The sequence below is a fragment of the Acinonyx jubatus genome, chromosome E1 (assembly GCF_027475565.1).
Source record: "Acinonyx jubatus isolate Ajub_Pintada_27869175 chromosome E1, VMU_Ajub_asm_v1.0, whole genome shotgun sequence".
Lineage (NCBI taxonomy): Eukaryota > Metazoa > Chordata > Mammalia > Carnivora > Felidae > Acinonyx > Acinonyx jubatus.
The window spans coordinates 43,918,019-44,157,144 of NC_069397.1; the positions used below are offsets into that span (position 1 = coordinate 43,918,019).

The 239,126-nt window shown below is 39.4% G+C and overlaps 3 protein-coding genes, 1 long non-coding RNA gene and 2 pseudogenes across 19 annotated transcripts; 4 read left to right on the forward strand and 2 right to left on the reverse strand.

Annotated features, from left to right (window-relative positions):
- The first annotated feature begins 9,157 nt into the window (after positions 1–9,157).
- Positions 9,158–46,306, forward strand: LOC128313406 (uncharacterized). The gene is made up of 13 exons (XM_053211849.1): positions 9,158–9,429; positions 10,255–10,359; positions 11,507–11,560; positions 12,154–12,257; positions 17,565–17,618; positions 24,883–24,987; positions 25,640–25,693; positions 26,068–26,172; positions 33,861–33,914; positions 34,621–34,725; positions 43,657–43,710; positions 45,084–45,188; positions 46,209–46,306. The coding sequence occupies exons 4-13, from the start codon at positions 12,197–12,199 to the stop codon at positions 46,304–46,306; spliced, it is 795 nt and encodes a 264-aa protein (XP_053067824.1). The 5' UTR covers positions 9,158–9,429; positions 10,255–10,359; positions 11,507–11,560; positions 12,154–12,196.
- On the reverse strand, positions 30,374–30,814 carry LOC128313523 (iron-sulfur cluster assembly 1 homolog, mitochondrial-like; annotated as a pseudogene).
- LOC106978666 (NEDD4 family-interacting protein 1-like) lies at positions 34,801–43,650 on the forward strand (annotated as a pseudogene).
- A 1,252-nt stretch (positions 46,307–47,558) lies between the features above and the next one.
- On the forward strand, positions 47,559–198,852 carry EFCAB3 (EF-hand calcium binding domain 3). 13 transcript variants are annotated; one of them, XM_053211580.1, is made up of 48 exons: positions 47,561–47,679; positions 49,284–49,337; positions 50,199–50,303; positions 54,795–54,848; positions 55,504–55,608; positions 56,156–56,209; positions 57,375–57,479; positions 60,550–60,600; positions 61,242–61,346; positions 62,166–62,219; positions 62,901–63,005; positions 63,690–63,743; positions 64,198–64,302; positions 76,395–76,448; positions 76,947–77,051; positions 87,793–87,846; positions 89,111–89,215; positions 99,025–99,078; positions 99,531–99,635; positions 103,533–103,586; positions 108,693–108,797; positions 109,563–109,616; positions 111,455–111,559; positions 113,885–113,938; positions 119,932–120,036; positions 120,695–120,748; positions 122,645–122,749; positions 130,201–130,254; positions 130,911–131,015; positions 132,539–132,592; positions 133,488–133,592; positions 135,785–135,838; positions 136,682–136,786; positions 137,304–137,357; positions 138,973–139,077; positions 145,885–145,938; positions 147,071–147,175; positions 151,631–151,684; positions 156,507–156,560; positions 168,321–168,411; positions 172,360–172,436; positions 179,026–179,169; positions 180,413–180,484; positions 182,022–182,142; positions 185,724–185,917; positions 186,262–186,446; positions 192,091–192,213; positions 194,936–198,840. In XM_053211580.1, exons 3-48 carry the CDS (start codon positions 50,243–50,245, stop codon positions 195,260–195,262), a joined length of 4,203 nt encoding a protein of 1,400 aa, XP_053067555.1. In that variant the 5' UTR covers positions 47,561–47,679; positions 49,284–49,337; positions 50,199–50,242; the 3' UTR covers positions 195,263–198,840. The 13 variants fall into 13 exon arrangements, with proteins under 13 accessions (XP_053067563.1, XP_053067557.1, XP_053067555.1 ...); XM_053211588.1 differs by lacking the exon at positions 192,091–192,213 and having other exon boundaries at positions 47,559–47,679; positions 194,936–198,852; XM_053211582.1 differs by lacking the exon at positions 156,507–156,560 and having other exon boundaries at positions 47,560–47,679; positions 194,936–198,841.
- Positions 197,629–200,246, reverse strand: LOC128313368 (uncharacterized). The gene is made up of 2 exons (XR_008293968.1): positions 200,005–200,246; positions 197,629–198,039 (listed from the first exon to the last, which is right to left on the reverse strand). It is a non-coding gene; the product is annotated as an uncharacterized LOC128313368 (long non-coding RNA).
- METTL2A (methyltransferase 2A, methylcytidine) lies at positions 199,693–211,349 on the forward strand. 4 transcript variants are annotated; one of them, XR_008293967.1, is made up of 9 exons: positions 199,693–199,850; positions 200,058–200,149; positions 201,866–202,221; positions 203,258–203,307; positions 203,645–203,705; positions 205,539–205,678; positions 207,497–207,603; positions 209,499–209,705; positions 210,518–210,602. XR_008293967.1 is itself a non-coding variant. In XM_027047849.2 (9 exons), the coding sequence occupies exons 1-9, from the start codon at positions 199,741–199,743 to the stop codon at positions 210,670–210,672; spliced, it is 1,137 nt and encodes a 378-aa protein (XP_026903650.1). In that variant the 5' UTR covers positions 199,693–199,740; the 3' UTR covers positions 210,673–211,349. The 4 variants fall into 4 exon arrangements, 3 of the variants coding, with proteins under 3 accessions (XP_026903650.1, XP_026903648.1, XP_026903649.1); XM_027047849.2 differs by having other exon boundaries at positions 209,640–209,705; positions 210,518–211,349; XM_027047847.2 differs by lacking the exon at positions 210,518–210,602 and adding an exon at positions 209,836–210,511 and having other exon boundaries at positions 209,640–209,705.
- Positions 211,350–239,126: the final 27,777 nt, after the last annotated feature.

The window sequence follows — 239,126 nt, forward strand, 5'->3', positions numbered from 1 at the left end:
GGTTTGCAGGGCCAGGCTCCTGGGCATCCCTACGCCTTGTGCCAAGAATTAACTTCCCTGCAGCGTCACCCACAAAAAGTGCTGGGCGGGTTGTCGGGGGTGGGGTCTTTGAGTTCCTTGAGTCTGTACTAGCCTCCCTCTCTCCGTTCAGCACCCAGCTGAGGCCCTGCTGCTTTGCTGAAACTCAGCGGGCAAAGCTGCACACACCAGTGGGGATATAGGTCAGCCTTTGCAGCTGGACCAGCTGCTCCTGGTCCACTAGTGGTTTGACCTCACCTTGTGTTCTGGCTGCTTCTCTGGGGGTCCTCATTGTGCCACCCATGACGTTGGGTCCTCAAGTTGTCCTGCCTCAGGTGCGGGGAGATTAAATGAGCGGGGTGACTTGGAAGGCAACATGTGGGAGCCCTCATGCTGCATGGACAGCAGGGGGGCAGATGGTGTTTCCGCCCGCCCATGCTCCCCTTCTCTACTGCACCCCCGAATGCCGCAACCCCATGTAGCCAAAAGGTTAACAGATAGGGTCTCAGCTGGTGCCGACTCTGGGCACTTCTTGGGTGTCGGTGCTTGCAAGCCTGTCTCAATATAATCATGGGGCGCCTTCCCCTCTGGATAAGCTGTGGCCCTACTCAACAACTCCTGAGCATGGGGTTCCCTAACGTGCTGTGCAGCTGTCCCATTTTCCTAACTTCCTGAAACCTGGCAATCTTCCTTCTAAGGAGCTTATACTTTAGTGGAGAGAAAACACAACAAAATGCTCAAATGTGTGTAGAAGATGTCGGTGTAAGAAGTGAGGAAGTTGGGGCTGGAACACTACATGGTCTTTCCCCAGAGAAAGATGGAACATTTTGACCTGTGGGAGTCCTTCAGCGAATTCAGGTGGAAATCTCTTCTACTCTTCTTACCAGAATCATCTCTTTCTCTAGCTTTATTAAGATATAAATGGCATAAGATATTGTGGTCTCATATCCTAAAGCTTATCTAAAGACGGGGTCTCTGGAAGCATCCGTCTGGGACAACCAGGGTGGGACAGGCCCCTTCTGTGTCCTATATATGAAGTTCCTCCATCACTTGATGTCCCTGATCTTGAGCTCATGAATTGCCATCTGTCTCTCCATCCCCCTGAAGAGGCCTGCACACAGTGGGGGCCTCTAGATACTTGTTAACAAGAAAGGAGGGAGGTCCTTGTGCAGCTCCCAGAATGTCATTAGGGGAGCCCTAAAAACTTGAAACAACAGCCTAGGTCTCCTGGTTTGGGAGACATTCTATCATGGCTTCTCCATGAAGAATCGTTACTTTGAATTCTGTATTGAATTTGGGATGCTGGAATGGCAATGTAAGACATCTTTTCTTGACACTCCTAACATGCACCTGATTTGGATTACTTTTAAAGAATATACTAAACTATTTTCAATAGCTTAATCTTCTGATAAATGAAATATGAAGGAGAAAAATCTCCTACATCATTTACTCTGTTCCACTCCTGTACTCAAGGAACCAATCCTATTTGTCACAGTAGCGATGATCTGGGGCTCTGGGAGCCATAATGTATAATTACATAGCTTTGGTGGATAAATAGCTATAATTTTCATTAGTCTTCCTGAGTAAGTTTCCTGCTGAAATATGAAGAGAACAAGGCATGAGCAGGATACTTGTCTCTGTGGAAAGGAATTATGAATTGCTGGCTGGAAAGCATGGACGTAATAAGCGGACAATAGCAAAAGCAGACCAGTGAGTCCGGACATAGACTGAGCTCTATTGGCTCAGGTGGTTCTCCTTGTTGGCAATGGGGTGTGCTTTGGTATTTTTCTAACAGAGCAGCTCATTCTTTAGTACTCACACCCAAAGAAATTTACCATAGATGTTCATAGCAAAGACTTCTTAAGACTATTTATAGCAGTTTTATGTATAATGGCTCAAAAACTGGAAACAACCCAAATGTCCACCAAAAGGTGAAAGTGTGAACAAAATTGCACTACTCAACAACACATCAGAATTCCATTAAGCAATAAAAATGAATGGACTATGATCATGCAACGATAAGGATGGATTTCAAAGAATTATGCTGAGTGAAAGACACCAACTCAATGGTAATATAATCTAACATTCCACTTATATGAAGTTCAAGAAACAGGCAGATATGATGTCTGATGAAGAAATTCAGAGAAGTGACTGTCTGAGGGTCCAGAGGTAGACTGGAAGGGTCACAAGGGACTTTCGGGAACAAGTCATGCTTTATACCTTGATTCGAATCATACCTACATGAGTGTGTACCTTGATCAAAGATGAATTTACACATGTAAATTATGCATTTTACTGAATGTAAATGTTGAAAAGAAAATATCATTCCCCAAAATGCATGGTTTAAATGAACTCAGAAATCTGTCCCTCAGAATGTGAGGTTTATAAAGCAAACACCTCCCTAGTTAATCAGACACATAAAGGCTGAGCCTGCATATTTATTAAAGTTTGGGTTTCACCTGCAAGTCTGGGATGATTTGCATATCTATCTCCAGATCATTCCTTCCTTGGTGAATTTTGAAAAGGTACAAGTTGATAGAGTGATGCATAGAACTGGGATTGGAAGGAACTTAATTTCATCATGTAGAAAGGGGTGAGGATCTGGTTCCCAGGTTATAAGGTCACCTCCCAGCTGATGGGCGTGAGGACTGCCAGAGGTTTGGCTAAGCTGGGCCTCCAGGACCCATGTGAGCTGATGTTGGAGAAACCAGTAGCCAGCCAGCACCACTCATCATCTAGCCCCCCGACCCCATAGTGATTGACTTCTCTGTTAGTCCTAGTGGGAGAATAATAGTAACAATAGTAGCAACAATAGCACTAGCATACTAGTTTATAAATCAGAGGCTCACCTCACTGTGATAGGATTTTCATCCCAGTTTCATCTATAAAGAGATATTTATTGTAAGCATCCACAGGCAAGACAATTCACAGGGCCCCCAGTGCAGGGACCTGGCTGCTTGGGGGCACGACATCCCTCTAGGAGCAGGTCTCATTTATTTCATATCTCCTCTCTTTGTCTCAGCAATTAACTTCTCCATTTTTTTGGTTTTTAATCTCTTTGCCAAAACTTCCTCTATTTCTTCAGCTCATGTACATGACTGAAGCAGTACCAAAATGTGTCCTCAGTTTCAACTTTTAGATCGAAATAACTAACAAAATGTAGACTGATCCCTTTGTTTTTGTTTTGTTTGTTTTGGTTTTTAATTTTTTTAACGTTTATTTATTTTTGAGACAGAGAGAGACAGAGCATGAATGGGGGAGGGGCAGAGAGAGAGGGAGACACAGAATCGGAAGCAGGCTCCAGGCTCTGGGCATCAGCCCAGAGCCCGACGCGGGGCTCGAACTCACGGAGCGTGAGATCGTGACCTGAGCTGAAGTCGGACGCTTACCGACTGAGCCACCCAGGCGCCCCTAGACAGATCCCTTTGATCCATACTGAATTAGAAATACAGAGAGAGATAGAGAGAAGAAGATAGAGAGAGAAGAGTAAGTGAAAAAGAGAGAGGAAGTGAGTGGGAGAAAGAGAGAGAAGGAGAAAGAGAGAAAGTAAAGAGGGAGAGAGAGGGAGGGAGGGAGAGAGAGGAGAAAGTGAAAGGGAGACAGAGAGGAGAGAGAGAGGGAAAGAGGAGGGAGGAGAGAAGTGAGAGGGAGACAGATGGAGAAAGAGAGAAAGGGGATAGAGAGAGAGAGGGAGGGAGGTAGGGAGGGCCAAGGGAGGAGAGAGAGAGAGTGGAGAGAGAGAAGGGCAGACAGAAAGAGAAGGGAGAGAAAGAGAGAAAAGGGAGGGAGAGACAGAAAGAGAGAGATGGGTGGAAAAGGAGAAGGAGAAAGGGAAAAGAGAGAGAGAGACAAGAGGCAGAGAAAGAGAGAGAGAGAGGAAGAGGGAGAGGGAGGGAGGGAGGGAGAGAGAGTTTCATGGGCCTTTGTTTTGGAGGTCTGGTGTCCTCCACCCACCCATGGTCATAGTCAATTCTATGTAGGTCAGGTGTGACTTTATGGGCATTATTATCAGTAATACCAATATTTACAACAGTAATAACACTATTTATTGGTTCACCCAGTGTACTAAATTGCTTCATGTAATTATCTCATTTAATTTTCATAACAAAAACAGCAGCAAATATTGTCCTATTTTCACAGGGGTTAGAGGCTGGGATTTTAGGAGTGAAGTAATTTGCCCATTGTCCCAACAGGTAGGTATTGTGGCTGCAATGGAACCCACAATTGTCCAGCCACAAAGTGCTTTGCTTGCTCAGGAAGATATCCCCTGATTTTCATGTTTACTCTCTAAGGATCATTTTCCTAAGGTTAAAATAATGCGTTGAATGATGATACATAATGTCAAAGAGCTTATTCAGCTCATAAATTATGGGGGGAACCATAAAATTGTCAACCATCTGAAAGAGCATTTGAGGAGCTAGGTCTTTATAGGTCGTTTAATAAGAAACATCAGAATTATTTTGCTCGGTTAATACAAAAACTAGTTCATGTCCTAGCAGGATCCCATGAAGTGTGTGACTTCTTGGGTTGTGTGGGGTGGGGGGGGGTGTATATAGCAGGAGGGTGGGTGTGTGCGGGTGGGGGAGCGGGGAAGGAGTGAGGAGAATGTTTGTGTAATGGGCTCAATCTTATTGAGGGAACCATTTTGCCACAGTGGGTGTTTGCTTCCTCTGTGTTGGTCCATTCTGCGTGATGTACAGTTTTAGCTTTAGGAGATAGCCTTATTTCCTCAATTCAGTTTTTGTGGAAACGACATTGTGTACAAAACTGCTACTAGATAAAGTATCGTGGGGATATTGAAGGGCATAGTGGTAACAAACAAGGTTTGTCAAAAACTCAAGCATATGATAGTACCCCGTCCTCTGAAATCCTTTCTTGGGAAAAAAATGGGTATAAATAAATGGATAAAATGAAAGATCACACATACTCCCTTCAATAAATAGTGGCTGCTGTTATCATGATGTTGCGTTGACCCACTCACCTGCATGGTCAGCTATTCTGAAACCTGTTTCTTTTTCCGCAAAATAAACACATAATATGTAGATATTTAAATGACAATGAAAACCATGCTTACCCTGATATCTGAAATGATCACTCTACCCACAGAATACTTGCTTTGGAAGTCAAACTAAGATGGTAGGAAATAAAGTAAAAATGTATAAACTGGTAGGTCAACCATGGCACTTAGCAACAACCACAAAGGCCCACCTACCTAATCCTTGCCCAATGTTGCCCCCTCTCCTCGCCCCCGCCTCACTCTCCTCTGGCCTCATGTCTAGACAGAGGACAATTCCTTCTTATAACCTCTCCTGCTCTGATGGTCTGATGACACTAGTCCATAACAGAATGCAATGGCCCTCTTGTGTGTCCTGCATTATGGTGAGGCCTCATTCCCTGAGACCAAGGCCTTAGTTTTTTTTTTCATTTAATTAATAAATTTTAAAAATGAAAACAAATACGATTAAATACTTAACCAGAAAAAAAGAAAATTGAATCAGACCATAATCCATATTCAAATTCTAAATAAATGTTGATAAACTATTAATCTTTGTTTATAGGTTTATGACTGCTATAATATTATTCATAAACTATACCTTTTGATGTCCCCCTTTATATCTGTTTAATGATTTGACTCCAAGTTATACTTTGATATTAATAACTGATGGTACTGGTTTCTTTTTGCTTGTATATATGCCTCATATATCTTTGCCCATTCCTCTGTTTTCAATCTTCTTATCATTTGGTTGAAATATATTTTGCGAAATCATTATATAGCTGGGTTTTTAAGGAACCCATCTGACAATCGTTCCTTTTTTATTTTTTTTATTAAAAAAATTTTTTTTAAGTTTATTCATTCTTGAGAGAGAGAGAGAGAGAGAGAGACAGAGCACAAGCATGGGAGGGGCTGAGAGAAAGGGAGACACAGAATCCGAAGCTGGCTTCAGGCTCTGAGCTGTCAGCACAGAGCCTGATGCGGGACTCGAACTCACGAACTGCCAAGATCATGACCTGAGCCGAAGTCAGACACTTAACCAAGCCACCCAGATGCCCCTATCATTCCTTTTTTTTTTTTTTTTTTTTTTTTTTTGTAATGTTTATTTATTTTTGACAGAGAGAGAGAGAGAGAGAGAGAGAGAGAGAGAGAGAGAGAGAGACGGAGCATGAGCGGGGGAGGGGCAGAGAGAGAGGGAGACACAGAATCTGAAACAGGCTCCAGGCTCTGAGCGGTCAGCACAGAGCCCCACGAGGGGCTCCAACTCACAGACGGCGAGATCATGACCTGAGCCGAAGTCGGACGCTCAACCGACTGAGCCACCCAGGCGCCCCTATCGTTCCTTTTTTAATGAGAAATTTCAGTTTGCTCCGATTTGGTGTAATACTGGATATATTTAATTTTATTTATTTAATCTTATGTTTATTATTTATTTTCTGTTTTTTTTCTTTTTTCTTAGGCTTATTATCACTGGTTTGTTCAAGTTGTCATTCATTATGTTTGTTTTCTTCCTAATTAATTCTGAAGTTTCAGAGGAGGGTCACATTTCATCAAGTCTTACATTTCTTTTCCTCCCATTCACTGTCATACTTACATATAATAACTATTACTGGCAATAAAATACTACTTTATTCTCCATCAAGATAGCCTTTCCGATCAAATATTTCATTTCACTTTTATCCCTTCCCTCTCACCCCCCACGCAATCACGATAAGGGCAAACTTTTAGAAGACTCTTATTCCTCCTACCATTTCCCCCACTCCCCACCATGAGACCTTGGGAATGTCTTTTACTTCCCCAACCATACAGTTTTAACTCCCACAAACAAACAACTCATAAAATTTCTCTTAGGGGTGTCTGGGTGGCTCATTCAGTTAAGCATCCAACTTTTGATTTCTCCTCAGGTCATGATCTCACAGTTGTGAGATTGAGCCCTGCATTGGGCTCTGCACTGAGCACAGAACCTTCTTAAGATTCTCTCCCTCTCCCTCTGCCCCTTCTCTGCTTGCTGTGTGTGTGTGTGTGTGTGTGTGTGTGTGTGTGTGTGTGTGTGTGTTTCTCTCTCTCTCTCTCAATAATAAAAAAAAACTATCTTAAATAATTTCCTTTCTATTTCAAGATTCTTTATTTAACACTTAATATTACACATTCCATAAAAGATTACTTTCAAACTTCTAGAAAAGAAGGAAACATCTGTTTTGACATCTCTGTATTTCTACCACCTCAGGAGCATATATGTTTCTGCCCACCTATCTTCTTCCTTCGTGCTCTTTTAGGAGTCAGAGGAACTGGAATGCCCTCATGCTGGCCTCTACTGATCTTCACCAGGGTCTTCAGGATTCTAAATGCCAAGCTTTTCCCCAGATCTATTACTTTCTAGTTCTCTTCGTGCACTCTGACACCTCTCTGGTGCTTCCCTAGTTGAGAGGGGAAAGAATCCCATGCCCATTCTTCTTCCAGGACACAACCAGAGCTGAAGGTTTGACATAGCCCTGGCAGCCTAGAGAGACCAGCAGCATTTGAATTTCAAAGGCAGACAGCTTTGAGGTGGTAGTTAAAGGCATATGAGCCATGTTCCAGTCTCCATGTTCACAGAAGCCCTTCCAAAATTTTTATTAAAGTAAATACAAAAGAGTAAGAATAACATTATAAATAAAGGAAAATGATCAACTTCAGTTTAAAAAAATTCCCTTGTCACAGAGATGTTTTAAATCTTACTAGTAGATTCCTCCTCTGCTGAGAGGAACTTGGAATATTTTAATGGAACAGAATTCCCTCCCAATTAGACGGCCTATGGCAGAGAGCCCTTTCATCTTGGGTCAGAATTTTCCCAGTAATAAGCCAGATGGGCAAAGGAAAGGATGAACAGAAAACCACAGTGACCCATGTACAAAGCCAGGCCAAAAATTGTAATCCTCTCCAAGGATCCCATCTCTTTTTCATGACAGACTTGATTACTTGTAATGACCCAGGTAAACCAGCACACATTTTCCATTTTGCCCTGACCTGTAGTTGGTATTGACGCAGAAGTTATTAGTGGCTAAGAATACTTTAAGAGACAAAGAATAAGGTCCAAAAATTCTCACCACAGAATTAGCAACATTATTGGTAATTGATACACTTTTCTGGCTATTCTTTGAGTATTTTGTAGGCACTCAAAAACAAGTTTGTTGAATTCATGAATAACTACATGTTACACCGTGTTTCCTATAACACTAGGTTATAGCTAGATTTTCTCATCAACATGGAGTATTATTTTACTGTGGGGAAAAAAGCACTTTTCAGAAACTAAATGACGGGAATTAGCCACTTTTCTTCCCTGAGCATAATATATTGGAAATATTGGAGTATTACTTGTTTCAGGAAATAATTGTGCTTATTATCATTCAAGCTGACATCTTTCTTCTTCTGCCTTCTTTTTTTTTTAATGTTTATTTATTTTTGAGAGAGAGATGGAGAGACAGAGCATGAGGAAGGGAGGGGCAGAGAGAGAGGGAACCACAGAATCCAAAGCAGGCTCCAGGCTCTGAGCTGTCAGCACAGAGCCTGATGCAGGACTCGAACTCATGAACCGTGAGATCATGACCTGAGCCAAAGTCAGCTGCTCAACCAACTGAGCCATCCAGGTGCCCCTCTTCGTCTACCTTCTTATGAAGGGTGTAGCAAAGGTTAAGTTTTAGTGTGTGTGCACTTGTGTGTGATGTGCACGTGCGTGTGTGTGTGTGTGTGTAACCAGTTTTTATATTTTTTATATTGAGGTATAACTGACATATAACATTACATTCAGGCATAATGATTCAATATTTGTATATATTGCAAAATGATTACCATATTAAGTCTAGTTAACATCCATCATAATATACAGTTACAAATATTTTTTGTTTTGATGAGAACTTTTAAGATCTCTCAGGGTGCCTGGGTGGCTCAGACGATTGAGCATCCGACTCTGGATTTCAGCTCAGGTCACAATCCCAGGATATTGGGATTGAGCCCCGCATCAGGCTCCATACTGAGCTTGAAGCCTGCTTGGGATTCTCTCTCTCTTTCTCTCTCTCTCCCTCTCTCTCTGCCCTTCTCCCCTGCCTGCTCTCTCTTTGTCTCTCTCTCTCTCAAAGGAAAAAAAAAACGTTAAAAAAATTAAGATCTACTCTCTTAGCAACTTTCAAATATTAATATTTCAGTATTAACTATAGTCATCATGCTGTGTATTAAACCCCATGACTTATTTTGTAACTAAATGTGTGTACCTGCAAAAGGTTAAATTTTCTAAAGCAAATAAATACTGCTAAGTTGTTCTGCTCTGTGCAACACATTTTCTTGGTCTCATTGTCATGTTTCTATCCAATTTATTCCTTGCCTTACAGTTAAAGGCAAGGTTGATCTGGAAAAGCTGATGAATGAAGTGAAATCTTTTTCGGGTGAGTAAGACATTACTTAAACATTTTTAATTAAATTCTAACCCTATGTTATATTTTGCATAGTGTTTTCCCAATATTATATCATAAATTTATTAATGTTGATATTTTACATATTTTCATGAAGTATTTCCATTCAACTTTACTTCACCCTTTGACTTTGAATTATCTAGCATTTGGCTACAAAAGAAAATGGTGATATTTAAGTAATAATGATAATTTTTTGTAGTTTCTGAGAGTATTCTATTGATCCTAACCAGTGTTTAAATCAGAGGTTTAACAAACGGGCCACCCATGAATTGAATCCAGTCTGCAGTCAAGTTTTGTAAGATAAGGCAACACTGGCCCTACATTTCCTCACCACAGTAACTGATGTATTTTCTCTTGGGACAAGGCATGTGCTAGTTTCACTCATTCCTTCTTTGTCTAGGCTCCTATAAGCTTTTGAGTTAATGACTACTGGCTTGAGTAGCCAAATAGGTAGGCACAGAATATAGGAAGATGAATAAGTTTAGCAAATATTCTGCTTTAAATAATAATCACATGACTCAACATTAAAAAGAGAAAAACAGATTAAATATCCTAAATTACTAGCCAATTATATAACCTGATTTTCTTCTATGGTGTCTTGCCATTAGTCTTCGGAGGCCACTCTGTCTTTATGAGGAATCAAGGAATAAGTTTTGCCTCATTATTCTTAAAAACTATTAGAATATATGAGAATATGAAAGTGAGGATGGTATTCTTATAAGTCAGCCTTTTCATTATTTTGGATCATTCTAATGTCCTAAAATTTCCATGTGTCAACAATCCCTTTTTCTTTCAAAGGAGACAAAGTTGATGCCAATAGACTTGAAAGTGTTTTCGAAAACTTGGGGATTAAGCTCACACCTAATGAACATTTGAACTTGCTGAAGACACTGCTACTTGATGGTGAGTCGTATGGGTGCTATTTTGGTGTTTTAGAAAGACTAGTTTTGTAGAAGTATATGAAAAATTACAAAATAAACTAAAAATGCTTGAAAACTGTTAAAAAGCTAATGCAAATACACAGAAAAATCTCACCACTTGGATTTTGATTTAAAAATCATCTGTCTAAAAATAAAAAATAAAATAAAATAAATTAACAAATAAAAAAAATAAAAATCATCTGTCTAAGCCTTTTCAGTTATAAGTTGCTATCAAAGGAAAAATTCACTACTCAGCCCTCAGGTTACTGATCAGCTGGATTTGTAAAAAAAAAAAAAAAAAAAAAAAAAAAGCATTTAAAAAAAAAGAAAAAAGAGAGAGAGGAAAGTGTCCAGTTTTCCCAGCACCAACTAATAATGTAGTTGTGTGTTTCTGCAGCTTCGAATATATAGTTTATCAATAAGTGGGTAATATGGTACGTTGAGAAAAGGCCATAGTTCTTAACTACACCAAAAAATTTCATAAAAAATGCTTTTAATCCTCTAACCCAAAGATAATCATTATTAATATTTTCATACATTTCCTTCTAGTGCACAGTAGATACTAGATTGATAGATAATATTTATATGTTATTAATTTATTTATAACTGTTATGTCTTCACAATGGTAACGTGTGTATTTATCATAGAAATCTTGATAGTGTAGATAAGTGAAAATAAAACCTCTCTATTCCCAACTCAAAGTGATAGCTACTGTGAAAAATGAGATGTATATTTTACAGTTTTCCATCTTTGAATATATGTCCTTTTTTTATTTGACAGCCTTGTGGATAAATCTTTGTAAGCATTCTGAAATCTTTTGAGATGAAATTCCTTTAAGTAGACTTACAGAATGGAAGATATTTTGTCTTCTCACTTGCCTTCCAGAATATTTATAATTTGAAGTCCCACAAACAGTATTTGAAGATGTTATTGTCCCTACATTCTCAATACAGAACAACAACAACAAAAAAGAGTATCTCATGATTATGATTTCCAATTTGCTCCTTTACCCCTGAGAGCAAGCATTTTGGTATATCTATTTATCTGTTTGTAATTTGAAATGTTCCTTACTCAAAGATTTCTAAAGTCTTTCTTTCTGACTCTGTTTTCAAAATACCCATTTTTTATAGCTGATGGAAAAGTGTATAAGAAAAGGTTGATGAAGGGCATAAAGTCTCTCAAACGTGAGTAAGAAGCACTGTGAAAAGACAGAATCTGAAACCTTTAGTTGTATTGTTAAAATAGGAATCATCCTTTCCTATATAAGTGTGTCTTTATTTATGTTTCTTTAGTAGATCTGCATTTTATCAGGTAAACCAAGTAGTTTCCTGCACTAATACTTTACAGAAAGTGTTAAACTGTCTGGGATTTTCCTACCTGAGCCCCAAAGAAACAAAATAAAGTATGAAGCAAAAGGTGAAGAATGAATGCTGCCAGATAAAGATTTCAATCAAAAGTAAAGGCAAATAATTTGAAAGCGCAGGCAACAAAAATACCTCTTGTTTTATGAATATTATGTCAGTCACCTCTAGCTCTGGCTTTTCAGAATCCTAACATAAAAGTGAAAGGAAGTTTATTGTCCTATTAACTGAACAAAACTGGATTTTTGGTGTTTGCCTTGAAAATCTTAACAATAATGCTAAGAAATATGTGAAATGTTCCTTATTCTAATAAAACATATGCTTGATAAAGAGGAAAAATAACACAGTAGAGTGAATGCACGGTCCCAGTTTTAGAAAGATTGTTTTACTATATTCCTTTCCTGCTCCTTACTTAGGAGGCAGTGTTGATGTCAGTAAGCTGGACACTCTTTTAGAAACATGGGAATCAGCATCACAGAAGGAGAATTCATGGATCTGATAGAAAGATTGCCAGATGATGGTGAGCACTGACATTCCCCCTTTACTTTTTAAGAGATATTTATTGTTTTCATGTTTATTGAGATGCAGTCAACATAGAACGTTGTGTAAGTTTAAGGTGTAAACCTGTTGATTTTATATACTTGTATATTGCAAAATGTTTATGCCATAACTAACACCCCTGTTGCATCACATAATTACCTTTCTTTTTTATAGTGAAAACATTTACGATCTACTCTCTTAGGAACTTTCAAGTATGTAAGACAGTGTTATTAACTATAATCACCATTCTGTATTGTAGTCTCAGAATTTACTCACATTAGAAATGGGAGTTTGTACCTTTAACCTAACATCTCCCCATTTCCCCACCTCCTCCCTCAGCCCCTCATAACCACAATTTTACTGTTTCTGTGAGTTCAGCTTTTTTAGATTCCACATACAAGTGATATCATATAGTATTGGTCTTTCTCTGTCCAACTTATTTCACTTAGCACAATGCCTTCAAAGTTTTTCCATGTCACAAATGGCAAGATTTCCTTTTTTCTCATGGCTGAATAATTTTCTATTGTATATAATATACCACATCTTTCTCTAATCATCTGTTGACAGAGACATATCTTGGTTATTGTGATTAATGTTTCAATGAACATGGGAGTGCAGATATCTTTTTGAAATCCTCTTTCAAAGTGGGATTTTGAATCATATGCTGTGGGATTGCTGGATTATATGGTAACTCTATTTTTCATTACTTGAGGAACCTCTATACTGTTTTCCACAGTGGTTGCACCAATTTATATTCCCACCAACGGTGAACAAGGGTTTCCCTTTCTCCACATCTCCATCAACATTTGTTATCTCTTATCTTTTTGATGATAGCCATTCTAACAAGTGTGAGGTGATATCTCATTATGGTTTTGATTTGCATTTCCCTGATGATTAGTCATTTTGAGCACCTTTTCATGGACCTATTGGCCATTTGTGTGTATTCTTTAAAAAGATGGCCATTCAATTTCTTTGCCCATTTTTTCCCTGGATTTTTGGGGGTTTTGCTACTGAATGTACAAGTTCCTTATATAGTTTGAATATTAACCTCTTACCAGAAATGCAGTTTGAAAATATTTTCTCTCATTCTGTAAGTTGCCTATCCATTTGGTTGATTGTTTCTTTTTCTGGGCCGAAGCCTTTTGGTGTGATGTAGTCCCACTTAGTAATTTTTTCTTTTCTTTTTCTTTCTCTTTCTTTCTTTTTTTTTTTTTTGCTTGTGCTTTTTGTGTCCTATCTAAAAAAATAATTGCCAAGACTCATGTCAAGGAGCTTTCTTCCCTATGTTTTCTTCTGGAAGTTTTACAGTTTTCAGGTCCTACATTTAAGTCTTTAATCCATTTCAAGTTCATTTTTGTGAGTGGTATAAGATTATGGCACAGTTTCATTCTTTTGCGTGTGGTTATCCAGTTTTCCCAATACCATCATATCAGAGACTATCCTTTCCCTATTGACTATTCTTGGCTGCCTTGTTGACAGTTGACTGTACATGTGAAGTTTTATTTCCAAGCTCTCAATTCTGTTCTCTTGGCCCATGTATCTATTTTTATGCTGTACCATACTGCTTGATGAGCCTTGTAATAATAGTTTGAAATCAAGAAGGGTAATGCCTCCAGCCTAGTTCTTCTTTCTCAGTATTGCTTTGGCTGTTCAGGGTCCTTTGTGGTTCCATATAAATTAAGGATTTTTTTGTATGTCTATGAAAAAAATACCATTGAAATTTTTATAGAAATTGGATTGAATCTATAAATGACTTTTGGTAGTATAGACATTTTAACAATATTAATTTTTCTGACCCACGAATATGAGATATATTTCCATTTGCTTGTGTCTTCTTCGATTTCTTTCATCAAGGTTTTGTAGTTTTCATTATATAGATCTTCCACCTCCTTATTTAAATTTATTCCAAAGGGGCGCCTGGGTGACTCAGTCAGTTAAGTGTCGAACTCTCAATCTCAGTTCAGGTCTTGATCTCCGGGATGTGAGTTCAGGCCCCACATTGGGCTCCGCAGTGGTTGTGAAGCCTATTTGTAGATAGATAGATAGATAGATAGATAGATAGATAGATAGATAGATAGATAGATACATACATACTTACATACATACATACATACATTTATTCCCAAATATCTTGTTTTTTTTATGCTATTGTGAGTGGTATTGTTTTCTTTATATCTTTTTCAGATATTTCATTGTTAGTGTATAGAAATGCAACTGATTTCATTATGCTGATTTTGTGTCCTGCAACTTTACTAAACTCATTGATTAGTTCTAACAGTTTTTTGGTGGAGTCTTCAGGACTTTCTATATATAAGATGATATAATCTGCAAACAAAGATAATTATGCTTCTTCCTTTCCTATTTGGATGCTTTTTCTTCCCCTGGACTGATTGCTCTAGAATAGACTTCCAGTATTGTGTTGAGTAGAGGTGGTGAGAATGTGTACCCTTGTCTTGTTCACAAGGCTCATTTTCTTATAGGCTTTTCTTTTCACTTCAAACCAGTGGGTTGAGTTTTTTTTAATAAAATAGAATAAAATAGTAAAGCTAGATATTGTTTCATGAGTCTTCATGATCACATGTGTGTGTGCGCACGTGCTCAGAGTTCTTAGTATGGTTTACAGTAAAAATTTTTGAAAATCACTGGCTTAAATGATAGTAATATAACAGTTCTATTTTCAGGCTCTTTCCACACTGTTCCTGTATGATTCCACTTAGCCATATGTATTTAAGATTTCAAGCCTTTTATCTCAAACCTATACTTATTTCATCCATTTCAGTTTAGGACAGTGAGGTCTTTTTATGTACCATGGCAGGGGCAAGATCTGATAATATAAAAATCTAGTTAAAGTAAGGAATAATAAAATTTATATATATATATACACACACACACACACACACACACGTATACATATACACATATACATATATATACATACCTTAAATTTATATATATATACATGTATACATATACATATATCCATATATATATACACATATGTGTGTGTATATATATATATATATATATATATATATATATATATACAAACATACCTTAAATGTTTTGTTTCCATGAAAAAATTGAGCCAATGCCATTTTAATTTAATGTAGCCATGCTCTTTGGAGATTTTCTTGCACAAATATACCCATTTGTCATCTATACTCCCATTTTCTGTTTCTCTCTTTTCTTAAGTTTTTTTAAAATTTATTTTGAGAGAGAGCATGCATGTGTGTGCATGAGCTGGGGAGGGACAGAGAGAGAGGGAGAAGAAGAGGAGGGAGGGAGGGAGAGAGAGAGAGAAAGAGAGAACCCCAAGCAGGCTCCACACTGTCAGCACAGAGCCTGTTGTGGGGTTCAACCTCATGAACTGTGAAATCATAATCTGAGCTGAAACCAAGAATTGGATGCTTAACTAGCTAAGCCATCCAGGCACCCCCATTTTCAGTTTCTCTTAAGTGGAGCAAAGTGCTTTTTTAAACGTTGAGCAGAATTTTCCATCAGAATCCATCTAGATCTTAATTCTTTCCCCAATTTTTTTATAGTTCTTTATCCACACCAAAATCAACACAACTATTTTTTAGCAATTTGCCTTTACATAAACTCTCTAAAACATTCAAATTTGTTTTTATGGTAATAACTCCCTTTTCCATTTATAGTTCCTCAGTTTATATAATGATTAAGTTATCAATTTAATAATAAGTACAACTCTTTATAAAAAGAAGCCTGGAAACAAGTTCAACAACTCAACCCATAAGAACACAAATGTGCTGGCTTACTAAAAGCGTAGCTTACTAGATATAAAAGTTTAGCATACCATCAGCATCAGTATGAATGATGAATATAGTTCAGGCCATCAGGTTGATTAAACGGAGATCAATTAAGAGATCTCCTATATCAACAAATCCGTATTGAGACATAGATTTCCCAGTGGAAATCCAAATTCAACATATGAAAAGTAAACTATTTTCCCTGTTAAATTCATTCCTAGTTATTTTCTTATTTCTCTGCTGCTGTCATCTACCCACAATTGCCCATGAAATAAGCCACAAACTATCTTTGACTTATGTTCCCTCATTTTCCCTCCTAAATATATCCCAAAGACATATTCTCTGACTTTGCTACCCTACTGATGAATCTTCATCACCCTTCACTTACTGCTACAGAAGGCTCCCGATTGGTGTAACAGCCACTGGTCACACTGCCTTAAATTCATTCCATACACACTAACCTGAATGACTTAACCAGAGTGAAAATCTGACTTTGTCATTCCTCCGATTAAAACCTTTCAATGGGGGTGCCTGGGTGGCTCAGTCAGTTAAGCGTCTGGCTCAGGTCATGATCTCACAGTTCCTGAGTTCAAGCCCTGTGTCAGGCCTTGCACTGTTAGCGTGGAGTCTGCTTGGGATAGTCTCTCTCTCTGCCCCTGGCCTGCTTGCGCTCTCTCTCTCTCTCTCTCCCTCTCTTTCTCTCTCTCTCTCTCTCTCTCAAAAATAAATAAATAATAAACATTAAGAAATTTTTTAATTAAAAAAATACTTTCAGTGAACCCCTCTTACCTGATATGCATTGAGTCTTGCAATATTCCAGACACAGTGCTAAGCATTTTTATGATAAATTAATTTATTCATTCATGTAATAATGTCTATTGAACACCTAACACCTAGCAGTCTCTATTTTAGCCTTAGGAATACAGCCATAAACAAAACAAAGTAATGTAAATTTTGTGGAGCCAAGATTTTTATCTTTGTTTTCCCCACTACTCTATTCCCAAATCCAGGCAATCTGATGTCAATGTCTGAACTGTTGGTTCCAACCAATCTCTTTCAAATCATCTTTCCACTCCCTACATGACATTTTTCCCTCAAGCAAAATTTAAAAGCTTTAGTTTTACCACACACTCTGCTCTTCATTGATCCTTTTCCTGAAATTTTTTGTCTTTCTCCAATGATAGAAAGCAACATAATACCACAAACAATGGTTTTAAATGTATACCAGTCATGTGTTATCAGCCATTCCTAAAGAAACATGGAGTTCGAAACAGAATGAATCCAAAAGACTGAAGAGGACATTTTACCTAAGATAAACTGTATGATTCAAACAATCTTAGTGTCCCTTGCAGATAATGGAGCTATCTATCAAAATCCAAGAATTATAAATTTAAAAAAGGACAAGATATAGTGAATGGCTTTCATCTAGGCTCTACTCTAGTTCATAATCTAAGTGTTTTATGCTTTATTTTTTTTGAGTTTGGATTTTTTCAGTGTCTAAATTTTGTCTTGACTTATAGATAAAGGGAAGGTCAAACTAGATACGTTGATTGAAGAATTGAGTTCTGTTTTAGGTAAGTGAAAAGTTACTTAATTCTTTACACGGTTCAAATGATATTTTCTACCATCCCTTTATTTGTTAATTTCACTATTTTAACCTTTCATTGATTAAATATTTCTACCTGCTTTGATAACCTATTTATTTTTGATAATCTGTGCTTTTGCAACAGAGGTACTAGGTCTTTACCTATGAGAAGAAATTTCAAAATTTAGGTTATAACTGAGATACTACATAATTATGTAGACATAATTATTTGAATAGGTCATCAACAACATAATTTTCTGTGCAGTGATATTAGCCTTATATTATTATATGTAGTATTTTCCTCCAACATTATGAAGATGTGCCTTTTATTATAAATAAGGAACAATATATATTTTTAAGTCTGGTATTCACTCCGCATAATACAGCAGGTGACCTTAGGTCTTTGTTTTTCATCTGGCAATAGAATATGGTACTGTCCAAATACATTTTGTTCTGTCTTTCACAATTGGTATTCTTTTGATAATGTTCTATTATAGCAACAGACTTTTCTTAATAATGTGAGAATGTTTTTATTCCTAATTCCACCGTTTGATCGTCACTCAACCAAAGCCCCAGGAGAGATTATCAGGAACTGTCCAGACCTTCACTATTGTTGATTTTCTTTGAGATGAGCGGACATCTGAATGTCAGGATAGTTTCATCCTGGTTTTGCCTCTGAATCATTTGTTTAATTATTTGTTCATACAGCAGCTACATAGAAGCATTTAAGACTCTGAAAAGCAGAACTCAAACAGCTGTGAGACAAACAAAACTAGCTGAAGGTGTTATAAGAAGGCAATGGAAGGCAGTCTAGAATCATGGTCCAGTATTTCTTAGGCCTGAAAGAAAACTAGTCCCAATAATGCCTTAAGTCTACCTTACATAATCAAGTTATCTTTTCTTAGATAAATTGGTCTATGGTATGAATCTAAGTACAATACGCACTATTAACAATGGGGCAAATCCCCCTCTAGTCAAAAGAAAATTGAAGGCAATTCTATCATTTATCCAGGGAATTTTACCTGGCTTATTGTACTGAATAATAGGGCATGGACTGTATGATATGCTAAGTCAGCCACAAATTTTTTTTATTACTGTAGATGGAATACATTATACTTAGGAATCTGTTCCACTAGATATTATTTATTTCCCCAGAAAAGCTTCTAATCTCATGGACTCTTTATAAGAAGACAAGGTCCATCAAGAATATTGGAAAGTCATGCACAATTCATACACATAAATTGTCACTTAGCCCCACAGCAAGTCTTTAAATTGATTTGCTAGTAAAAGGCTGAGTTATAGAGTTAGGATTGTCCTAACTGTAGCAAACTGATTGTCTCTAGTAAAACTTAAACTTTAATAAGTTATTGGTAGTACTAAGGGAGATCATGATAGGCTAAATCAGAAGTATATAATTAAGTAATAAAAAGAATATGACAAAATAAGAATAAAAATACATGAAAAGTACAAAGCACTGACAATCAGTGTTTTCTTATTCTCATGATCTTACATGGAAGCTGTCTACTTCATGCAATTTTCCGCTTGTTTTGAGGGTCTTGGATTTGGGGTCAGCAGGTGACTTATATGAACCACCTGCTTCTTGGACTCTCTGAAGAACCTCAGTTTGAGGTCTTTAATGTAATTTTCCAATTCTGATAATGTCTCCTAAATATTACCAGAAGTTTTTGTGTTCAAAAGACAGTGAAATTTCTGAATAATAGGCAAAACTTCTTGTATAATCATGAATAATTACCAAAAGAAAATATTTTGCCCTGCACTTGAATAGATAAGATGGAATGCTCTAGGTAGGTAACAGGACATCTAAAAGTTTGTTAACCACTATGTGTGCTATGGATTTTTGACAAAAGAGTGTTTCAACCCATCCAGAAAATAAACATAATATTATTAGTACATATTCATAACTCAGAAGCAACTATATAAAATCCATTTGGAAATGCCCAAATGGTCCCTTAAGGTATAGTTCTAATTCAGGGCTCAAGGTTACAGATTTTCCAGAATTATTTTTATTTCAGACGAGGCATGAATTGGTGATGTCCTCTAATATAATACAAAATATCTTAATCAGTTTTTAATAATGTGGCAAATTTGGGGCACCTGATTGAGCATCTGACTCTTGATTTTGGCTCAGGTCATGATCCCAGGGTCATGGGTTTGAGGACCACATCAGGCTCCATGCCTAGCATGAAGCCTTCTTGGGATTCTTTCTCTCTCTCTCTCTCTCTCTCTCTCTCTCTCTCTCTCTCTCTCTCCCCCTCTCTCCCTCTCTCTCTCAAAATAAAATTAAAAATACAGTAATGTGGGGTTTTTATTCCTACAGTGATATGTTGTTTTATGTAGGATTGTGGCAAATAATCAATTTGAAATGTATGCAAGGAGGTAAAAATCCTGGCTTTGCCAGATCTTATTGTCATGGATATTATAATCTGACCATTCCAAGTATTTCTTTACAAAATTGAAGTCAAATTTTGTAATTCTATAATGGAATCTTTGAATCTGATCCTACACATGTTTTTCTTATCTATAAGAGGTCACTCAAAAAGAACTTTAGTTTAGGGACGCCGGGGTGGCTCAGTTGGTTAAGTGTCTGACTGTTGGTATTGGCTCAGGTCATGATCTCGTGGTTCATGAATTTGAGCCCCATGTCCGACTCTGCACTGACAGCACAGAACCTGCTTGGGATTCTATCTTTCTCTCTACCCCTCCCCTACTTGCATGGGTGAGCATGCTCTCTCTCAAAATAAATAAATAAACTTTTTAAAAAAAACACGAACTTTAGTTTTTAAAAATGAAAAAATGAGCCACAGACGGGAAGGACATATTTGCAAAACACATATCTGATAAGGAACTTATATCCAAAATATTCAAAGAATTCTTAAAACTAAACAATAAGAAAACAACCCTAATTAAAAAGTGAACATGGGCACCTGGGTGTCTCAGTTGGCTGAGCATCTGACTTCGCCTCAGGTCATGATCTCATGGTTTATGAGTTCAAGCCCCGCATTGGGCTCTCTGCTGTCAGCGCAGACCCTGCTTCAGATTCTCTGCCCCATCTCTCTCTGCCCTTCCCTTGCACACTCTCTCTCTCATAAATAAACAAACATTTTTTAAAAAGTGAACAGAAGATCTGAATATTCACCTCACCCAGGAAGATATACAGATGGCAAAGAAGGATATGAAAAGATGGTCAACATCATATGGCATTAGGGAATTGCAAATGAAAACAATGAGAGAATGCTACGTACCTATTAGAATGGCTAACAAAAGGAACTCTTATTCATGGTTGGTGGAATGCAAAATGGTAGAGTCACTCTGGAAGACAGTTGGGCAATTTCTTACAAAGCTAAACTTAATCGGTATTACCATAAGATCCAACAGTTGCAAATTAGGTATTTACCCAAATGAGCTGAAAACATGTCTACACAAAAACCGCACACAAATGCTTATAGTAGCTTTATTCATAAGTGCTGAAACTTGGACGCAAATAAGATGACCTTCAATTAAAGAATGAATAAACAAATGGTGGTACCTTCACATAATGAAATATTATTCAGTTATAAAAGGAAATGAGCTATCAATCTATGGAAAGACATGAAGGAATCTTAAATGCATACTGCTAAGTGGAAGAAGCCAGTCTGAAAAGGCTACATACATATTGTGTTATTCCAACATATTACATTCTGGAAAAGGGAAAACTATAGAGACAGTTAAAAGATCAATGGTTTCCAGGAGTTTACGGGGGGTGGCATAGGAAGGAGTGATGGACACGAGAGTCACAAGGGAATTTTAGTTCAGTGAAACTATTCTGTATGTTACTGTAATCGTAAATACGTGACATATTGCACTTGCCAAAACCCATAGAACTGTATGATGCAAAGGGTAAACACAAAGGATATAGCTGGATCAGTAAGAGAAAAACATGTAGGCAGCTTCTAGAAGAATCTATGTGAAGGCTTCCTATGCTCTCCTTCTTATGAAGGGTCACACATAACATACTTTCCCTCCAGCAGCAAAAATGCAGTTTCATGTGTGTGCCCAGGGAAGCCCATTAAGCCCTCAGTGCCCAAGATTTTTTATTGGAGGCTTGTCACATAGGCACTCTCTGCCTAACAACTCTCAATATACCAGACTCCCAGAAGAAAAACAAATATTCACCATAAATCGCATTGTTTGCACAAGTCTAGGCACAGTGACTTAGGCTTATCAGTTGATATTGGAGGGAACATTCTGAAATCCGAGTTCCCGTATGCCAGCCAAGTGCCACCTGGCAAGCAGGCTCTTGTAAAGATCGCAGACTTAGGTTTGCTGTGTTAACTCTTTTCTGCACAGTCTATTTAATAAGACGATCTGCTACAGCATTCTCTCTAGTCATTATATCGTCTGTTTTACTGTGGACTTCTACCTTTATGATAGCAATTTCTTTGAGCAGCATCAAAGCACCAAGTAATAATTACTACAAAAGTATGTCACCTATCCTTTAGTTTTACCAGTTTGAAATCTCTAGAAAGGGCAATGTTCAGTCACTTGAACCAATATTATATCTGTTAAGGACTTGGATCTTTCAAGAGAAACTAAACTAATTATTCCATATTTAGCCTACTATGTCCCTTTTCACTTTTAAGACAAGACCCACCAACAAATAATATTAAATCAGAGTGTGGTACTGAAGTTTCCAAATGATCTGTTTAGGATATGGACACTTCTTGAACTACAGAAATTGTAATTACAGAAGTAGAATTCTTCTCCACCGGTGAAGGACATAGAGTCACTGGATTGAGAGTGATATGATAGTAATCATATCTCCACCATGGATAGTAATATGGGGAGAAAGTAGCAATAGTCCATTATTAGTAACCAACTAGTCAAAACAATATTGGATACTTTCAGGTAGCAGTAGAGATTATAATTGTATATAGTGCTGTCAGATTTAAATATGATCTTAATGTGAGATCTGAAGATGTTTTGACTAACTTTAGAAATGGCTGTTTCTCTGAAGCAAGGAGGATATAGCCAAGGCTACTGAATTAAGGGATAATCTATAATAAGCAATGGTCTTTGTGTATTGATGTGCTATGTTAATGCTCCTGAAGTGTCGCCTGACCTCATGCACTGATAATCTAGAATGAATCAATCTGACTCTTGTCTTGAAGGGTACTCTCTTTCTCAAAACAAAAATTTCACATAAAGGGCAGTTTATAGTTTAAAATTATTATTAAACATACAAAGAAACAAGTCACCATGAGTAAGACCCCCATAATGAACAACATTTAGCAGATGAGCAGAGATTGTAGATTTTGGTTTTTTTATTTTTATTTTTTAATGTTTATTTATTTTTGAGACAGAGAGAGAAAGAGAGCATGAACGGGGGAGGGTCAGAGAGAGGAAGACACAGAATCTGAAGCAGGCTCCAGGCTCCGAGCCTGATGCAGGGCTCGAACCCACAGACTGCGAGATCAGCACAGAGCCTGATGCAGGGCTCGAACCCACAGACTGCGAGATCATGACCTGAGCCAAAGTCGGACGCTCAACCGACTGAGCCACCCAGGTGCCCCGAGATTTTAGATTTTGGAATTATCAGACGAAAAATTATTAAATAAGCATGCTTAATATAGTTTAATAATCAAAAGAGAGGCTGGAACACATAAGTAAAGAGCAAGCAATTTGGTAAAGAACCAAAAAGACTTTTGAGAGGTGAAAATAGTAAAAATTTAAAACATTTGTCCGTTTCTTCCAGATTGTCTGGTGTATTGGCATATAAAATTTCATAATACTCCTTTATAATTATTTGTATTTCTGTGGTGTTGATTGTAATCTCTCCTCTTTTACTCATGATATTATTTATTTGGGTCCTTTCTCTTGTCTTTTTGATAAGTCTGGCTAGGAGGCTATCAATTTTATTAATTCTTTCAAAGAACCAGCTCTTAGTTTCATTTATCAATAATAGCCAAACTATGGAAAGAGCCCACGTGTCCATCAACTGATAAATGGATAAAGAAGATGTGTATATATACAGTGGAATAATACTCAGCCACCAAAAAGAACGAAATCTTGCCATTTGCAACCATGTGGATAGAGCTAGAGTGCGTTATACTAAGTGAACTAAGTCAGTCAGAGAAAGACAATACCAGGCATATAGCACAGAAAGACAAAGAAACGGAGACTATGAAAGAGAGGTTAAGAGACACCGAGGATAGATAAGAAAATCTTATATATATCTATTTGGAATTCCAGGAAGAAAAGAGAAAGAAAGCAAGACAGAGGCAATATTTGAAGAGAACTTTCCAGAACAGATAAATAGTATAAATCTAATGAAGCCAAGTGACTCCTAAGCAGAATAAATAAAAAGAAATTTATACTAGACATATGCACTTGAAATATGCAACATATCTAATTTGTGAACTAAAAGTTTAGGATTCTAGGCAGCAAACTTCAGAGATTCCCTTTACACTGATTTAAACAAAAGGCTTAATTAAACCAAAATTGTTTTTCCTTCTTAAACTTACCAAAGTATAATAATCAAAAGATTATTTACCATAAAAATAGTACAAAACAAAAATTACTGTGGAAGCCTGAGGCCCTGTTTTGAAACATACTTTTTAACAAGCATCACTATGTGTATTTTTATATATATTATATTAATTATTAATTCATATTAAGGCATATAATCTTTGTACCTTTCTAGATTTATGTGCCTAACATTATACTGCTCCTAACATAATTACAATTTCAAACCATCAGGAGAACTACTTACATTTCTATTTTGTGAAGAAAAGACCCAAGTTATTATTTTATTTTTTATATATTTATAAACCAGCCAAGGTGATAATAAATTTTAATTTTGGGGGGTGCCTGGGTGGGTCAGTCGGTTGAGTGTCCGACTTCAGCTCAGGTCATGCGTGATTTGATCACATTCATGAGTTCGAGCCCCACATTGGGCTCTGGGCTGGCAGCTCAAAGCCTGGAGCCTGCTTCAGATTGTGTCTCCCTCTCTCTCTGCCCCTCCCCACTCATGTTCTGTCTCTCTCTCTCTCAAAAATAAATAAACATTAAAAAAAGGTTTTTTTATTTTAATTTTTTTGTTTGTTATAGATTATGTGATTCTTAAGTACCGATGAAATTATCTTAATGGCACATGCGTAAAAATATTGCTAGTTAACAGCATTTGATTGTAATCAAACTCACTAATTTTGTGTTCTTCGCAAGTTCTTTTTTATCACCATTTCTGTCTTTTCTAGGAAAGCAAGTTGATGTCAGTGATGTAGACAGTGCTCTGAAAGACATGAAAGTTGAGGTCACAGACAAGGAATACTTTAATTTAGTAAAAACTCTACCAGTTGATGGTAAGGATTTAAAATATATATGTATACTTCAAGGGGTTTAGACTACTTGCCTGTGAGATTTTCTTCTAAAATGCTGTCAGATTGTTACAGGTTGTTTTGTTTTATTTAATCATTTTTGAAAACTTTTAGCATTATTTAGAATAATTCTAAATAATTATTTTAGAATAAAACTAAAATTTTAGTTTTTATTTTAGAATAAAAACTAAGTGACCCAAAAAATCAGGGTCATTTCATTTTCATTATGGTAATCAATAGCTATTTCCCTTAATCTTGCCAATAAGATAGGTGTATTGTTGTCCTTAGTTCCATTAATATTCCTGAGAGTAAGTGGAAAAATGTAAAAATGGAAAAAGAAAGAATGTAAGGAAAGAAGTCAGAGGTAAAAATAAATCAAATGAGATATGTTTTATAAGTTTTAAGTCACTAATCCTTGCCTTTTATGCAAAAGTGAATAAATTTGCCTCATTAAAAATCTTTCTCCAATCCAACTTTGTCACTATTTGAGAGGAAATTAGGTACATTTCAGAAAAATCATTAAAAAGTCTGTTTTTTTGAAATTATGGAAATAGGGGGAAAATTGTAGAATATTTATTATTTAGGTGAATCTCCCTTATTATTTTTCTCTGACCGTGAATCATGTCTTTTCTTGCAGCTGAAGGAAAGGTTTATCAAAAAAGGCTGCTGGATGGTGTGAAGGCTCTTCAAAGTGAGTGAGAAGTATGATGAGAAAGCAGATATATCTGTGATATTCTCTTATTTTTCATATACACTGATTTATTTTTATTACATTAAAAATTTCACATGTGTATTTCCCAATATTTATGGATATGTGATATATGCCATAAATCCCTAGGAAATTACCCAGCCCTTTTCAAACTTGCACTATGTTGATATGAACAAAAAGATAGTCTGAGGATGAGACTCTACATCTAGTCTTAAAATTGACCCTCCTTATACCGTTGACTAGCTTTTACTGGACCTTAAATTCTTCATGAGTAAAGTGATAACCATAATGTATATGAATTAGTAAGGAGATTTTCTGCATCTTGGTTGTTTTTATGATAATTTGTCTCTCCTAAGGAGGAAAGGTGGCTATGAATAACCTCGTCCCATTTCTGGAAAATATGGGGATTAAGCTGTCACACAAAGAACTTGAAGATTTTTCACAAAACCTACCAGTTGATGGTGAGCATTGCACATAAAAATGCATTCCCTTTAGGACAGCTTGGGTTTGAGAGTATCCATAGACCAGTGATAGTGTTTATTTAGTATCAACAGGGCATTTTTTAAAGGATGTGGCTGAATTCAAGTTTCACGTGAAAGTACATCCTGTCTCTTCTTTAAGAGAGTGTTCTATTATGAATAATGAAAATTGGTGAGAGTAATGACAGACCATTCTCAGATCAAAGAATGAAGAAGAAAATGAAAACAGAATGAGAAACATTTAAAAGAAACACTAAACAATAAGAGAACAGCCTATGATGAAGAATGATTCAAATTGACTAACGGTTGGGGTGCCTGGGTGCCTCAGTTGGTTGAGTGTCCGACTCGATTTCAGCTCAGGTCATGATCTCATGGTTCATGGGTTCAGGCCCTGCATCAGGCTCTGTGCTGACAGTGTGGAACCTGCTTGGAATTCTCTCTCTCCTGTTCTCTCTGCCCTTCTGCTGTTATCTCTCTCTCTCTCTCTCTCTCTCTCTCTCTCTCTCAAAAATAAATAAAAACATTTAAAATGTTTTTAATAAAAATAAATATAAAAAATAAAAATATTTAAAACATTGACGGATGGTTATTTCCAGTATATATGCCTCAGCTATTCTGATATAGCTAGAAAGACTAAAAAGGGATAGAGAGAAACATAATAAGAATTTTAAAAACATACTAGATATCAAGCATAATAATACTATTACAATATGTTATATATAACATGAGATTAAGGTGTTGAAAATATTAATAAAATGAACATTTTTCCAGCGTAAAATAAACAAATTACCTATGTTGAGCAAAGAAGTGAAAAAAATCGAGAGACCAATAATAATAATTGCAAAAACCTATCAAATAATTGCATCTATCAACTGTCCACCACCACCTGTCACTCTAACAAAAGGTGACAGGCACAGAGAGTTTTAGGAGTAAGTTCTTTCAAATCTTCAATTTATTTAAATCCTATCTAAACCGGTCCAGAGGATTCCAGTTTGAGATAATGAAAAAACCAAAATCTGTCTAGTTTTTCTTTCCTCCAATACCTAACAAAGTGAACAAGAACAAAGAGCTACAGGCAGAATTGAAGGTCTGATGGGAAGCCCAAGAATACCATCCCATGCACAGATCTGTGGTTTGGTTAAATGTCTTTACCGAGTTCATTCTACTTAACTAGAGCAGCGAACCCTGTTGGGACATTAAACCAAACCTCAGATATGGGAGCAGGGCTCACATATAATGAAAACCATGTAACATATCACCACACTCTCCGATTACAATAGAAGTGAGTAGAACAGTTTTCTTTAAATGCATCTAGCTGAAGGAAGCTAACTGGTCTGAGATGCTATCAAAAGAGCAACTAAATATTGTTACATTAAATCCTGAGAATAAAATGAAAATCTGAACACAACTGCTGAAGTATATGCAAAATGAAAAGAAAGGATATGGCAACAATTCTAGCATTAGCACAGCAGAGAAAAATAGCAAAAGAAAAATAAGGAAAGAAGATGGAATGGAAGGAAGACAGCATGCAAAAAACAACCCCATCTCGTAGTAATATAGTCAGTTTAACCTAAGGAACAACCAAAAAGAAGTACTTGACAATTAATTCATATTACGGAGCAATTTCATGGATTCAATAAAACTAGATCTCAAAATGAGAAGGTTACATAACACGGTGGCACCAAAAGAGACAGGGGCACCTGGATGGCTCAGTCAGTTAAGCATCTGACTTTGGCTCAGGTCATGATCTTGCAGTCCATGAGTTCAAGCCCTGCATCAGGCTCTGTGCTGACAACTCAAAGCCTGGAGCCTGTTTCAGATTCTGTGTCTCCCTCTCTCTCTCTGCCCCTCCCCCGCTCACGCTCTGTCTCTGAGAAATGAATAAACCTTAAAAAAATTTTTTTTTATAAAAAAAAAAAAAGAGAGAGACAAGGGTGCCTTGGTTGCTCAGTCGGTTAAGCATCCGACTTTGGCTCAGGTCATGATCTCATGGTTCAGTGAGTTCGAGCCCCTTGTTAGGCTCTGTGCTGACAGTTCAGAGCCTGGAGCCTGCTTCAGATTCTGTGTCTCCCTCTCTTTCTGTTCCTCCCCTGCTTGTGCTCTTCTCTCAAAAATAAATAAAACATTAAAAATGTTTTTTTAAAAAGAGAGAGAGAGACAAACCATGAAACAGATTCCAAATGATAGAGAACGAACTAAGGGTTGTGTCATAGACTCTTAGTCTAAAGTTCTCTTTTGACCAGCAAAAGAGTGGACACAAGATTAAAGCAAGAGATGGATAATGTCTGGGGAAAAGACAAGAGCCCCGAATAAGGGCCCTTGCCCCATATTTATTCAGATCAGTAGGCTTACACCCAAATGTAATGGCTGTGTACAAAGAGACAAACTAGGAACATTAACTTGGGGACGTGAGGGAAAAGGGGGATTTTGAAGATATACAGTGTTTGGGGTTTGGGTCAATATAAAACAAAATCTGGGCACCAGGCAGATGGGTAGGTGGTTGTTAACAACAGACAGGGGGCGCTCTTTATCATACCTGTTTATCTTTGCCAGCCTAGGGGATAAGGCAGATAGGGGAAATAACCTCAGGGTTAATAAGGCACCTTTTCTTACGTTAACCATCTCCCACTTTGGGCTGCTTTGCCTGCAGCACAGCGGTCCATAGTCCAATTCACCAATTTACCTAACCTGGCCCTATTCTTCTATGAAAGCAGATTTTCTGCTGTAGTACTAATTTGGGGGTGCTTCCATCCTGAATATCTAATCTTGCTCATTTCATATACCTATCAGGGGCGCCTGGGTGGCTCAGTCAGTTGAGCATCTGACTTCGGCTCAGGTCATGATCTCACGGTCTGTGGGTTCAAGCCCCATGTCGGGCTCTGTGCTGATAGCTCAGAGTCTGGAGCCTGCTTCGGATTCTGTGTCTCCCTCTCTCTCTCTGCCCCTCCCCTGCTCATGCTCTCTCTCTCTCTGTCAAAAATAAATAAACATTAAAAAAAAATTTCATATACCTATATATTGGGCACCTTTGCACCATACCTATTTTAGGCCTTTGCCTCTCCCTCTCTATTCTGGGACCTCTGCACCCCCTCTCTATTTTGGGGTGCCTTTGCTCCTCCCTATTCCTGGCACCTTTGTGCCTCCCTATTCTTGGGGTGTCTTTGCACCCCCCTATTCTTGGAGTGCCAATCTAGTTTACCCAAACTTGGGTGTGAGCATTTTATGACTTTGTATTTCTTTATGCCTTGTTAACCCATTGGTGTAAACCTGGGGGATTCCTAAGCTTATCCCCACAGGGTTGCTGGAGGGAAGGTGGGGAGGGTGGGCTAAATGGGTGATGGGGATTAAGGAGGGCACTTGTGATGAGCACTGGGTGTTGTATGGAAGTGATGAATCACTAAATTCTACTCCTGAAAGTAATATTACACTATATGTTAACTAACTGGAGTTTAAGTAAAAACGAGGGGCGCCTGGCTGGCTCAGTTGGTTTTAAGCATCCGACTCTTTTTTTTTTAATTTTTTTATGTTTATTCATTTTTGAAAGACAGAGAGAGACAGAGCACAAGCAGGTGTGGGGTGGAGAAAGAGGGGGACACAGAATCTGAAGCAGGCTCCAGGCTCTGAGCTGTCAGCACAGAGCCCAATGCGGGGCTCGAACTCACGAACCATGAGATGACCTGGTTAGGAAAATGCCAATGGATTTGCAGTCAGGCCATTCAACAGAGATCTAATGACTGCATACCTATTAAGAATCCATTTCCCAAAATCCTCTCAGAAAGGCAACTGTAATGGAATTAGTTCTAACAGAAAAGATTCAAGAGAGTTAAGTGCAGAGTAGGATTTTTTTCCTTAACAGAAAAGTGAGTGGAGCAGGTGAGTGAAATAGGTAAAGGGGATTTAGAGTAGAATTATCTTGATGAGCACTGAGAAATGTATAAAATTGTGTAATTAGGATATTGTACATCTAAAACTTACTGAATGTTAATTATACATGAATTTTTTAAAAGGAAGGGAGAAAGTAGAAAAATGACCCTCCAAAAGTGATGGCTTCTCATTTTCTGTCCTCTAAAAAGAATACAAATAACATCATCTAGAGTCTAACATAGTGGCTTCGTTTTCAAAATGCATCACTGTATTTTCCTCATAAGGCAGTTATACATTATAAACCTTAAGCATATAACAGTCACGTGATTTTTTCCGTAAGCCCGCAGACTTCCACAAGCCTCCAGGAGCTTACAGCCAGACTAGTCCCGAGGTTTCCCATATTAAAGCTTTCTCCACAGCCACAAGTTTCTTTTCTTGTTGGGGTTGTTGAACACAAACTCTTCAACTTAGACCAATTCTGTTCCTAAAAGTGTTAGCTGTGCTTTCTTTTTGATGAACACTCTGACTCCATCTTGAACAACGTCCCCATCGGAATCTACTTTTGTTTTGGTATATTGTAGAATATAAGAAAAGCTATTACAATCCCTGGTTTGAACACAAACTTTCACACCTATGTGTTCAAACTTATTTTTAAGAAGTTGTTTACTGCTGAAAGTGTCAGAGTAGGGGCAGGTGGGTCGGCCTGCATCTTCCTTTTCCTCACAGTCCAAACAGTGGCTTGGACTAACAAAGTTAACATCATCTTCTTGATGTTCTGGTGTCCTAGGCTGGCTATTGTATAATTTTCTAGGTAAAGTTTTGCATTTAATGCAATGGATTTATTTTTAGGTATTTTTTATACTATTGAAAATGGTATATTTAAATTTTTTTTCTTTTTCAGTTTGTTGCTGATACATAAAAAATATTGATTTTTGTGTAATGACCTTGTACCCAGCAACCTTTCTATACTTTTATAAATTATAATTATCTGAATATCCTCCTGAGTTTTCTACATATATAATTATGTTTCCAAATAATGGCAGTTTTCTTTCTTTTCTATCATTATGCCTTTTATTTCTTCATCATGCCTTACTACTTCAGTTAGAATTTCCAGTATAGTATTGTAAATGTGATGATAGCAGACATCCTTACCTCATTTCTTTTCCTTTTTTTCTTTTAGAGAGAGAGAGAGAGAGAGAGAGAGAGAGCGCACAAGTGGGGGCTGGGCAGAGGGAGAGGAAGGGAGAGAATCTTAAGCAGGCTCCATGCTCAGCACCACACCTGATGTGGGGGCTCGATCTTAGGACCATGAAATTGTGACCTGAGCTGAAATCAAGAGTCAGATGCTTAAACGACTGAGCCACCCAGGAGTTCCTACTTCATTTCTTTTTTTTTCTTTTTTAATTAAAAATTTTTTAATGTTTATTTATTTTTGAGAGAGAGAAAGACAGAACATGAGTGGGAGAGTGGCAGAGAGAGAGGGAGACACAGAATCTGAAGCAGGCTCTGAGCTGTCAACACGATGTGGGGCTTGAACCCATGAACCATGAGATCAAGACCTGAGCCGAAGTCGGATACTCAACCGACTGAGCCACTCAGGTGCCCCAGCCTGCCTCATTTCTGATCGCAAAGACAAACATTTCCATATTTCACCATTAAGTATTACCTTATTGAAGTTTTATATATATAACTTTTATCAGATTAAAGGAGTTCCCTTCTATTCCTATTTTGCTAAGAGTTTTGTCTTATTTCTTTCAACAATGTTTTGTAGTGTTTGAAGTACGATCTTTGTACTTCTTTTGTTAACTTTATTCCTAGGTGATTTATTCTATTTAGTGCTCTTCTAAGTGACACGTTCCTTACTATTATTTTTGAATTGCTTATAGCCATTACTTTTTAGTGTGTTGAGATTTGGCTTTATAATCCAGTACATGGTGATTTTTGCTAAATATTCCCTATGTGAAAAAATATGCATTCTGAAATTATTGGGTATGGTGTTGCCTATATCTCCATTAAATCAACTTTGTTAAATTTCTTGTTCAAATATCCTAAAGTCTTAAGGATTTAATATCTTAATATCTGCTTATTCTATTAACTACTGACAAAGATGTATCAAATCTCCCCCTGGGTGCCTAGATGGCTTATGACTCAGGTCATGACTCATAATTTGTGACTCTGAGCCCCACATCTGGCTCTGTGCAGACAGCGTGGAGCCTGCTTAAGATTCTCCCTCTCTCTGCCCCTGACCTCTGCTCGCACACTCTCTATCTCAAAATAAATGAACTTTAAAAAATTTCTCTCAGTGTAATTTTGGATTTTTATTTCTTATTATAATTTTATAATTTTCTTTGTTTTTTTTTTGAGACCATGCTAATACGAGCATACAAGTTTGGAATTATAACATCTTCATGGGGAATTAAACTTCTTTTTGTTATTACTAGAAAAGCTTTTTCTTAAAGCCTATTTTGTTTATGTTAATATTCCTACTCTACCTTTGCTTAGTGTTTGTATGGTCTATACTTATCCATCCTTTTACTTTTGACTTCTCTGAATCCTTAGATTTCAGATATTTTAAATTCTTAAATTTTAGAGCCTTAGATCACTTCCTTGATGAATTTTACCTAGCATATAAGTAAGAAATAATTTCCACGTTACTCAACTCTTCAAAAAACATAAAAACAAGAAACACTTGCCAGTTTGATTTATGGAACTATCATAATCTTTATACCTAAATTTGATGAAGACAACACAAAAAAGGAAAATCACAGGCTAATCTTTGTATAAACAAACAATGCAAAAATCCTAACCAATTAACATGCAAAAACCCTAAACAATTAGCAATCTGAAAATCATTTTTGCAATATTAGTGGTAATTATGAGATTACTGACATATTTGTGTTTAAATCTACTTTTACTGAATTCCTGTTTTTGTACCACATGTTCAACTTTCTGTTTCCTTCCATTCTTGCCTTCCTTTTGGACTAATTATTTTTCTTGTTAATTTAGAAGCCTCAAAGGTTATTGTAGAAATTACAATATGCATCCTTAATCTATCATAATCCGATTTTATTTTGGACTTTTATCCTCATTCAAGATGATACTGTTTTTGTTTTATACAATGTTTTCCCAGAATTATTTATATATTATCATTTCATTTCTTCTTATCCTTCCTTCCCTGTTGTCCTATATTGAAAGGCAACACTGAGAGCTAAGTCAAATAACAAAAAAAATTTCAGGCATCTGTATGCCTCAGTTGGCTAAGTGTCTGACTCTTGATCTCCGCTCAGGTCATGATCTCAGGGTTTGTGAGATCAAGGCCTGTGTCAGGCTCTGTGCTGCCAATGTGGAGCCTGCTTGAGATTTTCTCTCTCCCTCTCTCTCTCTGCCCCTCCCCTGCTTGTGTGTGTGCTCTCTCTCTCTCAAAATAAATAAACTTAAAATTTTTTTAATTAAAAAATTAAAAAAATATATTTTCAACCTGTACCTAAACAGTCATATAAAATTTTACAGCATCAGGAACCAAAAGAAATGTATAAATAGTTAACAGGAGAACAAAAAACCAACTATAAACAAAATAACAGAATCTGAATACAGGGGGAAAAACTGAGATGCATGAAACAAAGTGGAGGAAAAAACTGTAAAAAGCATTCTTATATCTAAGTAAATATGATGAAAAATGTAATATAATAGTCTGGAACTAAAATTCAAGATGATATCAATGTTCTAGTTGGGGGACAGGTATCATAAGTAGAGAAAGCAGAAGGAACAGTCTCATTGTTGGTCTGTGACTGCTTTTTGTCTTACAGGTGGTGGGAAGGTTGATCTGAAAAATGTGACAATGAAAATGAAAGAGTTTACAGGTGAGTTTCTATGACACTGAAACCCTAATGCTTTATAATAAATTATATTTAAATTTTTATATTCCTAGTAGTCTATTGTCCGTATTAATTTTGCCATTTTACCAAGTTATTATAAAATATAAAATATTTCTGCCTGATAAAATCCATTTGATCTTGGATTATCTGTTTGAAAAATAAACTATAAGACTTGCTTTTGATAACATGTCCTATGTACTGTACAGATTTTTTTCTCATATATGTATATATGTCTTTACCTACATGTAAACAGCTAAATTTTAGGTAAGCACATGAATAAATAAGGTAAAGTTTTGGAAAGCTCAAGATAATGTGGTTTTGTCAACGATCAACTACATAAGTCAGTATAAGATCTCCTGCCATAATCATTTCTTTTGGCAATTCATTATCCAATTTGGTAACTAGATTTTATTCTGTTCATTATCCCCCAAATTAAGGGAGCCTTTATTATATCAATAATTTAGGAACAAATTTGCTTTGACTTCTAATGACACACTGTATTTCCACATTCCATTTTACTTTCACTCTTTAATCCCCAACTGGGAATGATGCCATATAAGCTATTTTAAGTATAGTTAAAAGTACATATCATATAGGTCAATAACATTTTCTTATGAACCTCTTAAACTTACATAATACTGAGTAATTAATTTCTATAATTTTCACCTATAAACCTTCTGTATTTTCAAAGGAGAAAAGATTGATGCCACAGATCCAAAAAACATTCTTGGAGACATGGGGATAGAAGTCAACGATAAGGAATGTCTGGAACTACAAAAATTACTACCCGCTGATGGTGAGCTGCATCTGTGACCTCCAGAGAGTTCAGTTTAATGGTTCTATTTATGATCTTTATATTTTAAAGTGACACATGTTCAGGTATTTGTTACCTGCACCCATCCTCCAGCTCTTGCTTGAACAGTCTCTTACTCTGTACTATTCAAGTACAGAGTTCAGCTGTGAAAAAGAATCCTTTTCCACAAAATCAGTATTGACGAAAGATGTTACTGATGATTTGGGAAGGGAAAGGACAGAGGGATTTATATCTTGTCTCAGTAAACATTGCAAAAGTCCTCATAAATTCCTGTTCTCTCCCAGAGTTACTGTTCCTTACATTGTCCCTGGGGGGTTCCCTTTTCCTAATCCTTATCCCTCTAAGAGCTGAACCCTCAAAACTCCCCCCTCTGTTAAGCTCAATTTCTTTTTTATTAAGTTTTTATTTTAATTCCAGTGTAGTGAATATACAGTGATATATTCATTTTAGGTGTACAATATAGTCATTTCAACAATTCCATACCTCACTCAGTGCTCATCACAAGTGTACTCCTTAATACCCATCACCTATTTCACGATCACCCCACTCAGCTCCCCTCTGGTAGCCATCAGTTTGTTCTCTATAGTTAAGAGTCTATTTCTTGGTTTCTCTCTCTCTCTCTCTCTCTCTCTCTCCTTGTTTTGGTTCTTAAATTCCACACATGAGTGAAATCATATGGTATTTGTCTTTCTCTGACTAACTTATTTTGCTTAGCATATATACTCTCTGGCTCCATCCATGTTGTTGCAAATGGCAAGGTTTCATTCTTTTTATGGCTGAATAATATTCTGGTGTGTGTGTGTGTGTATTTACCACATCTTCTTTATCCATTCATCTCTCTATGGACCCTTGGGCTGCTTCCATAATTTGGCTATTGTAAATAATGCTGCTATAAACATAGGGGTGTATGTATCCCTTTCAGTTAGTGTTTTTGTATTTTTTGGGTAGACATCCAGTAGTGCAATTCAAAGGGTAGTTCTATTTTTAGCTTTTCTGAGAAACCTTCATACTGTTTTTCCACACTGGCTATACCAGTTTGCATTCCCGCCAACAGTGCAAGAGTGTTCCTTTTTCTCCACATCCTCACCAAAACTTGTTTCTTATGTTTTTTATTTTAGCCATTCTGACAGGTGGGAGATGATATCTCATTGCAGTTTTGATTAGCATTTCCCTGATGATGAGTGATGTTGAGCATCTTTTCATGTGTCTGTTGGCCATCTGCATGTCTTCTTTGGAGAAATGTCTGTTCACGTCTTCTGCCCATTTTTAAATTGGATTATTTGGTTTTTGAATGTTGAGTTGTATCCGTTCTTTATATATTCTTAATACTAACCCTTTATTGGATATGTCATTTGCAATTATCTTCTCCCGTTTAGTAGATTGCCTTTAGTTTTGTTTATTGTTTCCTTCGTTGTGCATAAGCTTTATATTTTGATGAAGTCCCCATAGTTTATTTTTACTTTTGTTTCCCTTGCCTCTGGTGACACATCTAGAAAAATGTTGCTATGGCTAATGCCAGAGAAATTACTGCTTGTGCTCTTTCACAGGATTTTTATGGCTTCAGGTCTCACATTTAGGTCTTTAATCCATTTTGAATTTATTTTCATGTATGGTGTAAGAAAGTGGTCCAGTTTCATTCTTTTGCATGCGGTTGTTTAGTTTTTCCAGCACCATTTATTGAAGAGACTATCTTTTCCCCATTGGATATTCTGATCTCCTTTGACAAAGATTAATTGACCATATAATTGTGAGTGTATTTCTGGGTTTTCTATTCTGTTACATTGATCATGTGTCTTTTTGTGCCAGTACCATACTGTTTTGGTTACTACGGCTTCGTAATATAACTTGAAGTCCAGAATTGTGGTACCTCCAGCTTTGCTTTTCTTTTTCAAAATTGCTTTGGCTATTTGGGGTCTCTTGTGGTTCCATATAAATTTTAGGGTTTTTTTCTAGTTAAAAAATGTGTTGATATCTTGATAAGGACTACAATAATGTATAGGTTGCTTTGGGTAGTATAAACATTTTAAGAATATTTGTTCTCTCAATCCATGAGCATGGAATGTCTTTTCATTCATTTGTGTTTTCTTCAATTTCTTTCATCAATGTTTTACAGTTTTCAGAGTAGAGGTCTTTCACCTCTTTGATTAGGTTTATTCCTAGGTATTTTGTTATTTTTGGTGTAGTTGTAAATGGGATTGTTTTCTTCATTTTTCTTTCTACTACTTAATCATTAGTGTATAGAAATACAACAGATTTCTGAATATTGATTTGTATCCTGTGACTTTACTGAATTCATTTATCAGTTGTAGTAGTTTTTGGTGAAGTCTTTAGGGTTTTCTTTTTTATTAGTATGTTTTACTTAAACTTTAACAGTTCCCCGTCCCTTTTTTTCTTGCCATTTATTTATTAAAGAAACGGGGTCATCTGTTCTAATATTTCTTACATTCTAGATTTCATTGATTACATCTCCAGGGTGTTCCTCAAAATTTTTTTAATGTTTTATTTATTGTTGAGAGAGAGAGAGAGACACAGCACAAGTGGGGCAGGAGCAGAGAGAGTGGGAGACACAGGCTCTGAAGCAGGCTCCAGGCTCCAGGCTTCAAGCTGTCAGCACAGAGCCTGATGTGGGGCTTGAACCCATGAACTGTGAGATCATGACCTGATCCAAAGTCAGACACTCAATCAACTGAGCCACACAGGCAGCCCTCCAGGGAGTTCTTTAAATGTTCCTCTACCACCTACACATTCTGTACACTAGGCAGACCTAAACACTTGATTAGATTTCAAGTTTGCTTTTTTTCCCCAGCAAGAATATTTACACCTAGTATCATGTGCTTCATGCTGCATCACATGAGGAAGTGCATTAGCTTGTATCTCTTTCTATATGATGTGAAAATCTACATCTGGACTCTGATGATGTCATTCTGATCCCATCCATCATAATATTTTCTGTCAGCCTTTTACCTAATTAATAGTTTTGGCAGCTATTGATAATCACTACTTAAACCCATTATTTCACTTGGAGTTACAAAATGGTAAAAATTCTTCATTCTTCCTGCATCTATTAACTAAAATACTTCCGAAAGAATTCTCTCACTAAATTATTTGGATTTTTACTTTTTAAAAATCTGAAATCTGAATCATTTACATCTTCAACTTAAGAACAATGACTTAATTATTAGATTTATACAAAAAGAAATCAATGTTCAGTCTACAAATTTAGAAAAATATACAACTGTTTGGGTAACGACAAACATCCATATACTGGTATTGCAAAGCTCTTATTACAAGAAGAATTCTTATTCCAGTTCAAAGACTTTTTCAACAAGAAGACTATATGACAGTCTTGTAATTTAGAAGTAACTATGTATCAAAATCTCTTGGGCACCTGGCTGGTTCAGCGGGCTAAGCGTCTGACCCTTGATTTTGGCTCAGGTCATGATCTCACAATTCATGAGTTCAAGCCCCATATCAGGCTCTGTGCTGATGGTGCGGAGCCTGCCTGGGATTCTCTCTCCCTCTCTCTCTGCCCATTTCCCACTTGCTCTTTCTCTCTCTCAAAATAAATAACTTAAAAAAAAAAGAATCTCTGTACATCAGCAGATGAAGTAAAGATAAGCACCTGTGGGAAATGCTATGTGAATATCTCTGAACCAAGAACAATATCTTGCTAGTAATGAAAAGACTGCAGACCCTGGCCACCCCCACCCAAAAAAAAAAGTTGTTCAAAAGCATGTCTGGAGATTTTGAACAAATCCAGACAAGCATGAAGAAGCGTGTCTGGAGCTGAGCCATGGTGAGGAGTATAGACAAGACTTGTCTACAGAAACATAGAGGGTAATAGTCAGACAACAGGTGCTCTGCTCTCTTAAGACTATAAAAAGAGGCAGCTCAAAATTAGCTTGCACACTTTCTTTCCTGGGGTCTCCTCAGCAATGAAAAACCACAAGGCTCCGGGGTTTTCTATATAGAGTATTGTGTCATTTGCAAATAGTGAGTTTTACTTCTTCCTTACCAATTTGGATGCCTTTTATTTCTTTATGTTGTCTAATTGCTGTGGCTATGACTTCCAGTACTATGTTGAATAAAAGTGGTGAGAATAGACATCCTTGTCTTTTGTTAGCCATGGATTTTTCATATGTGACCTTTATTATGTTGAGGTGTGTTCCCTCTAAAACTACTTTGTTGAGGGCTTGTGTCATGAATGGATGTTGTATTTTATCAAATGCTTTTTCTGCATCTAGTGAGATGATCATATGGTTTTTATCCTTTCGTTTGTTGATGTGATGTATGACGTTGATTGATTTGCGAATATTGAACCACCCTTACATCCTAGGAATAAATCCCACTTGATCATGGTGAATGATTTTTTAAAAGTATTGTTGGGTTCTGTTTGCTTAGTATTTTGTTCAAGATTTTTGCATGTATGTTTATTAGAAATATTGGCAGTGGTGTCTTTATCCGGTTTTAGTATCAAGGTGATACTCACCTAATAAAATGAATTTGGAATTTTTCCTTCTTCTATTTTTGGAATAGTTGGAGTAGAATAGGCATTAACTATTCTTCAAATGTTTGTTAAGATTCACCTGTGAAGCCATCTGATCCTGGTCTTTTGTTTGTTGAGAGTTTTTTAGTTACTGATTTAATCTCCTTGCTGGTAATCATTCACTTCAAATTTTCTATTTTCTCTTGCTTCCATTTTGGTAGGTTATATGTTTCTAGGAATTTATCCATTTCTTTTCAGTTGTCTAATTTGTCGGCGTATAGTTTTTCTAATATTCTCTTATAATTGTTTGTATTTATGTGGTGGTGTTTATTTCTCTTCTTTCACTGGTGATTTTGTTTGTTTGAGTCCTCTCTCTCTCTCTCTCTCTCTCTCTCTCTCTCTCTCTCTTTTGATGATGAGTCTGACTAGTTTATCAATTTTGCTGATCTTTTAAAAGAACCAGCTCCTAAAAATCTATAAAGAACTTATCAAACTCAACTTATCAACTCAGTGAAGAAATGGGCAAAAGACATGAACAGATACTTTTCCAATGAAGACATGGCTTCCAATGAAGATGGCTAACGGACACATGAAAAGATGCTCAACATCACTCATCGTCACGGAAATACAAATCAAAACCACAACGAGATACCACCTCATGCCTGTCAAAATGGCTAACATCAACAACTCAGGAAACAACAGATGTTAGTGAGAATGCAGAGAAAGGGGAACACTTTTGCACTGTTGGTGGGAATGCAAACTTGTGTGGCCACTTTGGAAAACGGTGTAGAGTTTCCTCAAAAAATTAAAAATAGAACTACCCCATGATCCAACTGCACTACTAGGTATTTACCAAAAGGATACAAAAATGCTGATTCAAAGGGGCACATGCACCCCAATGTTTTTAGCAGTACTGTCAACAATAGCCAAATTATGGAAAGAGCCCAAAGGTCCATCGACTGATGAATAGATAAAGAAAATGCAAAATATATATACAATGGAATACTATTCAGCAATCAAAAAGAATGATATTTTGCCACTTGCAAGAACGTGGATGGAGATACAGTGTATTATACTAAGGAAAATAAGTCAGAGAAAGATAAATATCATAGGATTTCACTCATATGTGGAGTCTAAGAAACAAAGCATGTGAACATAGGGGAAGGGAAGGAAAAAATAAGATAGAAACAGAGAGGGAGGCAAATCATAAAAAGACTCTTTTTAAAAAATGTTTTTATTGTTTATTTATTTTTGAGAGAGAGAAAGACAGAATGTGAGCAGGGGAGGGGCAGAAAGAGAGGGAGACACAGAATCTGAAGCAGACTCCAGGCTCTGAGCTGTCAGCACAGAGCTGGACATGGGTGAACCCATGGACCTTGAGATCATGACCTGAACTGAAGTCAGACACTTAACCACCACCCAGGTGCCCCCATAAAAGATTCTTAAGAGAGCGGGAAGCAAAGCATAAGAGAATCTTAATGGCAGAAAACAAACTGAGGGTTGATGGAGGGAGGTGGGTGGGGGATGGGCTAAATGGGTGATGGGCATTAAGGAGGGCCCTTGTTGGGATGAGCACTGAGAGTAATATGTAAGTGATGAATCACTAAATTCGACTCCTGAAACCATTATTACACTATATGTTAACTAACTTGGATTTAAATAAATTTTTTTTAAAAATTAAGGGGCAGCTGGATGGCTCAGTTCATAAGGCATCTGACTTCAACTAAGGTCATGATCTCACAGTTTGTGAGTTCGAGCCCCACATCAGACTCCCTGCTTCAGCACAGAGCCCACTTTGGATCCTCTGTCCCCCTCTCTCTCTGCCCTTCCTCCATTCATTCTCTCTCTCTCTCTCTCTCTTTCTCTCAAAATAAATAAATCAACTTAAAATCTTAAAAATAAATAAATAAATAAATAAATAATAAATAAATAAAATTTAAAAACTTTAAAAAAATTTTTAATATGAAATTTATCATCAAATTGGTTTCCGTACAACACCCAGTGCTCATCCCAACAGGTGCCCCCATCAATGCCCATCACCCACCCTCCCCACCCTCCCCCCCCATCCCCCCATCCCCCCATCAACCCTCAGTTTATTCTCAGTTTTTAAGAGTCTCTTATGGTTTGGCTCCCTCCCTCTCTAACTTTTTTTTTCCTTCCCCTCCCCCATGGTCTTCTGTTAAGTTTCTCAGGATCCATATGTTTTCATAAGGTATGGTATCTGTCTTTCTCTGTATGACTTATTTCACTTAGCATGACACTCTCCAGTTCTATCCACGTTGCTACAAAAGGCCATATTTCATTCTTTCTCATTGCCAAGTAGTATTCCATTGTGTATATAAACCACGTCTTCCTTATCCATTCATCAGTTGATGGACGTTTAGGCTCTTTCCATAATTTGGCTATTGTTGAAAGTGCCACTATAAACATTGGGGTACAAGTGCCCCTATGCATCAGCACTCCTGTATCCCTTGGGTAAATTCCTAGCAGTGCTATTGTTGGGTCATAGGGTAGATCTATTTTTAATTTTTTGAGGAACCTCCACACTGTTTTCCATAGCGGCTGCACCAGTTTGCATTCCCACCAACAGTGCAAGAGGGTTCCCGTTTCTCCACATCCTCTCCAGCATCTATAGTCTCCTGATTTTAATTTTAAATTTTAAGAGAAAGAAAGAAAGAAAGAAAGAAAGAGAGAGAGAGAGAGAGAGAGAGAAAGAAAGAAAGAAAGAAAGAAAGAAAGAAAGAAAGAAAGAAAGAAAGAAAGAGAACAGCTCCTGGTTTCACTGATATGTTCTATTGAAGTTTTTTTAGTTTTTATATCATTTATTTCAGCTCTAATCTTTATTATTTCCTTCCTCTTTAAGCTCAGTTTCTGAAAGGATGCCAAAATTGTCTCCTCTTTTGTTTATGAATATTATTTCTCTTTTCCTTTAAGCACAAAGGAAGGCATCATCTTCCTAAATAAATAAATAAATAAATGGCATCTTCTTAACAAAGGCCTATCTATACAAATAACTCTTATACCAGCTCCTAGAAAATTAAAATTTTAGACATTATTATACCAGTTTGGAAGTTAGCAAAACCTTCAAGCACAAGCTTTATGGGAGCAGGTACCAGCAGTTGCAAAATGAGAAAGGGTGAGGGGAACTTGAACAGACTGCAGGTGAAACTCCTCCACCATATGGGAAGAGAATGAAGCATTATTTTGACTACAAAGATGAGTCTGGGTTTCCAAAGCCTCCATCTATGACACTGCACCGTTATGATGAAGTTATGATGAAGCCATGAAAACCAAGGCTGAAGCTACTATCCCTTTGATTCCTGGAAGAGGTGAGGATTTTGTGGGTCAGAATAATTTTGATGATGCTGACCAACTGAGGATTTTCATGTTAACTCTTTTTCATGGCATGCCCCTTTAACTGGATTGGGTTTTTTATGTCTTTTTCTTGATGGCCTCAGCCACAGGAAGGTATGAGACCATTCTAGGATTTGGTCTCTCTCAAATTAAGTGGATCTTGATTGTCAAGTTTTGTACCTATTTCTCTGGGTATTTTGATGGTCTATCCTGAGCTTTGGCAGGTGTTCCTGATTTTAGGCTTTGTCCTGTTTCTCAGAGCATTTGTCAATTATGAAAAAGTTCAGGAGATGCCAGAAATGATCTCAAATCTCCCCAGGACCAGAGTTCTCTTTATTTACTAAAGATGTTTTCTGGCAAAGGCTTTCCTGCATTTATGAATTCTCTCTCAAAAAAACACAAGAGAACACCTGCAGGAAGTGAATCAGATACAGAAGATGCAGAACACAGAGGAATAATCACCTGCTTTTCAGAAATTAAGTGCTGTTGAAAAAGAAAAAACGGTACAAGCAAATTCCTGTTGTTACTCATTAGGTCACTGATCTGACAAACTTTGGGAGTAAGAAGTAAAGGAAACAATGGAAATGTGATAGAAATAAGAAATGAGAGGAGCCAAAAATAGAACAGTAAAGTATGGGTATGTGAGCTTCACCTCTGTAGCATATGAACCAACATTTGCCTTGAGAGTGAAAGAGTAAAGTAGATCTAATAACAACAACAGCTCAAATTTGTTGAGCCCTAATGATGTGCCAGGTTCTGTCCTCACCACACACAATGATGACAGCTGGTGCCCATTTTACAGAGGAGGAAACTGTGGCACAGAAAGGCCAAATAATTTGCTTAAGGCCACAAAACTAGTCATCACCAGAGCAAGAATTTGAACCCAGGCCATTTGAACCTCTAAACCATACTACTACTCTATACCATAGCGAGAACTGTTTTCATTGCTTAACGTCATCATGATTTGAAGGTTAAAGTGGATAGATTTCTAAAGTCAGTCACACAAAGGAAAGTCTGACCCCTGTATCTATTTGTGACTCATTCTCTATCCTGAACTGTGCCTATTCTTTCAGATGACAACAGAGTTTTTCAGAATAGATTGCTGTCAGCTTTGAAGTCTTTCAAAGGTAGGTAGGAAATGTACTGAGAAAGTATATAAAATTGACATCTTTAATATTTGTATTTTTTTCCTAGTGATGAGATCATGATTCCTCTGCCATTCCTTCTATATATTAATCTTTTTTTTTTTGGTGCTATATAGGCTTGATCTCAGGATCAGACTCAAAGGAATCAGTCCTAAGTATCTCCACAGTTGTCTTTCTATGCACTTTTGGATAGGTCTAATTAGACTTTCAGCCTTCACGATGCTGAAAATAACCATCATAATGTCAACTGTGAATTGTTAGTTTTCTTCTATTTTTTTTCAATATTAAATGTGTCATGTGCTCACCAAATATAAATTAAAGAAAAATGATCACTCATAATCCTATCCAATCATGACCACTGTTAATATTTTAAAGCCCTATATGGTTAAAATAGCAATAATCTCATAGAGTCACAAGTGCTCTGAAATTCCATTGGAAGACTCCATAAAAGACACCAATGTGCTAGTCTTGGTAAGTCAAACATATTCTTCCAGCGATGAAATACATTGTTATCGCTATAGTTAAGCAATTAGATAAAGTGGCTGGCTTGCCTAAGAGCCACAATATACAAAAAATTGTATCTAAAACTAGAATCACATTGACTTAAGATGCTCGCAGCATGATAGGTATAGGGGAAATGAATCCATCTCCTGGAATAACAAGTTGATGTCCGTCTGGGTTGACTCTATTTATGTGCTTGCTGACTGCGGAATGTCAGAATCCCATGCATTATTTACATTGTTCATTTTATGTATATTTTTACTGGGCATATGATTTTAATTCCTATATGTTAAATGATTGTATGATATAACTTCACCCTATAAAATAATGTAATTTTTTAATAAAAACACCCTATAAAATGACACTATTTTCCTGTGGCAATCACCTTTGTAACAGCTATGGCTATGTACTTTTCCGTGGAATGAAGATATAATGGTTTGCTTACCAATACCCTGTCATTAGATATTGAAATTCTGGGTCTGTCTTTCTTTCTTTCTTTCTTTCTTTCTTTCTTTCTTTCTTTCTTTCTTTCTTTCTTTCTTTCCTTCCTTCCTTCCTTCCTTCCTTCCTTCCTTCCTTCCTTCCTTATTTTAAGTAAGACTGTAATAAACATTTCTCTCTCCCCTGTGGCATAAGCTTTTTCAACATTCCCAAAGGTGGAATTAGTGGGCTATTACAAAAATTTGGAAGAATCACGATAGTTACTGCCAAACCATTTTCCAGTAAGGTAATTCCAGTTAACATTCTGACTAGCATCCAGACCTATTCAGAGTTGATTTAATTCATCAGCACAAGAAGTATTTTTCATATTGTGTCTTTATTGTTTTTTTTTTACATCTCCATCCCTTTCTAAGGAGGAAAGATTGATGCTAATAACCTGAACACAGTTCTGAGGAACATGGGGATCAAGCTCAAAAATAAGGAATTTAAAAATGTGATACAAAATCAACCTGTTGATGGTGAGCATTGTCAATAATTACATCACCTTTTAAGGGAAAACTTAGAATCTTGGGATCATATATAAGAATTTCTAAAACCAGATTGATTTGAGGAGTTTAAGATATTTTTAAGAATCATGGAGAAGAACTTGGTCTTTTTTTAAATTTATTTGTTTGAGAAACAGAAAACATGTGCCTGCAAGTGGGTGAGGGGCAGAGATAGAGGCAGAAAGAGAATCCCAAGCATGCTGCATGCTGTTAGTGCAGAGACTGATGCAGGGCTCAATCCATGAACCATGAGATCATAATCTGAGCAAAAAATCAAGAGTCAGACACTTAACCAACTGAGCCATCCAGGCATCCAAAGAACTTGGTCTTAAACTAAAAAGAAATCCTGTCTTTTTTCATTTCTATTCATCTGAAATTATCATCCCACTCAACAGTGATTAGTGCAGAAAGGTTATTCATAGCTGTTGTCATGCCAGAGAATGGTAGAGAGAAACAAACATGGGAACAGTGGGGAAAATGAATGAATGACTAACCAAGGGAGTCTGAAATAATTGGGAGAAAAATATACATCTTGGAAGTAGTAGAACATCATTAATATTTCCACCACTAATATTATATCCAATAACCACATGTCACCAACATTTTGAGATAGATACAGGAGTTGAAAACACTCAAGAAGTGTTAATGGCAAATAGAGGGAAGATGCAAAGTCCCTTGCTCAGTATCTGTGCTAGATGCAAAGTTCACCAAAAACAAAACCAGCTGGCCTCTATAAATGATATATTTTGCCATGCTTATAAGAAAGTATCTGGAGATAGTACATTTGTCATATTCAGACCCTGTGTTCAAGGAACATGACCCAAATGCCATTGTCCTTCTTACTAATAAGGAATCAAGCACTCAAAGCAGAAAATACAAATTTAAGGTGAACGCAAATTATTTAGTAGAATATATGGACTTTCACTGGGCCCTAAGTCCCAATTTTCCTAAGACTTATGTCATGGTCTGAATTTTTTATGTTTTGTATTACAGCTGATGGAAATGTTTCTCTGAAAAAAGTGATGAGTGATGTGAAAGCAGTTACAGGCAAGTTACAAGTTATCATAAAGATTAAAATTCTAATTCTTTAATGACATTTTCCTGTTTTCAGTGAACACATAAATCCATAAGTATAGTACTCATTTCCATGACTCCACCTCAATGAAGTAGCTAGAATATTTCCAATACCATTGCATCAACACATGGTTGTTTCCTTATTCCTTTACCGTGCCTCCTTACTTGTTAAGATAGCACTATTCTGAATTTTATATTGTTCATTATTCTTTTTAAAAATAATAGTTTTATTACCTATATAATAATAGCATAGTATTTCATTTTGCTTCATCTGCCTCTGTAAAAATGCTATCACAAATAGTGTGCAGTGTTCCCTAACCCTAATAATTTGCAGGTTCTATAACTTGTTTTTTAAGATCATTGTGAAAATCTATAAAGAAAAGCAAGAAATCATTGTCCAAAAAAGTCAGCATAGTGATTACCTCTAGAGAAAGACTCTGGATAGGGATTGGGAAAGAGTATGACAGAGTGTTGTCATGTTCTATTTCTCACCTGCATGGTGGTTACAAAGATGTTGTTCCAAGTGCTTATGTCTAATTGCCCAAAGTCAATCTTTGGGTTGTCTGGATTAAAATTTTTTTCTCATTTCTCAGTAGCAAGTCCTATATCCTCTAAAATACTTGCCTATAATAATGCTTCTGATCCTCACCACTGGAAAAAAAACCTGAAAATCTGTATCAAGGATAAACAAACTACAGCCCATGGACCAAATCTAGTCCTCTGCCTCTTTTTATAAATAAAATTGTATTAGAACACACTTGTATTCCTCATTTATGTATTATTAATGGCCGCTTTTGTGCTATAACAGCAGAGTTGAGTAGCTGTAACAGAGGCTGTATATCCTGCAGAGCTTAAAATATTTACAATCTCGCCCTTTACAGATAAAGTTAGCCAATCCTTGATCTAGATCACCACAACAATAGTTGAAGTAAGAACTAGGGTATATTGTTCAAAGAATCTAATAATTTGGGGGGGGGACCGAGAGCAATATTAAGTTAACCTTTATATTCTAATTAGCAAGACATTACCTAAAAAGCCCAGTTTACTGAGAATTGTGCTTTCTTATCCCCAGTGTTAAGAAAGTGCACCTTTCCCTTAGGGACAAGGGAATACATTCTAATTCTCTGCCTGCCCTTTACTCCACCAAGCAGGTCTTGTGTTTTTGTTTTTTACCTAGCAGTTGGGGAGGGTGATGTTTAAACAGGGGCAGTTTTGTTTCATCTTTTTGAATACTTAGGTAATTCTTAATATTGTCAACTATACTTGCCATTTCTGTTTTTTGAAGGAGAAAAAGTTAACGTCAAAGATCTGAAAAATATCCTGGAAGACATTGGGATAGAATTCACACCTAAAGAATACCTGGAACTGGTGAAAAATCTTCAAGCTGACGGTAAGCATTTCAAATACTCTTAGAGCCTTCAAGGGAGGTGGTCCTGTGTGTTTAAAACAACTTTTTAAAAAAGCACTATACTTATTTTTCCTTCCCTTCCCCTATGTTCATCCGTTTGGTTTCTTAAATTCCTCATGTGACTGAAATCATATGACATTTGTCTTTCTCTGACTGATTTATTTCACTTAGCATAATACATGCTAGTTCCATCCACATTGTTGTAAATGGCGAGATTTCATTCTTTCTGATCACTGAGTAATATTCTATTGCATGTATATACAGCACATCTTTATCCATTCATCAGTAGATGGATATTTGTTTGGGCTCTTTCCATAATTTAGTTATTGTTGATAGCCCTGCTATAAACATTGGGGTGTATGTACCCCTTAGAGTCAGCATTTTTGTATCCTTTGGATAAATACCTAGATGTGCAATTGCTGGGTCATAGGGTCATTCTTATTTCTAATTTTTAGAGGAACCCCCATACTGTTTTCCAGAGTGGCTACACCAGTTTACATCTCCACCAACAGTGCAAAAGTATTCCCCTTTCTCCGCATCCTCACCAACATCTGTTGTTGCCTGAGTTGTTAATGTTAGCCATTCTGACAGGTGTGAGGAGGTATCTCGTTGTGGTTTTGATTTGTATTTCCCTGATGCTGAGTGATTTTGAGCATCTTTTCATGTTCTTCTGCCCAAACCATAAGAGACTTAAATACAGAGAACAAACTGAGGGTTGCTGGAGAAGAGGTGTGTGGGGAGGTGGACTAAATGGGTGATGGACATTATGGAGGACACTTGTTGGGATGAGCACTGGTGTTATGTATAAGTGATGAATCACTAAATTCTACTCCTGAAACCAATACTACATTATTTGTGAACTGCTTGAATTTAAATAGATTTTTAAAAACTATACTTATTACATATTCCTAATTTTAAAACAACAACAAAAAGAAGGTCTAAGAAATTTTAGCATAACCTTGTTCTTCCTTTAGAAAGTGTAATTAGTTCTTTGGGAGTCAGCAACTCTATTTTCTTGAATCCTCCCTTTCGATATAAAATTTTCAGCTATTTTGGTTTCACCCTCAAAACTAAAAGTTAAGCTGAGAGGTGTAAGAAAAAAGTGAGGGTGGGAGAATTAAGAGATTAGGAGAAAGAAGGAAAAGTCAAAGAAAGTGAAGGAAAAATATCTTCATATTCCATGATGGCACCTGCCACTAATTATTGGCTTTGCACTTGGCCAGACACAGCGCTCTGAGAGTTTTCTCCATTCCATGGTTTCAGATTCATTGGAGAGAAAGAAGAATCAGACTTATCTCTAAGGCAAATCACTTAAAAGTATCTTTGTGAAATGACATGTTTGTACTGTCTCTTTAAATCTCTATAGAGAAGTGTCTATTCATGTTTTCTGCCCATTTCTTCACTGGATTATTTGTTTTTCGGGTGTGGAGTTTGGTGAGTTCTTTATAGATTTTGGATACTAGCCCTTTGTCTGATATGGAAACCAATATGACAATACATTTCATATTAAAATAATAAATAAATAAATAAATAAGTCTATCTCTATATCACTTTATCTGTGATATCAGTTGTGCCTTTTCTTACAGATGATGGAAACATATATGAAAACAGATTGCTAGACGGTTTGAAATCTTTCAATGGCGAGTAACATGATGACAAGAAAGATAAATAAGATTCCCCTGCCTCACATTTGTATTATCATTTAGCTATTCTCTTGTGGCTCTTACCACCTCTCATATGAACTGATTCTGTATTTATTTTGCTGTTGTGAATATAGCTGCCTTGTTCAAATTCTTTAATTTTGCTGTTGAGTAAGTTTGTTTTTTGTCAAATTTAATTTAAGAGCATATTTAAATCTGGATGTACATAGAAAACATGAGGCAAAAATTGGTAGGGGTGCCAGGGTGGCTCAGTCAGTTAAGCATTGGACTCGGTTTCAGTTCAGGTCATGATCTCGAGGTTCCTGGGATGAAGCCCCCTGTAGGGCTACATCTGTACTGACAGCATGGAGCCTGTTTGGGATTCTCTCTCTCTCTCTCTCTCTCTCTCTCTCTCTCTCTCTCTCTCTCTCTCTCCCTCTCCCCCTCCCTCCCTCCCTCCCTCCCTCCCTCTCCTGCCCTCCCTCTCCCACTTCAGCTCTCCCTCTCTCTCTCAGTCTCTCTTTCTCAAAATAAATAAAATTAAAAAAAAAAAAAAGAATTGGCAGTTGTTCAGGGCATTTCAGTGACTGGAAGAATGAAACTCAGCATTTATGCCCTGCCTACCAGAAAAAAAGGTTTCAATTGGTTGTCTCTACCGTTATAATTCACTGGAGAACGAATTTGTACTTTGCAGGATTGTCCTCCAGACCAAGGAAAAGGTTGCCGTTCTACTTTGTCCACCTTTGTGCACTTGAATGTGTTCAGTCACTGATATTTTTGCATGGCACGGGGGGATTAATTGGAATTTTTTCCTTTGGAGAAGGCATTAAATTTCTCTTGTATTCCCAATTCTTTCTTTAGGTGGGAAGGTTGATGTCAGTAACCTGGAAAACATTTTAGAAAACATGAAAATCAAGCTCCCAGATAAGAAACTTAAAGATTTATCACAAAACCTACCAACTGATGGTAAGCATCATAGATATTAGAGACCTCTTAAGGGAAATTTAGACTTAAAAGCTTATTTATGTGAGTGTCTGGAACTAAATCTGTTTTGGTGCTAATATGACTTTTTAACTCTTTAAACATAACAATATTTTTGATTCAGTGTGTTTTCATTAATCTCAGGGTGCATGGTACATGTGTTAGAGTAAGTTATAGGTGATAAGTATTTACTTGAAAGTAGCCGAAGGAAGGCTTATTGCCCAAAAGGAAGAGGTTGCTAATTTCAAATTAACTATGTGACATAAATATCTTTTAGGGGCGCCTGGGTGGCTCAGTTGGTTGAGCATCCGACTTCGGCTCAGGTCATGATCTCACAGCTTGTGAGTTCGAGCCCCGCGTCGGGCTCTGTGCTGACAGCTCAGAGCATGGAGCCTGCTTCAGATTCTGAGCCTCCCTCTTTCTCTGCCTCAATCCACTTGCAATCTGTCTCTGTCTCTCTCAAAAATAAATAAACATTAAAAAAAATAAATATCTTTTAAAAGTCATATCACCTAGCTATACAGTCCTGTTGGAGGAATAATCAAAAGGATATGACTACTGGTTGACCATCGAGCTGGACCCAGACAATCAGAGGCTCCTCACTCCCTCCCCTGTCCCTGGAATATATGCTCTGTCCACCATTCCCACAGTGAGAGCTATATTCAAGGATGTTGTCTTGAAAAAACAATGTGTTTTGAAACCATCTGGACAGTGTACATGACCGAACCCAGTTAAGACCTCTCTATGAGCTTTAAGATTCCAGAGTGTAGATGCAGAGATCTATTCATCTTGAGGCTACCCAGGAGAATCCTTATATGTAAGTTCCCTTGCTTATTAAACCTGCCACCTACCAATCTGGAGTGGTCCACCTCTTTCTTTGCTCTCTCTCGGCCCTCTGTTTAGGGGGTCCAGGTTTAGATTTCATCCAGGAAGCTTCCAAGGTTGTGAACCAACCATTCCTCTGTACCTTTGTGATATACCAACTTCCTGATTCCCTCCTCCTGTATTTTGGTACTAGTTTTCATTATTCCTCCCTGGTCTACATTAGGAACTTTAAACAGCAATATTTTGCCTTCTTTCACATAGCCTTCTAGGAGTACCCAGCTGGCTCAGTCAGAAGACCATGTGACTCTTGATCTCAGGGTTGTGACTTCAAGCCCCACACTGGGTATAGAGAGATTACATACATACCTACAAACAAAAATAGCCTTCTAGTTTTCTCACCTTAATTACCAAGAAATGTAGTCCTCATATTCATCAAAAATACTAGTTCCTGCATTTCTACATTTTCTTTCAATATATAACTTGTTTTAACTTTACTTCTTTCACTGTCCGAGTACTCTTTCTGTCATACATGCTGTATATAACTCCAACATTTGATCATCTCAGTCATTCAAATCTCCATTCTTATTTCTGAGCCTTGCTAAAGAAAACCATATAAACTTACAGATTAATGCCCCTCCAAATTCATTTCCTCCTGGATAGTACAAGGACCTAAGAACATTTTTAACTCCATTTTCCCCTTCCGTATATTAAAGTTGTTTAATGTCTTTTAATACTGTCTTATATTCTTTTAACTCAGCAAAGCATTATTAGTAGCAGTGTTTTATAAAGCCAATATTCATCCAGATTTAACCACTCTTACCTTTTCTTTTCTATTCATTCTTCAGATCTTTCATTTGGGATAATTTTTCTTCTGCTGTTAGTAACTTCCTTTATTTAGGATCTGCTAGTAACAAATAATGATTTGGGAGGGGAGTTGGGCCTAAAAATATCTTTATTTTCCCCTTACTTTTGAAAAATATTTCCTCTGGGTTTAGAATTCTAGGTGGACAGTTATTTTTTTTTTCAGCACATTGAAAATACTATTCGATTGTTTTCTGCTTTATAATGTTGCTGATGAGAAGTCAGCTATGAATCTATTGGTCTTTGGGGGTAGTCTTTTTTTTCTTTTAAAACATTTATCTTTGTTTCCAAAGTTTCACTATAGTGTGGAAGATAAGAATGGAATTCTTTTCACTTATTCTCCCTGGGATTCTTTGGGACTTCTGAGTCTGAAAATTAGAATCTTTCATCACATCTGGAAAATTCTCAGTCGTCCTCTCTTCCAATATTGTCTGTATCACATAGTCTTTTTTTCTTCCCCTGGAACTCTAACTAAACGTATATTAAACCATTTTCCTCTATCCTTCATGACACTTAGCCCCTCTTCAGTATTTTCTGTGTTTTTCTTCCTGTGCTTCATTCTCGATAATTTTGCCTGACTTGACTTCCAGTATACTAACTCTTCAACTGTGTCTAGCCTGGTGTTAGATCTAGCTATTAACCTCTTGGTTTTAGTTTTTGTATTTCAATAGAAATATAAACAATAGTTTGTGTCGTTTGTATTTTTTTGTATCTTGTCTTGTATCCTTTTGGTTTTTTATTTTTAATTTCCAGAAATTCTACTTAGTTCTCTTCCGAATCTAGTAGGTCAGGTTTTTAGTTTGTTGTTCCCTACAGATACTTTCAAATTAACATGGTTCTCTTACAATCTTGGTCTCATAATTCCAGTTAATGAATTATTGGTGGGGGTTTTGTCTCTGTTGTTTCTTCTGATTCTCATTTACGGTGTCCTTGTTTCCCTATGTGTTTGGTTATTTACTATATGCTGTTCAATGTTATTGAAAAATTCCTGTGAGAATTCTTTGACACCTGAAATGAAATGCATTCCTCCAGAAAGGATTTGCTTTACTTCCTATTCACTTGAGTTTTCTATCTGTCAGAGACATTCCAATGACTTTTCATTACTATTCCCCTCATAAGGGGAATATAATTTCCTCAGCTCTGCTAAATTAGTTACCACTACCTTACTTGCTTTCTAATTTGCAATTATTTGTGAAGTTTTTTGTTCACTGGTATCTTCTATATTGTTGTCTTTGTGAGCATATTCATTTGTTATTCCTTTCATATCATTTTAGTGAAGTTTCCAAGAAGAAGAAGAAAGAAATACTTGTGGAGAGTAAGGTTTTGAAACATTACCCTAGCCAACAAATTGATCAAACTAATTTTTTTCCTCAGAAAAAAAACTGAAATAACTGAAATCCAGAGAGAGAGCTCCAATTAAAAATTGAGAAGTGAGAAGCCATTGGGTTTAGTCCTCAGGCTAGAGGATATTATGTACTTCTGGAGCAAAGATAAGCATTTACAAACCCAGATCAAACAAATAATACTATGCTTCCCTCAATGATTCCCATTATCATCGTGTGCATGATTAGCTGTTTATCCCTTTGCTGTGGATCCTGTGAAATCAGCACAAATTTTCCTTGCTATCTTAGAATAAAAAATAAAAGAGAGATTTCTGAAAGTGTGTCCTGACAGAGAAGCTGACAGATCAAAGGTTTCTTCTTACCTAGCCTCAGTGAAATATGTAATAAATAAAGGCTCTGTGAGGAAAGGAACCATGTCTATGTTGCTCACTGTTGTATCCCTCAGTGCCTCCCACATATGTGCAGATACTTGATACTTTGTAAATACTTGTTGAATTAATGAGGAATTGAATTAATTAAGTAATATGTTTCTTAGCCACTCTGCAAGGCTCTCCACAAAGACTTTCCAGTTATGGTCAGCAATAGGCATTAACTGATAGTTAACTGGGAGTTTTATATAAAATGACGTCGTGCTATATATGTAGGAAGAGTCGTGCTATATATGTAGGAAGAGCCCGTAAGGTGCAAATCTGCTAACAAAATATATATGGAGATGGTATACTGGAACCTACCCTAAAGGAAGAATGGGATTCCATAGTAATAAGTGGCATATTTTTGGATAAGAAAATGCTAATAATATGCATAATTTCTAAGTTTTCCTTACTCTAAAATACACTGTATCTGCAATCCTGGAAAAATATACTGATTTCAGAGCTAATTCTGTCATTCTAACATGTTCCACTCCACTGTTCAATTTTTAAGTGTTTAACATTACCATGTGCAAAGCCTTATGGTGCTTCCTGGGTTAGGATGTTTGGAGAGAATACAGAATAAATACTTTTTTTTTTTTTCATTTAAAGGCACTCACAATCTTTGAGCATATAATGAACATACCTACTAGAAAACATGCAATAAACTAAGTTAACTTGGCAGTGTCAATACTGGAGACTGTTAAATGAGGAAAGAGTTGGATTTAAATTTCTGAACTGAAACTTTTTTACTCTTGTTCCCAGGATCTGGTATAGTAGGTGGTATACATTGAAGAGAACAAGCCTAAGGAGGGAGATGTTACATGGTGTGTGGAGGTTGGGATATTAAAAGAAAGCAGAAAATAAATAGTGTAATTAACAATGAGCATTTTTAGAGAGGAGTTTTCCATTTCATGCTAATTTGCATATATGTATTCAACAACAAATCATAAAGAAACATTAATCCCTTTGCTCTATTTAACAGTCGTTCTCTATCAGTGCACAATTGTGTCTGTCTGAATTGTGGCTTATTTTTTTAGCTTCCGGGATGGCTGATCTGCATAAACTGCTAAAAGAAATAAAGAAATTCACAAGTGAGCAAGATGCTTTGTGAAAAGATGTAAAACAAAAAAAGCAAATATTTCACATTCACATACATATTTAAGGTTATGTTTTCTTATTCCGTCATTGACCGTTAACTTCTACTTTTTTAATGATTAAAATTTGATTCTAATGACATGAAGATTACATTGGACATTTATGTTTTGGCAAAAATGTTGCGCTGCTCTCTCTATAACAAGTTCTATATTCTCTGAAACTTCATTTTTATTTTGTGACTCGTTCCAATGGGCAACACACCTGTGGTCATTTACTTAAAATATTTAACTACCGTTTACTGTAACCCAGCAATTGTTAAGGTGAAACTTTGGCAGGGATACAAATAATGCGGTCAGTGAAGCTAATCTATCTTCCAAGTAGGGCAAAGCAAAGAGTAACAGATTTTAGTGATGATAATACAATTAAAATGAGGTAGCTGCCTGTGCATAACTTAGATCACTTTGCCTCCTATATATTCCTTTCTGTGATCTGGGTTAACTCCTCTGAGGTCATTAAGGGTGCTAGGAATAAATATTTTATTTAGAACTCAAGAAATACTTTCTGATAACTATAGATAACCCTTTTAAGCTTAGACGCTTCATTTGGAGTCAGTAGGCAATTCTCATCCGTTACCGTTCCCATCTTTTAAAGGAGGAAAAGTTGAAGCCAAGGATATACACAAAGCACTGGGAAACATGGGAATAGAACTCACAGATAGAGAGCTCTGGGGGCTGTTGAAAACATTGCCGATTACTGGTAGGTAGTTTCTGTATCACTGTATACGTATGGTATATCTCTATGCTAGTGTAAACTTTAATGTGAGAACATCTAAAGAATGGACCCATCTGGTTTCCTATAAAAATCTAAAAGACAAAAAGATCAACACTTAGTTGTAAAGAAATTATGCCTTTGACATTTAAGTGTATTGTTTTGGGAGGCTATGGTATCTTCCAACCTAGGTTCTGCCATTAAGAGTATCATTACTCTGAAGTGAATGAAGCTTAAGCAAGGCAAAGACAAAAAGAAGGCTAATTTAGCAGGTAGTAAAGGAAGAAAAAGGAGAAATCAGGATGAGAGGGAAAGGTGTATCTGTTTCAGTGTAGAAGAATGGACAGACTGTCCACATTAAAAAATTTCTCTTCATCTTATTTTTTTCTTATTTATTAAGGATAGGTAGGCCTGGGAAATGTAGGCATATAACTTAAGATGATATTTTTAAAGTATGTATTTATGAAATGTCACTCGTCTTACTTTATCCATATAACCTTAATTTTTTTAACCTTAAATATGTATTATTTTACAGCTGATGGAAAGGTAGAGAAAAATACACTGCTCGATTATATAAAAGCTTTTCCTGGTAAGTCAGAATCTCAACAAGAAGGCAAATAAAAACTAAGATCTACAGACTTTACCCTAACTTTTTAAAAAATTTTTTTAATGTTTTTATTTATTTTTGAGACAGACAGAGCATGAGCAGGGGAGGGGCAGAGAGAGGGGGAGACAGAATCTGAATGAGGCTCCAGGATCTGAGCTGTCAGCACAGAGCCGGATGCGGGGCTTGAGCTCACGGAGTGAGAGATCATGAGAGATCATGACCTGAGCTGAAGTCGGATGCTTAACTGACTGAGCCACCTAGGCACCCCAGACTTTACCTTAACTTTTAAAAGACCTTATCATTACACAATAATTAGATTATTGATTTTATTATCCCATTAGCCTATAGATCTACTTTAGATGCAACTACATCCAATGTGATAATTTATAGTTCTCTGATACTGAAAAAGTTTCAAAAATCTATTTGCTATCCAGAGCTCTAGTTATTTTCTAACATAATTCATCAGATTCACCATATATATGTACATATGTGTATATATATATATATATGTATGTGTGTGTATATGTATGTGTGTATATATATGCATATATACATATGCATATACATATATGCACATATATATATGCACATATATACATATGCATATACATATATGCACATATACATATATGCACATATATACATATGCATATACATATATGTATATGTATATATGCATATATATACATATATATGTGTGTGTATATATATATATATATATATATATATATATATAGGAATATATTCTATTTTTGGCTTCCACAATACATTTCTATTGTGGAATGTATGTATGTGGAATATGTATGTGTGTATATATATGCATATATACATATGCATATACATATATGCATATATACATATATGCACATATATACATATGCATATACATATATGTATATGTATATATGCATATATATACATATATATGTATATATATATATATATAGGAATATATTCTATTTTTGGCTTCCACAATACATTTCTATTGTGGAATGTGTCAACATGTCCCACAGGTAGCCCTAAACAGTTTTGTTTTGTTTTTAATTATTGTGCTGTGGATTTGTTTCATTCAGTTGGTGTGTGAATATAGCCAGTATTTTTCTTGGATATCAGTTCCTATTTTTATCCCTATTCCGTCTTCCCTAAGGTGGAAAATGCTACACCCCTAAAATGCAAAGCATCCTGGAAAACTTGGGTTACGAGCTGGAGGATGAGGAAGTTGAGGACCTGCAGAATCGTCTGCCAACTGATGGTGAGTTTGTTGTTCCACCTTTAGGGAAAGTGAACTCCTCTAATAAAACTTCCAAATTTATTCATATGGGAAAAAATGTATCATCTCAGATCATTATTGTTTAAATCAGACATCAGTAATCTGTTAAAACAGTGACACCCCTGCAGGCCTAAATTCGTAGACACCAACTAGAAATTGACAGACCTAAGAAGCAGGTAGAGAAATGAAACAAAGGAAAGTAAAGTCAAAGAAGAAATTTTAAAACCAGCCAGGGGGGAAAAAAAAGGAAAAAGCCCTTAAATCACCATACATTTTAACTACACTAAAAGAAGGAGATATAAAAGCAAAAAAGACAAGTAATCACTTCCCCAAATCTACTTGTCTTGAGGATTATCTTCAGATGGGAGAGATTTTTCAATGGTCCTGCTTCTATCTGGGACTTCCTCCAACATTGTCTGGATACACCTGGCCCACACTTCTAGCTCCACTTCCCAGAAGAACTCTTAGGCTTGTCTGTCTTTGGTTCTTACAACACACCAGGCTGGCTATTGGAAACCTCTCTTTTGTTTTCCAAAAGGTGGAGCTACAGCTCAAGTTTGTGGTTTCTCCCTTGTCCACAGCCCCTGGAGTGTTCTCTGAGGACACTCCTGTTTACTGTTGCCACCACACTCATGAGCCTGCACAAGCAGCCTGCTGCAGAGTTGGAGAGAGGTATGGGCTTAGAACTCGGGGTGTTGGAGGTGCCCACACAGGCAGGTGTGGGGTTCATCGGGTGAGGTTCTCCCAGAAGCTCATGGACAGGCTTATCTACTGCGTCCTGAGGCAGTCAGCGGAAACCACATCCGTTGAATGCTCTTTAACATTATCTGCCTGTTCATGATCTTCTTCCTTTCCCCAGTCATAGTGGTCCCACTTCAACACTTGGGGTGCTGCAGGAGAGAAACCGGCTTCTCCACACAGCTGGGGTAGCTGGACAATCACTCACAGCTATCCCTTCCTCCACGGGAGAGACTGTCACCAGCTAGTAGTATAGCCCTGCGCTATGTTGCCTTCAGGGTGGGGCCACACTGGCAGGATTCCTCTTACCCTCTCCAGTGCATCCAAACTCCACTGGAGTGCTGGAATCTCTCCTCAGGAGAGGTGGACCTCCACAAAGGCCCACTCATTGTGGGTGTCTGCCCAAGTCATCACTCTTCTGGATTTTCCCAACCACAGAGGGCCTGTGGCTGGTTTGCAAGGTCCTGCTGGTTCTACAGCCTGTACCAAGGTCTGTCTACCTGTTACCCAGTACCCATGTGAGTAGATTCCTGCTGGGTTCCTTGGCATATGGTGCCGGATCCCACAACTCCCACAGAGACACTTTTGTTCATGGATAGATGCTGAATTCGGTTGTTAGAAAGGGGGACAAAAAGGAGGGATGTCTTATCCTGCCATGATGCTGACATTATTCCTCAATAATTACAAAGTATTAAATGCCTGCTATATACCACAAACAATATTTAGCACTTGAAATATGTTATCAATAGTCCTCAAAACAACTCTGAAAAATAGATCGTAATCCTAGTTTCTCTGACGTGGAAATTGAGAGTCAGTCACAGAAGTTAATTGACTTGACCAAAGCCACATGGCTGCTAAGTGGCAGAGTGGGGATGTCAACCCTATAGAAGCCTTTCTAGGTTTATATAAACTTCAAAGGTTTGCCCTTTCTACTAAATAATACTGCCTTGTGTAGGAGAGGTAAGGAGGGCTACATAGACTGTGGTATGAATGATACCCTTAGGGGGCTGTGTGATGTGGCCCTAGAAACGAGGATTTTCAACCAGTAAGTATACAAATGAGAGATTCAGAAAAGACTGGAAATCTTGGTGGCTATGGAATTGGAAGCTTAAAGAATGTGCTGAGTAAGGGTTGAGTGTGGAAGTAGCCACGTACAACATTTTAGGTAGGTGAACACATTGATGTTACAGTATACATTGCTTTTAAATCCTGCAATGGTAAGGTGGCCAAACCTCAGAATACTCCTGGAGTCCAAAGTAGAACAAGTGAAGTGGAAGGCAGGACCAGCAATGCTTTCAAAACTTTCTAGCACTACTGGTATTTACCCAATGAATGCAAAAATACTAATTCGAAGGGATACATGCCCCCCATGTTTATAGACACATCATCAACAACAGCCAAATAATGGAAAGAGCCCAAATGTCCATCAACTGATAAACGGATATATACAATGGAATATTACTCAGCCATAAAAAGAATGAAATTTTGCAATGACGTGGATGGAGCTAAAGGATATAAGGAGTTTATATGGCTAGAGGAGCTAAGCAAAATAAGTCAGAGAAAGACAAATACCATATGATTTCACTCATGTGGAATTTAAGAACCAAAACAAAATATCAGAGGGGAGAAGAAATAGAGGGGGAAACCAAGAAACAGACTCTTAACTATAGAGAACACAGTGATGGTTACCAAAGGGGAGGTGGTGGGGGTATAGGTGAAATAGGTGATGGGGATTAAGGGTACACTTGTAGTGATGAGCACAGGGTGATTTGTGGAAGTGGTGACTCAATAAATTGTAGACATGAAACTATCAAAGTAAAAATAAAAATAAATTTAAAAATAAAACTTGCTAACACTCCTATGTACAGCATTTGATATCTTATACTGCAGCTTCTTCTTCTTTGCTATATATTTGTCATATTTAAATTCTTATTCTTGGGGCACCTGGGTGGCTCAGTTGGTTGGGTGTCTGACTTCGGCTCAGGTCATGATCGCACACTTGTGAGTTCCGGCCCCGAATCGGGCTGTGTGCTGACAACTCAGAGCCTGGAGCCTGGTTCAGATTCTGTCTCCTTCTCTCTCTGCCTCTCTTCCCCTCCCCCCCCCCACCCCGCCTGCCTCTCTCTCTCTCTCTCAAAAAAAAAAAAATAATAAACATTAAAAAATTAATAAAATAAAATTTTGTTCTCCAATTCCATGTTCATCTGGGATAAACTTCTAAATTTCAAGGTTTTGTTCCACAATATGACATCTTTATAATGTTTTCTGGGTCTGAGTCATTATGGCTGGGTCTCATTTGTACATTATTTTACAGATATAAAGGTTAAGCTGAATGTGCTCATGGAAAATTTAGAGCCATTCAGAGGTGAGTGAAAGCTTATAGGAAAAACTTATTATAAATAGCAATATTCTGATGCTTTTATGTTATGGTTTTAAACATTTTATTCCTATAATACTGACATTATTAGTCTTCTTGGTATATTAATGGTCCAGATTAGCTCTGAGTTATATGCTTTTTGAACAAAACTACTAAATTTTTATGTCTTACTAAAATATCCTGTGTTCTCTGGATTTTTTTTTCAAAAATGCCCATCACTTTCCATTGTTGGAAGAGCCAAAAGTCTATGTTACCACAATAACTGGCATGATAAAACATTGGTATAAATCTTTTTCTGAATAACTTAGACAGGCAGATAAAAAGTAATATACATACCATCTTTATAGAATGATTTATATAGTCATTTATATAAGTGGTTCTAGTCTCGTATACAACTCCCATTTCAGAGTGTTGATTTATCCCATTTTTATTTGAGCATTCAAAGAGTATTTTTTTCTCTCTAGAATTATGAGATTTAGTGCTGTTTCTGACATTCCCTTAGAGTCTTGACTCAGTATTTTGACCAGCCCCAGTCTTAATTCTGCAATTAAACTTAGATGAAAATCATAGTTTAGAATCACTCATCACCCTTAAATTTTTCATCAGTCATAATTTACATCTTTTCAAAGGAATCAAGATTAATGTTGATGAAGTAGATGACGTTTTGAAAAACATAGGGATAGAACTCACACCTAAGGAACGCTGGAGGCTGCTAAAAACCCTGCCAATTACTTGTGAGCATTTCTGATACTGGTTTGGCCTTTAGGAGAACGTAGTTTAAGTGTATATATTATTGGGGTAGGTGGGGAATTATTAAACATTTATTAAACATATATGTATATTCAGTGCATGTATTGAGCACTTCTTAGGTTATGGGATTAAAGACAAAAATCCTTGCCCTCATGGAGGCTGCCATAGGGGATGGAGCTTACTTGATTGGGATTAGCTTGAGGACTTCATAAAGAAATTAAGATTTTTAAATTGATAAAATTTAATTTAGTATATTAACTTTGAAATTTTTGGCAGCCCTAAAGCATAAAGAGAAAGAAGGGGGAAAAAGAGAGGAAGTCAGGTTAAAAAGTGTCAAATCAAAGAGATGGAAAGATTCAGAACAGTAAAATGGATAAATTTAAGACCTTCCTCTACTCCTTCCCTTTATTCTTTTTTTTTTTATAATAGACATGTACTTTTTTAAAAGTTGATTTATTTTTGAGAGGGGAAAGGGGCAGAGAGAAAAGGAGACAGAGGATCTGAAGCAGGCTGCACGCTGCTTCAGAGAGCCATGCCATATCAGAGAGCCTGATACAGGGCTCAGACTCACAAACTGTGAGCTAGATCATTATGTGAGCTGAAGTCAAACACTTAACCAACTGAGCCACCCAGGCACCCCCTCCTTCCCTTTTTCTTAAAGCCAAGAGAAGGATGTGTGGATAAGAAATGAGATAAATCTGTAAGGCAAAACATGTGACATTGTCTTTATTAAATAGACTGTACTCTTGTTATGAATTGCTGTATCACTTTCTCTAAGACATCAATTATGACTTCTCTTATAGTTGATGGAAAGGTGTATCATGTTCGGTTGCTAGAAGGTGTAAAGACTTTCCAAGGTGAGTGATAAGTTTAATGATAACAATAGCTTATGTCTCTTGATTATAATGCCAGGTACTGTCCTAAGTACTTGATGTCTAATAACTCGCTTAATTATCACAAAAACTCTATGAGGTATGTACTTACATTAGCACCATTTTACAAATGGGAGGTATTAACTCACTTGCCTAAGGTCACACAGTTTGAACTTACGAAGAGGATTTGAACCCCTATTCCTAACCACTCTGTTATATTTAACAGTTAGGTTATTAACCTTTTTATTCCCCTTTATGACTTATAATTCAAGGTCAGGTAACCACTAAGTGTGTAGAAATGGTTTACTGTTATAATGGCAGGTTTCAAACTCAGCAGCCAGAATCGTGGCTGTTGTTTCGGACATATTCCTCCATTATGAATAATAAATGAAGAACGAATAAGAAATTTCATTCCTTTTCCTTGCTTTATATTCTATAACAAATTTTAGCAGGGTGTCTTATAGCATATGTAAGGACAATGTTCTTTTCTTCACATTCCCCAGCCCTGTCCCCCGCCACCTTAGTTTTATGTTTGCCTTGAACATCTTCATGGCAACTTTGCTTTTCTCCCCCAACCCCATTGGGATTTGGTGCATAGACTTAACTAGAATTCTTTTAATAATAGGCATAGTTTCACATTTCTGTTTTGCCTCTTTATTTATTAAGGAGGGAAAATTTTAGAAAATAAACTAGAAACCATTCTGGAAAACTTGAACTATGACCTTGAAAATGAAGAAATCAAAGATCTACGGAATCATTTGAAAATTGATAGTGAGTATTTCACTTACCACTTCCTTTCAGAAAAATCTTTGAAATCTTCTCATGAAATCTGAGTATTCTTATTCAATTTCACTTCGAAAGTTAAAAGCACTTGTAGAGTTATAATCCTCGAGGATGAGAAATAGGACTTCTGATTATTATTGTTAATATCATGTGAGGATCAATAGGGCGCTGGTAGATTACAATTTAGCTAGGAAAAGCAAAACAGTACTTCAGAGGAAAACAATAGAAGTTATTGAAATAGATGCTGGAAAAAGGTCAGAGATTGACAAAACCATATGAGGAGGTAAAAAAAAAAAAAAAGGTTTGGAATTGTCTGACAAGTAGTGTACAAACCAGAGGTGATCATATTCTGATTTCACAAATAAGAATGTCGGGTTGGGTTGAAATAGAAGCTCAGTGATATCTGACTTTAGACCAGTAATATGGCACCACAAGGGGAATATCTTTTAAGTGAAAAGGGTCAAGTGGAAAAGAATTAAAGATCTGATTTAGCATGTTAAAACACCCTCTTTAGAATTCTAGAAGGCTGTTGGATGGTTTAAGAAAATGAAAAATCAACAAATTCCCTCTATGTAAGGAATGAGAAGTTAGAAAATTTCATGGAAGAAAGGCGTCCTATTCCCAATAGCAATACATGTTTTGTTTGTGTACAATTTATGATTTGTATTCCAGATAGTGGAAGGATTTCACTGAACTCCTTTATGAGGACAGCAAATTTATTTTCTGGTGAGTGAGAAGTAATGAGGAAAAAATGTAAAATCAGGATCCTTTGTTGTATGTACATACCATATTTTAATCGTATATCCCAGTATTCCAAACTATACACAAGCCTTATTTCACCAATATACTGATGGCGTGTTTGTCTTTAAGAATATAGATGGACTTCTTATTACCTATGGTTTTAGAAGTATCATTTTTTAAGAAGTCTATTTTATTATAGGCTGGTTGGCTTGTCCCCCTTTTTTAGAGCATTAATAAAAGCATTCTTTTGACAAGGCTTAAAGGAGACATGTTATCTTTTAACCCCTTCTTGTGATGCAGTTAGACAAGCCTCCCTGTATCCTTGTTCTGAAGTTATATCTCTAGCAAGTTGAGATGCTGCTATGTTATTATAATTTTCTTAAATTAGAATTGTTATGCATGAAAATGTTCACATACCTTATCTCCCATCTTTTTAAAGGTGATAAAATTAATGCCAGTGACACACAACTTTATCTGAAAAATGTAGGTATTGAGTTAACAAATAAAGAAAGCCAGGATCTACTGAACATACTGCCATTGGATGGTAAGCATTTCAGGCATTGCTGTGGATTTCAGAGAATATTGGGCTTAAGAGTTTTTGTATAAAATTCTCGAAGTATAACTCTTTAAAGTCCTATTAAAAATTTTAAAAGGGGTGACATCAGCAACATGGCATGGAAGCTCTTTGTCCTTTTAACCACCCTTCTTACTCAATGAATTAGAGGGCGCCTGTCTGACTCAATTGGAAGAGCAAAAAACTCTTGATCTCTGGTCCTGAGTTGGAGCCCCACATTGGGTGTAGAGATAACTTAAATAAAACTTTAAAAACAAAAACAATGAATTGGACATTCACACACAAACAAGAGTGCCTTTGGGAGTGTTTCGGGAACTAGCACCTTACTCCAAGGGACCCAGGAGGAGGCTCACCCACCTGTGCAACCCGCAAGAGACAGCCAGCCTCCATACAGGGCCGCAGAGCCAACACGGAATTGCGTACAACACAAAATTCCGGCAAAATTGTGTACATCTCTCTCAGTGCTGTCAGGCAAAAATCGTATGAGTGCTGACCCAGGCATGAGAGAGAACCTGCAGAAGTCTAGCCTTGCTGTAGGGAGACTCCCAACACACCATCAGAGAAAAAGAAAGAAAGAAAAATACAAATTTGGTCACAGAGGAGGCAGTAAGAGAAACTTTCCTGGCGCCACTCTCCCCGAAGCAAATAATGCACAGGAGTGATGTATAGGCCACAGTGACCTCTCCCCTAGGGGAAAGGAAAGCAGTGAGTGAGTGCCTGAGTGCCTGGCTTCCCCAGCAGAGCAGGACCAGCTGGGAAAACCCATTTCTCTCCACCAGCACCCAGGGGACTAAGGCGGGAACCCCTAGAGGCAGAGATGAATTTCAACTGGCAGTGTTGAGATTGTGCTCAGCAGGAAGTCGACCCATGAGTCTCTGGGAATACACCCGGGGATCTCCCTATGGTTCTCAAGATTCCCAATGCCCAAGTGCTAAGCCCACACCTCCCCTTATTCTGCTGCTAGCTCCTTGTGCAGGAGTGACAACTGCGTCCTCTAGAGCGAGCTCCAGTAGTAAGCATGCTCAGAAAACCGCCAGGAGTGGCAAGGGAGAAACCATAAACTTGAGCTAGAGCGCCACCTGGTGGAAAACAAAAGTTTTCAATAGCCAACCTGGTGAATTCTAAAGACCATTAAAAATATATATAAAAGCTTAAAATTTGGCCACAAAGTCATTCTGACAAGTATAAGGTAACATCTCTTTGTGGTCCTGATTTGCATTTCCCTGAGATATCGCCTTACACCCATCAGAATGGCTAGAGTCAAAAAGACATGAAATAACTAGTAGTGGTGAGAATGTGGAAAAAAAGGAATGCTCATTCACTGTTGGTGGGGATGTAGATCGGTACAGCCATTGTGGAAAACAGTATGGAGGTTCCTCAAAAAATTAAAAATAGAAATACCATATGATGCAATAATTCCACTACTGGGTATTTACCCAAAGAAAACAAAAACACCAATTTGAAAAGATGTGTGCACCTCTGTGTTTATTGCAGCATTGTTTACAACTGCCAAGATAGGGAAGCAGCTCAAGTGTCCAATGATAGATGAATGGATAAAGAAGATGTGGTGTATATGTGCAATGGAATATTACTCAGCCATAAAAAAGGATGAGATCTTTCCACTTGCAACAACATGGATGGACCTAGGGAGTATTATGCTAAGTGAAATAAGTTAGAGAAAGATAAATACCACATGATTTCATTCATATGTGAATCTAAAAAGAAATAAAGATTATACAAACAAAAAGCAGAATCAGACCTATAAATAGAGACAAACTGATGGTTGCTGTGGCGCAGGGGGAGTGGAAGTTGGGCAAAATGGAAGTAGGAGTTACAAGTGTCCAGTTACAGAATGTATACGTCATGGGAGTAAAAGGTACAGCATAGGGAATATAGTCAATGGTATTGTCATAGTGTTGCATAGTGACAGGTGGTATCTACGCTTGTAGTGAACATAGCATAACAGAAAGAGTTGTTGAATTACTATGTTGTGTACCTGAAATTAATGTAACATGTAACGACTATACTCAAATTTTAAAAAATATGTTGAAAAACATTAAAATTAAATTTGGCCACAAAGTGAACAAGAAGAGTGGAGGAAGCATACCTTCACAAAGACAAAGGAAAAACTCATAATAACAACATCTTAGAATATAACGCCCCATCTGAAGACAACAGGCAAAGAGCTAAGGAGGTGTCTGTTCCTTCGAATGCCAAAGTAGCAACACATGACCACAGGAAAAATTTAAAATCAAGGAAATATGACATCATAAAAAGAAAATTATTATTCTTCAGAGACTGAGCTCAAAGGTATGCATATTGACATCTAGTGGATAAAGAATTCAAGATAATTGTTTTGAAGAAACTCAATGAGCTACAAGAAAACTCAGAAAGAAAATTCAGTGAAATCAGGAATAAATGTAAGAACAAATTGAGTTCTTTCCCAAAGAAATTGAAATTATGAAAAAGAACCAAGCAGTAATTCTGGAGCTGAAGAATTTAGTGAATGAAATGAAAAATGCAATAGAGAGCATCAGTAGCAGGGCACACAAAATGGAAGAAAGAATAAATTACTTAGAGGATAGAAGTTTTGAAATAACATAGAATAAAAACAATAAATATTTTTTCCTTTTTTAAAATTTAAATTCTAGTTAGTTAACATAGAGTGCAATATTGGATTCAGAAGTAGAATTTAGTCATTCATCACTTACATATAACACCAAGTGTTCATCATAATGAGTGCCCCCCTTAATACTCATCCCCCATCTAGCCCATCACCCACCTACCTCCCTGTATCAACCCTCAGTTTGTTCTCTACTTAAGCATTTCTTACCATACCTTGAGATCATAGCAGCCATATATGAAAGACCCAACACTAATATCATCCTCAGTGGGGAAAAACTAAGAGCTTTCTCCCTAAGGTCAGGAGCATGACAGGGATGTCCACTCTCACCACTGTTATTCAACATAGTATTGGAAGTCTTAACCTCAGCAATCAGACAATGCAAAGAAATAAAAGGCATCCAAATAGGCCAGGAGGAAGTCAAACTTTCACCCTTTGCAGATGACATGATACTCTATGGAAAACCCAAAAGATTCCAAAAAAACCCTGCTAGAACTGATCCATGAATTCAGCAAAGTTGTAGAATATAAAATCAATGCACAGAAATCGGTTGCATTCCTATACACCAATAATGAAGCAACAGAAAGAGAAATCAAGGAATCAATCTCATTTACAATTGCACAAAAACCATAAAATACATAGGAATAAATCTAACCAAAGAGGTAAAAAATCCATACACTGAAAACTATAGAAAGCTTATGAAAGAAGTTGAAGAAGACACCAAAAAATGGAAAAATATTCCATGTTCCTGGATACGAAGAACAAATATTGTTAACATGTCAATACTACCCAGAGCAATCTACATGTTCAGTGCAATACCTATCAAAATAACACCAGCATTCTTCACAGAGCTAGAACAAACAATCCTAAAATTTGTATGGAACTACAAAAGACCCTGAATAGCCAAAGCAATCTTGAAAAGGAAAACCAAAGCAGGAGGCATCATAATCCCGGACTTCAAGCTGTATTACAAAGCTGCAGTCATTAAGACAGTATGGTACTGGCACAAAAACAGACTCATATCAGTGGAACAGAATAGGAAACCCAGAAATGGATCCACAAACGTATGGCCAACTAATCTTTGACAAAGCAGGAAAGAATATCCAATGGAATAAAGACAGTCTTTAGCAAGTGGTGCTGGGGAAACTGGACAGCGACATGCAGAAGAATGAACCTGGACCACTTTCTTACACCATACACAAAAATAAACTCAAAATGGATGAAAGACCTCAATGTAAACAGGAAGCCATTAAAATCCTTGAGGAGAAAGCAGGCAAAAACCTCTTTGATCTTGGCCGCAGCAACTTCTTACTCAACACGTCTCTGGAGACAAGGGAAACAAAAGCAAAAATGAACTATTGGGACCTCATCAGAATAAAAAGCTTCTGCACAGTGAAGGAAACAATCAGCAAAACTAAAAGGCAGCTAACAGAATGGGAGAAGATATTTGCAAATGACATATCAGATAAAGGGTTAGTATCCAAAATCTATAAAGAACTTATCAAACTCAACACCCAAAAAAACAAATAACCCAGTGAAGAAATAAATGGGCAAAAGACATAAATAGACACTTCCCCAAAGAAGACATCCAGATGGCTAACAGACACATGAAAAAATGCTCAGCATCACTCATCATCAGGGACATACAAATCAAAACCACCATGAGATACCACCTTACACCTATTAGAATGGCTAACATTAACGATTCAGGCAACAACAGATGTTGGCAAGGATGTGGAGAAAGAGGATCTCTTTTGTGCTGCTGGTGGGAATGCAAACTGGTGCAGCCACTCTGGAAAACAGTATGGAGGTTCCTCAAAAAATTGAAAGTAGAACTACCCCACGACCCAGCAATTGCACTACTAGGTATTTACCCAAGGGAATGCACGTATGTTGTTTCAATGGGGCACATGCACTCCAATGTTTATAGCAGCACTATCAACAATAGAGTATGGAAAGAGCCGAAATGTCCATCGATGGATGAATGGATAAAGAAGATATAGTGTGTGTATACACACACACACACACACACACACACACACACACACACACACAATGGAGTATTACTCGGCAATCAAAAAGAATGAAATCTTGCCATTTGCAACTACATGGAAGGAACTAGAGGGTATTATGCTAAGTGAAATTAGAGAAAAACAAATATCATATGACTTCACTCGTATGAGGACTTTAAGAGACAAAACAGATGAACATAAGGGAAGGGAAGCAAAAATAATATAAAAACAGGAAGGGGGACAAAACATAAGAGTCTCTTAAATATGGAGAACAGAGGGTTACTGAAGGGGTTCTGGGAGGGGGTTGGGCCAAATGGGTATGGGCACTAAGGAATCTACTCCTGAAATCATTGTCGCACTGTATGGTAACTAACTTGAATGTAAATTTTAAAAGATAAATTAAATTTTTAAAAAGTTTCTTATGGCTTGTTTCCCTCTCTCTTTTTCTCCACCTCCCATATGTTCATCTGTTTCATTTCTTAAATTCTACATATGATTGAAAATCATATGGTATTTATCTTTCTCTGACTTCTTTCACTTAGCACAATACACTCTAGCTCCATCTATGTCATTGCAAATGGCAAGATTTCATTCTTTTTGATGGCTGAGTAACATTCCATTGTACATATACATCTTCTTTATCCATTCATCAATTGATGGACACTTGGTCTATTTCCATAGTTTTGCTGTTGTTGATAATGCTGCTATAAACATCAGGGTGCATGTATCCCTTCAAATCTGTATTTTTTAAATGTTTGGTTATTTTTGAGAGAGAGAACAGGGGAGGGGCAGAGAGAGAGGGAGACAGAGGATCTGAAGCAGGCTCTGTGCTGACAGCAGAGAATCTGATGCAGGTTCAAACTCATGAACTGTGAGATCAAAGTCAGATGCTTAACCAACTGAACCACCCAGGTGCCCCTTGAAACTGTATTTTTGTATCCTTTGGGTAAATATCTAGTAGTGCAATTGCTGTATCACAGGGTAGTTCTAGTTGTAACTTTTTGAGGAACCTCCATACTATTCTCCAGAGTGGCTGCACCAGTTTTCATTCCCACCAAGAGTGCAAGAGGGAAAAACAAAGATTTTAAAAGAGCAAAGAAAGCCTACATGAGCTACAGAATTTCATCAAAAGACAAATATTAGAATAATCAGTTCCCAGAAGGAAAAAAGGGAAAAGGAGGCAGAGAACAGAGAAATAATAGTTGAGAACCCCCCAAATCTGGGGAACGATTTGGACATCCAAGTCCATCAAGCTAATAATAGATCATCCTATTATCTCAATGCAAAAAGACTTTATCTAAGACACATTATATTGAAACAGTCAAAAATCAATAGTATTAACTAGCTTTTTAGTGATAATCACTTCATAATCTATACAAATATCAAATTATTATGTTGTAAACCTGAAACTAATATGATGTTATATGTCAATTATATCTCAATTTTAAAAATCATTGATAAAAAGTCCTGAAAAGAGCAGTAAAAAACAAATGTAACCCAGAAAGGAACTCCCACTATATGCTATCAACAGATTTCTCAGCAGAAACTCCAGAGTTTAATCACAGATTCAAAGTGCTGAAAGAGAAAACTTGCCAGCCAAGAATACTTTATTCAGCAAAGTTATCCTTTACGTATGAAGAAGGAATAAAGGCTTTCCCAGACAAACAAAAGCTGAGGGAGTTCACCACTAATAGACCTGTCTGGCCAAGAAATACTGAATGGAGTTATTTAAGCTGAAATGAAAAGACACTATCCAGTCACCTGAAAACATACAAATGTACACAACATACTGGCAAAGGTGAAAAATGTGCAGTTAGACTTTTTTAAAAACCTCCAACTCTATAATAGAATGGTGTGTTAATCAGTCAACTATAGCATAAAGGTTAAAAGAAGACTAGTAAAAATAACTATTAACTACTATAAATTAACAAATACACATATTAAAAATAGGTCAATTGTAGCATCAGTGATGTGAAACTGAGAAATATAAGGATGGAGCCTTTGTAGGTGATTGAAGTAAGTTGTCATAAGCCTAAAGTGGACTGTTTTATCTATAAGATATTTTATGTAAACCCTATGGTGTCACAACAAAGCAAAAACCTGGATTAAATTTACAAAAGATACAAAGAGGGGAGTCAGAGGATACCACCACCAAACCTTACCAATTCATAAAGGTAGGCAGAAACAGAAGGGAAAAGAAACAATGGAACACAAAACAGCCAGAAAGCGATTAATAAGATGGCATTAGTAAGTTCTGACATACCAATAACTACTCTAAATGTGAATGGATTGAATTCACCAGTCAAAAGTGATTGGATGGATAAAAACAAGATCCAACTATATGCTGCCTACAAGAGACTCACTTCAGCTTTAAGGACACACATAGGCTCAAAGCAAAGAGATTGAAAAAGGCATTTAATGTGAGTGGAAACCAAAAGAAACAGGGACAGCTATGATTATATCAGACAAACTAGATTTTAAATCAAAAATGGTAACAAGAGACAAAGTCATTACATAATAATAAAGGGGTAAAATCATCAAGAAGATACAGCAATCATAAATATACACAAACTCACCATCACAGCATCCAAATATATTAAGCAAATGCTAACAGATCTGAGAGGGGAAATAGATAGCAGTACAATAATAGTAGGGAACTTGAATGTCCTGCTTTAAACAGTGAAATAAGTACATTATCCGGGGCGCCTGGGTGGCTTAGTCGGTTGAGCGGCCGACTTCAGCTCAGGTCAAGATCTCACGGTCCGTGAGTTCGAGCCCCGCATCCGGCTCTGTGCTGACGGCTCGGAGCCTGGAGCCTGTTTCGGATTCTGTGTCTCCCTCTCTCTGACCCTCCCCCGTTCATGCTCTGTCTCTCTCTGTCTCAAAAATAAATAAACGTTAAAAAAAATTAAAAAAAAATAAATAAGTACATTATCCAAAGACAATGAACAACTAGAAATCAACAACTTGAGGAAACCTGGAAAATCTACAAATGTGTGGAAACTAAACAACACACTCTTGGCAAGTCAATGGGTTGACGAAGTCAAAGGGAAATCAAAGAATACCTTGAAACAAATGAAAATGGAAATACAACATACAAAACCTATGGGATTCTTTAAAAGTAGTTCTGTTAGAGAAGTTTAGAGTGATAAATGAATATTTCAGGAAATAAGAAAGATCACATATAAGCAACCTAACATTATACCTAAAGGAACTAGGAAAAAAAAAAGAAGAACAGTTAAGCTCAAATTAGTGGAGGGAAGAAATAAGAAAGATCAGAGTGGAAATAAATGAAATAGAGATGAAAAAAAGCAATAAAGAAGATAAGTAAAACTAAGAGCTGATTTTTTAACAAACAAAATTGACAACTCTTAATGAGGTTCAAAAAAGTAGAAGACTCAAATAAAATCAGAAATGAAAGAGGAGAAATTACAACTGACACTATAGATAACAGGAATATATAATTTCCAAAAACATACAACCTATGAAGACTGAATTAAGAAGAAATAGAAAATTGAACAGACTAATAATGAGTAAGGAGATTGATTCAGTAATGAAAAACTTCCCAACCTAGAAAACTCCAGGACCAGATGGCTTCACTGGCAAATATTACCAAAAGTTTAAAGAATTCATGCCACTCCTTCTTGGGCTACCTGGGTGGTTCAGTTGGTTAAGTGGCCAACTCTTGATTTCAGCTCAGGTCATGATCTTGTAGTTGTGAGATAGAGCCCTACATCAGGCTCCAGGCTGAGCATGGAGCCTGCTTGAGATTCTCTTTCTCTCTCCCTCTACCCCTGTCCCCTGCTTGCACTCTCTTTCTTAAAAAAAATGTTAAAGATGATAGAGGAGTCTCAAGTAATGGATAAGTAATATGTATGACAACAAGTAAGCAATACAAAACTAGTCAGTATTATAAAGATAAAATAAATTTCAAGAGTCTGCTGTCTCTTCAAAAAAAAAAAAAAAGAATGTTAAAGAATTCCACTCCTTCTCAAACTCTGCCAAAAAGGCTGAAGAGAAAGGAACATTTCCAAACTCATTCTACAAGACCAGCATCACCTGCTACAAAAATGAAAACTATATACCAATATCCCTGATGGACACAGATGCAAAATTCTCAACAATGTATTACCATGCCAAATTCAAGAACTCATTAAAAGGATTATACACCATGACCAAGTAGGATTTATCCCTGGAATGCAAATATGGCTCAATATATGCATATCAATACATGTGATACACTAATTAATAGAATGAAAGATAAAATTGTATGATCATCTTAGTAGATACAGAAAAACATTTGACCAAACACAACATCCTTTCATGATAAAAACCTCAACAGATTGGGTATAAGAAGAAAATACCTCAGCATAAAAAGGGCCATATGCAACAAACCCACAGCAATTATACTCAATGGTGGAAAACCAAAACCTTTTCCTTTAAGATTAGGAACAAGACAAGGGTGTTCCTTCTCAACACTTTTGTTCAACATAATCCCGGAAATACTAGCTAAAGAAATCAGGCATGACAAAGAAATAAAAGGCATCCAAATCAGCGAGGAAGAAGCAAAATTGTCATTAATTGCAAATGATATTGAAATGCAAGTGACATTGAAAATCTCAAAGGCTCAACTAAGAAAAAGTGTTGGATATAATCAATTAATTCAGTTAAGCTGCAGGATATAAAAGCAATAAACAGAAATCAGTTGCATTTCTATATACGAACAATAAAACATCTGGAAAAAAAAAAAAACTTATCCCAGGAGTGCCTGGCTGGCTCAGTCAGTAGAGCATGTGACTCTTGATCTCACAGTCTTAAGTTCAAGCCCCATATTAGGCATAGAGCTTACTTTAAAAAAAAGTAAAATGAATGTATAAATGAAACCTATCCCATTCACAATAGCATCACAAACAATAAAATACCTAGAAGTGGAAGTGGAAGATTTGTAGAATGAATTCTACAAGACTTTGTTGAAAGAAATCAAAGAAGACATAAACAATTGGAAGGACATCCTGTGCTCATAGATTGAGTTAATGTTAAAATTCCCATGCTACTTGAAGCTGTCTCTAGATTCAATGCAATTCTTATAAAAATTCCATGGTATTTTTCACAGAAATAGAAAATACAATCCTAAATATTGTATAGAACCACAAAAGATCCTGAATGTCCAAAGCAATCATGAGAAAGAACAAAATCTGAGGCATCTCACTTCCGGATTACAAAGTTTTGTTAACTAAAACAGTATGGTACTGACATAAAAATAGACACATATGCAAATGGAATAGAAGTGAGAGCCCAGAACTAAAGCCCCATATTTACAGTCAACTAATATTTGATAAGGGAACCAAGAACATGCAATGAGGAAAGGATTGTCTTTTCAACAAATGATGTTGGGAAAACTGGATAAATACATGCAGAAGACTAAAACTTAACCCCTATCTTACACAACTCACATAAAATATCTTGAAATGGATCAAAGACTTAAACATAAGACCCAATTTGGTAAAATTCCTGGAAGAATACATCGGGAAGGAAGTCCTTGACATTGGTCCTAGCGATGGTGTTTTGGCTATGACACCAAAAGCACAAACAACAAAAAAATTTAACAAGTGGAACTACATAAAACTTGTGCACTGCAAAAGAAACAATTAATGAAATGAAAATGTAACCTACAGAATGGAAAAAAAATTTTTCAAACCATGTATAGGATAAAAAGGTAATATTCAAAAGATATAAGGAATTCACACAACTCAATAGCAAAAGACAATCAAATGTTTTTAAAGGCACAGTATTTAGGAGTGCCTGGGTGGCTCAGTTGGTTAAATGTCCGACTTCAGCTCAGGTCATGATCTCGTAGCTCATGGGTTTGAGCCCCATGTCAGGGTCTGTGCTGACAGCTCACAGCCTGGAGCCTGCTTCAGATTCTGTGTCTTCCTCTCTCTCTATCTGCTTCTCCCCTACTCGCTCTCTCTCTTTCTCTATGAAAAATAAATAAACATTTAAAAAAATTTAAGGCAGAGTATTTAAATAGACATTTTCCAGAGACATACAGATGGCCAACATGTACATGAAAAGGTGCTCAACATCACTAATCATTAAGGAAGTGCAAATCAAAATCACGATAAGATACCACCTCACACCTGTAAAAATGGCTATCATCAAGAAGACGAGATAACAAGTGTTGGTGAGGATGTGGAGAACAGGGAACACTTGTACACTGTTGATGGAATTGTAAACTGGTTTGGCCACTATGGAGAAAAATATGGAGGCTTCTCAAAAGAATTAAAAATAAAACTACAATACAATATACAATCCCACTTCTGGATATATATCCGAAAAAAGTAAAAACAGGTTATCAAAGAGATTTATGCACTCCCATGTTTATTGCAGCATTATTTATAGCAGCCAAGATATGGAAACAACCTAAGTGCCTGTCAATGAGTGAATGAATAAAGAAGATGTGGTGTATTATAGTCAATGGAATACTATTCAGCCATGAGAAAAGAAAAAATCCTACCATTTGCAACAACATGGGTAGACCTTGAGGACATTATGCTACGTGAGATAGGTGAAGCAGAGAAAGGCAAATACTGAATGATATCTCATATATGTGAAATCTAAAAAAAAAACAAAAAAAACTCGACAGTGGAATGCTGGTTACCGGGGCTGGGTGGTAGGGGTAGTCATGGAAGAATGGAGAGATGTTGTTTAAGGATACATACTTACAACTAGTAGATAAATGAGTCCTAGAGATCTAGTATACAGAACGTGATTATAGAAAACAAAACTGTGTTGTAAACATTAAAGTTGCTAAGTAGCCAGATCTTAATTTTACCCATTGCAAAAAGAAATAATTTTTTGATGTGATAGAAGTATTAGCTAATGATACAATGGCAATCATACTACAATATAAATATATCTAATCAATATGTTGTATACCCTAAACTTCACAATGTTGTATGTCAATTATACTCAGTGTTTAAAAATTAAGAGAAAAATAAATGTAGAAAGAGCCACTTCTGATATAAAATATTCTGTCCTTACCACTTAAATATTAATTTGGGAGTAATGTTCTCTTTGGGGTACTGCTATTATGGATAAACATTTTTCAATGTTGGAACCAGCATCTATAACAAGTCTAAAGCTAAAGATAGGAAAAAGGTGATAAAACAGTTGTAGAAGGGAAAGGAGGGACACTTTAGAAAAAAAAAGAAAGAAAGAAATCTGTTTTAACTTGTTAGAGTTCTACCAATAGTAGCTCAGATGCAGAGATGAATAGTTACCTTAGAATCTTAGTCATCTCTTTGCTTCCTTCTTCTTTGGAATTATAACTAGTAATAACTTGTAAAAATCTACAAATAACTAACTGCTACTGCCTTTCTCTGTTTCCACTTCTTAGTCAACCAAATTTGACCCTTATCTTACACATAACAATAAGGTGTATAAAAAAAGGTTGATGGATGGAGTGAAGACATACAGAGGTGAGTGAGAAGCATGCCAAGAAAGAGAAAATATCTTCAAGCTTTTGCATTTACTTAAAATCTCTCTTATTTCTCAATGATTAGACTGCTAATTATGTTATTCTATTTTTTTTAATGAGCTGTCATTCTTGGTTGTACACAGTCACATTTGGGAAAATAACCTACAGTATTTTGTCATTGTAGCAAATTTCAAATCTTATTTAATGGTAAGAAATTTGTGTATTGGTTGTCTCTTTGCTATAACTCATCAGTCTTGCCTGCTCTTCTCTCTCTTCTGGGTAAACTCATCATACAAGTTGCTATAATAGTGTTTTCTGGAAAGTTGACAGGGAGAATTTTTCTATTCTTAATCCTTAGCTAATTCTTTTGATCACTCCGAGAACTTAATGGTAACACTGCTTTTTACTTCCTATTTGCGTTTCTTGATTTGTATAACCAAGCAGTTTTCCCTCTTTGGCATAAATACAAATTTATTTTGTTATCTCTTTCTTTCCTAAGGAGGAAAGGTTAATGTCAATAAAATAGCTGATGCTCTTGAAAATATGGAATTCCCACTTGAAGAGGAAGAAATTGAGAAATTGTGCAATCACCTACCAGTTGATGGTGAGCATTTCAAGTACACAGTGCCCTGTAAGGAAATTTTTGTTTTTCTGTAGGAAGATCTTTTATTATTATTATTATTATTATTATTATTATTATTATTATTATTATATGAAATTTATTGTCAAATTAGTTTCCATACAACACCCAGTGCTCATCCCAAAAGATGCCCTCTTCAATGCCCATCACCTACCCTTCCCCTCCCTCCCACCCCTCATCAATCCTTAGTTTGTTCTCAGTTTTTAAGAGTCTCTTATGGTTTGGCTCTCCCCCACTCTAACCTCTTTTTTTTTCTTTTTTTCCTTCCCCTCCTCCATGGGTTTCTGTTAAGTTTCTCAGGATCCACATAAAACTGAAACCATATGGTATCTGTCTTTCTCTGTATGGCTTATTTCACTTAGCATCACACTCTCCAGTTCCATCCACGTTGCTACAAAGGGCCATATTTCGTTCTTTCTCATTGTCACGTAGTACTCCATTGTGTATATAAACCACAATTTCTTTATCCATTCATCAGTTGATGGACATTTAGGCTCTTTCCATAATTTGGCTATTGTTGAGAGTGCTGCTATAAACATTGGGGTACAAGTGCCCCTATGCATCAGTACTCCTGTATCCCTTGGGTAAATTCCTAGCAGTGCTACTGCTGGGTCATACGGTAGGTCTATTTTTAATTTTTTGAGGAACCTCCACACTGTTTTCCAGAGCGGCTGCACCAGTTTGCATTCCCACCAACAGTGCAAGAGGGTTCCCGTTTCTCCACATCCTCTCCAGCATCTATAGTCTCCTGATTTGTTCATTTTGGCCACTCTGACTGGCGTGACGTGATATCTGAGTGTGGTTTTGATTTGTATTTCCCTGACGCTGAGGGATGTTGACCATCTTTTCATGTGCCTGTTGGCCATCTAGATGTCTTCTTTAGAGAAGTGTCTATTCATGTTTTCTGCCCATTTCTTCACTGGGTTATTTGTTTTTCGGGTGTGGAGTTTGGTGAGCTCTTTATAGATTTTGGATACTAGCCCTTTGTCCGATATGTTATTTGCAAATATCTTTTCCCATTCCGTTGGTTGCCTTTTAGTTTTGTTGATTGTTTCCTTTGCTGTGCAGAAGCTTTTTATCTTCATGAGGTCCCAATAGTTCATTTTTGCTTTTAATTCCCTTGCCTTTGGGGATGTGTCAAGTAAGAAATTGCTGCGGCTGAGCTCAGAGAGGTCTTTTCCTGCTTTCTCCTCTAGTGTTTTGATGGTTTCCTGTCTCACATTCAAGTCCTTTATACATTTTGAGTTACTTTTTGTGAATGGTGTAAGAAAGTGGTCTATTTTCATTCTTCTGCATGTTTCTGTCCAGTTCTCCCAGCACCATTTGTTAAAGAGACTCTTTTTTCCATTGGATATTCTTTCCTGCTTTGTCAAAGATTAGTTGGCCATCCTTTTGTGGGTCTAGTTCTGGGGTTTCTATTCTATTCCATTGGTCTATGTGTCTGTTTTTGTGCCAATACCATGCTGTCTTGATGATGACAGCTTTGTAGTAGAGGCTAAAGTCTGGGATTGTGATGCCTCCTGCTTTGGTCTTCTTTAAAATTACTTTGGCTATTCGGGGCCTTTTGTGGTTCCATATGAATTTTAGGATGGCTTGTTCTAGCTTCGAGAAGAATGCTGATGCAATTTTGATTGGGATTGCATTGAATGTGTAGATAGCTTTGGGTAGTATTGACATTTTGACAATATTTATTCTCCCAACCCATGAGCACAGAATGTTTTTCCATTTCTTTATATCTTCTTCAATTTCCTTCATAAGCTTTCTATAGTTTTCAGCATACAGATCTTTTACATCTTTAGTTAGATTTATTCCTAGGTATTTTATGCTTCTTGGTGCAATTGTGAATGGGATCAGTTTCTTTATTTGTCAACTGATGAATGCAACTGTTGAATGCAACTGATTTCTGTACATTGATTTTGTATCCTGCAACTTTGCTGAATTCATGTATCAGTTCTAGCAGACTTTTGGTGGAGTCTATCGGATTTTCCACGTATAATATCATGTCATCTGCAAAAAGTGAAAGCTTGACTTCATCTTTGCCAATTTTGATGCCTTTGATTTCCTTTTGTTGTCTGATTGCTGATGCTAGAACTTCCAACACTATGTTAAACAACAGCGGTGAGAGTGGACATCCTGTCGTGTTCCTGATCTCAGGGGGAAAGCTCTCAGTTTTTCCCCATTGAGGATGATATTAGCTGTGGGCTTTTCATAAATGGCTTTTATGATGTTTAAGTATGTTCCTTCTACCCTGACTTTCTCGAGGGTTTTTATTAGGAAAGGATGCTGAATTTTGTCAAATGCTTTTTCTGTGATTGACAGGATCATATGGTTCTTATCTTTTCTTTTATTAATGTGATGTATCACGTTGACTGATTTGCAAATGTTGAACCACCCCTGCATCCCAGGAATGAATCCCACTTGATCATGGTGAATAATTCTTTTTAGAAGCTGTTGAATTCGATTTGCTAGTATCTTATTGAGAATTTTTGCATCCATATTCATCAGGGATATTGGCCTGTAGTTCTCTTTTTTTTACTGGGTCTCTGTCTGGTTTAGGAATCAAAGTAATACTGGCTTCATAGAATGAGTCTCATAGAATGAGGGAAGGAAGTTTTCCTTCCCTTTCCATTTTTTGGAATAGCTTGAGAAGGATAGGTGTTATCTCTGCTTTAAATATCTGGTAGAATTCCCCAGGGAAGCCATCTGGTCCTGGACTCTTATTCGTTGGGAGGTTTTTGATAACCGATTCAGTGTCTTCGCTGGTTATGGGGTCTGTTCAAGCTTTCTGTTTCCTCCTGTTTGAATTTTAGAAGTGTGTGCATGTTTAGGAATTTGTCCATTTCTTCCAGGTTGTCCAGTTTGTTGGCATATAATTTTTCATAGTATTCCCTGATAATTGCTTGTATTTCTGAAGGATTGGTTGTAATAATTCCATTTTCATTCATGATTTTATCTATTTGGGTCTTCTCCCTTTTCTTTTTGAGAAGCCTGGCTAGAGGTTTATCAATTTTGTTTATTTTTTCAAAAAACCAACTCTTGGTTTCGTTGATCTGCTCTACAGTTTTTTTAGATTCTATATTGTTTATTTCTGCTCTGATCTTTATTATTTCTCTTCTTCTGCTGGGTTTGGGGTGTCTTTGCTGCTCTGCTTCTACTTCCTTTAGGTGTGCTGTTAGATTTTGTATTTAGGATTTTTCTTGTTTCTTGAGATAGGCCTGGATTGCAATGTATTTTCCTCTCAGGACTGCCTTCGCTGCATCCCAAAGCGTTTGGATTGTTGTATTTTCATTTTCGTTTGTTTCCATATATTTTTAAATTTCTTCTCTAATTGCCTGGTTGACCCATTCATTCTTTAGTAGGGTGTTCTTTAACCTCCATGCTTTTGGAGGTTTTCCAGACTTTTTCCTGTGGTTGATTTCAAGCTTCATAGCATTGTGGTCTGAAAGTATGCATGGTATGATTTCAATTCTTATATACTTATGAAGGGCTGTTTTGTGACCCAGTGTGTGATCTATCTTGGAGAATGTTCCATGTGCACTCGAGAAGAAAGTATATTCTGTTGCTTTGGGATGCAGAGTTCTAAATATATCTGTCAAGTCCATCTGATCCAATGTATCATTTGGGACCCTTGTTTCTTTATTGACCATATGTCTAGATGATCTATACATTGCTGTGAGTGGGGTGTTAAAGTCCGCTGCAATTACCACATTCTTATCAATAAGGTTGCTTATGTTTGTGAGTAATTGTTTTATATATTTGGGGGCTCCCATATTCGGCACATAGACATTTATAATTGTTAGTTCTTCTTGATGGATAGACCCTGTAATTATTATATCATGCCCTTCTTCATCTCTTGTTACAGCCTTTAATTTAAAGTCTAGTTTGTCTGATATAAGTATGGCTACTCCAGCTTTCTCTTGACTTCCAGTAGCATGATAAATAGTTCTCCATCCCCTCACTTTCAATCTGAAGGTGTCCTCAGGTCTAAAATGAGTCTCTTGTAGAAAGCAAATAGATGGGTCTTGCTTTTTTATCCATTCTGATACCCTATGTCTTTTGGCGCATTTAGTCCATTTACATTCAGTGTTATTATAGAAAGATATGGGTTTAGAGTCATTGTGATGTCTGTAGGTTTCATGCTTGTAGCGATGTCTCTGCTACTTTGTCTCACAGGGTCCCCCTTAGGATCTCTTGTAGGGCTGGTTTAGTGGTGACGAATTCCTTCAGGTTTTGTTTGTTTGGGAAGACCTTTATCTCTCCTTCTAGTCTAAATGACAGACTTGCTGGATAAAGGATTCTCGGCTGCATATTTTCCTGTTCATCACATGGAAGATCTCCTGCCATTCCTTTCTGGCCTGCCAAGTTTCAGAAGAGAGATCGGTCACGAGTCTTATAGGTCTCCCTCTATATGTCAGAGCACGTTTATCCCTCGCTGCTTTCAGAATTTTCTCTTTATCCTTGTACTTTGCCAGTTTCACTATGATATGTCATGTAGAAGATCGATTCAAGTTACGTCTGAAGGGAGTTCTCTGTGCCTCTTGGATTTCAATGCCTTTTTCCTTCCCCAGATCAGGGAAGTTCTCAGCTATGATTTCTTCAAGTACCCCTTCAGCACCTTTCCCTCTGTCTTCCTCCTCTGGAATACCAATTATGGGTATATTATTTCTCTTTAGTGCATCACTTAGTTCTCTAATTTCCCCTCATACTCCTGGATTTTTTAATCTCTCTTTTTCTCAGCTTCTTCTTTTTCCATTATTTTATCTTCTAGTTCACCTATTCTCTCCTCTGCCTCTTCAAGCTGTGGTTGTCTCCATTTTATTTTGCAGCTCATTTATAGCATTTTTTAGCTCCTCCTGGCTGTTCCTTAATCCCTTGATCTCCATAGCAATAGATTCTCTGCTGTCCTCTATACTCTTTTCAAGCCCAGCGATTAATTTTATGACTATTATCCTATATTCACTTTCTGTTACATTGTTTAAATCCTTTTTGCTCAGTTCGTCAGCTATTGTTATTTCCTTGAGATTCTTTTGAGGGGAATTCTTCCATTTCTTCATTTTGGATAGTCCCTGGAGTGGTGCGGGACTGTGGGGCACTTCCCCTGTGCTGTCTTGAATAACTTGCGTTGGTGGGCGGGGCCGCAGTCCGACCTGATGTCTGCCCCCAGCCCACCGCTGGGGCCACAGTCAGACTGGTGTGTGCCTTCTCTTCCCCTCTCCTAGGCGCAGGATCCACTGTGGGGTGGTGTGGCCTGTCTGGGCTACTTGCACACTGCCAGGCTTGTGGTGCTGGGGATCTGGCGTATTAGCTGGGGTGGATTGGCAAGGTGCTCAGGGCCGGAGGGGCAGGCTCAGCTCGCTTTTCCTTGGGAGATCTGCTTTGGGAGGGGCCCTGTGGCAGCGGGAGGGAGTCAGACCCGCTGGAGGGACGGATCCGCAGAAGCTCAGCGTTGGGTGTTAGCGTGGTGCAAGTAAGTTCCCTGGCAGGAACCGGTTCCCTTTGGGATTTTGGCTGGGGGATGGGTGAGGGAGATGGCACTGGCGAGCGCCTTTGTTCCCCGCCAAGCTGAGCTCTGTCGTCCAGGGATCAGCAACTCTCCCTCCCGTTGTCCTCCAGCCCTCCCGCTCTCTGAGCAGAGCTGTTAACTTATAACCTTCCGGATGTTAGTCCCGCTTGCTGTCAGAACACACTCCGTCCGGCCCCTCCGCTTTTGTAAGCCAGACTCGGGGGCTCTGCTTGGCCGGCGGGCCACCCCTCTGCCCCAGCTCCCTCCCGCCAGTCCATGTAGCACACACCACCTCTCCGCCCTTCCTATCCTCTTCCGTGGGCCTCTCGTCTGTGCTTGGCTCTGGAGAATCTGTTCTGCTAGTCTTCTGGCGATTTTCTGGGTTATTTAGGCAGGTGTGGGTGGAATCTAAGTGATCCGCAGGATGCGGTGAGCTCAGCGTCCTCCTACGCCGCCATCTTCCCACACCGAGCTCTGTAGGAAGATCTTAAACATACTTACTAATTTCATGGAAAAAGCCAGAAGTTTATAGATACCCAATCCTAAAGAATGGAGATATATTGTCTCAACATTAATCTTAAATAAAATATCAATAATTGCTTATATTGCTGCTTGAAGAGTTCCTATGCCAGAGAATACCAAAATGAGATGAAAATCAGTGTTGGGATCAAGTAAACAAGTTAAAAAATTAAGCTAAACAGGGGCACCTGGGTGACTCAGTCAGTTAAGCATCTGGCTTAACTGATTTTGGCTCAGGTCATGATCTTGAAGTTTGTGAGATCGAGCCCCATGTTAGGCTCTATGCTGACATTGCAGGGCCTGCTTGGGATTCTCTCTCTTCTTGTCTCCCTGCCCCTCCCCCAACCAAATGAATACATAAACATGTTAAAAAATAAAAGTGAAAAAAAATAAAGCAAACAAAAAAGTATTTTTGAGGGGTAGGGAGAGAAAATTATAAAGGAATTCAGAAAGCAACAAAAGAAATGGGGAAGGGTGCTGGAAACTGTTAAATGTTATTTGTGCTATTGTAAAATATATACAGCATATATCTAATAATCACATTAAAATTAATTCACAGGTATCAAACTTTAAATTACACAGAAATTACCTGCCCCCTCAAGACTATGATCAAATATGTTTAGGTGGAGGCTATGAATCTTAATTTTATTTTTTAAATGCTTATTTATTTATTTTGGAGAGAGAGAGAGAGGCAGGGCAGGGCGCGAGCAGGGCAGGGGTAGAGAGAGGAAACACAGAATCCGAAGCAGGCTCCAGGCTCCGAGCTGCCAGCACAGAGCCCGATGTGGGGCTCAAACCCAGGAACTGTGAGATCATGACCTGAGCCGAAGTCGGAAGCTTAACCAACTGAGCCACCCAGGCCCCCCTATGAATCTTAATTTTAAATAAGCAACCCCCACTATAGTTAATTTGTTGAAATAGCTAACCTTTATGATATAGAGAAAAATATAATTAGTATATTTATCTAGGATTAGCACTTTTTGGCATGGTTTTCAGCAATAGCATTTGATCAAAGCACTCTATTTAAGTCTTAGTATCTTGAGCATCTTAACATCTTTAGTATCTTGGAATGATTCTGTGGATTAATTAACAGTTTGATAAGCATCCTAGAAGTGTTGGTTTATGAGTTTATCTAATATGATCTGATCATGCTTGAAATCAAGCGTTGTTAAAATGCTTGTCAAAAAAGTAGTCTCCTATTTCTTGTCTCAAACTATTTCTTTTTCACATGTGTAACACATGAGCCAGACAAGATTATAAAACTCCTGTTGGAATTGGAATGTGGCCCCACCCTAAATTATCTGGAGGGCAGTCTAGCTAAAAACCTCAAAATAAATATTATTGCCTCTGCTCTGTAAAACAGGTTACCAAGAACTGACTTTTAAAAATATAACCAAAGAAACAAAGATACCCAAATAAATCTAAGGAACAAAGAGATAGAGCACTTTAAATAAATTTCTGTTTTAATTCAATGCTCTATTGGTCATTCTGAAATTGTTCGTAACCCAGTGGTTGCTCTGACGTTGGTAATTGCTGCAACAGAAGCAGAGACTTCATGTTGTTTGCTTTGTATTTCTAGCACTGAAAATAGAGCCTGGCATATATGTAGGCATCCAGCAAATACTTTTTGATGAGTTAAAAAATGAAAAAATCAGCTTGCATCAAGGTGCTGCCTGAGATCTTACATTTTGGGACACTGACAAGTCTTGGCACATCCTCAACTCCTGGTAGCCCCTGAAAACAAAGACAGCTTAGATAAACACATGGGTTTGAGAAACAACCAGGAGTTCTCACTAAGCTGAACAAATAAGGTTTACCTCCTACATAAGACCACTCTATCGAGATGATGATTGATAAATGGATAAAGAAAATGTGCTATATATATATATACAATGGAATATTATTCAGCCATAAAAAGAAGAATGAAATCTTGCCATTTGCAACATGGATGGAGCTAGAGAGTATAATGCTAAGACAAATAGGTCAGAGCAAAACAAATAGCATACGATTTCACTCATATGGAATTTAAGAAACCAAACAAACAAGCAAAGAGAAAAAATAAGAGAGAAGCAAAGCAAGAAATAGACTCTTAATTATAGAGAACAAACTGATGGTTACCAGAGGGGAGGGAAGTAAGGGAAGATCAAGGTGTATACTTGTGATGAGCACAGGGTGATATATAGAAATGCTGAATCACTATATTGTACACCTGAAACTAATACAACACTGTTAACTATAATTAAAAACTTAAAATTAAAAAAAAGTTAAAAAGACTAAAAGAGGTGGCTCTTTTATGTAATGTACAGAAACCAGCAGAGTCAAGGAAATTGAAGAAGCAAAGGAATATGTTCCAAACAAAAGGACAAGATAAAAGTCCAGAAACAGACCTCAATGAAATGGAGATAAATGATTTACCTGATAAGGAGTTCAAAATAATGATCATAAAGATGCTTATTGAGGTCAAGAGAACAATGCACGAACAAAGTGAGAATTTCAACAAAGAGATAGAAAACATAAGAAGGTACCAAAGAGAAATCAGAAAGCTGAAGAATAAAATAACTCAGCTGAAAAATTCAGTAGAGGGGTTCAACAGTAGACTCAATCAAGTGGAAGAAACAACCAGCAAACTCAAAATACAGGGCAGTGGAATTTACCCAAATAGAAGAGCTAAAAGTAAAAGAATGAAAAAGAGTGAAAATAGCTTAAGGGATTTATGGAACACCAGGAAGTGGACCAATGTTCACATTATAGGGCTCCCAGAAGGAGAAGAGAGAGAGAACAGGACAGAAAGCCTATTCAAAGAAATAATGCCTGGAAACTTCCCCAACCTGAGAAAAGAAGCAGACATGAGGATTCAGGAAACTCAGGTAGCCCCAAATAAGATAAATCAAAGCTAGCCACACTAAGATGCATTACAATTGTTAAAATCAAGGGGTAAATCTTAAATATGGAAAGAAGAAAACAACTTGTTATATACAAGGAAAACCCCATAAGACTATCAGCAGATTTTTCAGGAGAAACTTGGTAGGCCAGAGAGGAGTGACATTATATATTCAAAGTGAGAGAAGAAAAAAACTTGCCAACCAAGGATGCTCTACTTGGCAAAGTTGTCTTTCAGAATTGAAAGAGAAATAGTTCTCCAGACAAGCGGAAGCTGAAGGAGTCCATCACCACTAGAGCAGCCTTGCAAGAAATGTTAAAAAAACTTCTTCAAACTGAAACAAGAGGTGCTTAACTAGTAACAGGAAAACATATGAAAATGTAAATCTCACTGCTAAAGGTAAATGTACAGTTAATTTCAGAATATTCTAATGTAATAGTAGGGGGTATATCACTTACTAATCTAGTATGAACATTAAAAGACAAAAGTATTAAAAATAACTATAACTACATTTTTAGTTAACAATTTGTTAATGGATACACAAGGTAAAGGATGTAAGTTGTGATAACAAAAACATAAAAGGAGAGGAGAATAGAAATTTATACCTTTGGTATGCATTCTTAGTTAAGTTTTTATAAGCTTAAAATAGACTATTATGAATATGTTTTATGTAAGCCTCCTGGTAACCACAAAGCAAAAACCTACAGTCAGTAGACAAAAGAGAAAGAGAAAGGAATCTAAGCATAACACTCCTGAAAATAATCAAATTATAAAGGAAGAAATGAAGAGAAGAAAGTATCAAAGGAATTATGAAACAGCCAGAAAATGATTATTAACAAAACGGCAATAGGGCACCAACTCCCAGCTCTAAGATGAGTAAGGACAGAGGACCTAATGAAAAATAAGGTTGATAGCACTGTATTATATAATTGAAATTTGCTAAGAGAATAGAATTTAAATATCCTCACACACACAAGAAGACAAATATAATCGGTGATAGATGTGTTAGTTTAGATGGGGGATTCCTCTCATGTATACATATATCAAATCACCAGGATGTACACCTTAAATATATTACAATTTTATTTGTTAATTATACCTCAATAAAGCAGATATAAAAAAACAAAAAATGGAAAGAATTTCTCTTCTTCCATTCTGATGAGTGAGGAACACAAAAAGAAAAAGGAGTAGAATAGATGTCTCTATCTTATTTAGATTTTTTTTTCCTTTTTCGACCTTTTGCTTTACAGTATGAAAATAAAATATCTAATTAGAAAAAAAATTTTAGGCCACTGCTAAATCCTTATACTTTACTCTGCAGTTTAAGAATTTTATGTAATGGGAACCTGAATTAGTGTGCTCAGGCTCCCATAACAGAATACCATAGTCTGTGTGACTTACACAGCAGACATGTATTCTCTCACAGTTCTGGATGCAGGGAAATCCAAGATCAAGGTACTAGCTGATTCAGTTTCTGATGGGGATTGTCTTCCATGCTTGCAGAGGCTGTCTTCTCACTGTGTCTTCACATGGCAGGGAGATAGGAAAGAGGGAGAGAGACAGGGAGAGATACAGGGGGAGAAATGGAGAGACGGAAAGAGAAAGAGTTATCTTCCTCTTCCTATAAGGCCACAGTCCTATCAGAGTTGGGCCTCACCCTTATGACCTCATAACCTTAATTACCTCCTAAATACCTTATCTCCAATCAGTCAAATCAGAGGTTAGGGCTTCAAACTAGGAATTTGAGGGGACACACTTCAGTCCATAGTGGAACTATACCTAATTTTTGTCTTGTCTTGTAGATGAGAGGAGGGTTAAACTGGATAAACTTCTGGATGAAGTACATGAACTTCTAGGTGAGTGAGAAGAAATAATGATAAAGCATAATAAAAATAATCTCTTGGGGCACCTGGCTGGCTTAGTCTGTAGAGGATCCAACTCTTGATCTCAGGGTTGTGAGTTCAAGCCTCACACTGGAGGTGGAGCCCACTTCAAAAAAAATTTCTTAATACTTAACAAAAGAAGTTATTTTTTTCCTATATTAAAATAATTCTTTTTTATTCAGAAGTCCATTGCCTTAACCACTTGGCCACCTCATCCCAATTATTTTTTTATTTAAATTTTGGTCAACATACAGTGCAATATTGGTTTCAAGGGTAGAATTCAGTGATTCATCATTTTCATACAACACCCAGTGCTCATTACAAGTGCCCTCCTTAATACCCATCACCCATCTAGCCCATCTCCCATCCACCTCCCTCCATCAACCCTCAGTTTGTTCTCTTTTTTTTAAGTTTCTTGTAGTTTGCTGTCTTCTCTTCTTTTCCTCCCTTCCCATATGTTCATCTGTCTTGTTTCTTAAATTCCATATATGAGTGAAATTATATGTCATTTGTCTTTCTCTGACTAACTTATTTCGCTTAGCATGATACATTCTAGCTCCATCCATGTCATTGCAAATGGCACAATATCATTCTTTTTGATGGCTGAGTAATATTCCATTGTGCATATATAACAAATCTTTATCCATTTTAAAGTATTTTCTGTTATCCTATCCATGACATAATAATTCTGTCATTTTATCTCTTTTAATTGGTAATGTATACATAATTAAAGAAAAACTTTAGAAACTAAATGTTATTAGTATAATCAGTTGCTATCTACATCTTATGCAAAAGGCCACAGTATAACGTTGAAGTAACAACCCCTATGTTCTTTGGAGTGTCAATAGTATAATTTTATTTTCTACTGTGCTAGTGACAAAATTCGAAGGCAGATTGCACATACCAGTAATATGACCAGATGAACAAGCTCATAATTCAGGCAAAAATAAAACAATATAGCAAATGGTGCATGCTGACAAAATTATTTACACCAGTAAATTAAGTGGGCTGTTAAAATACCAACTTTCTGCATGTTGTATTAATTCCTTGTTCCTAACATTTTACAAAAAGAAGTTCTATTTCTGAATCTCCCTTCTAATTTTATGTAATTAGACAACACTTAATGTTTCCATTACTTTTTACCCTATATTTGAGGGTGATGCTACACAAAAATAGTTGATATGATGATGATGTAAAGCTTGAAATTTGACCCTCTACCATTATTTTCTTTTTTAAGGGGAAGAAATTCACTATGAAGACCTGGAAAATATTCTGAAAAACATTGGGTTAAGACTCAGACTGAGGGAGAACTCTGTGTTGATGAAAAGTTTGCCACTTGATGGTGAGTGTTTAAATTACCAATGAGGTATTCATCCACCCCCTAAAAGTTTATTGGTTGCCATAAGGTATGAGACATAATACTACAAAGGGTTACAAAGATGAATGAGGCATAGCCCAGGTCCTAAAAAGCCCATCAGTTAGAGATGGACAGCACATACAAAACAGAAAGAAATGCTATACACTGTGATGCGTGCTATAATATTAATAAATATCTATTCTGCTATGAAACTGCAAAGGAGATATTGACCAACTATTCCTGGAGTGTCTAAGACCTCACAGAGTGGTTATTACTTTAAATAGGCCTGAAAGGTTTGACGGTAGGGGGTATGAAGAACCAAAAGTAAAAGCATGGAAAAAGTCAAAGAGGGATACCTAACCATGGCAAGTTTCGGGAACCATGCACAGTTTCATGCTGAGTACACATTCACATTATGTGGACAAGTACTTTATGAGCTTGACTCAAACTAATCAATAATTCTTATATAATCTATCTGTGGAACAGGATAATAACAATGCGTATCTATGATGATGGTGGTGAAGATAACCAAATAGTGGCTGTGAAAATATGAAAAAATTAATGTTTAAAATCTAAAGATATTAATTATTAGATTTTCTATTTCAGAACTCCAGTTATGTTTATTAAATGATTTCTATATTTAAGGCATTTTTCTGGATTCAGGAGCTATGAAGGTATGTGCCAGAAGCTCACTGCTCAAAATAACACAGAGTCTTTGCACTTAAAATGTTCATAATCTAGTTGACTAGATAAGACAGAGATACATATTTTGACCTTCTGGCTAAACATGGCAATCTTTTTTTAATATTTGCATTTATCTTTACCACTTTCTAAAATACCAAAAAGATGTAAAAGAAATAAAAATTTTCTTTTAATTTTAAAACAAATTAAAAATTTCTTTTAATTTTAAAACAAATTAAATATTTCCACAAAGACTAAGAGAAGAGAATATTATAGCAGATAAGAGATGTCAGTTAAATTTTGAAAAACAAATTGCATGAAAGACCATAAAAGGTGAAAACTGAGCCTGAAAGGAGAAGCAAACAAGAAGGCGTCCACTTCAGGGGCACCTGGTTGGCTCAGTCAGTAGACCACGCAACTCTTAATCTCAGGATTGTGAGTTCAAGCCCCATGTGGGGTATAGATACTACTTAAAAATAAAATATTAAAAAAATAGGGCTACTTCATGTCACAAAACTGTAAACAGCTCAGGAAATAGAGGCACCAGTTACCTCTAAAGTCAGGAGTATGAGATATGGCTGAAAGTCTTTAAAAAGATCAGTGCAATCGACAGATCCCCTTCCTCGCTCCACAGCTAAGCAAGTATTTCTTATCCATGCAGCATAGAGATTTACTCTCTGGAGAGGTTAAACTGGGGAGATTCTCAGACATCAGACCCAGCCAAGGTTGGGAGTGAATTTTCTACTGAAACAAGGAAATTACATGAAAGTCAGCGTGTAGCATGGTGAGATCCCCCATCATCTTCTCCCATTGGCCTGCCTAGATGCTGGCAGTGAATTCTAATATCCTTTATTCATATACTTAGATCTTCAGCTTGCAATGAAAAGATAGATAATAACATGTGTACTACTAAAACAAAAACACCTCACCCTTAAACAGAAACAACCAAGAATCATATGACTTGTAAGAAAGGTTTGTTACATGAAGGACAGAAATAAGAGCTAGCAGAAAGGAAGGAACTTGGAGGAAGTACAGTAATCCCCCTTTATGCATGGGGATATGTTCCAAAGCCCCCAGGGGATGTCTGAAACCATGGATAGTACCAGACTATATATGTTTTTTTCCTATGCAAACATACCTATGATAAAGTTTAATTTATAAATTAGGCATAGTAAGAGATTAACACTAATAACTAAAAATCAAATAGAACAATTATAAAAATACACCATAATAAACATTACATGAATGTGCTCTGTCTGTGTCTCTCTCAATATCTTATTGTACTGTGTTCGCTCTTCTTCTTGTGATGATGTGAGATGATAAAATGCCTACATGATTAGATGAAGTGAAATGAATTATGGAGGCATTGTGATTAGCATTAGGCTACTATTGACCTTTGGATAATACATCAGAAGGAAGGTCATCTGCTTCCAGACCACAGTTGACACAAGTAACTGAAACCAGGGAAAGTGAAACTGAAGATAAGGGGAGACTACTATACTCAAGGGAGAAAGCAGAAAAATAATTCAAAACAATTTTAACTAATATCTTCAGAAAGATGAGAAAAGCCCTAGTTACAAAACAAGAAAAGGAGGCTGTACAACAAGCTAGGACACACTATGAATAGGAGCACGCTATGGGGCACCAGGGTGGCTCAGTCAGTTAAGCGTCCAACTTTGGCTCAGGTCATGATCTCACAGCTCACATGCTGTCTCTGTTTCTCAATAATAAGTAAACATAAAAAAAAATTTGTAACGGGGCTCCTGGGGGGCTCAGTGGGTTAGGCATCTGACTTCAGCTCAGATCATGATCTCATGGTTCACAATTTCAAGCCCTGCATCAGGCTCTGTGTTGACAGCTCATAGCCTGGAGCCTGCTTTGGATTCTGTGTCACACCCTCTCTCTGTCCCTTCCCCACTTGGGCTTGGTCTCTTTCTCTCTCTCTCTCTCAAAATAAATAAAAACATTAAAAAATTTTTTTTAATTGAAAAAAAAGGAGCACTCTAAAAACTTTTTTAAAGCTCTTTTGGAGGTGCACCTTGGTGGCACACTCAGTTAAGCAGCTGACTCTTGATTTCAGTTCAGGTCATGATCTCTCAGTTGTTGAAATAGAACCTCATGTCAGGCTCCATGCTGAATGTGGAGCCTGCTTGGGATTCTCTCTCTCCCTGTCTCTCTACCCCTCCCTAGCTTGCATATATTCTCTCTCTCTCTCTCAAACTCTCTCTCTCAAAATAAACAAACTTTTTTTTTTTTAAAGAAAAAAGCTCTTTGGGAAAAAAAGCGCTAAAAATTTAGAAATTCATTGGGCTGGAAGATGAATTTGGAAATTGGAACAAAAATACAAAAAAGATGGAAAATAGAAAAAAAAATAAGAAAATCAGTCTGACAACTCTGACAACTGAATAATAGAAGGAGTCCCAAAAAGAGGAAACAAAGAAAATAGAGGAACAAACTGTAAAATAAATCCTACTAAAAAAATGTCTTCAAATCTGAAAGAATGTGACTCCAGGCTGAAAAGGCTCACCAAGTACCTACCACTCCAAAGAATAGGAAAAGATCCACACCCGAGGCTCCTACATGTCTCGGTCAGTCAAGCAACTAACTCTTGAATTTGGCTCAGGTCATGATCTCATGGTTCATGAGATCAAGCGCCACATCTGCACTGTCATTGTGGAGCCTGCTTGGGATTCTCTGTTTCCCATTCTCTGTTCTTCACCCACTCATGCTTGCTTGCTTACTCTCTCTCTCTTTCAAAAATAATTAAACTAAAAAAAAAAAAGAAAAGAAAGAAAAAGATTCATATCAGAGTAGGTTGTAAAATAATCAGAACACCAGAAATAAAGAAATTATAAAAGTTTCCAAAGAGAAAGAAGCAGGTCACATAGAAAGTTGGGGGTATGTGAATGGTATTGGACTTCTCCACAACTCTTGAAGATGAAAGACAATTGTGTAATACCTTGAAAATTATTAGAAAATTTGTTTCCAACCTAGAATTCTATATCCAGCTAACCTATCAATCAAGTATGAGAATAAAATTCATATCCTCACATATTTCAAAATATGACATTTTCTTTTTTTAATTAATTATTTTTTATTTAAATCCAAATTACTTAACATATAGTGTAATAATGCTTTCAGGAGTAGAATTTAGTGATCCATCACTTACATATAACACCCAGTGCTCATCCCAAGTGCCTTCCTTAATGCCCATCACCCATTTAGCACATTTTCCCACCAATATCCATCCAGCAACCCTCAGTTTGTTCTCTGTATTTAAGAGTCTCTTACGGTTTGCCTACCTTTCTGCTTTTATCTTATTTTTCTTTCCTTTCCACTATGTTCATGTGTTTTGTTTCTTTAATTCCACATATGAGTGAAATCCTATGTCTTTGACTTAATTTAGCTTAGAATAATACACTCTAGTTCCATCCACATTGTTGCAAATGGCAAGATTTCATTCTTTTTGATGGCCTAATAATATTCCATTGTGTATATATACCACATTTTCTTTATCCATTCATAGGGTAGTTCTATTTTAAATTTTTTGAGGTGCCTCCATACTGTATTCCCCAGTGGCTGCACCAGTTTGCATTCCCCCCAGCAGTGCAAAAGTGTTCCTCTTTCTCTGCATCCTCACCAACATCTGTTGTTGCCTGAGTTGTTAATGTTAGCCATTCTGACAGGTGTGAGGTTATACCTCATTGTGGTTTTGATTTGTATTTCCCTGATGATGAGTGATGTTGAGTGTCTTTTTATGTGTCTGTTAGCCATCTGGATGTCTTCTTTGGAAAAGTGTCTATTCATGTCTTTTGCCCATTTCTTCACTGGTTTATTTATTTGGGGGGGTGAGTTTGATGAGTTCTTTATAGATTTTGGATAGTAATCTGATATGTCACAAAATAAGACATTTTCTGAGCAAAGGTTCAGAAGAAAATTCCTACATAAATACCATTTTGGAGGCACCTGGGTGGCTCAGTCAGTTAAGTGTCCGTTGGTTTCAGTTCAGGTCATGATGTCACAGTTCATGAGATTGAGCCACACCTCAGGTTGTGCACTGACAGTGGAGAACCTGCTTGGGATTTCTCTCTCCCTTTCTCTCTGCCCCTCCCTGGCTTGCTCTCTCTGTCTCTCTCTCTCTCTCTCTCTCTCTCTCTCTCTCTCTGTGTGTGTGTGTGTGTCTCTCTTGAAAAATAAATAAGTAAACATTGTTTTTAAGTTAATATCGTTTCTAGGGGCGCCTGGGTGGCTCAGTCAGTTAAGCATCTGACTTCAGCTCAGGTCATGATCTCATGGTTCATGAGTCCAAGCCCCATGTCGGGCTCTGTGCTGACAGCTCAGAGCCTGGAGCCTGCTTCAGATTCTGTGTCTTCCTCTCACTCTGCCTCTCCCCAGCTCATGTCTGTCTGTCTGTCTTTCTCTCCCTCTCAAAAATAAACATTTAAAAAATTTTATAAGTTAATATCATTTCTTAAAAACTACTTGGGGGAGAGATGTTACCAAGGTGGCAGAGTAGGAGACCCTAGCCTCCTTCCCCCAACAAAGATCAACAATTAGACAGCTATCCACAAACAAAAATAGCTCTGGGAGAGCTCAGGAGTCCACTTAAAAACCTGAAGCAATACAGTGGATCAAGAAAACCCATGAATAACCACACAAAAAGAGTAAAAAGAACAGCTTCATTTTGCCTGCATCACCCTTAGGCCAACATTGCTCAGTGCCGAGAGGAAACTCCCCAGCCCAAAAGAGTTCCCCTCCTAAGAAAAGGAGAATGGAGTAAGTGACCAACTTTCCAAGCCTTTGGGGCACTGCACAAAGGACCTGCTTACGTTTCACTCCACCTGGTGACCAACAAAGGTAAGACATCTAAAGATGTCTAAGAACAAGGAAGAAGGGAAAGGGAAACCATTATCAGTTTATAGTGGGAGCAACCACAGTTCCCAGTGACCTCATCTGCAAATGGCCCCAGCAATTTTTGCTGCTGATGACTTCAATAGCCCTTGCAAATACGAAAGTTACCCCCAGCTTTCATCACTGAGGACCTCATTACAGACCCCAGCACACTGCTCCACAGAGGACCCCAATAGCTTTCACTACTGAAGAAAGCAAATGTCAACACAGCCACTACAGACTTCCTGCAGATTTTGCCACTAAGATTTTTGCTCAAGGTTTTTTTGTTCACAGAAGCCAGCTACCCACATTACTATGAGTATGTCTGCAGCCAGCCCTGGCTCACCTGCAGTGAGACCCCACAGCTGAGTATGTGCAAACCACTAACTCCAGCCACTGCTGCCACCTGTCCTGTTCCCTAGCCACTGGACCTGGAGGTGCTACTGAGGACCCCAAAAGCCCTTGAAACCACTGTGGATCCCCCATAGCTCTCACTAAGGAACATGGAGTTGCTCATGTCATGGACCCCAGGAATGTGAGCAGACAAGACACCATATACCCCCAGACCTGGAGTCAACACATATCTCCACTCTTGGCATCAGGTACCACTAGTCCCAGAGCCGCAACAACTCTGGTGTATCCCTAAAGATGGGTGAAGGTCTTTCCTTACTGAAAACAGCCCATATAAAGTATAGGAGACTGCTTCTTTAAATGCACAGACACACACAAGTCTATTGGGATCATGAAGAATCAGGGAAACATGATACCACCAAAGGAACACAGTAAACTTCCTACTGGAAGTAAACTTCCTACTGACCCCAAAGAAATGGAGATACACAAATTACCTAACAAAGAATTCAAAATAATTGTTCTAAAGACACTCAGAGAGCTACAAGAGAAGTCAAATAAACAATTTAAATAATGAAAACAATACAAGAACAAAATGAGAAATTCAGCATAGAGATGAAAAATGTAAAAATGAACCAAACAAATTTTGGAGCTGAAAAATAAAATAACTGAACTGAAGAATTCAATAATGAGCTTAAAAACTTAAGAACCCAGCTGGCACAAGCAGAAGAAAGAATCAGTGAACCTGAAGAAAGATCATTTGAAATTATCTAATTAGAAAAGCAAAATGGACAGAAAATGAAAAGGAATAAAGAAGGCCTAAGGACTTATAAGACACCATTAAGAGAACATCCTTCTTTGTCCCTTATAATATATATTTTGCCTTAAATCCTATTTTGTCAGGTATAGTACTGTTACTCTGGCTTTCTTTTGGTTCATATCCATGCTTTTGTTTTCAAGTTTTACTGTCTTTTTGTTATGTCACTTGTAGACAATACACTGTTTGGTTTTATTTTTTAATATCATCTAAGAGTCTATATTTTATAATTGTTGAGTTAAATTCCTTAATAAATTCCTTCATAATTACTGTTTATAGGACATGGTTCTGCTATAATATTTCATAGTTTCCATTTACAGTATTCTTATTACTTTTTTCTGTCTTTATATTTCCCATTAGATTCATTAAGTTTTATTCTACAGGTTGAAAAATTATAGTGGTTGTCCTTAAGACCCATATTCATGGCCACTTACCTCACTTTCTTAAATTCATCAATCCCCCAAATAAGACAAGGATTTTAGTATACTCTCATGTCCTATTTGTCAACTTACCTTGTTTGCTATACCAATTATGTTGGTATTTAACTAGGATTTAAGTCAGGGTTACTATGGATAATATTCTTACTCTTTTTTCTCTTGACTTTAAAAAAAATCAATATACTTCACCAGATATTTGGCCACTTTTCCCTTCCATACCTCTTCTAACAACTCCTAGATTTGTTTTACTTATCGAGTACTGCCCTTTTTCTAAAATTTTTTTAATGTTTATTTAGTTTTGAGAGACAGAAAGACAGAGCACAACAGGGGGAGGGGCAGAGAGAGAGGGAGACACAGAATCTGAAGGAGGCTCCATCCAGGCTCTGAGCTATCAGCACAGAGCCCAATGGGGGGCTCGAACTCACCAACTGTGAGATCATGACCTGAGCTGAAGTCAAGTTCTTCACCGACTGAGCCACCCAGGTACCCCTGAGTACTTTCTTTTTAAAAAGTTTTCAATATGGGTCTCTGTGTGATGAATCATAAACCTTGAGTCCTTGGGAATATTTTGGTTATGCCCTCATGCTTAAATAACAATTTGTATTTAAGTTCGAAGCCCTTTTAATATTTCTCCATTAATTTTACTCCATTGCCTTGCAGCATCTAGAATTATTGTTGAGAACTCTGATGTCAGTCTGGTTTTTCTTCCTTTATAGGTCTCCTTCTTTTCTCTCTGAAGTGTTTTAATTTTCTTTTTGTGTTTAATTTTCTTTTTATTTGATATTATTAAAGTCGCTATAATGTATATCTAGGTTGGAATTTTCCATCTTCTATTTAAATCTATATGAGCTATTTTAATATAAAGTCATCTTTCTTTAATCCTGGAGATTTTAAATTATTATTTCATCAAATAGTTTCTCCTTATCATTTTTTTTTCTCTCCTTTGGAACTCTTGTTACCCAGAGATTAGCACCGCTACTTCTATAGGCATATCTTATAATTTTCCATTTTCCACCTCTTTATCCTTTTCTGCTGCCCTCTGAGAGAATTCTTCAATCTGATCAAACTACCCACTAATTAATTTTTTAGATATTTCCTTTGTACTCTATCTCATCCGCTGTGTTTCTTTATTTAAACTTTTTTATAGCAGAGGTGCCTGGGTGTCCTGGGAGCCTGGGTGGTTCACTTGGTTGAGCATTCGGCTTCCCCTCAGCTCATGATCTCATAGTTCATGGGTTTGAGCCCCTCATCTGGCTCCATGCTGACAGAACAGAGCCTGCTTAGGATTCTCTCTCTCTCTCTCTCTCTCTCTACCACTCCCCTACTTGTGCTCTCTCTCAAAAATAAATAAACATTAAAAAAATTAAAATTGTTTTTATACCAAATGTTTTATACCTAATATTTCCATTGATTCTTTTCATATTTTCTTGTTCTTTTTATATTTTGCTAATATCTTCTCTCCTTAAGCATATCTGTCATGCTTATTTTAAATTCCTGGTCCTTTTATTCCAATAATTCTTATTCAAATGATATACATTATTCAGTCTGTTTGTTTGTTTGTTTGTTTGTTTGTTTGTTTTTGAAGTAGTTATATTCCTCAGATGACTGGCTACTTTGGTCCTGTCCTGTGAGTCCTTGTTCTCTTGGGGCATCATTACTATGTTTGAAAATATGCTTTAGGTAAAGGTGTAAGGTCAGGCTCCAGTGAACATCAGCCTGTTGGGTTTAAGGGCAGTGGTTAGACACTGCTCAGACTTCAGTTTCTTCAGGGTTGATTTGTGGGGAAGGAACCAGATATTCATGCTAGTCCACCACCTATGTGGGAGTAGAAATCCATGTTTGAATTTTTGTAAAATACAACACCTGTTTTGGCAGCACAGGACATCTCACTGAGGGATTACCTTGCAGAAGAGTCTTTTTCATGGGCTTGTCAATGAAAATATCTAAAACAACATCTATGTGATGTCACGTGGAAAACATGTAGAAATACTCATTACTAATATTCAAAGAAGTCCTGTCATGGTTGTCAGGTTTTTTTAGCTCAGAAATCATCCATGTCTTCACTCATGAGTCCCACTGTATCTACTCTTATCCCTGTGAGCATTAATATGTGTTATCTTAAGCAAAAAAAGGAGAAAATGAGAAGTAGATGAAAAGAGAGACATGGGAAAGGTATGGAAAGACACCACTAATAATTGTTTCAACTGTCAAATCAGAAAGTGGGTACAGGGCACCTAGGTGGCTCAGTCAGTCGAGCATTAGACTTCAGCTCAGGTTGTGATCTCACGGACCATGAGTTTGAGCCCCCGATCAGGCTCTGTGCTGACAGCTCAGAGCCTGGAGTCTGCTTCAGATTCTGTGTCTCCGTCTCTCTCTGCCCCTCTCCACACGTGCTCTCTCTCTCTTTCTCTCCCAAAAGTAAATAAACATTTTTTAAGTAGTGTGTACATTTATTCTCTTGAGAGCTTTTTCTATTGGTCTAACTCTTAAGTTGGGATATAATAAACGGGGGGGGGGGGGAATGAGTAAAACTATAAGAATTGTTCTTTCTGAAATTGCTAGGTTTTGAATTATTACAACAGGTTCCCATACCAATTACTGTATTGTGCCCTATCTTACAGCTGCTGGAAAGTTGTATAAACATAAGTTGCTGGGTGGCATAAGGTCTCTCAAAGGTGAGTGAGCAGTCAGGTAAAATTGAGATTCCTTATGTTTCGTATTTACATTTTAAAAACCACATTTATTTTTGGTGATGACAAATTTGTCAACCTAACAAATTTTTGTCTCATCATTTACTACTTTTAACATAACTACCTTTGAAGGAATTACTTTTGTCTCTATCATTCCAAGTCCCATTTCCAGAGAGGAATTAGAAAGATGGTCTTCATCAGACTTGCCAATCCTTTATTTTTCTCCTTATAAATGTCTCCCGAGAGCTACAGTCAAGTCTTCTGGACAACAATGAAGAGCAGGTTCTGTTCCTGATTCCCATGCTAGCTCTTTTCATTTAAGCAAATTTATTGTTCCTTTGATTGTTGTCCCTCCAATTAATGCATGGACACGCCTAGCATTTTTCACTTTATCATTATTGTTTGCCCTTCTCACTTCCATCCTTTGTTTCCCTAAGGAGTGGAGCTTAATGTTAATCAGTTAGGACTCTTCATGAAAAATATGGGCTTTGACCTGGAAGAAGAGGAGTACTTGGACCTGCTCAGCAACCTGCCTGCTGATGGTGAGCTGCTCCTACGGTGAAACTTTGCATTTATATGTGAGAATTTCTGAGAGCATGTTTAGAGTGTGCAGAAACATTAAAAAACAAAAAGAAAGAGACCCAATCCTCAAGAATTCATCAATTCCTGCAGTGGACTTTATTGAGTGCCTAATATACATAAGCTATTAGGAATATAAAAATGAAGATGATGGTTCTCTGTCCTCTAGTTCAGCATCTAGTAAGGAGTCTCACATGCTGACAGGCCATCATACCACTATGCGGTTGTGCTATAATACTAAAAATGCATTCAGTAAGATCCTGAGGAAGGGAAAAGCTAAGTTCACCAGGTAAAGAATCAGAGGAAGACTTGTCAAAAATGTATAGAAATTCTTCAGGGAAAAAAAAAGGCATTCCATGGGGTTAAAGGAAGGCACTTGTCATGATGAGCACTGGATGATGTATAGAATTCTTGAATCACTATACTGTACACCTGAAACTAATATAACTGTACATTAACTATACTGGAATTAAAATTTTTAAAAAGAGGGGTGCCTGGGTGGCTCAGTCAGTTGAGTTTCTAACTCTTGATTCCCAGGGTGGTGGGATCAAGCCCTGCATCAGACTCTATGCTGAGCATGGAGCCTGCTTAGGATTTTCTCTCTCTCTCTCTCTCTCCCTCCCTCCCTCCTTCTCTCCCTCCCTCCCTCTCTCTCTCTCTCTCAAAAAAAAATTAAAAATAAAGATAAAAAGAAAAAGAAAAGAAAGCTGGGACAACCCACAGCAAACAAGCACCCACCCACAGGCTACATGTACAGTACATATAGAGCCTATACTTACAAGTGCTTACTTATGTGAGAAAACTCAAGGATAACCTGAGGGGGGATAAAAGGCATTCCAGATGAGGAAAGCAATGCATACAAAAGCATAAAATCATGCAAATTCATGAATGTTAGGAGAGCAGCAAGTATTTCCTTGTGGCTAGAATATATGCTTCATGTTGTAAAGAAACAGGAAACATGGCTGGAAAGGTAGGCTGCTGAGACTGGAAAGACCTTATACCATGCTGTGGAGCTGAGCCTTCATCCTCTTGAATTAGTTTTGGTAATTTGTACCTTTCTAGCATTTTGTCCATTTCATGTCTAATTTGTTGACACGAAGTTGTTCACAGTATCCCTTTATAATCCTTTTAATTCTTGTAGAGTTGATGGTGATGTCATCCCTCCTGATTTTGATCCATGTCTTTTCTCTTTTTATTTGGTTAACCCAGCTAAAGATTCATCAATTTTGTTGATCTTTTCAAAGAGCCGATATTAATTTTCCCTACTGGTTTTCTGCTTTCCATTTTATTGATTTCAGCTCTAATCTCTATTATTTCCTTCTTTCAGCTTACATTTGATTTCATTTGCTCTTATGTTTCTAGATTCTTAAGATGATAATTTAGATTATTAATTTGAAATTTTTCTTTTCTAATATAGGTGTTTATTTATGACTATAAATTTTCCTCAAAGCACTACTTTAGCTGCATTTCAGAAATCTCAATATGATGTGTTTTCATTTTCAGTTAGAAATACTTTCTAATTTCCAATATTTCTTCTTTGATCCATGGGTTATTTCAAAATGTGTTTTTGAATTTCCAAATATTTGTGAATTTCCCAAATTTTCTCCTGCTGTTGATTTTGAATTAATTCCACGATAGTCAGAGGACATACTTTTTTATGATTTCAGTCCTTTTAAATTGAATGAGACTTATGGCCTGGTATATCCTAAAGAATTTCTCATGGTTGATAATATTGTTCAAGTCTCCTTTATGCTACTGACTTTTCTATTTAGTTGTTCTATCCTTTATTGAGAGTGGAATATTAAAATACCAACTATTGTTCTTGAATTGTCTATTTTTCTCCTTGATCTTAGACTTTATCCTATAGGCAATGATATTTCTAGAGTATTTCTCTTTTGGAAGTCAATACTGATGACAATGTAGGAGGCACTATTGGAAGCGAAGACTCAAATTTGAAAGATATTGCTATGATGCAACAAGAGATGATAAGGCCTGAGCAAGGGAAGTAAACTTAATGACAGATAAGAGATTTGGGAAATATTTTAGAATTAAAATGAATAGGTTTGATGACTGATTACATGTGAATTATGAAAAATAAGAATTTTAAGAAAACAGAGACCTTTTGGTGGCTAGGTCATCAGTCATATCATAAGCCAATTGGAGAATTCAGGAAGATGTTCAGGTTACAGTGTCAAGAGAGTAGTTTCGGTTTTAGACATGTTGACTTTAATATACCTACATGACATTCAACTAGATATATGTATGAATATGGTTAGAAATGAATAATAATTCATCTTTACTTAGGAAGTTACCAATCCACAGATTCAGCAAAGCTTAGCAACATGCCAGAGCACTGATGAGATTATAATCAGACCAAAAGAAAAAGATAAAAAAAAAAAAAGAAGAAGAAGAATGGAGGGAATATCTGTTAAGAAAAGTTTGAAAGTAAGCAAATAGAATAAGGAGGAAATAGTGTTAAAAGAGAGACAAAAAAAAACCATTTACCTAGAGTAGATTCTGAACTACCAGAAACAATTTCAAGATGGAGAATAATTTTCAAAGTACTTTGCCATTATATAATTCACACCTAGCATATGTTAGCAGGACCCCATAATACAAGACCCACAAGACCTACTCAGAAAAGTTTCCAAGATAACAACTCTCATGGGAAAAACAGCAAAAACCTGAGATTAATCCCACTTGTTCCTCTGATTAATGGCATTGTGGAAAGAATTTAGAAGTTGGAATGAGACACAGATTTGAATCTCAGCACTGAAAATTCCTAACTGTGCAAGATTGGTCAAATGAACCCCTCTGAGTCTTAGTTCCCTTTTGTTAAAAACAGAATAATGGCTACCTTTCCTAAACATTGCAAGTTCCTAGCATAGAGTTTTTATTAGTAGTAATAATAACAACCAGTCTATATTCATCTCAACACAATGCCACTTAATTATGCCTTTGCTGTTGCCAGAAAAAGTGAATTTTCCATAGGACAGTTTTTTTATTACTAGAAATATATAATTTCCCAATATTTTTGATCTGCCTATGAAAGGATGTAGATATTTTTTGCTACCACATTTTCCAGGTATCTTGAAAGTTTACTGGAATGCCACAACAGTGACTTTGGTTGTGGAAGTGTCAGCCATCTCCCTGAGTACCCCTGTTCAGGTCAGTGAGCCCACAGGAAGCAGCATTAGAGACCTATCTCAGACCATCCTAAGTCTTCTGTGGGACTAATTGAAATACATGAGAATGGATGAGACATTTTCCTGTGAGGCACTGACAATCTATCAGGTGGTTCCTTCTAAATACCCTCATTTAAGAGGAAAATACAAAATAAAGTTTTTAAAAAATACAAAATTTAAAAAAAAATATTAAAATTCATTTAGGTTGATCAAGCTTTTTAAATACATGTTGAATGTGGATAGTGGAAGAACATAGCTAAATGTCACCTGTCATTTCAGTACAGAAATAGACATTATTAATGCTTCAAGTCAGATCTTTCCTATTGGAGCATTTACCCCTTTTACAGTGCTTGTCACCCTCATAATCAGTAAAATGGAGTTCTTCCTGATCTGCAAATAGAGAGGGCTACTTTTTAAATGTCAGCCTAGCAGTACTCTACTATGTGCAGTTTGTCTTAATAGAATAAATACTGATGTCTTTGTATGAAATTAAGTATCTTTTTTATAATCAGAGCTTTGACTTTCTACATTTACATTTGATAAAAAACAGGATAAAATTCTAGAGCAACTCATTACAATTTGCTGAATTTTGTGTTGTACTTCAGTGTGTGGCTTCTTTGTCTTTCTTCTATTTCTACTATTGTTTTGGGCACAAAATCCTGTCTTCTCTTACAGATGAGGGGAAGATTGAAGTGAATGTGGTAATGGATGAAGGAAATATTTTTACAGGTGGGTTAGATCTTTATTACCTCATTAGTAAACATCTGTACATCTCAAGTGTGGATCTATAAAAGCCAACCATCCAGGAGGTCATGTAGCTTGGGCAAGAAAAAAAAAACATATAAATAAATGCAATAAGATGTTATTGGGTGATGTTAAAAACCTATACAAAGTAAAGAAGAGGAAGAATGGTCATTTGCTCCTGAGGAAGAGAAATTGGGAAATGCTTTAATAGAATGGTCAACACAAGAGCTGATCCTTAAACTATAAGTCAGTTTTTCCAGACACAGCAGGATGGGCATTCCTGATAGAGAAGAAAATAATAATAAAAGGCACCAAAATGAGAAACTGTATGATGCTTTAAGGAACTAGAAAAAATTGGGGGTAGCTAGCTACAGCATAAATGCTGTCAGGAGTTTGGCAAAGAATAAACTTAAAGAGGAAGGAGCAGGATATGGTGGGCTAAGTAATGACTCACAAAGATATCCAGGTCCTAATCCCCAGAACTTGGGAATGAATGTTACCTTATACAGCCAAAGGGACCATGGAGATGTGATTAAGGATCTTGAAGTGAGGAGGTTATCCCTGATTATCCAGTTGGGCTCTAAATATAATCACAAGTGTCCTTAGAAGAGGGAAGCAAGGTTAGAGTTGACGACAGAAAAAGTAGAAGGCAATGTGACAACAGAAGCAGGATGCTCCATTCCTGGCCTTGAAGATAGAAGAAGGGGAGTAAGTTAAGGAGTGTAAGTGGCCTCTAGGAGTGGGAAAGGCAAGGGAATGGATTCTTCCCAAGAGCCTCCTAAAGGAACCAGCCCAGTTAACACCTTGACTTTAACTCAGTAAAACTAATTTTGGCCTTCTGACCTCCAGAACTGTAAGAGAAAAAAAATCTGTATTGTTTTAGGCCACCATGTTTTCGGTAATTGCTGTTTTGTTACAGCAATAGGAAACTAATACAGGAGGCAACTCACGGAGGACCTTGAATACCTAGTAAAAAAGTATGACTTTCATTTTGCACAGAGGGGGCAGTTGTTCCAGGATTTTAAGCAGGGGACTATGTAATTAGATTTGTAAATTAGAAAGATTACTCTAGCAGCAGTATAAAGGATTGAGGGAGGTGTATGTACAAGAATAGAGTCAAGGAAACTAGGAAGCATGTTGTAAATGTCCAGGTGAATGACAGTAAAGAGTAGAAGTAAATCATTCTCTGTGAGGCTTGAGGGGAAAGAACATGTAGAAGAGATGTTACAGCTATAGAAACTGTAGAGTTTGGTTACTGTAGATTTTGTATAGAGCTAGAGCAAAAGGATGAAATGAAGGATGACTCCTCAGTTTCTGAGCTGAGTAGTTGAGTGGATGACAGTGACATTGACCAAAATATGTAATTCAGTAAAATACATTTAGAAGTAGAGATACAGTTTCCATTTTGGTCATACTGAGTTTGAGGTTCCAGGGAGACTGAACCTTAGGCAGTTAAATATGTGAGTAAGAATCTGAGGCCACCTCTTTTTCTGAGACAAGCAGACCTCGAGTCAGGAAGGATACAGATATAGAGAATCTAGGTAGACGTGGAAGTAAGATTCAGAGGATTTCATCTAAAACCTTCCATCCTCTGTATAGTAGGAAACAGGATCATCTACTAAAAGAAAGGACCCAGTGGTGGGGTAGAGGACTTTAAGGAAAGTGTTAATGATGGTGGATAATTCAGATAAGAGAACAGTAACTAGAGTTGATGAGGAATATATGAAAGCCTTGCTGAGAAGTGCCAAGAGTCTAACCAAAGTCAGACACCATAAATCAGTAATGGCAACTTTTCACATGATTATGATATCCTTCAGTTGGACCAAAGTAGGAAATTCTTTTTATTTATTTTTTATTTTTTTTAACATTTATTTATTTTTGAGAGACAGAGAGAGACGGAGCATGAATGGGGAAGGGGCAGAAAGAGGGAGACACAGAATCCAAAGCGGGCGCAGGGCTTGAACTCATGAACCATGAGATCATGACCTCAGTTGAAGTTGGATGCTTAACCGATTGAGTCACCCAGGCACCCCCCAAAGTATGAGATTCTTTTTTTTTAACATTTATTTATTATTGAGAGACAGAGAGAGACAGAGCATGAGCATGGGAGGGGCAGACAGGAGATACAGAATCCGAAGCAGGCTCCAGGCTCTGAGCTGTCAGCACAGTACCCGACAAGGGTCTCGAACTCACAAACCGCGAGATCATGACCTGAACCGAAGTCGGACACTTAACCGACTGAGCCACCCAGGCGCCCCCCAAAGTATGAGATTCTTAAAGCTGATGTGCCAAAAGAATGAAAGCCTAAAGACAATGGTGGTGTTGTGAAGAGAGTGGTTAGGTGGTCTAGTGTGGCTAAAAGAGGAAGTGAAGTTATCATGGAAAGCATGAACTTGGAGGAAAGCAAGAGAGAAGGGAATGAAAGTCTCTATCAAAACTGTAACAGGTGTGGTAGAAGGAAGGAAGTAAAAGAAGTGCAAGAATATAGGTTCCGACCAAAAGTAGGTATGCTACAATTGAAGATATTAGAGGCAAAGCATTTCCAGGTGATGACAAAGTTCAGGATGCGTCCTTAATAGGTAAGTAGTATAGGATTTAGGGGACCATCATTGAGGCTAAGGAGCTCAAGAAATTGAGAGGCCAGGTTGTGGAATGAACTATCTATATAAAGACTAGAATTGCCTATTATGATGCCAGGAATTTGGGTGCAGAGGAAGACTGTGAGTAATGGGACAAGCTCCTTAAATGACCAAGAAGTCAGTAAGTGACAATAAAAAGAAAGCCAAGTACCATAATTCTCACAAAAGGAGAGGTTTGAGTATGGCCAGAAAGAAGCAAATAGGATCTCGGAGAATGTAAGCCCTATGGCAAATGAGTTATGGGGACAAAAAAAAGAGCAGCTTTCTCTCGGAAGGGAGGGAGGGAGAGGGTGGAAGGAAGGAAGGAAGGAAGGAAGGAAGGAAGGAAGAAGGAAATGAAAGAAGGGAGGGGAGAAGGAAGGAAGGAAAGAAGGAGGGTGGGGGTGGGGAGGGCATGGGAAGGGAAGGAAAAGGAAAAGGAAAAGCAAAAGGAAAATCTATCCAGAACAGACAAAGTTCAGTTAGGAAAGAAGGTAAGAGTCTATAAAGAGACTGAAGATTTAGAGAAATTCATATTTAATGAAATATGAGCCCGAGAGGGCACTGTGGGAAGGGTGAAAAGAAAGCTAGCAATGGAAAGAAAAATCAGAGTGGTAAAACACAGAATAGATTTGAGAGGATAGAAAACTTTGTGGGCTTACATTTTGAAGAATGGGAATGATACAGATGACAGGGGTAGTTAGACTGATAACCTAGCAGAAGGCCCATGTCTGTCAAAATGTGATCAAGTTAGGGGCGCCTGGATGGCTCAGTTGATTAAGCATCCGGCTTCAGCTCAGGTCATGATCTTGGAGGGGGTTTAGTGCATTCAAGCCCTGTGCATCAGGCTCTGTGCTGACAGCTCAGAGCCTGGAGCCTGCTTCAGATTCTGTGTCTCCTTCTCTCTGTGGCCCTCTCCTGCTCATGCTCTGTCTCTCTATCTCTCTCTCAAAAATAAATAAACATTAAAAAAACCTTTTTTTAATAATAAAAAAAAAAGCGATCGAGCTAGCAGACTAGGAAATTGCTCTGTTGTATCTGAAGAATCATTCCTTGGCTGCTTACAGGGTGGGGGGGCATTTTAGAAGCTCCATGGTGCAAGGTTTTCCAGAAGAGTCTGAAGCAGCTAGGGGAGAGCAACCCTTGTACACATTTCCTCCCAGGCACTTGTGCAGAAGACTGGCTCCCTCCCCAGGTATTATCCTCCCAATGGAAGTACTGCGGTGTGGTTCCAGAGGACTAAAAGCAAGAGTTTTCTTTTCCTGAAATCGGAAATGATTAGGAGGTGCAAATTGCCCACTTAAACAGCATCTTTCTTCCCCAGCTTTGTTGAGATATAATAGATATATATAAACTAAACTGTGTACGTTTAATGTATGCAATGTGATGATTTGATACACGTATTTCAGAATATTTGCCATAATATGGTTAGCTAATGCATTTGTCACCTCACATAATTACCATTTTGTTGTTTTTGTTGCTAAACTGCATCTTCAAGCTAGAGGCAAGAGCCACCATGAAGGAAAGTTTCACACAGCCATCCTACGAGCAGATTGGGAAACAGCTACTGGGGGACAGGGATAAGTGGTGATTTCCACCCTCCTAAAAGTCCATTACCAAACAAACTTGTTAGCTTTGTGTCTTACCCATTCTGTGAGAGTCTGATGTTCCCCTGTCTGGCTCATTGTAGCACTTTACATTGAAGCCCTTAGAATAAAAATAACTATGTGCCAGTTTTCCTGGGACCCTAAAAACAGGAGAGCTTGGAAGACTGCATCTAATTTCCTAGCCACCAAAAAAACTTTATGGGTGGTAGAGGCTGCCAAGAAGAGAGGGAGGCAAGCCCACCAAATCCCTGAGGCATGACAGAGAGCCAGTTTGGGTTAAGAAAGAAGCCCCTGGAGAAAAGCCCTGTATGATTCCATGATAGGTAATTAAGAAGACTTTGCAACACCAGGATTTTAACATTTACACAAAATTATATTTCAGCAGCATTGTTTTCCTTACTGATAAATTCTCTCACTCTACCTGTATATCCGTGAATGTTTGCATCTACAGACTGCTGGCCTAAATATGATTGCCATTGTTTGAGCCAAAAAGCTCTAAGATGATGTCTTAGCTGGCATTCTTGTCAGGATTACTTCATTGTTTAATCAACAAATGGGATTTAAAAAAAATTTTTTTTTACATTTATTTATTTTTGAGAGACAGAGCACAAGTGGGGAGGAGCAGAGAGAGAAGGAGACAGAATCTGAAGCAGGCTCCAGGCGCTGAGCTGTCAGCACAGAGCCTGACACAGGGCTCGAACTCACAAACTGTGAGATCATGACCTGAACTGAAGTCGGACACTCAACGGACTGAGCCACCCAGGCACCCTGGGATTTTTTTTTCTTTCTTTTTTTTTTTTTTTTTTTAGAACATGAGATCACCATTCTTCAAATTTTCAACTTTTACCACCTTTTAATTTTTAAAGGTGAGAAGGTTGATACTAGTAACCTGGAAATTTTACTGGAAAATATGGGGATAATACTCACAGAAGATGAAGGCCTGAAACTACAGAACAAGCTTCCAGTTGATGGTGAGCATTAAAATACCACAGTGGGGAAAAATCTCAGTGGCCTTCAGAGAAGTTAAATATGTGGACTTTTTTTTTTTTTTAACGTTTATTTATTTTTGAGACAGAGAGAGACAGAGCATGAACGGGGGAGGATCAGAGAGAGAGGAGACAGAATCTGAAGCAGGCTCCAGGCGCTGAGCTGTCAGCACAGAGCCTGCCACAGGGCTGGAACTCACGAACCGCAAGATCATGACCTGAGCCGAAGTCGGACGCTTAACCGACTGAGCCACCCAGGCGCCCTGAATATGTGGACTTTTTTTAAACTAATACTGCCTAGTTAAGGAATGTTTCATCCCCCTACCCCCATCACCAAAATGATTTCACCAAATTGAGAGCTGTTTCCACTCCTCTAAGTTTTATTCTTGGAAGTGAAATATACATTTCTAGGGGCCCCTGGGTGGCTCAGTCGGTTGGGTGTCCAACTCTTGATTTCGGCTCAGGTCATGATCTCACAGTTCATGGGTTCAAGCCCTGCATCGGGCTGTGTCCTGACAGCTCAGAGCCTGGAGCCTTCTTCAGATTCTGGGCCTTCTTCTTTCTCTGCCCCTCCCCCACTCACATTCTGTCTCTCTCTTCTCTCAAAAATAAATGCACATTACAAAATTTTTTTTAATCATTTAAATTTCTAGAATAAAATATTAGAAGTCTCCATTTCTGAACCTATGCATGTTTCATTATATATTTAAATATCAACACTCCTGCCTGAAACTTATTTTTTCCCCACAGCCAAAGGAAGGGTGTACATGAACAGATTGATGAAAGAGTTACAGTCTCTCAAAGGTGAGTAAGAAGCATATTGAAAAGGCAGGTAAAACTGGTCATCAGGTTTTGCTCTTATTTTCTTTTTTTTTTAATTTTTAATTTTATTCATTTTTTTTTAATTTACATCCAAATTAGTTAGCATATAGTGCAACAATGATTTGAGGAGTAGATTCCTTAGTGCCCCTTACCCATTTAGCCCATCCCCCCTCCCACAACCCCTCCAGTAACCCTCAGTTTGTTCTCCATATTTATGAGTCTCTTATGTTTTTTCCCCCTCCCTGTTTTTAGATTATTTTTGTTTCCCTTCCCTATGTTCATCTGTTTTGTCTCTTAAAGTCCTCATATGAGTGAAGTCATATGATTTTTGTCTTTCTCGGAATGACTACTTTCACTTAGCATAATACCCTCCAGTTCGATCCACATAGTTGAAAATGGCAAGATTTCATTCCTTTTGATTGCTGAGTAATACTCCATTGTATATATGTACCACATCTTCTTTATCCATTCATCCATCGATGGACATTTGGGCTCTCTCCATACTTTGGCTATTGTTGATAGTGCTGCTATAAACACTGGGGTGCATGTGTTCCTTAAAAATAGCATACCTGTATCCCTTGGGTAAATACCTAGTAGTGCAATTGCTGGGTTGTAGGGTAGTTCTATTTTCAGTTTTTTGAGGAACCTCCATACTGTTTTCCAGAGTGGCTGCACCAGCTTGCATTCCCACCAACAATGCAAAAGAGATCCTCTTTCTCCACATCCTCTCCAACAACTGTTGTTGCCTGAGTTGTTAACGTTAGCCATCAGACAGGTGTAAGGTGGTATCTCATGGTGGTTTTGATTTGTATTTCCCTGATGATGAGTGAAGTTGAGCATTTTTTTATGTGTTGGTTGGCCATTTGGATGTCTTCTTTGGAGAAATGTCTATTCGTGTCTTTTGCCTACTTATTCACTGGTTTATTTGGGTTTTGGGTGTTGAGTTTGATAAGTTCTTTATAGATTTTGGATACTAACCCTCTATCTGATACGTCGTTTGCAGATATCTTCTCCCATTCTGTCGGTTGCCTTTTGGTTTTGCTGATTGTTTCCTTCACTGTGCAGAAGCCTTTTATTTTGATGAGGTCCCAGGGGTGCATTTTTGGCTTTGCTCTTATTTTTAAAAACTCTTCCTGTTTTTCAATTTTCAGATTATTATCCCAGCTGTCCCAATGGTTTGTTAAGTCAGTGTTTATTCTTCATATGCTTTAGGTACATTACAGTAACCCAAAGGCAGCGGTTCCCAAATAAAGTTGTATATTAAAATTACCAGGGGGAGGGTGGAATATGTAGCATTCAAGTCACTAGGCCCCTTTCTAGTTATATTGATCTTGAATTTCCAGGGATAGATTCTAGAAGCATATATTCTTAAAAAGTGCCTCAGAGAATTATGATAGAGTAAATCCATGGATTGGCTGTCTGTCTGGTTCAATGGATGGCTAGCTGAATGGACAGATGGGTGGGTGGGTGGGTGGATGGATGGATGGATTTGTAGTTGTCCATTAATTTAGCAAGTTTCACATTCTTCTGTTCAAACACATGTATAAAGGTTAATTTTAGTCTGTTCTATGACTTACCAAATACCCTTAATTGTTCACTTTCTTCTCTTAAATGTTTTCCTAAAAGTAATAACAGAATTCCATAGGTCAGGGTTTAGGAATTCCTCACTTAGATAACAACAAACCACATTTAGTTGGATAGTTTAATTGTTCTTTGCTCTTCATTGTCTACGTAGTATTGATGCCTAGGCATGATCTATAATAACCCACTCTTTACATCATTACAAATATTTTTCATATCCCATCCCTTTCTTTCCTAAGGGGTGAAGGTGTCTCTAAATAAGGTGGACACTTTCCTGAAAAACATGGGAATTGATCTCAAGAAGAAAAAAATCCAGGAACTGAAGGACCTCCTACCAACTGATGGTGAGAATTTTAAGTGTCAATATACTCTTTAGCCAAACTTTGGACTTGAGGCTAGTATCAGGCCTGGACTACCTACCTGAAGATATGATGTATCTGAGAATAAAAAGAAAGAGTGAGGCCTTTCACATAGCTACTAAACTAAGCTCAATGGCTCTCACTTGGGAAGTATCACCAAGAATGGTGCCCAGTATACATGGCAAGTGTCACTCTTCACAGGGAACGCCAGGGTTCAATGAAGAATACTCAAGATTTTAATCCTTGAAACCCTACCACTAACCAGCATTAAACAGCAATGAGCAACATGGTCCTGAAATGTGTAAGGCACTATCATCAGCACTTTATATATATCATCTTACTTTATCTTGCAAACAACTTTATAAGGCAGGTTCTAATTTTACTCCCATTTTACATATAAGGAAACTAAGGCACAGAGAACTCAAGTAGCTTGTATAAAGTCATAGAGCTAGTAAGTGGTGGGCTGGCAATCTGGCTCCAGAAACTATTAACCACTCTGCTATACTGCCATGAACTACTAGAACTAAGAAATTTAAGAAGATACATAGTAATGGTCAACAGAATTCATTAAACTTGGCATATATCAGACTGTTCTCATGCTGGTAGAACTGAGAAACATTCATGAGGAAATTTTGACACCTGCCCCTTTGAGGAAGGAGTGAAGATATAAGATCCAAGTCAATGAACGTGGGCTTTTCTAAACCAGTAGTACCTTTCACTCTTTTATTCCATAAACTTTAACTGAATGCCTATAATATGTCAGACACTGTTCTAGAGCCTCGGAAACTTTGCCTTAGTAAGAGGTAAGTGGTTTTCCCAAAAATGGCTTTTTCTTCGGTTTTTAATCCCTTTCATAGCTCTCTTAACCTGTCAGTTCAATAAATACAGATATTTGTCTTTGCCTTGTTTTTCTACTATCCTGAAACATGAGAAAAGATACCAGCACAGTGATTTAAAATGAGGCTAATTCTAATCTAATTCTTGTGGACTACCTTGTACATCTGTGGAACCATCTGAAATAGGAGGGAAGACTGTTTCAGGGGCCCGATAGGCCTCAGTGAAGCTGATTAAGAGACACACAAAGCAAAAGACCTTCTAGAATCTGTCCTTTATAGGAACAGATTTTTCTCCAATAAAAGTTTTTCCTTATCCTGTGTAAAAGTCATAATATAATAGTATTCATCATCATCATCATCATAGCTGCTCTAAAACTATAAAAGGATATCAATAAAAGATCATCATAACTGAAAAGACATTAAAAAAAAAACAAGCCAGGAAAAATTCCATATCTAAGAACCTGAACTATAAACTGGTTTTAAAGCTACTTCTTTCTCTGCAATATGTTTGCATTCTACTGGAACTTAATTATTTAGAACGCATTTGTGTTTAGTATCAATCTTTAGTATCAATTTAGTAACAATCTTTTGCAAACTCTTAAACTAATGCTAAGGTAATAGTAGGAATACAAAGTGATTCTTGGTATCTCACTCTTGGAGGAATTTACAATCTTAGAATTATTACTACACTTAAAACAAGAGTGTGAACATGTTTGAGGAGTGACGGATTGGCACCCTTGACCAAGTCATAAGTGGAAAATGAGTATGTCCACAGGCGGCTCTAAGGTTCCAAACTGAATCTTGCCAATTAGAGTAATTGCATCTTTTAACTACTATCTTAACATCCCAACCCAGTGCTTCTCAAACTTGCAATATTACAAACTACTAAAAATGTATCCATTGACCTCCAGTAGCTTCAGAATTGAGAAATAGCCTAAAGAAACTAAGCACGTAGTCTATGAAAAAGTCTTTCAGTTGAGAATGGGTACTGCACAAGAGTTTTGTCATCATATCTGGGAATGTAACTGAATATATCAACATGATGATTATCATGTTGGCAACCTGAGAGCAGCTAGACATGGCGTACAGCACTCTATCCTTTACAGGGATCACTTGATGCTAAGGTGATCATAAGCCCAAAGGGAAAGTCAGCACTGACAAAATGGAAGTATCATTTTTAAACAAAATATTTAAACTCTCAAAAAATTTCAGACCCGTGCCTGCAAAAGAGTAACCTAGTAAATAATAGATTGTCTTGAAGGAAAGGAGAGTGCTTTAAACTTTGTTCATGCATTGTGCTGTATGTAATTTGATAATGTAAAATGCAGGAGCTATATTAAGTTAATGACATAAAAAAATAATAAATTTCTAGGTAAAGTGTCTCAAAGTGGCTGAATTTGGGGTTTCTATTTCACAATTTAAAATTTTTATATCATTTTTCTAAAAATCTTTTTCATGCTTTTTTATCTTAAAGGTAATGGGAAGATTGATGTAAATGTACTGATGGATGAAGTTAAAAATATTACAGGTGAGTGAGATGGTACAATGAGGATTATATTATGTGATCTTAAAGTTTTATATGGAACTATTTTTCTTACTTAAAATTTAGGTAACATACAGTGCAATATTGGTTTCAGGAGTAGAATTCAGTGATTCATCACTTACACACAATACCCAATGCTCATCACAACAAGTGCCCTCCTTAATACCTATCGCCCATCTAGCCCTCTCCCACCCACCTCCCTACACCAACCCTCAGTTTGTTCCCTTTCCTTAAGAATCTCTTGTGATTTGTTTCCCTCTCTTCTCTTCTCCCACTCCCTCCCATGTGCTCATCTGTTTTGTCTTTTAAATGCCACATATGAGTGAAATATCTACTATTTGTCTGTCTTTTGACAAATCTTGAAGATTGACTTATTTCGCTTCCCATTATACATTCTAGCCCTATCTGTGTCGTTGCAAATGGCAAGATTTCATTCTTTTTGATGGCTGAGTAATATTACATTACACACACACACACACACACACACACACACACACCACATCTTCTTTATCCATTTATCCATTCATCAGTTTATGGACATTTGAGCTGTCTCCATAGTTTGGCTATTGTTGTTAATGCTGCTATACACATCGGGGTGCAGGTACCCCTTCAAATCTGTATTTTTGTATCCTTTGGGTAAATATCTAATAGTTAAAATGCTGGGTTGTATGGTAGTTCTATTTTTAGTTTTTGAGGTGCCTCCATACTGTTCTCCAGAGTGGCTGCACCAGTTTGCATTCCCACCAACAGTGCAAGAGGGTTCTCCTGTCTCCGCATCCCCACCAGCACCAGTTGTTTCTTGTGTTGCTAATCTTAGCCATTCAGACATGTGTGAGGTGGTATCTCATCATGGTTTTGATTTGTATTTCCCTGATGATGAGTGACGTTGAGCATCTTTTCATGTGTCTGTTAGCCATCTGGATGTCTTCTTTGCAAAAGTGTCTATTCATGTCTTCTGCCCATTTCTTAACTGGATTGTTTGTTTTTTGGGTGTTGAGTTTGATAAGTTCTTTATAGATTTTGGATACCAACTCTTTGTAAGATGTCATTTGCAAATATCTTCTCCCATTCTATAGGCTGCCATTTAGTTTTTTTGTTTCCTTTGCTGTACAGAAGCTTTTTATCTTGATGAAGTCCCAGTAGTTCAGGTTTGCTTTTGTTTCCCTATACGGAACTATATTTTTAACACAATAGTGTTTCCTCCCTCCACTTATTCATTTAACAACTATTTACTCAGCATTTAAATGTGGGCATTGTTCTAGACACTTAGGATATAAGAGCAAACAGAACAAAGATTATTGCTCCTCTGGAGCTTACACACTAGCAGGGGAAACAAGCAATAAACAATAAACATAATAAGTCATTATGTAGTATGTTAGAAAGTGATAAATGCTATAGAAAAATGAAAAGTATACTAAAGGACATTGGAAGGGGAAGGTGTATTTGGGGAAAGGGGCACTTATGGCTTTAAACAGATAATCAGTCCTCCGAGAAGGTGACATTTGAGCAAATACTTGAAGGAGGTAAGGGTTTTGTCCATGTGGGGACTTGTAGGAAAAGAATTACAGGCAAAAGGAATAGGGACTAAGACCTAAAGGCAGGAGCATACCTGGACTATTCAAGGAAAGCAAGAAGTCCAATGTATCTGAAGCTGAATAAGGAAGGAAAATAGTAATAGGAGATGAGGAGAAAGAGGTGATGGGTGCGAGATTAGTCGGGACCATGAAACCCCTTCCAGGACCTGGGCTTTCTTTTTTTGTTTTGTTTGTTTGTTTGTTTTAGAGAAATGGAAAGCCATTGCAGGTTTTAGAGTAGAGGCATGATATGATCTGACCTATGTCAGATGTTTTCATCAGATCTTCCTGGATTCTATGGGGAGAACAGACTCGGGGAGGTAGAGAATAGGGAATTAAAACCCTAAAAGGGCTTTTGAAGTAATTGATGTTAGAAATGATGGTGATTCATACCAGGGTAGAAAGCAATGAAGATGATTAAAAAGTAGCTGGATTCTGGATATATTTTAAAAGGAGCTACTGTGTTGATGGATTTTAACCAGACTGATTGTGGTGATCATCTCATAACTTATACCAACACCAAACCATTATGTTGTATACCTGAAACTAAAGTAATGTTATATGTCAATTTTATTTCAATTAAAAAAAATAATAAAAGAAGTCAACAGGGTTTCCTGACAGCAACTAGATAAAGGAAGAAGTCAGGAATGATTCTAAGATTTTTGTCTTGAACAACTAAAAGGATAGACTTTACATCAGAGTCTGGAGAAAGTTGCCTGAAACACAGGTTTAGATGGAAGAAACTTAGGAGTTCAGTTTGGGATATTTTAAGATATCTAATAGACTCCCAAATAGAGATAACAGGTACAAAGCTACCAGTAAGTCACAAATTCAAGAAAGATATCTTGGCTAAAAATATAAAATTGAAAGCCATAGGCATATAGATGATATTTAAAGCCATTAGATTGAATGAATTCACCCAATGAGTGAGTGAGTATAGATAGAGAATGAAAGAGAACTAAGGAGTGATCTTGGCACACTTCAACATTAAGGAGTGTTAAAGCAGGGGTGTCTGGGTGGCTCAGTTGGTTAAGTGTCCAACTCTTGGTTTCAGCTCAGGTCATGATCTCATGGTTTGTGAGTTCAAGCCCCACTTCAGGCTCCATGCTGGCAGTACGAAACCTGCTTTGGTTTCTCTCTCTCCCTCTCTCTCTCTGCCCCTCCCCTGCTCACATTTTCTCTCTCTCTCTCTCTCTCTCTCTCTCTCTCTCTCTCTCTCTCTCTCCCTCTCTCCCTCTCTCCCTCTCTCCCTCTCTCTCTCTCTCTCAAAATATAAATACATTAATTTTTTTAAGTAGTGTTAAAGCAAAAAAGACCAAGAAGTGACTAGTGAAGTAGGTAGAAAACCAAGAGAATATGGTGTCCTAAAAGCCAAATAAGTAGATTAGGTTGGGTGCCCCCAGACACAAACCCTGAGACAAATATCATACAGGCAGATGGTTTACTTGGAAGGCGAGTCCAAGAAACACAGATAGGGGAGTAGAGAAGTGAATGAAGGCAGCAAATAAAGTATGTGTTTATCAGGCAAGTTACCAAGAAGATAACTGGAACTTAATCCCATTGGGGAATATCTGGGAAATGGCATAGAACACAGCCTCAGGGGGAGTGGGAGAGCTAGGATTTTATATCAACTCCTATCAGTCATTGGTTGGTAACTGCTCAAGGACAGGGAGGCAATATTATTCCACTTGTATTTCCAGCCAGTTGAGCATAGGCAGAGTGAACTCTGCAACCAAAGAAATCCCTCAGATAAAGAGATGCCAACAACCGAAACTTGGGCTAGCACACATTAAAATGGTAAGGGTTGAAGAGATGTGATCAGTGCATCTACAGCAGCTTGTAGAAGTATCAGCCGGGAGGGCAGATCAACAGTCAAATAGGTCAGTAGTTCAAGTAAGATAAGACCTGAGAACTGACCATTGCGTATAGCCGCAATAGTGATCTCAAATCATCAACTACCATTAATGATACAAAGAAGAAAATTATCAGGTAGTGAGGGTGGAAAGAAGGCCGACTGAAGTGAGTTTAAGAGAAAATGGGAAGATAGCATTTAGAAGCATTGTGAATATCTGAGAAATATTGCTGCCAGGGGAAGCAAAGAGGTGGAACAACAAGGCAAGTAAATTGGTGAAAGTGACATTAAGAGAAGGCTTTGTTGTTGTTGTTGTTTTAATTAAAAACATAAAAGAAGATATCAAATGGAAGAAGAGGAAGTGGGAGTTTGAAAAGAAGAGATATGAAGTAGTCATCTAGAAAAGGAGGAAAGTTAATACACTAGCAAAGTGTAGTGTGGTTGCCCAACCGAATTAAGGACTCACCTGAGGTTCACGATCATCCATTTAAAGTGAGAACAGTCAGCACAGTTGACTCCAGCTCTAGTTCAGCTACCTGCCTGCAGGCACAGAGTAAGCACAAACTTGTATTTAAACGGGAATGAGCTTTTGCCAAGTGAGTATATTGCAAGCAAGGGCAGAGCAATTTAAATCTGATCTTTTGCAAAACTTAAATACACTTACTTTCTTTGTTCACCATTGCTTTTTACTTCTGCTCTTTTTTGGGTTCAGTTTCATTCTTCCTGAAGTACATACTTCTTAGTAATTTCAACAAGGGTTACTCTCTGAAAATGCCTTTGTTTTACACTCAGCCTTGACTCATGCTTTGACTATGTCTAGAGTTACAGATTATCATTCTACCTTAGAACTCTGAAGTCTGCCGTGCGTATCTCTGACGAGTGTAATGAAACTGGTTCCACAAGGTTGAAAAATTGAAAACTGTATTCATTTATTACCACAGGAAGGAACTTCATTGGACAGTCTTTCAGTCCCTCTGTTTCTCTACCACTCCCCCCATCCACTCATTGGCAGAGTTTAATATGGAACCAGCTAGCAAAACAGAAACATGGTCTACCAAGTCCCAGCCTCAGCATCACAAAGCAGAGATTGAAGGGTAGAGTTGGGACTGAGAGATAACAACTAAACAGCTGAAATAGTCTACCCCTCTGGCTACTCAGCTATGGACTCTTCTACATATGTTTGAACTTAACTTCCATATGACAACAAAACAACTCTTTGTTTCCAACGAATAAGATGCAACTGTCCTTCCTACAAATGAAGGTGTTCTCATTCTCTTACCAGAATTAGGAGAAGAAAAGTTCCAGGAGTCTATCTCTGGGAGACAGTCATACTATCTCTGGGCTATGTTAATTCTCAAATTTCGTTACAGTCCCATCTGAATATTCTGTAACCTAAAGACTATCTTGTAAAGTTAACCTATAATAAAAAGTCATATTTAAATTTAAAAGGGAAAAAAAAGGAGAAAGAAGAAAATACATATGAATATTAGACAGAAAGATGATAGATTCATATATCCACTGTTCTGTGACCTCTTTTTTTGCTGTTAAAAATCAACTATAAGTTTTCATTGTTTATTTATAGTTAATCTCTTTTTCTCTTATCCCTCTTATCTCTATCTTTGAAATTCTCATTATCATGTGGCCAAGTGTGGACTTCTTTTCATTTTTCCTGCTTGGAACTTATGATTCCTAAAACTGAACATTCATGCCTCTCATCAAGTTTTGGAAACTCTCAGCCCTTATGTTTCAAATATTGCTTCTTTTTTTTGCTCTTTTCTCATTTTTAGAAACTCCAATTACATGTATGTTGAACCTTCTCATTTGCTCTTCATTTCTTTCTTTTCATATTTTCCCTATTTTATGTTTTTGTCTTTTCTTAAACCTCTCTTCTAGCTCACTGTTTCTACAACTGTGTCTCATACTATTTATCCATTGGGGTTTTAATTTCAATAACTACATTTTTATTTCTAGATATTGTTTTAGTTCCTTTTCAAATTAGCCTATTTTTCCCCCGATTTCTTGTTCTTATGGCTTTTTTGTTTTCTCTTGTCTTCAGTAGATTTTTAAATATGTGATTTCAAATCTATCTCCCTATTCTCATAGGCCCAGCTTACAGTGTAACAATGTAAATATAAATTTACTCAGATTTACTGAAAATTTTAATAGAGAACCAGCTTTTATTGTCATTTTTAAAACTAGTCCAATAATTCAGGTAAAAGAAGAGGAAAGGGAAGGGGGCAGGGAGGCCCAGAGGAGGGTAAGGAGAAAAGTGTAGAAGAAGAGGGAAAAAAAGAAAGAAAAGAATACAGATGTTATATTAGTGGTTGAATTATTAGTCATCAAACACATCTAAATTACTGAGAAGTTGTACAATCCCTGTTTCACCTATTATATATGATATTATCTTATCATTGAAGATACTCTCTTAGGTTAAGAGAAGATTTTCTTACCTCCTTGATTCTGAATAGCTAAACCAAGCTTGATTATGCCTAGTTCTTACCCGCTGAACCTGGGAAGGATATTTCCTTATGTATATGTATGTCTTTCTAAAGGAGAGAAGATTCCTACTGAGGACCTGAAAAATGTTCTGAAAAACATGGGAATAGAGATCACAAATAAGGAATATAAAAAGTTTCTGAAAACCCTGCCAGTTTCTGGTAAGCATTGAAGTTCTACTTTACTGATATCTAAAAATTTATTCATTCAACAAACATTTATTGAAGATCTGTTGTGTTCATGGCACTATCCTAAATTCTGGACAAACAGGGACCATGTCTGCAGTGACCAGGTCTCCTCAAGTCCTCAAAACTGCACAGAAGCTTTGTTTTAAAGTTTTGTGTTAGAAATTCTACTGTTTGAAACATTTTATGTCAATTAAAACTATGTTTTTTTAAAAGACTGAATCCTAGCATTTTAAAAAATATTGTTCTTTCATTTAGATTTTTTCTAGTAAACTGGGACCTCTACAGTCAGAGGTCCCATTACAGGACAAACAAGTTCTTTTGTCCCTTTGGGAAAAAAATCTAAGGTCTAAGCTGGAAGAAGATGAAAGGGCAGAAGGGCAGGAAAGATGAAGAAAGAAAAAATTAAACCAAATTGTGAGGAGATAACGAGAAAGAAAAAGCTGTGTGCATTTAGCAAACTAGAGTACCACTAACAATAGCCTTGTATTCTGCCCAGAGATAGAATATCAATACACTGAGTTTTGCATTTCATTGAGAATGAATTGTGATAAATTTCTAAATTTCCCCTTCTGAAAGTAAACACTTTAATTTCCGTGAACCATCAAAAACTCAATTATGTTTTATCTTACAGCTGATAAAAAGGTGTTTGAGAAAGAATTACTAGAGGGTGTGAAGTCCTTCAAAGGTGAGTGAGGAAAAGGATAAGGACAATAAAATATCAGACTGTTGTAACAGTTTTTGCTGATAATATAAATAATCAGGAAATTATGCATTTATTCAACAAATATCCAAGTGTCTCCTCTGTGTCGGGTATTTGAGCTGGAATATATAAAGTAACATACAGAGAAAAATGCAATTACCCATAACCCCAGGTGATATTCACCTTTTTTATTATAGTTATCACTATTCTTTTTTTCTGTGTATACAGGTGTACAGATAATTAAACTCTTACTGTATATTTTATGTATCCTACACTTAATCCTAAAATTATAGTGTAAGAATTCCATGTCATTAAAAAAATGTTCTTTAATGTTTATTTATTCTTTAGAGAGAGAGAGAGAGAGACTGGGGGAGGGGCAGAGTGAGAGGGAGACACAGAATCTGAAGCAGGCTCCAGGCTCTGAGCTGTCAGCACAGAGCCTGACCCAGGGCTCAAACTCACAAACTGTGAGATCATGACCTGAGCGGAAGTTGGACGCCCAACCTACTGAGCCACCCAGGCGCCCCTAAAATTTTTTTATGAACATCATTTTTAATGACTATACATCAAGTTGTATTTATGATTTACTTAGTCATTTTTTTCTTGTTGAACATTTATTTACATAGTCTCCAGTGGTTTGCTCTTATACATCTGTGATCTTTGTCCAACTTTTAGTCAGTTTCTTTGGATAGATTTTTCTAGTAAATCCAGTAAATCTTAACATGGTTAAGGCTGTGATATATATGAGTGGATAAGACTACTGGTTACCATTATGCCCTTGCCACAACAGTTTATTGTTACATTTTTTGATCCTTGCCAATTTGATAAATGAGAAATGGAATCTAATCATTGCTTTGATTTTTTTATTATCAACGAAGTTGAAATTATTTTTATGTCATTATGTCTTTTGGTCTTTTAATTACTTGTTCCTGTCTTTTGCCCATTATCCTATCAGAATCCAAGCTTTTTCCTCCTAATTTGAATGGCCTCTTTATAAATTAAAGATATTAGCACAATTGTCATAGCTACAGAAAATACTTTTTTGCTTTGTCATGTCATATGTTTTATAATATTTTATTGAAATATAATTTATATACCATGCAATTCACCCATTTAAAGTGTATAATTCAATGGTTTTTAGTATATTAAGAGAGCTGCTCAAACATCATCAAAATCAATTTAGAACATTTTGATCACCCCCCCAAAATACTATACCCATTAGTCGTCACTCCTCATTCTCCACAACCTTCCCAAACTTAAGCAACCAACAATCTACTCTCTGTCCATTATGTTGTATTTTTACACACAGATGTTTTTCATTTTATGAATTTGATTATATCAGTCATTGCTCCTGTGATTTCTTTTTTTTTTTGTATTTCAAAAGTATTTACTATCTACACAGCATATAAAAAATTATATACACTTTATTCTTGTCTTCCTAAGATTTCACTTTCTTCATTTATTATTTGACTCATCTGAAACATATACACTGACTCTCTCTAAATCCTCATATTTTATGGTGATTTGATAAAAAACTATTGTTTTCAGTTATTCTGCCTCCTTAACTAGTTTTTCCTTATGTATAATTATATTAAGAAGGTAATTTATTACTGTAGCAAGTTTCAAATTCTTTGTCTAGAATAGCATGATTTGATTGTTGTCCTTGCCTAATTTACCATTTGCCAAACTCCTCCTCCTTTACATTTCTTCTCCCTTGTATAAACTTCTCTCAGAAGTTTAGTTATGGGGTCATGTTTTGTCCCTGACTCCCACACAACTTGCTATAAAGAGCTTCTTTGTGCTTTCATTTCTAGATAGGGTTGATGGCCTGCATTTTTCATTGTGTGACATCCTTATCTACTTTTTCTTGTTTTTATTAAGGAGGAAGAGTCAATGTTGGTAACATAAAAAATGTTCTACAACGTATTGGGTTCAGACATGAAGAAAAAGAAATCCAGGACCTGCAAACCCACCTACCAGTTATTGGTGAGTATTTCAGATATATTTATCCTGGGGCACCTGGCTGGCTTAGTTGGCAGTGCATGGAACTCTTGATCTCAGAGTCATGAGTTCAAGCCCCATGTTGGGTGTGGGGCCTACTTAAAAATAAATAAATAAAGGGAGAGAGGGAGGAAGGGATGAAGAAAGGGAGGGAGGAAGGACAGAAACCTTTTTCCAGTAGACAATGACTAGTCTACTCTGAAAGCAGTGAGGAAACACATGCTGGGGAGAGAAAAATCAGGGGCAGAGATGCAATTTAGATGTTGCTGCCAAGGTCCAGATGATAAGAGTATTAAGGAACTACATGGTGATAAAGGGGCAGGCGATGTGGTAGGTGAAGGGGAGAGAGGTACTAGAAGTGTGAAGCGCACACACACACACACACACACACACACACACACACACAAAGGCAAGAGTGGGAGGAGAAACAGAAAAAGGAGCAAAATGAAGACAAAAATGTTTAGAACATAACTGAATTGGGCACCTGGGTGGCTCAGTCAGTTGAGTGTCCAACTTCAGCTCAGGTCATGATCTCATGGTTCATGGGTTCAAGCCCCACATCGTGCTGACAGCTCAGAGCCCAGAGTCTGCTTCAGGTTCTGTGTCTCCCTCTCTCTCTGCCCCTCCCCTGCTCACACTCTGTCTCTCTCTCTCAAAAATAAATAAACATTTAAAAAAATGTTTTCATACTGGCACAAAAACAGACACTCTGATCAATGAAACAGAATATAGAACCCAGAAATGGACCCACAAACGTATGGCCAACTAATCTTTGACAAAGCAGGAAAGAATATCCAATGAATAAAGACAGTCTCTTCAGCAAGTGGTGCTGGGAAAACTGGACAGCAACATACAGAAAAATGAACCTGGACCACTTTCTTGCACCATACACAAAAATAAACTCAAAATGGATGAAAGACCTAAATGTAAGACAGAAAGCCATCAAAATCCTCGAGGGGAAAGCAGGCAAAAACCTCTTTGATCTTGGCCACAGCAACTTCTTACTCAACATGTCTCCGGAGGCAAGGGAAACAAAAGCAAAAATGAACTATTGTGACCTCATCAAAATAAAAACTTCTGCACAATGAAGGAAACAATCAGCAAAACTAAAAGACAACCGACAGAATGGAAGAAGATATTTGCAAATGACATATCAGATAAAGGGTTAGTATCCAAAATCTATAAAGAACTTATCAAACTCACCACCCAAAAAACAAATAATCCAGTAAAGAAATGGGCAAAAGACATGAATAGACACTTTTCCAAAGAAGACAAATGGCCAACCGACACATGAAAAAATACTCAATATCACTCATCATCTGGGAAATACAAATCAAAACCATAATGAGATACCACCTCACACCTGTCAGAATGGCTAACATTAACAACTCAGGCAACAACAGATGTTGGCAAGAATGTGGAGAAAGAGGATCTCTTTTGCACTGCTGGTGGCAATGCAAACTGGTGCAGCCACTGTGGAAAACAGCATGGAGGTTCCTAAAAAATTAAAAATAGAACTACCCTATGACCCAGCAATTGTACTACTAGGTATTTATCCAGGGATACAGGTATGCTGTTTCGAAGGGGCACATGCACACCAACATTTATAACAGCACTGTCAACAATAGCCAAAGCATGGAAAGAGCCCAAATGTCCATCGATGGATGAATGGGTAAAGATGTGGTATATGTACATAATGGAGTATCACTCGGCAATCAAAAATAATGAAATGTTGCCATTTGCAGCATGGAAGGAACTAGAGGGTATTATGCTAAGTGAAATTAGTCAGAGAAAGACAAAAATCATATGACTTCACTCATATGAGGAACTTAAGACACAAAACAGATGAACACAAGGAAAGGGAAGCAAAAATAATATAAAAATAGGGTGGGGGACAAACGTAAGAAACTCTTTAAAAATGGGAGAACAAACAGAGGATTACTGGAAGGGTTGTGGGAGGGGAGGTGGGCTAAATGGGTAAGGGGCATTAAGAAATCTATTCCTGAAATCATTGTTGCACTATATGATAACTAACTTGGATGTAAATTAAAAAAAATAAAACTAAGTTAGAAATAAATAATTTTTTAATTAAAAAATTAAAAATGACACAAAAAATCAAACAAAGGAAGTTAGATCCTAGGTGTATTTTGATCTGGTTGTTGAAAGAAGCTTGATAGACTAAAGAAAAAAGGGAAAGAAAAGAAAAAAATATATAATTTTTAAATGTATTCGATAAAATAGAATAAAATGAAATGAAGTAACATAGAATTTTAAAAATTTACAAAAAAAATTTTTAAAGTAAAAATTTTTTAATTAAAAACAGAAAATAAAAATAAATGTTTTCTTTCTGTATCCAAGAATAAGAAAAGAACAAAAAAGGAAAAAAGAGAGAAAAAAAGAATCAATAGATGGACCAGTGAGCAGAATGAAATCTGACTGAAATTACATCCAGTTTCCCCTTGAAGTTTAACTGTGAAGCACTTTATGGTCCATGCACTAAGCAGGCAGAGAGACTTGTGGTGGTCTTCTAGGGCCTCAGCTTAGTTGGCGCAGTGGATGGGGCTTGGTGCAATGGCTCCATTCTCCACTAGGTGGTGCTGCTTAGCTTACTGGGGTGGATTGGTTTGGGGTGCGCACATGCGTTGGAAAGGTGAAAATGGGGTCACTCAGCTTCCCAGTCTCTCTTACCAGAACTCTGCGCTGTCACCAACCAGCGATCAAGCACCCCTCCTTTATCTCCAGCTTCCATCCGCTCCCCACTTCTACACTCTCTGTGTCCAAGTGTCAGCCTGCCAGGTGGCACCTCCCTCCTGAATTAAATCTCATAAGGGGCCGTCTCCCTCACTTCTAGAGACCTGCAGCTTGGACCTGCTCCGACCCTCTGGGGGAGGGTCTTGCCAGGCAATAGCCGGGTCCTGACTTGCCCCCCGGAACGTTTGTGGGGTTGCACTATTACAGAGGTTCACAGATTATGGCCAGGCGCCTGCTTGTTCCAGAAAAAGGTTGTGTGATCATACCCTAGCATCTTTGTTCCAATAGCAGCAAATGTGGCTGTTCTCCAGGGTCCACTGGGACATTTCCCTGTGAGGAGGCTGCATGGCCTCTACCAAATGTCCTTCTAGCAGGGGAGCCGCTTCTCGCCTTGTGGCTCTCAGACCCCTTGGACCTCGCTGCCTGCTCTTGGGGATTCACCCTTCCCACCAGAGCACCGCCAGTTATTGAGCTGCGGAATTTCTGACTCTGCTCTCCCCTGTTTATGGAGTCCTAATGGTATTGAAACCCTCTCCTTTCTCCTTTCTCCTTTCTCCCTTTCTTGCTCAGTCACTTGTGGGTGTTTCCACAGTTTCTCTCTAGCAACTTTCCTAGCACTCTCCCCTTTCTCTGTCCTCCCTCTGCAAAAACAGCTCCCTGCCCTCCGTGGCTTCTCTCTCCCCCAGTTCACCTCTCTGTGCCTCGTACCTGCTGAGTTCTGTGGCTCAAGTTGTACAAATTGTTGTGTTGATCTCAGAGCAATTTTCTAGGTGTGCAAAATGGTTTGGTGCTGATCTAGGTGCATTTCAGGGACAAGAGAAGCCGAGAACTTCCATGCGGTTCTGCCATCTTGGCCCCTCCATAAGGTCCTGAGTTTTAAATACATTCCTTTAATTGTGCTACTGGCTATTTACCCAAAGAATACAAGAACACTAATTCAAATGGATACATGCTCCCCAATGTTTATTGCAGTATTATTTGCAATAGCCAAGATATAGAAGCAGCTTAAATGTCCGCTGATAGATGAATAAATAAAAAAGATGTGGTATATATAAACATACAGTGGAATATTATTCAGCCATTAGAAAAGGAATGAAATCTTGCCACTTGCAATGACATGGATGGAACTAGAGCATATAATGCTAAGTGAAATAAGTCAGTTACAGAAAGACAAATATCATATGATTTTACTCATATGTGGAATTTAAGAAACAAAACAAACAAGCAAAGGGGGAAAAAATAAGAGAGAAGGAGACGAAGCAAGAAACAGACTCTAAGTTACAGAGGACAAACTGATGGTTAACCAGAGGGGAGGTGGACAAGGAGATGGGCTAAATAAGTGATGAGGATTAAGGAGGGCACTTGTGATAAGCACAGGGTAATATATGGAAGTGTTGAACTACTATATTGTACTTGAAACTAACATAGCACTGTGTGTTAACTAACTGGAAGTAAAATAAAAACTTTTTAAAACATAAAGAGCTTTTCTGATTTTGATTATATCTACCTATTAATGTTAATTGTATTAGAAATTAGAGCACATTTTAATAATATGCATTAATTCACTTTAAAAATAATAAATCTATTACATGTTAAATAAAAAACATTTTTTGAAAAATGTATTTTTCTGGGGCACCTGGGTGGCTCAGTCAGTTAAGCATCCGACTTCAGCTCAGGTCATGATCTCACAGTTGGTGGGTTCAAGCCCCACGTCAGGCTCTGTGCTGACAGCTCAGAACCTGGAGCCTACTTCGGATTCTGTGTCTCCCTCTCTCTCTGCCCCTCCCCCGCTCATACTCCGCCTCTCTCTCTCTCAAAAGTAAATAAAACATAAAAAAAAATTTGTAATAAAAAAAAGAAAAATGTACTTTTCCAAAATAAAACAAAAAATTTAGTGAGAAGAGAGGTACTGTTTTACATATTTATATGTCAGTTTTACATCTGTCTGGTTTCTCCTATCTGCTTCTGCATTAAATCTATTGGGATATGTTGTTTCAGTTGGAGTATATAAAGACAATCTGGCCTCACATAGATGTATGTAGTTGGCAAAGGAAGGAGTATTTCAATAGCCTCTTCAGATAATTGTGGATATTCTTCTTTGATACTATCCCAAAACTCAATAAGTGGTAGCTTCTTAAAGTTTAGTAGCAATATAGGATCAGAAATCATATAAGTGAACTTTTTAGACTTGGTTACATTAAAAATCTGTTGGTCTGTCTTACACTTAATCTGTTACCCATGCATGGATATTTGTAATATCACATTTTGGTCATTTGGAAAATAGTGGTTCACTGAGTTATACAGATCTTCCAAATACTGGCACATTTCATTATTCAATATTAAAAAATGGTATTTGTTAATATTGTCACCAATCTAATCAGAAGAGTGCTCAGTATTGGGAATCTATCAAGTCATTGTGTAAATACAAGGTTTCCTAAATTCAAACTTGTGTTTGAAAATTTGAACTCTACCATTAAAACATCTACTGTCAATTGTTTTCTTAAATTAACAGGTTTACTCTGTTCCTTTACAAGTAGATGCTTCCCAAGTACCAGAGTAAATTTTGTCCATTTTCTCAAGCAAAAATGGTGATCCATGAAAAAGCAGCTAGTTTGGGGGTGCTTGAGTGGCTCAGTCGGTTGGTCTCAGGTCATGATCTCACAATCTGTGAGTTCGAGCCCCACATCAGGCTCTGTGCTGACTGCTCAGAGACTGGAGGCTGCTTCGGATTCTGTGTCTCCCTCTCTCTCTAACTCTCCCCTGCTTTTACACTCTGTCTCAAAAATAAATAAACATTAAAAAAAAAGGCAGCTGGTTTTCTTGAGACTCAATCACACCAGTTCTTACCTTTTCTATAAGAAATCATTCTATTTTAGTATGCAACTGACATGCTTTCTACAAACTTCTCATTTCACTATACAGAATATTAAAAAGATGTGTTCTCAAGGGTTCAGATTTAACAAAACTAACACCTTTTGCTGAACCATCAAGAACACTTAAGTGAAACTGACATCCATTTACTACAAGCATGTACAGTGATGAACACAATGATGGCTAGTGCTGTTTGTTGCCTCAATTCATGCAAAGATGTCAGCAATTTTACCCACTACTACTTTTGCACCATCAGTGCAAATGTCACAAGTGTAAAATGCAAAGGGTATTGGGTGACTCCAAAGGTCCTTGGACCACACTTTGAGAACTGTTGCTCTAACCTGTCTCAGGCTTCTACTTAGTGCAAGAGAACTAGGTCTGAAAGAAGGAAAACTGCCTGGGATGGAGCTGACTTCAAACAAACAAAACATCCCATTCACCAGAAGATTCCAAAGATTTTTAACAGCTTATGAAGTAAATAAGAAGTTTTATTAATTGAATGGTTATATACTTAAAGCTCAAACTTCTTTCCTTTATTATATGTTCCTGTAGATTGAAATATAATAAAGGGTGCCTGGCTGGCTCAGTCAGTAGAGCATATGACTCTTGATCTCAGGGTTGTGAGTTCAAAGCCCCACGTTGGGTATAGAGATTACTTAAAAATGAAATATTTCTTTAAAATTTAAGTTCAAGTTAGTTAACATACAATGTAGTCTTGGGTTCAGAAGTAGAACCTGGTGATTCATCTCTTACATGATGCCCAGTGCTAATCCCAAAAAGTGCCCTCCTTAATGCCCATCACCCATTTAACCCATCTCCCCACCCACTTCCCCTCCAGCAACTCTCAGTTTGTTCTCTGTGTTTAAGAGTCTCTTATGGTTTGCCTCCCTCTCTGTTTTTATCTTACGTTTCCTTCCCTTCTTTTATGTTCATCTGTTGTGTTTATCAAATTCCACATGAGTGAAATCATATGATATGTCTTTCTCTGACTGACTTATTCAGCTTAGCATAATACCCTCTAGTTCCATCCATGTTGTTGCAAATGGCAAGATTTCATTCTTTTTCATCACTGAGTAGGATTCCATTTGTATATATATACCACATCTTTGGTGAGGATGTGGAGAAAGGGGAACCCTACTGCACTGTTGGTGGGAATGCAAACTGATGTAGCCACTCTGGAAAACAGTATGGAGGTTTCTTAAAAAATTAAAAATATAACTACCCTATGACCCAGCAATTGCACTACTAGGTATTCATCCAAAGGATACAAAAATGCTGGTTCGAAGGGGCACATGCACCTCAATGTTCATAGCAGCACTACCGAAAAAATAAAATCTTTGGGGGCACCTGGGTGGCTCAGTAAGCTAAGCATCCAGCTCTTAATCTCAGCTCACAGTTCGTGAGTTCAAGCCCCATATCAGGCTGACAGTGAAGAGCCTGCTTGGGATTCTCTGTCTCCCTCTCTCTCTGCCCCTCTATCTCTCTCTCTTTCTCTCACAAAATAAACATTTAAAAAATAAAATTTTTAAGTAAAATATTTTTTAAAAAGAAAATATGAAATTTTTAGAATAAAACATGAAAAATTATTGGGATTCCATACACCAAATCTTCATTTAAGAATTTTATATAGGGGCCCCTGGCTAGCTCAGTTGGTAGAGCCTACAACTCTTGAGCCTGGGGTTGTGAGTTCAAGCCCCCCACTGGGTGTAGAGTTTACTTAAAAATTTTTTTAAATCTTAAAAAAAAAAGAACTGTATATAATTTTTCAAGTCTCATTATCTTCATCTGATTCTACATTCTGAATTTTCCTACAGAAGATGAAAAGGTGGAGTTGGCTGTGTTGATGGAAGCAGCCAGTGCCTTTACAGGTGAGTGAGAACTTGTAGAAGACATCATAAAGTTTAGATCTTGATGCCTTGTAGAGAAGTACCTTTTTAAAGCAGTACTTTGCCCCCTCCATCCATCATTAGTAAGTTTGCTTTGTTCTTTTACTTATTTATTGATGATTTTTATCTTATTGCCAATAACTTAGATTATTAGAGATTTAGGAAAAGTGTGGCCACTCTCAAAAAGAAGTATTAACTTGTTCGATATTTTGACCAGTGTTTATTTCTCCAGTGTTTAAAGAATCAAAATCCAGGTGAACCCAGGAAATCTCAAGGTGAAGTTTTTGCATCAGGAAATATGGTCACTAAGAACAGTCAGCCCCATAGTCCAAGTCATGAAGCACTATCAGAGCTATTACCAGTATAACTATGCACATTCTATATACCATCACACTGCCCCCATGTTACTCAATGCTATATTCATCCCCACACAGAAGAGAAGAGTTGTCTTCTCATTTTGAGTAAAGAAACTTTTCAGTTGTTGGATTTTACTATAACTCTAGTGACTGGAGTCAGCTTGTGTGTTTCAACTTCATCCTGCAGTTGGAAATAATGCTGCACTAGATTATGTTCGCCATAATTCAGAATAATTCGATTTCTTAATGTTTTCACCTGAAATGATTCCCATCTATTCAAAGGAGAAAAGGCGGAAGCCAATGACTTAAAAAATGTACTGGGAAACATGGGAATTGAGATCACTGAAACAGAGCAGTTGATGCTGTCAAAAACTTTGCCAGTCTCTGGTGAGTATATGACATGCCACCGTGGTGCTCAGGGAAATGTGGCACTGTGGGCTTCTGGGGGAGAACTGTCTGATGCCCTAAGAAACCACCTAAGGAACATGCAGTCCAGACAGAAACCCCATTCTCATCTGTGTTTTAGTTTGGAAGTGATTAATTTTTAAGTGAAAAATTTACAAGTCAATGGGCCCCTGCTAAATAGTTTTTTAACTTTTTAAAATTTATTTATTTATTTTGAGAGAGAGAGAGAGAGAGAGAGAATCCCAGGCAGGTTCCATGGTGTCAGCACAGAGCCTGATGCAGGGCTCAATCCCAGGAACCGTGAGCCAAAATCAAAAGTTGGACGCTCAACTGACTGAGCCACACAGGCGCCCCACCCCCCGACTAAATATTTTAAATGCCACACAGCTGACTTCTCTGTAGCTCCCCTGAATGTGCCTCCCCAACACCCCATAATCCAGCAACTAAAAGATAAACACCTGAGAGCAGGGTGCCCTCCAGAGCCATGTGCTGGGACTGTCAGTATTCGAATCCGATTGGTCAGTCGTCCAATTAGTCCCTCAAAAACCACCTCTTGGGCACCTGCATATGCTCACCACTAGAGACCCTAGAGGCCAGCCTGTGCCCCGCCTGTGTCTCCTGCCCAGTCTCATGGACCTCCACGTAGACCTTCTTCCCACATACACACTCCCGTCACCACTTGTCCCCTAAGCAAGAACGAGCCTACACATCACCGAGGGGGCTGGTACCCCTTGATGGCAGAAGCAGCACCATGGGCAGCAAATGCCCGATGCCCATCTGTATTCTCCCCACATACACCTAAGGCTGTGGCCACTTCCCGTGTCTAGCATTCCCCTAGATTGCTCTCAAGGAGCCAATTATGAGAATTGGGACATTGGCTCTGAGACAGCAGGACAAAGACGCAGAGAGAAGATGGGCTGTCATGGAGATAACTGCATATACATGCCAGGCATTGTGGAGTCTGTCAACACTGGAGACACTCCTGCCACAGGAAGGGGCCCTTTGGGACAGACAGCACCTGTGGAGATGGGTGGGGCTGGCAGATGTCATGTGTTCTCCGACCCTGTTGAATTTCCTTTCCATTTATGGAAACTGTTTAGAGAACACTTATTTAAATATTGTTTTATACCACCGTTTGGATTGATAATTATTTTTAATAAAATCCCTTTATAGGCCTATCATTCAGGCTAAACATAGACTTAGAGGAATACCTTATGGGCCTAGGGCACTGGCAAGGAAAAGGGAGAAAGGCAGAGCATCAAAGTGCAATTCAAGAAAAGAAAAAGAAGAAGAAAGAGGCAACTATATGGGTGTATTTTTAGCCTGCATCAGCTACTGCCATAGGTTCCAGTGATGGAATAGACTGACCACATTGAGGGCATTCCTTTTATTATTCTTTGAGGGCGAGATAAATAAATTGCTGGATGAATCATATCAAATGTCTTATAAAATTATAGAATTCCTTATCCTTTTTCTTTTGACTTAAACTTTACCTTGTCTCACAGGAGATGGAAAGGTGTACAAGAAAAGATTACTGAATAGTGTGAAACTTCTCAAAGGTAAGAATCATGAGAACAGCAGCTAAAATCTATTAGGCTTTGCATTTGCTTTTTTTTCTTTTTTTAAAGTTTATTTATTTAGTTTGAGAAAAAGGGAGAGTGGGAGCTGGAGAGGGGCAGAGAGAAAAGGAGAGAGAGAATTCCAAGCAGGCTCCACACTATCAACAAAGAGCTTGCCACGGGGCTCAGTTCCACGGACCATGAGATCATGACCTGAGCCGAGATCAAGAGTCAGATGCTTAACCAACTGAGCCACCAGGCACCCCTGCCTTTTTAAATTTCTGATTAGAATCATGCTATTCCATTATTCCACTGGTTTAATGACACTGAACTTATGCTCATAACCTACCACTCTTCTTTAGGTATAACTACCTCAAGTTATTCTTAATAATATGCAGCAAGTTTGACATTCTGATTTCATTTACGCTGATTATCACAATTCATCAGGCTTATCTAATTCTTCTTCATCCATGATTATTTCTTTTTAAAAATTTTTTAATGTTTATTCACTTTTGAGGGACAGAGAGAGACAGAGCTTGAGTGGGGGAGAGGCAGAGAGAGAGGGAGACACAGAATCCGAAGCAGGCTCCAGGCTCTGAGCTATCAGCACAGAGCCCAACGTGGGGCTTGAACTCACAAACCGTGAGATCGTGACTTGAGCCGAAGTCGGACGCTCAACCGACTGAGCCACCCAGGCACCTCCATGATTATTTCAATGAAAAGTTACAACACAGTGCTGAGGGAGCATTTTCTCTTCTCACCTCCAACACTGACTATCTGGGTTCATTTAAATGGCCAGTGTTTCACTCTCCACCGAGGGTGGATACACATTCAAAGCTAGCATCTTCCACTTCTTGGACTTACTTCTATTATTTACATCCTCTTCTTTCCCAAGGAAAGAAAGTCAGTATCAGTAACCTGGACCCCCTTATAAAGAACATGGGAATTCAGCTTGAGAAAGAGGACCATCAGGACTTACTGAAACACCTGCCGACTGATAGTAAGTATTTCAGATACCACTGTACTTCGGAGCAAATCTTAGAGCTTCTATATGAGGGCTTCTGAAGGCAAACCTATTTTTTAATCTCTTTGAAAAACTTATGAAAGATTTCAAACATCTATCAAAGCAGAAAACACTGTAACAAATACTTGTGTATCTGCTGGCTAGAGCTAACAGGTATTACCATTTTTCCTTATTTCTTTCATACATCTTCCTTCCTTTCCAAGTATGTCTTTTTTAAATAAGACAGTTTCATTAATGACTGAATAAGACCAATTTAGCTGGGTAAAAATGTCATGGAGGCAAAAATAGTAGAATTCATTAGAAAGAGTTGGCTAAGGGGTAAGCGCCAGGCTAAAAGATCCTGAATTAGAGGGCTCTTGGATTCCAACATAGAGCCAGTAGCTTCCCATTAAAAGCCTGATGAAAAACAAGTTGTAAGAGAGCCAGACAGCACATCTTTCAGCACAACCAGCACATGCCACACCAAAATAAACAAATTATTCTTCTTCCCTACTTCAGGGTTCCTATTCTCAACTAATGATTGGCAGGTGTGGCTAAGGCCACTGTCACCAGCAAACATCTTTGCTGCCCCTACCTGTAGTTGGCCTTAATGAAGAAAACAGTTTGAGCCCACCTTGTAGTTTAAAATTTCCAGGGCACCTGAGTGGCTTAGTCGGTTAAGCGTCCGACTCTTGATTTTAGCTCAGGTCATGATCTCACAGTGCAGAGTCTGCTTGGGATTCTCTCTCTTTCCCCCTCTCGCTCCCCTTCCCCTGCATGCTCTATGAATGAATGAATGAATGAATGAATGAATGAATGAATGAATGAATCCCTCTCCCTGAGTAATTATCCATTATTTTGTCTGGAGCCTCTTCTTATCATGAAAAATATCACTATAAATCATTTAATTGTGACATTGTCCCCATATATTAGCTAGGCGCCCTTAAAATGTTTCCTACCAGAAAAGGGATTATTACCAATGAGTATTTTGAGGCCATTCAAAAAGAAAAAAAAGGGGCGCCTGGGTGGCGCAGTCGGTTAAGCGTCCAACTTCAGCCAGGTCACGATTTTGCGGTCCGTGAGTTCAAGCCCTGCGTCAGGCTCTGGGCTGATGGCTCGGAGCCTGGAGCCTGTTTCCGATTCTGTGTCTCCCTCTCTCTCTGCCCCTCCCTCGTTCATGCTCTGTCTCTCTCTGTCCCAAAAAGAAATAAAAAACGTTGAAAAAAAAATTAAAAAGAAAAAAAAAAAGGAAAGAATAATTTTTTCTAATCCAACATTATGACTACTATACCACTGGAATTCATTCACTTAGCTAGCACAAAACTAGATGCAAAACACTGAACTAGAGAGTGAACAATTTATACCTGGTAGGACAAAGAAAATTAAGGCATGATCTCTGTTCTCAAACAGCTCACTGTCCTGAGGGGTGGAGGTGGGGACTGTAAGCAAAATTTCGAGAGTGGGAAGATAACATTCTGTCAGGGTTTAACAGTCAGCTGCTCATGTAAATAAATGACATCTAGGCCTCAAATTCCATCTTGTCTATTGAAATATGCTTCCTTATTGGGTCTGAAGGAAGGGAGAGTCCTGTTAGAAGGGGTTACAGTTGATCCTTGAACAACAGGGGTTTGACTGTGTGGATCCACTTATGTGCACATTTTTTAAAATTCTGTCACTGCAGTACAGCACTGTAAATGTCTTTTCCTTATGATTTCTTTAGTAACATTTTCTTTTCTCTAGCTTTCTTTATTGTAAGGATACAGTAAATACACAGAACATACAAAATATGCGTTAATTGATATTTTATGGTATCGGTAAGGCTTGTGGTCAACAATAGGCTGTTAGTAATTTTTGAGGAGTCAGAAGTTACACATGAATTTTCAACTTTGTAAGGGGGTCAGCACCCCTACCCCCCACGTTGTTCAAGAATCAACTGTATTATTAAACCTGCTTAATCTCTGGGTTAAGGGTCATTGGATACTTTTTACCAAGTAGTATTAATTAGAGGATGTTCACTTTAACATTTTGATCTTTCTCTTTGTTCTTGCTTATTTTGACTTTAAAAAGTTACTGAGGAAAATTATGAAAAACAGCTGAATTTGAACCTTTTATATTACGACTTAAATTTTTCATATCGTTTTTCTAAGTCTAAGATTTAGTCTCTGTGCCTGAATTGCCTCTTCTTACAGAGAATAAAATGGTTGATTTGAATGTGGTGATGGACGACGCAAAAGCTTTTATAGGTAAGAAGTAGTGGTAAAAAGGGAATTCGTTATTAACTAAGACCTTAATGATTTACAGGAAAAAAAAAGATGCTTTTAAAACAGTAGTTTTCTCTTTAGGCTATTACTGACATGCGAAGTTGACCCGCCCCCATCCTACAAATTTAATGGTTAAATGTTTGCTTTATAATCTTACTGTTTGATTTGGGATTTTTCGTGTATAGACCTACATTATATGGAGTTTGGACCAAGAATGTTTTCCACTTCACCATTGTTTAAACTACCAAAATATAGGTGAATGCTGTTCAGTCTCAAGGTGAAGCTTTTGTAGGACAGCCAGGAAATATGTGTCAAAAGACCCCATAATTCAGGAAACATAATGGCATTTGACTTATATCTGGGATTATATCTACTTTTCTTTTGCTTGAATTGAAAGTATAAATTCTATTTCTGAACATAATCCATTTGCCCACATGTACTCTAAACCTACATAGATTAACAAGTTTCATTGTCAATTTGCTCTTCTAATTAAACTTATGCCAAATATGCAATCTTCTCTATAATTTGAAATCATTTGCCCATTCCTAAAATTCTTATGCATGAACGGGGCACCTGGGTGGCTCAGTCGGTTGAGCATCGGACTTCAGCTCAGGTCACGATTTCACGGTTCGTGAGCCCACGTGGGGCTCTTTGCTGATGGCTCATAGCCTGGAGCCTGCTTCGGATTCTGTGTCTCCCTCTCTCTCTGCCCCTCCCCCACTTGTGCTCTGTCTCTCTCTGTCTCTCAGAAATAAATAAATGTAAAAAAATAAAAAAATAAATTAAAAAAATTCTTATGCATGAACAATTCTCATCTTTCCAAAGGAGAGAAGGTTAATGTGAGTAATCTGAACAATGTGCTGAGGCAAATGGGACTAGTACTGACTGATGAGGGGAATAAGGAGCTGTTGAAAACTCTGCCCATTCATGGTGAGCATTTAGCACATCTCTGAAACTTGGATTTATGGGCTTGTGTATGAAAAGTGCTGAAATCATATATGCCTATGTCTAGTAAAACCCCATCTAGAAAACATGGTGTTACAAAAGAAGAAATCCTGTTCTTGTCACTTACATTTTAATATTGAAAATTGGCAACATCTTTCACTAGTCTCCATCATCAAGGCTACATTATCCTGACACCCTGGGATCACTGCTTCACCTAAATCCTGACCAAGGAAATGAGGAAAATCAGAAGAGTAAGAATAAGAAAGAAAATGGGAGAAATAGGGAGATAAAGACTGTTTTTAATTCAACCAATAGGTAGATTTACATCAGTGAGAGCTTTATCTTTGGTTTCATTCTTACTTGAGGGCAAAATAAAATAAAATCCTCAATAAATCTGAAGCATTTTCCCCCCTGAGATTATGGATGTTGGATTGTCTTTGTGCTCTATTTGTTAATCTTCCCTTCATTTAACCTATATTCTTAATCGTATCTTGTCTTACAGCTGATGGAAGAGTATATAAGAAGAGATTGCTAAAAGGTGTGAAAGCACTCAATGGTAAGTGAGAATCATGGTGAAAGCACAAATAAAAATAAATTCCTCGTGCTTAGCATTTGCCTTTAAATGTTCCAACTTTGCTTCTTGCCAATTTTTTGATCCATTGTTTTAGACTCATAACTTCCCATTTTTTCTTGGGTGCATTGACATTTCAGGATAGAAATTCTAACACTGTATTCCGGCTAGAACTGTACAGACTGGTTGCTATTTTCAACCATGAGTGGACTCACTTATTCCCCTCTGTTCACCTCTCATGGGAAACTGAAGCAGAGTCCACTGGACGGGTGTTAAGGAAAATATCCTATCTCTACCCTTTATACTATTCTGTTATAAGCAATAATTTTTTAAGTTTTTGATCAGAAATTATTTTCAAAACATCAAATACTACAAGAAAACTATCCAATTCTACCACTTAGAACACTGAGAAAAGAATTGTAAGCTAAGGGGTACCTGGGTAGCTTAGGCAGTTAAGCATCTGACTCTTGATCTCGGCTTAGGTTGTGATCTCACAGTTCCAGTTGGTGAGATCAAGCCCCGTATCGCGCTCTGCGCTGACAGCATGGAGCCTGCTTGAGATTCTCTCTCTCCCTCTTTCTTTTTGCCCCTCCCTTGCTTGTGCCTCTCTCAGAATAAATAAACATTTTTAAAAATTCTGCAAAGAATTGCTAAGTCAAGTCATGGGGATATAATATGCAGCATGGTGACTATAGTTACAATACCATATTGCATCTTTGAAAATTGCTAAGAGATAGGGGCTTCTGTGTGGCTCAGTCAGTTAAGTGTCTGACTTTGGCTCAGGTCATGATCTCACAGTCCGTGAGTTCCAGCCCCGTGTCGGGCTCTGTGCTGACAGCTCAGAGCCTAGAGCCTGCTTTGGATTCTGTCTCCCTCTCTCTCTGCCCCTCCCCTGCGCATGCTCTGTCTCTGTCTCAAAAATAAAAACATTTAAATTTTTTTTAAAAAAGAAAATTGCTAAGAGATAGATTTTAAAAGTTCTCACCACAAGAAAAAGAATTCGCAACTTTTCATGGTGATGGATGTTAACAAGACTTATTGTGGTGATCACGTTGCGATAGATACAAATACTAAATCATTATGTTGTACACCTGAAAGTGATATAATGTGTCAATTATATCCCAATTTTTTTGAAAAGCAAGAGTCCTCCTACCTCCATCAATCTCATCTGTCCCCATAAAGGTAAATACTGTTTACTGTCCACCTGGGTCTCAATGGTTATCTTTCTCAATCTTCCTACTTTCTTTTTTAATATGAAATTTATTGTCAAATTGGTTTCCATACAACACCCAGTGCTCATCCCAAAAGGTGCCCTCCTCAATACCCATCACCCACCCTCCACTCCCTCCCACTCCCCCATCAGCCCTCACTTTGTTCTCAGTTTTTAAGAGTCTCTTATGCTTTGGCTCTCTCCCTCTCTAACCTCTTTTCCTACTTTCAACAGAAATATCTAAATCTAGGGAGATATATATGTTAATAGTTTCTTTGTGCCCTTATGCTTTATCCTCCAGCTGGAATTTATGATGCATGACCATGATTAGCATTTTTCACTCTTAAGCATCAGTATTTATGATCTTATTTCGTGCCCTTCTTTCCTAAGGACCAAGGGTCAAACTCAAAAAAGTGAAATCCCTTGTGGAAAACATGGGAATTAGACTCAATGATGAGGAACTTGAGGAAATAATGACTGATGTGTCAACTGATGGTGAGTATTACGGGTGTCATTATGCCCTTCAAAGAAATATTGAACCCTTCTATCAGAACTACTGAAAGTAGCCTTCCTTTTTCATATTTAATGAAGTAAATGTAAATAGAAAAACTTCATCCTGACTCATTAGGAAATACTATCTCCAAAAATGCTTTTTAAAAAGCCATGTTGTGGGCGCCTGGGTGGCTCACTCGGTTAAGTGTCCGACTTCAGCTCAGGTCATCATCTCACAGTTCATGGGTTTGAGCCCCGCGTCGGGCTCTGTGCTGACAGCTCAGAGCCTGGAGCCTGCTTCGATTCTGTGTCTCCCTCTCTGTCTGCCCCTCACCTGCTCACACTCTGTCTCTCTCTCTCTCTCTCTCAAAAATAAATAAACATTAAAAAAAATTTTTTTAAAGCTATGTTGCAGGGGCACCTGGGTGGGTCAGTAGGTTGAACATCCGACTCTATTTTTTTTTAATGTTTTATTTATTTTTTTAGAGAGAAAGCATGAGCAGGGGAGGGGCAGAGAGAGAAGAGGACAGAGGATCCGAAACAGCAGCAAGCACGATGTGGGCCTCAAACTCATGGACCACGAGATTATAACCTGAGCCAAAGTTGGACACTCAACCAACTGAGCCATCCAGGCACCCTGAGCATCCGACTCTTGAAATGGTCTCAGGTCATGATCTCACAGTTCATGGGATCAAGCCCCAAGTTGGGCTCTGTGCTGACAGTACAGAGCCTCCTTGAGTTTCTCTCTCTCTGCCCCTCCCCTGGTCATATGTGCGTTCTCCCTCTATCTGTCTCTATCTCTATCTCTCAGTCTCAATAAATAAATAAATTTAAAAATATATATGTTGGGGATACTACTTGTAAAACTTAGCCATGCCTTCAATGCCATACAAGTAAGTCACTGAAAGAAAAGTGAAATTTTATACCTCATTTATAAGGAAACATGTTGGAGACACCAGGGTAGCTCAGTTGGTTAAGCCCCCAACTTCAGCCTAGGTCATGATCTCGCTGTTCTGGAGTTCAAGCCCTGTGTTGGGCTCTGTGCTGACAGCTCAGAGCCTGGAGCTTGTTTCAGATCCTGTATGTGTCTCTCTCTCTCTCTCTGCCCCTCCCCAACTCATGCTCTCTCTCTCTCTCTCTCTCTCAAAAATAAATAAACATTAAATTTTTTATATGGGAACATTTAAGAGAAAAATTAACAAAGTCGGAAATCAAATGATGAGTTAGCAGAGAATGATTGCAAGACAAAGAGCTAGTACCCCAATGGTAGAAAGAGCCCTCACACATTTATAAAACATACTGAGAGTAGAAAAAGTTAAGTACACAAATAGATAATTCATAAAAGAGCAATATAATTGCCCAGTAACATAAAAGATGTCTGACCTCACCAACAGTCATGAAAATACAAATTAAAAAAATACAGTATTATTTTCACTCATTGGACAGGCAAAAATTAGCAAGATTGATAATATCCAGTTCTGGCGAGGGTATGAGGAGAGGGACTCACTGACAGGTAAGAGTTTGCCACTGCTAGAGATGGTCTTAGAAAAATCATTTAGCAGTATCTATGGCGGGCGGGGGGGGAATTCCCTTTTCCCCTGGTGAATCTAGCCAATATGCCTCATCTGTAGTGTAGCTTTTCTTTGTGCTGAGGCCTGGTCCCTGTTCTGCCACTAAATTGCTAACAAATAATTTAACCCTACTGAATGTTAGTGTCTTCCCATGTTAAATGGGAAGTTGAACTAAATAATTCTCTAGGGTCACTTCTTTCTCTGAAATCAATATAGATAAAACCTGCAAAGTACTTAATGCAATGTCTAGAAGACTCCGTAAATGTTAGTCATGATGATGGTGGTGACGGTGAAGGTGACAAGGAATATGGAGGAGATGCTGGGGAAGAACAGAAGGAAGAAGAAAAGAAATTCCATGACCTATGAATTAATTTTGCCATCATGAAAATATAAGTCCTAATCGAATAAATATTTGTTTACTAAATATGACCTTTATATAAATAAATAGGTGAGATGCAACCAGAGCATTTGGTAAGAAATAGCACTGGGCTCACGTCTTCGTCCTTCACTACTCCTCTTCTTATTCTTGGCAACTTCCATAACTTCCATGCAGATCAGGGCTTGTGACTTTGCTGTGCCATAGACCCCTTTGACAGTCTGATGAATGGATCACTTCTGAGTATAATATTTTTAAATGCCTAAAATATAATAAGTAAGATTATGAAGGAACTAAATTTATCAAAACATTAGAGATATCAATTATTAGTGCTTAATAACACATTTAACAAGTTCTAGTAGTAGATGTAATAATTGTTAGAATTTTAAAGTAGTGATGAGTAGGGCGCCTGGGTGGCTCAGTCATTTAAGCATCTGACTCCAGCTCAGATCATTATCTCATGGTTCGTGAGTTTGAATCCCACATGGATGAGCTCAAGCCCTGCTTCAGGTGAACCCCACTTCTCTCTCTCTTTCTCTCTCTCAAAAAATAAATATAAAAAAGGGGTGCCTGGGTGGCTCAGTCGGTTAAGTGTCTGACTTTGGCTCAGGTCACAATCTTGCGGTTCATAGGTTCGAGCCCCACATTGGGCTCTGTGCTGACAGCTCAGAGCCTGGAACCTGCTTCAGATTCTGTGTCTCCCTCTCTCTCTCTCTCAAAAATAAATAAACATTTAAATAATAATAATTAATTAATTAAATAAAGTAGTGATGAGCCTAAGTAACTTTTCAATATATTTGCAAGAGCTACCATATAATATCCAAAATGTCAGTGATTTGTATTAATGGCTAAGTCATAGGTTTTACTACTTCGACTGTGGTTTGTTGCCTGCATTAATAATTGAAGAAAATGCTAAATTTAAGTGAGTGGTTAGTGAAAATAAAGATGGGACATTGTGGGAGTTAGAGGCACCAGCCCCCTGTACAGTCAGAATGTAACTACTAATAGCCTACTGTTGACTGGAAGCCTTACCAATAACATAAGTCAATTAACAAATATTTTACATGTTATATGTATTATATGCTATATTCTTACAATAAAATAAGCTAGAGAAAAGAAAATGTTATTAAGAAAATCATAAGATTGGGGTGCCTGGCTGGCTGAGTCAGTAGAACATGCAACTCTTGATCTCAGGGTCATGAGTTCATGCCCCACGTTGGCTGTGGAACCTACTTAATTAAAAAAAAATCATAAGAAAGAAAAAAATATATTTACAGTACTGTATTTATCAAAAGAGTCCATATATAAGTGCAGTTCAAACCCATGTTGTTCAAGGGTCCACTGTATTTTTTTCCCATTCAAGCTCAAGGACTCCCTGAATTCTATCATTAGAGGGTACATAGGCCCCAGGTTAAGAAATCTTGATTAAATATTATTTAACTCCTGATATAAGTCACCCATCTAAACACCCTGACCTCCTGTTCCTTGACTTCCTTAATTCCAATCATCTTTCACTCCTGTCCCTTAACTGCTACTCACATGGTGATGACCTACACCTTGTCCCCACCTTATACTTCATCATCCCCAAAAACTCTATTTCACGTACCCACTCTCTGACGATTACCTTTCCAGTTTATTTACCGTGCAGACATTTCTGCCATAACACAATGGAGGAATGCCTGAAAAACCTCCTGTTCTGTAAAATTTAAATTGCCCACTAGGGGCACCTGGATGGCTCAGTTGGTTACGCGGGTCCAACTACAGCTCAGGTCATGATCTCCCAGTCCATGAGTTCAAGCCCCACATCAGGCTCTGTGCTGGCAGCTCAGAGCCTGGAGCCTTCTTCAGATTCTGTGTCTTGTCTCTCTCTGCCCTTACCCCACTCACTCGCTGTCTCTCTCTCAAAAATAAATAAACATTAGGGGCGCCTGGGTGGCTTGGTCGGTTAAGCGTCCGACTTCGGCTCAGGTCATGATCTCACGGCCTGTGAGTTTGAGCCCTGCGTCAGGCTCTGTGCTGACAGCTCAGAGCCTGGAGCCTGTTTCAGATTCTGTGTCTCCCTCTCTCTCTGCCCCTCCCCTGTTCATGCTCTGTCTCTCTCTTTCTCAAAAATAAATAAACGTTTAAAAAAATTAAAAAAAAATAAACATTAAAAAAAATTTTAATTGCCCACTAAAGTAACTGAGCTCATAGGGAAAATTGGAGAAGTCCAGTCAAAATGTGTAACCAGAAAACTAACAAAAGCAGTAAGTGATACTGTGTGAGGAAGAGTAGACAGCCCGGGTAAATACCTGAGTGGCTGGAGACCATTAAAAAATGCACACCCACACCCATGAAGAAAGAGTTGAAAAGCTGGCTTGCAGTTCTGAAATAACATAGATGGAAGTAGATTTCTGAGCCAGTGAACCTCCTTCCCCTTCCTATATTACAAGTATCTCTTCCTATATTAATTATTTTATGAAAATAGGGCTGAAAAGGCCCCTGCCATAGCCAACCTAGAATTTTTTCTTTTCCTGCTGAAGTTCATAATTCTAATTCTTTCACTTAGGAAAAAAATCCGTGTGAACCAACACACCATTCACATTGCTGTGACATTACCCCATTCACCAACTGAATATGATGACTAATGCTGTTGAACATGCGCTATAGCAGGACAGAGTACAGAATTCCAACCCCAGTTGCTCACCAGCCATGTGGAATCTCGGCTCCCATTGTGGGCTGGCCCTTCCACTTGTGGCCTGGATCTCACCTCCACGTGCCTTCTCAAGGACTCAACTCCTACAATTTTCCCCCTTTCTCTCCTGCACCATCAATTTCTCCCTCTCTACAGTGCCTCTCTATGTATTCCATTGACATGCTGATAATGCTTTTCTATTCCCCTTGTGCCCTGCCAGTGACCATTCTATCCCTTAGTTCCTCTTCACAAGCAGAACCTCTCAAAAAGTTGTCATTACTTAGCGTTGTCTGGTGACTGATCATAGCTACATTGAGCATAGCATAATGTATAAACTTATCGGATCATTCTGTTGTACACCTGAAACTAATATAACATTGTGTGTCGACTATACCTCAAAAAAATCCCTAACATTTGTGGTGACTCTTTGTCTCTTGTTCTTCACCCCCATTCACTCTTGAGCACTCGTTCCCTGCCATGGAACCAAACCAGCTCTCAATCATCAGTGACCTCTCTCTCTTGCCAAGGTTCACGGTCACGTCTCTGTTATTTCACTTGCTATCTCAGCAGCGTTTGACATAGTGACTAACCCATCTTTATTAAAAATTTTTTTTCTACAGACTTTTGAAGCCCCATACTCACCTAATTTTTTTCTTTCCTTACTGGGAGCTTCTTTTCAGTTTCCTTTTCAGTTTCTGGCTCTTTTTCCCCTGCAAGCTCTCTAAATAATGAAGGGTCCAGAAGTAGAACCTTGGCTGTTTATTTGGTTGGTTGGTTGTTTTTATCTGCACCTTCTTCCTAGGGGATTGCATCCAGTCTCATTGGGTCAGATGACTTCTTAAAGCTGATAAAAGCAAATTTATTTCTCCAGCTCAACCATCCTAAGTCAGGAATGGTATCTCAAACTAGCTATTTGAGACCTCCACTTTGATGTCCAAAAGGCATCATAAATTTAATAAAATATTGATTAATTCCCCTAAAAAGGTTTGAGGCTTTCTAGTAATGACATTTAGTAATGACATTTAGTCCCATGTCAATAATGTCATCCCATCTACCCTGTTGATGGAGAAAGAGGGGAAGGAGGGTTAGGGAAGGGGACAAATAGTTTTCTTCCTTAATTTCTCCTTTCCATTACATCACACATTTAAATCTAGGCTCCACCTGGAAAATATGTCCAGAACTCATCCACTTATCACTGCCTCCACTGCTGCAACCATAGCCCAAGCCACCAGGATCTCTTTCCTGGACCACTGAAACAGTCTCCTGTCTAGTCCCCATTCTTCCAGTTTCCCCATCCTGTGCACATCAGCCAGAATGATCTTTGCAAAGCTAAAATCCAGTTAAATTACTCCCCCTTCTTCGAGGCTTCCAATGACCTGCCGTTACAACCAGAATAAAACCCCACATTTATCATGGGGGCCTACAATTCCCTGCATGATTTGGCCCAAGCACACCAGCCTTTTCTCTGCCTCTCAGTCACATCAAATTCATCCCATTCTTAGGGCTGTCCCTCGTACTGTCTTTCAACTTGGAACATTCCTTCTTGTCATTCAGGCTTCAACCCAAATAGTCCTCAGAGAGGCCACCCCTGACTTCCCCATCTAAAGCAATCTTACCATTGCTCTTTATTATATAACCCTATTTTATTTCAATGACATTTTAATAGTACTTAAAATGATCCTTTTTGTTTATTTGTTTATATGCTAATTGCCTGTTTCCCTCTGTGAGATTGTACGTACACTCCTTGACAGCAAGAACCCGGCCAGCTGGTTTACTTTCGTATCCCCAAAGCCTAGCAAAGTGGCTGGCACATAAAAGCCACCCCCTTAAGTATCTGTTGATTAACTGACTAAATTAAAAAAAAAATACTCAGGGTCAGGTTCATTTGTCCTTTTTCCCTATACTTACCTGTAACCAATACTTCTTAGTTTAATCTTACTCTGGTGGCCTCTAAAACAAAGAAAAAGGAAGATATAAGAATGATTCATTACAGATTGAAAGCTTTCTTCATTTCTAAGATAACACTGTTATCTCTGAAGTTAAGTCCATAAAATTCTAAGGAAAATTTGGGGAAAAAATTACTGAATTTTCATGGTCTTCACAGTTTCCGAACTTAGGTATCGTAAATTTTGTGGGTCTCAGTTATGCCAGCTTGTCTTATTCTGAAGTTTATTGCCCTTGCCTTACAGATGATAGAACCGTCGGTCTGAATGATTTGATGAATGCTGTCAGTTGCATAAAGGGTAAGTTCCAAGCTGTGATAAAAGGATATTGTAAATAACATCTTCATATTTTATAATTGGTAGAGAATAATATTTCCCCTTCACATATGTTTCAGTTCTTTCATATGTGTACTTTTATGGATGCTTCTGAACTTGGGCGAACAGTTAATATGTGTAGTTAATATGTAGTTAATATGTGTTAACATATAAATTCCCATAATATTCTCAGTTTTCCCCCAAAGAGTTCTTCACCACAGTAAAAGATCAAGAGCCAAAGAAACATTCCTTTTCTCCATGAACCCCACTCCCAGAAATTTATCCTCTGGCAATAATATAGCTGAATAAAAGAAAAAAGTCTCTACCCAAAGACCTTCAGAGAAATTTGAAACAGCCTAAATATCTAACAGTAGAGGAATGACTACATATACCCTGGCCTATTAGGCCACTGAGATATCATGTGTTGAAATTAACTGTAAAGATTACGTGGTAACTTGGAAATATGTTAACGACATAATATTAGGTTGAAAAGCAGAATACAGAACGGTGTGGATATTAGATTTCCACATAGTAAAAGTACAGCCTTATTGTCAGAGTACAGAAATGGAATATGAAAAACTACAAATCGTTTTGTGGTAGGGTGGCAGAAATCTATTTTTTCCCCTTTTATATTAATCTTTAACGTTGCTGCATTCTTTTTACAGTGAATGAGGAAAAATTACTTCTGTATTGAGATGAATAAAATTCTTGGAATGCATAGTGATCACAGAAGCAAGCTACAAGCAAATATTTTCAAATGAAAATAAAATTTTTAAGACTGGTCTATAGAAACACACTGAATTTTCAAGCAGGGTAGGAGAAAGGGTAAAAATAAAGCCAAATCCTTATATGTGGCTTAATTTGCTATGGATTTTGCAATAACTCACCAGTCGATTCCTGACCCATAGTGTACTTTCCTTTTTGTAGCCGCCAGAATTAAAGACACAGAACTTTTTTCTGACCCTCCTGTTAATTCTGGGCACTCGTGGGTAATAGTATATATAAGTATATATAAGTAAGTATATATATATAAGTATAGTATATATAAGATAGCATTTTTCATCCTTCATAGATAGTTCTATAATATTTACATAATTTATTTCTTAATTTTTCTAAGGAGAGGTGATTGATATCCAGGACTTGGACACCTTTCTAGCCAGTGAAGGGATCGAGCTCACAGAAGATGATATGAAGGAGCTGATGCCTCATTTGACAGTTAAAGGTGAGAAAAATTCTCATCTTCCCAGAAGTGTGTCTTTGTTATCCTATATGTAAGATCCTCAGAAATGATCCTTGTCTTTTTTTTTTTAAGTTTATTTATTTTGAGAGAGAGACAGACAGACAGAGATCAAGGGAGGGGCAGAGAGAGGGGGAGAGAAAGAATCCCAAGCAGGCTCCACACTCTCAGCTCACAGAGCCCAACTCAGGGTTCAGGCCCACAACTGTGAGATCAAGACCTGAGCCAAGATCAAGAGTTGGACGCTTAACCAACTGAGCCACCCAGGCACCCCTCCCCCACTCCTTTTATTTTTTCTTTATTTTTCTCCCATCCCTTTTAAAGATAATTATGACCATCCACCCCTCATTCCTTTCTCAACCCTCTTTTTAATTGTCTATAGGAAGCCACTTCTGCTTCCTAGGTTCACATTCTTTGAATCCTTGCAATTGGCTTCCTTGCTCACATAGCCGTGACTCTACCAAAATAGCCCCCAGAATCCGAAATCACTAATGACTCCTTTACCAGCTTCACTTATTCAAGGTTCCCAACGTGGGAACAACCGAGGGTTTATTTCTGTCTTCTTAGTTTTAGTTCCTTCCACCCTTCGATTATATGGCTCCCTGATCATTGCTTTAGTTACCAACTCTCTATGACAGCAGCTCTCAAATGACAGTCCAGGGACCCCTCTCTCTTGGGAGGTCCATGAGTTTGAAACTATTTTTTTTTTTTTTTAGAAATGATCTGACACTTTTTTTTTTTTAATGTTTATTTAGGTTTGAGAGAGAGAGAGCACGCGCAAGCAGGGAAGGGGCAGAGAAAGAGGGAGACCCAGAATGTGAAGCAGGTTCCAGGCTCTGAGCTGTCAGCACAGAGCCCAAGGCGGGGCTTGAACCCATGAACCCGTAGGATCACGACCTGAGCCGAAGTTGGATGCTTAACTGACTGAGCCATCCAGGCACCCCAGAAACTTTAAAATAACTCTAAAACATTATTTGCCTTCATCACTCTCATTCACTCACAAGTATACAATAGCTTTTTCAATAAGCTACATGATATATCCACAGGATACACTGAAAACCTATGAAAATATTTCTTTTCTGACTACCTGAGTCTATGAGGCCAGATTTTCTTCAACCAAAAAAACACATCTCAGCAAACTAAATTCAGAAACCGACTGAGAATCCCAGCTGTCTTCTATTAAGCCAGACATTAAAGAGATTCGCAAAAATGTAAAACATTGCTATTTTAGCTCAGGCTGCTATAACAAAAATACCATAGACTGGGTGGCTTATGAACAACAGAAATTTATTTCTCTCAGTTCTGGGGCCAGAGGTCCTGAGATCACGGTGCCAGCATGGTTGAATTCCGGCGAGAACGTTCTCCTGGGCTGCAGATTGTCAATTTCTCATGGTATCCTCGCAGGGCAGAGAGCTCAGAGCACCAGGCTCTCTCCTGACTCAGAGGGGCACTAATCCCGTTCATGAAGGTCTGCCTTCATGATCTCATCCTATACTAATCACCTCCTCAGAACCCAGCCCCCTAATAACATCACATTGGGGATAGGATTTTAATATATGAATTAGGGGGCTTATGGGGGGACATAAACATTCAGTCAATAACACTTCCTTTCCCACTAAATGTTAATGCTTTAATTTTTCATTTTTAACTGATACATATTTTTCATTTAAATGTATGTTAACAGGTTCCCTGGTGGTCTAGTGGCTAGGATAAAAGTATGTTAACATGTACTGGATTTATTGCTATTTTATGGGGCGCCTGGGTGGCTCAGTCGGTTAAGCGTCCGACTTCAGCTCAGTTCACGATTTCGCGGTCCGCGAGTTCGAGCCCCGCGTCGGGCTCTAGGCTGATGGCTCAGAGCCTGGAGCCTGTTTCCGATTCTGTGTCTCCCTCTCTCTCTGCCCCTCCCCCGTTCATGCTGTGTCTCTCTCTGTCTCAAAAATAAATAAACGTTAAAAAAAAAATAACCATTGAAAAAAATTTTTTTTAATATTTTTTAGGGGCCACTGGGTGGCTCAGTTGGTTAAGCGTCCAACTTTGGCTCAGGTCATGATCTCATATGCTGACAGCTCAGAACCTGGAGCCTGCTTCAGTATCTGTCTCCCTCCCTGCCCTTCCCTGCTCCTACTCTCTCAAAAATAAATAAACATTTTAAAAAATGTTTTCTCATTTTTTAAAAATTTCTCAGTTTTAATATCTAATGATAATTATAACCCACATAAACCTCTGGGAGGTTATCAAAAATGTTTAAGAATTTAAAGATGCCCTGAGACCAAAATGTTTGAAAACCTTTGTTCCCTGAATTATTCTTTGTCACCGCTGTGTTTCCAGCCGCCTGTTAAATATTTCTTCCTTTTCCACCAGCATCTTAAACTTTTTTTGAAGAGTGGACTTTTTCTTAAACATCAGATGCACACAGTGAGCTAATCAAACTCCTCAGTATGGCGCACTATCATCATTGGCCCATGCAAAGACTCGTTGTGTTTCATTTTATTATTTTCCCCTTTACCTCCCATTTCCATTCCTAGCTCCTTCCCTCCATCATAGGTACATTCTCTTTTTTATCTTTATTTTTTTGGTACTTGCAAACTTTATGCTTTTTCTTTGTCAAATTCTTACTTTTTTTTTTTTAATTTTTTTTAACGTTTATTTATTTTTGAGACAAGGAGAGACAGCATGAATGGGGAAGGGTCAGAGAGAGAGGGAGACACAGAATTTGAAACAGGCTCCAGGCTCTGAGCTGTCAGCACACAGCCTGATGCGGGGCTCGAACTCACGGACTGCGAGATCATGACCTGAGCCAAAGTCGGATGCTTAACTGACTGAGCCACCCAGGCGCCCCTGTCAAATTCTTACTTAAATTCTAGTTAGTTAACATATAGTGTAATATTTGTTTCAGGAGGTAAATTCTGTATTATATCTAATATATATTCTTCAATCTACCTTCCTCATGTCTATTTTAGATAGGTATGTATCCTTTTAAAAATTCAATGTGGGGGGGGGTGCCTGGGTGGCTCAGTGGGTTAAGGTTAAGCGTCCCACTTGGGCTTGGGTCATGATCTCACAGTCCATGAGTTCGAGACCTCTAAGTCAGGTTCTGTGCTGACAGCTCAGAGCCTGAAGCCTGCTTCAGATTCTGTCTCCCTCTGTCTCTGCCCCTCTCTCTTCCCCCCGCCTCAAAAAAAAAAAAAAAACATTAAGAAAATGTTTTTAAAAATTCCATGTGTGTGGTATTTAATTTCCTTAAATGATATTATGCTATAAAACTCATTCTATTTTTTTAGTGTTTATTTTTGAGAGAGAAATAAAGAGTGCAGGGGAGGGGCAGAGAACGAGGGAGAGAACCCCAAGTAGGTTCTGTGCTATCAGCTCACAAGCTGTGAGATCATGACCGGAGCCAAAATCAAGAGTCAGATACTTAGAGCACCTGAGTGGCTCAGTCAGTTGAGCGTCCAACTTTGGCTCAGGTCATGATCTCATGGTTCATGAGTTCGAGCCCCGCATCAGGCTCTGTGCTGACAGCTCAGAGCCTGGAGCCTACTTCGGATTCTGTGTCTCATTCTCTCTCTGCGCCTCCCCCGCTTGCACTCTGTCTCTCAAAAATAAATAAAAATGTTAAAAAAAAAAAGAGGTACTTAACCAACTGAGCCACCCTAGTGCCCCTATTCCTTTTTTTCAAACCAACATTTTTAACAGCCTTATTGAAATATACGTCACATACCAAACAATTTATCCATTTAAGTATATAATTCAATGGTTTTTAGTATTCACAGATAGGGGCAGCTATCACCACAGTCATTCTAGAACATTTTCATCACCTAAAAAAGGTGCTATGTGTATGCAGAAGGTACTAAGGGAGGATTTAGCCAAGGCTGGGGTTTCCTGGAGAAGACCCTAAGCTGAACAAGTACGGGAAGACGGTTCTAGCCAGAGAAACACACTCTGTGTCCTTAAGAGGACAAATACACACCTCACATGTATTCATTCTCAAGAAGTACTTGTTAGAAGAAAACATACAGCAGCTCCTTCTCTCCCTATTCCAACTCTGAGCACTTGGCCAACATATTCTCTTCATATCTTTGTTTCTAAAATAACATAGATCTGAGTTTGGAAAAGATGCTGCCAGAGTTGAGCCCTGGTTCTTTTTATAATATCCCTTTTCTGCCTGTCACCTTTGGAGTGTCAGACCTTGAAACACAGAAGAGAGGAGCTGTGTTGAAGACGTAGAGAGTTTTGTCTCACTGAAGAGTTTTCCTGTGCTCCATCATCCTCACCGGAGGGAAAAATGAATCCAAGTCCCAAGCAAACCAGTCTCTCTAGTCCTTCTAACTCACGGACAAAGTCCAGGCTACCATGTCATTTTAATCACTTCACAACTTTTATCAGTTTTTATGAGTTTTTAATGTGACTTTCTCTGTATCCGATTCAAATGTTTTACAGGAAATGGGAAGGTTAGAGTGCCTTCAATAATGGCGGGCCTGAAGAAGTTTAAACGTGAGTGGAAATTTATGATTCAATTTATAAAAATGGATAATCTGGTGCTATGCATCTATTTTTACATGTGTTTCTTTGGTTATAAAAGTAATACATATTCATTATAGAAAAGTTCTGTTTTTCATTATCGAAAGTTTCTATAATGAAAAAATGAAAGAATGAAAAAGGAAAATGTCAATAATTCTTAATTGTATCACCCAATGATAATCTATAATTTTTCTCACCCCCAATTTTATTTCCTTATACAAACAATTTTTGTGCATTTAGCTTTAAAGTCATACTTTCAAAGTACTTTTCCATTTTCTTCTTAATATTAAAATTTTACCTATTGATCATGATCTCACAGTTTGTGGGTTCAAGCCCTGAGTCGGGCTCTGCACTGACAGCATGGAGCCTGCTTGAGATTCTTACTCTCTCTCTCTCTCTCTCTCTCTCTCTCTGACCCTCCCCCATTCGCTCATGCTCTCTCTCTCTCAAAAATAAATAAATAAAAATTTTTAAAAAATCTTACCTACTGATTGGTATGTCTAATAACCTAAAATTCCTTTTTAGATGCCTGTGAAAGTTAGCATATAACCTTAGTACATTTTGTTTGCAGGTCTCTTAGCATATTAATTTTTTTGTTTGTTTATTTTGAGAGAGACAGAAACAGTGCAAGTGGGGGAGGGGCAGAGAGAGAGGGGAAGAGAGAGACTCTCAAGCAGGTTCTGCGCTGCCAGCCCAAAACCCAAGACGTGTGGCTTGAACTCATGAAACCATGAGATCATGACCTGAGCCAAAACCAAGAGTCAGACACTTAACCAACTGAGCCACCCAGGCGCCCCAGCATATTTATTTCTAAAATAAGTTTTCCAATGCCAAATGCCACAGTCTGTACTTACTTAGAAAATAGTAAGTGGTAAGTTTGAAAACGATGCTATGAAACTTTCCAGGAGAGGCAAGGTAAAACTTGTCTTCGGTCCCCTTGCCCCCACACACAACCTCAATCTGTACTTCTTCAATAATTTTGATTTGCTGTCTGCGCCAGCATTCTTCAACGAGAACGATTTTGTAAAAATTGATGTCTTTGAAAGCCTGATTGTGTTTCAAAAAGAATTTAAGAATAATTTAAGGTATTTTATGTAAGTATCTACAAAATGAATCTTAATAAGAGAAGATAAATTTGAATTCTAGACACCCACACTTAACATTTCCAAACGAGTCCTGTTGTATTTTACTATTTATAAAAGAAAAAAAAAATCCTCTGAATAGGTCCCATTCTATCCCATATATTGCTGTCTCTGTCACTGATGCCAGAAAACTTTCAAAAATGTCTGTCTGGTAGTTTTTAATCCCAGCATTTAAAATCCTGATGCTGAATTTAGAGATACAGAAGCAATCCTCTAGATCACGTATAATAAGATCAGTGTTCATCAATAAGCATTTATTGAGTCCCCAAGCACTATGAAAAAGAAATTCAGCAATGAAAAGGGACAAAGTTCCTGCTTTTAGCAAGCCTGGTTTTTGAGTATAGTATGTGCTCAATAAATGCTTCTTGATTGACTAATAAAGGTTCTAGTCTCCTGCTTTCTTGATAATTGAAAATTCACTAACCCTAGCAGCTGTATTGAGGTCATTCTCATAATACCCCTCCCAATCTGGGCCACTCTGAAGAAGTAGGTGTAAAACTATGTAAAACCCCAGGGCACACGAGGGAGTTCTGCAAATCAGCCTTTCGCAAAGCTAAGAAAGCACAGCTTCCCAGTCCCCCCTGCTTATTTTTCCATTCTTCTTCTTTCTCCTCTTTCATTTCTTCTTTTTCCCTGTTCTTCTCTTCTCCCTGTCTCTATGAGAGATTACATTTCTTTCATTCCTGCTTCCACTTGTTTTCCTAGTAGTGTTGCCTTTTTTTTTCTTTCCGTCTAGTCTCTATCACACATAAATGTTTCACATGCCCATCCTGCTGTCCCACTGCTTTCTTCACTACGTAAGCCCATTCCAAAATATATTTTATTCTGTGAAGTCCACAGTGCTTTAAAGAAAATGTAGACATTAAAAGTACGTTTCCTCATTTTAGAAATTTCCAACAGTAGTGCCTATTCCACAAATTCCCCAATTGTTACTACTCAATGTCCACTTCTTTTTTTTTAATTTGGAGTTTTGTTTTATTTATTATTAAGTTTTTTATCTTAATCCCAAAGTAGTTAACATACAGTGTTATATTAGTTTCAGGTATACAATATAGCAGTTCAACAGTTCCATACATTACTCAATGCTCATCATGATAAGTGCACTCTTTTCTTTCAACTTTTTATTTAAATTCTAGTTAGTTAACATATAGTTGTAATAATGATTCCAGGAATAAAATTCAGTGATTCATCATTTACATATAACACCCAGTGCTCATCACAAGTGCCCTCCTTAATGCCCATCACCAATTTAGCCCATCCCCCACCCCTCCAGCAACCCTCAGTTTGTTCTCTGTATTTAAGAGTCTTTTATGGTTTTCCTCCCTCTCTGTTTTTATCTTATTTGTCCTTCCCTTCCCCTATGTTCATCTGTTGTGTTTCTTAAATTCCACATATGAGTGATATCATATGGTATTTGTCTTTTTCTGACTGACTTATTTCGCTTAGCCTAATGCACTCTACCTCCTTCCACATCATTTGCAAATGCCAGGATTTCATTCTTTTTGATGACTAATATTCTGTTTTATATATATATATATCATATATATCACATATATATATATATCACATCTTTATCCTTTTCCATAATTTGGCTATTATAGATATTTGGCTATAATTTGGCTATTATAGATAATGCTGCTATAAATATTGGGGTTCATGTGCCCCTTCAAATCAGTATTTTTGTCTCCTTTGGGTAAATACCTATTAGTGTAATTGCTGGGCCATAGGGTAGTTCTACTTTTAATTTTTTGAGGAACCTCCATACTGTTTTCCATATCGACTTCTTAAGTTTCCTTTATAGATGTCGGTATTGAGGGAACAGATTTTATTTCTGAACATTGTGTTGACATTTCTGTACATTCAAATACATACTACTTATGATTAAAGTTTTTACTTACAAATTTCTGATGACTAGATACACTCGTTGTTTAGATAATGGCACTTTTTACACGTGAGTATCTTTTCTCTCCAGTTCCCATTTCGCCATTTCAAATTTTCTCAGGAATAAAAGCAAATTTCAGTTACTGAGCAAAACAACATGAAAATGACCCTTCTATATGAACAACTTCAAGACCTGCTAATACTTATATCATTTGACGGTGAACATTCAAAATTCTGCTCTGGCCTGCGATGCTGTTTGAGTTGTAGGGTTCTGAATGAGAATTTCTAAAACCCTACTTATTAGGGCTATAGAAAACCTCTAATACACATTCAGGAAAAAAACCTGCTGTGTACAAATAAAGTCTGCCTCTTGACAGAAACAAATCTTCCACGTCACTATCCCAACCAGAATGGCGCCACATGCAGCCTCCCACAATGGAACGGGATGCCTCTAGCAAACTAATGTCTAGGCAGGGAAAAGAAGCAAGCAATAGAGGGGAGAAGGATGAGGGGAAAGGGAGGGAATAAAGATGTTTGGTAGGGCTTTTTAATCCCACATCTGTGTCTTGTGTCAGTATTAATCTCTCCCTTCTCATAAAGAAAATACATCTACTTGATGGGTACTGCCTTCTCCAGGATAAATTACCCTGTATAGCCTTCACAGCCTGAAAATGTGCTGCCAAAACCTTTTTCATGTTCCCATAACCTGCAACTGACCTTTCTTGGTATTAAAATAGTGCATTATTGGCTTTATCTGGCCAAACTAGACCAAACTTGGAGAATTGAGCCATTAAGCTCCTTGTGTATAGAAACCCGACATTGTGGGGTGGGGAGGGAAGAATTGGATCAGTACTCTTAAAGTGCTTGTTCGGTTGTCGTTCTGGCCAGAGGTTGGGGTAGGGCAAGGGGAGGAGATTTTGTAGTTAATATTATAACAAATATTTTGTGCATACAGTTCACAGGAGAATTCACTAGAAAGAAATATCCATGCCATTAAAAGGTATATACTTGGTGAACAGTTCAGAACCAAAGCACGAATGAAAATGAAACAGGGAGCAGGCCATCCCCCTCGAGTCAACAAATTTGCAAAACCTGTTCACTTCTTTTCATCCTGAAAGATGATGAATGAACAGTCTTGCCTTCAATGTTAACTCTATAATGCTTTTCGAAAAAAAATTTCTGGAGTTTGATCCACTGAGGCACCAAAAGAGGCAGTATGAACCAAGAGGTGTATCACCAACTGGGGATGAAGGGGTGCACTTGTGATCAGCACCGGGTGATGTACGGAGGTGTGGAGTCTCACCATATTGTACACCTGAATCTAATAGAACTCTGTATGTTAACTAACTGGAATTTAAAAAAAAATTTTTTTATTTTATTTATTTTTGATAGAGAGAGACAGAGCACAAGTGGGGGAGGGGCAGAGACAGAAGGAGACACAGAATCCGAAATAGGGTGCAGTCTCCGAGCTGTTAGCACAGAGCCCAACGCAGGGCTCGAACTCACAAATTGCAAGATCATGACCTGAGCTGAAGTCGGACACTCGACCGACCGAGCCACCCAGGCGCCCCTATTAACTAACTAGAATTTGAATCAAACCTTTTGAGAAATACAAGAGATGTATCACCTGTAACTGACATTTTCTTCACTTCCCCACTCATCTAAGGAAAAATTAGAAGAAAATTATAATAGCCTACTATGCTACTTTTCAAAACATCAGAAATGTAAATAATTTTGATTTTTAATCTTGTCTTTAATCTTAATCCTATAAGCAAAAGGACTCGCACCACTACACAAGTTGATGAAAACTGAACACGATGCTAAAGGTGAGTGTGAGGCCTGGTGTGAAGGAATTTAATACTTTGACTCCTGTATTTCAATCCCATAGTCCTTTCCCCTCATAGTTTTGTCAGTTACTACCCTCCGTCTACCTCTTGCTAGGTGACTGTACACTATCATCTCTCCAGTTGTTTTTCTGAGCTCCTTTTGCTTTTATAGTCCATACCACACTGCATCACATGTGACTATCTGATATTTTACATTGTTTTCTAATGGATTCATTTGTGATGAATTTGTTTTTATCTCTGGTTACCTGGTACCTTATTTGATGCAATTTACAGCACAATTACATAAAGCAGGTGTTCCTAACTCTGCCACTGAAGAGATTAATTCAACTCATTGGACTTTAGTGTCCTTATCAGTAAAATGAAAAAGGTGAATCAGGGGGCCTGGGTGGCTCAGTCAGATAAGCATCTGACTTTGATTTCGGCTCAGGTCATGATCTCACATTTTATGAGTTGGAGCCCCACGTTGGGCTGTGTGCTGACAGCACTGAGTCTGCTTGGGTTTCTCTCTCTCCTCTCTCTGCCCCTCCCCAACTCGCACTCATCCTCTCCTCTCTCTCCCTCTCTCCTCTCTCCCTCCCTTCCTCTCTCAAAATAAATAAACTGTAAAAAAAGAAACTGTAAAAAAATATTAACACTTTTAAAAAATGAAAAAGGTGAGTTAGATTAAGATCCGTTCATTCTCTTTTAGCTGCAAAATTCAAACTTTTGTGGTTGAAAGGATACCATCAAGAAAATGAAAAGACAAGCCACAGAATAGGAAAAAATGTTTGTAAATTATATATCTGATAAGTGTCTAGTATCCAAGACCTATATAAAGAGCCCTTATAACTCAACAATAAAAAGACAAATAACCCAACCTTAAAAACAGGCAAAAGATCTAAATAGATATTTCTCAAAAGAAGATATGAAAATGACTAATAAACACATGAAAAGATGTTCAACATCATATGTCATTAAAGAAATGCAAATGAGGGGCACCTGGGTAGCTTAGTCGGTTAAGCGTCCAACTTCGGCTCAGGTCATGACCTCACGGTTCCTGAGTTCAAGCCCCGCATCAGGCTCTGTGCTGACAGCTCAGAGCCTTTAACCTGCTTCAGATTCTGTGTCTCCCTCTCTCTCTGCCCCTCCCCTGCTCACACTCTGTCTCTCTCTCTCTCAGGAAATGAATAAACATTAAAAAAAATTTTTTTTAATGCAAATCAAAACCACAAGATACCACTTCACACCCACTTGGATGACTATAATAAAAAAGAGACTTACAAGTGTTAATGAGGGTATGGAGAAATTGAAGTCATCATATATTGCTGGTGGGAATATAAAATGGCGCAGCTGCTGTGCAAAACAATTTGGCAGTCCCCAAAATGTGAAACCTAGTTACCATATGACCCGGCAATTCCACTCCATGGGAAAGACCCAAGAGAAATGAAAACTTAGGTCCACACAAGAACTTGTACAAGAGTGTTCATAGAAACATGACTCATAATAGTCAAAAAGTAAAGACAATCCAAATGCCCATCAACTGATAAATGGGTATACAAAATGTGGCCTATCTGCACAGCTATAATCGTTCAGCCATAAAAAGGAATGATGCATGGATACATGTCACAACATTGATGAACCTTGAAAACATTACACAAAGTGAAAGAAGCCAGATAAAAAGGCCACATATTATATTATTCTGTCTAAATTAAATGTCAGGAAAAAGCAAATTGATAGAGATAGAAGACAGATTAGTGGTTACCTACAGGCAACCAAAGGGGAACATGGGAGTAGCTGCTAGAGGTACCGGGTTTCTTTCTAGGTGATGAAACTTTTTTGGAAGTAGATAGTAGATGGTTGTGCAACTTTGTGAATATACTAGAAACCACTGAACTCAGACTTTTAAAACAGTAAGTTTTGTGGTACGTGAATTATATTTTAATTTTTTAAAAAATATAGGAATGACCCAAAAAAAATCTGCTAAAAAAAACACACGAATGCCAAATCTGCACCTGTATACCTGTCAAGCTCTTTAAGTGGAAAAAATAAACAAGAGGTGGCCCCAAATATAAGTCCTAGCCCGAAAGCACTTTCCATCTATGCAGTGTACCTATCTGTGGAACCCAGCTTATATCCTGGGACCATAAGCCCCACAGATAAATATACACCAGCCTACCAGGTCTAAACCACCTAGGATAGGCCCACAAGTAAATTAAGTGAAATCAGCCCTTCTTCATCCCATTTGGTTCTGGCTAGATGACTATTGGCGTAACTAAATTTAACACATGCCTGCCTCCTGGGATATTTAGTTTCTTGTGTATACCACCCTATTAATTTTGATGACTTCTGTCACAGATCATGAAAAGTTGAATTTGGATGAATTTGTCCCACTTGTCTGTCAGCTAGGCATACCTAGCTGGGTAGGCATACCATTTTTTTAAGACTTTATTCTCTGTCCCTAGCAAATAGTAGGTATCTGCTGAAGGGATGAATGGATGCATGTATCCATTCATTTAAACTATCAGTTAGTGTCAACCATGTGCAAGCATTGTTCTACGTGCTGAGGACAAAAATCCCTACCCTCATGGAACTTACACTCTAGTAAAGAGATGTATGCAAAAAACAAATACGATAATAGTATGACAGAGATTACAGATTAAAAATAGAGCAAGGGAAGAAGGTATAAGGAATGCTGGAAGTGGGGGAAGGTAAGCAAGAAAGGCCTTGCTGATAAAGGACATTTGAGCAAAAAAATAAGGAGGTAAGGGTGTAAGCCATGAATAATCTAGGGCAAGAACCCTCTATGCAGAGGGCAGAGCAAGTGTAAATGCCTTTATACAGAGGCTTGCTTGCAGTATTTGAGAAAAAGCAAATTAGCCAGAGTGAGCAAGGGCAGTATAGGAAGAGATAAAGTCATAGACTAGGAGACAGGACCATCACATTCAGGCACGTAGGCTCTGCAGTGCACAATTCCAGGACCCTGCAATAACGTGTTCCAATGGCAGGGTTGGGGAAACAGGTGCAGTAGTAACAGATCATATAAGCCTTGAAGGGCATTGTAAAAGTTGGATTTTTACCCTGAGTGACATAGGAAACTACTGGAGGATTTGAGCAGAGACATGATATGATCTGATTTAAATTTTAAAAGGATTATCCTGGCTTCTGTGTATAGGATAGACTTGGCAAGAAGTGGATGAGGCAAGAGCAGAAGCAGGGAGAGCAGTTAGACAAGAAGTGCAGGTAGAAATGGAGGTGGTGGAAAGTAATTTGGTTACATATATATTCTGAAGATGGAATCAACAGTATTTCCTGATAGATATATTCCCTGATGTATCCCAGGGCCTAGAACATAGTAGGCACACAAAAAAATATTTATGGAATGAGTGGATTGGATTAGATGTGGAATACAAGAGAAGAGGAATGGAACATATTCCAGGGGTTTGGCCTGAACAGGATGGAGTACAGGCCTGGAAGGATGGAACTGCCATTTCCTAAGTGAAGAGACCAATGAATATATTTGTTATATTTGTTGAGTTAGTGTTATATTTGGTGTTGTATTTGTTGAGTTAGTGAAGAAATGAATTCAAATACGTATGGATGCAAATATTATGGAAAGAGGAGATACTGGAAATCAGAGTATTTAGTGGTTTTCAGAATATGGGTCAAACAATTTAATATTAAAACTTGCTATCAAGTTGATGCTAGCAAAATTTTCTGATATTTTGGATTGATTCTCAAGCTAAACCAATGAGAGGAACAGGTGGTTGTCACATATTTGTATTTTCCTCTTAGGGCCTATGTATATTGATTCTTGTAATCCCCCTCCCATTCTCGAATACATGCCTTGCTGGAATGGGATGGGGGTGAGTGTTTTTGCTGTGTATTTCCATTGTTGCTGCTCCAAAAGAACCATCCATGTTGATGTACATATATTTTTAAATTATAACTAGTTGGTCTAAATGAGTAATAGCTAAAATGGTATTGTGTAAAGAGGAGTAAGCCTTTTAATTTCTGCAAATATTTCCATTATCATTAATCTAGACTACTCAGGAGGGAGCAAGAGAGGAACTGGGGATCCTCAGGACTGGGCCATCCCTAAAATTTGTATGCAACCACAAAAGACCGTGAATAGCCAAAGCAATCCTAAAAAAGGAAAACAAAGCTGGAAGCATCATAATTCTGGGCTTAAAGCTAGTATTACAAAGCTCTAATCATCAAGACAGTGTGGTGCTGGCAAAAACCAGACACATAGGTCAATGGAACGGAATAGAGAACCCAGAAAAGGACCCACAAATGTATAGCCAACTAATCTTCAACAAAGCGGGAAAGAATAACCAATGGAAAAAAGACAGTCTCTTTAACAAATGGTGTCAGGAAAACTGGACAGCACGTGCAGAAGAATGAACCCGGACCACTTTCTTACACCATACACAAAAATAAACTCAAAATGGATGAAAGACCTAAATGTGAGACAGGAAATCATCAAAATCCTAAAGGACAAAACAGGTAGCAACCTCTTTGACCTCGGCCACAGCAACTTCTTACTAGACACGTCTCCCAAGACAACGGAAACAAAAGCAAAAATGAACTATTGGGAGCTCATCAAGATAAAAAGCTTCTGCACATATTTGTATGTGAAGGAAACAATCAACAAAATTCAAAGGCAGCCTACGGAATGGGAGAAGATCTTGGCTAATGATATATCTGATAGAGGATTAGTATCCAAAATCTGTAAATAACTTGTCAAACTCAGCACCCAAAAAACAAATAATCCGGTTAAGAAATGGGCAGAAGACATGAATAGACATTTTTCCACAGAAGACATCCAGATGGCTAACAGACACATGAAAAGATGCTCAACGTCTCTCATCATCAGAGAAATACAAATCAAAACCCACAATGAGATACCACCTCACACCTGTCAGAATAGCTAAAATTAACAAAAGGAACAACATATGTTGGTAAGGATGCCAAGAAAGGGGAACCCTCTTGCACTGTTGGTGGGAATACAAACTGATGCAGCCACTTTGGAAAATAATATAGAGGTTCCTTAAAAAGTTAAAAATACAACTACCCTATGGCCCAGCAATTGCACCACTAGATATCTACCCAAAGGATACAAAAATACTGATTCAAAGGGGCACATGAACCCTGGTGTTTATACCAGCATTACCAACAATAGCCAAATTATGGAAAGAGCCCAAATGTCCATTGACTGATGAAAGGATAAATGAAGATGTGGTGTATATATACAATGGAATAATAGCCATCAAAAAGAATGAAATCTTGCCATTTGTGATGACGTGGATGGAGCTAGAGTGTATTTCACTTATTAAGTGAAAGAAGTCAGAGAAAGACAAATACCATATGACATCACTCACATGTAATTTAAGAAACAGATGAACACAGAGGAAGGGGAAAAAAATAAAAAGGGAAGGGCTGCCTGAGTGCCTCAGGCAGTTGAGCAACCAACTTTGGCTCAGGTCATGATGTCACAGTCCTTGAGCTCAAGACCTACATCGGGCTCTGTGCTGACAGCTCGGAGCCTGGAGCCTGCTTCAGATTGTGTCTCCCTCTCTCTCTGCCCCTCCCCTGCTCACACTCTGTCTCTCTTTGTCTCTCAAAAATAAATAAACATTTAAAAAAAATTTTTAAGAAAAAAGAAAGAGAGAGGGAAGCAAACCACAAGAGACTCTTAACTAGAGAGAACAAACTGAGGATTGAAGGAGGGGAGTGGGCAGGGGATGGGCTAAATGGGTGATGGTTATTAAGGAGGGCACTTGTTGTGATGAGCACTTAGGTGTTATATATAAATGATGAATTACTAAGTTCTCCTGAAACCAATATTATATGTTAACTAACTAGAACTTAAATAAAAATTCAGGGGGAAAAAATTAAAGAATGATCTCATCCCAAAGGATTTTGCCTACCCAGGTTACCAGAGTTAAGGTAGGAAATAATATTTCCTTCATGCTGACATACCCTGATGATTTCTAGATGATAAAGAGTGAGAAAAGCCAAAGATGAGGGAGTTGCTGGGAAGTACAGTTTCTGTGCCCAAAAGGAAGGAACATCTCGACTTTCCCCAGTCATTCAATGAACATCTCCTAGGACTCTGTCATAGAACATGGCAGCTTCTGACCTCAAGGTGCTGACACTCAATGAAAGCAAAACAGCCAGGGAGAGAAACAAAGGAATCTGCCTGTAAAAAAAAAAAAAAAAAAAAACTGGCCTACTGGGGCAGTATCTCTAACAGAGAGTTGGCTACATTTTTTTCTTTTTCTGAAAAGTACAGTTCCCATCAATCTGGTAAATGACAGAACTGGTGAGATTTTCTTCTCCTTAAAGCTCATATATCTTTAACGGTACAAGATGAACTAGACTTTACCCTAATATATTAGGTTTTCAGGGGTGCGTGGGTGACTCGGTTAATTGTCCGACTTTGGTTCAGGTCATGATCTCACAGTCTGTGGGTTCAAGCCCCATGTCAGGGTCTGTGCTGACAGCCAGAGCCTGGAGCCTGCTTCAGATTCTGTGTCTCCTTCTCTCTCTCTGCCCCTCCCCTGCTTGTGTGCGCGCGCTCTCTCGCGCTCTCTCTCTCTCAAAAATAAATAAACATTAAAAAAAATATTAGGTTTTCAGAACTTACAAATTATAAATCACACCAAGACACAACCTTTTATCATGAAGTTTTTCTCCTTTAGCAAACAGTACTACATAGGAAGAAGCCTAATACTAATATTCTGCCCATCTAATATTCATTCCCTTCTTATTCTTCATAAGGTCAGAAGAGAATATGAGCCTAGGCAACTGTCAGAGTAATATGGTTGAATTAATTCCCATTGAAAAAGCTATAGACATTCAACATTCCTACTCAATTATCTTCAGGATTCCCCGGAGCTAATAAAGTCCAGAATGCCTGAGCTTAACAATGAAGATGTATATATGTCTAAAAAAAAAATTGAAAAAAAAAAAAAAGACATTAAATAAGTGACATGGTTGGTCTAGGAAACTACAAAAAATGATGGGGACTATGGCAATCAGAAAACATATGGTTCCAGTTAAGGGGATGACAGTTGTTCTGCTCCAGCCAATTATGGCTAAGCAGGAATGTGGGCCCCATGTTTTCCGATCTTTGGGTTTTTCATGAGAAGTCGTAAACTGATAACTCTTAACTTACCCATGTTTTCACTTTTGAAATTCAAGTTTTTAAATGTGGTATAAGCCTAATGAAATTTGTGTGAGGATCAAATTTGCAATCTCTGTTCTATTAACCACACCTAATCCAACCTACCTCATTATTTCTGCTCCCATTCTCTCACTTCATGCAATCCTATCCTCTAATGTGGTTGAGCTGTTCTTTGTCTCCTAATTTTCATGATTATTCTACATACTTTTGTTCCTTTTCCACTCTAAACAGCTCTTCCCTCAGTGCTACACATTAAAATTCTACTTTTCCCTACACAGAAGACCTAAAACTGTAAATGCTTAGAAGAAAACATAGGAGAAAAGCTTCATGGTATTGGGTTTGGTAATAATTCCTTGGATATTATACCAAAAGCACATGCAACAAAGGTAGAAATAAATTGGACCACAGGGGTGCCTGGGTGGCTCAGTTCATTAAGTGTTCGACTCTTGATTTCAGCTCAGGTCATGATCTCATATTTCGTGAGATCAAGCCCCACATCAGGCTCTGCACTGGCAGCTCAGAGCCTGATTGAGATTCTCTCTCTCTCTCCACCCCTCCCCCACACACTCTCTCTCTCTCAAAATAAATAAAGGAAAATTTAAAAATAAAAAAAGAGATTGGACCACATAAAAATCTAAAACTACTGTGCATCAAAGAACACAATCAGCAGAGTAAAAAGGCAACCTACAGAATGGAAGACAATATTTGCAAATATTTTATATAATAAGGGGTTAATATCCAGAAAATATAAAGAACTACAACTCAACAACAGAAAAAAAATTAGAAAGTAAGCAAAAGAATTGAATACACAGTTTTCCACAGAAGATATACAAATGACCATCAAGCATATGAGAAGATGCTCAACATTAATAATCCCTAATGATTATTAGGGAAATATAAATTGAAACCACAATAAGATATATGACCTCATACCCATCAGGGTGGCTATTATCAAAAAAAAAAAAAAAACAGGAAAGGATGTGGATAAATTGGAATTCTTGTGCACTTTTGGCAGGAATGTAAAATGATGGCCACTATGGAAAACAATATTTCTTTAAAAAATTAAAAATATAATTACTGTGTGATTCAGCAATTCCACTTCTGGGTATAAAGCTAAAAGATTGAAACCAAGGTCACAAAGAAATATTTGTACACCAATGTGTCATAGCAACGTTATTCACAGTAGCCAAAAGGTGGAAGAAACCCAAGTGTCCAATGACAGATAAATGGATAAATAAAATGTGGTACATAAAATGGAATATTATTCAGGCTTAAAAAATAAGAAAATTGTGACACAGGCTACAACATGGGTGAACCTTGAGAACATTATGCTAAGTGAAATACACCAGTCACAAAAAGACAAATACTGTGTGATTCCACTTAGATGAGATTTCTAAAGTCAAATTCATAGAAAATAGAATTGTGGTTGCCAGGGATTAAAGGGAGGGGTAAATTGGGGAGCTATTGTTCAGTGAATTTAGAGGTTCATTTATGCAAAATAAAGTTCTGGAAGTTGATTGCACAACAATGTAAATATACTTTTTTTTAAGTTTATTTATTTATTTTGAGAGAGCACAAGCAGATGAGAGACAGAGAGGGAGAGAGAGAATCCCAAGCAAGTGCTGACAGTGCATAGCCCAATGTGGGGCTCAAACTCATGAACCAGAAGATTGTGGCCTGAGCCAAGATCAAGAGTCGGAAACTTAACTGACTGAGCCACCCAGGGTTCCCAAATTTAAATATACTTAATTACAAACATATGCTTAGGGGCCCCTGGGTGGCTCAGTTGGTTAAGCCCCCGATTTCAGCTCAGGTCATAATCTCGCAGTCCGTGAGTTCAAGCCCCTCATCGGGCTCTGTGCTGACAGCTCAGAGCCTGAAACCTGCTTCAAATTGTGTCTCCCTCTGTCTCTGCCCTCCCCTGCTTGTGTGCACATGCGCTCTCTCTCTCTCTCTCAAAAAATAAATAAATAAATAAATAAACATTAAAAATAAAACTTTAAAAAATAAACTGATAAACTGTATGCTTAAAATGGTTAAGATAGTAAATTTTGCTATGTGTTTTTACCGCAGTTTAAAATAATATTTAAAATAATAATATTTCTCAACAATCCCATCCAATGACAATGCCATTATTCCCATTTTATTTTGTTTTTTAAGTTTATTTATTTGTTTAAGTTTATTTATTTATTTATTTATTGAGCACACGCACAAGCGAGAGAGGTGCAGAGAGGGAGAGCAAGAATCCCAAGCAGGCTCCACACTGTCAATGCAGAGCCTGACGCAGGGCTCGATCTCCCAAACCATAAGATCATGACCGGAGCTGAGATCAAGAGTCAGACGTTCAACAAACTGAGCCACCCAGGCGCCCCCATAATTCCCATTTTATTCTTGATAGGCCCATAACATAGTAGGCCCTTATTAAATACTTGTTTAATTCGTTCATAAATTAAACCATCACTTTCTTTCCCTCTGTATCCCAGACCAGAATGGGAGGCAAATATCAAGTTCTAAAAAAGACTAGGGAAGTGTCAAATTATGCTTACAATAAACTCTGAGAACAGGAATAGGAAGCCTCTAGAACTGCAGCTCCTGAATGAGGCCTGAAACAATTTTGGGGGCTCAAGCTAAACCTTGGGTGCCAAAGGTATCTGTGTTTAGCCACGAGGAAGACTATAAAAATATGCCTAACTCATGTTATTTGATTTACCATGCCATTAGGCATGTCAGATCTTGAATATTAAAGTTTCTAATTAAAACAATCATAATCCTTTTTTTTTTAATTTTTTAAAATGTTTTTATTTATTTTTGAGACAGAGAGAGAGCGCGAGCGGGGCAGGGGCAGAGAGAGAGGGAGACACAGAATTCTAAGCAGGCTCCAGGCTCCGAGCTGTCAGCACAGAGCCCGACGCCGGGCTTGAACCCACAAACCGCAAGATCATGACCTGAGCCAAAGTCGGACGCTCAACCGACTGAGTCACCCAGGCGCCCCAACAATCATAATCCTTTTTTAAATTGCTCTTTTTCAATCACTCTTTCCAATAATACCACAGTCTACAAATCTATGAGAGTTTGGGGTATTTTTTTTCCTTCTTTCTAGGCTAAAACAATTAATGAAGTGGTTCTTAATCACCATTAAATCAAAGCATTTCAGTAAAATTTTTCATTCGAACAACTTCCAACTCACTGATGTTTAACATGGAAATATTCTAATACAGAATTAAAAAAAAAAAAACCTTCTCCTTCCCTGAAACCCCAACAGTGTCAAAACGTTCCCATTCTGTAATTCACACCCACGATACCCCAAGGGTACTAAATGAACCACATTGAAAAACCCGTTGCTTTAAATCTGAAAGGAGCTTATAAGTCATTCTCTCCTGGGCCCAAGCCTGAGAAGTGAATGAGGTCACAGTTGTATGATGGAACAAACCCTTTATTGGATTCTTGATCTGATTGAAGCCCAGGGGTGGTAGGTAGCGCGGCTTAGAAGTAGGCAAATATCTGGATTGTGTAGGAATTTATGCTGAGTCCTTTTTTTTTTTTCCAAATCTATCATCTCTAAGAGAGATTGAAGGTAGTTTTTTAAAGGAATGATTATTTTGTACCATGAAGATGATTTTGCAGCACCTTTCAAGTGCCTAAATTGTTGAGCCTCTCCGGAGTTCCCAGTTCTATGGTAGGTTTTTGGACTGTGAACATATGTAATTGAGTTGTTTAGAAACAACTGGCTTTCCAGGCTCTGAGGTGAAGAGCTGGGAAAATGGATCAAACTATAACTAAATATACAAAGACTTTTTCTTCGTGGTTTCATAGTATTTGATTGTCTATTATTCCTAAGTCAGCAACCCAGTATTCTTGTCAGTGAACCACCTAATATACTTTGAAAAAATAATTAGAGAGGGCAAGCCAACAATAAAAGGGGGAAGCCCTACCAACCTGGCTTCGGGCCCATAGGCCCTGATGTCCAAACTCTGCAGAAGTGGAAAGGCAGGACTAGGGAGGATCTACTGGTTAAAAGTCCATTCAGGAGAGTCTAGGGCGGTGAAACAGCATTGTATCCTACCTCCACTCCTACTTTTAAGGAAGACCAGTAGGTTCATAAGAACTGACGGGACAGGGAGGGACCTCCAGGAAGGAAACCCTGGGAAGATCTACTTACTACTAGGCAGGTATCCAAGATATAAATAAGTAGGTAAATATTTTATAAATGCTGTAACATTTTATTCTCTGTCAATTACAACGTGTATATTCTACCGATTTCAGAAATAAATTTTGTCTTTAAATAACTCTTTCCACATCTTTCTAGGATGCTTTATGTCACATGCTACCACTTATTTTTACTCTGTGAAGGGGGTAGACAATGATAAGAATTTTGCTTAGAGATCTCTGGACAGTGAAGGGCCCTTCCGCATGGCCTTCCAACTCTGCACACACCTCTAACTTGAATTTGCACATATTACCATTCCTGAAGGCCCTGGACTTCAAACTCTAGGTCTTAAGCTAGGGAAGTTGCAAAAGAAAATAGAGGAATTAATCTGTGATTTGATCTATTTGTATCTTCTGAATTCCAGACAGAGTTATTGGCCCCATGGCAGTTTCTGATATTAAATCAAAAGTTAAGCTGAATCCTCTAACAAAAGTACCCAGCTCCCATGGCAAGAGGTAAGTAATGAATGTATTCAGGTGATAGATTAAGATAAAGGATTATTAAGGTGTCTTGCCATTTGCAACAATGTGGATGGAACTGAGTGTATTATACCAAGCAAAATAAGTCAGAGAAAGACATATATATGATTTCACTCATATGTGGAATTTAAGAAACAAAACAGATGAACAAAGAGGAAGGGAAGGAAAAGATAAAAACAGAGAGGGGGCATCTAGGTGACCCAGTCGTTTAAGCATCTGACTCTTGATTTCATCTCAGGTCATGATCTCACAGTTTGTGAGTTCAAGCCCCACACTGGGCTGCACTGACAGCATGGAGCCTGCTTGGAATTCTCTCTTCCCCTCCCTTCCCCCTCTCCATTTGTTCTCTCTCTGTCTCAAAATAAATAAACATCAAACATTAAAAAAAAAACAGGGAGGCATACCATCAGAGATTTTTAAATACAGAGAACAAACTGAAAGTTGCTGGAGGTGAGGTGGGAGGGGTGGGCTAAATGGGTGATGGGTATTAAGGGGACACTTATTGGGATGAGCACTGGGTGTTCTACGTAAGTGATGAATCACTGGGTTCTACTTCTGAAACCATTACTACGCTGTATGTTAAATAACTTGAATTTAAATAAATAAAATTTAAAAATAAAATAAATGGAAAAAAAGAATTATTAACATGGTAAATATATTAAATACGCGCAAAGGCTGTGAGGAAACAAATTAGGATGTTCTTCAAGTATCCTGTGATAAATTTAGTTATACAACAAAACATATGAATTGAAGATAAAGATTTTTATGAAAAGAAAAAATCCTTTTTGATTGGAGAAACAAAAAGTTCTTCTTCCTGTTCACCCAAATGAGAGACAATTTTTGTGTAAGGGGACAGAATATCCTAGAGGGCTTAAGAAGTTGTCAGCAGTAAATTAAGATATTTTGAGTGCTGGTTTATTTTTTTTAATTTTTTTTTAATGTTTATTTATTTTTGAGACAGAGAGAGACAGAGCATAAACAGGGGAGGGTCAGCGAGAGGGAGACACAGAATCTGAAACGGGCTCCAGGCTCTGAGCTGTCAGCACAGAGCCCGACGCGGGTCTCGAACTCACGGATCGTGAGATCATGACCTGAGCCGAAGCCGGACACTCAACTGACTGAGCCACCCAGGCGCCCTTTTTTCTTTTTTTTCTTTTTTAATTTTTTTTTTAACGTTTATTTATTTTTGAGACAGAGAGAGACAGAGCATGAACGGGAGGGGCAGAGAGAGAGGGAGACACAGAATCTGAAACGGGTTGAGTGCCAGTGTAAAGGAGAATAACATTAGGGGATCACAAAGAAGACCTAATCCCCTAAGCAAGTCAGTACAGAGAAGGTCTGTAGCTCAAATATGATGGGTAAAATGAAATCTAGTAAATTAGCTGTGACTGGCCTTGAGCTAAAATTGGGAAGGGAGATTTGCCTGTGATATTAGCAAAAGCTTTTTCCTCCGTCTGATAATTACAAATTCCAATAAACAGTAGCCACTAGTGACTAAAACAGCCTGATCTATATTTTATCAGAGCACAAGAAGAAGAGCCTCTCTTCTCCCTCACCACCATCCATTTTCTCTGCCACTTGGAGAGATTTCTCCAAGCGTCCTTGACTGTGCCGTTCGCTGCTGCAGGAATAGATTCCTGACCTCTTTCCGAGGGATGTGGGCAAGACACCTTACAGCCACCAAATCCCTTGATCTCATTGTTCCCTCACCCTGCATTACAAACTGTCTCTTGAACTAGTGACGTTTTTGTCACTGAAAGGAGTCAAGCAAAGTCTAGACAAAGCACATGTAGAGGGAATTCCTACATGAGATGAGAGGCTAGCCCAGGCTCATTCCAAACCTAAGGTTCTTCAAAGCTCTGAAACATTATAAAATAAAAAGACCATTTCCTGTGTGGTTTGAAATTCTGCCAAGAGGATCCTTTTTGAATGTTGCTAATAAAGACATCACACTGCCTGACTTGCTTCTCGAGAACTTCCTATTTCTCCATTTACTGCATCTTTTATATCATGCAAAAGGAACCTGTTTATATTTAGAAATACAATGAATATAAAATAACCTGAGTAAGGCAAACTGGAGTTTTCAGAGATTCAAATAAGTGATAGAATGGAAACAGCAGCAGAAGAAATCAGTGTTGGTAAAAGCAGAGAAAACAAACTAATTAGGTAAAATTCCATGTTGTAAAAGTTGGGAATGGTGCATTTTGAGACCTATTACCTCCTTTTTCCCTAGGTCCCTCTTTGAAAATGAGTTGAACCTACTAGATACTGAGGAGGAGACTAAATTCATAAACGATAATTTTTTAAATTACCATGTGTAGTATTTCTTCCAGTTTCACTTCATTTGCTTCTTGTAGAAAGATAAAAACTAAGAGATTCCATTAAAACTTTTAGTTTAGGGGCACCTGGGTGGCTCAGTCGGTTTAGCATCTGACTTCGGCTCAGGTCATGATCTCACAGTTCGTGAGTTTGAACCCCGTGTAAGGCTCTGTGCTGACAGCTCAGTGCCTGGAGCCTGCCTCGGATTCTGTGTCTCCCTCTCTCTCTCTACCCCTCCCCTGCTCACACTCTGTCTCTCTCTCTCTGTCTCTCTCTGTCTCTCTCTCTCAGGAAATGAACAAACATTAAAAAAAAATAATATTAGGGGCGCCTGGGTGGCTTAGTCGGTTGAGCGTCCGACTCTGGCTCAGGTCATGATCTCACAGTTTGTGAGTTCGAACCCTGCGTCAGGCTCTGTGCTGACAGCTCGGAGCCTGGAGCCTGCCTTTGATTCTGTGTCTCACTCTCTCTCTGCCCCTCCCCTTCTCACGCTCTGTCTCTCTCTGTCTCAAAAATAAACATTAAAAAAATAATAATAATAATAAAACGTTTAGTTTGGTATCAAACCTAAATGTATTTGAAATAAAATTAATGTATAAATTATGATTTTTTAAACCTTTTAAATTACTATATTATAAGAAAACCCAGTTATGCATAATGTACTTTATGTATGTACTCTAATAACCTCCTGTAGATCTATACAAAATATCCCCAAAGTATCCATACGTTTTCTCTTTTTCCAGATTTTATTTTTCTGAGGAAATGAAAAGTAACCCAGTATTCCAAACCTTCCAGAAGTGATCACTCTCTCAGTAGATAGGTAGATACATAGATATAGATATGGTTGATATACATATAGACCATATATAGATATAGGTGTAGATGTAGATATATCTGCCTCTATCTCATATGTGGGTAAAATACAATTTGGCAGTTAAAGTCATAAAATAAGTATAGATACAAAGTTTTCAGTATAAGGATATTCAACATAAGATTATTTATACCAGTTTAAAAAATTTTTTAATGTTTATTTCTTTTAAGAGAGAGAGAGAGAGAGAGCACGCACACATGAGCAGGGGAGGGGCAGAGAGAGAATCCCAAGCAGACTCCACACTGTCAGCACAGACCCCGATGTGGGGCTTGAACTCACAAACCATGAGATCATGGCCTGAACCCAAATCCAGAGTCAGATGCTGAACCAACTGAGCCATTCAGGCACCCCTACACCCGTTAAAAATTTGAATTTATATTTCTAGCAATAGGAATAGTGTAGGGCTTATATCCTTGAGCTTTGAAGTCAGATAAACCTGAGTCTGAATCCCAGGACTTCTACCTATTATCTGTGCAATTGGGACAAGTTATTTAATCCTTCCGAGCCTCAGTTTTCTCTTTTGTAAAATGGAGAAAATCAGAGTTTTTTTAAGGATGTAAGGGCGATGGGCAGGGATAGGGCAGAGGTGGACCTTGGTGGCCAACATTTTCTCGCTGCATCTCCTCTGGATATATTGTGATGCATACAGTCATTCCAGTCAGCAAAAACTGAAGAATGGAACTAACATTTGCTGGTTTCATATATGTATTAAATCTTCTCATGTCTTTTGTCAGGGATAAAGATTTACCAGGATCTCTCCCGTGCCAATTACAGCACAAAGAAAGGAAGCTGAATGCTTCACAAATACAAGGTAATGAGAATCATCCCCAAATGAAAGCTCCTTGATATATCTGATCATTTTCTTCTCTGAGATCTGTAACTTCAAGGGTTGACTGTAGTCCTCTGCTATTTGAGACCAGAAGTTCTAATTCAGTGTCTAATTTATGGGAAGGAAGGGCGATTATTTTCAAACAGACATCTTCCTAGAATTTGGACAGTCCTAGACAAATATTTTTATTCAAATAAGGACTTGTGGGTATGCAAAAGAACAAATGCAAAGTCAAATAGAAATCAAGTAATGAAGCCCCAGGATTTCTCACAGAAAAAAAAAATCATAATGATAAAATTAGCTAAGCTTCCTACAGTTTATCAGTCCAAATAGCAAATATTTATTTAAAGCCCACGATGTAGTAAGCCTGGGAAACATGGTCATTGCCCTGATAGGAAGTCTTTCAGACAAGTCAGATCATTAAAGTGTGAATTTTTGACTGAAACAATTTAAATCACAATATGACACAAGTTATGATAGGGGAAGTATAAAGTATTATGGGAGCATAAAAGACAGTCTCCTGACTTGGTCTTGGGAGGGTAGATAGGGAGTCCCAGAGAAGGTTGCATAATGAGTGGAAGGCAGACAGCAAAAAGGAAGCGTTCTGGGCAAGATAGAGTAGAATCTGCAAAGGCCCAAAGGAAAGGGAAAGCATGACTCGTTAGAAAAAAAAGAAAACAAAACAAAAAAGAAAGAAAGTCAGTCATGACTGTGTTTGGGTTCTGGGAAGGCTAATGCTTCACCCTCCAAGTTTGGGACCAGTTGAAAAAACAGAAAGTGAAGAATCACCTTTATTTCTGGGAAAACCGGTTTGAAAAACAAAAGATTGTCAAGACCGGAATTGCACTTACCCTTGTAAAACTGAGCTAAATGCCTTAATAATAGTTTATAGGGGTGCCTGGGTGGCTCAGTCGGTTAAGTGTCAGACTCTTGGTTTTGGCTCAGGTCTTGATCTCACGATTTTGTGGATTCGAGGCCCGCATGGAGCTCTGCACGGGAAGTGCAGAGCCTGCTTAGAATTCTCTCTCTCTTCCTCTCTCTCTGCCCCTCCCTAACTCGGGCTGTCCCTGTCTCTCTCAAAATAAATAAATAAACTTTAAAATAATAATAATCACAACAACAACAACAGTTGATAGCCTTCTAAAACTTTAAGGTTTCGGGCGCCTGGGTGGCTCAGTCAGTTAAGCGGCCGACTTGGGCTCGGGTCACGATCTCGTGGTCCGTGAGTTCGAGCCCCGCGTCGGGCTCTGTGCTGACCGCTCAGAGCCTGGAGCCTGTTTCCGATTCTGTGTCTCCCTCTCTCTGACCCTCCCTCGTTCATGCTCTGTCTCTCTCTGTCTCAAAAAGAAATAAACATTAAAAAAATTTTTTTTTAACTTTAAGGTTTCTAATAGCATTCATATACATTGATGCTTATTTTAAGGGTTCCCAGGATCTATTTTAATTGGGTATTATAAGACAGACAGACACATAAATGACCGTCAAGGAGGAAGAAAGTGTTATACTCCTACATCCCTAGAAATAAGAGGCACAGCAAACCATGAAGGGCACACGGGGCAGCACCAGAGTCAGCCAGGAGGCAAAGTGGAGGGTGGGGGGGCAGTGGGCAAGGTCCCTTCCTGTGGTTTCTGCAGGAAGGAACAGGTTTTAAATACTACTTACATGCTGACACTTCCCAAATGTGTATGTCCAGCCCAAGCCTCTCTCCCCAGCTCCAGGCTCATATGTGATTGCCTCCTTGACACCTCCAATTATATGTCTAATAGATACTGCAAAATCAACACATCCCAAACTGAACTCCTGACGTGTTCTTCATACACTCTTTTTCATTGTGGTAAAATACACACAACATAGGGGCACCTGGGTGACACTCAGTGTCCAACTCAGTTTCGGCTCAGGTCATGATCCCAGAGTCATAAGATCGAGCCCTGTGTCGGACTCCATGCTGAGCATGGTGCCTGCTTAAGATTCTCTCTCTCCCTCCCTCTGCCCCTCTCCCCCACTCACATGCTCGCTCTCTCTTTCTCTCTAAAATAAAAAAATTAAACTAAATTTAATTTCAAAAATACACATAAAAATTACAGTGTTAACCATTTTCAAGTGTATACGTACAGATCAGTGGCATTAAATATATTCACATGTTCTACAGCCGTCACCACATCCACCTCCATACGTTTTCATCTTCCCAAACTGAACCTCCACACCCACTAAACAGTACCTCCCCATTCTTCCCTCCCCTCAGCCTCTTACTCTTAAAACATGCTCGACCCACAACCTTCCCCATCTCAGGTGATGATATTCCATCTTTCACTATTCTGGAAAAAAAAATCTTGACTCTTCTGTCTCACCCTACCTATCAGTCCACCAGGAAATCTCATTGGCTCCACCTTTAAAATACATCTAGAAGCAGCCAGTTCTTACCACCTCTGCTCCAACCCTGGTCAGAGGCACCATTGTTGTTCACCCACAATAGCCTCCTGACCACCAGTCTCCAACTTGTATCCAAAGTCTTCCAAAAGTCTGTTTTTCTAACGGCCAGAGCGATCCTGTTGAAACATAAGTCAGGTGGGTGTGAGGGGAGGAGATGACCTAAGGAACTTTGAAAATGGTGTTTTGACTGGAAACTCTAAGACCCGACACAAAAGGAACTGTACAGAAACAACGCACTCTAGCCAGTAAAGTTGTTTCCCATAGGGGTATAGCTTAACAATTCTGAAACTGTTGTACCTATGGACTGGGTGGAGTAACTCAGTAAATGGACGGCAGATGGCAGAAGCCAGGTTTCTCATGGTTTGGAGTGGGAAGTTACAGATAAACACGGGGAGAAGGCTCCAGTAAACCAGTGGTGCTGGCTTAGGTTCTGAGACATCAGTGTGAACTCATGTTTAGCTTCATATGAATACAGATGGACAGATCAAGAAATAATTAGAAGTATGTGTGTATCCATGTGTTACTATCCATGCACAGTATTTCCTAGCTCTGTCGGTTGAGAGGACTTAGAAGCATCAATACCCCCACAGCATACCCACCACCCAGATCTCGACTCCTAATGCCGGTCTCCCATAAAAGAAGCAGACTGGCTTGGATAAATGGCTGATTCTGGGGCCCGGGCAGTGAATAGACAAGACAAACCTGGGACATGTTATAGTGGCAGAAAGTAAGGAAGCACTCAGGAAACAAAAGGACACAGGAGCCTTTCAAAGGGATGCATGAGGGCAACCTGGAAGGGCTCACAATGATTAAAGCTAGAGTAATTTGGGGCAACCAAAATAAATAAAGTAGTGTTGGGTTATAACACTGCAAGTCCATACTGACAGAAATAAATGATTGAATTTTTTTACAGAGTCTTTCAAAGATAAAATTTATTAGGATGAGAGCATTCTTTCGTATTTCTACGTTGTTGATATTAGATAGCAAGAATAGATGTTCTTGTCAAGTACTTTTTTCTGTCTCTTGAAATTACCACATTTTTTATGTTTAGCTTGATAAGATGATACATTAATACATGGTTTTGATTATTAAATCAACCTTTTATTCCTGGGATAAATCCTAGTTGGTCATTGATTGAATTTTTTTTTAAATGGAGAAGCAAGAACTCTCCCTTACAAGAGAATTCCAAATAATGAATGTAGTTACTACCTCCTCCGGGAGATGGCGCTTCATTCCCCGGCCCTCCGGCCCTTGAGTCTGGACTTCCCTTAGTGACTTGCTTCCAAAGAGTAGAAAAATGGAAAGGAGGGAAGTAACTTTACAGGGGGAAACCCTTACGAACACTCCCTCAGCCAGGTAATCCAGGTAAACATATCCGTGCCGAGTCATCTTGACAATATGCAGCCTTCTTACACCGTGAGGAGAACGTTACCTCACTTTGCTCGTCTTCTTTCCAAAAATCCATAATCTCAGGCTAACCATGAGAAAAACATTAGAAAACCCAAGATTGAGGGACTTCCACAAAAGTGCCTGAGCAGTACTCCTCAAAACTGCCAAGGTCATCAAAAACAAGAAAAGTCTGAGAAACTGTGACAGAGAAGAGGCTAAAAAGACGTGACAACTAAATGTAATAGAGTATCCTGGATGGGATAGACTATTTCCTGGAGTGGGAAAGACTAATGAAATCCCATTCATGTCTACAGTTTAGTTAATAGCACTACACCAGTGTTGGCTTCTTAGATGTAATGAATGTCCCAGAGTAATGTAAGGTGCTAACATTAGGGAAAACTGGGTGAGGGATCTACAGGATCCCTGGGCTATCTTTGCAACTATATCTAAAACCAATCTGAAGTAAAATTTGGGGTGCCAGGATGGCTCGGGTGGTTAAGTGCCCAACTCTTGATTTCAGCTCAGGTCATAATCCCACAGTTCATAAATTTGAGCCTCACATCAGGCTCTGCACGGACAGTGTGAAGCCTGCTTGGGATTCTCTCTCCTCTCTCTCTCTTTCTCTCTCTCTCTCTTCCCAAATAAGTAAATAAACTTTTAAAAATGCATTTTAAAATAAAATTTAAAATAAATGGTAAAATATACCCACACACGCTCACACACATACACACGCGCGCGCACACACACACACACACACACACACACACACACACACACTACACTTCTGACCTTTCCTGTTCCTCTCCTGTTGCTCACTCCGATCCAGACACACCAGCCTCTTTGTTGTTCCTGGAACATGCCAGGCCTGTTCCCCGTGGCACCTTCACTCTGGCTCTTCCCTCTGTCTGGTCCTCTCTTCTCCCAGATATCTATTCCCTCATCCCCTTGAAGTCTTTGCTCAGATGTCACGTATTTAATACAAACAACCTATCCCTCAATCCCTGGAACTCCCAATCCCCCCAACATGCATTTCTTTTTCTTTTTTCCTTTGTCTTCTACCTTGTAACATGTTATCCAACTTACCTATTTATTATATAAGTGCAGAGATCTTTGTCTATTTAGGGCACTAGTGCAGCCTAGGCACCTAGAGCAGCACCTGACGCAGAGAAGACATTCGTATTTGGGATGCCTGGGGGGCTCAGTCAGTTAAGCGTCCAACTTCAGCTCAGGTCATGATCTCACAGTTCGTGAGTTCGAGCCCCACGTCGGGCTCTGTGCTGACAGCTCAGAGCCTGGAGCCTGCTTCGGATTCTGTGCCTCTGTCTCTCTCTGCCCCTTCTCTGTTCATGTTCTGTCTGTCTCTTTCTCTCAAAAATAAATGAACATTAAAAAAAAGACATGCATATTTGTTGAAAGGCTGCATGAATGAAGGTAATACCTACTAACATGCTAGAAATACTAGGGAGAAATTAGAAACCAGTCAGAGATGGCTCCAGCCCTAGAGAAGCCTGCCTCCTATCAAGGGAGAAAGATGTTACCTATTCACACAATTTTAAGACAGGTATCATTATCTCTATAAGATGAATCTCATACATACAGACACATTGCATACATATAGATGCTAATACTTGACTGTGATATGAAATAAGTTTTATTCTGGTGCCATTTGGGATATACTTTGTTCTCGGTTTATTTCTTCATTCGCTGAGTTTAGAAAATACATGTCTAAGTTTGGCTCCAGTTAATGCCTGGAGTATGTCTTTGAAAAAACTTTGACTCTATTCAAAACATTCGCATGCATATAATTTGGGTATATTTGGGTCCATTCGTTTTCTGTTGCTGCCACAACAAATTGCCACACACTTAGCAGCTTAAAACAACACAGATGTATTATCTCACAGCTCTGTGGGTCAGAAGTCCAGGTGGGTTCAGCTAGTTCCTCTTCTCTGGGTCTTTCAAGGCCAAAATGAAGGAGTTGGCCAGCCTGGCTTCTTCCCAAAAGGCTCTAAAGAAAAATCTACTTCCAAGCTTATTTAGGTTCTTGGTAGAATCCAGTTCCTTGTGGTTCTTGGGGCTGAGGACCCATTTCCTTACTGGCTGTTAGCCAGGAGTCTCTCTCAGCCCCGTAAAACCATCTGCATTCCACATTACATGACCCCGTCCATCTTCAAACCAATCTCTCCTCATTCTTTGAATCTCTCTGATCTCTCTTTTTGCCACATCTCTCTTGCTTCTGGCTGCCTAAGGGACCTGTAATTATATTGGGCACACTCCGATAATCCACAATAATTTATCTTAATTATAACTGCAAAGTCCTTTTTATTGTGTAAGTAATACATCCACAGATTCCAGGGATTAGGGCATGGACATCTTTCAAAGACCATTTTGCGAACATACTTGGTTTTCCACCAAGTAGTTTATTCCAGTTCAAATCTCATGGAAGGATGATGTCCTTTATATGAAATGTCTATTATGTACTCATTTTTCTCTCAATAATGTTTTAGAACATGATCTCCAATCAACTATATAGTCTGTCCTAGTTCATTAGAATATGTACTCGTTCTTTTTTTAATACATTTTTTAGTATTTATTTTTGGAAGAGAGAGACACAGCACGAGTACGGGAGGGGCAGAGGGAAAGGGAGACAGAGAATCCGAAGCAGTCAGACATTCAACTGGCTGAACCACCAAGGCACCCCTATACTCATTCTTGAATAACTAACTGTCTGACTAACTTAACTGCATTTCCTCAGCCTTCCAAGATGCCTACAACTTCTTTAACAAGGATAAAACTGGCTGTATTGATTTACACGGAATGATGTGCACTCTAGCCAAGTTGGGAATGAATCTAACCAAGCATGATGTCTATAATGAATTAAAATGTGCTGATATTGATGGTGAGTACTTTGACTTGTAATTACTTTTCTCATAGAAGGTTTTTATAAATTTATATATTTCTATCAGTGATTACATAAATGAGAAAGAAATCTCATTTATTGTCAAAAGTACATATACGTGTTTCTCTTTAAGGATATCAGTAAAGTATGTGTACAAGTTACAAAATCAAATTGTACAAAATGGACTATCCTTTGAAAAGTTCTGTGTGGAAACTAAAAGTGACTGTCATATTTCAACATCAAATTCAGATTACTTGTCATGATGTACATTTTGGAGGGTGCCTTGAAATAACAGATACAAAGTCATTGACAATTTCAAAAATGACATGTTACCAAGAAAATCCAAGCCCTTTGTTTCCATTTGAATCTTATTAGTACAAATCTTCCTTCCATCATTAGAGCCCACCTACATATTTTTTAATTTATTTAAATTCCAAGTTAGTTAACATACAATGTAGTATTGGTTTCCAGAGTAGAACCCAGTGATTCATCACTTACATATAACACCGTGCTCATCCCAAGTGCCCTCCTTAATGCCCATCACCCACTGAGCCCATCTGTACTGTGACAAAAATGCCACAGCATTTTTGTTGCTATTTTTAAAGCTGTTAGATAACATTCCCTTTGAATACACTGACCTAGTGATTATAGCCCATGCTGATATGTTGTATGGAGTATATATTCACTATCTCCTCTTACCTCTCCCCACCCAATTGCCAGTGCCCCATTCAATTAGCCTAAGGCCCACATGTGAATCAGTGTCACTGGTCAATTAAGGCATCACTTGTTTCCACTAACTCCGCCCAATTTGTCTGTTCTTTCATCAGAACACACATACATACCTCTAACAGCACTATTCTTTAACGTTAGAGGTGACTGGGTACAACTTGGGGTTGTTTTAATAATAAAAATAGCAGAGGGGGGGTATGGGAAGCCAGGGGTGGATTCCATGCAAAAATGGCAAGTCTCCAGGAAAGGAGTGAGTGGTTAGGACTGCAGGGGCTGAGAGCCTGGTTGATGTTTTTACCCCACCATTGCTTCTGGTGGCTGTGGGTGACTCATGTAACAGTGCTAAAACCACTTCGAGAAGACCAGTGCTCACCTGAGCACATCTCCAGCCTTAACATGCTGTGATTTTACGTATTGAATAGTCCAAGGTGTTTTCATTTGACATTTAACATATAATCTAATTACTAAAATGCATCTTATATCTTTGTTCTGAGCCTTCAAATTTCTGTTTCAGGGGATGGAAAGGTGAATTTCTCAGACTTCATAAAGGTGTTAACAGATAAGAACCGCTTTCTTAAAGCTGTGGGTGAGTAGAGCTATTACAGAACAGATGGCAGCTGGGTAGCTGTGAGTCACTGCATAGTAACTATTATTCATTTAGGCCTCTGATCAGGAGACACGTGAGGAAGGTGTATTCTGGGGTGAGATTTACTTGCCATACTGCTTCTCCAAAACACTATTTGCTAAGCAAATTGATACAGTTTTAGAATTTTAACTTAAATGCATCAAGTCCTTCTGCAGGAGACACTGCTTTTTGGTCTCTGGTGTGAATATTTGGAGTAGTGTAGAAAAAATCGGTCACCTTTTATAATATTCTTTACCAAGCGCCTGTGCTACTTTGAGAGGAACTCCCTTTACAAATGAAAAATTTTTTTTAGAAAAAGAAAAATGCTCTCTCTCCTGCAAATTTGGGGTATAAATAATTTACTATTCCTAAAAAATACCTTCCTCACCCTGATGAAGTCTTCCCTCAGTGCAAGGACTGGAGAGTCGGCTAGAGGTTAAAGAGCATATTCTCACACATGGTCGTAAATGATGTGAAAGTGTACTTGACATATTATTAGTCCTCTGATGGTTTATTTATGAGTTTAACAGCCTGCCTTGGAAAAACTAACCACAATTCAGGTTATATTTTCTAGGATAAATACATTCTAAATTCTAAATACTGTGTACTGTTTTGAAAACACACTCATTCAGGGGCACCTGGGTCGCTCAGTCAGTTAAGCATCTGACTCTTGGTTTCGGCTCAGGTCACGATCCCAGGGTCATGGGATCGAGCCCAGTGTCAAGCCTGTGCTGAGTGTGGAGTCTGCTTAAGTTTCTCTCATTCTCTCTCTCCCCCTCTCCCCTGCTCACTCTTTTTCTCTAAAATAAAAAAAAAATTGTTTTTAAAGCACTCATTCATAGGCTGTGAACTGTCCTTAGAATAAACAGAAGTTACTGCTTCAAGTACTACTATAGTAACGAGGGTTTGCTTGCAAACCCGAGATATGTTTATCAACAATTTCTTAATCTAGAAGAACAAGACAATAGTCCTTAATACATGAGTCGTGTTTATGTTAAATTCAATTTAATTACAAGTCATATTTACTTCAAGTCAATATATACTTAGAAGTCACTGAACTAAAAGTATTTATTTATTTTGAGAAAAAGAATGCATGAGCCCGTGTGAGCAGGGGAAGGGCACAAAGAGAGGGAGGGAAAGAGAATCCTAAGCAGGCTCTGCACTGGCAGCGTGGAGCCCGAAGCGGGGTTCGACACGGTGTTCAAACTCATGAACCATGAGATCATGACCCAAGCCAAAACCAAGAGTCGGTTGTTAACCAACTGAGCCACCCAGGCTCCCAGAACTAAAAGTATTTTTTAATGATTATTCTGTCTGTTCCGTAATTAAAATGACCTTTCTACCAAATAGAACAGATTTTTTAATGTTTTTCTATAACTCTCTAGTACCTAACCTGGTATTACTCTTGTAAATAGAATAAAAAGACTTGTCAGCTTATTACTTTTTTTGACAGATGGTTTTTTTCAGAAAGCATTTTGAATTTTTTTCTCCTTCATAGTTCCAGAAAAGGAGAAATGTTTAGATTTAGCTGGCAACCCAGGGATCCTGTTGTTTGAAATCCTATCAAAGCTTGTAGAGACTTCGGCCTTACCCAGAAAGGCTATAATGGAAATAGTAAGGTAAGTGGCAAAGAAAGGGGTAAAAACAGCCTTCTTAGAAGCACTTATGAGGATATGTACAAGGCAGTCACCTCTGATTAACATCCTTCTCCACAGGGTCTGCCCCAGAACAAAGGAGATGGGGTCTGTGGCAATGCTCACGTGCCACATGAGACCTAATTCCTTCATCCCAACTGTGCTACCTAGTTCTGAAATTGCAAGACTGACCTCAGTCCATCTCAGGGCCCACTGAAGGCCTAAGACAACCAAGAAAGTTCAGACTCTCCTACCCTAGGCTAGAGAATCCCAGAAGAATTCAGACTTTTCCAGAGATGATCTTTGTGTTGGGCTTGGAAATCTCATTTGGAAGACACTCTCATTCATGTTGGAACTCCCCGGGGCTTCCTTTGACTCTGTGACGATGTATAGCAATTTCAGACATCCCAAAATAGCCTCTTGGACTGGAGCACAGCCAGAAGTAGACCCGAGAATGGAGGATGAGGAAATATTCTCACACCCAAATGTGTTTTATTCCAACAAATATCACTAAAGATAAATTTTCTCAATCTATTGTTATCATTATATTATATTGAATGTTGCTGTTACCAGTTTTTTAACTAATTCTCTTTCAAAGTTGTGCCTTCCCTCCTAGGCTTAAAAATACAGAATGTTTTCTGAATCCTCCGTGGGTAGCTCTATGCTGTCCTGTATCTGTCAGGTGTGGAACAGAAGGCACACAAAATTCTACTCTTCATTCCAGTTCAAAGGCATTTATTAAATGCCTGTTATTAGTACACAAACTTGACACATTGCTTAACCTTTCAGCCTTGGTTTTCTCACCTATAAAATGGGAACAACAATAATAATACCCACCTTATAGGGCATTTGTGGGAACGTAGGAATAAATATTCCTAGAGCCCCATAAAAAATAACTATTATTATGTGGAAGTAACTAGAATAATCATAATATATATATATATATATATATATATATATATATATATATATATATATATATTATGTTTGAATCCTCACCTCCTTAATGGGTACTATTGTACTCATTTTACAAATGAAAAACCTAAAGTACAGGTAGTTGTACTTTGCCCCAAGGAACAATGGTGCCTGGATTTTAGCACAGTCTGATTCCAGAAACCGTGCTCTTCTCCACTGCCCTACACTGCCTCTCACACCCAGTAAGTGACCAGGAAATGTTTGCTGATATTGGTGTTTTGATGATGATGATGATGATGATGTTGTTGTTGATGATGATGATGGTTGTTACTTATCATATACCTGGTTTCTAAGGAGATGAAGTGTTTGATATGTAGTGTTTGCATTTAAGGAACTTAAAATATAAATTGAGAGTAAAGCCCTAAGTACGTAGACAACTAAATAATGCCAAATGAGTGGCAAAGATCATTCATGTAGTTTCCTGAGAAAGCCGGTCTTGAGCTGGGTAATGGTAGAATTTGACAGGTGTTCCTGTAGTTGATTACAGCGTTTACTAAACATTGTGTGCAATTTCTGAGTGTGCACTTTACACGTATTAGCTTTTTCCTGGATTGCTGCCTCCTAACTGGTCTCCCTGTTTGTACCTTTTGGTTCCCCACCCCAGCCTTGCCCACTCCAGTCTATTCTCAACACTCCCTCTATCTAGCTGATGTCTTAATGCCTACAGCACCAAATGATCCTTTTAAAATGCGGATCATGTCAGTCCTCTGCTCAAAATCTTCAGCCAATGGGGCATCTGGGTGGCTCAGTCAGTTAAGCATTCGACTCTTGGTTCAGTTCAGGTCATGATTTCGTGGTTTCATGAAATCCCTGCATCAGGCTCAGCACTGACCGTGCAGAGTCTGCTTAGAATTCTCTCTCTCCCTCTCTCTCTCTGCCCTTCTCCCACTTGCGCTGTCTCTGTCTCTCTCAAAATAAACTTAAAAACATAAAATATTATTTTAAAAAACCTTCAAAACCCTTCCATTTCCCTCTGAGTATGAGTCTTAGACTGTATGTGACTTATTGGTCTTCTAGGTGACCTGCCCTCACTTTTGACCTCTTTGACTTTGTCTCCTGTTACTCTGCTCCATTCAGGCTAGCACCCTTCCTGTTCCTCAAATACACCAGACATGCTCCTGCCTCAAGACCTTTAAATTACACTAAGAGAAATGAGCATTATATATTTTCAGAGGAGGATAAGAACATTGTGGATAGTTGGGCTCAAGGTTAAGGAAGGAATTATCTGATTATAAACCAGACTGCTATGGCACCTGTGTGGCTCAGTCCATTGAGCATCTGACTATGGATTTTGGCTCAGGTCATGATCCTAGGATCATGGGATAGAGCCCCAAGTTGGGGTCCACACAGAGCAAGGAGCCTACTTAAGATTCATTCATATGCTCTCTCTCTCTCTCCCCTCCACTTTCCCCCTGTCCGCTGATCACACACTCTTTCTTTCTAATAAAATATAAAATAAAATAAAATAAAATAAAATAAAATAAAATAAAATAAAATAAAATAAAATAAAATAAAATAAAATTTATAAACCAGACTCTAAGCAGAACACTATTGGCACATCTACCCAACCACTGCTGCAACTCCAACATTTAGAATGAGTTCTTTCCCTCTTTCTGAGAGGAAAAAAAAAAGGTTGCCTGTCATCATCCCAGAAAGCAATGAAGCTTCCCATTGCTATAACAGAAAAACCTGCCTGTGTAATGATAAGCAAGGTCTTGCATTTCGTCCTCTGAGACAGTAAGCAGTGACGGTCCTCTGCTCCGCAAACTGAGAAGCGAGGTCTCCCACATTGGTACTGAAGCCCCACTATACCAAGTCCTCCTCCACCGCCCACAGCTCCAGAGAGACGTCCATCGTTCCAGCTGCAAGAGGGAATCTGATCTGCAATGAATGTTTAAGGCATGCATGTTTGTAAATCAGATGTCTATACCTTTGAGAATGTTTGTGCTGTGAATGAGAGTCCCTTAGCATATCTTAAAGTATTTATAAACTAAAATGCACAGTAACAGATCTCCTAAATCCGTTGATACACATGTGCATGCATACACACACACACAACTCAAAGAAATGCAACCAATAGTAATTTACTGAATAGTAAGATTATTGGTGATACTTCCTTTTTATACTCTTCTGCATTTTCCAAATTCTCTGCAATAAGGATTTCTTTTAATTAAAAGAAAGTTGCATTTTAAAACTCAACACAAAGTAATATAATGGTAGGCATGATTAATGTTTGTATTCAAGCTGGTACCACTCAAGGCTTTGTCAAGGATCACTATCGATAGGTATTTTTCTAGACAAGACTTGAGGTTTGGGGGGAGGAGGAAGGAAGCCAAAGCCCAGAAACTAGAAATATAAGTTAGCCAAATGGCCTGGGGAAAGTATTAGTAGATATTCTATGAATGTCACAAAATTAAGCACTCAATAAATGATATTGAATGAATATATAAATTAAGTTTAAAATAAATGGATTCAGCCAATACCTTGCAGCTGGACTTTTTTTCCTTTTGTCCAACACTTAGGCAGTTTTTCAGTAGGACTATACAGCACTTTTTATTCTTTTTTTAATTCCTTTTTTTTTTTTTTTTTAGCTATTTCCAAAGAAAATTCCAGGAAACCAGGTCAGGAATGTTATGGAATCCCTACACCACGGCTTATGAAAAAAGGAGATTTAAGCAAGACATATGCACCCCTCCCAGCTCAAGCACAGCTGCCTTTGCCAATGCTGCCCGGACTGCAATAATGAAAGAAAAGGATTTATTTAAATTTCTTGAAGAGCTCAAGAGTAAGAGCCATTTGTCCTCTCCCCACTGTTGCAAAGGATTTATTTGTAGATTACTGGTCAGAAATAAACACTAGAGGTCAAGTGCTATAGAAACAGGACCACAGCCTATTCTGTCTGGTCTATGTCACACAGGTATCATTGGAAAGCATATCTGCATCTTAACCTGAGTCCTCATGATTCAGGTGAAGCCTAGAGTCTGGGGGCGGAGGAGAGGGCAGGAGAGTGAAGAGTGGGGGTCACAGCCACTGAGAAGACTAGACAAAGAGCAAAATAGGCACTACATGTATGTCTTTTATGTGAATTTCCTCTTACACGGTTCATAATATTTTTGTTTTTATCTTTAGGGTGCAATCCTCCTTCAGATAGCCCATATTCAAAAATACCCATCTTTCCATTGTTTCCTAATGTGGATGGGGTGGTGATGGGAAAGCCATTCAAAGACATGCAGAAATTAGAAATGCTAAGCAGAAAGGAGCCTCTGAACTTCTTTGAGAACTATTTTTTCCATAAAAGAGACTGGAAAGCACAGGTAAGATTTCAATTATTAATTAATTCAAATTAATATTAGTTAAACATTAGTTAATTCAAATACTTAAGTTTCTAAGTTCTAACTTAACAGAACTAATAACATGTTTTTTAATGACAAACGTTTTCAGTCATTGTATTTTTTTAATTTTTTTTAGTGTTTATTCATTTTTGAGAGAGAGCAGGGGAGGGGCAGAAGTGGGGGGTTGGGGGACAGAGGATCTGAAGCAGGCCCTGTGCTGACAGCAGAGAGCCCGATGTGGGGCTTGAACTCATGAACCATGAGATCATGACCTGAGCTGAAGTCAGACGCCCAACCGAGCCACCCGGGTGCCCGTTTTTAATAGATATTAATTCTGCTACTTCAAGATCAAAAATTTCTGCATGGCCAAAAATAATCACATTTGCAACTCATACACAAAGGGCTAACTCCTTTAATACATCAAAGAGCTTCAAATTTATTAGAAAGAAACTAACTTGTATAAAAATAAGCAAAGGATATGAACAGATAGTTCTCAGTAGTGTGAAAAGATATTCAATCCCATTCTTCATAAAAGATCCAAATCAAAACCACCCTGAAAATGGTAATGCAGAAAGATAGTATCTTTCCATATTAGACTGACCAAGATCAAAAGGTTGAAAAATACATGGGGTACTCATAAATTGCAGATAGGAGTTTAAATTGGTTCAACCTCCACAGAGGAAATTTGGTAATACCTACCAAAGTGACAGACCTCACACCTGTGGACTATGAGTGAGGAACAATTTCTCCACTGCGCTCTTAGGGTCTTTCGGCTGAGCCTGAGAATTAAATTGACATAAGACAGATCAACAGAAAAGCATACACATTTTTAAAATTTTACAGGTACGTGGGAGTCCCCACAGAAAACGAAGACTCAAAGTAGCAGAGTCCAACACTTGTGTGCTAAATTGGCCAAAGAGTTGTAAATAGGGTGAAAACGTGTCCAGGCAAAGGGACTTGGCCTAGGGTAGTTAATTGGGTGGAGTTTAGAAGACAAAGGTTAGTTTAACACGATTTGTACAGATTTCTGCCAGCCTCAACTCCCCATTCCCAGTGATAAGAATGTTACTTTCCTCCTGGTATAAAGAGAGCATCTTCCATATGGGGCGTTGATCTCCTGCATTCAGGAAGGAAGAGGAGAGAGATCAGAGTGCTCTTCTTAACACCCGCTGTTTTCCAAGTCCCTTTAACTCAAAATACTCCTTTTGGGGCGCCTGGGTGGCTTGGTCGGTTAAGCGTCCGACTTCGGCTCAGGTCACCATCTCGCAGTCCGTGAGTTTGAGCCCCGCGTCAGGCTCTGTGCTGACAGCTCAGAGCCTGGAACCTGTTTCAGATTCTGCGTCTCCCTCTCTCTCTGCCCCTCCCCTGTTCATGCTCTGTCTCTGTCTCAAAAATAAACGTTAAAAAAAATTTTTTTTTTAAATAAATAAAAATAAATAAAGAAAGAAATTCTCCTTTTGCCAAAGTCACATATTTGGGGTGGCATATTCAGCCACCTTCATGACCTAGCATCTCACCCCGAGGATACTATCTGGGATACACTTGTTCCAAATGCCACCCATACAGGGCAACTCATTACATGGTTGTTTATACTAGCAAACTGTTGGGGAAATAACTAAATGACCATTTACTAGATTAACTCTATTACCGGGTTAACTATTTACTAGGTTAACTACTACTGTATTTACTAGGTTAAATAACTAGGGGACTAGTTAAATTATGCTTTATCCTTACCATGAAATATTCTGCAGCCATTTTTAAAAAATTTATTTATTTTGGGGAGAGAAAGAGAGTGAGAGAGAGAGAGAGAGAGAGAGAGAGAGAGAGCACGACCAGGGGAGGGGCAGAGAGAGGGACACAGAGAATCCGAAACAGAGAGCCCCATGTGCAGCTCGAACCCACAAACTGGGAGATCATGACCTGAGCTGAAGTCGGATGCTTAACTGACTGGGCCACCCAGGTGCCCCCTGCAGACATTTTAATGACTTAAGAAACTCTTTGTGTGATGATGTAAAAGATCTCCAAAAGGAAAAGGATATGAAACAGTATGTGTAGCACACTGCTATTTGTATAAAAAGGAGAAAAATAAATAAATACAAAGTATGTACATATACTTTTTTCTTGTAAAATGTTCTGGAAGGAAATCCAAGAGAATAGTAACATTGGTTGCCTGCAGACAGAGAAAGTAAGGGGCTGGGAGACAGAAGAGGCAAGGAGATCACAGTGTATATTCACCATACTCTGATTTTTGAAGCATATGTATGTTTTACACTCCTAAAGATTGGAAATAAAAAAGAATTAACTGTTTTGGGAAGTACTAAACAAGAACTAAAATACTCTACAGCACAGTAACATGGGAGATGAGAAGGGTGGTGCTCAGAATTAAAGCTTCCTAAGTTCATTTTATTGTTTGAGTAGAGACTTAGGATACTGGTCAAATCTATAATTTGTTAAATTAATTATGAGTGTTGGGGCGCCTCTGTGGCTCAGTCAGGTAAGTGTTGAACCCTTGGCTTCAGCTCAGGTCATGATCTCACAGTCGTGAGATGAAGTCCCACGTGGTTCCACACTGCGTATAGAGCCTGCTTAAGATTCTCTCCCATTCTCTCTCTCTCTCTTCCCTGATTCTCTCCTGCTCATGCTGCCTCAAAAATAAAATTGAGTGTTAAAAATGTGAGGATAATCACTAAAATGAATCATAAATAAGTTAATGAATAATCATTAAAATGAATAATTGTCAAATAGAAGGAAAAAAGAATAAGAAAAAAGAGAAAACATGGGATAATAGAAAATGCAAAACAAAATAGGCAGATGGGGTGCCTGGGTGGCTCAGTCAGTTAAACATCTGACTTTAGCTCAGGTCATGATCTCGTGGTTTGTGAGTTCCAGCCCCATGTTGGGCTCTGTGCTGACAGCTCAGAGCCTGGAGCCTACTTTCGATTCTGTGTCTGTCTCTCTCTGCCCCTCCCCCGCTCATGCTCTGTCTCTCTTTCTCAAAATTAAATAAATATTTTTAAAAATTTTAAAAAATAGAAAAATCCAAGTATGTCAGTAATCACAACAAAAGATTAAACACACTAGTTTAAAAAAACAAGGATGAAAAAGAAAAATACATAGACAACGGATCATCTTTCAAGTTTAAAATAAAAAAGGACACTGAGACTGATTTTTAATAATTCTCAGATATATGTTCTCTAAAGGAGACACACCTAAAATACAACACAGAAAGTTTGAAAGTAAAAAGACTGAAAAAGATAAATCAGGCAAATACATATCAAAGAGAGCTGGTATCAATATATTAGCATAGGGAAAGTAAAATTTAAGGAAAACATAGCTAAAGATAAAGATGCTATTTAATTGCTTTTAAAAATCTTCAGAAAGATATAACTATCCTGAACCTGTGTGTACCTAGCAAACTGACAGATAACAGTTAACAGAATTGTAAGGATTAACTTTAGACTTTTTAAAGGCACTATGCATGCTAAAAAAGTGAATAGGCAAACCCATAATCACAGTGGGAGATATTTATCATGCATCTCCAGAAACTGATAAAGCAAACTGAAAGAAAGAAGAAAGAAAGAAAGAAAGAAAGAAAGAAAGAAAGAAAGAAAGAAAGAAAGAAAGAAAGAAAGAGAAAAGAGAGAAAGAAAAGAAAAAAGAAAAGAAAATAGGAAGGAAGGAAAGAAAAAAGAAAGAAAAGAAAAGAAAGAAGGGAGATATTTATCATGCATCTCCAGAAACTGATAAAGCAAACAAAAAGAAAAGAAAAGAAAAGAAAGAAGGAAGGAAGGAAGGAAGGAAGGAAAGAAAGAAAGAAAGAAAGAAAGAAAGAAAGAAAGAAAGAAAGAAAGAAAAGAGAGAAAGAAAAGAAAAAATAAAAGAAAATAGGAAGGAAGGAAAGAAAGAAGAAAGAAAAGAAAGAAGGGAGATATTTATCATGCATCTCCAGAAACTGATAAAACAGACCAAAAGAAAGAAGGGAAAGAAGAAAAGAAAAGAAAAGAAAAGAAAAGAAAAGGAAGGAAAGAGAAAGAAAGAAAGAAAGAGAAAAAGAAAAAAGAAAGAGGAAGAAGGAAAAAGAAGAAAAAAGAAGAAATCAACTCATCTTACAAAAAACTCTTATCTGTTAAGGAAGAGAGACATGGAACTAAAGCTTAATATAGAATCAGAATCTAGAAAAAAAGTTGTTTCCAGACATGGGGAACTTGAGCACATTAGTATCCAGGAGGAAGAGCCCTTAGAGCTATGGTTCTCAATCCTGGCTGCACAACAGAATCACCAAGGAGAGCTTTTAACAGCCCTGTGCCCAGGCCACAACCCTAACCAATTAAATCAGATCTCAGGATGGGGCTTAAGCTTCAGCATTTTTTTAAAGTTCCAACATGCAGCCAAAGCTGACAACCGCTGACCGAGGCAGAGAAACTGAAGTTGTAGGAGAGGGGCAAGACTGGTTATGCCATTTGTGGAGCCCAGTGCAAAATGGAAATGTGGAGCCCCCTTGTCCAAAAATCACTAAGAATTTAAAGACAGCAACAGCAGAACAGTAAACCAAACTCAGGGCCCTTCTAAGTACGTGGTCCTGTGTGATTGTACAGATCACACACCCACGAAGCCAGCTCTGGAACAAGGGAAATTGAAGGGAAATGGTCCCGGGAGCAAATAAATATTTGGGAAAAACTCTCACATCGAAGAGGCAAAGAGGAAAAATCAGGCTACAAGATGGAGAAATCCTAAGGTGGAAAGAAGAGTGAAAAGAATGTATATTAGGCAGCCCTGGAGAGACAAGATCGGTAGCTGAGGGAGTGTGCAGACCTGGTTTCCCAGCAGCCACTAAGAGGACTGCTCTGAGGGCTGTAAGAGAGTTAACGGCAAATGAAGAAAAGTAATGGCAGGCGGTACAACGGGCCTGAATGAGACTGGGTAATACACGTCTTCAAAGAAATCAATGAGCATATTTACGTGATTTCTGCCAGCATTGTTCAGCAGCCCAGGAGCAGGGAAAATGGATGGCTGGCTCCCCATGGGAAGTTTGGAAGTACTGTAGGTTGTCATCTGTGGAGGGCACCATCTTCATTTTCAGAGCTTGGTGATGGCTTGGGAAATTTGGTGAAAGTAGAGTTGGCTCCTCTCTACCTTCCATATCCATTCCACACATAAGCCATCTCTTCTTGTTTTAATGTTTATTTACTTATTTTTGAGAGAGAGAGAGAGAGCACGTGTGTGTGTGTGAGCGAGGGGCAGAGAGAGAGAGGGAGACAGAGAATCCAAGCAGGCTCTGTGCTCAGCACAGAGCCCCATGCGGGGTTCGAACTCACTCAGTGTGAGATCATGACGTGAGGTGAAATCAAGAGTCGGGTGCTTAACCAACTGAGCCACCCCGGCGCCCCATCTTCTGGTCTATACTTCTGAGTAGGCTTCATCATTATGAAAGAAAATTTGCTAAATGCTCATTTACACATGGCACCATACCATGTAGCCCAAAACAACTGACAAGTGGCTTAGCAATTACCTTCTGTATCATACACAAACCCCTTCATAATGCAATGTATTTCTCCTCATTATGTCTATGTTGTATAATTCAACCCAAAAGATATCACTAACCTTCTTTTTTTTAATGTGTATAAAGGCAGCAAATATAAAGCCTATTGACCCCGTCTCAGGCTGTCCTACTGACATCCTGGCCATTGACCAAATGCTCAAAAAGAAGCAGAATTGGACAGTGACTGATGCGGCAGCTATTAAACAGCCCGTGAGTATTCACTGTTGGCACCTTCTCAGAAAGCACTGATGAGAATATTTTCCATTTCAATACTACAACCATAAACCCCAATGTTATTTTTTCTGCTCTGTGTCTTTAAAACAAGACAAGCTCATTTCTCACTTTTACCCATGGCAATGACGCTTCTTGCTCTGTAATCAAGTGGATTCAAATGTTAACTGTTATAATTCATCCTGCTAATCACCCATGGAACCATACCCAGCATCGCTTCTGGGACATTCATTTGTTTCATGCTGGAAATAGCATCTAGGTAAGGCAGCCAGCTGTCACAGTGAGGGGGGTGTACTGAGGGAACCATGATGAGTGAAAGCATCCCGATTACAGCAGCTAAAAGGATAGTTCAAGAGCACTTGCCAGGTGCCAAGCACGGTGCTATATAGGTGCTCCACAAGTACTCTACGGGTACTAATTCATTTACTGATCACAACAGTGCTTCCAGATAGGTGCTGTTATGGTTCTTTGTCATTTTAGAGATAAGCACAGAGAGGTTCACTTGTCTAAAGGCAGAAGGAATAGAGGAACAGAGCCAGAATTAGAAACACGAGCCGTGTGGCTCTGGAATCCACATTTTTAACCATAACTCTGTGCTCCCTGACTACCTTTGTGCCGTGACATCTTAGCAGCTTTTATACTCCACAGAGACAGACTGAGGTACATGTATTTCATGCCGCCTTTCTTCTGCACGTGACACTAATGATCAAGGTCTCCTGGATGGTTTCCACTTCCTTGGCCTTTACAGTACTGCATCTTGCAGCTCTGTGTCCCTTCCTCTCGCTTTTCTTTCCTGAATGTTCATCCCTTCAGGCTTGATGGTTCTTCGTTTTCCTACTGCTCTTCCCATTATAGGCACTCGTCCGGTCATTTGTTCAGTAAATATTTATACATTATTAACAAAGTTCTAGGTTTACGGGATACCACGGGGGAGGAAAAAACAGAGTTCCTGCCCTCCATGAGCTTGGAGTGAGGGTGAGAAGGAAATAAACAGTAGTAATACATGGGGATAAGTGAAACAACAGGTGAGGTCGGCACTGGACGCCACAAGAACACAAAGGAGTGGGCTCCCGACCTCTGTCTCATCATGGCACATACTCATGCTGGAATAAATGGAGGCTCCTTATAGCCGGAGGCCTCCAACCCAGAGTACCGGCTGCCCCAAGGGCTAAGGAGCTTGAGGAAGGCAGTCAATTGGCATACCTGTAAACCAGTCACAACAGAACTTTGGGGATCTCTGCATTAAGGGAAGGAAAAGCCAGGGCAAGCATTCTTTGCACTATCTCAATCTACCCTTCTTGTTTCAGCTGCCACCTACACACAGATAACTCCTAAATCTGTCTCTAGCCTAGACTTCTTTCCAGTACTTTCACCTTAGCTCATTGGCTGCCTGATGAACATTTTTACCTCACTGTCTCAGCCTATCTAACTCTACCAGTCCAAACCAAACTCGTCATCTGCATCAAACGGGCTCTTCCTTGGGGATTCTGTATGTCAGCTGCTGATACCACCCTCTACCCAGTCAATGAAACTAGAAGGCCGGAAGTCACCCTTAATTTGTGAATTGTCCTCACTCCTCACATCCACCTACAACCAAATCTGGCTACTCTTGTTCTCCTGAAAATTTTTCAAATTTTTCAAATCTTCATCCCATCCTATCACTACTGCCTTCACTAGGCCCTCATTAGGTCTTGCCTGGACCCCCCCCCCCCAACCTCCTATCCCTACCTCACAGCTGCTCCCCTCCACCCACTCTCCACACAGCTGCTCATGATCTAACATAAAGATCCAGCTCTGCCCCTGTCCTGCTTAAGAACGAATGCTTCCCTCTCAACAATGGCAGGATTTTTCAACTCTATTTTCTGCTCCACACTCTGAGAGACTTATCTCCCTTCCGTCAGAAACAGGTGGTAATTGTGGTACCTGACTGGCTCAGTCGGTGGAGTGTGCCACTCTTGATCTCAGGGTTTAAGTCTGAGCCCCACATTAGGTGGAGAAATTACTAAGAAGGGGAGGGGAGGGGAGGGGAGGGGGGGAGGGAAGGGAAGGGAAGGGAAGGGAAGCGAAGGGAAGGGAAGGGAAGGGAGAGTGGCTCACTACAGCATGATTTTCACTGAGGAAAGGGCTGTCCCAACCTCCCTGAGATCAAGTCTAAGGGCCAGTACAGCACAGTGCTTTGCCTGCCTCATCTCCTTCACTCCTTCCCTCCCACTTTCAAAACCTGACACTTTAGCGACACCAACGTGCTTGTGCCTCTACCAATTCCAGAGGCCTTTGTTCCTTTGTTTCTGCTATCTCCTGTCCCTGAAACTCCTTCCCATCACCAGTGACTCTCTCAGTCTGGCCAAACCCTTGAGGAACTACTCAGCATCTCTCCCTCCCTGTCCTAAGCTGGATTGAGTGCCATCCTTGGCACTCCCATTATATCCAGAGCCTGTCTCCATCCCCCATTTCCTCCTTGTTTTAGTCTATTGTGTTTTTAATATTCTCATAACATTTCTTCTCTCATTATTCCCAAATCATACATTTCGATTGTCCATCAACTCCTAACTTGCGTGTCCTCAAAAGGTCCTACCAATGTGTAAACTCAGTGATGTTCAACCAGCCTGGGAATGTAACTCTTAGGGATATCTAGAATTGTGGTCCATAAGTCAAAGATATGTTAAGGTAACTACTGCCAACTTCTGCTCTCTCACTGCAGGTGAAGAGAGCTATAGATACCTATAACTTGGGAATTGCCCTGGAGCACCGGAAAGACATGCTAAACCTCTGGCAGAAGATCCGAGGGGATTTAATTGGAATAGACACTAAAAATGAGTCCTTTTATGATACCTTTTCTACTTACACATGGTCCTGGAATGTTTGCCAAGAATTACTTTCACCAAAGGACTTAAGGTTATATGATGCCTACATGAATAGGCATATCTTCCACAACTCTGTATTCTCTTCTTCCTCGGATATCAGTGAATGTGACACAGACACAGGAAGAAAACGAAAACGGAAAGGTTTCAAAGGGTTTCGACGATGAGATTTCTACATTTTCTAAACAGCTCACTGCAAACTACTTTTTCATAGATATCAAAATTGTGGTTTCTTGCTTTTGTCTAGTACATTCTTAGCAGCTGGAAATGTTGACATCTTTTGAATTCTGACCAGTAAAAAAGTTTAAGTCATAATGTGGTTTCCCTTTCCTAATTCTTACCTAGTAAATAGAGGTCATGTGGTTTTTTCCCCCAGCAAACAACTGCACTCTGCTGCCCCCACCTGGCTCAAAACGGCCTGGGCACGAGGAGAAAACCTGAGATGTGCGCTTACCTTAAGGGCCTCTGTGAGCCCCTAGGGGCTCTCCCTGTAACGTGCCTCTTAGTTTATGTGACTGTAAGTGGCACTAGGTTTTTGATTATTTGTAAAAGAGGCCAAAGACAGCAGATGACAATGATCCTTCAGTTCCAGGGAATAATATCACCATCTCCCAGGGAATCTTGATTAAATTTGGGTGTTCCTAAGGCTCCTTAGCCACACATCTTCAGGCTGATCTCTTGGATACCTTTTAAAAAGGGATGTTGTTTTCAGGGCATCTGGGTGGCTCAGTCGGTTAAGCACCCAACTTCGGCTCAGGTCATGATCTCACGGTTCTTGGGTTCAAGCAGCACGTCGGGCTCTGTGCTGACTGCTCAGTGCCTGGAGCCTGCTTCAGATTCTGTGCCTCCCTCTCTCTCTGCCCCTCCTCTGCTTATGCTCTGTCTCTCTCTCTGAGAAATAAATAAACATAAAATTTTTTTTTAAAGTTTATCTCATCCATTACACTTGTTCTTTAATGCATTTAATAAAGATGCACATATGTAACTATATTACACGTTTGGTAGTTATAATTTTTATTGTGGAAAACTACACACAAAATTTACTATTTTAATCACATTTAGGTGTATATCATCCATTACATTATTTTTTCCTGTTAGAAAAAGGAAAAAACATGTTTCACATTGATGGGGACAGTGGCTTATAATATAAAATCATAACATGCCAGAAAAAAGCAATGAAAATAGTGAAGTCTCCTAGAACTATTTAATGAAACAGTCTTGAAGTAAATTTGTGTTACCTTGAAGAGTCAAAACTGTCTAAATATATTTGCCATTCTTTACAATGTTATGATGTTGAGAAAAAGAAGCTTATTGACAAGTGGCCATGTTTCTTACCTGAAGAATAAGATTTATGGTTTAACAGATTTTTTTCTTTTTTTGGTATGGCTATGACCGTAATAGGCAATCTAAGAGATGTAATTTGGATGCCAAAATTAGAATTCCTGAAATATTTTCTTGGATCAATGAGATAACAGGAAAGAATATTTTTAAGCATATCTGTCCTGGAAAATCTAAAATGTACAGTAACACAGTCTTTCTATCAAATTGTCACATACTGTAGTGACAGTATAAACTGGCATCTTGTCAGTATAGCAATAGGTACTCGGCCATTCATTCAACAATTATTTTTTTAATGTTTATTTTTGAGAGAGCACGTGCAAACGAGGGGGAGGGGCAGAGAGAGAGGGACAGAGGATCTGAAACAAGCGCTGTGCTGACAGCAGAGAGCCTGACATGGGGCTTGAACTCACAAACAGTGAGATCATGAGCCGAAGTCGGATGCTTAACTGACAGGCACCCATTATTCAACATTTATTGAGTTGCATACTATATGTTGGACCTTGTTCTAGGACCTGGATATAACAGTGAACAAACAGATAAAATGCCCTGACCTCACAGCTTAGTAATCCAGCTAATTATAACCACTGACTCACTACTTCCACTTCTAGACATTATTCCTAAAGAAATAATCATGAATATACAAAATGATTTAGTTACAAGGATGTGTATCGTGTTGGATTTTAAAGTTGCCTAAACATCCAGTAAGTCATGGTACAGTTCTATAAATTAAAATGATGTTAGAAAAGACCATTCAAACAAAAGAATGATATTACAAGCTATCATCAGGTTATAAAATAGGCTACAACTGCTCAGAGCCATGAGAAGGCTGTATGGGATTGTTCTCGAACCTAATTATGATTGTAGTTGCACAAATATAGATTTTTATGAAAACTTATCAAACGGTACACTTAAAATGGGTGAATTTAATTATATGTAAACTATACCTCAATGAAGTTGTAAAATAAGAGGGCATAAAACAGTTCTGAAACTATTGTAATTTAAAAGTTACTTCTATAAATACATAAGAAAAAAAAAAAGACTGGAAGGTATACACCAGTGTTGTTTTTTTTTTTAACCAAAGTATTTAATGGGTTAAATTAAGGATGGAATGGGGTAGTTTCTTTTTTCTTTTGTCTAAATGTTCTACAATAAACATTTATTTTGCAATAAGAAAAGAAAACACAAAAGCCTGTTTAAATTTGTTAAATCAGCTTATTCAATTATCTAGCCTGCTACATGTTCTGTGAAACTTTAAGGAGAGCAAATCAGGACACCGGGGTCCCTTCCCCCACTTTCAGTTCCAGAGCACATGCTTACACAGACCGGAATTTCCACTGACTGGAACTTAAAGAAAAGCATGAAATAATTACCCACGTCCCAGGTTGACACCCAAGACAGTGATCCAGACTGAGAGTTGTTAACCTTTCCAGGCTTTGAACCCATGCCACCCAGCTAGAAGAGCTCTTCCAGCTCACCAGCAGAGGGACCCTTAACTCCCCTGAAAAGTTTTGCTTGCTGAAGATACAGTCCAGCGTGAAGTCTGGTAGCACAGAGGACTCAGAGTCACGTCTTCCAAATTTCTGCAGAAAAATAACTTCAGGTGCTTCAAAAGATGGAGAAACATGAGTTGTACAGGTCAACCAAAGATAATTGTACGAAAATTCAGGATACTTTTCTCCCATTTCACCAAAAGGGCCCAAGTTGTTTGCCATTTTAAATGACTAGTTATGGGAATTAATATAGTAAGTGACTTCAAGTGAAAACAGAGTGAGCTCCCTGCAAGAAACTCTGCAGTGAGAATGTTGATTAGGAGCATGAATAGCTTTTGGTGTGGGGAGAAAAACGAGTGTAGAAGAGACAACAAGATGCCAAGAATACATATAAATCAACCACTATGTCAAACAACTGGCCTCGAGAAACTATAAAAATCCTCGTCACTTGTTTTTTGGAGAGGAGGTCTTGTTCAAAATATTTCAAAAGACCATGAGAATGAAAAAGTGTTTTCAAATAAAGTACAAATTCTCTACTCTCTTATCTTTTCAATTCACTCACATATTTTTCTTTGTGATTAAGGAGGATTTAGGGCCTGTTCCAGTTTCTTTTCTGAGAAAGATACAGAACCTCTCATAGCTCCCCTCAGTTTTGCGTATGGAAAGAATCTGCAATGAAGGAAACAACTGGGTACCAGTGTGCTGAGTCTAGTAATGCACCATCTAAGTAACTAATTAACCCTTTCCTTATCTTCTTCCAGATGGTAATCATTACTCTCCTGGAACTCTTCTCAACTAACCTTGTGCAGACAGCATGCTTTCTTTTGAGAATCAGTTTGTAGTAATTATCAAAATAGAAATGGAAGGCTGAAAATGTATGAACATAACAAACTATGTGTGTTTGCATTACAATCCTGATTGTGTGAATAAGCTTGGATATGGATAATTCCAAAAAGTATGTGGTTACAAAAAATTTTTTAACTTGTCCTTGGATGGATATTCCATTTGATTAAACAGATAAACCTTGCGCTCTCAGAATTCATTTGATATCCTCCTCCCAGAAAAATCGTTTGTTTTTTTTTTTCATAGCTTTTCACACTACAAAAAGCTGACGATGGAAGCTGGAAAACTGCCAGATTTCCTCTGCCAGCTTGCTACCTTCCTCAAATTCTTCTGACCATAAGCTCCATGGGACTAGCTACCTTTAATTCTCAAAGTGATTTTTCCTGTCTTAAAACTTGAAGGAGGGGTGCCTGGGTGGCTCAGTCATTTAAGCGTGAGACTCTTGATTTCTCCTCAGGTCATGATCTTGCAGTTCAGGAGATCAAGCCCCCCATCAGTCTCTGCACTGACACTGCGGAGCCTGCTTGGGATTCTCTGTCTCCCTCTGCCCCTCCCCCATTCTCTCTCTTTCTCTCTCTCAAAATAAATAAACATTTTTAAAATTTTTGAGGGAAACGGGGGAACCTGCTAGAGGACCCCAGCATAGAGAGGAGGCTCAAGCTTAATTAATGTCTCCCACTTTCTTGCGGGCCCGCAAGACCACTAGGGCCTCCTGGCAAGGGATGGGGAGTAGGAAACCCACTCCGAGAAGACATTCTGCCAGAGTACGCCCCGCCCCATTCCCCAACCCCATCCCCAACTCAGGCCCCGCCCCAGTGGGCGGAGCTCGAGCACCAACCTCCACTGGGGACTGCCGCGCCCCGCCCTGCCCTGGTCCTTTCCCGCCCAGACGCCGCGACTTCCGGAAGGGGGCGTGGCTCCGCAGGAAGTTTTCTCTTTACGGAAAAGTAAGCATATCCGGCTCCGGTGTCATGGCTGGTCCCTACGCCGAGTGCGCGCCCGCTGCCGTCGGCCAGAAGAGGCAGCAGTTTGGGAGCCGGTTCCTGAGCGATCCGGCGCGCGTCTTCCACCATAATGCCTGGTAACCGCCCTGCCCCTCGCCTGGCCTGCGGCCCGCCCTCTGGCCCGCCGCCCCGGGCGCTGCGAGAAGCCCCTGACCGCCGGCCACGAGTCCCGCTGCCCTGCTTGAGGCGCTCTCCTCCCGTGGGAGAGGCGCTCCGGGGCCAGCGACTCACCCTGCCCGCGGCTGGAACGTGAGGCCTCTAAGCTGCCCGTTTGATTTTCCCAGGGACAATGTTGAGTGGTCGGAAGAGCAGGCCGCGGCGGCGGAGAGGAAAGTCCGGGAGAACAGTACCCAGCGAGTGTGCCAGGAGAAGCAAGGTGCGCCCAGGTGGGCCCTCGGTGGTATCTGCAGCCAGTGTACTGCTGAACGCACTGTCCACGAGAGGCAGAGAACCGAGACCGCCGAGAGTCTTTGTTACTGGACTGATACCGAACTCGGGGGTAGAACGGGAGGCGGGGGGGTGGTGGGTTAGGACGGAAAAGGGCGTCACCCTAAAATCTTGTTAGAGCAAACAGGGAGTTTTGTTTTGGGCTTTATTTGAGAGTAAGTGTATCTTGATATTTTCTAGCGATTAAGTTTTAGTTACGTTGTCTAGACCCATGTTAATGTGACTCGCCTTCGTCAACCGTGTGGTCACGTGATTGGCTTAGAGGCTGTGCTTTCTCTATGTGATTGCACTTTTACTGAGGAAATGTGATTGAAGCTAGATTCTAGTGATCTGATTCCCAATGTTGTTGGGGGAGGAAGCCAATGACTGGTGAATGTGTCTTTTCTTCGCTGTGAGGATTTAAGGCTTCTGCCGAGGAGAGCTGGGTGAAGCAGAGTGTAGATAAGTCTGGCCAAAGAAAAAGAGGCCCCTTCTGGAGAGGTGGATGATTTCACTGCAGAATATCTCTGGGTACTAAAACTAGTACTGATTGGGCCTTTTTCCTAAAAGACAATTGAAAGTAGGACTAGAAACTGAGAGGGTAGCAATCCCACAGTTCAGTGTAACAATTAGAAGATTCCAGTTGCAAAATACTCACTTTACATGCTTTGACAGAGACTAGATCAATGCAGGTTAGAGTTGAAAGGGATTTTGAAAATCATGTAGTCCAATATCCTCTTCTTACAGTTAAAGAAACTTGGACCACAGGACATTAAGTGCCTTTCCCAGAGGTAAGCAGTTAGTTAGTAGTAGCAAGGGTGGAACTAAAATCCAATTTCTTAGATTTGTATTCATTTCTACTACACTAGTCAAGGTCTGGCAAAGAACCAAAAACTGAAGCCTTAAAAAAAAAAAAGAAAGAAAAAGAAAACAAAACTCAAGTCTAACACTGCCTTGATCACCTTAGACTACAGCGTAAACAGTCTACCCTTCTCGAGTCTCTCCTGTCCTCCATCATCAAAACTCTTCTCATCTGAAGACATTTTTCTCTCTTGTCCGCATTTCTCCTTTCCTTTTAGCCTTGTTTCTATTTGTTAGTATCTTGTGGTATTACTGAATTCATTTCTTAGCTCCACACTCTATGAAGAGCCACAGACGGGAGTGTATTTTAAGAAGAGCTGCATGTATCATAACCATTGAGTTTACATGGGGAATAACTGAAGAACCTGGGACGTTTCACTTGTAAAAGAGAAAATTTAGAGGTGGAAATAACTGCCCTTAAATGCAAGAGTTGTTCTGTATGGCCCTAAGAAGTAGTAGAACTTTAAAAAAAGAAGAAGAAATGAAATAGGACTTTTTGATCAAAAGACAGATTTTTTGCTTAATGTTAGAATTTTCTAGTAGTTAAGAGCCACCCAAAGATGTGGGTGGAGAATTGGTAGTAAGTTCGCTGGCAGAAGCTGGACTCCCTAGAAGGACAGGATGCAGAGGGAGTTCAGGTAGGGTACATGGTAGGACTAAAAGATTTCCAGCTCTGAGACAATGGCTCTGCTTGAGGATACTTTTAGTATAAAATGACATTCAATGAGACAGAATGGTATATGACATTAGGGACAAATAAAATCCTGAGAGATGGTTTTTTAAACTCTTCCCTTAATGTTCACAGTTGATTATGAAATAAATGCCCACAAATATTGGAATGACTTCTACAAAATCCACGAAAACGGGTTTTTCAAGGATAGACACTGGCTTTTTACCGAATTCCCAGAGCTGGCACCAGGCCAAAGCCAAGATCACTTGGAGGATTTGCCCTCCGACAACAAGAGGAGTGAAGTACCTGAATGTAGGACCAGTGAGGATGGACCTGGTTTAAAAATAGAACAGCACAAGTGTTCTTCAAATAGTCTTGAACATGAAACACAGACAGCTCCTGTGGAAGAAAATGTAACTCAGAAATTCAATCACCTGGAAATCTGTGCTGATGAGTTCCCTGGATCCTCAGCCACCTACCGAATACTTGAGGTAACCCCCCTTTATTGTTAATGAGGCTGTTGTACACGTGGGTGGCCTAGGGAGGCTGACCACAAAAGTGGTGAAGAAGGTGCCTAGACTTGACTCCTATATTGGCCTAGAAACACCTCCTTTTTTTTTTTTTTAGCTAACGTTATGTACTAAATTCAGACCAGATATTTGGTGGTTGTAGCACACAGATACATCACCTGGGGTGCTACTTGGGAACATCGTACTGCCCTGAACGTTGTAGCATCGTGCTGTACCTACCACCTAGAAAAGGGTCCCAAGTCACAAGACAAAGTCTTTTACTTCTCTTGTAATACAGTTAGAACATGGAGGGGTTAGTTGGGAGGGTGCCTGCTTCTCCGGCATGGGAGAATTCTTGTCTTCCTAGTTGGGGTGGTGTGGCTGAGGCCAGACGGTGACTATACACTCCCCCAGAAGCAGATTACCCTAGGGTTGAGTATACTTCCTGCATGACCTTGTCAGTAGTCCCTTACCCTCCCCAGGCGGAACGGGACCTCTGCCTCTCTGTCTGCCTCATAGTTACGAGGATTGCATACATTGAGGTAACATATGTAAAATGGCTTAGAATCGTGTCTGGCAAGTAGTGAGTCCTTAGTATATGGTGGTTGTTTTTATTATTACCACACCCAGACTAATCTTATTTGTGGTCCCCTTTTCATAAATTTTTCAGCTTAGTCAATTAGAAACATTTTTTCCAGTAATGATATAGTGCAGTTCAGTAAGAAAATATTTCATCTATAGGACTGTTTGCTAAAACTGAAAAAGTAAAAGCAATCTATGCCCTTTTTTCCATACCAACTCCCTTCTGCTGTTGAAAGCCCATGCTTTCAAAGTCTTCTATGGCTGCCTCTTTTAGACTTTCTGAGGTCAAGGTCAGGGAACGGCATGGGTACTATTTAGCTCTGGTCACCACACCTTCCCTAATGGAGTTAGGAGGCAAGATTATTGATTATTTATCTAACTCCAGGAATTAATTTTTTGGAAAATCCTGTAACTAAAAGTTCATTTCTGTCTGCAGGTTGGTTGTGGTGTGGGAAACACAGTCTTTCCGGTTTTACAAACTAACAAGTAAGTGTGTTTAAAGTTTAACTGTGTGACCGCACAGAGGAGAAAGGGCTGTGTTGTTTCTCAGAACTTACTCCAGCAAACTGGCAACAGTGGTTATTGGGCACCATGGGTGACGGGAGATCGGATTTATGGTCTGGATTTTTTTTTTTTTTAATGGTCTTGATTTAATTTGATTTCTAAGTTATCTTTGTCATCAGGAAAATTAGTAAGATTCAAAACCTGTTCCATTGTTAAAATATGGTGTCTTTAATATTTTAACCTCTGCTACACAGGAAAGAGAACAGACACAATTCACTTTATAGTCTTAATTGTTCTACTGTTTTTCTGCCCATTTCAGTGATCCAGGACTCTTTGTTTACTGTTGTGATTTTTCTTCCACAGCTATAGAACTGGTCCAGGTGAGTGTAATTGTTCCTATCCATCATTTTCACTGGTTAGAGGGGAAAACGTCTTCTAAAAGTCAGGGTCTCTAGCAATGTTTTTAATTCTTGTGTTTTTTTAAGTTTTTATTTATTTTTTAGAGAGGGAGGGAGGGAGGGGAAGAATCCCAAGCAGGCTCCGCACCAGCAGTATGGAGCCCAGTGTGCGGCTCGAACTCACAAGCCATGAGCCAAAGTCAAACATTTAACCCACTGAGCCACCCAGGTGCCCCTTTTATTTCTTTTTCTTATGTGGTCCGAAAGTAAGAGATTTACAGGCAGCAGTAGCGGAAAAAACTAAACATGAATACAGAAACTCTCACTGGCCAGCTGTGGAACTTTGGGCCTGTCTCCTGACCTCTCCAAAGTTTCCTTTTAAGGATTGAAATGAGAAGACTGTTTCTAGTCAGAATTCTTTGAATTATAAGTCACAGAAACATCTAGACAAACTCAGCCAGTGAAAGAAAGAGAAGGTCATGCAACCCAAGGACGTAAAGTGTAGCCAGGACTGTAACTGAGCCCTAAAAAGGTGGCAGATACCAAGGCAAGTTGACTAGCCAGTAAGATGGCACCACCCTCTCCTCCTATCACAGTACCTCCCTCAAGTTCATGGTTTCCTATCAATCATAGCTCAGTGCCCATTTGTCCTTTGTTTGTTCTCTGTTTACAGACCAACTTTCTGTAATAGGTTTTTCCTGGTTTTACATATGATCCTGGCATGCTCACCCTTACCAGTCCACCCTGTTCAGGGTTCTCAGAGCCTCACCACAATGACTTGTCCTGATTCCAAAGTCCCCAGGAATAGTCTGATTGACCCAGCCCAGCTGATAATCTACTTGCCTTGTTTGAATTAGCGGGGGCCAATGAGGAATAAAGTCACATTTTTGGAGAAGAGATATGGAAAGGGAAATTACCCTAAAATGTGTCTGTTACAATCATGTCTAATGCTTGTAGCAGAGGAGCTCCAGAATTGGTAGTTGTGTCTTTCTGGAGTTACTTTCATGGATCCAGACCAGGTGAATATTGAGGCTTATCTTTAGTTAGTTTTGGGGTTTTTTAGTTAATTTTATGGTAATAAAATATAAAGTTAAATTTTCCACATCTAGAGACATAGGTTTTCCTGGAGAATTCTGTGGTCTATGTAATATGGTATAGTTGAGTTGGGAGTTGTTTTAAATCATGCTCTTAAATGTTTAAATGTCTGTATGTGTTATCTCTCTCTTGATGGGGGTTTTATTTTTCCTTATGGCCACTTACCTTCCTGATGATTTTCCAGTCTTCAGATCTAACTCTGCATCAGAGTAAAGAATAAAAGTAGAGGAATGAAGAACTCTAGTTTTAAAAGTACTGGTTAAGGGCACCTCGGGCTGGCTCAGTCAGTGGAGCATGCAACTCTTGATCTTGGGTTGCAAGTTTGAGCCCCATGTTGAGTGCAGACATTACTTAAAACAAAAATCTTTTTTTAAGTTTATTTATTTATTTTCAGAGAGAGAGAGAAAGCACGAGGTAGGTAGGGGCAGAGAGAGAATCCCAAGAATCCCAAGCGGCACTCTCAGTGCAGAGCCCAATGTGGGGCCAAAAGTACCAGTTGGATTCCACAAGCTCCTCTCTGGAATCGTTCAAGAATCTTAACCTTTGAGTAAGATTGCGTGCCTTCATGATTAGACCGATAACCCTCAGTGGGCAGTAGCTGCAGTTACACTTAAAGCAAGATAAGATTTCCTTGAGGTCGTGTGAATGTGTGTGTGTGCGCGTCTGTGTGTGTGTGAGAGAGAACATTTTCTAACCTGTGTGTCTCTCAACTGTCTGCAGACAAATTCAGCATATGATCCCTGCCGGTGTTTTGCCTTTGTTCACGACCTGTGTGATGAAGATCAGAGTTACCCAGTGCCCACAAGTAGTCTTGATATCATCATCCTCATATTTGTTCTTTCTGCAGTTGTGCCAGACAAGTAAGTGTGAGGTCCTTTCACCAGCAGTGTAACAAAAACAAAGCGTTCGTCAAAGTTGGGCCCTGAGTAAGAAGGATCCTCTGATAGGCAGGGAAAAGCCACTCTGTCAAAGTGTTACGAGTGTCTCATCCCTTTTCCCAGATTTGCAAGTTCCCAACTTCTCTTTCAGCCTCTAAACCTCTGCCTGTTGACTGCAGTGATTGGTCATTGTTCTGGTTTAAGATCCCTAAGGAATGGGAGAGAAGTCTTTAGTGGCTGTGTTTTTTTAATTTTTCTTTTAAGTAATCTCTGCACCCAGCGTGGGGCTCGATCCCAAAACCCCAAGACCAAGAGCCACACACTGTACCCACTAAGCTAGCCAGTCACCCTTCATTGGCCTTTTTAAATGCTTGCAGTAAACCAAGCTTATTAACAACACAGAATTTATGGTGAACCTTAACTCAGGTGTTCCTTTATGCTTAAGTTCTTTGGAAAACTGCAGTTACAAGAGAATTCCATAAAATAAAGTTTAGATGAAAGGAAAGTCAGTTGCTAAACTCTAAAAGATGCTGTTAAAGCTTCTTAGGGACGCCTGGGTGGCTCAGTTGGCTAAGCATCGACTCTTGATTTCAGTTCATGTCATGACCTCAGGGTCATGAGATCGAGCTTGAGGGGCTCCTCGCTCGGCATGGAGCCTGCTTCAGATTCTCTCCCTGTACTCCACCCCCACTCCCACCCATGCTCACATATACTCTTCTCTCCCTTAAAAAAAAAACAAAAAAAAAAACTTCTTAGACATGGGCAACCAGCTGTCCTGATGAAGTACTGTCCTCAGGAAGCAGCATCAGCCAAAGACCCAGAGGAGTGATTGATTTTCTCTAGCTCCCATTTCCTTTAGGATGGCACTGAGTCATCTGACCTAACACGGGCATTGTGAGTGTGGATAAAGGCAGATGCAGGACAGCCCAAAAGCCAGGCATGCTTCTAAACATTAATAACTGCAGAAGTTCAGGGGCACCTGGCTGGCTCATTCAGTAGAGCATGTCACCCAATCTCAGGGTCATGAGCTCAAGCCCCACATTGAGGGTAGAGTTTACTAGATAGATTTTTTTTTTAAACGGCAGAAGTTTAACTGCTATAGACTTAAAAACTGACATGGACTGAAACAAAACATTAGAATTAAAATTCATTATTCAGTTATTTAAATAGACTGTAGCACTTATACTTCTGAGGTTAGCACAGCCGAAACCCCCACGAGGACTGTGTATGGAAAGTGCAGTCAGAATGGAAAGCTCTCTGCCGAGGTGCTCATTTGCATGCTGACTCACCCTGTAAATTGCAAGTTCTCAGGGTTTGATCTTCAACAAATGGAAAGACACAGTCTCTGCGCACAAAGAGCTCGGGCCTGGGCGGGCAGGCAGAGGAGTCCACCGACTAGTAGTCCTCACTGCAGGTTTTCAGCGTGGCGCCCAGAGAGGCACAGGCGCACAGGCCAGGGGCGGCTTCCCTGGGAAGTAATCGCAGGAGTGGGCGGTGAGCCAGATGCAGAGTATGTAATTTGGCCCATGGTCGAACTCTCCAGCAGAAGCAGGTTGTCCTCAGGCCTCTTCATACTGAAGGGACTGGGTCGAAGCCACAGTTGTGAGCAGACCACAGAAGGCACATCAGAAGCTCAGACACACGCTCCTGTTCTCATCTGAAGGGAGAGCAGAGGAGCTAAGATTTCAGGGGCCATGTGTCAGCAGGGTTACGAAGTCCACTGGCTCTTCCAGACGTGCTACAAGGAGAAGGGACCCTGTCCTTAAGGAGACCTGATCTTGCTTCTCTGTTGCCCCACAGGATGCAGAAGGCTATCAACAGGCTGAGCAGGCTTCTGAAGCCCGGAGGGATGATGCTTCTGCGAGATTATGGCCGCCACGACATGGCTCAGCTTCGATTTAAAAAAGGTATCGTGGGAGTACCTGGGGGGTTCAGTCAGTTAAGTGTCCAACTTCGGCTCAAGTCATGATGGCGCAGTTAGTGAGTTCAAGCCCTGCAATCGGCCCTGAGCAGACAGCTCAGCCTGGAGCCTGCTTTGGATTCTGTGTCTCTCTCTCTCTCTCTCTCTCTCTCTCTCTCTCTCTCTCTCTCTCTCTCTGTGCCCCTCCCCCACTTGTGCTCTATCTCTGTCTCTCAAAAATAAATGAACATTAAAAAAAATTTTTTTAATAACTAAAAAATAAAAAAGGTATCATGGGGGCACCTGGGGGGTTCAGTCGGTTAAGCGTCCAACTTAAAAGTTCAGGTCATGATCTCATGGTTCATGAGTTCGAGCCCTGCATTGGGCTCCCTGCTGTCAGCAGAGAGCTTGCTTGGGATTCTGTCTCTCCCTCTGTCTGCATCCCCCCCCCAAATAAATAAATAAACTTTAAAAATAAAATAAAATAAAACATATTTTGCTACTGTAAGCAAAACAACAGATTGGCCATCCGAATAGATGTATAAATCCATGAAATCGATTAGAAACCTAGAATTACAGCCCCAATATGAAATCATTTAATACGTGACAGGTGGTATGTTTTTGAAGATTGTGTGATCTAGGTATTGGGCAAATCTTTAAAACCAAGACCGCTGCATTTAGAAGAGCTAGTTTTAGAAAAGACATTTGATTACATGAAAAATTTTAAACAAAGTATGGCCAAAGGTACCATTAAAACAGTTTAAAGACCGATAATTTCGGTGCATAGAACAGATAAAGACTGCATTATTATCTGTGCTCTTCGGGGACTGTTGGTACGTTGATAGGGAAAAGATCAGGAACCCACCCAAAACACAGGGAAGAAAATTTTAGACTTGATTCCCAGAAGAACATATCCAAATGACCAAAAACAAACTTGAGGGTAACAAAAATTAGGATGAGATGACCACTTCTTTATTCTGCCAACTCACGAAAAGAGCTATGCTTCTCCATTAATGGTTTTTGTTTTTAAGATTTTTTTTTTGAAGGAGAGAGACAGAATGTGAGTGGGAGAGGGGCAGAGAGAGAGGGAGGCACAGAATCCGAAGCAGGCTCCAGGCTCTTTGCTGTCAGCACAGAGCCTGATGTGGGACTTGAACTCACGAGCCGTTAGATTGTGACCTGAGCCAAAGCAGGGTGCTTAACCAACTGAGCCACCCAGGCGCCTACTGGGTTTTTTGAGCACACTGGGGCTATTGACTCAGTCTAACAGTCCTTTCGGGAATTCCTCAAGAACTAGCATGTAATACATATGTAAGCAAAATCTCGAAAACCAAGTGAATGCCTCTGGAGAGGGGAATCTTGTGCCTGCCGCGTGGGGTAGATCCCTTACTGTTGGTCTTGGAGGGGTTTCCGTTCTGCACTCCCAGATGAGAAGAGCAGTGTACAGACAAGTATTTTAAAGTTGACCCCACATGTAAGAGTAGCTGGAGAGAAATAAGCAGAAGTGAAGCAAGTAAGATCATATTGGCATTCAGAAGGTACAGAGGGGCGACGTACCAGGTTGGTAAATTGACGTTAGGTCAGAGGGCTTGGCGGCTGAAGGGAGAGCGTCCGTAACCAAAACAGCGTATGTCTTGTACTTGTGAACGAGTGTGGGCACGTGGACAGACATGGAAAATGGTCATGGTGTCTATCTCAAGTTTCCTTTCCTCAGACTCAGCTATGGTCCCTGGCTTTTATTTATTTACTTTTGTTTTACAAAGAGTATGTGGTATTTATGTAGTCAGGGAGGGGGGAAAACACCTTCCAACACGAAACAACTCTAGAACAGAAGGCTGAGGTTCACATGTGTGACGTAACACTGCATTTCGATCACTCCCCTTGGGGTCCTCTTCTCCGAAGATTCCTGCAACGTGCCCAGAGCAACCAAGAAAGGATTCTGTTCTCTGCCCAAGAAATGGTATCACGATGTACGTTTGATTGGCAGTGAAATTCAAGGAAGTGCTTTAAAGTCTCTCTGATGTTTATCACATCGCCCCACAGGTCAGTGTCTGTCTGAAAATTTCTACGTGAGAGGCGATGGTACTAGAGTTTACTTCTTCACACAAGGTATGGAAACGCTCATCTTTCTTCATGCTAACAGTCCCCCAAACACCAGATCAAATGTTGCTTGATACAGTCTCGGAAGTAAAACTGTCATGCCCCTTCTGCCTTTTGAAGACTTTTCCTGCCTTTCCAGGCCACCTGAACGGTTCACTGTTCTCCACACGGGCTCCACTTACAGGAGCCTTCAGTCCTCTGCTTTGCTCCTCGACTGTCTGTGCTTCCTCCCTGTCGCTTTGTCCCAAATGGAAAACCTGCCCATTCGGCAAGACCCCAGGGCAGCTGGTTTTGCCCTGTAAGCCGGGTTGTCCTGTAGGTACGCCAGAATTAGGCTGTGCTCCCCATGCCCCGGCTCCCAGGTGTAATCCAGAATTGCCCTCCTCTGCGGCTTGCCCTGCCTCGGGGTTCCTCCCCCACCAGTGCCATCCTTGGGCCCTTTATTGTGCCACATACTTCTTTGAGCTGTTGATTAAAATATAGTGGAAACTCTGCTAAAAAAGTGGCTTTGACATTACGTGCATAGAAATTTTGCATATAACCTTAAGGTGTCCATAAAGCCCTTGAAAATTCTTCCCTGTCAGCTCTAAGGCTCTCCCTCTGGATTCCAAGGGGCCCTTGCCAGAAGGTTTGGCTTCCCCCATTTAAACATGAACTTAATATTACCAAGCTGCTCCTACACTTCTAAATAAACAGCCCTGCTGAAGCCACTTGTAATACATAAATAAAAACAGTCTCACGGAGCCCCATTTAATATAGGAAGTGGTGGACCATGTTTTTTCTTTAGCGGAAAATATGTAAACATCTCTTTTCCGAACCAGATGAGCTGGATACACTTTTCACTACAGCTGGACTGGAAAAGGTTCAGAACCTGGTGGATCGCCGATTGCAAGTGAACCGAGGGAAACAGCTGACCATGTACCGAGTCTGGATTCAGTGCAAATACCGCAAGCCTCTTCTGTCCAGCGCTGGCTGAGTGGCACCTGCTCCTGACGCGTGAGCTCATTGGAGCTTTTTAAAAAGAACATTCACAAGTGGTGTCTTGTCGATGTGGGAAAGTCCAAGGATTCAGACTTGAACCTTAAACCTAGAAAAAATTGCTTTTTATCAAGATTCTAATAATTGTGCTTCCAATTTGGAAGGCCTTTAATATGTACTTTCCTAAGTTTTTTCTTACTTTGAGATATCAAAGAATCTTTCTTGCCATTTTGTAATTTATCATAACTAAAATTTCATGGGAATCGTGAATTCAAAAGGCGTCAAGAATTTATTTCCGTGTGGAAGTATTATACGTGATAAAGTATCATCTGACTGTGAGTTGCATTAAAATATTTCGGAGTTCAAATATCTGGACTAGGCAGTTGATATATACGGTGAATAAAGGTCTCGTTCAGCGAGAAGCACGTCAAGAAGAATCCTCTTTCTTTGGGTATTTTCCTGACTCAGAAATACTGCCTTAGGGGCACCTGTGTGGCTCAGTTAAGCGTCTGACTTCGGCTCAGGTCATGATCTCTCAGTTCACGAGTTCAAGCCCCACATCAGGCTCTGTGCTGACTGCTCAGAGCCTAGAGCCTGCTTCAGATTCTGTGTCTCCCTCTCTCTCTGACCCTCCCCCACTGGCGCTCTGTCTCCCTCCCTCCCTCCCTCCCCCCCCTCAAAAATAAACAATTAAAAAAAATTACTGCTTTAAAGAGAATCAAAACATGTCCTTGTTACGTGTTTATTTAGTCATGGTCTCCACTTAACTCTAGTTCTGTGGAATTTTAGACACTGTTCCCCCTCTAAGTAACCTATTTCTCAAACAGTAAAACGATCTAGACTTTTCTTGGATGTAAATTTTAAAAAATAAATAAGTAATGGGAAAAAAAGATCTTGACATTTAGCAAACTTGTCTCGTTTTTATTGTGCCCTTAACTGTTTGACACAAAAGGAATTGAGAGAACTTTATTTTAGCCACATGACTGTACAACTGAAAATGATCATCATCAGTATTGCTTTTTTTATGTTCTGCTTTTTTTTCAGTTACCACTCCTACATGTTTCCCTCTTGGTGGTTCATAAGTTATACAATGTATTCTTAATTTTTACCAAATAAAGAGTTTTCAGTTCTTCCTATGTTTTGCATGTTCAACTCAAATATTCCCATAATTGCTTTTTATCTTTGTATTACATGTGGAAATGTGATAAGAAACAAGCAATTTTTTTTTTAATTTCAAACGTAAAGAAAAGTACCAATTACCAAGAATATTGCAAGAATAGTCCATTTTCTTTTCAGAATAGTTTTTAAGAATAGGTTGCAAGGTGATGTCCCAACTCTCCTTCATATTTTCATGTATAATTCCTATAACTAAAGACATTCTTTTTTTTTTTTTCAACGTTTATTTATTTTTGGGACAGAGAGAGACAGAGCATGAACGGGGGAGGGGCAGAGAGAGAGGGAGGCACAGAATCGGAAACAGGCTCCAGGCTCTGAGCCATCAGCCCAGAGCCTGACACGGGGCTCGAACTCACTGACCGCGGGATCATGACCTGGCTGAAGTCGGACGCTCAACCGACTGCGCCACCCAGGCGCCCCAAGACATTCTATCACCAAATAAATCCATCAGAAGTAGAAATCTGAAAACATCCACAGATAACCACGTTTTCCCAATGGTCCCAATAACCTATCACCAGAAAAAAAAGTTGCATTTAGTAGTCATATCTCAGTCCCCTATACTCTGAACAACCCAGGCGTGTTTCAATGGCCTTGACATTTGAAGATCACAGGCTATCTTGCAGACTGTCCCTCGTTTGGGTTCGTCGATGCTTTCTCATGATTTGGTTCAAGTGACATTTCTGGCAGGAACACTGAGTGATGCTGTGCTCTTCCCATTACATTCTATCAGGGAATCAATTTTGAATTACCCTGTTATTGGTAATGTTAACCTTGAACACTTCATTGAGGTGGTATCTGCTGTTTTTCTCCACTGAGAAGTTACTAATAAGCATTTCATAGGGTAATGCTTTGAAATCGGGTAAATCGCCCATTCCTCATCAATCTTTACCCTCCATTTGGCATCTGTGTTCCAATTTCTTGGCTGAATTACTATGATGGTAGCCTGTGAGTGTCTCCTAACCCTACAATTTTTTCTCCGTATATTGGTTCTGTAAGGAAAGCTTTTTTTTCCTATTCATTTACTTCTCTTAATCTGGATTCAGATTTCTGTTTTATTTAGTGATTATTACATCTGCTGTCATTGGTGCTCCTGTTACCCCAGATTTGGCCAGTGGGAGCCTCTTCAAATGCTTCTGTGATCTTGTGACTGTCCCTACGATTCTCAGAGCACTTCAAGCACAAGTTGTTCCAAGCTTATTTTACAGTTTCTGAATCCAGCATTTCCCCCCAAGAGGTGCTGGTTTCTTTTAGTGCAGAAAGGTATTTAGAAACCAAGCTGAGTGTGCTCATTGCTCCTGGTGTGTGCCCGTTCCCAGCCCCCTGAGTGGATGGAGCGCCAAGATATTTGCTTGTAGGTACACACACACATACTTGCATCTGTATTTTTATACTACTGCATATTGAAAACCATCAGTTCTGGGGCGCCTGGGTGGCTCAGACGGTTGAGCATCTGACTTTGGCTCAGGTCATGATCTCGCGGGTGACGGGTTTGGGCCCCGCGTCGGGCTCTGTGCTGACAGCTCAGAGCCTGGAGCCTGCTTCAGATTCTGTGTCTCCCTCTCTGCCCCTTCCCTGCTCACGCTCTGTCTCTGTCTCTGTCTCTGTCTCAAATATAAATGAACATTAAAAAAAAAAAAAAAAGAAAACTATCAGTTCAGATCACTGCCTTTGGTACCGATCCAACACAAGATTTATTCTAGTTTTTATTCTTCTCTGTACTTTAGTTTCCTTTTGCAACAATCCCAAACTCCTGTGGTCCTCAATATATGGGGGCCAATGCCCTCATATATTCTGACACCCACACCAAGTCACTATTGCCACAGCTCCCCGCCTCACACAGAGGCCCTGCCAGGGTCCAGCACCCCACCACCACCACCCCTCCGCCCTTGCACTAACCTCCACCTTGCTTGGCTTCATCTTTAAAGGGTAAGAGAAAGGGAACTTCCCATCTCTTCCATTACACTGAATGTATTTAAAACTGGAAAAGGCTGAGTCACTGGAATGGTATTTCACTTATCTTTTGGGATGAGGAACAGATATATTAAATGATCCACTAAAACCTTCCTTTGGCATTTCTGAGGCATTTCCAAGCAACAAGAAGAGTTTTGATTCCATCTTTGGGGCACTTGACTTGGGCTTTGGGCTTTAGGTGTAAAAAAAGAGCCTCTTTCTGCCCGCTGCTACCTTTTCTTCTCAGTCATCTGCTACACTCTGTTCCCTTGCCCTCTGACTTTTTATCTGTCAGCCTACCTTAAACCCTGCAGGAACTTTGTGTAATTTTCTAGCCTTGGAATCACTAATACTGGGCAGAGAACGGTTAAACACGGTCAGGGTAGATTAAAGTAGGACTTTGGTGCCGCTCAAAAACACACAGACTGGACTGTGTCTGACTGTCAACAGTATCTCTTGGTATTCTCTTTTACATTTATTTATTTAATTGAAGTATAGTCAACACACAACGTTACATTAATGTCAGATGTACAGCATAGTGATTCAACAACCCTCTGTATTATGCTGTGCTCACCACGAGTGGAGCTACCATCTGTCATCATACAACACTATTACGGTACCATTGACTGTGTTCCCAATGCTGTACCTTTCATCCCCTGACTTATTCATTCCATAGCTGGAAGCCTGTACCTCCCACTCCCCTTCCCCCGTTTTGTCCATCCCATCCCACAACCCGCTTCCCCTCTGGCAACCACCAGTTTGTGCTTTGTATTTTTGAGTCTGATCTCTTGATAGTCTTGATGCAAGAAAAGTGCTGCGTTGGCTGGGAAGGTAGCTCCACGTGTGAAACTGCTCAGGAAGTTGTGTGGTTTAGACTCAAGTCTAATGGAGAAGTTTCTGAAACTGACTGATCTGCCTGAGTAGCAGTTAATTAGGCGGAGGAGATAGATTCAATATCGCTTGGAAAATGAGTAACGGTTTGAGAAAGGTGGGTGCACTGGGACTACAGTGGGAGTGAAGCCATGTTCATGTGGGTGGCGTCCAGGGTCAGGTAACACCTGGAGTGCATGGGTTCTTATGCTGCGAACCCATTCATCATCAAAGATTCATCCCCTGGTTTATATACTTCACTGGAGCCTGGCCTCTGCTAATGCCGTCAAACCTGTGCTTTGCAATGGCTCCACTACCTGCCTTCGTGTAAGTTCCCACTCCCTGGGGCTCTGGTTGGAAAAGTAGGGCCTGGGACACCTGGGTGGCTCAGTCAGTTAAGTGTCTGACTTCATCTCAGGTCATGATCTCACGGTTCATAGGTTCAAGCCCCTCTTTGAGCCCTGTGCTGGAGCCTGCTTCAGATTCTGTGTTTCCCTCTCTGTCTGTCCCTCCCCCCACTCGTGCTCTGTCTGTCTCTCTCAAAAATAAATAAACATTTTTTTAATTAAAAAAAAAAAGAAAATCAGAACCCTGGAGACTTAACAGGAAAATGAAAACCCAACGTATTAAGACATTCTACTTTCCTCGGGTTGATCCCTATCTTTGCCTAAAGATGTTACTTTAGTAATCGTGGGGAGTCGTATGTAGCTTAAACGATGAACTCAGGACAAACAGCTTCTTTCACTCCGTTCACAAAGGTCTGTTCTTTGGTTTGTGGCTTCTGCTGCTATTTTCAGAGCCCGCTGCATCGATGCGTTGCAGGCTTTTATATGCTTCTGAATGTGTGCAGGTGTGCAGGTTGTGCAGGTTGATTTGGGAACCTTGGTTAGGAGGTGGAAGGAGCATTAATGGTAAGTTTCACAGGTAAGAAATACTGAAATGGTGCACTATGGCCCCCTCCCTTTATTTCAGTGAATTTCTAGGTTCAAGATTGGACATCGCCTCACCTGCAATTCATGGAACACAGTGCATGACCAAGTTACCGAGCAAACAGCCACAGTTGGATTCCATGCTCCAGTGGGGGGACCCTGAGACACAGTAGCCAGTATCCTCGACAGAGGCTCAAGCTTGGCATCTTCACCCTGAGGCGAGCCCCAAACTGCATTCATTCCTTCATTCCCCACCTTCCTTTCTCTGAGTTTGGATTTCTCCATTGAAACTTAAAATATCCTCAGAAGGAGCCGTACCTTAAACCTTTATCAGCAGTGGCATGTTAGAGAAACCCCTCCAAGGGGGAGGAGAAAGCCCTGACATACCTGCTGTGGGTAAGCCCCCCACCCCTTCCCCAGCCTTGCTTCCCATTCCTCAACGTTCATTGGGTGAGTAAGGCTGACGGTGGAGCTCATCATTTAGCGGGGAACTTTGGATTCTCAACACTTAGCAGAGTAGCAAAGCGCCTGGCCCTTGGTTGGTGCACAATGAATGGGGACTGACTAAACAGCTTCTTCCTGCCCTGCCCCCACGCCCCCCCCCCCCAGACACCCACTGACACACAGTTTGTGTTTAACTTCAGAAGACCATCGTGTACAGAGCTATGGTTGCCAGTGTCAGCAGCTCAAGCTGGTTTAAAGGCGAAGACAGAAGGTAGGAAAACACAGGGTGTCTCATGACCCCCAGGACAGAAATGTACAGGGGCCTCAGAAGAGCCCTGGGAAGTGTGTGCCCACCATTGCCCCGTCTCTCTAAGATCCGCTCTCCGCCCCTGTAGGAGGCAACCATCACTTAGCTCCTGAGACCTGATGCATCTGTTAAATGGGTGCACAGTGTGTGCGTGTCTTTGTCAGTAAGCTGGTCCCAGAATAGGTCTACAGGCCAGGCAGAGTCTCAAAAGGCATCCCCAGAGCACTGTTTTGTTTCATCCTCCCAAATATTGACCCCTGCGCACCATCATTATTTCCTTGGTCTTTTAAAATAACTGATATTCTTACATTTATTTTGAAAGGAAACTTTATATCACTACTATAAATGTAAAACAAGTATCACTCATCATGAGCAGAAGGTTTTTTTTTTTTCTTTCTCTTTCAGAAAGTATTTTAAAAAATAAATACGGTGAGGGGTGCCTGGGCGGCTCAGTCAGTTGAGTGTCTGACTCTTGACTTTGCCTCTGGTCATAGGATCCAACCCCACATTGGGCTCAGCGCTGAGCATGGAGGCTGCTTAAGATTCTCTCTCTCTCTGCCCCTCTCCCCCGATCGCACACTCTGTCTCTAAAATTAAAAAAAAAAAAAAATGTAAAATACATACATACAATGAAAATTTTAAAATCTTATAAATTCCAGCTGGATTCCGTTGCTGACCAAAGGCTCTGAACCCTAAGCCTAGAAACACCAAGCAGAGTCACAGCTGTCGTGGAGCTCACGTATGGTTCATCCATAAAACATGAATCAGGTGGGCATGTGCCAGGAGGATTGAGCAGGGTAGACAGAGGTGGAGGTTGGAGTCGGGGAAAAGGCCCTTTCAGATGGGGTCTCCTGGAGGAGGTGACATCCCTCCCGGATGTCTGAACAAAGAGGCTTCTAGGCAGAAGGAATGGCCACTGGCCTAGTGGGAGGACCATGATAGACTCCACTCTCCCTGCCCCACAGCATCAGGAGTGCTGAATTGCTCACCCTTGTCAGAAATGCATCTGCCTTTAGCACATTTTAATAAGAGAATTACTCAAGTGCACTATGTACTAAGAAATGAGTAAGAATGATTATCTGTCTCCTACTGACCCTCAGGTCCAGGGTCTGGAGTCTTCTCAGTTCATCTAGGGACTATTAACATTATGAAGCCAGCCCAACTCACCAGAACCTGGCATATAAACCAGGATTATTGACCTGTGATCTCAAACTTAACTGACAAACCGAGGGGATCCCCCCAGGAAAGGAAGCTGCTTGAGAAACTGAAGATCAGAAGTTGATTGTTAAGAATACACCAGAGCCCAGTAGTCAGGTGGCCCCAAGATTTCTGTCAAACTGTGGCCGAACCAAGGTCCCCCATCCGCACCAATGAAGCTGATGCTGAGCAGATCTTTAGTAACATTAACCGGCGTTTGTTTAGACCTTAATACTCTTTAAAAAGCTTTTCATACATTTAATCCTCACAGCACCCCTGTGAAATATAAGTGTAATTATCTCCATTTTACAGATGAGGAAATCTGGTGTTCAGGGAGGATAAATGGTTTACCAAGGTCAGATGGCTAGTGTTAATTGTCAGGTAATTAGCCTAAGATTCAGGAGGGGTATTTTGATATAAATGGTATTTGACATAATATATGGGTTTAAACATTCTTGGCTCCAACCAACTGTGCCTGTCTGGAAAATGCCACACCTGCTCAGAGGTCAGCCCTGTTGCCTCCCACGTGGGGGCGGGGGGAGAAGAAAGAGCACTGGCCCCACACCACCCACCACCCACCCCAAACCTCCCAAGAAAAAAGAAAACACGGCAACTCTCAGAAGTGTGAAACAATTATAGGTAGTCCATGAAATTTCTTGCGTAAATTGTGTTGGTTTTGCAACATTGTACAATTTGCGACATTTTCCTCAAAATAGTAAAAAAAATGTAATCCACCAATTTTACCCAGTGCCTGGGAGGCTCCCACCCCCTGGGGTGAAGGAAGGATCCGGGCCTGCTTTTCCACAGACACTCCAGCCCAGGGGGCGCGTCCTGTTCAGTCACACCCCTGAGCACTCAGAAGGGCCCAGCTAGGCTCAAAGCTCTGCTGTTGCCATCTGGAAATGCTTGATAATGTTTAACAAAGGGCCCCTCAAACTGTGTAGCCAGCCTTGTCGCTGCTTCCTTCTTGCTCCTTCTTCCTTTCTCTTTCTCCTTCCTTAGAAAAGAGTGGTCTTCTCCTGACTTGTTTTTCCCTCCCCACCTGTCTGCTGATCCTTGGCTGCCCCGGGCTGGGCCTTCTTGTCCAGGGAAGGACCGCTTGCCCACCTTCGGCTCTTCCTGCCTTTCCGTTCTCCTACTCAGGCAGGCTTTCCAGACGTGCCATACCTGGACCCCTCAGGACTCACGGCTCCTACTCTCCCAGAGCCCTGCAGGTACCCTATCTTCTCATGACTTGTGGTTTCTCCTCATTCAGCTTTCAACTCAAATGTCCCTCAACCTGTGAGAGTCCTTCTCTGCTGATGCCCTTGGCCAATGTCACTACCACCGCCTACAGCTCTCTCCTTTCCCTCAGTCATACCGCATTATGGGGTTTTATCTTCTTTATGACACACTACATTATTCTTTTTTTTTTTTTAATGTTTTTGAGAAAGAGAGAAACAGAGCACAAGCAGGGGAGGGGCAGAGAGAGAGGGAGACACAGAATCCTAAGGAGGCTCCAGGCTCCAAGCTGTCAGCACAGGGCCTGATGCGGGGCTCAAACTCATGAACTGTGAGATCATGACCTGAGCAGAAGTCGGACGCTTAACCATTTGAGCCACCCAGGCACCCCATACACCGTATTATTCTTAATTGTATATCTACCTCCTGTCTCTCTACTATGAGCTCTTTGGGGTCAGGGATTTTGTCTGCTTTGATCACAGTTGTATCCTCAGTACCTACAGTAGTGTCTGGCCCATAGTAGGTGCTCAACAAATATTTCTTGGGTGGGTAAGTACATAGAAGGTCACCCAGGAACTGGGTCCCTAGTTGCCCATCATGGAAAGTGAGGAAAGTCAAGTTGTGTCATCTAATCCAGTGGGAAATAGTTTGTCTGGAGATGGAAGGTGCCCCCTAAAAGTTTCTCAGAAACCAACCATCCCTGGGAAAGCACAGGGACCAAGAACCACCAAGGGAGCAAGACTGCCCAGCTACCCGAGAGAGGAGGCCCAGTCAGAATGGTTTAAAGGTGCAGAAACAGCCATAGGGAACTGGCTGCTTGGGCCCCCTGATACAGAGAGACCAACACAGTGAACAAGATGATCCACTTTGAATTTTGAAAGGTCACCAATACTTGGATAATTCCTTAGTTTTATGTCATGAGCTAAGGATCTCACCTGAGCCTTGAACTAGTTTATCTAAATACCTCCTAGACATGCCTCTCCCCTAGAGGGCCCTTGGGTACCTCAACTCTGTCCAAAACCACTCATAAGAGCACAGACTGAGGTTGAAATCCTAGAGTCGACATTTCATTTGTTCTCTGTGTCACCCGGGCCCAGTCAGTGGATTCCTCTGATTCTCAGTTCCTTCAACTGCGATTTGGATATAAATAATAGGATACACGTAATCCGGCAGCCCTAGTGGCCCCCATAACACAACCCGAACTCCTTGCAGAGAACACCATTGAACGCCAAATTCAGTGGGCTATTTATAAGACTCCTTTGTGTAAGATACATGTCGTCATATGTTGTGTATTTAATAGTTATACCAACAGTTTGTCCCTTGGCCTGGAAAGAATAAACATGTGTTACTGTATGATCGTTGATAAGATTGTAGCAGAAAGCACAAATCTACATGTCTTCTCTAAGCTCCCAGAGAGCAGTGAAGAGGAGGTAAGACCTTCGGGCTTTCAACAAATTTCAGGGTTTCCCCCTTGGTCAAGGCCAGCTTCTCCATCAGGTACAGAGCACATTTAGCCTCAGGCCCATGATCCTTCGGGGGTCCTGGGAAATGTTTTAATGTTAATTTATTTTAAAACCAGAAGGAAAGAAAAGTGAATATAACTTTAATGAATTTAATGAATATATGATAATGAAGGCAGCCTAGCTTATGTTTGTTTTTATATCAACACATGTGTGTAATACAGTTACTTTTTTTTTTTTTTTTTGGAGGAAAGGATCCATGAAAGCAGACATGCCCAGAACCCACGTAAGTCACAGTGTGATCCCACTGTCATCAGCCCATCAGATGCGGGGGCAGAGGTGATAGAGGTAAATGTGGGTGAACCCTTCCCTCCACCTTCCCTCTCTGTCCAACTCACACTGCCTTAAGGAAACACATTTGTGGAAAGAAGTGTTTTGTAAAGTCTTTAGCATTTATATATGCAGGTAGGGCAGTCTAACTGGGAGAAAGTGTCTATGGATGAAGAGTGTGGCATGGCAGCATCCAGGGCATTGAGGAACAAAATCTAACCTTTTGCATTCCTTCTTTCTTTCTTTCTTTCTTGCATCCTTTCTTTCTTTCTTTCTTTCTTTCTTTCTTTCTTTCTTTCTTTTTTTTTTTTTTTTGAGAGAGAGAGAGCACGAGCAGGGGAGGGGCAGAAAGAGGGAGGGGGAGAGAGGATCCAAAACAGGCTCTGTGCTGTGAGTGTGGAGCCCGACATGGGGCTCGAACTCACGACCCGTGAGATGATGACCGGAGCCGAAACCAAGAGTCAGACGCTTAACCAACTGAGCCACCCAGGTGTCTCCCCTGCTCATGCTCTCTCTCTCTCTCAAAATAAATAAACTTAAAAAAAAAAAAAAGACATTTAATAAAGTTACCTCTGGCAACAATTCAGAGAGATAATCACAGAGGACAAAAGGGTGTGGTGGGGAGAACTGTAGGGGAGACCAGAGCCGGGAAGGGCCCGGAGAAGATTCCACTAGTTCCAACACAATGGGATGAACCAGCGCTATGGAAGTGAGGGCAGAAAGTTGGGAACAGGGCCAGCCCGCACTTAACCAGTATAATGGACAGAAGTGGTGGTGGGTATGAGGTAAGGGAGGCAGGGAGTGAGACAAACAGAATAACCTGGAAGTTTCTGGCTTTAACCATGGTGGGATGTTAATGCCATAATTAGGGTTTCAGTCAAGAGAAAGAGGAAGAGATTTGAGGCTATGGAGGGAGAGTAATGAGCCTATAGTTTGAGTCACCCACAGGTATCTCCTGGAGAGGCCAGATCCAAAAACCAGATACAAATTTGTAGCTAAGAAATAGGCAGGAGAGGATTTAATGAGGGAATCGCCTGCTCAAAGGTGGTGATTGAAGCCACTACAAGGGATGAGTGCGAGTTGGAAAAAAAAAAATGGGGTTAAGAATCAGAACTGTGGGGGTGCCTGAGTGGCTCAGTTGGTAGAACACGTGACTGTCAAACTTGGGGTCATGAGTTTGAGCCCCACGTTAGATGCGGAACCTACTTAAAAAGTATTTTTTGAAAAAGTTGGGGCACCTCGGTGACTCAGTCGGTTAAGCATCAGACTTGGCTCAGGTCATGATCCTGATCCTAAGGTTTGTGAGTTTGAGCCCTGCATCAGACTCTGAGCTGACAGTGTGGAGCCTGCTTGGTATTCTCTATCTGTCTCTCTGCCCCTCCCCCACCTGTGATTTCTCTCTAAATAAATACTAAGAAAAATAAATAAGAAAAAGAATCAGAACTGCACTCTGAGGAGGCTGAGAGGAGAAGGGCCCTTCAGTTTCATGGCTGGAGACTGTCCAAAGAGAAGACAACAGAGTGATTAGAGGCTAACAGTGGTTGTCATCAGCTGGTGGAAATCTAGAGTCTCCTTCCCCTCTATTTTCTGTGTTTTTGAACTCTTTCATTGGTAACTATACATTCCCCTTTTTTGGTTAAAAGTCTTTCACTGGAAAAATAAAAAGGGCAGTTTCCCGATAGGTGAAGTGCTGCTGACTAGCCCAGCACACTGAAGACTAAGCAGAGACGTAGAGAAGACGAATTGGGGTGTTATACACACACCCCTTTCTCCAGGACCAGCTCCCCTTCTTCAGCCCTTCAGCCCCGGAAAAACTAGGGCAGCTCCCAGCAGCCATGTTTCCGCCCGGTGACCTTCTCCCTGGCCACAGGTGATTGGACAGGGTGTGCATGTGACACCGGCTAAGCCAATCAGAGCCCTTCCCAGGACATTTACAAGGGAGGGCCGAGGACACGGGTGGGCAGATCTTTGCCGTGTGAGTTAAGGGATGTCGGCAGCCATGAAGGCCGAGGACAGGGCAGCTGAGGAAGCTGAGGAGACCCAGAGTAAGAGCATGGCCGCCCGAGGCAAAAGCCAGTACCAACAAAGCCCTGTGGGAGGCCAGGGTCTGGTCACCAGAAACAACCTCCTGGGAGGAGGTTGGAGAGAGGCGGGGCTGAGACCACCAGGGCCTCCTAAACCCTGCGGAGTTGGGATGTTTTCTCATTATAATGAGAAACTGTTGGAAAGTTTTACGAGAGGGAGCTGCCTGACCTGGATTACATTTTAAAAGATTAGCACGGGTGGAAAATGTATTGTAAGGGTGGAGAGCAATTTGGAGGCCCCCAGGGTATCCAGGCCGCTAAGGGTAGACCAGGCTTTGGTAGTAGCTGTGAAGATGGGAGTCCAGACAGGACCCAGTGGGGGGTGGGGTGGGGAGGGGGTGTGGCAGGGAGGAAGGGGCGGAGTCAGAACCAGAGAGTAAGTGAATGGTGATGCTGTTACCGAGATGGGAAAGGCAAACCTTGAGGCTTCCATTTGGACATTTTAAGTTGGAGGTGCTGATGACACGTCCCAGGGAAGATGCTGAGAAGAAGGCAGTGGGGTGCATCAGTCTGGAGCTGGGGAGCTGGGTTAGAACTGGTTGGCCCTGGATGCGGGAAATGTGGGAGGCATCAGACTGCAGCTGGTCCAAAGCATGGGCCTAGATGAGACCACCTGGGAGCTCGAGAGGAGGGCCTGGCACAGAGGCCTGGGGAGGACATTCAGAGGACTGGTAGAGGAGAAAGAGGAAGGCGGAAGGAGAGGAATGTGCGGTGACCCAAAAGCCCAGAGTAGACTGCTCTGGCTGAGCCCCAGCTGAGGCCAGAGAAGCACCCTTTAGATTTGGTGATGAAGTGACCCTGATGTTGGATAATCTGGGTGGAGGTTTAATCTGGAAGTTTAAATCCAGTCATCCTTCACTGGAATCTGCAAAACATAGCTACGAAGGACATTTTGGGGGCAAATGGAGAAATCTGAAAATGGACTTTATACTGAATATTTACTAGCATTCGCTTTCTTGTGTGTGATAATGGTTTGCAGTTAAGTAAGGCGTATCCTGGTTCTTAGGAGACACACGTTGTAGTATTTATTGTAGTATTGAGGGGTGAAGGAGCAGGATGCTTGGCAATTTTCCAATGGTGCAATAATAACAAAAACATACCTACCTACATATATTTACATATACTCATGTCTATTACCTATGTATATATGTTACATACTTTATACAGGTATATTATCTATTAGAGCAAAGGAAAGCAAATGTGGCAAAATGCTAATTGGAAAATCTAGGTCTAGGGTATTTTAATACTTTTCAACTTTTCTGTAAGCTTATGTAGGAAAAAAAAATTGGAAAAAAAGATAACTTAAGGGCGCGTGGGTGCCTCAGTTGGCTGAGTGTCCGACCCTTGGTTTTGGCTCAGGTCACAATCTCACAGTTCATGGTATTAAGCCCTGTTTCAGGCTCCACGGCCTGCTTAGAAGTCTCTTTCCCTCGCCCTCTGCCCCTCCCCCACTCACACTCTGTCTCTCTCAAAATAAACAAACAAAAAAAAGATAACTTAGGGATGCCTGGGTGCTCAGTCAGTTGGGCGTCTGACTTTGGCTCATCAGTGAGTTCGAGCCCCGCGTCAGGCTCTGTGCTGACAGCTCGGAACCTGGAGCCTACTTCAGTTTCTGTGTCTCCCTCTCTCTCTGCCCCTCTCTCCCTTGCACTCTGTCTCTCTTTCTCTCAAAAATAAATAAACATAATTTTTTAAAAAAAAGATAACTTAGAAAAAGTGAGTGAGAGATGAACAGGTAAGGGATACAGCAGAGTTTTCAAGGAGAGAAATGGTACAGTAGCTGGAAGGCAACACGAGGCCAAGGGAGGGTTTTATACACAATTTTTAGAAACGAGAGCATGTGTGTGTGTTGACAGGAATGATCCTGTGGAAAGAGAAATTGGTGATGTAAGAAAAGGGTGAGAGGTGCAGGGCAAGGTCCTCGGGAAGGCCAGTGGCAGATGCCAGTCGTGAGCACACGGAGGGCAGCCTTGGCCCAAGGGACACTGTTCTGTGCTGGGCTTGGCCACGGGGTCATCGGGTGGTGGGTTTTCCTGTCTGATGACTTCCATTTTCTTCACGAAGTAGGATCTTGGGCTGTGGGCTGGCTGACAGGACCTGGAGGTCAAGTGAGAGGTTCAAGCAGCTTGGGGCACAGGGCCAAGAAAAAACTGGCAAATGTATTGTTTTGTGTTTAAGACCTAAATGAAGACTTATTCATTGGTTTAAGAAAGGAGCCAACAGAGGAGAGATTTAAGTGCTTATGCCTCAGTTTTTCCATCTGTAACACAAGGGGATCGTTCTGGGAGATCTCACAGGACCCTCCAAACTCCTGTACGCTGAGGTCCCTTCGGGACACCTGCTGGGGAGCTTTTACTGAACAGCATGTGTTCGCATTGTCTAAGAATTAGAGATAGCTAGTAAAAACTGGACGCTTGCCTAAGAGATTTCTAATTGAGGGTAAAAACTAATATATACAGAGAGACACTTGAAAGACAAGACTGTGTAAGGCTTCAGGGCACCCCTGGGGAGTGTGGGGGTGGCCCAGAGGTCCCTGGGCCTCTGAGATGCCTTGACAAGGCGCCGTTTGGGTGAACACAGCACGAAGCCCTTTGAGAGTAAATTCTGCTCTCTCCTGGCTCTCACTGAAGTTGGCACCACACAGCGTGAAATGAAACAGCAGATTAATGTGATTAACACTGAATAAACCTCTGTGTGTGAGCAAATATAGCATGAAGTGGGTTCAGGAATTTTAAAATATCTATTATTAAAGACAGCCCGCAGGGCTGCGGTGGCATCGGATGACAAGCCATAGACTGTACTGGAACCTAATATTCCCACAGTCCTTTCCTCAGGCAGGGTGCAGTTGCAGGCTTCCACACTCGTGCTCTTTCCAGATCCTCTCGGGAGATTACCACCTCTACCCCATTTTAGAGATGAAGAAACTAAGAGCAGTCAACAGTAGGTTTCTAGTATCGTTGAGGGCAGAGACCGCGGATGTCATCACCGGCTCCCCATGACTGGCTGAGCGCCAGCGGGAGGGAAGGAGCCTCTCAGCTCCTGAAAGCCTGCCAGCAAGCCAAGTGCACTGCACCGGGCCGTCCATTTCTGGCGTGCTCTCTGGGCGCCAGGCTCTGTGCTGAATGCTTTGTGCAGATGGTCTCACTCAGTCTCGATGACAGCCCTTGGCGGTTGGCATTATTAACCCCAAGAGGAAACCAAGGGCAGAGCGGTTAAATAACTTGTCAAAGGCCACCCAGGAGAATCAGGATTCAAATTCAGATTCGAGTGAACTGAAGCTTGTTCTCTTGACTGCCCAGCCAGCCCAGCTGGCTGCCGTCGTCCAGGAGAGCACCATGTGGATGTTGGAGTTCTTGTAGCCTTTTACTCGAAAGCCTTAGCGCGGTGCTGAATGCAGGTAACAGGGCACTTGACAAGTACCAGTGACTGTTGACAGAGGGACAGATGAATGAATGAGTGGAGATGTGAATTCCTGTCTTGTGGGGCCTTCCTCTTCAAATTGAAGATTTCCCCATAACTTATGAACGCTCACTCTAATTAAAGCAAAGAGGCATCAGAGAATCACTGGGCCTTTCCTTTATTAATTGTCAAGTCCAATCTGTAGACTGTTTACGTGCCAAGGTCAGAGATCAGTCTTTAGCTGCTCTCCTTTGATTTCATTCTACAAAGCCCTGAACATAAAGTTTATTGATGTGAAACTGATTGGCAGGCAGAGGTAACGAGGTGGCAGGGACAGGGCATATCAGAAGGAGTCTAAGTCACTCTAGGAATCAGTCCTCCTTTGCCATGCTAACTTCCCATGCTCTGGGTTATCAAGGCATGGCTCTGTGCGCTACAGTCCAGATGAGCAGCAAATGTCATCTGGACCTTGGGCAGTGTTCACAGACCTCATCAAGATGGGGAGGGGAAGAGGCGTCTGGCTGGCTTAGCTGGTAGAGCATCTGACTCTTGATCCCAAGGTTGTGAGTTCTGGCCCCACACTGGGCATGGAGCTTATGTAAAAAAAAAAAAAGAAAAAAAAATGGGGTAGGAAGGAGCCCTTACTTCTGGTTTTGTCTATTAACTTGGAAAAGAGAGAGTGAGGGACAGAACTTAGGTAGGGATGGTCTTGAAACTTCACAGATCAAAGGAATTCCTGTGTAATCCTCCCTCAGACAGGCCTGGGAATCTGAAAGAGGGAGGTCATTGTTACATGTGCAGTTTGCAGCCAGCCCATGACTGGGATTATCACTGCTACCCCACTGTACAGCCCTGTGTCTGTTGAGCAAGGTGGAAAGCATGGGCTGCATACCTGCCTCCTGCAGAGCATCCCAGGGATAAAAACCAGGACTTAGGTAGTAAGTTTCAGGAGAGGGAAGTGGCCACTAGAGTGGCTGAGAGTAGCTGAAGCTCGTGCCACTCAAAATATGGAAAGGTCTTTAATATTATTCCTTTTTGTTTTTAAGTAAATCATGCATTAGACTTAAAAAAAAATTTTTTTTTAATCTGTATCTTTGAGAGAGAGAGAGCATGTGAGCCGGGAAGAGCAGAGAGAGGGGAAGATACAGAATCTGAAGCAGTCTCAAGAAAGAGCAGAGAGAGAGGAAGATACAGAGTCTGAAGCAGACGTGGGGTTCAAACTCACAAACTGTGAGATCATGACCTGAGCCGAAGTCGGACACTCAACCAACTGAGCCACCCAGGTGCCCCATAATATTATTCCTTTTTGTCAAGACCAAACTTGCTTCTGTCTGATCTGAGAAAAAGCCATGTCTACTTAGTCTCTATAACTTAGAAATAGTGGTTTTCCAGAGCAAACACCTATTTGGATTCCCCCCCCACACACATACTTACAAATTAAGATAGTCCATTTAGAAGCAAAATGATGATGATAATTGTAACAAAATTAAACCAACCCTCACCCTCTCTTGTTTTATTTCCTTAGGAAATAGTCCAGGTTCAAGGTCTAGTTTGAGCAGGGAATGTCTCCTTTCCTGGTCTGTTTCTGGGCAGGCAGGGAGACAAAGTCCCTTTTCCTCTTCTCCATGGCAGGGCTGGGCCCAGGGGCATAGAGTGCCAGACAGAAATGTCCACCGAGGAGCAGGGAGGGACCTGGAGCCTCAATGGCTGTGACCTTCCCTTGAATTCAATGAATGTTGAGCAACTGTTATGGTTAGGCACTAAGATGGGAAGATGATTAAGAAAGGATCCCAGAGGGGCACCTGGCTGGCTCAGTTGGTAATACTCTTGATCCTCCGGTTGTAAGTTCAAGCCCCACGTTGGGTGTAGAGCTTACTTAAAGATTAAAAAAAAAAAAAAAAGGATCCTGGAGACCCACACACTGACCATTAACCATAATATAATATAATTAATATAATATAATTAATATAATATAATTAATATAATATAATTAATATAATATAATTAATATAATATAAGCTGTGTTTGCAACAGGAATAAAGTATTTTAGGTGCACGTAGGAAGAAGGGGAGTGGGAAAGGCTACAGTGGTTCTAGAGAGGCTCCCAAAGCAGTGGCATCAGCCTCACCTGGGAAGTTAGAATTGCAAACGACGACAGGCTCCACCCCAGACCCACTGAATCAGAAACTCTGGGGGTGGAGCTCAGTGATCAGCCTCTGAGGAAGCCCCCAGGTGATTCTTTTTTTTGAGCTGTAGGCAAAAGTTGATTAGAGTATAAGATTAGAAAGGAAGAATAATAGGAAAGCTCTCTTTACAGAGAGGGGACATTCGAAAATGAATGCCCGGAAGAAGTCCCCTTCGTGCTTCTAATGTCAGTTACAGTTTGAGAATCATGCAGGGGTTGGCAAACCACCTTTGCAACCAGCAGCTTATTTTTGCAAACGGAGTTTAATTGGAAATAGCCATAGTCCTTCACTTATATATTACCTGTGGCTATTTTCCTGCTAGCCCTCAGAGTTGCAGCAAGGTCAATAGCCTGTGAAGCCTGAAGTATTTACTATATCTGACCCTTTACAGAAAAAGTTTGCCGCCTCCCAAGGAGTGGGGGGGAGGAGAGGCTGGGCCCCTTTCCCCCCTCCATCCCTCTTCTGTGGCTGGTGCTGCTAGGGCCTCTGGCCACCACACTTCAGTCAGCAATGCTGGAACCCAGCTCTAGTGCAGAGACTTCCTGAAAACTCTATAAAGTCAATTTTATGTATTATAAATCTGTACCGGCCAACACAAGTGGGAAGGTGGTTTTTTTAAAAGTCAAATGAGCAAAAGAAGAAGTCCTCATTCCAGGAAGGCCCATGTTACAGCCTGTCTGTTTGGCCAAGCACTGCGCTTGATGCTTTAGGTATGTCCTTCTGGAAGGGTATTGTATCCCCATTTTATAGAGGAGGAAGTTGGAGCTTGGAATGTGAAGTAACCAGCCCACGTTCACAGAATGGCATTCAGACTGGATCCTGGTTCAGCATTTGCTCCCAGGTCAGGCTCTTTGCCCCACACCCTACACCTCTGTTTTCCCAGTTGTAAGACAGAATGCCCTCAGTGGACAAGGGGACACTCCACAGGAATCTGTTAACATAACACACACACTTCTCTTTTTCTGGTGGAGGAGACAGACCAGCAGGAGCTGGAGAACCAAACCCAAGCCTCCTCCCTAGGGGTGGGCTGTGCTGGGGAGCCCAGTGAGGGGAGGGGAGGCCGTGGAAGGCCCACGAGGGCCCAGGCCAGCTCCCCACCTGCACGAGCCCAACAGGGCAGCACAGAAATGCAGCATCAGTGCCAGGTGTGATGCCAGCTTTCTGGAGGCATGAACACCTGAGGCCTCCCAGCCCCCACCCCTTCCCTATATCAACAGTTGCACCAGGGAAAGAAAGTGACATCAGAGCTGGCCCCAGAAACCCGCACACAATCCACAGCCTGTACTGTCTACCCAGCAGCCCAGTGTCCATTATTGATGGGAGCATGGTTCTATCTGGTCCAAGAACCACTGCCCTAAAAAATACTTAATATCTCGACTTGAAGCCATCCACAGACTAGGGATATTGTTTGCCTGGTCTCCCATTGTTCTTCCCTAAATCCAGATTTTGGTGCAGAGTAAGTGCAATGTTGTGAAAGGAATACAAGACACAGTCATAAGACCTGGTTCAAAAGTCAGCTCTGCCTATCAGTGAGGCTCAGCCAAGAGTCAGTCCCCGGACTGAGCTCCTGGCTGCTCCCCGTCTGTAAAAGGGCTGCTCAGATGACCTGCCCTCAGAACGGCTGTGAGGCCACGACGTGGTGACCCAAGTTAAGAGAGACTAGCATGAAGGTTGGCATGTAGCAGATACTCCAAAGATGCTTGCTAATATTTTTTCCAAAGAAGCTTGTTTAAAACAATAAAAACATCAGTCACGGCAACTGATTTGACAAGAGAAAACAGTCTATCATTAATCTCAAAATGCTAGCTTTCTTCTGAGGTTTTAACTTTTGCCTGATATCCCAAGCTCTTTTGTTTGTTTGTTAAGAATGTTTTTTTGTCTTCCTAATCTAACAAAATATTTGGAAGCCAGAATAGATAACTGTGTGTACGAGGGGGGACTTCTTGGTCACTATTTTAGCCACCAAGACAATGGTGTGTTAGCCCCCAGGTTACTTAAGATTTTACTTTTGCTCTGAGGTTCGGTCACCAGCTTCAACGCTGCAAGGATATCACATGGTAACAGGCTCCCCAGTCTGACTGCGAACTTGAAATCTTGTTGACCCATCCATGCCACTCCTGTGTCAAAGCGCGAACACCCTGATAGGTGCCTTTCTCCTCTCACACAGATGCAAGACTCACCTGACAAGTCCTTCTTCCCTGGGGAACCCTTACACAAACCCCCACATTGACAACCAGGAGCTAAGGCCCCGTGGCCTGGGAAGGGAGACAGGTGTTAGCTCTCAGTTTGATAGATGAGGACATTGAAGTAACTTTCCTAAAGTCTTTTTTTTTTAAGAGTAGGTTTTATTTTTATTTATTTAGAGCGAGAGCAGGGGAGAAGGACAGAGGGAGAGAGAGAGAGAATCTTTTTTAAAATTTTTTTATTTTAGAGCGCATGCAAGTGGGGGAGAGGGACAGAAGGAGCGAGAGAGAGAGGATCTTAAGCATGCTGAGCATAGAGCCTGACGTGGGGCTCGATCCCCCTGGGATCATGACTTGAGCTGAAAACAAGAGTCAGACACTCAACTGACTGACCCACCCAGGCACCTCCTAAAGTCTTATGCTAATAAATAGAGCAGAGCCTAAAACCTGAGGCCTCACCAAGATACCTGCAAAACCCTGGGAACAAGACTTGGAAGATTCAACAAGTGTAGGATGAGATCAGCCACCTACAAAGAAGCAGAGTTGGCTAAAAATGGGCGATCCAAATGTCTAAGAAAATGTAAGCCTCTACATTGCTTGTGGTTTCAGAAGAGCTGTGATCTGCCCACCCAGCATCCAAGAGAGGAGTCTAAAAAGCAGGGCTTTGGTGTAATTTCAGGACAGGGACAGACCAATGCTCTGGCCTTTTAGAAGACCATGTCCTGTCTTGAGGAATTGAGAACAGCAGCTGAACACAGCTTGACAGGTGGAGCCGGTAAGATTAGCCCACTCATTCCCCTGGCTCACTGAGCCACCTCCTGGGGCGGTCTGCCTTCCTGAGTAGCTTTTCTGTGAGGAGAGTCTGCTGGTCAAACGCCCCTGCTTGGCAGTCACGTTCTCCTTTTAAAATGAGTGAAGTGACATCATGGGTGTGTCCCATTCTCTCAGTGTTTTGATTACATTCTTCCTGAGCTAGATGAACTCTGAAGCAAGGGACCTGAACCAGATTCTGGGTGCTGATGAATTTGATAAGAGTCTTACCTGAGTAACCACCTGCCTGGGTGTGAACTTTCAAAGGAAATGAGAACTAGCTGCCAGCTAAGGAAAGACGTGGCACACAATGAATATGGGGTAATGAAACAAGAAACCAGAATGAGGTGAAGGAAAGTTAGAGTTAACTGAACCAAACTAAAAGAGCAGGTGGAACCTGGGGCAGCCCAGGAGGGGCAGAACACTCAGCCCACCTGCTGCCACCCAGACCCAGTGGCACAGGTGGCGAACTGCCCTGGCTCTGGAGCCAGACGTTCTCTGGGAGGATTCCCCTTCAGCTGCCTGTGAGCTGGCTGGGGACTTCATACCTCTCCTGCACTTTCTCCTTGTCTGTCTGGTGGGCCTCCCTCAAGATTGAAAGGATTAAATGTGATAATGAACATGCTCTTATTCTAGTGCCTGCCCTATAAATGCTCAATAAGTGCTTTTTGTTATAATCCCTGTCCTTTGGGATCAGACATTAAACACAGGCTCAAAACTGCTGAAACTCGCTACAGCATTGAGTACCCTGTTGTAGCAGAACCTTGCTGCACCTGTGGTCTGCCCGTGTGCTCTGCTCTGCGGCGGGCATCTCTCTCACTGTATCACGCAGAGCCCAGAAAGCCCAGAAACGCGCTTTGACAAAATAGGCCTGCGAATTTGTGGGCCCAGGGCATTTTCATTCACTGTTCTGTCTTCCTGGAAGTCTCTTCCCCTAGACAGTGACGGAGTTTGTACCTTCATTTCATTTAGGCACCTGCTCAGATGGCACGTTATCGAAGAAAGGCTGTCTTTGACCTACCTCCCTATAGAAAGTAGCATCTACACTGCCACCAGGGCCTGGTGCTCTATTCATGTTTCCTGCTTTCTCCCCACAGCAGTCATAACCCTTGACATAGTCACGTGTTTATTGTCTGTTTCTCCAAGTGGCATGGACATGAGAGCAAGCATTTGATTTGGGGCTATGCTCTTCTTTTTAAAATACCCTCCTCACTTCTTCTACTCAAAAGCCTGTAATGGTTGTCCCTTGGAAGAGGTGGGAGGCTCTTCTCACTCTGTCATGGAAAGGCAGCTACTTGCCAGCTCCGTATCATTATCAAATGTACACAGAAGATAGGACGCACTTCAGGTGATGTCAAAACACATGGCCAACGCCAGTTAGGCATCTGATGGAGAGCATTCCAGGTGGAGGGACAGTAAGTACAGAGGCTCTGAAGTGGGAGCAGACAGGCTGGAATGAAAGAGCTGGGGGTAAAATTGGAAGAGGATAATTCCAAGCTTTCTGATCTAGATTGTAAAGAATGGAATTGACATTTGCTAAAACAAGTCAGCTAGGGGGAGGAACAGGTTTGGGGTATGTGACTTTTTTTTTTTTTTAATGTTTTATTTATTTGAGAGAGCGCGTGTGCACATGAGCAAGTGGGGGAGGGGCAGAGAGAGAGAGAGAGAGAGAGAGATACAGAAACTGAAGCAGACTCCAGGCTCTGAGCTGTCAGCACAGAGTCCGACGTGGGGCTCGAGATCAGGAACCATGAGATCATGACCTGAGCTGAAGTCGGACGCTTAACCGACTGAGCCACCCAGGTGCCCTGGGATATGTGACATTTTGAGATGCTTGCACAAATCCAGTGTGGCATACCACATGCTTTGCAAACATCATCTCTGTTGCTCAGGTAGGGAAATTGAGGCACGAGAGCTTATGTGTCTCTAGGTCTCAGAATATGTATATAGAAGGGCTAGATTTGAATGCAGGCTGTTTCTCCAAGGGTCTGAGAACGCTGGTCACTGAAGGAAGAGCTAAGAGAGGCTCTTAGCTCTAATTTGCCACAAATTAGAAAAATCAAGAATAATTTGGATAAGGTCAACTCAGACCACTTTCTCAAGTTCCGGAACACCTAGAAAGATGACCTTTCTGTAGCTGGGATGATAAGTTTAGGACAAATAAAAGGGAGTCTCGGGGCGCCTGGGTGGCTCAGTCGGTTAAGCGGCCGACTTCAGCTCAGGTCATGATCTCACGGTCCGTGAGTTCGAGCCCCGCATTGGGCTCTGTGCTGACAGCTCAGAGCCTGGAGCCTGTTTCAGATTCTGTGTCTCCCTCTCTCTGACCCTCCCCCGTTCATGCTCTGTCTCTCTCTGTCTCAAAAAGAAATAAACGTTAAAAAAAAAAATTAAAAAAAAAAAAGGGAGCCTCACATAACAGGACTGTTGGGGCCCCCAGCCCTTTGGCCTCAGTGAGGTTGCTGGCAAATCCATTTCCACATCCTTCAGGCTGTCACATGATGCCAAAACAATGGAACGAAATGTGGAAAGTCTGTTTGAGGTTATTATGGGTTGCGCTCCAAGTTTTCATGTTTTCTAAGATTTGCTTACTTAGAAATCATTCACAAAAATTGATGTAACAGACAAGCCTTTCAAGGCCTTGATGCTCAGGACGGTCTACAGAGCAGCAGCAATAGCATCACCTGAGAGCCACTGGAAATGCAGAATCTCAGGCCCCATCCCAGACTTCTTAAATCAGAACCTGCGTTTTTGCAAAACGGTCAAAGCTTAGTACAAATTGAGAAACCCTAGGCCCGGAGCCAAGGTAGACACACATTTTCTGTAAAGGACCATATAGTAAATGCTTCAGGTTTTACTGGCCTGTCATGATTATCGAGTTTTGTTTTTGTGGTGCAAGGGCAGCCACAGACAAACATGTAAAGGATTAGTGTGGCTGTGTTCTAATGGAACTTTATTTATGGATGCCAAAATTAGAGTTTTATGTAATTTTCATGTGCCATACTATGCCTCTTTTTATTTTCTTTCAACCATTTAAAAATGTAAAGTTCATTCTTAACTCAGAGGCTATACAAAAACACGCTCATCTTCTGACTTGCCTTTCACGGCTGACCATCCCCAAGTGTCCTGCCCCTTGCTGGGTGATCCCCTTTTTTTCATACGGGCATGGGGCTTGGGCCCCCTTTCCCTCATGACCTGTGTCACTGTGTCACAAGGTTAATTACTTAAGCCTAATATAAAAAGCCAACAGGAGAGGGATGCCTGGCTCACTCAGTCAGTGGAGCGTCTGACTCTTGACCTCAGGGTTGTGAGTTTGAGCCCCATGTTGGGTTGTATAAAAATAAACTTTAAAGACCTATATTTACAAGAAAAAAACACAGGAGAACTGAGATTTTAGCAGAGTTTTATTTATTTATATTTATTTTTTAAAGTAGGCTCCACCTCCAACATGGGGGCTTGAACTCACAACCCGAGATCAAGAGTTACATGCTCTACTGACTGAGCCATCTACCCATCCCTGAAGAACAGAGATTTTAAAAATATACTTTGTCCGTTTCCAAAAATATCGTGTGTTTGCTGTTGTTTCCTGTCTTGGAAGTTTTCTGAGAAAGACCAGTATGGGGGATTCAACAGCTAAGGGGAGGGGGCTGGCTACATGTCAGTGGCCTTTACTCTCTTTCACTCCTCTATTTGTCTATCTTGCATTGCAGCTGCTGTGAAGAAGGAACACACAATGCAGGGAAAAGGCAATTATTAAAAAAATAACATTTGGGGATGGAGTTGGAAGAGGAACTTAGAGAAAGGAGATACTCTTTAGGAGAATAAGAATATTGTTCCACCCTCAGGAGGCTGGGGGGGGAGGGAAGAATGCAGGACATGATAAATAAAGCATGGTATCAAGGGCATCTGCTCAAGAGGGGTTTGTGGAGCAAGCCAGTCAGTAGGAGGACCTGTCAAACACAGAGATAGGAGAGTGACTGACAGTCTTATGAAGGACAAGATCTGAATTTTTAAAATCTGTAGTGCATGTTCATGGCAACCAGACTCTTTTCCATTGTTAGGAATGGGGAGAAGAGGGGAAATAATGTTGACTAAATGCCTATTGTATGTCCTGTCCAGCATGGTTATGACATTTTCCATCACTGTTTCAATTTTTTTTTAATTTTTTTTGATGTTTATTTATTTTTGAGAGAGAGTGTGAGCAGGGGAGGTGCAGAGAGAGGAGACACAGAATCTGAAGCAGGCTCCAGGCTCTGAGCTGTCAGCACAGAGCCCGACACGGGGCTCGAACCCATGGACTGTGAGATCATGACCTGAGCTGAAGTCGGACGCTCAACCGACTGAGCCACCCAGGTGCCCCATCACTGTTTCAATTTTAATTAAAGCAACTCATGGAATTAGATGTGCTGGCCAGTTTTCAGATGGGGAACCCAGAGGTGAAAAGACAGGATCAGAACCTAGCTCTGTCCAGTCACAAATACTTTAGTGTTGTATACTGTCCTGCCTAGTGCAATCTATAGTGGAAATATTGCCTGGATGAAATTCCGTATTTCTTCAGAGGATGAGAAACCCTCAGTTCTTAGGGGTGGGGGAAAACAACATAAAGAGACCAAGCAGGCAACTTTTGTTTTTCTCTACTCCCTACACCACTCCCCCACAACAAACATAATGCTTCATTAAAAAGACATTAAGTCTTTTTTTTTTTCCTTTTTCTGTTATGAAACAGCACACCTCAACAACTCAGTGCATTGGCAGCCTGGTTCCCAAAGTTAAACTGTGTGCCTCTAAACCAATCTAATGACAAATGTACATAAACCCTTTGCAGAAATGTGGAGTTCGGGAATCATTTATTCAGGGATTACTCTATCAGGCATATATATATTATCTCATTTAATCCTCCAACAGTCCTGGGAGATTTTATTTTAACACCATTTTGTGGATAAGCTAAAGGTATGGAGAAGTTAAATATCTTGCTTAAGGCCATACAGCTGGTAAGGGGCGAGACAGATTAAAATCAAGGATCTTGACTAATAACTATGTGTCCTCTTTGCCACCCCACTGCAGGCTCCTTTTAGAAAAGGTGCAATCACACTAAGACTCACTGTCAACCTGCTCAGTAAAATATGCCAGGATCTTTTTGCTGCAGATGGTGGATATTATGAAACATTCAAGGAGATGCCGGACAATCATTAGTGTGGTATAGGCCAAGAGCAAAAGGAAGTTAAAACTAGTTTCCCCCAGTGTCTTCCTCAGAACACCTTTTCCATGGCTACATTGAACCAACCAATCAACAAAAAACAGTGATGATTCCAAAATTAAATGGGAACGTGCCAAAAACCTCCATCCCCCTCCTGGAGACTGCCATATGCATATTACACATTTTAGGCTCCAAGTAGTACTGAAATAACGGATTCCATTTAGGGTTTTTTTAAGTTTATTTATTTATCTTGAGAGAGAGAGAGAGAGAGAGAGAGAGGCAGGGAGGTGCAGAGAGAGAATCCCAAACAGGCTGCGCAGTGTCAGCACAGAGTCCTCCACAGGGCTTGAACTCACAAACTGCAAGACCATGGCCTGAGCCCAAATCAAGAGTCAGCCACTTAACTGAGCCACGCAGGTGCCCCAACGGATCCCACTTAGCTTTAAGCGAGAACTTCCCAAGGACCAATGTACATCTCTTCCCTTTAAAGCATATTAACCTACTGAGGTTTGCAGAGCACTCCTTGGGGAGGATCAGAACTAGTCTGAGGCATGTCCAGCCAGCTCCGTGTTCTTCTCTGTGACTATGAACATAAACCTGGAGGAGCTGTCCTACATTCCCCTGAAGATAGGAAGGAGCAGCTTGCACAATGTGGACAGCTTCTATTTGGATCTATTTGCCCACAGCCAGTGGGCCTTTGCATGGGGCATGTCACCATTTGCCAGTCCGTGACAAGCTGAGTCTGACAAAGTTACCATGTGAGCAAACATACTTTAAACACATTGATTCATGAACCAAAGGTTTAATCACATTGTGAGAGGAACCATTGGACAATTTAAAAATTGCCCATCTGGGGGTGCCTGGGTGGCTGTTGGTTAAGCATCTGACTCTTGGTTTTGGCTCAGATCCTGACCTGTTTGTGGATTCCAGTTCCACGTTGGGCTCTGTGCTCGCCTGGTGTGCAGGGCCTGCTTGGGATTCTCTCTCCCTCTCTCTGCCCCTCCCACCCCCTCACTCATTCTCTCTCTAAATAAACTTAAAAAAAATTGCCCATCTTACTCTGGGAAAGGGTAAGGTTATTTTCCCTTGCTGTTGATATTTGATATCTTCTTGTATATGATGCTTATAAATAGAAGCACCCAATCTTTGTGGTAAGCAAATTCATTAAACACCTATAAGCAATTCCTACTGGGATGAGTGTTAAAGCTAGAGCGTGGCTGTGAACAGGCCTGTGGCAGTGGAAGTTCTCTGACATGCTGAGAAAACACACTTGGAAAAGTGAAACTAAAATAACACCTTTCCCTGTATTCCAATGATTATTCTAAATAATTACTTCAAAAAATGGAATCATAGCATTTTAGGTCTGGAAAGGACTCCTTCATGGATGAGGTTGGCAAAGCTTGAAAAGGTTAGGTAACAGGTCCATGTGGCTTGTCTGTGGATCAGCGAGGCTAGAACTCAGCTCTCTGACCAGTGCTCTTTCTCTTAAACTCTTTTCTCCCCACTTAAGACATTCCAGTGTCATTTAAGGAGTTACTTTCCTGATTATTCATTAGAACGCAATTTGCTGGTCTTCTGTGTTGGAGTGGAAGACAAGTCGTATGTATAATATGCGTCCCTTGGTTCTCCTGCTCTCTGGATAGCCCTCCACCTTGACCTTTTTTCCCTACCCTCTGCCCCCCACTGGATCTCCCCCTCCCCTTCAAACACTGTTATCTTTGGAAATATGTGTGTGCACTTTCCAACCTGGCTGGGATCAGGGGCAAGGTGACGCTTGGTTTAATGGATTTTTTTCCCACAGTGCCTTAATTTGCCCAAGGGTTTGGAAGGTCACACAACTAACAAAAAGTAAACCGCAGTCGTTTGCCCTTTCAGCAGGTCTGTGTTCGGTTAATATAGCAAGAAATAAGAAAAAACTAGTAAGGAAAAAAAGGTAAAACTCCACTTGAAGTAACTGCGGACCCCCTGGAAAAGTTCAAGGCTGTTGTTCATTGAACTTTCCCCCTTGTGATTCACTTGTATTCCTTAAATCATCTTCAGACGTCCGATCAAGGAAGTGTTAGAGGAAAATACAAAGTCGGGTATTGGCATTGCAGTGTCCTGGCTCCTAGAAGTCGGTGGAGAATGTGCTTCTTTTCTCTGGTGCTGGGTGATCAGAGTGGGAGCCTTTTCCTGTGCAGGAAGCCCTCTTTGCTGCTGGGGCTACTGTGCGCAGGAACGCACCCTTTCCTAGTTCTCATTCCTCAGACATTTCTGTGAAGGGCAGGCCTTTTTTTTCCATTCTAGTACTTACACTCAGGTCCCGCTAAGTACCAGGAGGGCCGTGTTTTTTTGTTTTGTTTAATCAGAGGGTGAAATGGAACCTCCCCCTGGGTGCCCGGGGAGTCCCTTTGGGGTAGCGCCCCCCCCCCCCTTCCGGAGGGCAGCATCCTGGCGGGGGTGGGGGGTTCAGCTTTGATCCCAGGGCACCTTTTGTCCCTAGAGGCGCCCTCTGCCAGCCAGGTATGTGGAGGGAAAGTGCTGTCCGCTTTCCAGGGCGGCCAGTGTGGGTCTGGGGAGCCGGAAAGTCCCTTTGGAGAGTGGCGGGGCGTGCGAGAAGCCAACACGGTGGGCACAGCGAACTCACTAACTGGGCGTCTCCGAGGAAGTTCGGGCGGGGTCCGCCGGCTCTCGGGCTTTCTTCTTCTAAAATCCATCCCTGGGCAGAGCAAG

What these genes read in the sequence shown, in the direction of transcription:
- METTL2A (XM_027047847.2), top strand. Translation starts at nt 199,741, where the DNA reads ATGGCTGGTCCCTACGCCGAGTGCGCGCCCGCTGCCGTCGGCCAGAAG. An exon ending in GTCTTCCACCATAATGCCTG is followed by an intron (nt 199,851 to 200,057) that starts GTAACCGCCCTG and finishes TGATTTTCCCAG; the next exon opens with GGACAATGTTGAGTGGTCGG. An exon ending in TCTGCAGTTGTGCCAGACAA is followed by an intron (nt 205,679 to 207,496) that starts GTAAGTGTGAGG and finishes GTTGCCCCACAG; the next exon opens with GATGCAGAAGGCTATCAACA.
- LOC128313406 (XM_053211849.1), top strand. Translation starts at nt 12,197, where the DNA reads ATGGGAATCAGCATCACAGAAGGAGAATTCATGGATCTGATAGAAAGA. An exon ending in AGAAAGATTGCCAGATGATG is followed by an intron (nt 12,258 to 17,564) that starts GTGAGCACTGAC and finishes CTTGACTTATAG; the next exon opens with ATAAAGGGAAGGTCAAACTA. An exon ending in GAAAATGAAAGAGTTTACAG is followed by an intron (nt 33,915 to 34,620) that starts GTGAGTTTCTAT and finishes GTATTTTCAAAG; the next exon opens with GAGAAAAGATTGATGCCACA.
- EFCAB3 (XM_053211580.1), top strand. Translation starts at nt 50,243, where the DNA reads ATGAAAATCAAGCTCCCAGATAAGAAACTTAAAGATTTATCACAAAAC. An exon ending in AAATTTAGAGCCATTCAGAG is followed by an intron (nt 60,601 to 61,241) that starts GTGAGTGAAAGC and finishes ATCTTTTCAAAG; the next exon opens with GAATCAAGATTAATGTTGAT. An exon ending in AAAATGTGCTGATATTGATG is followed by an intron (nt 179,170 to 180,412) that starts GTGAGTACTTTG and finishes TTTCTGTTTCAG; the next exon opens with GGGATGGAAAGGTGAATTTC.